This window comes from Ixodes scapularis, unplaced genomic scaffold, assembly GCF_016920785.2.
Source record: "Ixodes scapularis isolate PalLabHiFi unplaced genomic scaffold, ASM1692078v2 PGA_scaffold1__304_contigs__length_218370807, whole genome shotgun sequence".
NCBI lineage: Eukaryota > Metazoa > Arthropoda > Arachnida > Ixodida > Ixodidae > Ixodes > Ixodes scapularis.
In genome coordinates, this window is record NW_024609846.1 from 46,336,079 (window position 1) to 46,624,436 (window position 288,358).

The 288,358-nt window shown below is 46.2% G+C and overlaps 3 protein-coding genes and 2 pseudogenes across 3 annotated transcripts; 3 read left to right on the forward strand and 2 right to left on the reverse strand.

The window, feature by feature from the left end:
* Window positions 1-63,562: 63,562 nt before the first annotated feature.
* LOC115322700 (cyclin-dependent kinase 11B-like) lies at window positions 63,563-65,935 on the reverse strand. The gene has a single exon (XM_029983059.4). It carries the CDS (start codon window positions 65,861-65,863, stop codon window positions 63,563-63,565), a length of 2,301 nt encoding a protein of 766 aa, XP_029838919.2. The 5' UTR covers window positions 65,864-65,935.
* Window positions 65,936-81,681: 15,746 nt separating this feature from the next.
* On the reverse strand, window positions 81,682-84,327 carry LOC120838191 (annotated as a pseudogene).
* A 14,877-nt stretch (window positions 84,328-99,204) lies between these two features.
* On the forward strand, window positions 99,205-221,362 carry LOC8031173. The gene is made up of 3 exons (XM_029990507.3): window positions 99,205-99,224; window positions 217,352-217,679; window positions 220,234-221,362. The coding sequence occupies exons 2-3, from the start codon at window positions 217,410-217,412 to the stop codon at window positions 221,281-221,283; spliced, it is 1,320 nt and encodes a 439-aa protein (XP_029846367.2). The 5' UTR covers window positions 99,205-99,224; window positions 217,352-217,409; the 3' UTR covers window positions 221,284-221,362.
* On the forward strand, window positions 112,987-116,910 carry LOC120838188 (annotated as a pseudogene).
* A 54,649-nt stretch (window positions 221,363-276,011) lies between the features above and the next one.
* LOC120838190 lies at window positions 276,012-278,234 on the forward strand. The gene is made up of 2 exons (XM_040207994.1): window positions 276,012-276,190; window positions 276,725-278,234. Exons 1-2 carry the CDS (start codon window positions 276,012-276,014, stop codon window positions 278,232-278,234), a joined length of 1,689 nt encoding a protein of 562 aa, XP_040063928.1.
* The last annotated feature ends 10,124 nt before the right edge of the window (window positions 278,235-288,358 follow it).

Sequence of the window (288,358 nt, forward strand, 5' to 3'; positions counted from 1 at the left end):
CGTGCTGCATGCGTTTTGGACTGCATATTGATATTCGATATCTTTTGTTTACCCTAGGACATGAAGTAAAAGTTAACGCTGTTAAAGTAACGGATTACTTGTTGGGGTAACGGTCAGTTGCTTTTATAGAAGAGCAATTTCAACAGGAACTAGTTACATTTTGTCCTCGGGTAATTGTAAATGTAATTTCTTACTTTTTTTCGTAACGTATGTAACGTCGTGTTCTCAAACTTTCGCATCCTATCACCACGGCTGGCGTCAATTCTGAATGAGTTTCAACGTTCTGCGATGCGCAATTCATTTATGCCGGTCGAAAAACCGTGTTCTCGATTTCACTATCAAACCCGGCTCAACGCATGTCAAAAAAAAAAAAAGAAGAAAAATTTAATTTAGTAGCTTAAGTTTTGTGCCTAAGCGCCTTTTTTTTTTTAAATCAGTAGCTTTACGTTTTAGGGTCAAAAACAATTTTCAACGGTACTTCCATCACATATCAAATACGTGTTCTACGTAGAATACGTCTTTGGGTCAGTAAAGCTCAACGCAAACATTTAAACACTAATAGATTCAGGATGTCCCCGAAAAGAATTTTTCAAGATTTTGTTCACCGCAAAAGTAAACTACCCATCGCCGAACGCTTATTCTCCGCCCAAAGTTAGCTCTAAAGGTTCGAGCTAGATGCCAAAGTTTCAGAACGAACCGATATCTTATTCAAAAGTTATAAGTGATTTTTTGAAAATTTCATGGGGAAAATGGGGCCCATTTTGGCCCGCTTTGGGTTTCTGGCGCCATAGAGCTCCATGTATTCGGAGATGCTTCGGCCGCTAAGAAACTCACCCTATAACCTTCAATAATATATCAATTCGGGTTGAAACTTCGGCATCTAGTTCGTACCTCTATATAGCGCTACTTTTGCGGCAGAGAATGGGTGTTGGGCGATGCGCAGTTTGGTTTTGAGGGGAAAAAAGGCCCTGCAAATATTTTTCGGAAACATTCTGCAAATTACGACTTCCGACGAGAACGTGATTGGTTGTCATAACAACCACATGATTACTTAATCAAGGCAATGGGAGTGGGGTGCAACCCGCAAAGAAGCCTCGATGAAGCAGTGAAACTATACGAAATGTTTTATCAAAACTAAAATTAAATTCGAGAGAAGAAGGGGGGCCTAAAACAAAGAAGCATTTTTCCTGTATAATGTCATCAACCGCAGCAGACGTCGGGTCACGAGTGTGAAGCTATCAGTAGTATATTAAAATTAACTCCATTCTGAAGGACTTTTACAATATTTTCCTTGCGTTGACGCATTTAAATTTGAAGTTTTGCTTCCCGTCCCCAAAGTTTGCCTGTTGTTGGAGCACAGTCAATAAATTCTGTTCCCCGCTATTCTCTGTGAAATTTAGGTCGTGAGGAGACAGAGATAGCGAAACTAAAACGCAAAAGAACCCGGAAGCGACGTCATAGTTCCATCTTTCACCCGTACGTAAGGAAGGCGTGCGTACATGGATAAACCTTTCCGAAAAACAAGAGAAGTCCATTATAAGTTTATAATTCAACAGATAACGTCTTTTCAATTTCCCTTTTAGACACGTTTATACGACTACCGCGAACTTTCGCTTCATTGTGCCGGTGTCTTTCAATGCAAACCTGCGGACAGTTTGGCTAATATTTTGCTGCAGCTCTCCCTTCCATCCTGAATACCAGTTTGCTTTTATTCCACTCTTTCAACAGCGCAAATATCCGATATGCGTTTTCTTATGTTTTTTTTTTTTTTTTTTTTTTTTTGTGTGTGTAGCTACGATAGACGGCTCGGCCAATTCACAACCTCGAATAATCAAAGCGCGTGCCCTAGAATTGTGACGTCATCAGAGTGAGATCGAGCGAAGACGCCGATCGGATACGAGTGCTGCGTCAGTGCTCGGCTCGGCATCGTGTCCAATCAGCGCGCGAAGGACGCTCGGCATGGGGCTCGGGTCCAATTGCCGAGTTGGCGCCACCCGACTGCGTTGACGTTCCATGGATTGGGGCGCCCGGATGCCTTCGTTATTCTGGATGGTGTTGGCTTTGAAGTGAGTCCATTTGAAGCGCAACAAGCATTAAAAAAGAACGAAAAACAAGGAACCATTCGAAGAAAATCATAAACCAAAAATAAAAAAAAACGAAAAAAAAAAAAAAAAAACTGAAGGCCTAAGTCACATGACTTGTGACTTCTCGCTTTGCGCATGTCTGCACGCAATGCGAATCTGCGGCTTATAAATGTTTTCGTATGTTTGATTTTAAAATGAAAAATTGTACGGTAATTAAAATAAATAGCGCAAAACGTTTTTCGTGATTATTTTTTTTATGTCTAACGGAACGTTTCGAAGATTTTTATTTTTATTTTATTTTTATTTTAGGAGTTTGGACGAATGGTTGTAAAAATGTATATATCTAAAAGTGGTTGAATAAAATCGTCCATGCGTAATTTTGGTTTCTGCCGAGTCGGCCTTTTCGACGACCGACTAAAACTTTTCCACTGGGAAAACGTCGATAATTAAAACTGCCAGGCAAGCTCTCTCTCTCTTTCTTTTTCCTCCTCTTAGTCCAACCGAGCCGTTGGTGCCAGCTTCACTTTACTTACGAAGTGGAAAAATCGAAAGCGCGCGCTTCGACCCGGGAGGAGAGAGAAAGGAACCTAAAACAAATCATGCTGCCGTCTCCAGCTTCGGTGCTTCCCAAAACGACACTTTGGCGGCCAAGAGGATGGAAAAAAGCGAAAAGTCGAGCGTGAAATATTTTAATTTCGGAGTCGTCTAAGCGCAGCAACTCCCTCGGTACAACTTTCTGCAGAATTTCAGAAGTGAACAGTTTCGCGTGGAAGTAGAGCTTTGATCGGGGCTCGAAATGCACAAGTGCAAGAGTGCCCGCAGGTTTGACTTTGAGCCTCGTAGAGGTCACCTTCGGGTATTGTACCGTTCCGTCAGTGTGTAGGAGAAGAAAATAAAAGCCTCTTCAGAGATTAGTGATATTAGAGGCAATCACCAGGGTTTAGCGGTAGCTTCGTAGCGTGCCAAAAGCATTCGTAACAAAAAAAAAAACAAAAAAACAAAAAAACCTTGAGACGGGTTTCGCAAGGTCAGAAACACATGAAAATGTTTGGCTATTGCGAACATGGTGACTCACCCTAACGATAAATGCTTTCTAAGAAACTGCTATGTCAACACATTCAAACTCTAAAAACCAAAATGTAACTACAAAAACAAATTTAGCGCAATTCTGACAAACGCACACAAACACTACTTTTCAGTTCTAACAAGTTATTTGGCCGCGGCTGCTAGAGATCTCGAGAAAGTTCTTCACAATCATTTGAAAGGGAGAAAGAGAGAAGTATATTTATTAGGGGTGTGCGAATATTTGATTATCGATTTCGAATCCCATAATAACTCTCTGAACAATTCCATTTTACTTTAGGATTCATAGTATACGAATTTTTGAATAATATTATATATTGTCACGGGTGGTGACTAATAAACAAGAAATAAACAGGAATAAATAAACGTTTAATGTGGCGAACTTGTGCCAAAAATAAAAGGGTACAAAAGAAAGACAACAACAGAGCGTCGCGGGCGTCGAAGGCGGCGAAGCAGCACGATCAAACGCTGAGGCGAGACTGACTCGACAAGGTTGCGGGCGGCCTCTTATCTAGAGTGCGCCGCTATCTCGAAGATTCGGCGAAAGCGGTTCGAGCGTCGCGTGATCGGGCGAGAATGAACAAGCACTTTCTAGAAAACAAAAGCAGGGATAAATGATAGAAGTTACGTGCGGTACATGAATAAACGGGAACTTTCTGGAGGACCGTGACCGAGCGTTGCTTTCTCAGCCTTGCGCGCGGCATTACTCCCCCCTTTAAAAGTGCATCGCCCCGATGCAGTGTAAAACAAATCAAAATAAAAAAGAACGATAAACTAAAGAGTCTTTTGGAGCACAAAAGGTCCACAGTCCTATCGAGCGTAGTACGGCTTCAGGCGCACGACGTGGACGACCTCAGGTCGTGGTGGGCGGCGTGACGATGTTCGTGTTCCGTCGGGCATCACCTCGTAGTTCAGCTCGCCGAGGCGACGAAGTACCTTGTATGGTCCAAAGTACCGTTTCAGCAGTTTCTCACTGAGGCCGCGGCGACGGATGGGCGTCCAAACCCACACCCTGTCTCCGGGCTGGAAGTGAACGTCCCGGCGACGAAGGTTGTAGCGGCCCGCGTCGGCGCGTTGCTGGTCTTGAATCCTGAGTCGGGCGAGCTGGCGGACTTCTTCGGCCCGTTGAGCAACCACCTGGGCGTCGTCGCTCTCACTGTCAGCTGGCTCATGGGGCAGCATCGCGTCCAGCATGGTCGTTACTTTGCGCCCATGTACCAGTTGAAAGGGTGTCACTCCGGTGGTCTCTTGTACGGCCGTGTTGTAGGCAAATGTGACGTACGGCAACACCTCGTCCCATGTCCTGTGCTCCACGTCGACGTACATGGAGATCATGTCGGCGATGGTTTTGTTGAGTCTCTCCGTCAGCCCGTTGGTCTGCGGGCGGTACGCCGTGGTGCGACGATGGCTGGTGTGGCTGAGACGAAGGACTTCTTGCGTCAGCTGGGCCATGAATGATGATCCACGGTCTGAGATCAGAACTTCGGGAGCGCCGTGCCGGAGGACAATGGACTCGATGAAAAACTTGGCGACTTCAACAGCCGTTCCTGATGGAAGGGCTTTTGTCTCGGCGTACCGCGTGAGATAATCGGTTGCGACGATTATCCATCGGTTTCCTTGCGTCGACGGTGGGAAAGGTCCGTATTCCGGGTGTAGCCCTTGGGTTCGGCGACTTGATCGAGTCTCGATCTGGTCTTCGTTGGGTCCTCGGGAGCTTGGGTTCGGACTTGCAGTGCGGGAACTTGGGGGGCTGCGCTGCACGAACATGCGGTACCCCGCACCTCCACCAAAAATGTCACGGGTGGTGACTAATAAACAAGAAATAAACAGGAATAAATAAACGTTTAATGTGGCGAACTTGTGCCAAAAATAAAAGGGTACAAAAGAAAGATAACAACAGAGCGTCGCGGGCGTCGAAGGCGGCGAAGCAGCACGATCAAACGCTGAGGCGAGACTGACTCGACAAGGTTGCGGGCGGCCTCTTATCTAGAGTGCGCCGCTATCTCGAAGATTCGGCGAAAGCGGTTCGAGCGTCGCGTGATCGGGCGAGAATGAACACGCACTTTCTAGAAAACAAAAGCAGGGATAAATGATAGAAGTTACGTGCGGTACATGAATAAACGGGAACTTTCTGGAGGACCGTGACCGAGCGTTGCTTTCTCAGCCTTGCGCGCGGCAATATCAAATAATTAGTACTGCAAGCGAAGATCCGGATTTATTCAGGAATGCTATTTGTGCGGTGAAATATAGTATCTCGTAGACCTGCGTTGGATCGAAATCAAGCCTGCATGCAGGAGCCTTGACTAACGGATCATTTCAAGAGAAAGTAGTTTGTTTCTTGTATTCCTGGACCTTGCTCCCAGGAATACAAGTGGTCTTGCTCCCAGGCCTAGCTTGTTGGATGCGCTAAATCAAAACCCGTAAACCACCCGCTTCACCATTTTGAATTCAAGGATCTTGCATTACCTGCAGCGAGCTCTACGTACTAAAAGCCTATTCTCTCTTGTTACGTACATAATATGACACTTCAATGTTAAAATATAAATACCAGCTCTTATTCGACCGGCCTCTTCAGCCAATATGTCGCTCCCCACGGCGTCGAGCGAAGGGTTGAATCGATTGACGCAAATCGTCACTCGATTCAAAAGGTTTCAGTCATGTTCATTCATTCATCCTGTGCGCTGCGTTTCAACATCTGGGTGGATGGACACGTCTGTTAGCTGTGTCCTAAGTGTGTCGTTTATAAATAGTCATTACCACCGTTTCTATTAGTGATAGCCGTCCTTTGTTCCGCGTTCCCTGACGCACAATAAAGACGTATAGGGCTTTTTTTCTGGTCCGCTATTTTTAGAGCGCAGCTCTTAGGCGCCCATTTCCGGCTTGAGCGGCGTCGGCGTCGCCGTCGGCGTAACCGTGTGGTCACGTGATCCCCCCATTCCCCGAGGTCACGTGACCCCCCCCCCCCCCCGAGGTCCCGTAACCCTTGAGGAGGAGGGGGGGAGGGAGGAGGAGGAGGAGACGAGGGGAGGAGGTTGAAGGATGAGGAGAGGAGGAGGAGGAGGTGAAGGGGAAGGAAGGGAGGAGGAGTAGCAGACAGGATCACGAGGTGAAGAGGAGGGAGGAGGGGTATACCCTCTCCTCAGTACTCAAGAGCTGTGCTCAAATTCGGCAGCTTTCTGTCCTCTTGATCTCGTGACATCGCGGATGAAATGTTTGGTATTCGTATTTGACTCAACATTCGATTCTTTCGCCACTATTCGGCACTTTTACATTGAAATTTTATTTGAGTTAAACTTTCACCATTCGTCGACCTCTATTATATATAAAAAACAATAAAATAGGGATTAAGTTAGTGTGGCCGAATATCATTTGGGTCCATTGTCACAGCAAGCCTATTCCCAATGTCAAGAGATTAAGATGAAAAAATAGCGATCCAAACATTTACGTGCAGTCTTCGATACATTGAACACCGCTAGTGTATTATATCGTATAAACTTTTATGTACTAAAGCTTTATTTGAGTTTCCTAACGTGCAAGACTGCTCATTATAAAAAGAAAACTCAAAGTTTCGGTCGTCTCGAGATATTTCCATTTGGCGTCTACGGAACCAAACACACGGCGTGTAAACTAATGCTCTTAGGGCATTTAAGACGGCCCGCAAAAATCGGTTTCTCAATGTATCGCATTGCAATTTACTACAGAGGTGCAAGCAGGTGGTTGATGCTTACAGTGAGAAAGTTAAAGAATTTAAGGAATGAATTTACCTCGCTCAACAAAAAAGAACGAAACAAAAACCTGTTCTGGGCAACCTACGCCGCCACTTCGCAGACAAGCCACGCGTAGAGAGGAGTGCTGCCGGCAGAGGGCGTGCGCCGCGTCGAGGGAGCACCGGCCGAATCGGTATGATGATGATGATGACGACGACGACAAATATAACAGCAAAAAGTCGTATTATTATCATCATCATCATCGTCGTCGTTACCGTCATTATCATCATTATTATTATCATTGTTTTCACTATTAATATTATTATTACTGTTATTTGCACAAAAAGAATATTACCCTGGATGGCGTGCCAGGCTGGGCGATAAGGTTAAATCCCGTCCGCTAGTGCGCCTGCCAGCCCGCCACCCAAGGTAGCAGACGATATCGCAAAAGAACCCGAATCGGCGACGGACTACCTAAAGTGCCATAAATGAATTAGTTTACATGCTGCAGACTGCGTGGCGCAGTGCATCAAGCCTCCTTCCGCATAAAGACGGCAGCCAGAGGCTCAGATTAAAATGTTTTAAGGGCCTAGAGTTCCGTTTTCAGAAAATTGTACCACCTGTTAGAATAAAACTGTTCGGTTCGTGCAAGGTCATCATACCAGCGTACAACGTACCAACGGAAAAAACGACCTCTGTAGTAAACCGTACCATGGAGAAAGAAAACGAAAAAAAAAAAAAAAAACGCACAAGCAGAAACACTATTTAAAATTTAAGCATGGCTCGATCCTTCTCATAAACCTGGAGAATATATAGTGTATTGCGTGCATTACGCGTGCGTTATGGTTATTTACGTTTGGTTACCTGGAGCCTTTGAATTTTGGACGCGTCACACGCCCGACAAAGTCATGTGCCCACCGAATTTTTCAAGATTACAAAGACAAGTTTAAATTTATTCGGGAGTAGGGTGGCGATTGTGCTTTCATGAGAGGTTTAGACGGGTTCAGCAAATACTTTACCAGGGAAGTCGTCTTGCTCCGCGAAAATCCAATGGCCTTAGCACCGACCGCTTTTGCGTAGTTGGAACGGCTGGACGCGCGGAGCCTTTGAATTCTGAGCGGTGGCTGGCATCATCTATCGTCGTGTAAACCCGTCGAGACAGCAGAGACGACTGTCTCTGCCGTCTTGGCGAATCCGGTATCTCGGTGCGTCGGTGACGGCCCTCTCCCTTGGCGCAGCGCGAATGCGCGACATCATCGACAACACGTGCGCACGCGTTCCCTCGTAAGGATTTTTCAAACCACTCGGGAAGAATCTGGCGCTGAACGCGCGTTATCCAATGTAAACAAGCGAAGTAAAATTTATTCTCCTATACTTCGCTCCTTTTAAGACCATACGCAGTCGACACTACGAGTTGATGGGACCAATCAGAGAGCGTCAAAAACGCATCATCATGATGCACTTTGAAATGTCTGGTAGTAAAATAACTCTTAAAGGTACTTCGGCTTGTCCATATTTCGTATTTAAAGAAGTTATTTTAAGCACCCCCTAAGAGAGTTCTTCGTGAAAAACCTATAAGGGGTTCTTTTCAGCTTATTTCTGAAGCGAAAGGGTTCTTGATTGCTCGGTTGCCTTTCTAGTGCGCCAGAAGTCGAAAGTGCTTGAGGCGAAACCGTTCTGCACGAGATTAAAGAGTTCTTGGGGCGTCGAAGGCCTTGTCAAGAACTATTTTTTTTAAGAGTATTCGCTATGTTTTTGCATGTGTTTTATATATCATCACTCCAATGATACAGAGAGAAAGCCAAGTGGCTTACGCTTTTGACGCAGCTTGATTGCTCCCGTTAGCTCGCAGCTTCGGCTGCGTCTGACTGAAACAATGCATATTAAAGTACTTCAGTTCTGCTTCTTCTGAGTGTTCGTGTAGCGCCAGGAGTCCTTAGCGCACTTGAATTCCGAGGAACACTTTGCGGCAACTAAAGTAATCGGGAAGGGAGGAGGTTTATCGCGCCCGTTAGTCCATCTATAGGCTGCCGTGCTAAGTCGCGATGCCATAAGCCCGCTGCGCTATTTGTTGTTGCCTTATGATCCGCCCGGTGTCAACGTGGGTTCCCTTGGGGAGCTGCGCTTCGTCATTCGGGAGCCAGCTGCGCGTGAAGACGTTCGCCTGTTCACGCAGCAGGCTCCCCTGGGTCATGCGAGCTGTTTCCGCTTTTATTTGCCTTCATTCGTGGTGCCGAACAAAGGCTTCTGCTGCGGATCGGACATCCGTGGTTCAATTCCCACTGAGACGTTTGGTAAATCTCACTTTTACAATTAATTAGGTCTCATAAATAATGTAGTTTACTTGTATGCTCATGCATTGTTCATATGGGATGTGTATGCTTTTTGTCGTCTTGGCCTGTGTGTAGCGCTTTTTCGTCACACTCGATCGTAATGTTTTTTGTTTTTTTTTCATTAAATCCCGTTCACGAGCACAATCTGTGATAAAACAAAATTGCTAACCGGTTTAAGGTATATTGAGCACAATGCAATACCTATTCCTTCGAAATGTTTTAACACAGAATGTGTTTATGAGCTGGATTTCATGCGAAATGCGTTACGTATAGAATTTGACGGAAGAGCGTTACGCGCAAGCTAAAGCTACATTTATCATACACAGCTCATGGCAGGCAATGCATAGGCATAAAAAAAAGGGGGGGGGGGGAATTCTTAGTCAAAATTTACCATGCATAGTCAAAACTTGTCGCCGCTGATTGCAATAAGCGAGATTCACGAAGCAGCTCAGTGGGAATAGAACACTGGACCGTGCGATCCGGAGCACGTCCACTTTGTTTGGTGCCACGAGAACAATGTAAGAAGAGAGTTCAAGCAGCACGACCAGTCATAATAGACCACTTTGCAAAATCGTAGCGATTCTAGCGGCGTAGTGCCACGCAAAGTATCCTGGACACGTTTTGTAGACCGTCCCGCTTTAGATTGGCCCAACCTCAATTCACAACATCCCGTCACGACTAAATCAAGTGCAGCATTTTCGACTATGCTATTTTCCTCCAATGTATGCCGATGCCTACCAATACGTTAAAATACTAATGCACTTTTTTTTTTCTTTTTTGTGGGGGGGGGGGGGGGGGGGATTTTTGATGTATTAGAGATTGTGCGCAGATAAACAACGGAAGAAGTATACTCCGGCGATCATGCTGTTCCGTCGTCTCAATGCCGTATGCTTCTTTAACAATTCTAGACTCGGTAGGTTCATGCTGCACCCCGGAGGGGTAAATAGGCCGCCAGAAAGATATGGGACGCGGCAGGCCTTACTCCTACACCTAGCTAAGTCTTGGCAGGTCCTTACGGCCGCTGGAGGCCCGTGTTTCAACGGGGGCTCTCACGGAGATGCAAATGAGCGCTGACTTTATTTCCATAAAGCGCTGAGATGCACTACTTAGCAAACGGGGTATTCGAAATCGAAACCATGCCACTCCTCTCCATGTCCAAAGAGGTCCCATAATGCAACGCGTGCAGTGTTGCGAGCAGGGGATTTTTGGAAGCAGTCTATTCACGGGACTCTGCGGGCACAGGTGACTGTCGACGCGCGAAGCTGACTCCCGAACAACATGGTGCAGCTCCACGTGATCGCACGGCGTCACAGGGAAGATCATAACTCACCAAGAAATAGCGCAGCAGGATAGTTTAGCGGACGCGATACGCCTGCTTCCCTCGCCAATTAACTCAGTAAACGCAAAGAACTCCTCGAAATCCAAGGTTACTCAGAACTCGTGGCGGTACACGCTCCTTCGGAAAATGCAAAACCCACGAAAAAGTATAATTGAAACATACTTCTCACAGACTCGACTCGTATTGATATATAAAGATATCTTCATCATTCTGGTGAATACGGTGTTTACGTGGGTGTGTCGTGTGGGCAACTCACCCAGAACCACTAAAAAAAAACCCTAACCATGCATAACTAAGCATAACTAGAATTCCATGTTTCAGGAGTTTATTTATTGTGAAATCCCGAAAGTGTTTCTCGGTGTTTATTTTTCGCTAAATATTGGGGTTTATCAGTAGTGTATTTTACTAAAATTCCCAATTCTTTTAATTTTCGAGTTTATTCTACTCTGTTCTTATATTTTAGAAATTAAAAAAAAAATATAGGTACCATGACCATTGTCCTGAAGGAACCTCGATGTAATATAAGGCCAACCCCTTTTGTCAGTAGTTTTAAGCTTCAAAGGAAACTGAAGTGGCATCTTCTCAGGACCTTATTCTCTTATAAAAACTTATAAAAAAATTAAAAAAAGTTTTTTTTTGGGCGTGATTTTGAAATTCGAAGTTTTTGGCAAAAGTCCACATATAAAAAAATTATCGGGAGTTTTTTTTCGTTTACTTGTTTTTTATTCATCTAAAAAAACACGGAGCCCTAAACATAAAGCACTTATAATGCACACGCCGTCTGCAGCGTAGCAAGTTGCCGTTTTTATTTCTATCATTCCGAAAACCTAAGTGTTTTTCCTCCGGCTGTTATGATCGCATTTCAGAAACGCTGCTTTTTTTTTTTTTCTTTTTTTCTTTTTTTTTTAACAAAACGCTTTGAAAACGCAGTTTAAGCTAGCTGCGTAGCTGCTGTTCCTGCCTAGAATTATATTCGGCCGTCTTGTTTCGATCGAATCGTCTATCACTCTTCCCATCCTTCTCTCTCTCCCTCTCTCTTTCGGCGAGAACAACAAGCATATAGAGGAGCAAAGGCCCACCTTTTATTGGCACTTAATTGTGGCGGCTCGTGGAGCAGTAGAGAATTAATTACACCTCTCAGGGAACGCTCACGCCCGAACGAAAATTGAAAGCGTGAGAGAAGCCACGCGTGGACGGGCAGGCCGCTGGGCCGCCTAATGAAGCGCGCAGGAAAAAAACAAAATGACACAACGCGATCTACGTGAAAACAAAGGGAAACTGAAAATAAGTGAAGCGCAAATAAAAAGAAAATTATGAACGTTGTTTTTGAGATATTTATCAATGAATAAATGAGCAAAGTTCCTGACCAATGACTAAAGAAAAACCTTTTTCTACCATTTTGCGGTGAAAAAAAAATATATAGTTTTTGTTTTCTTTATAATGTTACACGGAGTGATGATTTTCGCCGGAACGTGGCATACGATAAATTTCGAATTTAATTGTCTGATTGCGCTCGTTGGAGAGTAGTTAAGCTTTGTTGGGAAATTTAATGGGTAAATAACGACCTGGTGACCACGTCATCGAAGCGCGCGGTATAAAGGGGACAATTTAGCGGACGGTGCTCGTGACAACCGCGTGACGTCAGGTGGCGCATTGGCGTAACACTCCACTGTGACGTCACGAGACACGAGACACCGTGACTCCACGGAATCGAACCACGGTGCCACTCGACGCTTTCCGGTTAAATTTATGGAAGAAATTGGCTCTCCGTTAAACTTATCGGGCAGTTTTTTTGTGTTTCAAACTCTACGTTAGGAGTCCTTACACGGTGAGAATGAGTTATGCGTCAGAAAGCACCACGGCTGCCACTGACGCTTCATTTGTGGATGCGGCAATGGGTCTATATATATATATATATATTGTTTTTTTTTGTAGAACAACCAATTAGTGCGTAACGAAGGCCTTTCTTATTATTACGAATTCATTTGTGTACGACGGGTACACTGCCGCTTTGCAGCGTGGAGAAACAGAAAAACACATGTCTAGGAAGTCCTCAGCTCTCCGCTGTATAAGCATGCATACGAGCAAACTTATCATCCACCCGAATCTCGTTGCTTAAATATAGGGCGAAAGTAATGACCAAAAATATTTCGAAGGAAAAAAAAAAACACAAAAACGACGAGTGTATGTAAATTACAATAAAGAAAAAAGCAAATCGCCGGTGGGCACAGCAGCTACTTCAGGTCACCTCTTAACGACGCTACGGGACACGAATATCCAAATCGACGTGCAGATATTTCACTCGTGTTTCTTGCCGTGCATAACAAGATGAAACGAGACTCTGTGCATACTCAGCTTTTATGGGTCCTTTCTTGGTCTTTATATTCTATTTCGTATGCTGGATGGCTCGGAAAGAATAGAAGGGAGTCGATTTTTCCGGGGCCGAGCTATTTCGGCGAAACCAAAAAAAATATACATATAATATTAATAATAATAAACGGGCGCTCCTTGGCACACGTGCAGACCCGGATAGATAGCGCGCTACAACTCCGCGAACCCCACGCCGACAGTGCGGCCGGAGCTACGACTTCGCCGGACCAATGAAACGCCTCCCCTTAATCATTTGACCATGCTCTCTGCATTGGGCGAGAGTCCGATCACGTGACAGAAGATCGACGTATGAGTGGTTTAACAACATACGTAGCTTTCACCGCGCTGTCAGCTTAAGGGAGAATAGGGAACATACCCGAAAGCGTTGAGTACCCCGGACACGCGCCCTGCCGTCCGAGGCGATAAATCTAATTCGTTATACCGCCGTCTGGCGCGACATCGCGTGAAATAGGAAACGCTCGCACAATGGACGCGAAATATTTTACTTTAAATCGATACTCGAGAGTTTGCTCGTCCTTCTTTCGTTTTCTTTCTTTCCCCTCGCCGCTAAGGATAAATTGCATTAGGCACACGCCCCACGACCTGGTCATTCTTTGCGAACCCCTTCAAAGACCCCAATTTCGCTCATATTTGTTTTTAATATAGGAAGAATTTTGAATCTGGACACGACAGCGTTAGGTATATAAGGGTAGCTGCGTTGACACCCACGATGGGTAGAGCGAAGTTTCGCACGAACTTCATTAACGACGTTCGTGCACTTCCTTCTTAATAAAAGTATTCAGATAAATTACCTGTATTTTTCTTAAGAAACGCACTCTTAATCTTTTTTTTTTTCGCATTTTACATTTATACTTAACATTCTGAAAAATTCAAAGAACTCGTTTCACAGGGAAATGCCGCAGAGACCGGCGAAAGCACAAGCCGCGATTACGCTGCTGTTACATCAACGGCAGTCTGCCTTGAATGATGGTCCTGTCACATCAGGCGTGTTCGACGAATAGACATGTACGAAGCAGACCTGCCTCCGACGTATTCGATGCAAGTCCGCCGATACCTCTGTCATCGTGTATGCAGCCAACAACCGGGTCGTTTGTATGACGTATACGAGCAGAGCGACAGCGGCTCTATGCGGAGCGTGAGTTCGTCTGCTTCTTTTGCAGGGGTTGTGGTTACATCAGAACTCCGAGCTCTGATTGGCTCTAATCTGAAGGATCGTCAAGGCAGCTAGCATTGAGGTCTACCCCCTATCCTTCAATCAGAGCCAATCAGCGCTGGGGATTCTGTCGTCACCACAACCCCTGGGAACGAAGCAGACGAACTGGCGCTCCGTATAGTTTCCGACAAGGTGAGAGAATGGCAGGGTGGAGTTCAGTTGTCCGGCCTCCAGCACAATCTTCCTGCCTTCGACAACGCATCGTCGTCTTGTGTACACTTTGAGGGTGCGCGCGCAGCGAAGGCATATGGCGGAAGACATAGAGAGGGAGTGGTTAAGGACAGGGGGTTTAAAAACACGCCTTGACGCTCTCACTATCTCTGAGTTATGATAAAATTGAGAACCTTTGAACAGCAGAATAAAAAGGAAGAATGAGAAACTCACTGCGAAGCAGAAACACCCCTACAGAGGCCCAAACTACAAAATATTTTTGTTTTTCAAGCAAAACGCTGGTTTGCAGACGGCACGTTTGCGTATACACAAAGATTGTCGGAAAGTGGTGTTCCTCGCACACCCTCACTCTAATCTACGTATTATCCAATTAGGTTTCACGCATATTGGTGTGTGTTCGGGGACATTATTAAAGAATACCAGGAAACTTCCGCGAGCACATCTTCGTAGGCTTTGTTTGGCCGTTCGGAAAACGAGTCACAAATTCGGACGGAAAGTTGGTGATTTTTTTGGTAAGATACATAGTCGGCCGTTTGCTTTTCGACTGTACCGACAGTCGCTTGTCAGTTTCACTATATACAACGCTTATCTCAATTTGTGTAGATTACAGAAGCATATATTTTATCGTATTATGCAGAGCACATTATTGCAACAGTGACAATGCACAAAATTAAAATAAGGCCAGGTACCCAAGCCGCGGTCCGCCCCCACGCGTAATTCCCGCACCTAGGCAAGCGTGAACTTGTTTGAAGACAGCGTGTTGCTACATTAAGCTGTGTGACTATAGTAACGGGATCAATTAGAGGGTACATTAAAGTTTCCCGGGATGACAATGAAAATAAAATGAATCTTATTAAATTTATATTTTATTTGTCACACACTGAGAAATTTCACGGCTTCCCCAATTTCACGCACTTTTATTTATCGTACAGTGTTTCTAACGCTCTAGATTGTAGAGTGTTGGTAAGCAGAGGTAAACTTTTAAAAAGTATTTTTTGTGTCCCATATTTAATGCGAAAGCATTTACTGTCCCGAAGGAAAAATCCATCAATGTAACCCTGTTTGGCAGTCAATGTTTTCTAGTGGACCGCTGACTGTGCCTGACTGTACGTCAAGCATGTCTGACTGTCCAACAAGTTACTCTGACCGACAGTCAAACTCCAGTCAGGCCCCGCTTGTCGGCTTTCTGATGGTTTCCTGGTGGCAGTCGGCCGCCGCGAAATGTCATCAGGATGTCTTGGTGGTGATTCTGACTGTACATCGATTGTCTCTGACTGTACGTCAGAAAGCTTTGACGTGCAGACAGACGTACGGTCAAAGGACGTAAAGTTCCTTCGTCAAATCTATGAATACGAAAAGTAATCTATGCACGAGAAAACGATTTTGGGACGTGAGCCCATAAAACCGCTGACGTTAGAGATATGACACGCAACCGACCGACAACCTTGATCAGAAGCCCGCCGAAGCGCCAAGCACGACACTTCGCACTTCGCTTCGCCCATAGAGGCTTCGCCGAGCTTTCATGAACGATCGCTCTCGACTCGTTTTGTTTGCCCGCTGGCTCCAACCTGTCGATCCTGCCCGGGCTCTACAATGTCTTATGTTTTAGTAGAATTACTACTCGACAAGACCCAGCCTGTTGTGAGTTCCGACGATGTAAGGGACTTTAGCGGTGTAGTTGAAGACGACAGGGTGTACCAGGTCTACTGGGCCGGTGATGCGCGAACAAAAGGATCGTTGTACGACGCGAAAGTACTCTACATGGCAGGTGAGTAGAACTGAAGTACGGCGAGTGATGTACGAGTGCTTTGCATAACATGCTGACGGCTTAACTGCATTTGCAGCCAAAGCATTTCGTATAAAACGAATAGTCAAATCGAGTTTCTCTAACGGTGGCGTAGCATAGCGGTTAAGGTGTCCGATTTGTACGCATGTGGTCGTGGGTTCGATGCGCGATGGTGCTGCTTTTTTTTTTTTCTTTTTTTTCTCGAACATTTTGTTTTATCGAGGCATTTGGCGATATTTATGAGTGCGTATAGCTTTACTCTTATATAAATGCTGCCCTTGTTGATGAAATTCCCTTGGCAGTGGCAGTCAGACGTCATCTGATGGACCATCAGATGACGTCTGATGGTCCATCACGTTCCACCAACGCTGCTGACTGGCAGTCAGTGTCCCAAATTACGTAGCTTGATGGAATTTTCAATAGGGGTACCATGGAGCGAAGCCGGCGTTGTCTGTAGCAGCGACACGAGCAATTAATTCCCATTGGCATCGACGCGTCATGTGCCACCCAAGGTCAAAGCGGACACGCCTCACAAATAGAACACAGAGAAAAGCAAAGCAACGAAGATGCTACGTCACGAACGCCGGCGGGGACGCCGATCCTGCGCAGTGGGGGTGCGTGATGTAACCGCCGGAGCGACGCGTGCAAAAGGAAGACGTGGCGCGCTGCTTCCGGTTTTGAAGGTAGCAATACAAAGCTGGAGGGCTATGCGTGTAGCGCTCTGCCGCATGTGTGAACAGACCTTTATGCTTTCGCATTCCTACACGTAAGCAAACTTAAGTGTCTTCGTCTATTTTTTTGTCTATTTAAGGGTTTCTTCTGTCCAATAAACTTCAGCTGTGTGTGAGAATTTCTTTTTTTGTGTGTGTGTGTGTGTGCGCGCGTCGTCTTTTAGTAAAATTTTAGTCTCGGGTAAAATCACGAGGTTTAAGCTTCACCAGATTATTTCCGCCCTCGTTTTTTTTTTTTGTTAATATTTGATTTTGTAAATGCCACGATTTTTCTGAACAATTTCCGGTGGGTTAGCCGTACTTTGGACGTCATCAAAGTGGTGCGTCACTCGCGCGCGCGCGGCCATGCTTGATTTTCGAAACTTAAAAGCTCACGGTAGAAACTGAACGTGATGACCTTTTGAAAACAACTTCAAAACTTTATATTTATTTTTGTGGCTTCTTTCCCTTCCTATACAAAACAAAAAAACAAAAAAAAAAAACTTTATGACCGTTCGGACTTTAATATTATTTAAAACTGGAAATACGCGAGGTTCTTTAACTCTTCATTTCGTTTAACGCCTAAATATGTGCTTGAAAAAAGGAACTAAAAAATCTTTTAGTCGAAGGAAAAGACACACAAAGGGAACGCCTGAACGTCACTTTAACTTGGATGCTCACCTAAAACCAGATTATTCATGATTGGTTACACACTTGCAGTCATTTCAGTTGAAACAGTTACCAACACCACAACATAAAAATATCTGCGAAAAAAAGAAAAAAAAAAAAACGCCCAACGGTGATTCTGGAACCGCTTCAGTCGGTAGTTCGTTTCACTCTAGGTACGACCACAGTCAACGCTAAGGTTCGAAAGATGCGCAATCAGGCAGCCCTGCATCATCACCGCGTGTGTGTGTCGTCTTCGTACGTTTACTATAGACGTTTCCGGCATGGGCGCCGCCATTTTGAATTGTCGTCACCTCCAGTATGTGCGAAAACATTGTTTTGGCGTCGCCACGCCAATAGAAGGCTTTTACGATATAAGGGAAACGCCACACATTCTCGTTATGCGTCCTTTCTATTTCTTTACTATTTACAGGTTGAAACGTTTTCTTATTTTTTTTTGTCGCCCATACCGGATACGCGTATTAGGTGGCTGGGGAGGAGAGCAAACGAAAAAAGGTCTATATAGCCGGCTATACCTATCACACGCAGCAAATACGCAGCAATCGCGCGCTTTCTTTTTTTCTTTTTTGTGCAGGAATGGTTTAGCCGGTGATATGAAGCGCACAAGGACAGCAAGCGCCATGACGATGCACTTTTGTCAATGCTCGATTGTACTTCGTTTCAGCTTCGGTCCGAGCGCGGCCGATGTTATGAGCCGAAGGGCCAATCAAACAGCGAAAGAGACAAAACGTCATGGCGTGCTCTCTGTAGTTGATAAAACCAACCGGTATTCGCCGTCTCTCTGTGCGTGCTCCTCCGCCGGCTAGTCAAGCGCAGAGAGCACACCATGACGTTGCGCTTTTTACGCTCTTTGATTGGCCCTTCGGCTCATAACATCGGCCGCGCTCATACCTAAGGTGAAACGAAGTATAGCTCTATCGGACCGCAGCAAAGGAGTATTGCTTCGTACAACAGAGCATGGCTAACTTTCATTTATTTTTATTTTTTTTAGAATGTATGGATGGATGTTGGATGAATGTTAATGGCTGTACTCTTTGTAGCGGAAGGTGGCTTGCGCCACCTAGCGGAAGTCTAAAAAGAAAGCGCGCACGCCAGTGTTGCCACTGCTGAGGACTCTCCACGGTGAGACCGCCTCGTGTAAACTATAGTCCACGCACGAATACAAAGGAAGCTAGCTTTAAGTCTACCCTCTAATTATTCCAATCAGAGCTCAGCGTTCTAACGTTCCCGCACGCTCTCTCCAAAACCATTGTGTTTTTTTTTTTTTTATTATTATTGTTAATAAAGTATACAATGCACATCCACGAATCGTCTCTGAGATAATTAGGATTTTCGATGTGTCAGAAGATAAAAAAAATATCTGATTTGGATGGAGCACGTGAAGCACTGGGGATTCAGTTTTTTTTTTTGTGTGTTTTTTTAATGCCAGTTACGTTTGAGGAATAGTGTTGGTATAAGCAATTTGTAGCCGTACCCTGCTGGGCCGTATGGTCTTGTCCGCACAAGCATACAAATCAAAAGACAAGTAAACTAATACAAAAATGTATTCGTAAAAGTACAATGTTGTCTAAAAGTCGCTTCACAAGGTGGGATCTGTTTGTTTGTTTGTTTTTTCTCCTAAAAGCCGTGGTAAAGGCATTTCCGTAACTGTAATTAGGAAAATGCGCAAGCTGTATACGACATGCGCCATTTCAATTAATCATAATTTGTAGGTCATGCCTAATTTACCCAGAAGAAAACGATACAAATAAAAAATGACAAGAGCAAAAAATAGAGTTCCTAGAATGTCCTAAAAAAAAAAAAAGCTTTTCTACCGAAGAAGAAAAAAAGTACCGTTCAAAGGGAAGGTCACCCTACCAAAGGTCGTTAGTCGCTGCAGCCCCTTCTAGTGTTAATGCTCGCACCTTTCGCGTGTTGCTATTCTCACTACCAGATTACCGTCCTAACGTTTCTCCTTCGCAAACAGAAATTGTGGATACAATTTAAAACGGCTTTAAAACAAAACGAATAAACGATTCGCTCGACTCCGGTATTGCACCTTGGAACTCACTTAATTTATAACCCGTTTAAAGAGCGTAATGCGCTCGGCTCACGCCCTCCATATTTTATCGATTGTTATTTCATTCTGATTTTTTGTCTGGTTTGAACCAAATGCCCGCTTGCGTGGTTAGCTCTCGCTTCTTCCGCCCCAGGTGTTCCCAGTCGAGGCTGCAAGAAATGGAGCGGATCGAATTTATGAGTTCAATAAGAAAGTCCAAAAGAATCCTTTTTTTTTATTTGCTTTCTGTTTATTTTTTACATTATTTTATATTTTATACTCCCCAGTGGTGAGCCCGACAAAAAGAGGGGCTACTTTAAATTGGGTCATTTTCGTTCACACGTGTGTTTATATAGCCTTTTTTTTTTTTAACGCCACACTATAAATAGTGTTTTGCATATCTGCGGATTACCCGCGGATTATCCCCAGATATCCGCAGTCAAATGGCGGATACAAATAAAAATTCTTCAGATTTCGCAGATCGCGGATCGAATGAGAATGCTAGGCAACAATACTACGAGCTTCGCATCAGTTGCGGAGCTCGCACCCTATACACGATTGCAAGCTGGGCGACTGGCCGCCGCCATGTCTCTGCTCGAGCAGGCACGCCCGTGCGACTACGAGCTTGCCAAAGCTACGTTCACCCGCGCGTTGCACGCGCTTGCACGCATCGGGCACCACTTGTGGCGCCCTGCTTGCAATTGTCTATATGGATGAGCCAAAAAGCTTCTGGGTCGAACTTTACAGTTGTTGCTAATGCTTCGAGTGGCTGGCTGAGTGTTTAGAGCGACGCTGGGCTACACTCGTCTTTGTAAGCTTCGCGTTCAACCCTTTGCATGTTTTGGTTCTGTACCTTGGTACTGACAGCGTCATGCAGAGGCGGCTGTGGCGGCTTGCGCGCGATATCTCGCATGTTCATCTTCGCATTGATCGAAAATGTACAGCTCGTGAAGTATGGTTTAGTGAAATACACTTCTTGAATTCGAAAAACAAAAACAAACACAAATTAATAAAACAAGTAGGAACAAATACAGAGAGTACAGTTATTTCATAGCAACCAGTATTTAATGATACCAGCCTCAAAGCTTCAAGCCTTCTTCTCCCTGACGACAAATTCCCTCAAAAAAAGAAGGAAAACAGGGAGAAAGAACGATTCATTAATGAAGACGATATAAACAAAGAACGTAAGAGAACTGTTCTTCATGAAGTTGGATAGATTCTTGATTATGCCGACGTGTTGTGTACCCGGGTGCACAAGCGGTTACAAGAGCAACAAAAAAAAATAACACCTTTTTAAGCCAACGGCAGGCGTCGACAAAGAACAAGCTTGGCTATTCCGCGCACAGGCAAACACCTCTCGGCAAGTTACCATGTTTGTGATCTCCACTTTATCAGCTAAGATGTTTTGACAGTTTACAAACTCAGAATAGGCAATGACATTGTGGAGTTACCGCGAGGAAGATGGGAGCTCGTTCCATAAGGGATGCGGAAATTGCAAAACTACGACTTTTCCTGTCCGCGCCGACGCGCGGGTCAAGGTCGCAACTGCTACACTCCTAGAACATGCATCAGTGCATAAAGATAAAACGCGGAGCTGACCAAACCAGAGGCGCCTGCGGTGCTCTAGTGCCCTATTAGCCACGCGTGGTGCTCGCGTTGCCTGCTAGACCGGCGCCAGAACTTTTTCGGCTCAGGCGCAAAGCGATGGCGAGATTAAAAGCTCCGCAACTGACACACAAAGTGCTTCTAGTAACGTTGGATGATAGAGGCTGCGGATACGAATCGGATGCGGATATTCGTTGGTACGTATGGAAATATGGGGGCAAAACAGCGCGACCAACTAGCGCAAGCAAACCTTTTAGCGAGCTGCATTTTTGCCGAGGCCGCCCACCAAGGTGTGCGACCGCAGGGTGTAGAGTGAATAGGTGAGTGTTACTATGAAGTGCATCTTTGAATGTTTTACGGGAGCAAATTAAGGCCCGTTCACACTCTTGCGACCGAGTAAGACCGAGAGAGACCAGGCCGGTTTTTAAGCCTCTTGCGATCTCTTAGGACCAGCTCCGCTGCAGCACATCCAGTCCTAAGAAGTCGCAAAAGGCTTAAAAGCCGGTCTGGTCTCTCTCGGTCTCTCTCGGTCCTACTCGGTCGCGAGAGTGTGAATGGCGCTTTACTCTCTTACGGCCCAACCAGATAGGGTGTTTTTCACGCGCTTCGATTGCGTCAGCGTCACCCCGTGTCGACGCGTGTCGCTTTGTGCCGATATCTATACCGGCGAGATGCAGGCTTCGGCCCGCGCGTCGCTTTGTTGGAGGTGACCTCGAGCGATGCGCGCCGACGCTGACGGGGGCGAAACGCGTAAAAAGAAAGCCCCCAGCAGTTGATCCTTTAGAGAAAAACATGCCACTGCAGTCGGGGAGACAATTCCTTGTGGAAGAAAATAAAGAGTTAATTTATTGATTGATTAAGCAAAAACAAAAAAGACCTGATTCTCACCAAAGATCGCTTTAAAGTGTTCTATCTCGCCAAAAATGTTGTCCCCCCCCAAAAAAAAAAAAAATAGAAAATGAAGGGGCATCAATCGTCCCAGAAAAGTCTGTTGCTGTTCGGCAGGGAAAGAGCGAAAAATGTTTTTCAGGCCAAGAAAACCAAAAACGTACAAGCCTTTGGGGCTTGATACTAAACATACAAATCCCAAAGTAAAAAAAAAAACAAATGTATTAACTTTATTTTTTTTTTATCCCGTCTTTTGGGTCCCAGGATACCCTCATAACTGCAATCATTTTTCCAGCGACGCAGTGTCTGTGGAAGGATGATCCCTAATAATATAAATACAATAAAACAAAATACAGTGAAATGACTCCCTTTATTCTGACTCTGACTCTAAGAGTTACTTGCACAAAGATAACCAAACAGCTTATAAAGTACTACCTAGATTATTGTTTTTCTTTTCTTTTTTTATTAACGTTTGACTTCCTGACATAAAATGAAGCATGTATTGCAGGCCAGATACGGTTGTGAATTTTGCGGATGCGAATCGAATGCGGATGATCAAATGTTATCCGTGCGGGGATCTATAAAATGCTTTCATTCGTCCAGAAAACCTGTCATAGGTAAAACAAAACTTAACAGCTATCGTTATCTCTAAATTTAAAGGACAGTTATGAAAAGCAGCATTTAATAAAGAATCGTTTAAATGTTTCCAGAAGGCCTCAAAGAGTCGTTTCGGGGGTGAAGAACGAAGTATTGTCTCGTCATTTCTCCCCTGGTGTTTTTCGAGAAATGTCACCTCTCTTGAATTGTGACAAGAACACTGTCCTGATGTGACGCGAGTTAACTTCACGGTGTCACGGGACATCACGTTACGCGACGTGATTACGAGACACTCGTCGCGCTGCAAAGTCGTCATGTCACGCGACACGTCGATTTCCGCGCTAAATTTAGTCGGTAAATGCAAGGACGGATGCACTGACGGCCAAATTTCTGGTGTAGAAATTTACGGACGAATGGACGGACGGTTGGACGGACGGATGAACTGATGGGCAATTTTCGATAAAAACGTATTTCATGTTTAACTAAAACAAATATTAAAGTCGGGGTCGCACTGCTTGTACTTCATACGAAAGACAGACTTCGTACAGACTTGAATGTGAGTCACCGCGAGATTCGTGCTTTGAATGCCGCATGGTAATGAGTTCAAGGAGCAATTGGCACGCGCACATTCGAACCACGGAAGTTGCGGCGACTCGTAGTTGCACACTGTCCTTTGTATTATATTGTATAAGCAGTGTGGCCCCGGCTCAACGTGAACTGTTTCCGTATAACTGGACAAACATAAAACCGCGGACCCCGTGAGCAAAATACAGCGTCAGAGAGGCTGGTGACCGCGCCCCACAAGCGCTGAATCCGGCAAACGCGTTGTCGAGTGCTTCGCTCTGGAAGTCTCCTTGGCTCACGGAGAGGGGCTCCTGACGTTCGTAGTTTGCCAAATCACGTTTAAACCGAGTGCAGCTATCTACGCCCAAACAAAACCATTCCGGAAAATTTGATCGGTATCCGTATGCCTTACACTGTGCTCTACAAAGCATAGGGAATTATTTTCTCCCTTGAAATATCCAACAGACCAAGGAACTACTTCGTTAGCACTCTCACTACTCTTTTGATATAATAAAACTTATAATAATTCAAAACCCTAATAATTTGATAGCCGTTTTATTTAGTTTCTTTTTCTCCCTTAGCGCTCGCACCTCACCTATGATGAGCTAATGATACTCAGCCTATGTTATATTAATCTGGTACTTTCTGGTAGCTTAGCTATTTCAACTACCAACACACGTTCTCAATTTTGCCTACTTCGGGAGAACTTGAAATGAACGCAAAACAAATTACAGCTACCATTTTTTTTTACTAATATTCAATTTGAACGAAGAAAGTTTATAGTTTACATCAGAAAAATATTTAATTTATTTAATGGCTTCATTTATTGTTTCCAATATCCAGGGGGCTCTGAACCTCCCAAAACGACTACTTCCAAAAATCCCTGCATGCAACACTGGGCGCGTTGCATTATGGGACCTTTCTGGCCATGGAGTGGTTTCGATTTCGAATGACGAGGTATCGTATCTCAGCACTGCATGAAAATAAAGTTAGCGCTCGCTCGCTGTGCATCCATTCACCTTCGTGAGAGGCCCCGTTGATACACGGACCTCCGCCGGCCGTAAGGCTTGCGATAGGCATAGTGAGGAGTAGGAGTACGGCCAGCCGCGTCGAATGCGCTTTTCGGGCGGCCTGCCTGCGACTCCAGACTGCAGCGCGACCCTCCCGGCTCACGTAAAATTTAAGAAGCCCATTGAGGAGAAGATGGCACAGAATAACCGACCGAGTATACTTCTTCCCTATGCCTTCGTAATCCTCTTTCCTGTTTACATGTCCACAAACTCTGGCACGTCGGGAGCCCCCCAGAAGAACGTACCCCAGCATTTTATCTGTATTGGTTGGTAAGACCTACAGTATTATAAATTTAGGAAACGTCACATATTCAAAAATGCAAGCACTGTATTTGGTTGTGACGAGAAATCATAAAGTGAAGCTAGCAATTTTTTTTCTTTATTTGTTTTGCGGATTTGTTTCCGCAGAGATAAACGCACAATGCCTAACATAACCTCTAAACCCCCCCCCCCGCCCCCCCCCCCCCCCTCCCCCCCCTCCTCCCACCACCCCCAATCGTACAATTCAACATAGGAGCAGCAAAAGTTACAATCATACAAAAAAAAAGAAGAAAACGTTGTAACGAAATCAAACACGTTATGAACAGAGAACATAAATGATGGTATCAGGAATAAACACGAAATGAAGCGTATACAAAAAAGGTCAAACAATTATTTGAAGATAAAAAAATCAGTTTGGAAAAACCAAATGGCTGATCAAAGTTTATGTTGATATCTGTTCTATTAAGCATTTTAGTGATCTGAAAGTGTAATGGCTTGTCGACCATAGTTTGTTCTTACGTATGGTGTTTTCGAATTGGGTTCCGTAATAAGTATGGATTAGAAATGGTAATGGGCGTCGAGTGGAGTCCATTTCTAAGTATCAGTTGCGAGAGTTTGAAATAATAAATTTGATTTCCCTTGAGAATAATATACTTGATAAGGAGTGGCTGCGTTCTTAAAATCCTTTTGTCGTTTCTGTAATTTTCACCTATCCGTAGTATTTTTTTTTTTTGTAAAATGATTAGTTTATTGTAGTTTGTAGCTGCTGTTGTACCCCACACCATGATGCCGTAACTGATCCTAGAATAAAATAGAGTGTAATATCACGTTAGTTTAGGCCAGGCACGAATTAGATTTTAAATTTTATAAATAATGCCAGTAACTCGGGACAAGTCGGCTTTTAGTTTGTTGACGTGCGTATTTCAAGAAAGGTCCTCAGTGACCCAAACACCTATAAATATTTGTTCAACCACCTCCTCAAGTATCGTGCCTTCAAATTTGATGTTTATGATGCTGTCATCTCGGTTCTCGTTGGCTTAAAAATGAAATACTTAGTCTTATTGGTATTGAGGCTTGAACTATTTATTCGTAACCATTCGGATAGTTTCGTAAGATATTCATTGGCTAATTTTTCTACACTCTTTTTCGTTAAACCAGGAAAAAGCACATTCGTGTCATCTGCATGCACTGTAATCTCGGGGCTACGCTGGATAGAATCGCTTTTACCCAACCGTTCCCAATTTGTGTATGTCAATGGTACTAATCCTTCACTTTCTCCCGTAGCATTTGGAGTTCTTTAGGCTTCTGTTTTAGGTCAGCTACTTATCCTCATCTATATGAATGATCTGTCTGAATGTATCTCTTATAATATTAGTTTATATGCTGATGATTGTGTACTACATAGAGAAATAACAAATAACTCTGACATCTCGTCTCCAATCTGATATTAGCCCTTATCTAACTGGTGCGAGAAGTGGTTGATGCAACTCAACTTTAATAAATGTAAATTCATGAGAGTATCCCGTCATACTAACATATGCTCGGATTACTACATTGACACTAATCCGCTGCAGCCTGTGTCCTCTTACAAATACTTAGGTGTTTACATAACTTCTGATCTTTCCTGGGAAACTCACACTAACTACGTAACTAACAACGCCAATCGCATGCTTGGATATCTCAAACGAAATTTTTCAGAGTCACCAGTGTCACTAAAACTCCTCTTATGTACTGCTTTAGTACGCACTAAGCTTGAATGTTCTATCTGGGACCCCGGTCATAACACTATCAATGCAACATTAGAATCAATTCAAAATCGCGCAGCACGTTTTATGCTCGGTAATTATTATCGTACATCCAGCGTTACTTTAAAGAAAAATAGCCTTGGTTTACCTACACTAATGAACCGTAGATGCATATTCCGCCTTACTTTATTTCATAAGATTTACCATAATAACCCTTTCATGCGCCGTGAACTTCTAACGCCACCTACTTATGTTTCATCCCGAGTAAATCACCAGTACAAAGTCGGTATCCCCAATTACAAAACTAGAACTTATTATAACTCCAGTGTTCCTCGCACTAGCTCTGATTGGAATCGCATTTCCGCTGACATAGCCTCCATAACCAGTATTATTGATTTTGAAAATGCCTTGTTTGTTAGTTCTTGATTCACCATTTTCTAATTGGTATTACTGTTATAACATTGTATAACATATTTAAATGTCAAAGAAAGGGTGCATTAATTATTGTATTACATTTCATTGTATTGTCACGGGTGGTGACCAAAAATAACAAATAAACAGGAAGAAATAAACGTTTAATGTGGCGAACTTGTGCCAAAAACAAAAGGGGTACAAAGAATAATAACAGAGCGTCGCGGGCGTCGAAGTCGGCGTGGTAGCAGAATCGAGCGCTGGGGCGAGACTGACTCGACAAGGTCGCGGGCGGCCTCTTATCTAGAGTGCGCCGCTATCTCGAAGATTCGGCGAAAGCGGTTCGAGCGTCGCGTGATCGGGGCGAGAATGAACACGCACTTTCTAGAAAACAAAAGCAGGGGTAAAAGTTACGTGCGGTACATGAATAAACGGGAACTTTCTGGAGGACCGTGACCGAGCGTTGTTTTCTCAGCCTTGCGCGCGGCATTACTCCCCCCTTTAAAAGTGCATCGCCCCGATGCAGTGTAAAACAAATCAAAATAAAAAAGAACGATAAACTAAAGAGTCTTTTGGAGCACAAAAGGTCCACAGTCCTATCGAGCGTAGTACGGCTTCAGGCGCACGACGTGGACGACCTCCGGTCGTGGTGGGCGGCGTGACGATGTTCGTGTTCCGTCGGGCATCACCTCGTAGTTCAGCTCGCCGAGGCGACGAAGTACCTTGTATGGTCCAAAGTACCGTTTCAGCAGTTTCTCACTGAGGCCGCGGCGACGGATGGGCGTCCATACCCACACCCTATCTCCGGGCTGGAAGTGGACGTCCCTGCGACGAAGGTTGTAGCGGCCGGCGTCGACGCGTTGCTGGTCTTGAATCAGGAGTCGGGCGAGCTGGCGAACTTCTTCTGCGCGTTGAGCAACCGCCTGGGCGTCGTCGCTTTCGTTGTCAGATGACTCATGGGGCAGCATGGCGTCCAGCATGGTCGTTACCTTCCGACCATGTACGAGCTGGAAAGGGGTGAATCCAGTGGTCTCTTGAACCGCCGTATTGTAGGCGAACGTGACATAGGGCAGCACCTCGTCCCACGTCTTGTGCTCTACGTCGACGTACATAGAGATCATATCGGCGATTGTCTTGTTGAGTCGCTCCGTCAGCCCGTTTGTCTGCGGGTGGTACGCAGTTGTACGACGATGGCTGGTGTGACTGAGTCGGAGGATTTCTTGGGTCAGTTGTGCCATGAAGGATGATCCGCGATCTGTAATCAGAACTTCTGGAGCGCCGTGCCGGAGGACGATGGACTCAATGAAAAACTTGGCGACTTCCACAGCAGTCCCCGAAGGAAGAGCTTTCGTTTCGGCGTACCGCGTGAGATAATCTGTGGCGACGATGATCCAGCGGTTCCCCGACGTCGAAGGCGGAAAAGGACCAAGTAGATCCATTCCGATCTGCTGGAAGGGTGCAGTTGGAGGAGAAATAGGCTGCAGGAGTCCGGCCGGCCTCGTCGGAGGTTTCTTGCGTCGCTGGCACTCGTGGCATGATCGTGTGTACAGGTGGACGGTCTTGGGGAGCTTGGGCCAGTAATACTTTTCACGAATACGGGCCAGTGTGCGGCTGTATCCAAGGTGTCCGGACGTCGGGTCGTCGTGACATGCTTGAAAAATCTCCCCTCGAAGGTCGGTCGGGATTACCAGCAGCCACGGCGAGTTGCTGTCCCCGAAGTTCTCTTTGTAGAGTACACCTTGTCGAATGGCGAAGGTCGGCACGGCTCGTGAGAAAACACGGGGTACGGTACCGCCGCGCCCTTCCAGGTGCTCGATTAAGGCTCGCAGCTCCGGATCGTCTCGTTGACGTCGTGCCATGTCATCGGTGTTCACTGCCCCTAGAAAGCACTGGTCATCATCCTCGTCGCTGCTGTCGGAAGGTGTTTCGACGGGAGCTCTGGACAGGCAGTCAGCGTCGCTGTGCTTGCGTCCTGACTTGTAAACCACAGTCATGTTGAACTCTTGTAGCCGGAGGCTCCATCGAGCGAGGCGTCCAGACGGGTCCTTCAGGTTCGCAAGCCAGCAGAGCGAGTGGTGGTCCGTGACTACACGGAACGGGCTACCGTACAAGTACGGACGAAACTTCGTGATTGCCCAGACGACCGCAAGGCATTCTTTCTCAGTCGTGGAGTAATTTCTCTCTGCCTTGGACAGTGTCCGACTTGCGTAGGCGATGACTCGTTCGGTGCCTTCTTGTACTTGAACTAGTACCGCGCCAAGTCCTGCGTTACTTGCGTCAGTGTGAATCTCGGTGTCCGCATCCTGATCGAAATGTCCAAGAACCGGAGGCGTCTGGAGTCGTCGCTTCAGCTCGTCGAATGCCTGCTGCTGTTCCTCGGCCCATTCGAACCTCTCGGCGTCCTTCGTGAGGCTTGTGAGTGGTGCGGAAATCCTTGCGAAATCCCGAACAAAGCGACGATAGTAGGCACAAAGTCCAAGGAATCTTCGCACGGCCTTCTTGTCTGTCGGCGCTGGAAATGACGCGACGGCGCGAGTCTTCTCTGGGTCGGGGCGAACGCCTTCGTTACTAACCACGTGACCTAGAAACTTCAGTTCGTCATAGGCGAACCGACACTTCGACGGCTTGAGGGTGAGTCCAGCGGTCCGTATGGCTTGAAGAACAGTTCGGAGTCGTCGCAAGTGCTCGTCGAAGTCGCTGGAAAACACCACGACGTCATCGAGGTAGACCAGACAGCTCTGCCACTTCAGTCCTGCCAGTACGGTGTCCATAACACGCTGGAAAGTTGCTGGCGCCGTACATAGTCCGAAGGGCATTACCTTAAACTCGTACAGCCCATCCGGCGTGACGAAAGCTGTCTTCTCTCGGTCCCGTTCGTCGACTTCGATCTGCCAGTAGCCGCTCTTCAGGTCCATCGATGAGAAGTATCGAGAGTGGCGCAGCCGGTCTAACGTGTCGTCGATTCGGGGGAGTGGGTAGACGTCTTTCTTTGTCACCGCGTTCAGCTGCCGGTAGTCCACGCAGAACCGAAGCGTTCCGTCCTTCTTCTTAACCAGTACGACTGGAGAGGCCCACGGACTGCTTGATGGCTGGATTATGTCATCGTTCAGCATCTCTTGAACTTGCTCCTGGATCACCTCCCTTTCTTTAACGGAGACTCTGTACGGTGATCGATGCACAGGGCGCGCGTCGTCCTCGGTAATAATGCGGTGCTTCGCAACGGCTGTTTGGCGTACCTTCGACGACGTCGCAAAGCAGTCACGGTATTCGGCGAGGAGGTTAATCAGCTGCCGTCGTTTCGGGTCCGGAAGCTGAGGGTCGATGTCGAGTTGCGCTGGCGACGTACCGTCTTGCTGAGGTGGCGAGGATTCATCAGTAATGGCGGCGATTTCGGCGGAGTTTCGGAGATACTCGACGTGGCCAACAGCTGCACCTTTTGTGAGGTGTTGCGTTTCATTCCGGAAGTTCGTCACGAGGACCACAGTGCGGCCATCCTGAAGTTCAGCTACTCCTCGTGCGACGCCTATTCCTCTTCCCAGGAGCAACTGGAGGTTTCCTTCCAGAAGAACTTCGCTACGGGTAGCTGCGTCGGTCACGACGGGTACGACAACACTTGATCGCGGCGGCAGATTCACGTGGTCGGCAGCGACTCGGACTGCGGCTGACGCAGTTTGGAGTTTCTCTGAAGGCGGAACAGGTGTCCGCAGCGTCAATCTGTTTTCTCCAAGGTCGATGACGGCGCCGTATTCACACAAAAAGTCCATGCCGAGAATGACGTCTCTGGAACAGTCTTGTAGAATGACGAATTTCACAGGACACGTCTCGCCGTGAATTTCGACGCGAGCGGTGCACCTTCCGACAGGCGTGATGAGGTGTCCTCCGGCGGTTCGTATCTGCGGTCCATCCCACGGCGTCGTGACTTTTCGAAGGTGGCGAGAGAGCCTCCCACTCAATACTGAGTAGTCTGCCCCGGTGTCAACGAGTGCCGATGCGTTTTGGCCATCGATAACAACGTTTAGGTTGTTGGACACCGTTGCAGGCGCGTCGGTGCAATGCGGGGCGTCGAGAGAGTGGGAGCGCTCCGGCGTTCTTGGAGGCTGTTTGCTTCCGTCGTTTTCGGCAACGTCACCTCCAGGCGTTGCCGCACTCAGTTTTCCCGACGACGCAGGGGAGACAGGCTCTCTCGGCGGGATCGTGACGCTGGGGAGGCTGAACGTCGTGGGGAAGGGGAGCGGGCTTCACGGCGGAGAGACGACACTGGGGAGGGCGAACGTCGGAGGTACTCCTCGATGTCGCGAGGGCGTTCGCCGTACCTCGGGCGTGGGTCGTTCGGGTGGAACCCACGCAGGCCCATTTGCCGGTAGGGACAACGACGGTAGATATGGTCGGCCTCCCCGCAGTGATAGCAGATGGGTCGTCGATCCGCTGTCCTCCACACGTCGGTTTTCCTTGGCGCCTGCTGTTCTCGGCGGTCGTACTGACGTACTTCGTCGTTGCGTCGGGGGTACGCCTGCGTTGATGGGTCTCGTCGTGGCGCCACCGGGTAGTGTTGAGCAGTTGGCGACGGTCCTCGGGCCACTGCGGCGTAGGTAAGCGTCGGCTCATCGGCTGCGGCCACGCTGGCAGGAGTCTCCGGTTGAATTGCGCGCTGAACTTCTTCGCGCACCACCTCGGCTATCGACAGCGAAGCCGGCTGGTTGGCAGCAGGCAGCAGCTTCCTGAGTTCCTCCCGGACGACGTCCCGGATGATGTCGCGGATGTCCGGGATGCTGCAGCTGGACGGCGAGAGGGCAGCGAAGCCGGGGAGTCTCTGGTAGTGTGAGGCCCGTGCGTGAAGGGCACGTTCGATGTTGGTGGCCTCAGTAATGAAACCCTGGACAGTCCTAGGCGGGCTCCGCACGAGGCCCCCGAAGATGTTTTCTTTGACGCCGCGCATTAGGACCCGCAACGTTTTCTCTTCGGGAGCGTTGGGGTCGGCGCGGTTCGTGAGGCGGAGAACGTCTTCGACGAAGCTTGTCACGCTCTCGTTTGGCCCTTGGTGTCTTGCTTGAAGGAGTTCTTCGGCACGCTGGCGTCGCTGCTGGTTGGCAAAGGTGCGTCGCAGCTCGGCCTGGAACTCTTCCCACGTCGAAATCGACGCTTCGTGGTTCTCGAACCAGGTGCGCGCCGTGCCTTCCAGAGCGAAGTAGACGTTCTGAAGGCACTGCTCTGGTGTCCACTGGTTATGGCGGGCCACTCGTTCGTAATGCTGTAGCCAATCTTCAACGTTCTCGTGGACCTCCCCGTGGAATGGCGTCGGAGTCCGGGGTGCGACGGGAAGGTATACGACGGCGGCGGCGGACGGGTTCTGCGACGACTGGTTGTCCATCGTCGGCCTCGTTGGCTGCCTGGTCCGGGGTGGCAGAAGTCCGTGTTCCGGGGGTAGACCTTGGTTGCGGCGACTGGATCGGGTCTCGATCTGGTCTTCGCTCGGTCCTCGGGAGGCTGGGTCCGGACTTGCACTGCGGGAACTCGGAGGGGAGCGCTGCACGGGCATGCGGGTACCCCGCACCTCCACCAAAATGTCACGGGTGGTGACCAAAAATAACAAATAAACAGGAAGAAATAAACGTTTAATGTGGCGAACTTGTGCCAAAAACAAAAGGGGTACAAAGAATAATAACAGAGCGTCGCGGGCGTCGAAGTCGGCGTGGTAGCAGAATCGAGCGCTGGGGCGAGACTGACTCGACAAGGTCGCGGGCGGCCTCTTATCTAGAGTGCGCCGCTATATTGAAGATTCGGCGAAAGCGGTTCGAGCGTCGCGTGATCGGGGCGAGAATGAACACGCACTTTCTAGAAAACAAAAGCAGGGGTAAAAGTTACGTGCGGTACATGAATAAACGGGAACTTTCTGGAGGACCGTGACCGAGCGTTGTTTTCTCAGCCTTGCGCGCGGCAGTATAAACAACTGTACTTTTGTCAGCTTTTCCCTACAACCCTGTGTAATGCCCTTCGGGGCCCTTGAGGGTAAATAAATAAATAAATAAATAAAAATAAAAAAAAATGAGTGACTCGGAAGGATATCATATGACAAAGTATGTTTAGGAAAATTCTAATCAAGATTAGAATTAAAAAAAAAAAAAGTGTCCCCCGCCGAAAAATTATGCATCTTGATACGGCGTTCGAGATAAAAGTTGAAAAAAAAAATATTAACTGAGTGAAGAGCACATATCATTTTTGTCTGCAAACTTCACGCTGTCGTCCCACCTAATCTAATCCGCTCTTTTTATTCAACATTGAATTAAGTGCCGTTCTTAAAGGCAAGCGCCATACGAACAATTTTGGCTAGGGCAAGAAAAATCACCGGTACATTGGTATCGTCGAATACAGTTAATAAAGTCCAAATAATTATTATATTATATCGCATTGAGCTGTACATCCGAGTCTAACAAGGTTAGCTCGTGAGTCTAATTTAATAACGAAGCTCGCGTTCCTGGTTACAGCTCATTCCTCGTGCGAGCCTGGCTGCGTATTGAAACCGATCTGCAGAATGCGGGTGCCTTCATGATATAATCTCCAATCTCTATTTCTTGCGTGTTATATTAATTAAGATTTTGCGACAGTGCGCTCATAACACAGTTGGAAAAAAAAACAAGTTTTAATAGTTTTGGGTGAGTTTATCAACTCCAGTCCAATTCAAGCCACCAATTTGAAGTTCTGAGTTCGGTGATTTCACCCCGGACATGCAGGCAATGATATTAGAACGAAGGATGGCTAAACGTGTACTAGACGTACGCTGTTTACGACGTACCGATTTTAATAAACCACTCTCACCAGGTTCCACAACATTACCATTACGGTTGCTGGAAGTTTGCAGACACCGCAGCTCAGATCGTGCGGAGCGAAAGGTCACGCTGCAGAACCCAGGGACCCTGGGTTTAAACCCCAACCCACCCCGTTTCGATCTAGATGAGTATCGTACCGGCGTGCGGTCGCGTATCACTACTGCGTGGTGCACGTTAACGACCCCAGACTAGCGGCTTTACTCTACTGGCTAAATGTCTTATCTACAGCGTAATCCAGTGTCGCCGCACCTCAAAGGCAGAACAATTCTACGCTGTAAAAACACAAATAGTTTTTAATTACTTTTTTTTACGTGTACTGAATTCGCGGGGCGCCATATTGTTGGAAGTTGTTCACAGCGCATGCTCAAAACCACCTCTCGACTTATCTTCTGAAAAGAACAAATGCATTGATTGGGATGAATGCGCAATTACGCATGCTCAACGTACGTCTCATAAAATCTAAAATTGTCGTTCTGGGCCGACGATAAATGGGAGCAAGTTCTAGGCACGCATAATGAAAATAATCCCTGGAGAAGGGGAACAAGAGGGACAAAGGACAAACACAAATCTCCAAACACAGCTAGGTGACTGGTGAGCGACCAGTCACGTAGCGACCGTCGGTCGCTCACCAGTCACCTAGCTTTGTTTGGAGATTTGTGTTTGTCCTTTGTCCCTCTTGTTCCCCTTCTCCAGGGATTATTTTCATCATTCTTGTCCGGCTCGCTTGCACCTTTGCATTTAATTGCATTCTAATAATAACCTTAAATTGCAAGTTTCACCCTTGTTGGTGTTAGACTGGTGGCGGCTGAAAAAACCCGTTTGCTCTACTGACGTCTAACCCCTGGTTAGCTCAGTTGGTAGAGCACTCCACCTGTAATGGAGAGGTCCCGGGTTCGATACCCGGACCAGGCGGATTTTTTCGGTCGCTCTCCAGTCACCTAGCTGTGTTTAGAGATTTGTGTTTGTCCTTTGTCCCTCTTGTTCCCCTTCTCCAGGGATTATTGTCATCATTCTTGTCCGGCTCGCTTGCACCTTTGCATTTAATTGCATTGTAATAAAATTCTAGGCACGCGCTTTTAACAGCGTCCAGGAATACATGACTTCTGCACAATATTCCCCCAAAAATAGTCGTTCCATGTCTTAGAGGATGCGTCCTTGTGGTGTCTCCTTAAGTTAGAACTTTCGTTCAAGGTTTCAAAGTAATTGAGAGTTTAAAACAAAAAATCCTCCTTTAATCCGCCATCCTATCTGCAGGGTGCACGGCGTTTATACGTCTGAACGTTGTGTCTTCAAAATTAGGTGAACAAAATTTTATCAAAACATAAAAAGTCACGCACTACTCTTCTTTAAGCTGAATGGGACTGTAGCGGTGACGTCTGAGCAATCAATTAATGATGAGAAAAGACGCCAATTCATTTTATGAAGTTGTTAGACTTTATTAGCAAATACTTGTTTAGATCAAGCAAACGTCAACCAATTCAGCATTAAAAAAATAACGAAGTAGAAAAAAAAAAGAGTTAATTGAAAGCGACATATATTTGGTGGGTTCGTGTGCAGGTGCTTAGAATAGCTTGTTACACATCGGTATGCGCTATTAATAAAGCCTCGAGCGCTTCGTGTACGCTTGAATGTCCTCGGAAAGCTATATGATTATGAAGAGTACACGTGCCGTTTACCAGTCTATTTTCTTCACGGACAAAGCAAAACTCTGAAAAGGAATTTAAAAAAGAAAAAAAAATGGTGTTTTTTGTCGTGGAAACATTACATCTCTGAAAATAAACGGAAATGGCTAAACGCTAGAGCTAGCTCGCACTCCTTGGTTTGAGACTGGCCTTTTGGTATGAGTACTCGTTTCCCGAAAGTACGTCTAAAAGCAGTGATTTGCGGCTGTAGTTTTAGCTGCTCAGACATTTCTGAATAATTCTTCATACTACAATATGTTACAATGCTCTCTAATCAAAACTTTCCGATCGAGATAAGGAAAATCATCAAAGACACTAGCATATTGCGTAAATAAAGAAGTATGGGTATGCTTAGAAGCTGTGATGGTTTCTTCACTCCTGATAGCATTTGATTTCCCATCAGGTTTGCAGTCGTGCTTGGAAATGACGTCTTCTCATTGTATGAATAATAAACAAAAGTTCCAGCAGCTCTCACGTTAATGCCTGAGTCCCACTAGAGCGAAAAACAGAAACAAACAACAGCGACAAGCCTCAAACCAGACCTCTTTGCATTTTGGCAGACTTTGTAGAATAAAGGAGGCTACGCTCAAGCACGAGCATCATGCACGCGAAGGTATCTTTGGCAGGCTTGCAATCACTCGTGCTTACTTCACGAGCACCGAACGGCAAAACGCCTGCCAAAATACCATCGCGAGCACGCTGCATGGGTTTGAGGCTCGTCGCTGTCGTTTGTTTCTGTTTGTCGCTCTAGTGGGACTCGGGCATATCAGATTTCACATCTCGTCTTTCCAGATGCAATAGATTTGTCGAACGAGAAACTTGAAACAACTAGGCCTTCAATCGCACAGATGCTAAATTGAGGACATGTATTGAAATATTCCAAAAGATAGCATTCACCCCGCGGATACCGATCAGGGTGAAATAAGGAATGTGCGAACTTTCGGAGTGTGACTACAAAAAATGATTAAGAAAAAGCATGCTCGCCTTGGTTTCCAATTTAATTACTCCAACTGCTCTTGGTCGCACCAAGAGAGTTTTGATATTTTATACACGAGGGAAGACCTTGGAATAAATCGTCTTGTACACGCTGCTCGAAAAAAGTAATACATTACAATTCTGTTTACTCTTGGTTTAAACGTACTCAATTAGATTACTTTATCACATGAAAGGAAAATTAATTAGCCATTACTCGAAAAAGTTACCGTTACTTTTCCGTCTACATCAGATTTTCAAAACGACCGATTTTTCTGCGGGTTTAAAAATGAGTCTTTTGTACTCTCCATTATGTGTACTAGAAGCACCGAAATATAAACTAGTCATTGCTTTGGTAAACTAGGTTCAAGAATTCTTTGGTAGGAAACATGCGCAAGCAAAGGGCCTGAGTAAAAAGGAGAGGGAAAAAACGTAACGATTACAAGTAATTTTAGAACTTCAAAAAATAATCAAATTACACTTTTGATTACTTACTAATGAATGCATCCAAATGATTACAAAATTACACCAAAAAGTAACCCCTTACAAGTAATTTGATTACTTGTCACGAGTACGAGACGGAAGGTAAGCCAAGGACGACACAGACATATACAAAATGTTACACACAGAACTTAAACATGTTTCACTTGAAACGTGCTTACATAGGACATGTCACAAAGAGACAAAAACAGCACAGATGAGCGATCGTTTTGAATTCTAAAATGCGAAAGTAACAGTTGGTGTTGTTGTCAAAACTGAGCATATTGAGCCGGTTGCACAACTTGTTTTACAGACGGGTAATTTCCGGGGAAGGGCAATTTGGCTGTGGTGTGTGTGCGTGTTTTCAAGAGAAGTAAATTGCCTAGTGAATTCGAGTGGGCTGTCTTGCAGGATGTTATGGTAAGCGGTGTCCCAAGGACTGTTTAAAGGTTTCGGTACCCCAAACCTGTATGAAACTAGGCGCTAATCTTACATCGTCGAGATGCGCGAAGAGAAATATGTACAATGAAACAAAGCCAGAAACGGCGCAATAACAACACCTACCGTTATTTGTCCGTTGGCGTCAAGTCTCCGACGATGTCTTCATTCCAAAAGAAAGAGAGCCCCTCCAAATATCGCCCAATCCCTTCCGCGGGCCGACACGAGCACCAGCACAACAACAATAACATCAACACGAGCAGCACCAAGCAGCGACGACGATGAAGATGAAGAGTGGCCCTATGTCGGACAGCAAAAACAGGTTCAAGTTGCACCGGTGACAACACTGCGGGAAGCACCGAAACGCGGAGCCATCGCGCACGCCGACCCGCTTCTCCACAAACACCGCGTTAACAAACTTCCGAGGAACCTTCCGTCCCGAGACCAGAACAACTCTGCGAGAGGTTCGGGTCCCCGTGTTTTGCGTGTTTCGGGAGCGAAAACCTCTCCTCCTCCTCTCCCCGTCCCTCTCTTTCCGTCCGTCCTCTCCCAACTCTTCCTTTTCTCGACGCGCTAAAAGTCCGAGCTTGTCGGGCACTCATCGATCCCGTAGCGGAATCACGTGCCTCCCCCGAAATTCCCGCATGGTGCGCCGCCTCGTGGACCTGCTGCGATCTAAAATCTTTGAGTCTGCACTGATACTCACCAGGTGGCATACCTAATAAAGTTACCAATTTACGACCCCTGGCGTAGGAGGACTGGGTTACCCTGGGTTACCCCAAGACAAGAGCTGCCATGAAGAAAGATCATGGACTCGCTCCTTGACTACGTCAGGTTAGTCAGGTCAGCGAGCCTGACCACAACACATCATCTCAACCCACCACCGCATCCAATTTCCCATCTCCCATCCCCACCAGATAAGATGACTGGTGAAACCATCTTGGTTTTTATTTTATTTTAAAAATGCACCTTACGGATACTATACTTCATTACACCTTACGTCGAGACGCAGCTGACGTTACAAGCCGAGAGGACCGTTCAGACAGCGTCAAAGGCGCGCCACTATGGTGTTCGACATGTTTCTGCGTGTTACATCATCGCAGAACAAATCCTAGACATGAAAAGCCTAGTGACGTGCACTTTTTACGCTGCTTGATTGGTCATATTAGCTCGTAGCGTCGCTGGGTCTGGACTCAAGCTGAAACAAAGTATAAGTCCGAAGATTTTGGAAGCAAGTTATCTCACGTGATAACAAAACAAAGTTTGAGCATTGAATCGTCGTCCATACCTCAAGGTAAGGACGACGATTCAAGTTGGAAAGAGATAAAATAATTGAAGATATGGAAACAGTGTGGTGAACAGAGGCATTTAAGGGGACAAAATATCTACCAGGAAATGTAGATCTTTTTGGTTATTATCGTCCAGGAGAAATATGTCGAATCACTGGGCAGGGGACGTGTGTGCGGCGCCTGAGAATCCACCGAAGGGAGCAGCAGTGCACGCTCACAAAATGTTTCATTGACCATGAGACAACAATGGCAGCACGCAGAAGGCTATTATTGGAACGGCGTAAAAGAAAGGCGGAGGATAGCAGTCCAGGATATCTGTTGGCAAGCAGAAACTGGGTACAACGTGGCATTCAGTTGGCCCAAATTGCCGCCAAGATTTCGGGCAACATAGGACCAACAAAGTACATCAGGTTATAGTTAGCATACTTTCAGGTAAAAAAAGCAGATTAAAAATCTGATATCAGGATTAAAAAAAAAACAGTTGGCATGGGGAAGACTGACTGCGCAGAAGAAATAACACAGATCGGTTCAGCCACTTCACTTTGGTGCAGGAGATGAATTGTGCGGAGGTGTCCTCGGTGCTCCTGGCTTTCGTCAGTGAGTTTGACAACCAGCAATAAACAAAAGCTTCAATAAATTTGCTGGTTAAACTAATATGCATTACCTTGGGCGTCGTTACGACGAGTGTTTTAATATTAAATTAGTGTTACGAACACTTGGATTGCATTAAAACTCGGCATCTCGAACACTTGGATTGCATTAAAATTAAGTTGTGTCCAAGGCACATCGCAGATATTTGAGCTATCCAAGGCATGAATAGTTAAGCATGAATTCCATGCACTCTATATTTTCTCTACATACGGCGTGCATGTTAATCTGTTCCATCTGTGCAGGTGCGCAGGTACGGTTTAGTTGGCCGAAACTTCAGTAGCACGGAAGCACTTTTGTGTGTTTATTGACTTCCTTCCAAAGTTTGGGATTTTCCCACTTTGACCTTTCCCGCTAGAGGGACACTCACGGGGTATTTATGCTCGCGGAGGTTTTCATTTGATCATGACCTATAAGAGCTCAACAACTCGGAACACAATTCGCGACTCAAAATTCGTTCTCCTTCTGCCTGAAAACAGCCGGTCGAGAATTAGCCGGTTTTAAATCGTAGGTTATCTAAGAAAAACATTCAATATTAATAACAAAAAAGAATATGAACCTTATTTTTTCTGGCCTTCAAGAAGTTGCAAATACGCTGATCGAAAAAAAAAATGTAATCACAGGAAGCACATACATGTACGCGTCACTTTCAATGTGCACTCCAAAAATGTCTGTGCGTCTACTTTCACGCACACCACTCGGAGAGCCATTCAGCGCAACTTACGGAGGCAGCTGAGCGAATGACGATACGGAAACATATGTTTAGACCAAAAAACGCAGTCTGAGTTGTGACATTAAGCAATGCAAAACGTCACTTTTGCATTGCTTAATGTCACAACTCAGACTGCGTTTTTCGGTCTAAACATATCTTTTGGCATCGTCATTCGCTGATCTGCCTCCGTAAGTTGCGCTGATTGGCTCTCCGAGTGTTGTGCGGGAAAGTAGACGCACGGGCTTTTTTTAGAGTGTACCACACTCGGCATCTCGAACATTAGACCTAGAATGTTCGTTAGAGAGCTAGGGCGAGACTGACTAAGCAAGGTCATTCTAGCCTTTTTTTTTATACTCAGGGTAAGAGTAAACTCGAATCTTCCAGAGGCTCAGTCATGCAGGCATGGGGTTTTACTTAAATCTGAAAAATTCGTAAGATTTTTCTTACTTTGATAGTTAGAAGGCAGGTACAAAACACCTACATTTCGAGCTTGAAAAACGAAGTTTGGGGTCTTGAATTGCTCAAGTTAGAGTCAAAGTAATTGCTTTTTCATTGCAATGCACGTCAACCGCAAAAATCGTAAGAGGGCTCGACACTGCTTTGATATCATGTCCTAAATAAATGCTTCTCTCTTTCTTTCAGAAGATTTTCATGCATCTGATGATGTTTGTCAGATAGGATCCCACATCGCACGCAAGCACTTTTTATTTTTTAAACGTGATTAGTTTTCTTGGCCCCGCCATGGTTCCAAATAAATACAAAATCAAAATCCTATATATATCAAAACGATTGACACTTTTGCAGTCGGCATACTTCGGTCACTCTGTGTGCGTTCGTCATGCGTTTGTCGTCTGCAACAGGCATCTCGAGACGTCTCGAGGATCGAAAGTTGCCGTTGCAAATAATTCAGAAACAGCAGATTCTCGGCAAACTTCTGTCCTGGTAGGTGTTCAATCCAGGCTTCCTTTATCTATTATTTTTAGACGTTTAAATTCCACGTTCGTCTTTCTTGACTGATCCTGCTTTCGGAGCGAAATCCAGTCCCATGCATTCCTCCATAACAATGCCCCTGCAACGGTTCGTTGGAAGCGGTGACGTCACACAAACGGGGTCGATTGGCATCTCAGAAGTACATCTCAAAGTCGATATGCGCGCCTCCTATCTTCGTCATGATATACCAGCGCGTTGCCATACAGTGTGCAAGCAACGCGATGCTGACACCTCCCCCTTCTAACCACCACAATATGGCGACGTACCGCGGACTGGACGACGCGATGGCGGCGCACGACGGACCAATGTTGCGACGGACGCAGGGCCGCTAATTTGGAACTGTCCTTCGTGGTACCTGCAAACCCATCTTCAAGCGGAGAACATCGAGCGGAAGGGATACAAGTGCGAAACAGTTGTACACTCTAAAAAAAAGGGGTGTAGTGGGTACACCCACAGGGGGTGTAAGTGCTGCCGCATATACCACACCCATAAAGGTGTACAAGTACACCTCAAAACGAGGTGCATATATACACCCTCCTTAGGGGTGCATATGTGCACCCTTTTATACACCTTCAGCATTCGGGGGTGCACAGATACACCCCATACTGGGGTGTTTCTCTACTCCTTTCTTACACCCTCACTGTCGTTTCGGTGTGCAGGTACACCCCAATTTAAGGTGTACAAGTATTCTCTTCTCTACACCCACCAACAGGGTTTGCTATTACACCGTTGTTTACACCCACGCCGCTCATAGGGAACAGAGATACACCCGCCAACAGGGTTTACTATTACACCGTTTTTTTACACTCACCCACTCATATGGAACATATATACACCTCATTCAATGATGTACCATTACACCTCTTTGTGACCCACCTCAAGGAAACCTGTAAAAAATGTACGCGCCCAGGTGGTTGCAAAAAGGCAGGTAAACAGACACAACGGATTGTTTTCAAATCTCCTATAAGTTTATTAGACAGTCTATTCCGTAAACAAGTACAAACGTGCCAGCAATCTGTGATATGTGAAGATGTGCAACGAAGCTGTTACACAACTCAGGACATTAATGAGCGAACAAGAACCGGGGTGACTCTTAGGTAGTGTCTATTCTCTCAGCAGCCGGCAGAATTATTTGCCCGAAATCGTGCCGGCAGTCGTCACTCATTGGCGATATAATCACTACATCGAACGACGATTCATCGACAGCTCAGGTTAGCTTTCCTCTATAAGCATCTCTTATCTTTTTTTTTTTTTTTTTTGTAATGAGCCGCCCCAGACTATATGCGCGAGGTGATATATACGGGTATCACAGGTAGGGTAAACATTTTTTAATGAGCCACCGCATACTGTCGCCACGAGGCGACGTGAACGGGTGGGCTGGGTCGGTGAGCACGCGCCTCAGAGACACACACACGACGAAATGTCCCTAGAGCGTGTATTTCGCGTAACGAGTCACGGTGAAACGTTAATGTCGACGAAACGTGTCTAGAAAACGTGTATCAACGAAAAGGTGTCCATGAAACGCGTGTTCACAAAACGCCGGGCGAATAAGAAAGTCACCTGCAGTTATTACATGATTGTAGACAGCTAATGGCAGGCGACTGCCGATAGAATTTTGGGGAAAATATTCTCCCGGCTGCTAGGAAATAGGCACTGTCTAAGTTTAGACGTAATCCGGAACGGAACGGTCAATTGCTGCAAAGGAGTAGGTTGCAGCGCACTTACGATGAAAATACCGGACATGAAATATGTAATCCGATATAGATGTTGACACGGGCACTGCAGAACTACACAAACACGGAAAGAAAGGGGTCTGTGAAGATTCAACACGATGTGGCAGAATAAGTAATTTGCCAAACCAAACTTTTTTGAAGAAATCGCTTGTTGCCGATGTACGTTGGACTTTTCAAACACTGGAAGCCTTGGTACACTCGAATACGTGTTCACGGACGAAATCTCTGGCAGCCCCGCTGGTCGCAGCACAGCACACAAGAAACTTGGCCGGGAATCAGACATTCCCGGATCGGAAAGAGCTACTACGCCACCCGTGAAACCTTTGCCATATGATCACACTCCTGCCATTACCCGCACCCAGACAGCGGACTCAAGGGATAAAAAAAGCCTCCGGTCCATTGGTCCGACGTCTGCGTAGCCTCTCCCACGCTTTCAGCTTAGGGAGAGAAAGAAAGGAGAGGAGTATACGAAAATAGCAGCTCCTTCAAGGCCAAAAGTGGCTGCCCTCGCCAAGGCTTATCTTCAGGGTTATCCCAACAATGAACGCAGCTAGAGGATTTGTCCCCTATATCCTCTTGAAAGTTCGACCCAAAGTTAATAGTGCAGTGGATGCTACCCGTGGCCTTGGCCTTCAGGCAGGTACCGTGCTCTGCCTTATCTCTAGCTTGGAGACTGTAGTCACGTGATCCTACCCGGAGCCCCGATTGACCTAAAACAAGCATAGCGTCTACTCTACTGTCAATACCAAGCGAACAAAACAGTTTCATACTTCCTAAGAAACTGCCCAACCCAGAAGTGACCCCCAAGAAGGCATCCAAGCACACGCTGGTCGGGGCGCGTGGCTAGCGTGGCGGTGCACTGATACACCTAGAGGTTTTTAAGGGAGAGGAGGATGCTCATTGTCGGTGCACAAATACACTGGCTGGGCAATGGAGGGTGCATCTTTCAGGAAAGGGGTGCATGTGTTGCTGATACACCCGACTACACCCGTTTTTTCTTAGAGTGTACAACAAACGTTGCGCGCAGCTTCGTCGTCTGCTTCATCACGCGCCGGAGAAGTGGAGGAAGAAAAAGAAAAAGGAAAAAAAAACGCGGTCGGGTGTACCCGCGTGACGTCCGGCCATGAGTTTCCGTGCTCGTTTTTCGGTTTCGGTTTCGAGCAGTTGAGTTGTTTGAGTTTATTAAAAATATACGTGACTTTGCAGCAAAATGTTGATTTGGGAGTCTCCTTACACCATATTAAATCGCCCGGCAAAAAATAAAAACAAAATTTAGGGAGATTGTCGGGTCTTTTTAAATAACCTTTACGCGGCACTTACACATGCACGGTTGGTGCATACCGGTTTTCTTTTTCCTGCGTCTTTTTTTGTTTGCAGCCAACAGGGAACATTTACATTGACTGTCCTGTTCCTGGTTTTTTTTAAGTATATTTTTGCCGACAAAGTGACCTACACGGCATCAACAGACCTCAGGGCACGAAGATAACGAGTTAAATAATGAACTAATAAACCATACCTACTTCGTGTATTTTAGGGTGTTAATTTTTCATTTCATCGTTCCACCTAACCTTACTAGCCCGTTGAGCAAATTAGTCATGTCAGTGAGATTTTAGAAATTTTAATATCTGCCTGCAGCTATTCATTTAAATATTTGACTACCACGGCGCGAGCGGAAAGAGCGGAAAATAAGTTTAGCATTATATATGGAAATCCGGAAAAAAAAATATACAGATTAACGTCGAGTTACCGGCGGTACACTGCGCAAAATATGAACCACCTTAACGTATTATGTCTTTTCAAAAAAATATTATTAGGACCTATTTCAATAGCAGTCGCAATCCGTAACCGACACAAAACTCAAAGCGACAGGTGAAATACCCGAAGTATAAGTCGTAGTCACATAAGTCTGAACTAAAACAAGCTAAATACTGAATATTAGTAATAATAATTTCGTTGTTATGGACCCCGTCATCCGGAAGAAAGATTGGGTGCGCCCAAATAGATGGCGGAAGCGCGCACCTGTCAGAAATTTAAGTCCTCGCAAAGCTAGAACCAGGACACTGCTTAAGGACGGAACAACGTATAATAAATAAATCAACAATGAATCTCACAAAAAATTCAAACATACATGAAAGCAAAACAAGAGACGTCGGTACAGTCCTAATATATTGCATGTTCTGTGAAATCCTATTTAAAATTCACCCCCCCCCCCCCCGCTTTTTGTTTCTATTCAGGTTATGTTGCGTACGAAGAAGAATGAAAACATTAACCGACGACAGAAAACCGTATAACTAAAACAAGTAATGGTACGATAAAAATAGGGGGAGTGTGATGGAATTATGTCTGCTTGCGTAAGCTGGAAAAACTACGGGACTGGAATTTGCAAATTCTGAAATCCCATTTCGGGGCATCGCATTTTGATCTTTGTTTTCTTTGTCTTGAAGTCCACATTAGGTTGCGAGGACATCCTCTAGAGTCTAGAGTGAGCCCCACAAAATCAAAACCACTTGAAAGAACTGACTTAACGAGAACTGCGCAAAACGATCCTTTAACAAACACCAGCAATGTTTATCTAGTTTTTCGCCCCTAGTGTGCGCAGAAACAAAAGCGATATTTGTAGCACGGTCGCGCAATGCAGTTAAAATGTCGCGAGGAACCTGAAGAAGAGTGACGTGGTTAATTTTCATAGCTGTCGTGGCTGGCGTCGTGGATGCCACCGACGGCCGCCATCGGTGCTTGATTATCCGTGAAAAAGTGTGAATAAGCGCGTTTGTCAAACCATCCAAGATTACGCGTAGCAAATGGATACTGCTAAAGTGAGACTTCGAATAACGCGAGGAATGTTTCAAAAAACAAGTTTTTCAAGCAGACGACTCGAAGAATCTCCTTTCGTCGCGTCGTTACTGGCGGCATGCCAGGGCTCCTCGCTCTTCTCTCTCCGCGCTGCGGGGCCGATGGGAAAACCCGACTTCCCTCGACATCAGAGGAGGTTGAAATCTCTGCAAAATGTCGCCCGTAAAGCTATCACCTTAAAAAGCTGACTCTGTCAGTTACAACGGGCAAGTTATGCCTGAATCTGAATTCTACTGAAAGTGCAAAGCAATCGGCAGAATCACTTATATTCAGGTAGATTCAGGGGGTTTGTACATTGTGTAAATCATTAGCACCGATCTTAATACTACAACTAAGTGGCCTAACAAAGATATTTAGCTGTACGCTCTGGGCAAAGTGGCGCGTTCAAAGCAGCCAAATACGAGGAGATGCCGATTCCTTCTTCTTCAAATGTTCTTCGCATTTTTGTCACTACTGTGTCCATTATTGTAGTTAGAGAAGCCGCAAACGTTGTTCGAACCTGAGGCTCGAAAATCAAACAAGGAAGTTTAAAAGGTTCGAAATAGGTTTCGAAATATAAAACTTACTACATAAAATAATTCGATAATTTTCAAACTTTCAAGTTTCTGGCGCAAAGAAAATTGTTTGTTTTCCTATCTGTGCTAAAAAATTCAACTAAAAATTCGTTCATTATCGAACTTTCGATTTTTGCTAAGCTGAAAAGTTCGACAAACTTCGAACATCTATACAAAAGTTGACGAGGTTCCAACCACGTTGATCGCTCAGGTTTCAGGCGATAAATATAAATCACACAATACAAACGACATTCCACTCAACAACGTGTAGAGTGGAGTGAAAATTGCGCAGACTTTTTGCTTAGCCGATCGTGCAACTGGCGCGCCAACGCGGACACGTGGTCTGCAGGTTTGAAATTCAACCCAGGCGTTTCGCTGGGGCGGCCCTCGTAGCCTTAGTTGTTTATAAGTCCCCTGATATCCTCGACTAAGCGACTGGGAGGGGAAAGGTGCACGCGGAGCGCAACGCCGACGAGCTACAGCGAACGCTGGACCGGCGCTTACTCCATTATCATTAGGAACCGGCTGCTCTTTACAGCGGCCGATATATTCATTCATGGAAGAAGAAATGCTCCATACATTGGCAGTATGGCGAGTCTGATGATGACAAGTCGTGACTTGAGCAGCTGCATTTTAGGGGGTCGGGGGGTGGGGGGGAGGCAAATTGCGTCTGGTTGCGTTCTCCCCCAGCTCGAGTTGTGTCAGGCGCTGTGCCTGTGTTGAGCGTTTTTCTCCATCCTAAAGGTCATCCCATGGCACCGAAAATAAACGGCTAGAGCAAATAAAATCTTTTGATAAACATGGAAGCCTTTACGTGCGCCATGTGCACGCCTTGTCTTGTGTATTTCGTTGTCTCATGCCAGTTTCGCACTTAGGCGATGTTTGATCGTATTGATACCAGTTTGCAGAGAGATGGGAAGTATGTTCACCGGAACGACCTCGTTAAGTCTCGATTAACCATTCAACAAGTTCAGCGGTTGTTTTATAAATTACGACAAATAACGAGTAGTCGAAGTAGTACCATCAGTACCACAGTACCAATAAGAAAGTGTTTACGGCATAAAAAATGTGCAACGTTTTCAGTGAATTTTGTAGCATTTGTTTAGGTTTTTTATAGATGATTTTGTCGAAATGCCTTTCGAAACTGCGGAATCTATCTCCGTCCGTGAAATTTGAAGATTTCGAACTTAAATTCGAGGACTTCGAAGTTTTCAAATTCGCATATCGAAGATACTTCAAATATTCGAATTTTTCTAAATTCAATACTAAACAAAAAATTCGAAATGTTCGAATTTTTCTAACTTTATTTTTTTTTTTTTTTCAGAAACTTCGAAATCATCAAGCAGGCTACTTCATTCACATACATTGCCCCGTGGCTGAATTCCCAAGACACCGTAAACGAAAAGTTACGCGCGCTGAATTTCAATACCTCCATAGAAGCTACGATGACTGAACAAAAAATTAACGCTCTGACGCCACCTAATTAAGCCGCCGTACAAATGAACCCAAAGTGTGGGAGATATTCGGCTATCTTCCCAATGTTTGTGTATTTGTATGTTATCATTGTGCCGCATTGTTTATGAGACTTGACTCGGACCCGCGTAGTCAAGAAAGGAACTGTGCTTCATTATACCGTAACTTAGACGACAGAGGAAATCCTGAAAGGCCTTCATACTCTGTCCTAGGTTTCGCAGCGGAAGCAGCGTCAAAATTCAGAAGATAGAGCTCGATGTCTGCCCGCTGTATCAGGTGCAAGAATCACTATGCACACTTTTTATGCGGTCTGACTTGATCTGTCTAGCTAAATTTGACCGCGTATTAACTTTCCCACGAAGCGTAGCGACGTGGCGCATTGGGCGCAGATTATCAGCTCCAGATTGGCGCACGTATCTAACGGAGCAGAATGGCGCGTGTTGTCACTGCGACCATATATAGTCCATATACAAGCTGCAAGAAAGTTCGCTAAAAACGATACTCGAGCCACGGCGGGGAATAAAAAAAAAGCGCTCGCTATCCAGATCTTTTTGGCACACGCGAGCACGTTTTTGTTGAGATTTGAAGACCGCACAACTCGGGCACAAATTAAAACACAAGTAGCAAGGCGACAGCTCCCGGGAGGCGTACTTTGGGAAGTGCACGAGTTGGCCTTGTTTTGAAGTGACTAAATGCATCTAGGGGGGGGGGGGGGGGGAGGGGGGGGGGGATGGTCGTTAACTAAGAAGACTCAAAGGACGCATGCGACTCAACAAGATTAAGAGTGGGCTGCGTGGTTTGTCAAGTCAAACTACATCCGCACTAGTGCTTGTTTCGGTTTATTGTTTTGATGTCAAAAAGAAATACTTCATTAAACAGACGGCAAACTATTCAATATCAGGAAACTTGCTAGAAAGCTTGAGTGAACACGGAAGTAAAATTACGGGGATCTGCGAAAGACCGAGGTTGGTGAGAGCGTGGAGGGAATTGAGGCAAGATACGGGGAGGAGAGGGGATAGAGCTTGGGGAGATATACAAATATAAAAAAGCAACACATAAAAATATATAAAAAAAAAAAACTTTTTTTTTTCGATACAGTTTATGGCCATTACCTTACGAGCTTGATGGCTTTTAAACCCCATCAAGAAGCAAAATGGGTGGTTTCAGCATTTGCGGACCATTTTTACCTCCTATCTCGTCCTTTATCCACGCCCATCCTTCCCTCCCTTTTTTTATATATCCAACTCGCTTTTCATGTATTGCCATGCGTGTACCGACGTGCATGTACGTACAAAATACGAGCTTACGCGCGCACATGCATACACATTCGCTCCGCTTGTTTTCATGTATGCACGATGGCGTGCTACGGTGGTATGGAAATAAATAAACATGCACTCTAAGAAGTCAATATAAGAGACATGTAGTTTCGGGAGGGCATAAGAAGGAACATGCGGCTCGGCAAGATAAGGTAATGCTAAGCATTAATAACGTCGAATAATAATATAAAAAAAGTATTATGGCCGGAAGAACGTCGATATAAGTTATATATTCATACGGGGACGGGTAAAAGGACGAGAGAAAAAAATGAATGAAAACAGAAAATAGTTCTAACAAAACTTTACGATGCGAGATGCTAGCTTTATTCGCTGCAGCCTTATCGGGCAATTTGTGCTCGTGCGTGTGAGAGTGCAGTGAGGGGTTCCACGTTGTGCGTGAACTTACTAGACGGTACTACTTGGTACAACTCGTTTGTAGATGTTTTCAAATAAATACTCTCAAATTTATATTAAAAAAACAACCTCGAAGCATCTACTCGACAAAATCATCGTTACTCAAACTTCCGATAGCTTCACTAGGTTTTGTAATGGCGCTCGCACAAAACACCGTTTGACTAACAAAAAGAACATGTCGCTGCAGGTAATAATAATAAGAGAAATAACAACTAAAACAACAACAACGATACAATGACAATATAATGATAATAACAATAATAATGATGGTAATATAAATAATAATAAGAAGAAAAAAAAAAGAAGGGGAAGAAGAAGAAGAAGAAGAATATTCAAGAATCAAGAATAATTTTTTATTATATGTCCAGGAACGACCATGCGGTCTTGGTACTGGCACACCGAAACTTACACACTAAAATGAAAGTGGAAAAAATTCAACATAAAAAATAAAAATAAATCCTATGGCATTGAGTAAAAGACATGATACATAAAACGTATGCTGACACAAAGATACGACTAACACAACATGCAAAGAACAGAAACCCAGGGTCCAAACGCAGGGTAGAAGACTGCCACATAAACCGAATATACCTTACTAAAGTAATAAGTCATAAAATCACAATCACCACTGGTTCAACGAGACTCATACAAGACTCAGAGATCTGACAAATTTAGTCACAAAATATATCCAGATGACTTGAAGTTATATTATATGTCCTACCGATGCGAAACATGTAATCCAGCATATTTAACGCCCGAGGAGAGTAAAAAAACGTTGTTAAACGGGTCGCTGTCCGAGCAACTCATAAAGATATTTGTGAGAGTAGTTCTGAACAGTCTGCCATGCCATGAAGGACTTTGAAAGGAAAACAAGATCTGCCTTTTTAGTCGGTGATATAAGCTTTTCATGTTTAGGACGTCCAATACAGTGTTACTTTTTGATAAAGATGGTTCCTCTCGCAAATAGTGATATCGATAAATAGATAAAATTTGTTTTGCACTCGCTCCAGCCTTAGGAGGGTAGTTTTACACCCACCATTCCATACGGGAAATGCCTGTTCGAGTTGGGACCTTGTCAAAGTGCGGTACAGGGTTACAGTCGTTGCGGGGTTTCCAAATACTCTAGTCGTTCGACAGACAACACCGAGCGCACGCAAAGAGCAGGTTATTATATGAGCCACGTGACTATCAAATCTCAAGGAGGAGTCAAAAAGCACTCGCAAGTCCCGCACTTCACTAGCACGGCACAACACGTCTGAGCGAACATTGTAGGGGAAACACGTTGTTTGCGTTTTGCGACTATAGGACATGACCTTGGTTTTCGAGCGGTTTAGTAGCAGACCGTTCTGTGAACACCATTTGCTAAATGAGTTTATGTCCTCTTGTAGAAACTTGCAATCTGAGATAGTTTTAATCTCCTTAATTATCTTAATATTATCAGCATCTTGCAAGCATCAAGACTTGCAAAGAAGAGTTTACAACGTGCTTAGAGACGTCGTTCACAGATATAAAAAAGAAGCGGGCCCTGAACTGACCCCTGAGGTACCCCAGACGTGGCACTTTACGTAAAGCAAAACGCGCCGTTCGCCGAGCAACAGATGTTCTACTATACAAATAATTATGAACACAGCCATGTAGCCATCCACAGACACGAATACTACAAAGTTTTGATAAAAGACTGCCATGGTGAACGACATCAAAGGCCTTACTCAGATCAAATTAAACTACGTCAAGCTAGCCTCTGTGGTACACGGCTTTGGACGCTATGGACATAAATGAAATCGAATTTGTTGTTGCCGAGCGTCCTGATACAAATCAGGACGCTCGGTTAGAACTTAATACATTCTTAGAGCGCCGCTCTTAAGGCCACGGTCCCACTGAATGTGGCAGTTTAGGTACTTTTCGGCAGGCCATTACTCATCTCCTTTTAATTACTGTTTTTCGGGATTGATGTCATTTGAAAGGTAATGCAATCCTCTTTCATTTGATATTATGTATGCGTTGGTTTTTACTGTTCATGCGCATTTGTAGCGTTGCGAATATGATGGCGCGGACCCTCACTTGCTCCGCTGGTTCATGTTTTATGAACGATCCATTAAAGATAGCACGGTTCCAATATAGCAGTTTTGTTAAGATAATGTCGGAGCAGAATCTAACGATCCACTTTTTTTATATTTGCACTACTTTGTTTTTTTCATCCCTCCAAATATTGCCCTAAAATTGACATTTTTCCGCACAAATATGTTTTTAATGACAAGAGCTAGGGCAATGAAGTTAGCTACAGATGTAGTGCTTATAATCGGTAATATGCAGAAAAAAATTTAATGTTGTGTAAATTTTTTTTGTTTAGATATTTTATATCAAACGTAGCACTTTTTTGTGCTTCGTGTCATGGTAGTTCAAATGCCGCTGAAGAAATAATTAAACTATGATAAAATATTTTATAACATTTAGAGCTACAATGGTTGCCCAAGAGGTGGACGATGGCTTTTTTTCATTTTCAAGGTCATAACGCTCCAGGAGCCCTTCAAACTTACCTGTTTTTGACGCATATCTGTTTTGGACATCAAACAGATTTATTGGCATTTAATAACATTTATAGTTTGGAATAAATATACATTGCGATGTATTAAATTTTCACAATGATATTGCTTTGGTTTCTTAATAGGTGTAGAGCTTAGCTAATTTTAAAAACAATTAAAAACTGTTTGGGTGTTTTGTTGCGCTACCTGGCGGATGGCAGACGAACTGCTGATTTCTAATGTTCAAAAAATTTCCGAGGGCGGCGTTGGCGTCTGTATCATCATCAATCTCCGTGTCTTTTTACCCTCACATTTAAAAAAATATATTGGAAGATTTACTATCGATAACTGAATGGTTTAAGTACTGGGTCAGGCTAATAAATCTAAGACCAATATTTACACAAGCGTAGCGTGATATAATGTGTTCATTATTCGATATGATTGAAATCAATAAACAATGAAGACGAAGAGGAAAAGAATACACCCGAGTTTACTTTATGCCTAGAGTCACTAAATGAGCTTTAAAGTATCGGCACTCCGTTCCCCAAAATTGTTTTGGGCGCCGCCATTTTGGGTCTTGCTCAGAGCAAACGCAACTGCCGATCATCGTGATCTAAAAGTACGACTTCCTCAGCATTAGATGCGGTGCTAGGAAGCTGATGCAATATTGCAATGCTCTGTCGCGGGTTGTCTAAACACTTGTGAGGGAGAGAAAAGTGTTTCCTGTGATTTTAGATAAAGCTTCATATAATTGGCAACCATGATTTTAAGCCACAATATGGCCAAGTGTCGTTACTCTGAACCGTAGCTAATTTACTGGCACAAGCGGGAACAATGAAGAAGAGGCAGGTGTCAAAAGGTAGTGGCTTGTGGAATCCACGGGGCTTACGATATGGCCCCTCCAGGTATTACTGGGTGGAGCACTTCATGTGCCCTTTGCTTAGGGCGGAGCTCGACATCTGGCCATTTTGTCCCCCTGTTTTATTTTTATTTTTTGTTCAGAAGCGCGTGAAAGAGCGTGTCCCTGCACGCGCTCGTGGCGCTGATTGTGCTATGGCGACATTTTGTTTTCGTTGATTTCTTGGTATTTTCCCCGTGAGCGCGTGCTGTCGGCATCGGGTACTACAGAGGGTGGCATCACCCTAAACAGAAGGACATTGAGGCACCCTAGGTATTACAAGCCTCTTGAACAAGAGCATGAATAGTGTTATTAAATAAGCTACGCTTCAGAGAAGCCACGCTTGGCCTTAGTATGGCTTAAAATTATGGTTTCCAGTTATTTGAAGCTTTATCTGAAATCACAAGAAACGCTTTTCCGTCCTCCACTTTAAACAGTTTTCGACAAAGCAAAGCAACATTACATGAACTTCCTAACACCGAATCTAATGCTGAGGATGTCGCACTTTTGAATCATGACGATCGGCAGTTGCGCCTGCTTTGCACAAGCAACAAAATGGCGGCGTTCACAACACTGTCGGGGAAGAGAGTGCCGATACTCTAAGCGCAGCTCATTTATTGGCTCTAGTTCCCGCGAAACTCCTTTTCCCTGACTGAAACTGAAAGTAAATATGAATAATACACCATTATTATAGCTTAATTAGTTATAACAAAATACACATAATGAGAGGAGGAAGCGGGCGGGTAGGAGAAACGCGGGTTTTGTGTGCGACCGTTCTAACCGTCTCAAAAGAAAGAACACACGAGCTTGAGCTGGTTAAAAAAAAAAAAAAAAAAGGCATCCAAAGAAAAGAGGCGGCACACTGTGTTCTTTGTTATTATGCGTCTAATTGCAAATTGTTGTGTGTATGTTTATTCAGCCGGAAGTTAGTCTGCCTTAGTGGGCGTCTGGTGTCTCAGCTGTAGATGAGCAATTTAGCCAGTGCGGTACAACCGAAAACCTGGGGTCTTCAACGTGCGCCACGCAGTAGTGATGCACGACCGCACGCCGGTACGATGCTCTTCCAGATCGAAACGGGCAGGGGCGGGGTGGGTTCTGCAGCGCGAGCTTTCGCTCCCAGTGCTCCGAGCTGGTGTGCGCTAGACCATGCACTCGGCAACCAACCCCCCCTTGTGCGTCTAATTTATATACAGGTATAAGTATTTGAAGATCGACAATGGACGTCGATCGTCTCGAGGTAATGTAACGTAATAACATTATATAAATTATAAACTGGTTGAAGGACTGAACGACTTAATTTTTCAATTCTTGGATTGTAATGTGGCGGTAGCCTATTGTACTTACTGTTGATGAAGAGCAATATGAGGTGATGAGGTAATGATTAAATGATGAGGCTCTATAAGGACGACGACATTAATGGGTGTTCAACCACAACGTACAGTGCCAGACTTGTTTCAAGTATCGTGTACCCAAAGACTTTCTTCACCCGCAACAGTATATGGTAGAATCAATGAGGATGTTGCTTTACAACTGTACGTGGAACAGGAAAACTGCACTGTGCAGAAGCGCGGCTTATTCGTTAATATGAGGGACGGATTTCTAGCAGCATTCCCTGATTGACTACTTGGAACAAATGGCCTCGTTGACGTAAAGTGTCCCCGTTCCAAAAGATTCTTGAAGCATACTTAAACCGCAAAGGAGTATGAGGCGAAAAATAAGAAAAAGGAGTCTGGTGTGAAAGGTCCAGATCACCACCGTAGCTTCTACTATCAAATACAAGGGCAGTTACACAATACACAAAGAAAGGTTTGTGATTTAGTTATATTTACACTTAAGGGCATTGATATCCAACCTATTCAGAGAGATGACACCTCCTGGTCAACCAACATAGAGCCTTTTCTACTCAAGTTTTACATGGAAGGCCAGAGTTCCGCTGAAATTCCTCACGTAGGCGAGTTGTCCGACCGAATAAACTGCCATTACTCCCGATATGGGTATCTCTCGATCTTTGTTCGTAAGCGATAGTATCATGAGATCGAGGGGTGTGGCTATTCTTCCGGCGAATATTGCTTCGGCGGGTTTTTTTCCGTGTAAGATGAGACCGACGCGTGCTGCCGGAACAAGAACCTGGCGATTCTTCACTGAACTGCTTCTTCCGTAAGCTTCAAAAGGAATTTTTTTTTTCGTTTCGCACACCATCTGTTTTGCTTGCCCGTTAGTTGCAGGATGGTATGGTGCACTAATGTGATGCCTGATGCCGTTTTTCTTTTTCTTCAAAAACTTGTTTATTTTATTTGAAGCAAGATTTGGCGCGTTATCAGAGAAAAGTATTTTCGGTAGGGCAAAAGTAGGTAAAAGAGACCGTAGAACGTCGATGACGTGTTTGGACGTCGTGGCAGACATCGTGTAAACTTCCAGCCACTTAGAGTACGCATCGTACATGACTCCGCAGATCTGGATACGTTTCGCCACCTACCGACTGAATAGTGGATCGTTTTCAGTTACTGTTCGAGTCTTTCCACAAAGTTAGCCCAGGTGCCAGGACTTTTGTCGAAAGCGGTAAGTGTTCGAAACGTCGACAACGTCGGTAGCCACGTGTTGTGCTTGAAACTGGACACTTACCAATCGCTGAGAAGAAACTTGCTTGTTCGTCTGCCATGAGTCGTCCGATATCCGGTCATCACCACAACACCATCTCCCGACAAAACTGGTCTTCATTGTCCGCATGTCTATGGTTAGCAATCACGTCAACTTATAAATTCCCGAACGCTCATAACTTGCCGTCGCTAAACGCCGTTCATTCATAGCGTCTTCATTGCAAATAAACGTCTTCCTATTTGTTCTGATGGTTTCCCTAAGCTGTACTTACAACATAATGTGTGTCGGTACTTCCGAAAATATTGCAACCGCGTCTGTTTTCCGGGAACTATAATGTAACAACCTTTACAACATCTTCCGGACCCCGTGAAACACAATATTTCGTGACGTTATTTTAGTCGTCATTAAAATGGTGAGGTAAGTACCGTAAATCGCGAAGCAGTTTACTCGACGTCCGCTTCCACTGGTTGAGTCTACTGAGCGTGCATTCCTGCAGAGGAAATTTTCATTGATAGAATATTGACACGTGAATCAACATTTGATTCCTTCTTGGTAAGATTTATTGCGAAAGCACGTTACAACCGCCGACCGCATCTCCCTATATCAGACAACAATTTATACCCAGCCTGACATTCTCGCATACATCCGTTTGCTGGGCCACGCTACTTGAGCTAGCTGAGCACAGCTGGCAGCGGCGCGAGCAAGGCCACGAGGGGAACGTGATGGTGCTCGAGCCATCCCACTGTGAACCAATGTTTCGGCCACCCCACGGATGCGTGTCGCCATCTATTGGTTGAACTAACGCCTTGTTCAAGATGGCTGCCGTGGGACCGCAGCCTTAAAGGTGTACTCCGCCGATTTCTTCATGGTCCCCGATTTGCTTTAAATTTTGCTAAACTCGCCAAACAACATCGCCAAAATAGTATCCCAAATATTAGGTCAAAATAATTTTTTTTTCACGAAGTTATTGAATTTACAATTTCGGTCCTCACCGTGTTTTTCAAACTGAAAGTCTCTACTGGCAACAATGAAAAAGTGACGTCATTGGAAGTGCAGGGGTTCACTCTTTGGACTGTAGAATTTGTTCCCAACTGATTTGAAGCAGTTTCATGGTGTCAAATGAATGCCTTGGAAGCTCGCTCCAGTCCCCGCGCTCCAGCACGGAACAAATAATTGGCATATTCTATTTTTTAGACTACTCGCCCGACTGGCAAGCTGAACTTCCACTGACGTCACGGCCCTGAAAAGGGCGGGTATATTTGAATGTCTGTTTTTGCATCATTTTCATTTGCCGATTTCGCAATAACTATTATGAATTTCACGATATTAAATAGCATTCCAGAAAGGGTAAAGGCCTGGGAGTCAGGAAATATAGTTAGTTGAGGTAGCTCAAAAATCGGCGGAGTACACCTTTAAGGACCCGTTTCCGGCTTGAGCGCCGTCGCCGTCGCCGTCGCCGTCGGCGTCACCGCGAGCTCACGTAACCCCCTCCCTTACCGAGGTCACGTGAGCCCCCCCCTTCCCCCCGAGGTTACGTGACCAACCCCCCCCCCCCCGAGCTCACGTGACCCCCTCCCCCCAAGGTCAGGTGACCCCCCCCCCCCCCCCCCCCCCCCGGAGGACATTGAAGAATTTATTTTATTTATTTATTCATAAATACTGTTAACCCTTGCCTGGGTCATTACAGAGAGGGAAAAACAACAAAACACATTACCTAACATCTTTCACAACAATAGTACACGTCAAGTAGGCTCTCAAATTCACGAACATTTTCCCTGTCAACAATATAACTAGGCAATGTATTCCAGGATTCAATCACACCAGGAAAAAATGAGTATCGAAAAACATCAACACGGGCATTGAACGGCTCAATGGCTAGGTTGTGATTTAATCGGTCACTTCGTTTACATGGTAGTTTTACATAGCTGTCCTTATTAATCTTAATTTGTCCATGGATGAGCTGAAAAAAACAATATCAGTCGATGTTTTTGTCTCCTTGTCTCCAGTAGCTCTAAGTCGCATGAGTCTAACATTGATGTAACCAAATCTGTCCATTTATATTTAGCACAAACAAAGCGGACAGCTAATCTTTGAATTCTTTCTAATTTGGACTTCAAGACTTTCTGATGTGGACTCCAGACAGCCGATGCATATTCTAGAACTGACCTCACGAATGTTTTGTAGGCAATTAACTTAACGTTCTTTGTTGCGTTGTGCAATTTTTTCCTTAAGAAGTACAATTTCTTTGAAGCCTTAGAGCACACGTTTTCCACATATTTTCGCCAGTTTAGATCATGGGTTATGGTCACTCCTAAATATTTAAAACTATTTACATTGTTCAAGAAGTTATTTCCAATGTTATACCTAAAACAAAGTGCACTCTTTTTTCTAGTTATATGAGTAAATGTGGATTTAGTATAGTTAATTTCCATGTCCCACTTTTCACACCACATGTTCAAAGCCTGAAGGCTACGATTGATTTTAATTTGCTCATTCACATTTGTGACTACCGAATAAAGTAAACAATCGTCGGCAAAAAGCTTAATTTCTACGCCTGGCTCTACAATGCTAGCAATATCGTTGATGTACAACAAAAATAATAAGGGTCCCAACACAGATCCTTGTGGGACACCAGAAAACACCTCCAACGAACAAGACATACAATCGTCAACACGCACCACCTGCCTGCGATTGATCAAATAAGCCTCAATCCATTCTAATATTGTAGAGCTAATACCGATTTGTCGAAGTTTGAAGAGTAGTTTATTATGAGAAACCTTATCAAAAGCTTTTGCGAAGTCTATACAAATAACATCTATCTGCCTCTGGTCGTTTATTGCTAACGAAAAATCGTGAATAGTTCCGATTAGCTGCGTAACAGAGGAAAGATTGCTTCAAAACCCGTGTTGATGCGGGTAAAGCAACTGGTTTTCATCAAGAAAAATAATAATATGTTTTGCTATATTGTGCTCCAGAAGCTTACATGACACAGAGGTAAGAGACACGGAGCGATAATTATTCACGATTGCTCGGACTCCGCCTTTAAAAATAGGTATTACGATTGCACTACGCCAATCTTGTGGTAGTGAGTGAGTTTGCAAAGATTTCTGAAAGATAGCTTCTAGATAAAATGACACCCACTCGGCATATCGTTGCAAAAATGCAGTCGGTATTTCATCAGGCCCACTAGCCTTCTTTACATCCAACTCTAGCAACTGCTGAAATACGCCCACCCGAGTTATTGAAAAATCTTCCATGCAGCACGGGAATGAATTAAATTGTTCACCGTCATAGCTATTACCATTGTCTTTCGAAAAAACAGACTGAAAAAATTCATTGAAGCAGTCTGCTATTTCCTTCCGTTCTGTAACCATCTTGGTAGCGGTTTGAACATGATCGATGCTTTCTTTCTTCTCACTGAAAAAACGCCAAAATTTTTCTGCCGATGTTTTCAGGAAGTTGCCAAGTCTCCAATTAAAGAACTGTTGCCTAGATTCATTTAATGCGGTTTTCAAATTACGACGGACCTGAGATATCTGGTCTTTACTATCTTTTCTTTTCCGTAATCTATTTATTTTACGCTTCATGTGAATAATCTTACGATTGATCCACGGGTTTTGTTATTTTGTTTTTTAAAGCGAGTCGGAATAAATCTGTTTACACAATGATTTATAACTCCTTTAAAACGCTGCCACAGTTCCTCCACGGACTCACAATCGCAGGCAAGCTGGAACTGGCTAAATGAACATTCCAAAAAATCGAATACAGAAGTGTCATCCGCTTGAACATAATCTTTGATTGGAATAGGAACAAAGGGTCGCTTACGATTTCCTATACTATGCGATATGTCCATAGCAATCATCTTGTGATCTGATATTCCTTCTTCAACGGAGATTGTGTAATCACCCACTCTCTGGGATATAAACAAGTCCAACAGTGACCGGGACTCAGGAGTTACTCTCGTTTCCTCGTTCACAATTTGCCTTAGATTGTGAGAAATCAATATTTCCAACAATATTTCAGCACTCGAAGTCTCCACGTGCCCAGGGGACAAAGCTTCCCAATCTATGTGAGGTAAATTAAAGTCACCGGTCAGTATTAATCTTGTAGTACTTTTCACATGAGCGCACAAGAACAAATTCAACTTATCCAAAAACTCTGGCTGAGTAACAGGTGGCCTGTACACTACACCAACAAGATACACATTGTTCGCAAAAGTAATTCTACACCACACTGTTTCGTTAAGATTGCAATGAACCAACACAGCCAAGACAGAGGTTTTAACTATAATAGCTACACCGCCACCACGAGAGTCTCTATCCCATCTGAACATTTGGTAACCAGGAGGAATAATGCAGTTATTAGGCACATCCTTGTTCAACCATGTCTCTGTTAACAACACAACGTGAGGACTTCGTGCTAATAAAAGATATTCTAAGTCTGAAGTTTTATTGGCGATACTGCGCGCGTTAAGTACTAGAAGGCGTAGCTATGCTCCTGTGGGAGTGCCAATTGGGAACCAAGACGACTATCTAAAGCTGGAGATGACCGTGTACCACCTGAGGCGTCATTTTGGCGATATTCGTGACATAGGCACCGCTCATTTTGGCCATGGTCCCGTACGTAAAACTGGTCGTTTACTTTCAGTTTGTCATGGACCAAGGTGACCCTTTTGCCATTGTTCCTGTCAACTGAAGCGCTTGCCCACAGCTTTTTACGCACTTCCACTATTTCTTTCGGATAATCGTTGCTGATCCTAATTTGGCTTCCTTTTAGCTTCCGGCAGTTCCTCAGCACCTGCTCTTTTTCCCTTGACTCATAAAATCCTAGAATTACAGGCCTAGGACTTCCTGGCTTCTTCTTGCCTAAGCGATGTATCCTTTCTACCGTCTGTACTTGAACTCCTAGCGTTTCCCGAAAGAGCGTGTCTACAACCGCCGCTTTCAAGGTCGATTCGGATTCCCCATTCTCTTCAAGAAGACTGTTGCGACCGAGGAGTTCCCCAGGCAGCCTCAGGCAGGGCCAGGCGAAAACAGGAACCGCAGGCCGACTCCAGGCAGGGACATCAGGAGACGGGAGGGTCTCTCGCGATAAACTCTGTTTTAATACATATGTACAGAAGTTTCTTGTTCGTCGGAGAGCACACTCGCGGCCTCTCGTTTGCTCTTTTTATACAGTCGCTGTTTATGTTCCAGCGGTTGGCAGCCAGACTTGGACGTAGTTCAACTACTCTACTCAAACTACTGTAGTTTAACTACTTTTTCGAGTAACTTGGTAACTTTCAATTACAACTTGATTTGGGTAATTAGTAGTTTAATTTAACTACTTTTTTCAGGTAACTTCTACTCAAATTACTAACTACTTTCAAAATTATATAGTGCTAATTTTGCCCATCACGAAAGTTTGAGCGCAGAAATGAATAAGACGCCGGCAGATGAAGTGGCATTCCCTAACAAGGGACCCCCTTGTTCGGGAAGGCGTCCTAGCTTGTGTCAAGGTGGCGACAAGCAGCCAAAACATAACACCGGCACGCAAGAACGCAGGAAGAAATGCTTAACAAGCCTTGGTCGGGTAATAGCGAGTTTTAGTGGACCGTGTTTCCCGCTCCGCTAAGCCCCTCCGCTACCCGGAACTCTACAGCCAAGGCCATCGGCGCGCAGGCGCAGTGGCGGTTTCTTCGTAGCGGAGGGCTAGCGGAGCGGGAAACACGGTCTACTAAAACTCCCTATTGACCTAATCCGGTAATGCACGTAGGCGCCGCGTTTCCAGCTGCAACCGTGAAAGACGGGGACACTCCGAGAGTTGTAGTCTGTCTTGAGAGAGTTCTGACTCAAGCGGTAGGTTCCACGGGAGGCGCCACTGGAATGACCTCGCAGCTGGGCGCCTGTTCCCATGGTCGCCTTGTCGTCAGCGAATACGCCTTTTCAAAGCCGGACTCCCCCGCGCACAAACCCTGGCACGGATAATCCGTTCATGGAAGCACGTTCCCGCTTCCAGCTGTTACTGTATACGAGCGACGATGCTTGCTCACGTAACCCTTCGTGTCCTTCCGACCATCCATGCCTGGGAGACCTCCTTTTTGTTAAAAACGATTTACTTGTCAGGCGTGTCAGGCGCGTCAGAATATTGTAGTCGCCGGCGAGGATTGCGAGTTACCCTTGGGAAATCCTTTTGTTGGACCCGGCCTCAGCGGCGAAGTATACTTCGGTTCATCTTCTGTTAAACCAAAAAACATTTCTTTTTTCAGTAGCGTAGCACTAGCACTACAACGGGACGCGCAGTCGTCCGGATGATCTCATCGTCGTGGCGCGAGACTTGAACCCTTGACGGTCTGGTGCACTCGCTCAGCGTACTCTCAGAACGACGTCGGAATAAAGAGGGGCCAGTCACAACAATCTCAACTTGACGATGAAAAAAGAAAAAAGGAGGAAAGTTTGTTATAAAAGACCCTCCCTACCCGAGGCAAACCTCACATATTTCGCCATGGACACCTAAGATGCCGACACTCGCTTACCCGACCCTGCATAGCCTGTTTCTCAAATTCAACGCTGACGTTCTATTCAGTGCCACGGTGGAACGTCTATTTACCTCGGCTGGGGACGTCTTTAAAATGAAAAGGGGAAAACTCTCCCATCAAGAACTTTGAAAGTCAATTGCTTCTGCGAGCGAATAAACTATTTTGGCGAAAACGCAAGCTATATATAGACTGCATTTATTTTAGGCTCGCAGGGTTTTTCATTGATCAAAACTGCTGTTCATTTTGCTACCACAAAAATATAAAAAAGTAACTTCTAAAGTAACTTAAAAGTAACTCGCTACTTTTTAGAGTAGTTAGTAGTTTACTCAATTACTATTACAAATGCGTAATTTCTACTCTACTCCAATTACTTTTGGCGTCGATACTCAGTAACTTAACTTAACTACCTTTTTTGAGTAATTTGTACATGTCTGTTGGCAGCCAATGGTGGCCGAACTGCCAACGGACGTCACGTTCAGGCCCCGCCCCCACTCCTCTCGAGCGCGCACACACATACACGCACACACTGCAGCGTCGGACGGGCTTCCCAATCCGGCGCCGGGGCATTCTTGACCTCGATAAGCCGCGCCAGGAGTCGGTGACGAAGGGTCCGCTGTCAGCTCGTGAGACGTTGACCGTGATGGAGATGATCCCCTCATTATGCAGCGTCCTGGCTCGGGAAAGGTTTAGCGGGATAATCCGCAAGTGGCGCCGGACGAAAACTTGAGCCGAACGTACTCGGCCGGAAGTCCCGTCGCCGGCGTCGTCCCCTGGAATCCTCTCTCGGCAGGGCAGCTGGTTCCTGGATGGACTCACCCCCGCAGCCAGAGAGGAGAGTCCGGCTCAGCTCCGCTCCCAGGTGTGGCGGCGTCCACGCGGCGCCGGGCGACGTGTTCTGTCAACAACGGCTCAGACGGCCGGTCGCCGATCCTAAATGCGAAGCCCAAACCCCGCCGGGTGGAAAAGAAGGGGAGGCGAAGGAAGGACGTGACCTTCGCCAAGGCCTATCGCAACAACACCTCCGCCGCCACTGAGCTCATCAGGAGGGCAGCAGTCCCACACTGCTGCGCTGACTCGATGAGTGCCTCGCTTTCTTGGGAGAGGGTCCGGTGATCATCTCCTGCCTTGAGACGTAGGCGAGGGTCGGGTCCAAATCTCTGGAGTGGGGGACCTCAACTCAGGTCACAAGAGGAAGGCGTGGGCGAGACAAACATAGCAAGTCACGATCCCAGTGGCGACAAGTGCTTCGCTTTCCTCCCCCGATCCGCCAGACCAAAAAAAAAAGACAACCCCCTCCACCTACTACCTAAAATTTCCCTCACTCGACACTCGAGCTCAGGCTGTCGATAAGCCCTTTAAAGTAAACCATACCCTAAACCAGGCAAACAGAAACAAAGGTTATGGTAGCGTGCTTTGACATAAAAACACAATAAAAAAATCAAGATGACCCTTTCCAAGGATTTGAAACAAACAAAAACACTTTACAAATTTGTACAATCCGATCATGGAGCTCGGTCACGTCTTAGAAACCCCGGCCTAGATAATCAGTGTTCCTCTTTTAGCTGTGCCCCTTTTTACCTCGCCTCGAAGGCTTACTACCGTGAAGCGAGATAAACTTTAGAGCTTGCTAACACATCGCACTGCGGCTCAACAAAACGCGAAAACGGACTCCCGTGAAAAGAACACATTACGTACCGTTACGTAACTTACATAGGACATATCCCTATTAAATTCAAGCGCCTCCTCCATAAGGCAAACTATACCGAGGATAAAACCGCTTTAAAAGAACTCTACCGCCGACACAACGAACTGAAGCCGAACAACACGCACAACTCAGACTCCCGAAAAAGGAAAAGCTATTCATACCACTTGCTAAGCCGACTTCAGGAAAAAAACATTCAAATTAAGCCTTCCCCTTTTCTGGCGGCCTCTGCCTCGTCCGCTTTCACTGGCGAGAACTTGCGCTCTAACCTACACCCAGTCTGTTCTCGGTGACACTCTCACAAGAAAAGCCCTGGTCCCCAGACTCGAAAGTTTCCTCAAAGCCACAGTCGGAAAGTTCTGACTTGATTTCCGCATCTGACTTGATCTCCCGCTGAAGAACAAGCTGCGAGGCGAGCACGCACTCATAGGACCCGAGGTACTTGGACGAGATTGAGGATTTGTCCAGCAAGGTTCCTGCATTCTGTCGATCATCTTCTCTTCTCGTCGTGGAAGCATGACACGAATGTGACGGCTTGACTCTCGGCTTCCTTACGCTGCGTGACTCCTCGCAGCCTTCGTTCTTCTCGTCCGAGCGGCTCTGTCTCGTCATTTCCGCATCTAGTGTAGATTTGCTGGTGTCGCCTCCAGGCCCGTTGCTCGCACTTCTGGTCTGGATCGATGGCTCCTTGGGATAGGTGTCCTGGCGTTTGCTTTCTCCCGGCCTCGAAGAGAACTTTCTGGAGTTGCGCGCACTGAGCCTCTTAAAGCGCCGCTGCTTCGAACCTTTTTGCTTTTTCAGCTTTGGCTTCCTAGCGTCACCGCTGTGCTCCTTGCTCCTCCAGCCGCTGTCGGTTGGTGCTTTCTTGGGGTGGATATCTTCACGATTTCTGTCTCCCAGCCCAGACGACGGCTTTCTCTTTCTGGAGTTGCTCCTCTTCAGCTTCTGGTGACGTTGTTGCTTTGATGGGGCCGGGCCGGATTGGAAGGCACCGACCCTGCGCAGCCTTCTCTTCTTGGGTCTCTTTTGAGTGAACGGCCCGCTCATGTCGGCGCCTGAGTTGTCGCCGTCAGACTTGCCGTGCCTTGATCGGGATGACCTCTCGGACCGCCTGCGCTTCGGATCCTCTCGCTTGCCCAGACTTAACTCTTCCTTGTCGCAGCCAAGCCCCTTGCTTTCGCAACCGCTGTCCGTAAATACTTCCTTGGGATGAATATCCGCGGGATTTCTGTGTCCCAGTCTCGACGACAGCTCCCTTCTGCGAGACTCGCCTTCGCCAGATTTCCAAAACTGCTTTTCATCAGAAATGTCCGCACCAGGACGGAGAACGCTGATCTCGGGCTGCCTCTTCCTCCTATGTCTTTTCCGTCTGGACGGACACCCGATGTCGTTCTGCGATGGAGACGAGGTTTTCGAGGGACCCTGCTCCGGATTTTCCTCATCCAGCCTGGTTCTCTCCGCGCTCCCCTTGGATCCCTTTCTCTTGCAGCCGCCGCCGGCTGATGGATCCTTGGGATGGGTGCCTCCGCGCTTCCCCCTTTCCGGCCTGGACGACTTCTGCTTCTGGCTCGACGCGTCGCGCCTCTGTTGACGTTGCTGATGAGAATCGTTCGGAGCAGGACGGAAAACACTGACCCTGCGCTGCTTCCTCTTCTGTTTCTTCTTTCCAGAAGGACGGCTCGAACAGGACGCTTTTTCTGAGCACCCCTGACTCTGGTCTCGCTCGTCCAGCCCCGGCTTGGTCTCGGAGTTCCACGGGGGACGGCCAGGACGACCCACTTCCTGCTCCGCCTCCCCATCCGCTGACTTCTCCACGTTGCTTTCCTCGAGTTGGATAGACTTCCGCGGCGGCATCACCATGCTGGCCTTGTCTTCGTCCCCCAGGAAGCAGACGTCAGATGCTTGAGAGGCCTCTTCTCTTCTTTTGGCGGGATCCCCTCCAACTTCCAGCGCTTCAGGTCTGGAGTCGGCGTTGTGCGGAACGGCGTCGGTAGTCCCGTCGGCACAAAGACCCTGGTCGTCGGTTAAATTGAACTCTTCCTCTTCAACCTTTTCTTTCTGACCCACCGTCTCTGCCGCTACCTGACGCGTTCTAGCTCCGCTCGGTGCAACCGCTCTTTCCCTCCTGGACACAAGGTCTTTTTCTCGTGGCTTCGGATCACCCTCGTACGTGAACCAGTGAGGAAATGTCGCTGCTAGGTACTTCGAGTCTGTGACCTCTACTACTACCGTTCTTCTTTGAGACCGAACTTCCTGCATCAACGTTTCAATCTCGAGCCTTTTCTCCGCCAATTCACGAACCCGCTTCTCGCGTTCACGTTCGCGCTTTTCGTCCCGCTCCTGCTTTTCAGCCTTCGCTCTTTCGTCCCGCTCCCGCTTTGCAGCCTTCGCTCTTTCGTCCCGCTCCCGAATCAGCTCCCAAGCCTCCTGAAGCTCTACGTCGGACACTTCCTTTTCGCGAAGTAGCTCCATGATCGGCTTCCTTCGCTTTGCCTGCCCCACGCTTATACCAAGCTCCTCGCATACCGCCACCAACTCAGGAATGCGTAGCTTACTGACTTCCATGATCCCGAGTGTCGCAATCTCCCTCCCCTATCTAACTCAGTCAGCTTGAACTTCGCGTTTTCTGAGCCGAAAGGGCAGCCTTCTACTCGCGTACCTAACACTGAGCAAAAGGTCTGGCAAATCAAGGGAAAATTGCAAAGCACTCACCCGTACCAGGAACCATGAGCAGGCACGTCATCCCGCCGCTGCCAACCAGATGTTGCGACCGAGGAGTTCCCCAGGCAGCCTCAGGCAGGGCCAGGCGAAAACAGGAACCGCAGGCCGACTCCAGGCAGGGACATCAGGAGACGGGAGGGTCTCTCGCGATAAACTCTGTTTTAATACATATGTACAGAAGTTTCTTGTTCGTCGGAGAGCACACTCGCGGCCTCTCGTTTGCTCTTTTTATACAGTCGCTGTTTATGTTCCAGCGGTTGGCAGCCAATGGTGGCCGAACTGCCAACGGACGTCACGTTCAGGCCCCGCCCCCACTCCTCTCGAGCGCGCACACACATACACGCACACACCGCAGCGTCGGACGGGCTTCCCAATCCGGCGCCGGGGCATTCTTGACCTCGATAAGCCGCGCCAGGAGTCGGTGACGAAGGGTCCGCTGTCAGCTCATGAGACGTTGACTGTGATGGAGATGATCCCCTCATTATGCGGCGTCCTGGCTCGGGAAAGGTTTAGCGGGATAATCCGCAAGTGGCGCCGGACGAAAACTTGAGCCGAACGTACTCGGCCGGAAGTCCCGCCGCCGGCGTCGTCCCCTGGAATCCTCTCTCGGCAGGGCAGCTGGTTCCTGGATGGACTCACCCCCGCAGCCAGAGAGGAGAGTCCGGCTCAGCTCCGCTCCCAGGTGTGGCGGCGTCCACGCGGCGCCGGGCGACGTGTTCTGTCAACAACGGCTCAGACGGCCGGTCGCCGATCCTAAATGCGAAGGCCAAACCCCGCCGGGTGGAAAAGAAGGGGAGGCGAAGGAAGGACGTGACCTTCGCCAAGGCCTATCGCAACAAGACCAAATACTAAAAGGTTGTTCCGTCGGCTTCGGGTTTCAAACTCAATCAGCTTTTCAGCTTGTTGCCGAACAAGGTTCCCTAGATTGTCTATTCTCCTGTTCAAGTCCTTAATTACTTCAACATAATCAGTCAATTTATCAGTCTTTGTGTGCAGTTTTGCAATTTCTTCATTTATAGCGCCCAATTTACAGTCAGACGTCGCCTGATTCTCTATAATCAACTCTAACAGTTCAGTCGTCTTAGGCCCTGGGTTCTGCTCAACGTCACCCGACATAACCAATAACAAAATCATCGACCAGCAATCATGCACTGTAGCACAACACCTGCGAGGGCACGGCAGGTCTAATAAAAATCTATTATCGCTTCGGTAAGAGGCCGTGCTATGCCAAGAACCAACCTGCAAAAGCAGCAGCAGCGGCTTAGCCATGTTGTCCGGTGGCCAGATGCCGTGCCCTCTGTAGCAGTCGACGTGCCGCTCTTCCTTTTGTAGCCTCGCCGCCGATGACGTAATGCTCGTTGACTTGAAGTTGACCAATGATGAGCCAGTGGTGACGTTGCAAAGATGATGGTGCAGAAAAGGCATCTCGTCGGCCCCGCGTGTTGCCGGCGTGAAAAACAGCATCCGCGGCAAAATCTGCAAAAGCAGCAGCAGCGGCTTAGCCATGTTGTCCGGTGGCCAGATGCCGTGCCCTCTGAGAATGAGGGGAGGAGGAGGAGAAGGGGTATACCCTCCCCTCAGTACCCTTCCCTCCTCCTCCTCAAGAGCTGCGCTCTAATTTGGCGTTACAGGAAGTTGTAAACGACTTTGACGTTTTTAAACGAACGACAATGTTTTGTAAACCACCATTCCGAAAGGGTGTATCTCGAAACAACCCATTCTTATTTGAACCCTTCTCATTTGAACCCATTCGCAAAGCGCCCTTCTCGTTTTAACCTTTCGCGTTTCGACCCTTTCTTATTTATACCCGTCTCATTTGAACCCATTCTCATTTGAACCCTTCTCGTCTTAACCCATTCGCAAAACGCCCTTCGCGTTTTAACCTTTCGCGTTTCGACCCTTTCTCATTTGAACCCGCTGTCATTTGAACACCGTAGTGAGGTATAGAGAAAGGGAAAAACAGTTAAGAATGAAGGTTGAAGATGAAGCGAAGCGGCACCATCTCTTGCATAGCACATGAAACAATTTTCCTTATGCCTGCGTGCCACCCCGAGTCTGTTGACGTAGCTACGTGGTCACATGGTGACGTGGTTTCAAAAGTGCTAGCTCAGATTCGGTACTTCATTTCTCTTCTGTCACTGTATGTCGTAAGATGTAGTCGTGTGGAGCGGATGGATCATTGTGCTAGTCGTGTGTTATTGCTTGTAAAGGCCAATTCGGATAGGCATTTTCACTGAAAAAAGTTTTCCCATATCTTCGGCAAGGGCGTTCGCGTGGCCAAAGGCTGGCGGGTGCAAGCTTTTCGGGTTGCGCATCTCAGGCGTGTACCGGCAATTTACCAGCAGAAGTTTTCCCGAGCTCCAAGAGGTCGGGCAGCTTGTCTGCCAGTCTGTATCCAGTATCGTCACATCCGAACCGGGATAGGGAACCAAACGAAACAATGCTCGCTGAGGCGGCAAATAGCGGGTTCGAGTGGCAAACGAAGCCATCAAGACAGGCACCCTTTTGTGCTCTGAGTCAATATAGCAAAAACAAGGAAGAGAAATATAATTTATGTTTCAAAGAAAGTCAACATTTTTTTAAGAATTTATCCAGCCTGAGCAAGGTATGTTTGCTCCGAGACACGGGCTGCATCATACATCACTTTATTTTACAACTCTGTAATAACAAGTTAATACACCGCTGAAAAAAAAAGTATGGATAGTGATGCAGTTTGAAACTTGAACACGCATTACAATTTCAAGGAGGGTGGGTGCAATGAGAAGACTGAGGATTCCAAAAAAAGTACTAGGGAGTTTTAGTAGATCGTTCCGATACCCCCGATAGCCCCGGCAACGATACTATGCATGCGCAAGGGAGGCGGTGGCGGAGTATCGGGTACCGTTATCGGAGTCATGGGAATGATCTACTAAAACTCTCTACTAAAAGTAAACAGAATACGGAAAGCGACGCTGGCAAGCCTCCGTGGCAACAGTTAATCGAAAATCCAAACGAAGTTTATTGAAATTTGACGCGCGTGCGGGCAGCACCACACTGATTTATGCATCTGCCCTTTCATTGATTTTATATTTTAATATTCTGTCAGCTGTACGGACTGTGGCAATGCCAATATCTTGAAAAGTTTTGTGTAGCCGCTTCTGTTTACACACATCTCAAAGAGTCGTAGTTTATGTTGTTGGCGTATGCAGCGTGCTCATGGTACCATAGAATCATCGAAGAAGAAGTTAACAGAGCTCACTCGCGACCCATTCAAATAAAAATGCCAGTTCATTGTGCTTTGCATTCGGGTGGAGAGGGTCACGTGATGCGCCGCTGGCGCGTTTTTGGTCGCCGGTGCCACAGGCAAGGGCTCGAAGGCAATTAATTACCCGAATTCGCCATAAATACCGCAGAACGTTTGCAAGATCATGATGTTGAATTAATTTGGGTTCGAAATCAGAGAGGTTAAAATGAGAAAAGTCTTTGTGACAATGGTCAAAACCAGAAAGTATGTTTTGAAAAAATTTGAAATGAGAAAGGTTAAAATGAGAAAAGTCGTTTTGAGAAGGGTCAAAACCCGAACGTTTGTTTTGAGAACGGTTTAAATGAGAAAGGGAGAAACGCGAAAGTTGTTTTGCGCTGGGTTGAAATGAGAAGGTAAAAACGAGAAGGAAGAAATGCGAACGGGTTCAAATGAGAACCGCCCTTCCGAAAAGCTTTGAAAATGAACGCAGCAGAGAAACTCGCCTGTAGTTTGACGCGGTGGTACGACTTCCAAACGTTTAGACTGGTACAACAACTGACTTCCTCCACATGTCAGGAAAACACTCCTGCTCTTAAGAAATTGTTGAAAATATCATAAACAATGGGTGTGAAAATTTCGTGAAATGCTTTTTTACAAGTTCTGCTGGAATACCATCATGACCTGATGACGTGGTAGGCTTCAATTTTCTTATGCATTCCAAAACCATTCCCTCGCCTACAGGCAGGGAAAAAATGGATCCGCACATATCAGCGGATGGCGGCTCTTGGTACCCACCCCCACTGTGTTTATATGCTGAACTGAAATGACGCGCGAATAAATCGTAAACACTGTATGTAGTCACAGTCTCCTCGTTCAACATAATATTATCAGGATGTATAAATTTTCCGCCTCGAGAACGAGCATATCGGTAGAGTTTTCTTAAATTTCTTCACAAGTCGGACTGCACTGACTCCACATATATCTTATGACCAATCTACTGATATTGCTTGCAGAGGCGTCCATAATAAATCAACTCAGCCTCCCACCTGAGACTGCAAGTATTTTTAAATTTGCGGTTAGAGAAGTTTTTTTCTTCAGCAAAAGTATTAAGTAGAAGGAAAACCAGTGGGAAAATTATTAATTGGCCTGCTTCTTTAGAGGAATATAAGGATCCATTCCCTCCTGCACCGCCTTGGAGAATAGAAGAACCTGATAATTGATGTCAAATGATTGCAGAACAGGCAGTCTTGTACACGTTACTAAAAAAATAATCGATTACAATTACTATTACTCTTGACTAAAAGGTATTCGATTCAATTACTTGATTACTCGACAGCAAAAGTAATTGGACATTATTTTAAGAAGTAACCGTTTATTTCCGATTACATTATTGTGTGAAGACTTACATCTTTAGCGCTCATAACAATGAACTACTTCCAACCTCGAAACCTTGCTTGTCACAAAGACCACGTAGGTGAAATACGGGATCTTTACGTGTATTTGAACTGGCTTTGTTATATTTTGCATCCGCTTTAGACATTCTTCGGTTCTGGTTCTCCTATGGGCTGCGAGTTGGTAGCGTAAGCAGGATTTATTTTTATTTCTGTGTGTGTGTGCGTGAGGGCACTAGTTTGAACGAACGAGTTACAAAGCTACATTCTGCTCCCTCAAACTTCGCCCTGAATGGCCTTTGTCACGCACTGGGGCTCCCCTGGGGCTTCCCAATCCCAGTCCTAGCTCGAAAAAAAAACGAAAACGGACATTCCACAGAAACTATACATACAAAGGGGTTGACCTTGTTTCCTACAGATCCGCAAAAATCTTTTTTCTTTTTTTGTTAAAAAAAAAAAGAAAATTTTATTTTTGTCATTTCAGAAAAAAAAAGTGTGTGCGCGGGGTGGGGGTGGGGGGCGTGGTTCCCGTAGAGAAATAGTAACGGTTAGAAGTAAATTTTATTACTTCAAAGAGTAATTAGATTACTCCTGTGATTACTGCCTAATAAAAGTAATCAACTGAATACAAAATTACTAAAGAAGTAGTTGATTACAAGTAATTTGATTACTTGTAATGCGTACGCTACAAGTCTGAGAATAGGTCACCAGTCGAAATTAGAAAAGTGGTTATATAATTCTACATAACAGCAGCGAAGTTATGCAGTTTGCCTAAGTAAGTGAAACAAGCAGCCGGTATGTGGCTGCCAGGTACATTCAAGGTTATAGCCAACTCAAGTGCAGGACGATATTTATCTGTCTGCACCAAAGGAAATCCACTCTCAGTAACAGAAACTTTATCAATGTATGAATAACAAAGGTCAACGATAGCCCCTTTACTAGTTTTACCTTGCTAAACTATTTCAGGTCCATGAAAGAGGTCAAGTCACCAAGATGATCGCCCTTCTTTGCACCATAATAATTACTTGTAACAACATTTTGTTTCGCAGCATACACCTGGTACATTATAATCGCCAATTACTAATAGTTGGCGTTCACCCAGTTTGCCTACAATATCCTCAATTCCAAGGAGACAATCATTAAACTCATCAGGTTCAATGTACGGAGGAAAATAATAAGCCCCTACTAGAACGCGTTCTCTATTATCACACTTCAGCTCTACCCACACAGATATCATTTCATTTCCTTTCATTTCATTTTATTACCTTAAAGACCCCCTTTTGGTGGTATTACATAAGGGGTGGGGTTACAAAAATAATCAAACATAGGTGTTAGTCTTCAGGATGAAAGATGATTGGTAACATTTTCGAAGAAGATTGATGGGCAGGTGATGGCAACAATGTGGTGGGGAAGGCCATTCCAGTCTGGAGCTGCTCGGGGAAGAATGACACGGAAAAAGTGACAGTGCGAGCGCGTGGACGAGCAACCTGGAGAGGATAACTGGTGCGGGGACATATGCGTGTGGGAGGTACGATGTAAGGTGATATAGAGAGGGGGCAATTAAATAACTAGTGAAACAAACAGGGGGTGGCGATGCGGCGACGACAAGCGAGACTAAGTAAACCTGATTCAGCTTTCAGGGGTGATACGCTGGTATTGTACGAGTATGAAGAACGAATGAATCTAGTAGCGCGATTTTGGACTGCTCCGAGTGCGTTGATGAGGTATACTTGGTGAGGGTCCCAGACAGCGGATGCATATTCAACCTTTGATCTTATTAGTGATTTGCAGGCGAGTAGTCTTACTTCCTGAGGGGCGTGGCGTAGTTGACGTTTCAGGAATCCCAGGGTTCTGTTAGCTGATGAGGTAATGTTAGTAATATGCGTACGCCAAGATAAATCGCAGCAAAGGGTGACACCAAGGTATTTATATGTTTGGGTTCATTCTACGGGGTGTGGTGGTGATGGTATAGGGAAAGAAAAGGGGATTGCGGCGGCGTTGAAAGGACATAACTTTACATTTACCAGAGTTAAGTGACATTAACCAACGGCCGCACCATTGCAGCACGTGGTTAAGGTCGTTTTAAAGGGCAGATTGATCAGATACGTTAGTGATGGAATGGTATATTACGCAGTCGTCTGGAAACATGCGAATATTACAGGATAAATGTTGCGGTAAATCATTAATATATATTAAAAATAAAAGCGGACCAAGAACAGACTCGTGGGGGACGCCCGATGGGACTGGGATGAGATTAGAAGACTGGTTATTAGCTAGGACAGATTGGGAGCGGTTGTTAAGAAATTCTTTAATCCATCGTAAGATATTACGGTCTAAGTTCAACTGAGGAAGTTTTAGTAGCAAGCGCCTATGACGTATTTTGTTAAATGCTTTTGAAAAATCTAAAAAAATGGCGTCAGTTTGTATGTTAGGGTCGAGGTTATTGTGCAGATCATGAACAAAGAGGGCTAACTGAGTTTCACAGGAGAACCCTTTACGAAAGCCGTGCTGCGAAGAATGGAAGAAGTTGATCGAGTCCAAAAAATTCATGACTTGAGAGAAAACGACGTGTTCCATGATTTTACAAGGCACGCTCGTTAGAGAGATAGGGCGGTAGTTTAATAGGGATTCTTTACTACCTGATTTGTAGACAGGAATGACCTTTCCCACCTTCCAGTCTTCCGGAATGTTACCTGTAGAAAGTGACTGAGAAAATAACAAGGACAAATATGCTGCAGAGATGTGTTTAGTATTTTCCAGAAATTTTGAATTAATTTCGTCTACGTCGGCTTATGATGACAGTTTCATGTTATCGATTACTGACGCAATACCATCAGCAAAAAAAGTGACTGGAGACATTGGACACTCGGTGTTTGCAAGGAGCATTGCAAATGACACATCAGATTCTGCAGTAAAAACCGATGAAAACGCGGTGTTGAAAACGTTTGCACATTCAGCATCATTCACAAGTTCGCCCAATGCACTGATGATGGCAACAGTGTTCTTTTGCTGAGGGTTTATCACTTGCCAGAATTTTCGGGCGTTTTTAATCAACAGTTTGGTAGGTCCACGTGGAAAAAAGAGTACTTGGCGTTTCGGATTGCGGTTAATTATGCATCCTCAGCCGCGCAGTATTTTTCCCATGCACTAGGGCTAGCCGACAGCTTGGCTGAGCGGAAAAGACGTTTTTTCCTATTTTTTTATCTTTTGGGGGTTTCAGTGAACCACGGTTTATGTTGATCTGCGTGGAAACTGAACAAGGGGATGAAATTATTTGCTAGTTCGTTTATCTTATTTTCAAAAATCAACCAATTTTCATGAATTGACTGGTTGTGAAATGTTGCTTCAAAAACTGAAAAAAAAAGCGTCAAGCTCGTTATTTATAGTTTCATAATTTCCTTTATCATACAGGCGATTTGATTTCTTTTCGATATGACGTTTTGCAGGGGTAAGCTCAAAGACAGCATGAATAACTTTGTGGTCACTAATATCTCGAAAGAAGTTTATGGATGATAGACTGTCAGGTTGATTGGTTAATATGAGGTCTAAAATATTTGCAGACTCGCGAGCGACGCGCGTTGGTTCTGTTACTAGCTGGGTGAGATTAAAATTGAGATAAATCTCAATGAATTTCTTTTCTTCCGAGTTGCTTACAGTTAAGGGCAATGGGTCAATCCAATTAATATTTGGGAAATTAAAGTCGCCAAAAAGAAGAATTCGTGCATTCGGGTATTCTGCAGAAAGTTGGCATAGTATTTCGTTTAGTTTACGGGAAAATTCGGTATTATAATTCGGTGGTCTGTAGCAGATGCCCAGTACAACTGTTTGTGGAGAAGCCAGACAGATGAGCCACAATGCTTCAATATCAGAGGGAATGGCAATGGGAGAACAGGACAACTGTTGGCTAACGGTGATGAGTACACCTCCACCTCGTGCGCCTTTCCGATCATTTCGAAAGATGTTAAAATTCGGCAAATCAGCAAGGACTTCAGCGTCAGTGACGTCGGCAGTTAACCATGTTTCAGTTAGTATTAATATATTGCTGCTAGATGACGACACGAGATTAAATACAAGATCCCGCTTTGAAAGGAAGCTCCGTATGTTGGTAAAAATAACAGATAAGGAAGTATTTACACGAGGGGTAGATTGAGGACGGTTTATTGGTCGTTGATAGATTGGTGATTGTTATGCAATTTCTTTACAGTTTGTGACAACTCGTCAAACATATAACGTTGCTTGCCATTGAATAGTGTTTTGTGGCGTAGCGAGAATGGGACTGCCTTACTTTTAGCAAATTTAACTAAGTGCTTCCGGGCGTTTTGGACGGGGCGCGAGAAATCTTCGCCAATGCTAAAGACGGTGCCCTTTAACTTACGGCCGTTCGAAAGAATGGCCTCCTTGGTTTTAAAAAAAGTTAGTTTTACGATTAATGGGCGACAGCGTCCGTTTGTGTGATGGCAGAGACGGTGAGCTCGCTCTATATCTGTAGGTTCAAGTGTCACGTGGAGGTTATCAGAGCATAACTTAATTATTCTTTCTTCGGACTGGACAGAAGTCTCATGTGGGACGGGATCAGGAACGCCGTAGAGTATTAAATTGTTTCTCCGTGAGCGGTTTTCAGCGTCGTCCATTCGGGCGTTCATCTCTAAAATCAGATAGGATGTTTGAGCAGTCTCAGCGCGTGCCGTCTTGAGGTCAGATTGCAAGGTGTCAATTTTTTTTGTAATGAACCTCTAATTCGGCCATTCGCTCATTCAGGTTGGCTATATTTCTGTCCGTAGTTTGTACTTGGGCTTTAAGGTCTTGTACCTGGGAAATTATCTGAGCCTGCCCGACAGACAGTTTTATTTTTTTAATTCAGCAAGTATATTTTCCGCAGGTCGCGGGTTGGTCTCTACGTCGCCGGACAACATCCCACTAACAAGGAATGCATGACTTCAACACACTCAATGGCAAGGGACACACAACACTGCGGGCTCAGCAGCTGTACGAGAAAGTAATTACTTGATTTTTTAGAATACATAACATACGGTTTACTAACCTGCATAGCGAAAGCAAGTGGATTAGTTGACTGTGTCGCAGCACAGCCACCGAGCCCACAGAGCCGCACGGGAAGCTGTCGTAGCTTTATAGTTGACATGTCTAGGTCCGTCGATGATGGTGATGGTGTTCTTTGTGCTGGGTCTAGGGTGTAGTTTCCGATCGAAGGCGTTGACACACGTGCCGTCACGCAGTGGGAGGACAGATGGCAATCACCGGTATCGCGTCCACAGTACGTAGGCACACATTCCGAGGTGACGCTGGGGAAGGCAATCAGTAGAGCAGGAAGCAGCACACGGCTGATGACGGAGGAAAACATCTGCATAGCGAAAGCGAGTGGATTAGTTGTCTGTGTCGCAGCACAGCCACCGACCCCACTCAAGATCGGCGCGCCTACTACACTTTAAATACCTCTTGAATGCAATAGAGACACCGCCTTCCGTTTTTCTGCGAGATAAATTACGATCACTGTGATGCACAAGAAATCCGACAAAAATACTCCCCAAACAGTATTTCCGGGTATAATCAGGTTTCCGTAATAAGAAATACAAAAAAGTCTGTACATTTAATATTACAAAAAAAAAAGTCACTGGCCTAAGTACGGAGGCCGCGAACATTTTGATAGTAAATGTGCGTGCTTGTCATTTGCAAGTGATTTTACTAACTCACATTCGTGAAGCAATTCGTCCCGAAGACTACCCCGGAACGGCTTGAACAGACAGGAGTTGGGCAGGAGACTTGGGTCGGAGTGTCTGCCAAAGTCCTTTGAGTGCACATAGACATCAAAAGATGAGTAGGTATCATAGTGGGTCTTCAGTCGTCGGCATTCGAGGTTCTCGACCCCGGCGGAGGACAGGCGAGAAGAGATGCCTTCACATGTCGTTTCCGGTGCCAGCTTGCTTACCAATTGTACTCTTCGGCATGTTCTCGGAAGTGCAGCGCTCAACTTGCATGTTTCAGATTCCCCGGTCAACGCAGTGGTTCGAGCCTTTGAGCGTGCAAACATCGGTCTCGAACGTCCAACTCGGCTGACATACGTACCATCCTAGTGGGCTGGTAGATCGCTGAGTGAATGGCGTGTTTATGCCTGCCCATCAGACTCGCAGTGATTTGTGCGCCGATTGAGGAGAAGCCGAAAACTCACCCCGTGGCACAGTCATTTGTTTTATTAATAAAGGCTTTTTTTTTCTTTTTTTTTTTTTTTAGGGGCAATTCCTGGCGATTGACTGCCAGGCGGGGTGAGTGGGGGAAGAACTCGTAGAGGCGGGTTAGTGGCAGGTTGCGCAGCTTGTTTCGAGGCAGCGCTGCCGCTGGCTCTCTTTCAGCCCGCGATTTCGGCGAGGCACGCCCTGACGTGATCGCGCACCGAGAAGACAAGCGTCGCCTATTGTTCTGAGGTTCTCGTCATCTCAACCCTAAGGTGCTTAGTTTTGCCATTGAAAGAGGTCACCTGGTCAGTGAGACACAAAATGTTTCCAAAATGTAATGCGCAAAAAAAAAAAAAAAAAAAAAAACACGGTCGAAAACGAAGGAAGAACTGGAACGACGCGCCGTAACTTTTAACTGAATGGTTTATTTGAGTAAAATACTTTTAAAAATATAAAAACCGGCACACTCCACAGAACACAGAGATCTGGTTTAAAAACATGCTCCCCTCATATACCAGCATCAGTGGTTCTTCAGATAGTGGAACTGTTTATCAGACAAGGACAAAAAGGGTGCGATTATACTAGAGTTGTCGTTGCGGGACTTAATCGGGAAGGCTTGGTGAATTTCTCTGGCAGTTTTTGATTCGTAATGGCCGTCCAATAATAAAGAAAAGAAAAAAAACACAAAAGTATTACTTAGTAACTTGTAAATTTAACCCGAAAATACCCGAATTTCGAAATGTTTCCACAAAAAACCCGATTTCTCAATGATTTTCAGCTAGAAAAATAGCACCCGATTTTTACCCCCCGAATTTAAAAAAAAAAAAAAAAAAATGATAAAACCCGAAAACGAACAACCCTACATATATGTGAGCGGCGCTTGAGGCAAACCCAACTAGGCCAACAAGCCATCCTTATCCCCTCCAAGGCGTCGAGGAGAAGATTCCGAAATAGCCCCCCCCAACGGGCTCAAGGTCACCTTCTCGGGAAGGCGCGCTCGCGCGACGAACGAAAGAAATGCCGAACCGGTCCGCCCTTATCTTGGCCCCCCGACCGCTCGTCGCCGCCGTCCTGCTCAACGCTGGTGTCGTACTCCACGCAAGACCTAGCAAACGCCGTCACCATCAGGGATAGCAGCCTGAAAGGCGTTCAAGTGGTTGCGGACGAAGGCGCTACCACCATTGTTCAAAAGTCCTTAATTTTTCCGCTGGAAGCATTAAGCACCGCTGATGAACACGATGCCCGCACATTGTGCACCGAAATCTGGGCTGTCTGCCGAAGAAAACTCGGCAGCAAATACAGCATGCATCCTCACTCGGCGCCAGCGTAATAATAATAATAATAATAATAGTAATAACAATATTAATCAATCAATCATTCAGTCAGTGCTTATTATAGTGTCCAGGAAAAACCCATCGGTCTTAGTGCTGGCACACTTAAAGAAACAAACAAGCGAAAACACACACACACGAGTGCAGAAGAGGAACATAGTGCACCAGTGTGCCGAGAAAGTGAAGGAGAAGAGTAGACGAGAGGCCGCGGAGGCGTCAGTGCGCCGAGCTCTGGTTGGAACGACTAGTGGGTACACCTAACGCTAACAACCTTTGTCTCCACTACACTCGTCGGACGCCTTAGAATGCGGAAGGCCAGTGTCCGGCGTTTGACTCTCGCCTATGGGAACGCGTTTAACGAGTACAGTGCTACGCTGGGCACTCATGAGAATGGAATGGAGTATAAAAAGTCATGAGCCATTCCGCTCTGTGAAGGTATATGACTAGAGAAGCACACGACACAGACCCACCCCGAGGAGCAGGAGGAAACTAGACACCCGCGACGGTACCGCCGCCTGGCGGAAAGCAGACACGCGGGACAGGACCGCCACCCCGGGAGAGCGGAAGGAAAGGAAACTAGGCAAGCAAGCGCTTGGAACGACGACAAAGACTGGGCGGTGTGAGCGTAGACATGGGCGACGCGGGTCGTACAGCAGCAAAACTTTGAGAAACCATTATTCTCTACCTGGGAGTCCACTGATCTTGAAAATGTTGTTCATTGATAACTAATCTACTGAAGAGACCTATCGCTAAATTACCCAAGCATCCAGGAGAATGCAGGGCATGGCCTTCCACGCGCCGCACGTGCCGGCGTCTGCAGCAGTAACTGTTCTTAAGCAAAAGCCTAAAACAAATGGCATCTTGCACGCGCGTTCGTCAACGCTTTATTTTGGCTATTTACTTCGAATTTTTTATACGGGGAAGGATTGCGTCTGCGACGCCGACGTCTGCACCAGTAAAGGGCTGTTTATACTCCAACGTAACGTCGACGGGCGCGCGCGCCCAACCGCGTTGCCTGACGTTGCTACGAAAGGACAGTTTATACCCTGACGACAGGTGGAACGCTTCGCAACGTAACGCGCCCCGGCGCGCGCCAGCGAAGCTCACGTCGAGGCGGGCTGTTTATACTCCAACGTAACGTCGACGGGCGCGCGCTCCCGAGCGCGCTGCGTGACGTAGCTGCGAAAGGAGAGTTTATACTCCGAACACAAGTGGACCGCCTCGCAACGTAACGCGCCTCGGCGCGCGCCGGCGAAGCTCACGTCGAGGTAGGCGCTGCTCGAATCTCGGCGTCGGCCGACGACGGTCGTCACCCAGAATTCCTCGCGCGACCGTCAGTTGGAAAAAAAAAATGGCGAACGGAGGTGCCGCGGAGTGCGAACCGAGCGATCTGACGACGGACGAGGTTGAGCGGCTCATTGAAGCGGTGAGAAAGCACGAGTGTCTTTATGACGTCGGTTCTCTAGAGTACAGGGATTCCAAGCGAAAAAAGAATGCCTGGGAGTCCGTGCGCATTGCCTGCGGCATGAAATCCGGTAAGTTGACTAGGGTGATTTCATGTCCGCTTTGCTTGGCGTGACGACATCTGGCCATTTTGTTTCGAACGGTTTTTTTTTTTGTGTGTGTGTGTTTGTGTTGAAGCGCGTGAAAGAGCGTGTCCCTGCACGCGCGCGTGGCGCTGACTGTGCTACGGCCACGGTGTAGGTACGGCGACATTTTGCTTCCTGCGATTTCTTTGTATTTTCCCTGTGAGCGCGTGCTGTCGCCATCGGGTACTACAAACGATGGCATCATCCAAACAGAAAGACATTGAGGCGCTCTAGTTATTTAGGACTTCAAACAGAAAAGCAGTGCAAGCGGCTTACCTGACATGGCAACTTGTTCAGCATTTTATTTTTGTATCACGTCTGCATTTGGCAGAACTGAATTCGACATATTTATTTTAGGTGAGGACGCACAAAAAGTGTGGAAGCGTGTACGCGACAGGTATGTTCGGGAGGTCCGCGCCATTGAAGCTGCCACAAGGAGTGGCAGTGGCTTCGTCCGGAAAAAAACAATGGGCCTTCCTGGAAATGATGTCGTTTTACGATAAACATATCCGACCCAGGAAGTATGTAAACAAAGCATGAGTCCTTATTTGCTGTCTAACTAAATTTCTCTCCCATATGTTAATCCCACTTGCAGGGCAACCACCAACGTAAAGGCACCACCTGTGGGCGACACAGCACAGTGTCTATTAATGGAAATGGTGGAATCTTCTCCTGACGACTCGACCATTCTTACTGACTTCGAGCCTGCCCAAGAAGAGCTGCAGTGCAGCCCCGAGGCTCCTGTCCCAGCCACGCCGTCCACCTCGGTTGTATCAACATCAAGCACCTCGAGGAGGTCATCAGGCCAGTCACAAAGGTGCCCAGGACCCCCCCCCCCCCCCCCCCCCCCCCCCCCCCCCCCATTCTGCACGTAGAAGGGAGGTTGACACAATGGAGAGAGAACTTCTAAATCATTTAAGGACTAAAATGACACAGAACGAGGCGTTTGCCTACTCTGTAGCACAATCTCTAGATCGTTGAGACGAGGTCACCAGTGCCCAATTCAGGGCTTGTGTTATGCAGATTGTGTATGAGTATGAATGTAAATTTCAGCAGAAATAAAACGCCCCCGACCTTTGTGCATCTGAAGGCACACGTGTCCACTCATGTTTTGATAATATACACATTCTGTTAATATGAACTATATTTTCGAAGAGCAGTCTCTGCTTATGAAATTCTACTACATCGTTAGAAAAAAAAAACATAATCTGTGAAGCAGTCTATGTTAATCTGAATATTATTAACTCTCTAGTTCAATACTTCAGAATTTGTTCTTGGAGGCAAGCTGCAGGGATGCCTATGACATAAAATAGCTTGAAAGAACACCTACAGACATTTTTCAAATTTACCCCAAGCGTCGAGGAAATGGCTTGGAATGTAGGTACACACGAGTGTGGACGATACCTTGCGCAGCGAGTGTACCTGCAAACCCGGCATGATCTTTGGTGCTTGTGTAAATTAGCAAAATGTCTAGTGCACATAATAGCATCATCTGCTACTCAGACACACAGCCTGCGCTAATACCGTTAATAAAACATGCTTTCTACCCATTACATTCGCTTCGTGGGTGGCACGCATTGCTCGAAACCTGTTTATATTTCCGAGAAAAATGCAAGTAGAAAAGCAGGCTTATCGAAAGTACATCTAGAATGTTATTTTACTCCTTTGTGGTGTAAATGAAAAGATTAAACCCGACTTTTGTAATTAATACGCAAGCTGTCCTATTTTCCAAGTGAGCCACTACTACATTCCTGCGGGTTCACTTAATAAGAAGCCACTCATTTGGTATGCGTGCCTGTATCTCAGTGGCAAGCGAAAAACATGGATGGCCAATATTCCTCGCTTGTGCCAATTACCTCGCTCTCCCCTGCACAACGAAATTTACCAAGGTAGGCAGGTAAGCTCTTTGAAGGTGAAAACAACGAGGGATTGCGAAATATATTTTGCCGGTCAACCCTGTTAAGCAAGCAGAGCAGAGAAAATATATACAATTTATTTGCAAGGAAAGAAAAAAATTGAACAGCATTGATAACAACCTTGTGTCGTCGTCTACTCCCTCGTCACTATGTCGTGTTGCCACGGGATGGCTCCCCTAGGGGAGATGAAGTGGTCTGCCAGCTGGTCCCTGATGCTGATTGCTGCTGGGCTGCTGTTGCCACCTAGGCTCCTGTTTACACCAACATTCAAAATGTCAGCTCGCCACTGACCATCCACACGGGCACCCCTCCTTTCACTGTCAGCATATCCAGGAGGGCGGTAGGCTTCATCCCTTGTTAGGAAGTTGTGGAGGCACACTCCCGCTTTTATCATATTTTCACAGTGCTCAACAGTGCCATGCATGGGAGCCAGAAACGACCCGCCAGCGAGACACAAGTATTCCGAAGGCGTTTTCTACTGTACGCCTGCCCCGGGAGAGCCTGTAGTTAAAGACCTTTTTTCGGTAGTCCAAGCCTCTTCCGGGGAAAGGGCGCATGAGGTACGTTTTCAAAGGGAAGGCTTCATCCCCCAGGAGGCACAGAGGTGGTGCAGGCTCTGCGATTACAGGGATCTGGAGGGTGTTGGCAGCTAACGCCTTTCCGAGGTTAGACTCTCTCAACACACCGCCATTGGACTGGTGTCCGGCAGCCCCAATGTCCACCAGTCGAAACCTGTAGTGGGCATCAACAACAGCGAGCAGCACCATCGAGTAGAATTTCTTGTAGTTGTGAAATATTGAGCCAGAGTTTGGTGGGCACCTGATCGCAAAGTGCTTGCCATCTATTGATCCAATGGCGTTAGGAAAGTTCCACTTGACGCAGAACTCCCTCCGGATCTCTTCCCACTGTTGTGATGTGGGTGGCTGCAGCACTAACGGGGAGAGGCAGTCCCAGATGGCTAGCAGCGTTTCCTGGAGGATCCCCGATAATGTTGCTTTATGCATACGGTAACTTATGGCCACATGGCCCAGGGATCCTGGTGATGCAAGGAACCTAGAAATGTGAAAAACAAAATTGTGAGACTTAGTACCTAACTCAGAGCAACTGTTTAGTCAGTTATTTGCACTGTTTAAGAACTAAGAACCACCTACGAGAGTGCTCCGTCAGACTTATATTGCTATACACGCAATATGTAAATATGTACTAAATGTGTTTGACTGACGCTCTACGGTGTTTTGAAATAGTTTCTACTGTAAAACCGCCCGCAAAAATCAAGGGATTGGCGCATGAAGTGGAAATTGATCTCGAATATGAGTTTTACTGTGCTGATTTGATCATTAAAAATTTCAGTCTCAATTTAAAGTGCAAAAAAAAAAATGAATGACGATGTTGTCAAGGGGGTCAGCCTTTCTATTTAGTAAAATATGTGTTTGATGTAGTAAGTGTTACAATGATACGTTGATCCGCTTATTTATGTGTGTCTCAAAATAAAGTTACAAGGTAGTACTAATGGCCCATCGAACATCAGCAACTGAACCTATCAAGTTGAAACTTACCTCGAATACATACCTCACTAGTCCCCTTTACATATTACAAATTCAAGTCTCTATTTAAAGTACAAAAACTTAAAAAGAAAACTTTCCCATTTTAGGCTTTTTTTTTCGTTCTAGGAGTTCAGACTTAAAATATGAATGCGTGCTGTACATCCAGCCAGTAAAGGAAGCATTTGAGGTAAGTTTCTACTTGAAACGTCGCGTCCCTGATTTTTGTTGGCGATTTAAAAGCCCAAACTTTATTTTGAAACGCACTGTCAAGATTGGGCCTCTCAATTAAAATATCGGAGTAGATGAGAGCGCATAAGTTCCGGATTTGAGGTATTTTAATACGAGTTGGGCGTGTGTACGGCGGTAGTACACCGCCTAGAAGCATAACCTAATCAGTCAAGCATCCGCGAAAATGAAGTGTATATCAAATATGTAGTACATAGAGTGCCTCAATGTACTTCTGTTTTGGGGGATGCCACCGTTTGTAGTGCCCGATGCCGACAGCACGCGCTCACAGGGAAAATACAAAGAAATCGCAAGAAACAAAATGTTGCCTTAGCATAGTCACGCCAGCAGCGCGTGCAGGGACACGCTCTTTCACGCTTTCAGAACAAAGAAAAAAAAAAATAAGCGTTCGAAACAAAATGGTAAAATGTCATCACCCCAAGCAAAGTGCACATGAAGGCACCCTAGTAGTACATACCTCAGTGTGATGGCCAGCCGCTCAGCGGGCGAGATGGGAGAGCGATGTGTGGGCGAGTGTACAAGACGGTCGTGGACGAGTCCGAGCAGCTCGTCGAATGAAGCCTTCGTCATCCTGCAGAAAAGGAAACGACAGAATTGATTCACTATGATAAGCGACATGACTATCGACCGTCGCCTTACCTGAAATATTGGAAGTGGTATTCTGGGTCGGACTCGCGCAGCTCCTGTACTAGATGGTAAAATTCTCCGAACACTGTGCGCTTATCAAATATGTCTCGTACGTACATCGTGCGTGTTCTCTGGCGCCGTATTCGGCGCCATAAAAGCACCGCTGCAATTTTTTTCTTTTTTTGCTGATCTAAATACATCGCGAATCGGCTCTCCATGGTTCCTCCCGTCTGAACAAGTCAGGACAGAATGCAAACGGAAACGGAAATAAACCATCAGCTTATGTCGCGGTTGTCATGGCGACGCGCAGGCGCAACGCCAAGTGCGCGTCGGAGCGCGCTGGACCGCGATGGAGTATAAATGCCGTTGACCGCAACCCTTTCAGCGCAGCGCGTCGTGTCGTTGTTGACGACGAACGCCGGCGCACGTCACGTTCGTCGACGTCGGAGTATAAACAGCCCTTAACTCTTCTAAAGCTAAAACCTAAAACCCTAGCCTCATCTCATAAGGCTTGGCAGTTCGACGACGGTGCCCGGTCGCAGATTAGGAGCGCGAGGATCTGGTAGCACAGAGCATGAAAGAGTCATTTCTCGGGGAATCTAAACGTCAGCGCACAGCTTTAAAAGCGGCGAGAGCCCTAAACACACTTGTTCGCTTGGGAGAAGTGTATTTCGGCGTCTCGCCGCAGCGGGGCTGCAGTCATAGGGTTTCCTCTCATCCGTTGTCTGCCGCTGCACCTTTTCCATTTTGGCGGCCGCTTCTCGTGACAAAGCTTGGCGATCTGCCAGGCTTTGTCTGTATATAAGAGGCTATGCTAAAACCAACGTTACTAAACCACTCAGTTGGGAAACTGCTATACAGACTGCTCTGAAGAAGTGGCCCCGATCTGTCCTCGACAACCGAGCTAATGGGGAACACAACGCCGCCATTTATCCCGCAGTGGCCACTCGAGGAACTGCACGTTACTCCTATTTTGGCTTTAATCGGCCATTTTGGCGCCGAGAGAGATACGGCGGAAAAGGTTACAGGGGTGCCACCCCCGTCTCCCCAGCGGACGCGCCGCGACTTACTAGCAAAGTTAAAATGCACCTATAGGTTGGGACGCGCTACCTGAAAGCACCGCTAAGGCATGGTTGTATAAAAACAATATTAATTGTGCCGCAAACCCTGCAAACTAAAGATTTTAAAAAACATCACGCGCCCATTATTTTGTACTAAACTCCAATAAATTTAATACAAAAAGAGTCTTTTCCGTTTGTTTTTACGCAAAAACATGCTTTGTAAAAGCTCAAGGTGACCACAGTACAAAGAAATGATAAAGAGTGGCGCTGTTGTCGTATTTAGCTCCGTCTCGGTGGATGCCAGCGGTCCAAGTTTCGACGGCGAGTTTCCCAACTGAGGATTCTAGTAACGTTGGCCAAAAACAAATGGCATCTTGAACATGTTTTGGTCAACGCTTTATTTTGTTATTTACTGCGAAGCTTTTATACGAGGGAGGAGTACGCGTGAGGTGCGTGTGGCGGTGCGAGCGTAGCGTTTTTGGTCACGCACACGAAAAATTCACGGAACCCTAGCCATAAACCTCTTCCCTGTAAAAAAATCTCTAGTCGGGAAACGTAATGACGCAGGTTCGAAACACGAGCCACAAATAATCTATTTTTCTCGCCTGGAGCGCTGCTCAGCCGGCATGGAATGTGCACGTGCCACGCGCGTTCGATTTTGTGCCTGCCGGTGCGAGGACGACGTGACTGAAGAAACGGCGTTCGAAAGACTCGGAACGAGGGAACGAGGAATTACGCCGGAGTACGGCCGTAGGTAGCATGGCGCCGAAGTGAAGGGCTGTCGGGCTAAGGGCCCGAGCTTTTCAGGACACCTCTCTGGACAGACCTCCGACTCCAGCCAAGCCGCCGACTCCGCAAGACCACGGCGGCACAGTCCCCCGGACACGCCGCCCAGAACACCGACGACGCTCTACCACATGGCACCACCGGCCTCAACCTCACCCCTGGCTCGTCACCTCTTCAGCACCCAGACACCCTATGTCTCATCAATTCAACGGACTGTTAAGGTTCCACGTGAACTATGAAGTTCCGTTCTATGATCCTTTTCATAGTGCTGTGCCGCTTTTGAGAGATTCTCATTATAAGATGCGTACACGTGCTCTATTTTTCCATGTGCATGGCGTATGTAGTTTGCTTGTGCAAAAGTGTGTTTTTTTATTTCAATTGGCCTCGTCTAACCTCATTACAAACAAATCAAGCTGCGTTAAAGAGAACCTGATCATTACAGTCGTGTTTGTTCTCCCGGCAGTCCCCTTGCATTGGCGACTTGGAACTGGCGGACATCAGTTCGTTGAACGACGTTTCATCTTGAGATCGTTTTATAGACGATAAAACGTTTTGTCGACAGTCGCATCGGCCGCCGGCGACCTAGCTTGGTGAACTCTTGGCGGTTCTGATGGGGCTTGCCGAAAGCTCGAGCCAAAGGTCACAGACAGTAGTCAGTGTTCTAGATGTAGGAAAGCAGCACTGCAAACTGTACGCCGCTGCGAAGGAGAACTCTAGGACAATTCAGAAAGCAAAAAGTATATGGGATAATTGCGTAAACTTGTGACGTGAATGCAATACTGCGAATTCCATGGTGATACCGTGTTTCTTAGCAGAGTAGTACAACAGTAAACGCGATTGTCTTGAGTGCCTTTGCAGAGGTGTGTATCGTATTAGGGTTGGTGCTTACCTATGTCAACGCTTATTTTCAGTGACATTTGTTTGCAGTCATATCAGCGTCACTGACAGAATAACTGTAGCAATATCTATGAAGGACGGGACGAGGCCATGTTCCGCTGGGCTCTAGACACTACGCGCATGTCGCTTACTTCGTTCTCCTTTATTATATGGCTCCTGCCACATCTCCCCTTTTGTGATGGACTGCAGAATAGAAAACGAAATGACGGCTGTAAACATATGGCAAACACAAGGACACAAAATTTGTTCACACATCACAACACATATTTACGTACACACCGTTTTTTTTTTCTTTCCAAGGTTTTTGGCGAAAGGCAATCACGACTTATACTATCAGCAGAGATATTTACGTTCCCGTTTTTCCCATATCTGGTTGTCGCCTTCCAAGGCAAAGCCTGCCTTTGTCTAGGTGTCGGCCTACTTGCATGACTATCACTTTCAAAGCCGACGCCCACCTCTGCACGAGTATAGGCCTATCCCACGGACACGTCGCTCCTGCTCGAACTCGAGACCTACAGGACTATTACTGGACCTTCCGCCATGCCAGCTGAGGTTTCTCTTGTCTGTGGCGTAAGGTGAGCTCTGCACTGACGCGCCGTCCGAGCCGGCCACATTACCAGCCTTGAGTCCCTTTTTAGCAACGGCTATGTGACACTCGACGGTCTCGCCCTCACTGACGCTGGGCATGATCCTCTGTGGGTCGTGCTGCGTGAAGGAGGTCCGGTAATTAAATGTGCCTTCCCACGTGTTGTTGCAATTGACGAAGCAATATCCTTTCTTGACGTTGAACCACTTGACAGTGCCTGACATCCGGTTGGTGAGCGCGGGCTCCTTCATGGGATTTTCTGGGGCAATTTCGTATGTGAAAAACTGCAGAAACGCGAAAAGTCTAAGCTTTGTACTGGCCTCATTTTCAAAATTAGCTACTCAAGGTTGCTTACAACATAGACATCATCGTGTACTGACTGTCGACCATGTTGAATTGTCGACTAGAATTTGCTGATCACCAGCAACATCTGTTTCCCAGGTCCTAAAATTGTGGCCGCAGTAGGCTGGTGGTTTTCGAAGCTTGAAGCCATGTCACCTTGTGAAATGCCGTTGACGTCGGCACCCATATCAATCATACACTTGACGACGTTTTTATTAACTTTGAGCGGCACTCACCAAGCAAGCCAGCGAAGATTCAACACTTAAAGCATCCATTCTTCTTGGCTTGTCTCCAGGTTCATTGCCTGCATGAACTTTCCCCTGCATACCTTGGCCCAGTGTCCTTTTCTTCCACAGTTTAGGCACTTGGAACTAATTGAAGGACATTCGAATTTTGTGTGGGTAAACTTGCCACATCTTCCGCAGGTGAAAGTTTGCGCGTCACTTCTCGACTCTGACTTGCGCGGAACCTTCCGTTTTTCTTGTCTTTTACCAAGGACGTGGACGATCATCTCCTATTTTTCTGATTGCGTCTGCCCTCGGATTACCGCTTGTTGATTGTGCACAGCGTCTTTCAGTCAAGTCCATGTGAACGCAGCGCCCAGCGTGAGGCTGGGGCCTCTCTGCAAGCATTCAGAAAGGCAGCAATCTGACAGTAGGAACACGAAACGATCTCGAACCAGGTCGTCCTTGAGAACGCCGTATTCATAATGTTCCACCAGCTGATGTAGGCTGGCTACAAATAAATCCGCCGACTCTCCGGTATCTTGTTTTTTTTGGCGAAATTTAGCTCGATCGTAGATAATGTTTTGCTTTCCAATAAAGTGACTGTGAAACAAGTCCGACACCTTTCCGAAGTCTTGTTTTTCGACGTCCAATAGAGATGAAGCGTCAACGACATTTTCGCTTTCATCTGCGAGGAAATATACAAGAGCATCTACCGGTTCGCCTTCATCGACGTTGACCAGCTTGGAGACCTTTCGATATAGGATGAATCTGTTGTACCACCTTTGCCAGTCACCTGGATTGTGAAAATTGAACGGTGACGGAAGGGACATGGACTGAGCGTACATCGTTGTCCGAGATGCCGCTGCCGCTTTTCTTCCTGGCTTGTCCCAGCGGAAGACTCTCGTGAACTGTGTGGCATGTCTATGGTGAAACTCAGTTCAATCGAGCCACTTCTGACATCATGTAGCGATATATATGAAGGAAGAAACGAGGCCATGTTCCACTCGGCCCTAGACTCCAAGCGCGTGTGGCTAGTTTTAGAGCGCAGCTCTTAGGGGCCCGTTTCCGGCTTGAGCGGCGTCGGCGTCGCCGTTGGCGTCGGCGTAACCGCGAGGTCACGTGACCCCCCCGAGGTCACGTGACCCACCCAGGTCACGTGACACCCCTAGGTCACGTGACCCCCAGAAGTCACGTGACCCCCTTGAGGTCACGTGACCCCCTTAGGTCACCTGACCCCTTGAGGTCACGTGACCCCCAGAAGTCACGTGACTGCCTTGAGGTCACGTGACCCCCTAAGGTCATGTGACCCTTCAGGTCACGTCACCCCCGAGGTCACGTGACCCCCAAAGGTCACGTGAGCCCCTGAGGTCACGTGACCTCATGGGGTCACGTCACGTGACCCCCGGAGGTCACGTGACCCCCTGAAGTCACGTGACCCCCTTGAGGTCACGTGACCTCAAGGAGTCACCTAGCCCTCAGTACGCTTCCATCTTCCTCCTCAAGAGCTGCGCTCTAACCGGCGTTACAGGGAATTGTAAACGGCTTTCATTTTTTCCTCTTTTATTCTATGGCTACTGCCACAATAGAAAACCGTATCTTACATTTTCCCGACATTTCGAATATGTATCCATGTAGCCAATAACAAGCGCGACTGTTGGGAGATCTTCTGAGGAGCCATTCTAACGGTTGTTTTTATAATTGACGCTGCCTGAAATACTGACATTTTATAGTTCTGTTTAAAGTTCATAGATTAATTTTACATGTATACCGGTGTATTGAAAAGGTTTTTCATATAAGGACCATAGAAATCTTTTCAGGAATTTTTAAAGCGATTTATGTATTATCATGCAAAGTGATGTCCAAACTAACTTGTGCTCTTTTAATATTATTTTGCACCACAACTGCTGTTTGATTGTATATTTTATGAACTGTTACGCCCATTGACAGAGTCATGCTGAATATTATGATTTTACGTTTAACCAGTTGAGTTTGAAAGAAATCAGTATTTCTTTGCTTCAAATATATGGCATATTTTGCATTAACATTATTCTGACCCATAACCTGTCTTCACTAAAAAAAAAAAGAAGCGTGAGTTTGAGTGATTTGTGACAATAAGCAACGCAGGTGTGACATTTTGCATTGCTTAATGTTACAACTCAGACTACGTTTTTTTTGGTTTAAACATATGTTTTGGCATCGTCTTTCGCTGAGCTGCCCCCGTAAGTTGCGGTGATGGGCTGTCCGAGTATTGTGCGGTAAAGTACACGTACGGGTTTTTTTTTTTTTTTAGAGTGTAGAATGTTTATAAAATGAATCCATGTAAGATCGCCTCTTTTGGCACTGTAATTTGAATGGATAATGGAGGAAGTAATGTCAATTTTGATGACTAGCATGCCGGGGTCGGAATGACTGATAATCCAGATGACGTTTCTTCAGTGGGAGACTCTGGAGATCATGCCAAGTTATGATAACTTGATAAATGCTTAAATCTGCGCAGTGATTGCCTGGAGAGTTAGGTAATATAAGTATCTTAAGTGTGTGTATATTAAACCATTTTTGTTTTATTATTTGCGCTCTTTTATCGTGTTCATCAGATTGGAAAAAAATTACTCTCGAACTATTGAGAATTTTTGCATACTTAACCTGGTGTATCGGGCGTCTGTGAAAAACCCGGACCCTGTTGTTCGCACCGCAAAAAAAATAAAGTAGACATCGCGGAAAGCTCAATCTCCGTCAGGACGTTGCCCGCAGCAGTTCAAACAAAATGCCAAATTTTTAGTAGCAAACGATATCTTATTCAAAAGTAGTAATTTTCAAAAGGAAAGTGGTGCCCATTTTTGCCCGTTTTCGTTTTCCGGCGCCCATAACGCTCCATGTAATCAATAACTCCGTTGGCCGCCATTTGTCCATTAAAATGTTCAGAGAAAATTTCTTAACTTTTGAAAAAGATAACGGCTGGTGCTAAAAATTTGGCAACCTGCTAATACGGCTGGGGCTACGTTCTGACAGAGTTCGAGCTCTCCGCATTGTCTAATATTATTTTGCAATGCAAAAAAAAAAAAAACACGTAACATTTTGGTTTCTTTGCGGACACCCTGTAGTTATGCATCGTTAATAAGGACCCCTTTATCCACCTTCGATACTGTCCATAATGCAAGAATTTTTTAAAAGAAAAGAAAAAAATACATGTACTCACCCATTTTGTTCTGGAAACTTCCATTTATATACCGGGGTATCCATAGTAACGAGAGATAACTGTATTTGCTTTAAAAAGAAACGTGAACATTTTTCGTCAGTGTGCTTTGTCCTTTTTAGCGTTTAGTGCTATTAACACTTAATGTGGCAACTTTAGTTTAGAGCACAGTTATGTTGACAGCTAGAAAAATGTTACATCTGGGCAGAACTGCTAAGATATCTAATACGGGAAGCGGCGCGAATGCATTTTGCATTGACCTAAATATATTAATTTAATGATCTAATTCAAAACAACGAAATTCTTTTTGACTAACGTGTTTTCGTTTTTTTTTTTTGTCTTTCGTTACGTCTGCTGTTTCATCTCGTCTTTTAAAAACTATTAAACCCACAACCAGAGCCTTCTTTAAAAAAATAGTTTTTTTATTTAATCACCTAAGCTTTGTCGCTTGAACAACTTACTATTTTTTGAGACATATTGGTTTATTTGCTGTTGACATCTTCATTCCGGCATCTGGCATATTATGAATGCGTGTTCTTTGTGATAACTAGTGTAATATACATAACTTTGCGTAAATATTTTCGCATGTGATAAGTTCAATACATTTATGTTCCAGAAAGGATTAATTGTAACTTCAGGTGATCGTGTGACAAAAATAATTATTAAGATATTGATCCACAGCTTTTCTAACTGCTTACAGATGTCTTCAGTTTGCTTACAACATGGTATACATTTTGAAGTGTTTGAAAGGCTAACTGAAGATATTTGTGCACACCAAAATTATGCCAGTGCACCGGTCCTACTTTCCCACCAAGCCATCGGAGAGGCAATCAGGTCTACGAAAAGAGTATGTCTCATGATGAGGCCGAAAATATATCTGCTTTCAGAGTGGAGTCCGGCACATGACTGTGGGCATCACGTTTCGCACGCTAACGCCACACACATCGCCCCATCGCTGGCTTTATATTTCCATCGAAACATTTTCGGCATTTTCAATAGCCGAATCCTTCTTTGTAGCTAGCAGTGATTGGGTCATCGAGCGCTTTCCGGAAAAGCAGGCACACGGGGATCTTTAGTCAACTCGAAAGAGGCCGTTCAAAAAAGGTCCCTAGGTAGCCGTGACAAGTTGGATCGAGAGGGCCGCATACGGCGGTCCGTATAATAACGGGCTGCCTAGAGCGGGCTGGATACAGGAGGTCGGACACACCGGGCGGGATATAACGGTCCAGGTGTAACGGGCGGGATAAAATGGCCCGTTAGACCTGGTTATACCCGTGACAAGTTGAATCTCATTTGTCACGGTTATAACAGGCCTCATATCCGGTTCCAGATTAAGAGGGAAATCGATAGCCGACTATGGTAAAACTATCGATAGTAGTGTCGATAGATCGATAGTCAACAATTGTAGAACTATTGATAGTATACTATCGAATTTGGCTATCGGGGAACTATCGATAGCCGACTATTTTAAAGCGATCAAGAGTATTTTATTAGGCGACAAAAAACCTCAAAAGTCCATCTAAAAATGGTAAATCTTGGAGAAAATCTCTAACTGCAATTAGGGATTTTCGAACGATGATTAGAAACACTCTAATACCTATTAAAAACTATAAACACCAGCGTAAATTCTTTCCAGAAACTATTGACAGTAAACAATAAAGAAACTACCGATAGTATAATATCGAAAAAATATAAATAAAAGATGTCAATAGCGCAATATTGATTAGTTTCTTGAAAGGTTCTCGTAGTTTTTCTCCTGTTTTACAGAGAAGCTGTGTATGATTCGTTGGTCTTGTTTCTTCGTGCCGGCGTCCTCACAAAAAACAAAAAGACACCTTGAGCGATTGAAGCGAAAAGTGCATATCACGCATACAACAAACAGCGCAGCATTCGTTTCGATAAAGAACAAGCACTAAACAAGCATCATAACCACATAATGAATAATAAGGCGCTCCTGAAAACAATGCGAAGCACGTAGTGCTCATCGCATACATTCCCGGTGAAGATTACTGTTGCCCTAGCTGCCGCGGCGACGGCAGCTTGCGACGTGGGGAGTGACGTCACTAGCCTTTCATATATAAAACGTTTTTGTACAGTGCGTGTACTTTTTTTTTTGTCAATCATTTGGTATAGTGCAGAGGGCAATCGTTGCAGGTGATACTACAGCTTCGCTGGCCAGCAACCTTTACGGCGTGGATTGAAGCCCCGAGTTTCGGGAGTTTCCCCTCTGTATTTTATAGACAGAACTCAACCGAAAAAATTCAAATACATTTGTCTTGCTCGATAAGTAAACAAAACACCGCATCATGGGGTCATGAGTCATGACTTTACTAATGTGAAAATATAAGTCTGGCGCTTTTTCTCGACCAAACAGGTTGCGAACAAGAAACGAAACAATATTGTCTTTAAACATCACAAGTTTTTTTTTTTTTTTGCAACTGAAATTGCGCTTAATATCTAACATTATCGTTAGTTGCATCATGGGAAACTTTCGTTTTTATATTTAATTTTTGGTCCAGTTTTGATGTAGTTCCCAAACTTATTTTATTTTGAAGAAGGGGAAAAAACAAACAAAAAAAAAACGTCGGTAGCTAATCATGTTGACTTGGTATACGGTGTTTTCTTACTAATGTTTTATTTGAAGTATCCACAATAAAATTTTTGCTACATTTATTGACTAAAAGTTATTTTTCTACATTGCGCAACAAATCCTATATTTCGAAGTTCTATTTTATACGAACCGTCAAAATCATTTATCAGCCACCGTTACCAAAATTTGCCAAAATTGAACCGAACAAAAATTGGCAGCATATCAGGGCGAATGAGCCTAACCGTCTTTTTTTAAACGGCTAGTTCCCAATTTTCGGAAATTAACTTTGAATTTTGATCAGCAAAACAAAAAAAGTAATACCCAGCAGAGTGCCAATCTCCACCAGACGGTGGTCAAGACTATGGATTGTAATATATGACCAATTGAATAATAATAATAAAAAAAGCGTGAAACAAGCTCAACTCCCTCTAATCCTACGATAGACTAAAGCCCAATGTTACAGGCCACCGGGTCTAATCACAATCCTGTTAGAAACCACGTGGTATATTTGCTCCGTCGTACGTATCAGCCCGCCAAGACGCGTCATGCCGTTATGCGGAGGCGAGCTTTTCGTCTGCTCATCGAGCCCTCCTCGTCTGCTTGCTAGGTTTTTGCTTTACTTACACCTGCGTTCCCAGTTCTTTGTCGCAGCAAGAATGGTAACGACACTCGAGGAATTTCGACCACTCACCCGTCTGCGTGTGCTTGGTCCATACCGCCAACAGCCTCGTACGCACCTTGGTGGCCACTAGGATTGAATTGTTATGGCTAAGGCGAAACGACTATATGGCAGTGTTGCCTGCGCGCCCTCCAACTTATCCAAACATTTGACATGTTTATGGAATGTGGCAGGTATATTTATCAAACTAAATAAAAAAGAGTCTTTTCCGGTAGTTTTACGCAACAACTTGCTTTCTAAAAGCTCAAGGTGACCACAGTACAGACAAATGATAAAGAGTGGCGCCGTTGTCGTATTTAGCTCGGTCTCAGTGGACGCCTGTGGCCCAGGTTTCGACGGCGAGTTTCCCAACTGAGTGTTTTAGTAACGTTAGGTGAGACGGAGTATAAGGAAAAACTTTGATGCCAAATATCTCCAGCGAGTGTTTTTCTGCCACGAATGCTGCGTCAACGTTAGGCCGGGACTCGTGTTTAATCAGTGAGAGCGGGACTCCCAGCAAAACACTGACGTGGCGGTCGCGCGTAATTTGTGCTCCGCAAGAGACTACCGTAGGTGATATAGGAAATTAATGCGGAGCGCAAGTTCGTCCGCTTCTTGCACAAGGGTTGCGATGATGTCACACCGCCAAGCTCTTATTGGCTGATCGAAACAAAATAGGTAGACCTTGAGGCATCTACACTCTAAAAAAAGCCCGTGCGTCTACTTTCCCGCACAACACTCGGAGAGCCAATCAGCGCAACCTACGGAGGCAGCTCAGCGAATGACGATGCCGAAACATATGTTTAGACGAAAAAACGCTGTCTGAGTTGTGACATTAAGCAATGCAAGCGTGAAGTTTTGCATTGCTTAATGTCACAACTCAGACTGCGTTTTTTGGTCTAAACATATGTTTCCGCATTGCCATTCGCTGAGCTGCCTCCGTAAGTTGCGCTAGTTGGCTCTCCGAATATTTTGCGTGAAAGTAGACGCACAGACATTTTTTAGAGTGTAGCATTGACGTCTACCCACTCTCCTTCCAATCAAAGCCAATCAAAGCTCGACGTCGTTCTGACGACACCGCAACCCCTGTGCAACAAGCAGACGACTTGCTCTTCGCATTGATAGCGCCTTTGTCTGCATGATGCTGCGCCGAATGATTTGTTGGCCTAGTTGGTTAAACATTACAAAAATTAAAAAAAAAAAACGCAAAATACAAGAACAAGAGGGAGACAACACAGGACAAGCGCTTACTCGCAACTGACGTTTTTAATTGGGAAGGTGAGGAAGATGAAGAACCCTAACGTTAAATGTTAGAAATATTTATGAGAAAAGAGTGGAAGGATTTAAAAAGACTGGGAATATAAAAAAAAGAAATCCAGCCACAGGCTGGATTTAAACCAACTACGAAAACAAATCATCGCATCCAAAAGCAACCAATTGGAAGTTTTTTTTTACGGCCATGACCCACGAGGAAGAATGTCCTTTTCGCGTAATTGTAACCGAGAAGGGATCTTGGCAGGGTGAAATGTCGCGGTACCTTCTGCGTCATTTGTCTGTCCTCCAACTTGATGACCCATTCTTGATTTTCAACCCAGAAGTAATGATTCAATACTAGTCTTGTGCGAATAGTAGATTTTGAGTCCGAAGTGAATTCGAAGCTAATAGTAGTTTAGGCCGAATATTTTCGATTCGAATATCGAATAGTTTTTCCACGCCTTTCACTACCATTGCATAATGCTTAGGCGAAAACCCAGCTAAACCTGTAAAGGTTAATGAAAGACTTGAGCGTGTTGGTGATCTACATTGACTTAAAACAAAAGAAACACACGAAAGGACGAAACAGACGACACAGCTTTCGTGTCGTCTGTGTCGTCTGTTTCGTCATCTTGTGTGTTTCTTTCGTTTTAAGTCACTGTAAAGGTTATTCCACTTTTCATTCATAAGCTAATCTTAATCTATTTATATTTATGAACTGCATCTCAGAAGGTCTGGTGTCTTGGGATGGCAAGTAAACGACGGATTTGACATAAAATGAATCCTATATAGATGGCCAACTATACCAACTGAGGGAATTTACAAATCTTGATATATAAAATATTCTTTCTTTAATCTCAAGTTAAAAAAGAGTGAGTCGCATATGATGAACACAGGTTGTAAAAATCTCTGCCTAACATAGTATACTCTTCCATAAAAGTTTAATTTTGAAACTTTTACTACAATGTAAATATACACATTCACAAAGTTTCCATTTATTTTCATATACAGTCGGCACGGGTACACCATCCCGCTTTGGATGTATGCTTTTCTTGAGCACGCAATTACAATATTGTTTATCGCGGCGGGTTACCCCGTTAAGGGCGCTTCTTAGCGAGCACCAATGTAATGCGGAGAAGCAACACCCACGTAGCTCACTTTTGCGGGTTTTGCTTCTCCGCAGCGCACCAGTGCTTGGTAAGAAGCGCACTCAACGGGGCTAACCCGCCGTAATTTACACTTCGAAAAACGCGAATAGTGCAGTTCTTTTCGAAGCGAATATTGAATAGTGTATTATTCGGAAGTACTATTCGAAATTTCAAATATTCGCACAACCCTATGCAATACCTGAAAGACGGCTAAACCCAACCACGATATCGGTTCTCCCTAGATGTTGAAGACTTATTTTATTCAATACCACACAGAGAATTGTTTGACACCGTCAGCGAATGCATCGACTCCAATGGAGCCCTAGGTTTTCAAAACACCTGTGGCATACCAGATGCGTCTTTCCTAGAGCTTTTGAAGTTTTATTTGTGCTCGACGTCTGTCACTTTTTCAGGAGAAACTTACATACAGAAAAAAGGTATATGCATCGGGTCATGCGGAGCTCCCATTTTGTGTGACATTTTTCTTTCAAAGTGTGACTGGGGCATATTCCAGGGTTCGACGTCCTATCCAGTCGCACGCATATTCATATACGTTGACGACTATCTTGTGCTCATCACAAAAATACCTGACGCAAACGACATCACCATCATCAAGAACATATTTCTATGTCAGGCCCAAGGATTGAACTTCACCCACGAGACTCCGACTAACAACAACCTCCAGTTTCTGGATACGCGACTCACCTTTCAAAATGACCACGTCTGTTGGATGTATTCACCTAGATGCAAGAAACGAATACTCCAATATGAATCTGAACACTCAAAACTAGTCAAAAGGAGCATTGTGTCTAGTTGTTTGAGCGCTGCCCTGAAAAGGTCTTGCATTCATTCAGCGAGGAAAAGCTTTGACGCGCAAGTATCAAGGCTCAAGGCGTCAGGCTACCCCACTTCCATCCTGTCTGACGTTGTTGAATGCATGATGAAACCAAACAGAACAAGCGATAGAAGTAGAGAAAGAAGTCGACCGGCGGTCGTCCCTTATATATACCGCATCTATCATAACTTCAAGAGAATTGCCTCTAAATACAAAGTGCTGGTTGCGTGTTTAGCCTCCGACAAGCTTAAAAAGCTCTGCCCCAAAGTCAACACCCCTCGCATAAAGCCTGACCAATGCAGTGTTAGGCACGGCAACAAATACGTCAACTGTTGCAGCGGGGTAGTGTATTTGATCCCGTTCACCTGTGGGAAGGTATATGTGGGACAGTCGGGAAGATGCATCAACGTAAGGCTCAGAGAACATGCGCTATCTTTAAAATCCTCTCCGTCGGGGCATCTCGCTCTACATGTGAGCGACTGTAGATGCGCCCCGCTACTGTCCAGCACAAGGATCCTGAAGAGGTGTCCAGATAAGCGAACTCGAGAAATCCTTGAGGCTGAAGTGATTGCGACCAGAGGAGACGCCTGCATCAGTGCTCCTTCGGTGACTTTGTCATCAAAATACATGAAATATTTTCCTTAGACATTCTTAATTTGCTTTACCTTCTTCTTTCTTTTTCTTAATATATTCACTGTCATCACATGTTACCTTTTAATCATGCCCACCATTTCCTATCGTTTTTACTAATTTCTTTTTTCTTTTTTTTCTTTTTCAATTCTCAGTCTTTTCAGATCCTTTCACTCCTTTCTCATAATCTATCATTTAACGTTAGGGTTCTTCATCTCCTCATCTTCCCAATTAAAAACGTCAGTTGCGAGTAAGCGCTTGTCCCGTGTTGTCTCCCACTTGTCCTTGTCTTTTGCGCTTTTTAATTTTCGTAGTGATGCTGCGCAATCGGGAGGATGAAGGACGGTTCGCATTTGACTCTTTTTCAAAAGTCCGCACCATCGTCTACCCACCATGGCTTGATCAAGTTCTTTGAGCATGTATTGGACAGGAGGGCAGCGTCAGCGTTCGGTGAAGATTCGGATCCAATCAGGTGCTTTGTGCCCAAGAAATGGCGACTATCGATGTTGCTCGATAGTCGTTTGAAGAGAAAAGCTTTTTAAAAATTACAGAAAAGTTTGCAAACGACCACTCAAAATGTGCAGCGATTGACAGCAGGAGCTGTCGCGTTGGCGTTTAGTCAACGTGCTTTGAGATATTTACCTTTGTTGCTTTTTCTTTTAGTATAACAGTACAATAGTCCTCGGAGATGTGTTTAGAAGATATGTGAAAGAACCCTATGCAAACAAAGATAAATGCAGCGGCATAAAAACGGACATAGACTAAAGAACAAGTAGGTGATAAATGAGACGTATGGGCCGCATCACGCGACTTTCCACTTTTCTGATATCGCCGCTCACAAAAATAACTGCGGGAACGCAGCCAGTGCATGAGATAAAGGTGAGCTGCAGTGGGTGTCAGTTCTATCTCAACGTCCTGGCTTTGCGGATCCAAAAGGTCGCAGGTATGTACCCCACGTCCGTAGAGTCGTACGTAGTTCGAAGTATTTTATGTCTTCTAAAAAACGATTTGCCTGAAACTACAGTATTCTTCGGCCTATCAGTTGGAGCAACTGATAGGTTTCTAAGCCGCACCTCCCTATAAAGGGCTGTTTGAAAAAAGAATTGATATCTATTTGTAAATGTCGCCCCTCTTTGTACGGTCGGCAGAGTCGCAGCAGCCTACACCACCACGCTTCAGGCCGCCTTCGAACAGCCAAAAGAGAAGAACAGGGCGGCGGCGGGAGCTTTACTATACCTATTTTGTTGTAACTGTTGATGCAGCCTAAATTAACAAAAATACGGTTCACACTTCAAAACCAAAAATGGACATAAGTGGACGCAGTCGTATGCGACGCACCGACAGAGAAAGGTACATCAAAAACAGGAGAATGAAGTTAAGGTCTACTTACGCGGGCAATGCAAATAAAGGGTAGTTTCCGATCACTATATCCGTTATGTCCGAAGGAACGACGCGAGACAAGATTTTAGTAATTTTTTTTTGTTACATTTTTTTAACTTGTTACATTGCGGGAAATATACAAATTCGCTACAGGTTGAGAGCCGCTACTGACAGTGACTGAATGAATAGACCCTATTCAAAAGTACATCGAGCAACATTGGAGGTCGACATTCCTTAGACACAAAGCGCGTGGATGGATCCTACTCCTCGCCCAATGTGGACGCAGTCCTCGTGTCAAGTGCAAGCTGGGAGCATCTAATCAAGCAATGGCGGAGAGGCGTTGTCGAGGACTTCTGAAAAGGGTCCTTGCCCCAAGAATTGTTTTACACTTAATATTTTATCAGACTGCTCTTCGCTCGTTGACAGACGGGGTATACCCGTAACAACAAAAGATTAGCCCACTGCTGTTTATAACTTCCACGGGCCATTGGTGTTCTTGTGTTTAATTTTTCATATTCAGTGTAGAACAGGATACTATTGATTGTACAGGGTGTTCCCAAAAAATATTACCGGGTATTTTTTTTTCTTCTGCGTTAAAATAAACTATGTATCGCAGAACGCTCATTTTTCCAACCAAAAATAGTAAGTAGTACTACATGTCCGAACCAGATGCCAAAGTTTCAGCCCGATCCGATATCGTATTCAAGGTTATAAGTGATTTTATGAAAATTTCAATGGGAAAATGGGGCCCATCTTCTGCCGTTTTCAGTTTCTGGCGCCATAGAGCTCCATGTATTCGGGAGCTCCGTCGGCTGCCATTTTTCCATTGAAGTTTTCAGAAAATCACATATAACCTGTGGGATTTCCCTTGGTGCTACCCGTCTCGGAGAATGACACAGCATACCGGTTCAACAACACGTAAACATTTACTGAACGCTATCGCCTGCGCCGCGATCCCAACAGCCCCCGCGCATCCTCTGCGACGGCCTTTTATCAGCGACGGAGCGCCGCTCGCGTGGCCACTTGCCCTTGGCCCCCTCGTGGTGAAGATGACCATTTATTATTGTCGAAGGGGCAGCCTGGGCCAACCGCTTGGAATCGCCAGGTTGCCCACACATCTCCCCATTTCCAAAAACGAAAACAGAGGACGTCTTAGATGGTCTTGGGGGGGCCTTCTTCCTGGGTCAGCGAGGGTCTTCTCAGATGGGCGAGCACGGGTCCGACGTCAGTACTTCTGGACAGTACCGATGCAGCTGTGGGGGGGTCTGATGATGGGAGCTGCGTTGCCGCTGTCTGGCACGAGGAACTATAAATTAAAAACAAGATGAGCCTATGGCGCGGTAGGAATAAGTGGCCGCGCACACGAAAGATGCCTGCCCTACTGTGCATGCAGGAGCGCGGCCACTTTCTCTTCTCCCACCCAAAACACCGAAGAGGGCATGAACATAATGCACTTAGAGCTCCTGCTACTCCCGGTCATCTTCACCGCCGTCTCAAATTGCACCGCGGTAGAGACGGTGTGGAATCTTCCCAGAGGTGGTCCGGATAGTCGCCATCTGGAACCTGTGACACATCTACCTCCTCGGGTTCATAGAAAGCTTTTAGGTCGGCGACATAAATAGACCCGCACACTTCACCAGATTCGCAATGCACCAGCTCATAAGACAGGTTGGAAAGCTACCTACTAACACGGTAGGGGCCATTCCACCTCTTTGCTAAAGAGGCCGTGAAGCCTCTAGCAGCGTCACTCAGCGGATTAGTTCGCTTCAGTACCAGATCTCCTACCTTGAACTGCAGATTTCACCTCCCCTTGTTGTACTTGTTGCCTGCTGCAGTCTCGAGACATCGAGGCTCTCTCGAGCTTCACGCAGGTTCACTGTGAAACGCTTCCGGAGATCTTCTGCGAACTGCGTGGTAGTGCGCCGCATGCTTGCAGGATCTGTGTAAAGGAGGCCGTTTCCCAGGGGAAACACGAGCTCTTTCCCAAAGTTAAGTTGGGCCGGAGTGAAACGCGTGGACCGGTTGATGTTGTGCGGGTTGCTAATGCCATTTCTGTCAATTTCGCGTCCCAGTCTTTGTGTCGCTCTGTATGCGATACAAGCATCTGCTTCAGGTTACGATTCACTCTTTCCGTGATATTCGCCTGTGGATGGTATGGCGAAGTCCGTTTCTGCCGTATGCCTAGCGCCTTACACGCATCCACGAACACCTTGCTAACAAAATAAGAAGCGTTGTCTGTAATAAGCGTTGCGGCAAAACCAAAGCGCGCGAACGTCTCGAGAAGACAGTCCCAGATTTTCCAAGAGTCTAGTTTGCGCAAAGAAAACATTTCGACCCACTTTGTGAAATGGTCGGTCACTGCTAGCAAATACTGATTGCCGCGTTGACTATGGGGGATGGGACCGACAACGTCGCAGGCAACACGCTCTCAGGGGTACTTGCTTTCGACCGACTGCATTAAACCTGGTGGTTGGCCACCTTGGGGTTTCGCCTTCTGACAAACCGGGCAGCTACGTGCGTACCTCATCACATCCTGCCTCATACCTGGCCACGTTGCAATTTGGGACAACGTTTCGTGAGTTTTGCTCCCACTGCTCTGGCCTGCCAAGGCGGGATCATGCATATATCTTATAAATGACTTACGCAGTTTACGTGGTATTACAGTCCGGAATGGCCGGCCGCTGGACCCATCATCCGCCTGGGGGATGTATCGCAGCACGATGCCGTTGCTGCTGAGCAGGTATGAGTCCAAGTCTCTGGGATTCCCAGCGTCGGCCGAGTTTTCTTCTGCCAGCTGGTGCATCACCTTCTGACAAAGTCCATCGGACGGCTGGGCCGCTCGGAGTTCCTCTCTGCTCACCAGGGTTCCCCACCGCGAATGTGGTGTGATGGGCGCCGTATTGGCCAGTGCCACCAAGTCGGGATCCACCTGCATTTCCTGCCCGAAAAGTAGAGCATGGGACAACACATCTGCAACGTGGTTAGCCACTCCACGCTTGTACTCGATTGTGTATTTGTAACGCTGGAAGGAAAGGGCCCATCGAGCGAGTCGTCCTGCAGGGTTTTGATGCCCTTTGAGCCACGAGAGAGCCATGTGGTCAGTTTGAATGCTAAACGAAGCGCCGTCAAGGTACATGTCAAACTTCTTAAGCGCAAAAATAATTGCCAGGCACTCTTTTTCGGTTGTTGAGTAGTTTCGCTACGCTCCGGTTAACGTATGACTGGCGAAAGCTAAGGGACGAGGAACGCTGTCATGTTCCTGCAGAAGGACTGCTCCTAATCCGTAATCGCTTGTGTCGGTCTGCAAGATGAACGGACAATTCAAGTGGGGCACGTTTAAACACGCGTTTTCACTCACAGCCCTTGAAATACACGCGAATGCGGTTTGCTGCTCTTGCCCCTAGCACCATTTCGTTTTTAGAGCGCAGCTCTTAGGGGCCCGTTTCCGGCTTGAGCGGCGTCGGCGTCGCCGTCGGCGTAACCGCGAGGTCACGTGATCCCCCCGAGGTCACGTGACCCACCCAGGTCACGTGACCCCCTGAGGTCACGTCACCCCCTGAGGTCACGTGACCCCCTGAAGTCATGTAACCCCCTTGAGGTCACGTGACCTCAAGGAGTCACCTACCCCTCAGTACGCTTCCATCTTCCTCCTCAAGAGCTGCGCTCTAACCGGCGTTACAGGGAATTGTAAACGGCTTTCATTTTTTTGAGGAACAGTCGGTTCAGAGGTTCAATTATCTCAGCGCTTTGCGGAATAAAATCTCTATAAAACGCAATCATCCCGAGATATCTCTGTAGGCTTTTGACGTCATAAGGAGGTGGGTACTTCGTTATTGCGCGCTGCTTATCTTCATTCGGCCGCAGCATTTTGTTATCTACAACAAATCCGAGAAGGTTGATTACAGGCCAGGCCAACTGGACTTTATCTGGATGAATCGTAAGGCCGGCTTGACGCATTCGTTTGAGTATGATGTGCAGGTGCACGAGAAGCTCCTCGAATGTTCGTGAAAACACCACTGCGTCATCCATGTACGCCACCGTAAACTCGTACTTTGCGTCACCGAGGACAACGTCCATTAGGCGTTGAAAGCTGGCGGGAGAGTTGGACAAACCATAGGGAAGGCCAGTGAATTCGAACAACCTCCTGTGGCAAATGAATGCGGTCTTCTTTACATCAGCCAGATGAACTTCGATTTGAAGAAATCCGCGGATGCAATCAAGGGTTGTGAAAACAGTCGCGTTTCCAGGGTCATACATTACTGAGGAACCACTAGGAAACGGGTAACTGTCTCTGACTGACGCTTCCTATAGGCGCCTGTAATCAACACAAAGCCTTGCTGTGCCGTCCTTCTTTGGAGCAAGGACCACCGGGGAAGCCCCAGGGCTTTTTGACTGACGTACTGCGCCTGTGTCGATCATTTTTAATAGCGCCGCATCAAGAAGTTCGCGCTTGTGAGCACTTATGGGTCTCGGATTGCACCTCCGCGGTGGTGCATCCTTGGTTTCGATGCGGTGCTATAGGAGATCGGTTTTCCCAGGTCTTTCCGTGAACATCGGCGAGAAGGGTTCCAGCAGTTGCTGGAGCTGCTTCTGGTTGTCTTCACCGGTACACTTTTACACGGCTTTGAGCACGCCCGGGTGTCACTGCAACAGCAGGCACGCCGGGAGTCTGAAGACCGCGAACGGTGTGAGCTGGGCGCCCGGGTGTCGGTGTGAAAGCTGACACGCCGGGAGTCTCACGAGGAAGAGTGAAAGTGTTATGAGCTGGCCGCCCGGTTGTCGATGTGGGAGCAGACACACCGGGAGTCTCAAGACCGCGAGCGGTGTGAGCTGGGCGCCCGGGTGTCGACGCGGACGCCGACACGCCGGGAGTCTCATGACGAAAAGTGTTGTGAGCTGGCCGCCCGGTTGTCGATGCGAGAGCAGACACACCGGGAGTCTCAAGACCGCGAACGGTGTGAGCTGGGCGCGCGGGTGTCCATGCAAAATCGGACACGCCGGGAGTCTCACAATGAAGAGTGAAAGTGTCATGAGCTGGCCGCCCAGTTGTCAATGCGAGAGCAGACACACCGGGAGTCTCAAGACCGCGAACGGTGTCAGCTGGGCGCCCGGGTGTCAACGCGAACGCCGACACATCGGGAGTCTCATGACGGAAAATGTTGTGAGCTGGCCGCCCGGTTGTCGATGCGAGAGCAGACACGCCGGGAGTCTCAACACCGCGAACGGTGTGAGCTGGGCGCCCGGGTGTCCATGCAAAATCGGACACGCCGGGAGTCTCACAACGGAGAGTGTACTATCAGGAAGAAAAAGTGATGGAGGGCCACCGAGGGGTCGATAGAAAAGTGCCAGTCCCCGAAGCCCGTGCGAGCCTCCGGGAGGCCCGGAGGCGGCTGCGGCGACTCGATCTCATGGATTGTGTTTTCGGCGCGGCCGGCGGAGAGTAGAAATTTCTTATCACCGCCGGCAGTAGCCGTTTCCCTGTGTCTGAGGCGGCCGCTGGCGTTCGCTGCAGTCCCTATATGTGTGTCCTGGCTGGTCGCGTCGAAAACAACGGGGCGTGGCCCGCCCGTCGGCTTCGTGCGGTGTCCCGTTCTTTCTTGCCTCTCCCAAGCTCCGCGTTACCGGTCCAGAGGACGAGAACTCATCTTGACCAATGGAGGGGCTGTAGCGTTGTGAATGCGTGCCTTCATAACCTCTGCACGTCCGTGATTCGTATGCACGAGGATCTAGGGCTCGCGATTCGTATGCACGAGGATCTGGGGTTCGGGGGACGGACGCCTGATTGCAATCGTCTTGTTCTCTCTCGACTGTATGTACACGTGCGTCTGCAGACCACGCAAATGATGGTTCTAGAGTCATGTTCTGCGGTGGAGGGGGAGGGGGCGGTATCTTAGTTCCGCGAGGATGTCGGCCTGGATGGTGATCGCCTCCAGTGCCATCTCGTCTAAATTCGTAAAGGTAAGTCCCCTGAGATGAGGATGGAAGCGCGGGTGGCTTTGGCGGATGGCGCGTTATACTTTCTCCGCGTCTGGTGCCACGGCGTCAGCGATATCGTACAGGCCCTAGAGAGACCTTGCAAACTCAATAAGTGACTCTTCCGGGTGCTGTGTGCGCGCGCGCAGCTCGTCCCTAATCCGCATGCTGTAATCCGGAAGCAGAAACTCCGTCCTAAATCGTGCCTCAAAATCTGACATACTTGTGAATTTAGTTTGTCACTGCCTCCACAGTGCTGTACTGTCTGTCAGTGCAACCGGCAGAAGGTGGGTGAGGATGGTTTCGTCATTAATTCCCGACGCAGCTTGGTAGTCCCGCAGTTTCGAGACGAACATCGCAACCGACTTTATATCTGCTCACCCCAAAAAAAACCGGAACGCTAAGCGAGAGCCTTAGGTAGCCCCTGGGGGGCGTGCTTTCAGCAGGAGTGGGGCTTGAGCACATCATCTGCTCTCGTTGTATGTTAAGAAGCATGGTCATGACCACTCTTAGTTCTGCTAGACCATCCTCTGATGATGCGCCTGCCGGGACTGAGACTGCAGGCTTAGCGTCTGGTTTTATGTCGCTGGCGGCGTTATCCGCGAGTGCACCGAGCGTCAATAGGTCGTCCTCACTCACGTTTTTGTCGGTGTCCTCTGTAGACGTGTTGCGTTGTAGTGGAGGCTTCCGCAGGTCAATGAACTTAGGCTTGCGAAGAAACGCCCTCTCAACTGTGGCCAAACTCAGGAACGCAAAATTGACTGTGTAAAACGTAAGAACGAACCCAGTTTGCTGCCATCCTCCCAGACGAGCAGCATATCACGTCTGGGCGCCAGTTTGGGATTTCCCTTGCCGCTACCCGTCTTGGAGAATGACACAGCACAGCGGTTCAACAACAGGTAAACATTTAATGACCGCTATTGCCTGCGCTCCGATCCCAACAGCCCCCGCGCATCCGCTGCTACGGCCTTTTATCAGCGACGGAGCGCCGCTCGCGTGGCCAGTTGCCCTTGGCCCCCATGTGGTCAAGATTGCCATTTATGATTGTCGGAGGGGCAGCCTGGGCCAACCCGGGAATCGCCAGGTTTCCCACAAAACTTTGAATAAGATATCGGTTCGTGCTGAAACTTTGGCATCTGGTTCGGACCTCTAGAACTACTTACTATCTTTGGTTGGAGAATGAGCGTTCGGCGATGCGTAGATTATTTTTGCTAGAAAAAAAAAAAAAACAGACGGAATTTTTTTTTTGGACACGCTGTACTACCGACAGACTTCACCGTACAGTGGTGATCAGCTGTGTTAAGAGTATACTATTTCGATGTTGCAACCTTGTCGGCTGGACATATGCGGTTTTATGTCTTGAAAGAACTTTAGATGCCTGAAGACGTGTGTATGCTTCAACTATTAAAACTAACTCTGTATTCTCCTTTTCTAAGGCATGAAGACTACTACTTTTCATAAATTAACAAGTGTGGCATGTGCATTTCATTAAAAAAAAGGCTTGAGGTATTTTAAGCACTTCCTATGAGTTGTAAATGCGAAAGCACACACGCCGATCTTCGCTCTATTTTTTAATCTGCGACGTACAACACGCTGACCTTGGACGTAGAACGGTGGAACCGCTGCCTCGCGGACACGCAGCGCCATCGGGTGAGCGATCGTTCAAACTGTCGTGTGCCTTGCGGGGTGAGGAAGAAACAGACAGCAACGTAGTTCCCAGCAGAACCAACCCCTTGGTTTAATCCAGCGGTTCTCAACCATCTATGTTTCGCGGACCCGTTGTGGATCGGCGATGATGGAGGACCCCGTTCGTGGTCAGAAGAGAGGAAAGGTATAGGCTAAATATAATAATGATTTAATAAATTTATATAACTAAGGGATAGTGTGAAGTAGGCCTCTTTTATTGACATACACACACACACACAAAAAAAAAGAAAAACTCGCCCGAAAACTGAAAGATTTCTTCTGGACCTGAAAAAAGACAACTTTTATTGCTGGGCTTGACTGATGAAGTAGGGCCTCGCGGATCCCTAGAATGTCTTCGCGAACCCTAAAGGGTCCACAGACCCCTATTTGAGAACCACTGGTTTAATCCATGCGCCGTATATATTGCCACGCGCCGTACAATAGATAAGAGGCGAACGAACCCGGTGATCACTGATAACACAAGAGCGCCACAACACAGTCAGAATGACATCACAAACTAACGCGCAGCGGCCAATGGGAGCCTTGTCGACGCGAGCCAGCCAATGGGACCCAAGTGTAAAAGGTGCCGTTGCTTAGGCTTGCGCGTGGTTTAATTAAGGTGCCATTTTTCATGGTTTCGAAGCTGAAGACGTCGGCTCGCTCCATGAGACAATTAATGCTTTCACATTAAAAGAGAATAATAGAGGGGCATCGCAACCAGCAAATCTTTATTCAAGGACACTGTGGCCACTCCATCCCATATTATGTTAAACTTGTAGGTCACTTTGATGCAACTTTCCTACATCATTGCCCACTAATTAGGGTTGGCTTGCTCAAAGCGAAATCATTCGGCATTGTCTATGAATCTCAAGAAAACAGATTTCTAAGATTGCGGCGAGCGAGAGTCCAAACCTATCTTCCGTTCACCCTCAAGTAGAGACTAGAAGCTCCGCCTTCAGCGCGAGCTTCCAGCCCTTGCTAACACACGTGTGAACGCGCAACTCCCGCAACCAAAGCACTGCGGAAGCCAGCGAGCTCACACTGAAGGCGAAGCTTCAAGTCTCAGCCCAACGGTAAATGGAGAATCGTTTCGACAATAGGTCTGTTCGATTCGCCTGAACTGGCTGAACTAGTTCAGCATTGCAGGAACTGGTGCATTTGATTCAACCGGAAGTTGTACGGCCGCTGCACTGGCGCGTTCTTTTCATCTCAGTTCTGAATGAGTTCAGACCCAGCTCCTCAATATCTTGCATCGGCTCCGGAGTCAGCTCAGCGTCGGTGCAGAACAACGTTACTAAAACACTCAGTTGGGAAACTCGCCGTCGAAACCTGGGCCGCTGGCGTCCACCGAGACCGAGCTAAATGCGACAACAGCGCCACTCTTTATCATTTGTCTGTACTGTGGTCACCTCGAGCTTTTTGAAAGCCCGTTTTGCGTAAAAACAAACGGAAAAGACTCTTTTTGTATGAAATTTATTGGAGTTTAGTACCAAATGATGGGCGCGTGATGTTTTTATCATCTTTAGTTCGCAAGGTTTTGCGGAACAATTAATATTGTTTTTATAAAACCATGCCTCAGCGGGCCTTTCAGGTAGCACGTCCCGCCCTAGGTGCATTTTAACTTCAGTAGCTCACCGCGGCGCGTCCGCCGGGGAGACGGGGGTGGCACCCCTGTAACCTCTACCGCTGTATCTGTTCTGAAAGCCAAAATAGAAGTCACGTGCAGTTCGTCGAGTGGCCGCTGGGGGATAAATGGTCGCGTTGTGTTCGTCATTAGCTCGGTGCGCGGAGACAGTTTGGGGCCACTTTTTCAAAGCTGTCTCTATGGGAGTTTCCCGACTGAGTGTTTTAGTAACGATGGTGCAGGAGCAGACGACAAGAGCACACGGCAATAGCAGACGACACTCCTCGTCCGTCTCTGCTCATGGTGCAATTCTTCGCAGCTCTTGCTAAAATGTCTCCGATGTGTAACAATAACGCCGATACGGAGGTTGCGTTTCCACTCATTTATGATAATAACGTACCCGCGGTGGACGCGGAATTTAGATTATAACCGAGGGTAGGAATATGATTGATTATGATTATCTGAAAGCGTTTTAGGCACCTGCTAGTGTAGGTTTGGCTCCTTGCAGTAGGTGTTGAAATATTGGCCCCCGTAAATTGTTTCTTTTTGATGCTATGTGGGGATCCAAAGCGTTTATATTCTTCGTTAGAGACACGGGAAAGGTATTGCACTCTTGATAGTCCCCGCCTTCAGTTGCTCTTGGACGCGCACTGACGACTCCGATACATTGTAGAGGTCTTGAATTTAGTACATTGGCCCTCTCATGCCCCGTAGATGAGCATAATACTGCATGCTTTGTCCGCTGGTATCTGTGGACGCCCACTAACGGGCCTGAAAAAAACGCCGAGAATCGGCATTGGCTTGGTAGTTCCACGCTGGTCTTTCTTGAAAATCAAAATAAACGCTTCAGCTTAACGCCAAAGTTACGGTCGATAACTGTTTTCACCAAAACGCTATTGTCAGGCCTTCGTCTTCGAGGTGATTGCTACCGACCGCGCGCTGCCGCCAGTGACTCCCGACGCAGAATCATCCTGATGCCGCGAGCCTATCGTCAAAATCCGAAATTGGAGAGACTTGGAGTACACATACTATTGCTAAATGAATGTGAAGGACACGAACGCTTACGAAAACTACCGGAACGGAACGTCCGTTAAAAATGCTGACAGAAATATTTCGTGCAGAAAACGTTTTTAGTACACTCGAAAAAAAAAAATGCTCACACAAAAGACTCGGTTATTATAATATAAAAATAAGGAAACACGAATGGTCTCATCAAACCGCGACTAATTAAATGTAGCATACAACGTGGCGTGGAGAAACAAGAGCCAACAGATGCAGACGACACCCTGCGCTTTCGCTCGGAAAGCCGATCACAGCGCCAGTCCTAGCGCGGCGGCTGCACTGGTTCTAAGCCGCCGCTGCACGACTCCTGCTCTTTTTTGAACTCGGACAGAACTAAATAAGAACTTTCTGGCCGATTCGAACAGACCTAATGTTTTATTATGATATAACTAACCGACTTCCCTTGGATCCAGTCAACCTAGGTATTCATTACACAGACAGCCGCAAGGTTTTCTAGAATTTAGTGCCTTAAAACATTTTGATCTACCAGATATCAGTCAGTTTCAGAAATAAAAAGAAGGTAAGAAAAACGCAAACGACTTACCTTTAGGTTTCAAATAGCATCGGTAACAGTTTTCTCTTTTGCCTAACAATGTGAGGCTAAAAACAAACACATAACGATCTCCTCGCACGAGAAAGGATAACCTATTGAAGGGGGATAGCATCTGGGTGATATAGTAGCTTTTAGTCGGACACGGTAGAGACGAAAAAAAGACGTACTAAAAAGTGATCGGAAGTAAAAACAGGAACAATAATTATCATCATGATAGTAAACCCTGAAACTGGGGTAGAACAAAGTCACAACACTAAGAAATACAGAAACCAAGTGACAAAGATTGCGTAAATACCTCTGCTCAAAAATAGGCGAAAAATAATTTTCAGGCAGAAAACACATTTGTGAGAACCCCCAAAAACAATTATGGGGGAAAACAAAAAATTCGGCTTTTGTATAAATCAGTGTCCACTCCATGACCTATTCAAATCATTACTCATGGAAGATATGATAATGAGTGACCTAAATATTATGAGGCACGAGACTAAAAATGGGGATGATAACTGTTGTTTTCATGGTTCTAGTTTCGTGTGTTTCACCACTAAGAACTGGTTCCAATTGTTAGAAAAGGCGAAGCCATTTTTTTCACAACGAACAACGCACTATAATGAAATTAAAAAAATGAAAGGATGCGATGAAGGCACACGATAGATACGCTGTAGAAGTTCCTAAAGAGTGTTCACCGGGGAGTGGTTGCTGGAGATGAGGTTCCGCGCTGATCAGTCCTTGTGAGGTGAAGGCGCCTTCTGATGAGGGAGCTTGATGCTGACGTGCGGGAACGAACGCCGTCCTGGGGTGCTATGTTGCGCTTTTTGGACTCCCAGGAGACTAGGAAGAGGGAAGTGACGTCAACGACACAGCAAACGCAGATTGGGTGTTGATTTCGTTTTCTTCTGACAACATCCAATCTGCGTATGCTGTGTCGTTGACGTCACTTCCCTCTTCCTAGTCTCCTGGGAGTCCAAAAAGCGCAACATAGCACCCCTGGACTGGACGCCAGCGATGCCTTGGTGCGTTCTCCTTCCGTATCGGTATAGGGGCAGGCTAGTGGGATGGCGCAGGGGGGTTTGCAGGAAACCTGGAACTCCCGGTCTGGGCGCCCGACGAATTTTGTTTCAAGCCCGGGAACCACGGCCGTCAACCTCGCACACCGCCACCGCCTTTTTTTCCGAGCTCCGTCGTAACACACCTCACTTCGTCTTCTTCTTCTTCTCCTTGTCTTTTCAAAAGCTCCAGGCCACACCGCTGTCGTCGCCGCCACTCTCTTCACTTTCTTTTTGCTGGCCCGGCAGCACTCCATCCGTCACGCGATCACCAGCATCATCCATCCCCGCGCGTTCGCAGTCAGGTCGCCCACACTACACTCACTCGCGCACAACACAATGACCATTATGTTTGTTTGTACTTTGCAGTGTCTGTTGGATGCTTCGCTGAACTGCAAAAGCTATGTGTATAAGGAGTATTCACTGGGCGCCATATTTTTGGGTGGTGTCTAGAGCGCATGCTCAGAACGAGCCCCCATTAATACGCTGCTAAGACCGGCCATTTTGACGGTGTGGAATGCACGTTGCAAAAGAACCCTGGAAGCTATAGCCATCAGCACGCGCTCAGCAGTCGCGCACACAACTATGGCCGCCCGTGAATTCTTATACTGTCATGAAAGGGCAGTGAAGCCCTTTTTATCAAACAGCAGGTTACCTGTCGTGCCTCTCAATACAGTGTGCGATATTCTTTGGGAGCTGCATGCGTCGTTATGGGAGCAAGAAGAAATTACAACGATAGGCCGGCCTGAGATTTAAAATATAATTTTGCAACCGATTGTTTTCGACCATATATCATGTTCAAACCTTAGCTTCCTTACACTATGCCAATATATATTTTGTACCAAATACCTATAATATAGTCGACAATAAAGTTGTGCTGTGTGCGGTTCCGGTAATTACAACATATTGTATTACACCATTTTCACTCTCTCAGAATATTATCAAGTAGTAGTACTAAAAACGTTTTTTCTTAGGGGGATGGAGGTAGGGGAAGGAGTTCATAGCAGCCCTAGTTTCCCGATATGGGGGTGCGGGGATGGATGTGTGCATTTCTAAGCGAGATTCGAGAATAAAATACACAACCGTGCGTACAGTGTTGCCTTGTTTATCAGGAAGGTGGAGTAAAGACCCATTCCACCATGGAGGTCACCCGTTCATCATGCACTTCTTCCGTGTTGTCTCAAGGCCCTTGGAGCCCCATTAAGGTTATCTATACTGACCCCATGTTGGGGGTCAATGCACGAGCTGCATGTCGGGGGCGTCCCCACCATTTCCCCGCGCTGTAGGCGCTATTGGTTCTAAGGTTAAGGTCCCTTCATTTTCCAGGTTACTTCCAGTCGTCGGGCAAAAAACAACTGTGACTGGATATCTTGCCCTTTTGAAGATGAGGCCCATCTTCATATCCGGATTCTCGGACACTCTGGATTGGAGGCCCCTGTACTTCGAAGAGTCCTCCGCTGCACAGAATGCATGCTCCCTGTGTGGCCTGGTGTCGAGAAATGTTCTCAGATTGCCCTGTGAGCACACGCTCTGCTTGGAATGTCACGAGGAGTCCAAGAGGCGAGGGAGTACTTGTCCACTGGATGAAGAACCCTTTGACGACGATAACATTGTTCACCTTGATATCTCAGGAGGTTATATGCTGAAGCGTACAGTAAGTAAACCTAAAATAAAAGTTGCAGCAATTATAGATATAGTATTGAAACTTTACAAGGTCCTTCAATCTTGAATATTTTTGTCTTTTTTTATGGCTAGGATTGCGTGTTTTCGGAGTTTATTTCTCGCGAAATTCTGGGGGTGTTTTTTGGAATTTATTTAGTGCCCAATAATTGGACTTTAACGGAGTTTATTTTTGCTAGATTCCGAATTCTCCGAAATAGGGAGTTAATTTTTCCTATATTTTCTAATGTTCAAAATTGAAAATAAAAATATATCTTCTCCCTAGACTTATAAGGAAAAACGTGTACCACGTGACATTGACACCCTTGCCATTAGTAGTACTACCGTAAACTCTTGGGGGATAGCCCACCTAAAACCAAGAAAAAATTGGGTGAAAATAATTACTGGGCAAACTTTCGGTGTGTGTTTAAGAAAAGTTTAAAAATTGCTTTTTTTTACATCATGTGTTTTTGTCACTTGTTATGCCGGCAAGGGGCAATGAAGCAAATATGAGTGTACTGCCCAGTCAGCACTATTCGCTTAAATCCCGCTATAGCTAACTAGACGCATTTCCAACAAGGTCATCATTGATCCGAACACAGCGATTTCTAGGAGTGGGCTATCTTTCGGTGTTTAAAAGAAAATAGCGAATGAAGCCAAAAATAGGGGTGGGTTACCTGTCGTAAGTAGGGCAACTCTCGGGATATTAGGGTAACTGTCTCATGACAAACCTGAAAGTAAAAGTATATCGAAGTCTATTTTTGTTTGATTCTCAATTCTCCGAAGTAAGGAGTATAGTATTGCTATGTGTCCAAACTTTCGAAATTAAAAAATAAAGATATATATTAATCGCGGGTACAACTCAGCCCTAGATTTATAAGTAACCAAGTGCACCATGTAGAATTGGTGCTTTTGCCATTAGTAGTACTAGTAACTGTCCCACGACAAAACTTGAAAAAGGCACATTAAAATCAATGAGCTCCTTCACATGGCCGGTAGAGGGCTATTTTTCTTTTCATAAATTCTACCTCTTCTCCCTGGAGTTGCGCGGAGCGGAGTGGTGAGATAGAAGCCTCAACTGTCCCTCTTATGACATGTAAAGTCTCGTTCACACAGTTGCGTCGACTGCGTTGCACTGCTTCGCGTCGTGCGGCCCAGCGCCTCTCCAATGGCTCGTCGCAAGGGTCGCTATAGGAACAGCTCGACGCGAACAGTCTTAACAAGACGTAAGTGGATGCAGTCGCACTCCAACGCAACTGTGGGAACGAGCCTTAATAGTCGATAGCATTCACAGTTATCAAATGACAACCCGTCCTTCCTCCAAGTTCGATATGTAAAACAAAACAGTGGTTTGTTTTGTGACAAAGAATTACAACGCCCTTTTGTCCTGACGGAACCCTCACGGGATAGGCGACGAACGTTCTTTTGTCGACACTACAAGATTTTGAAGGAATCTGAGAAGGCCTCTCGTGATGACCGCTGAACCTCTGCTTTGACCAAACTTACTCTTAAAAAACTGAACTTTTGTTTTTTGGCTTCCGTGACCTTCAACTTTGGAATTTTTCGGATATATTCGAATTAAAAAAACTTTTACCGTGGAGTGTTTTGTTTTGTTTTTGTTTCAGGACTTTATCGGATTTGTCCAAAAACACGCAACACTTTTATAGCCCACTTTTATTCAATAAAAAAAACATTGCATGCCAAGTATTTACCATATTTTTTTTACAACACATAAAATATATATATTTTTTGTCCTATTTTCCTCATTGTTTTCAGCAATCAAAGTGAACAACTCCCCAATCTTTATCAGCATCCCTCCCGTCTCCAACTTGGATATTAGCTACTTGTTCCATCCTTTCTTTTTTTCAAGTTATAATTACATATGTCTTCAACTCTCTTTTTTTCATAGGTAGCCTGTGGCAATGCACCCAATGGTTGCGACTTCATCGGTCAAGCTTCCAGACTCGTGGATCACTACAAGCAGTGCTCGTTTCACGTCGTGCCTTGCCCCAGGTGCCAATCATCAGTGCTAAGGACTGAGCTCGTGGGTCACTGTAAAGGCGGCTGCAGTTCTGCGTCCACTACACCCGTGCCCATTCCGTATTATATAAACGTGAATTATGATCATTTAGAAATTACAAGCAGTGAACTGAAAAGAGAGATGTTCAAGATATCCGAAAATCTCTCTTGTCTTCAAACCGGCCTCAACCAGTGGTTTGAGGAAGTCCGTACATTGGAGAAAAACACAAACAAGGAACTGAATGACGCAACGCTCAAGATCTCTGACCATCTCTTCGGTCTGAACAGCTCTCTGGAACAGTCCCGGGAAGATGGGAGGGAAGCAGCCAGAAACACCAAAGAGCAGTTGGAATCTCAATCGTCGAGACTTTCCGAGCAGTTGGACCGAATCGAAACTAAATGTTTTGCTGCAGCATACAAAGAACTAAAAGTTGACATTGAAGACGCAATGAAGACACGCATGGCTCAGGAATTACGTGCACAAAGCGAAGAACCTATTGAATGGTGTATCCGAGTACGTACTTAGATATAGCGGACAAATGAAATTTCACTGGTACTTTCAAGGCTGGGAAGACTTAAAAAAGAGTGCATTAGACGCACCGTATAACGCTTACAGCCCCTTACAGTATGTATTTGGCTATAATGTGCGCTTCAACATAATGCTGAAAGAAAAGGAGGGGCAGATGATTTTTGGGGTGTTTATGTGTATTCATCCAGGCGTCAACGATTCAAAGCTGGAATGGCCCTTCAGCAAGACTTACACGCTCGGTGTCATTCATCCCAAAGACAAAGCGAAAAGAAAGATTGATGTAACCGATGCAAGTAAATATTCGGACAAGACGAGCTTCCAGATGCCAAAACAAGGCGGTAATTTTGGTTTTGGACCATTGAGTTTGAGTACCGCTAACGTGCTCGAAGGGGAAGGGTTTGTTAATAACGATGCACTTCACTGTTTTCTCCAAGTTGAGCCGTAGTGTTTTTTTTTTTCGATAGATTAATAATTTAATATCGAGAGGAGCAGAAAATGTTCTACTGCCTTGAACAAACCACTTACCTGATCCCATTAAATATAAAACGGATGCAACAACTCTTTCTACTCATTCTCAAAAAAAAAAATAATAATAATAATTGCGTCCCGAGTACGCGACACACCCCTTTCGGTGTATTTACCTGCAGGAAACCTAAAGTTCATCTGTACGCACTGTAACTAACACTGATCGTCTCACTGCAGCTACGACTGTAATATAAAAGATGGAACTTCTCTTTACGACAAGCCGCCACAGTAAGCCCGCATCCAAACGCAGGCGCAGCGTCTCTCTTAATGTATATTGTATATAAGCATAAAACTCCGCTCTATTTTAGATTTTTTTAACTCTGCACTTTCCTTAGTGAGGGCGAGGGATGCCGCAACTGCCTAATTACGATGTAAATATTTAAATCTATATTAAACTGGTAAAAAATCTACGGCATGCACCACTTCAACGGACTGCTACTTTTGCGGGCAACAAGTCTCGCATCGAACATTGCGCTGCCTACGTCATATATATTATGAGATTCGTGTTTTTTTGTTTTATACTGAGCTCGGTACTTCATTAAATGACACTTTTGCGAGTGCGTTGGGTGGCGAATATCCCCCTCTAGCCGTCTGCTACGTAGATTCCGATGGAGGGAGTGTATCTCCTCTCTCTCTAGATAACATTTTATAAGGCAGGTGTTGCCAAACGTTTGCAGTGGCGGGCCGAGTCGTCACGAAACCGAAAAGGAGTGAGCCGGACAGAAAGTCGCAACAGGGAAAGGGGAAGGGGAGGGAAACGACACAAAAATACACTAGCCCGAATTCTCATTAAGGACTGTCCCAATAATTCCGATTAGCTTGCAGAGCTCAACCCCTTAAACGCTGCCTTTCTGATTGAGCAGTGACCCCTTGGGTAGCTCTATAAACGCGAATAGCATACTCGAAACTTCTCAGAGCGCGCACATGCGGTCTGGTGACACGCGCCTCTGTCGCGGCGCTCTAGTGTCTCGAGCCCTCCCGTCGGCGCTCTCGTGTTGCGCTCTCTTGAGCTATACACCAATATGATGATGATGATTAACTTTATTTTCAAAAGGGTGGTGCAATGGCCTCATTGGGGTAGGGGAACATACGTAGGAAAAGTTTAAAACATGTGGCAAAAGGTTAGCATGTATCTGCCAAATAGAATATTGTAAGCACGGCGCCCGACTGGTGTCCATGCGTGCGAGCACCTGCAGAGTGCGCCTTAAAGGGACAATGAAGACAATTTTATTTTATTTTTTCAAATAGTGTTTTTATGCTTCCTGGGAACATAGCATGCTGCCCAATTTTTGTAGACATTTGTGACGCGTATTTCTGTGCCTAAAAAAGAAGTAAAGAAACCGAAGGTGAACAATCCCCATTCTCGTTTCTGGGCCTCCGAAAACGGAGGTGACGTAGGGAGTGACGTCAAGTGTGAAGAGTCAGTATCGGTAGTATTTAAGAGATCAAGACTCGGGTTATCGCGGTGGGTTCTAGCAGCGCGGTGGCGCGGTCGTTTTGTGGAATCTGTCTACATGGACGGCAATGCCGCTCTCGCGAGCGAGTTCGAGCTTCCGTTCAGTGACCCAACAAAAACGGAACGGGAGTACGTGTGTGGCGGCCTCCGCCATCACCCAACGGAGACCGCCCAGCTGGCAACGAGCGGCCCGCAGGCTCCGAGCAGGGACGCGGGGGAGATGCCGGGGGGAAAGCGGCAGCTATCCGGCCGTTCCGGGAACCGGTTCCTCCGCGGGGGACGCTCCACAAGAAGGAGAAAATAAACAGCGCCATTTTTGGTTTTCACCAAAGTCGGACGTCCTCTTTTCGTCGTCAAAGAACACGAACAGCAACACACACGGGAAAACTAGCGTCGCCCGTACGAATGCTGGTCTTCAGTCGGCCGTTAGAACAGCCATCTACAGCGCACAAATCTGGCATGATAACAATTTTTCAGAATCCTTCAAATACCGTGATCTTTTCTTTTCTTTTTTTTATTAAGTTTGCTTATAGTTGCTCGTTGCCCGTTTCGCGTGCAGCATAGCAAAGAAAAAAACAATTATGCTGCTTTATTTAGGTTTAGTAATCATTTCCGGTCCCATTTATACTTTTCGTGGTTATTCAGTATTTCTAAAAATCACCAACCAAAACGTGACCGAGGGCGCGTCTCTGGTTTCGACCAATCGCTGACGCGTCTCTTGTGACGTCGCGCATCTTGGCCCCGCATCGGTCACGTGAGCTCCGCTTCTCCTGGCTTCTCCCGCAACTCTCGGCACGTCGCCCCAGTCGACCCCGGTGCGATTATTACCGCGTCTGTTTAATTGATTTGCGCGGCACAGAAGCGCGGGTTTCGGCTGGAGTTTGAGCAACGTGGCCTGAGACGTGCCTGGAACACAGTTCGATTGCCCAAAAGATGTCGGAAATTGCCTTCATCGTCCCTTTAACAAAGCTTTGGCAAGGTTGCAATTGCACGGACTTGCCCGCACGAGCAGAGGCATGGGGACGCTCTGCTTTCTTCTGTTCTTTGTTTTCTTTCTGGGCACAAGTTCGCCCCATTAAACGTTTAGTTCAGTTATTATCGTCTCATCACCTGTCCTTCGTGACAATATGTCCAAATCAGAAAAATGTCGATAAAACTCTTATCCACAATGGGGCGGGGAGACAATGGGGCACGTGTCAATAAACTCTGACTCGAGGTTGCCCATAATTTACGATGCTGCTTGCTGGGAGCTTCGGATGGTCTTCTAGCGGACGAGCAAACTGTGGAGGTAGAAAAAGAAGAAGCGACACGCGGGCAAGGCGGCTCGAGACAGAACACACCGACGGGACAGGTCTGCGATGTATATTGGTTGTAGATATTTCCTATTGTAAATAGTCTCCGCTGTAAATAAATTGAAGAGACCTTTGGTTACTTCAAGTGGTGACCCGGATCACGCCCGACTGACCAGCTTATGGCAACCTCTGAAGACCATCCACCGTCTGACCTTGCTGCCCTTCATCAACTACGCCTTCCGAAATTCTGGTCCTCTGATCCTCAAGTATGGTTCGCGCAAGTAGAGAGCCAGTTTATCACCAGCAAGGTTATTTCTCAAGCGCAAAAGTTCCATCACGTCGTGGCCGCATTACCGCCCGAAACCGCCATGGAAATACGAGACATCATCCTCGACCCGCCTACTGTCTCTCCCTACGACGTTCTGAAAGCAGAACTTGTGAAAAGGACTTCAGAGTCAGAACAACGTCGACTCCAGCAACTTATATCGTCGGAAGAGTTGGGAGACAGAAAACCTTCCCAACTACTTAGGCGCCTTCAACAACTTCTGGGCGCGAAGGCGCCAACCTTCGACACAGCTGTCTTGCGAGAGTTGTTTCTTCAACGGCTACCCGTCAATGTACGGATGATCCTCGCTTCTGCATCTGGGCTGGTTTTACCTGAACTTGCCCAACTGGCAGATGCTGTCATGGACGTCTCGACTCCAACGTCCACACAGGTCGCCGTTCTTCAAGATCAGCGGCCACACCTCTCGGAAGCGGCGCCTTGCGATACACCCTGCACGCTCGAAGACATACGAGCGGAGTTCCATCGGGAGATGCAAAACCTCTCAGTGCGGATATCAGCCATCGCAACCCGCTCTACTTCACCACACAGGCGGCGCCTTTCAACTCGTCCTCGCCACGGGTCACCGGCCGCAACCCGGGCGAAACCACCGGAGACTAGGCTTTGCTGGTACCACCGAACCTTCGGAGAAGACGCCCGCAACTGCGTCTTCCCCTGCTCAGCCTCGGGAAATGCGTCAACCCACCACTAGAGGCGGCGAGTGGTGCCGGTAACCACCCTAGCCGCTTGTTCTTTATAACTGATCGTGACTCTGGTTTCCGTTTCCTTGTCGACACCGGTGCAGAGGTAAGCGTCTTACCCAGCTCTGGTGTCGCAAAAAGATCCAAGCAAACGCCTTCCATACTACAAGCCGCAAATAAGACGCCCATCGCCACTTACGGCGAACAGACCATGACTCTTAACATCGGGCTACGAAGAGTTCTCCGATGGATCTTTTTAGTTGCGGACGTCTCGTATCCAATTCTCGGCGCCGATTTTCTTCGCCATTACAACCTGATGGTTGATATGCAGCGCAAACGACTAATAGATGCTACAACAAATCTGGTAGTGCAGGGAATCGCGTGCACCGCTCCCATCATTGAATGTGTGGGATGCTTGACCCCTCAGTCTCCCTACCAAAAGCTACTTCAAGAATTTCCAAGCTTAACCCGCCCAAGCAATTTCCAACGTCCTGTTAAACACGATATCACCCACCACATTGTGACGACTGGACCACCCACCCATGCACGTGCACGACGACTGGCACCAGATCGTCTGAAAGTAGCCCGCCAGGAGTTCGAGCACATGCTCGAGATGGGAATCATTCGCCCGTCCTCAAGTCCCTGGGCGTCACCACTCCATATGGTGCCGAAAAAAGAGCCTGGAGACTGGAGACCCTGCGGCGACTACCGGGCACTCAACAACGCTACAGTCCCCGACCGTTACCCGTTACCGTACATAGCGGACTTTACAAGCTCCCTGCATGGCGCAACAATATTCTCAAAGATAGACTTGGTGAAAGCCTATCACCAAATACCTGTCGAACCGTCCGACATCCCAAAGACTGCAATTATTACGCCGTTTGGTCTGTATGAATATCTGCGCATGCCGTTCGGCCTCCGGAACGCAGCGCAGACATTCCAACGATTTGTCAACCATGTCACCCAAGGACTTGCTTTCTGTTACGCCTACGTTGACGACCTGCTCGTTTCTAGCTCCAGTGAAGAGCAACACCTCGAACATCTTAGGCTTCTCTTTGAACGCCTAGAGGAATACGGCTTGATCGTCAACAACGCTAAATGCGAGTTTGGCGTAACGGAATTAACTTTCCTCGGTCACAAAGTGGATCAACGCGGAGTTCGTCCGCTCCCTGAAAAAGTAGAAGTTGTTCGAAACTTTCCACGCCCCTCAACAGTTCGGCAACTTCGGGAGTTCTTGGGATTGATTAACTTCTATCGCCGCTTCATTCCGAATTGCGCCTCAACCTTGCTGCCTCTTACGGACTTTCTGAAAGGTGCCAAGCGTGACTCCACACCACTTACGTGGTCCGAAACAGCCTTCCATGCATTTTCTTGCATTAAACATCATCTGGCCAACGCGGCTCTTCTCACCCATCCACAGAACAATGCACCCATCAACATCATGGTAGACGCATCAAGCGCCGCGATAGGCGCAGTTCTGCAACAAAATTTTCATAATGCATGGAAACCAATCTCTTTCTTTTCAAGGAAACTCACGCCAACAGAGTGTCGGTGTAGCACGTTTGGCCGCGAGCTTCTCGCAATCCACCAAGCTATCAAACACTTCCGGCATTTCTTGGACGGTCGAGATTTCTACGTGCTTACCGACCACAAGCCACTCACCTTTGCGCTCAAGTCTGCCAGTGACAAATTCACTCCCCGCGAGATACGCCAGATGGCGTATATCTCCGAGTTCACGACGGACATTCGCCATGTAAAAGGTACCCACAATGCTCCTGCTGACGCGCTGTCACGCATCACGACATCTTCTTGCTCCTCGATCATACCAACAGCTATCGATTTTCAAGCTATGGCGATCGCTCAGATAGACGACAGGGAACTTCGAGAGCTCCAAGCCTCACATCCACGCCTAGAATTTAAATCTATTTCCCTTCCACTGTGTGACACGCCTATTATTTGCGACTGCTCAACACCTGTACCGCGGCCCTTCGTACCCAAGGCGTTTCGACGTCAAGCTTTCGAGTCCCTCCATTCACTGGCACACCCGGGAATTCGAGCGACACAACGCCTCCTAACGCAGCGGTTTGTGTGGCCAGGGATCAATAAGGACGTCCGAAACTGGGCACGAACTTGCCTTAGCTGTCAAAGGGCCAAAATCCATCGGCACACATCGGCGCCCGCCGTGACCTTTCCATTGCCGACTGCTCGTTTCGATTTCGTTCATTTGGACATCGTAGGCCCACTTCCACCATCTGACGGTCACAAATACATATTAACATGTATTGACAGATTTACCCGCTGGCCGGAAGCGATACCCATGCCAGACATCACTGCTCGAACGATAGCGAAGACTTTTGTGGCTGATTGGATCGCCCGCTTTGGGGTACCGTCATCGGTGACTACCGATAGAGGCAGACAGTTTGAATCCGCATTGTTTCGTGAACTTTCGCAACTTCTCGGAACCACACGAATTCGAACGACTGCATACCACCCCATCAGCAACGGCATCGTCGAACGCTTTCACCGAACCCTTAAAACTTCACTGAAAGCTCAGGAGGATCGCGTCCACTGGAGCACACTACTCCCCATGGTACTTCTCGGGCTCCGTGCGACACATAAAACGGACATCAACTGCACCCCGGCTGAACTTGTCTATGGAGGACAGCTTCGCCTTCCAGGAGAATTTTTCAACTGCACCCACAAATATCCGGAAGGTGATCCTACCGACTATGTGACCAAACTTCGAGCCGCCATGCGTGCTCTTTAACCGGTAGCCCCGCGGGTGCAACGACCTAAACAATCGTACGTTCCTGACGACCTCACCACGTCCACCCACGTATTTGTTCGTCACGACGCAGTTCGAAAGCAATTAGAGTCTCCGTATGATGGTCCTTTCCGCGTCATTGACCGTCACGACAAGTATTTCCACCTCGACATCAATGGACGCAACGAAACTGTGTCAGTAGATAGGCTGAAACCTGCATTCATAGACACAAGCCAGTGTATGCACCTGACTACACCGAACTGTTCTCCACAGTCAAACAAACGACGCTACTACCCTCATGGGAACACTGGCCGCCCCGCACATTACATTCCATGCGAACACTCTAAGTTACCAAGTCCTCTGCACCCGGCATACCATGAAACCCCTCGAAGACGGCGGCCGTCTGTTACATGGCACCCGACACTACTCGCAAGCAGGTCCTAATCTGCACCTTCTTGCTAGGGGGGGAGCTTCTCTAGCGGACGAGCAAACTGTGGAGGTAGAAAAAGAAGAAGCGACACGCGGGCAAGGCGGCTCGAGACAGAACACACCGACGGGACAGGTCTGCGATGTATATTGGTTGTAGATATTTCCTATTGTAAATAGTCTCCGCTGTAAATAAATTGAAGAGACCTTTGGTTACTTCAGTCTCAAATGCGCTGTAAACACGACCCACGCTTGAGTTTTTCGGGTTCACCAGAATGATCGAGACAAGTTCGAATTTATCCAGGAGTCGAGTGTATCACGAGCATGCTTTAATCGGAAGTTTTTTTATGGGTTCCACTTTTTCGTGAGTGCGTGTAGGGGTTTGAATTCTGAAAGCTCTTAAATTGCAAGGAACCCCCTATAGTAATTGCAGTAATCGCCGAGTGAGGAAGTTTAGCGCGCCTTTTTCACTCTACATTGACTGCTGTCATAAATTGTGATGTCATACGTCAGCTACGCTCTCCCTTCGCATGTTATGAGTGGCATTCCGGGTTTTCAGGTGTTTATTTCTGGTTGAATTCGTAGGGTATTTTTCGGAGTTTATTTTTAGCTCAAAATTGAGGGTTTATCGGATTTTATTTTCGTTAGATTCCAAAGTCTTGGCAATTCGGACCACAATTTTACTTTGTTCGAATTATTTTTTAGTCGAAATTTAGTAGTTTTGTTATAAAAAAAAATACAACTAAAGTGGCCTCTCCTTAGAACCGCTTACTCTATGCTGTCGTAAAATTTGTATATAAAACACCGTATTTTTTCTTCCGTCGTGATCTGGAAATGTTTCGCATAAATCAGAATTCAAGGAAATTTTACCGGTGAGTGTTTTTTCGGAATTTTTGTTTTCGGATTTATTCGTAAACACGGAACTCAAGCTCTGAGCCACCCCGTGCTGTCGTGAGTCCACGTGGGCAGCTACGCTTCAGAATTCGGGAGCCAGCTGCGCGTGCCGGTGGACTCCTGCGGGCTCTGAGTATGATTATATAAGGAGGACTCACCGCCGCCTGTGGCCTATGTTCTAAATATACTGGACTAAGTGTGACGGTGCCGGCGTTCGCCTGTGCACAAAATGATGATCGAAGCATTACTCGCTTCCGCCGGTGGCTTGTGAATTAAGTATTCACCACCGTCGATTGCCCGCGGACTATCATGCCGGACTATACTTAGTCTCACCCTACGATGGACTAAAGGCAGAAGCTACGAACCGCCAGATCCAATCACGAGCCACTTAGACATTGTGTTGTATTTCGCTTCGAAGCACGTATCGGTGCCCGCGTCTCGGATGACTGGTGGGAATGGGCCGACAGTGGATCGGATCGAGCAATGAGTGGCTCAGCAATTTTACATTGCAAAAAAAGCCACGGCTTACTGGCTCATTGCACTGTCGAAGCTATAAATATGACGCAGCGTTTTTGGATTCAGAGAATTATTCGTCCAAACCTAACCAATGCTAAGCGTGTCATAGTTTAGCATGGAACGTGATTGGACCAGGCGGCCCGTGGCTTTGGCCTTTAGTCCATCGTAGGATGAGACGAAGTATAGGTATGACTCGCCTACAAGGATCGCCTGCTGACTAGGCATGCTGGGCTGCTTGACTCGCCGCCGGTGGTCGTCTGCTGACAAAGTATGCTAGACTAACATTCCCGTGAGACGGACTAATTTAGTGTCACCTCAAGCGATTGCGCTTCAGCGGATCAAATGTCACAGTGTTTTTCGAGGTTCACTCGGAAATGATGTTATCGAGGATGGGTAAGCTAAAAAGCACTCGAATTACTCAAATAAACGCGAAAAATTCTTAATAATCTTTTTTGTATCTTTTTAAAACCGTGTTACCAGACATTGATGCGTTAATAGACTACTTCCATAAACCCCTGCTTGCATCACTGCGCGCGTTGCACTCTGGGAACTAGTTGGCAATGGCCAGGGAGGAGAGTGGTATGATTTCGGTTTCGATCGACACGTTGACAAGAGATTAAACACAGAGCGTATCTCATGTTTTCTGGTCCCGAGAGCGTCAATTTTGGTCGCTGAACTAACCTAAATGGCCAGGCCTCGAAGCTTTAGCACAAGCCCGAGACGTATGGCTCATCTTAACATATGCGTGTTGTATTTTTGTACTCGAGGTTTTCTGTTACTTTTCGAGGTATGCGAACGAGGCAGTGCTGGGAATCTCTATGCTGCGAAACTCGGGTATTTTGCTTGTGTACGAGTCAACAAGCTGGAACAACCAATAAGTATGCATACATCGAGCTCGCACCTTTACACTAGCGCTGGTCCGGAGGTTTGTTTGTTTTGTGCGTCCATAGACGAAATATATAACTTTTTGCAATTAACGTTTTTCTTAATACGCCCGAGTATGCGAGGTAAAACTCGGAGGCGCCTTTGAAAAGCTCAAGTCGAACACACTTCTTATCTCTTATCTGTACTAACCCGGAGCACTGCATGAAGCGAAGTCCCCACCCGCTCGCAGTCTACTAATATTCAACATCGCGTATGCGCATAAAGTTATTTTGCAATCATATAGGCACATTTGCACATACAAACCGTTTTAAGAAAGCAAAAGTCGAGCACTTGTGTGAAGAATGTCGCACCATTCGCCGGAAATGCGCCGGTAGGGCGTGAACCTCTATGCGGTGCACCAAACGAACGAAATTATTCAATGCGCATTTGACGGTTGCTAATGGCCATGATATTTTTTATGTGTATGTTTTCTTCCTGGCCGAGTATGCCGAGATAATTTTAGACATACCGTTCAGACACAGATCTTGGGCGTCAGAAAAGCTCGTCCAAAAACGCTTATAGCGAGGTGTTGGGGACGCTTGTTAGGGCCTCCGTCGTAACGATCTCAGCGTTTGAAAAAACGTAACCTCCTATCAGCATAAACCTTGAGTGGGATATATATGATGGCACGAGGAAGACATCATAGTGAATTTCGTGCAGTAGTGAGGTCGAATTCATTGCGTTTCCTTAAAAGTCCATGCGTCAACGCTGGCCTCAACTTCGATACTCCTGAGAGGATACGGCTTGCTTTTGGCCCAATGAAGTAACAAGAAGCGGACATTTGGTAAACAAAATACGTCTAAAGCTCAAGGTGACCAAATTTCAGTTGTAGTTTACTGGCATCTGGCGGGATTATTGAAAATGAGCTCAAAGACACATTCCTGGGGTGAGGTGACTAAGCCACGTCTTACTACGTTTGCATACGCACGCACAATATCCGGTGTTTCGGGAACCAAAGAAAGTGCCCCGGCCTTCGTTTTGTATCACTCGAGAATTAGTGTATTGTACATTTGTGAAAAGTCAGATAATCGAAAACGCAAGCAGCGCATTCGGTCACGGCATGATGGCATGAAATGAAGCAGTTCGAACGAAACCGAAACAGGTGGCCAACGATTTCCCAGAGTGCTCTGTGTGGTCTTTCGCCGTGATGGGGCGCTTCGATTTTGGAAGAAGTCCATTAGAAAGCCTTACACCAATTCGATGAATATATTAAGCCGTTAGGAGCCTAAACCAGTACGAAGCCGACATCATACCCATACCAGGACACGTTTTTTACACGTCGACAGGGCGTGGTCATGTGACAACAGGGATCACATGATCACCAAAGTTCCGCTTCCCCTCCCGTCTCCCATCTTCCTGTTTTTAGTTGCACCGCGTTTCACTCCGTGGCATTTCTCTTTGCGTTTTGTTTGTTTTGTTTATTTAGTTCGTTCTCGCTGCAAGCTGGAATTTGGACAGCGTGCTGAAATGAGTGTGGAACGGACGCGCTAACTTCTAGTTGCCGGCGAATCAGTTAAAGTGATCGAAAGCGGCGGTCAAACAAATATACTGACGGCGTCGCTGTTATTATTACTTTCCAAAAACAGAAGTGCCGTCGAATGCAGTTATTATGACCTTTTATGTGGTGTGGAATGCAAAACAACTTCTCAAAGTACGACATCAGCATAATACGAGGGCACGTAAACTTTCCTTGGTTGTGTCCAACATTACACATTTTCATTATTTATTTTATGTGTTTTATATAAACAGAGAAGCTGAATGTCGTGTCATACAATTTGCAGTTGATGAGAAAATGCATGTCCTTTGTTGGTTCGCACCGGTCAAGAAACATCGAGGAGGCAATTTTTGCATTCACAACCTCTTATTTAACATCCAGATCGTTTCGTAATTAACCCCCTCGTTATACACCAACCAAAAAGAACATTTATACTAAACAAGGAACTCACTAAATCCGGTTAGAAACAGGGTGGGAGCCTAATGCGATGTGAGGCTTCTCAACGATACGAAGACGCGCTCGCACCACAAAACACGTTCCAACCTCTCAGTGTTACGTAGTGCACGCACTTGCATTTGCATGCAGGCCAGACGGTTGTATCCAGCTCCCCTTTGTTGTATAGATTCAAAAGTTTAAGTAAGATAAGTGCCGAACTGACGTGCGAGCTCAAAACATCGTCGCCGGGTATGTCACGTTCAAAAGGACCAACTGTCGAGCCAGTCCTACACACACGCATTGAATAAAGGCCCGTTCACACATTTGCAACCGGGTACGACCGACAGAGGTAAGACCGGTTTTTAGCCTTCTTGCGACGGCGTAAGACCAGATGCGCTGCTGTGGAACCGGTCCTACGCCGTCGTAAGAAGCTTAAAAACCGGTCTTGTCTCTCTCGGTCGTACTCGGTAGCACATGTGGGCACGATCAATAATAATAATAATAACAATAATAATAATAATAATAATAATCAATAAACCAATCAATCAATCTTTATTATACAGTGCCCAGGAACAACCCTGAGGTCTTGGTGCTGGTACACTGGTGGATAAAAAAAAACAAAAAAAAACACACTATACACATCTCCGCAAAAAATAAGATACATTTTTAGCATAATACTAGGCAGTGCACGAGTAATTAGTGCAATGAAATAAAAACGAGGCAGTAACAGTAGAGACGGAACACAAGACCGAAGGACAACAAGTGCACCACCAGAAAACACGACATGGAGATGACGACATTCAGACATAACAAAGCAATTCAGCAATGCTCATCCTGCACGGGCAAGTTTTTAATAGAAATGACAAACGTCCTCTAGCAAGGGTTGAAAATATCAAGTTTTTCAGAGTAATGATTCAAACGCTGAGCCATTCTCACAATTGGGTTTACCGGACTAAGCGTTCTAGAAACATAAAAAGATGACAGAAGACGAGTAGGCACACCTGGGACCCTAAGGCAAAGTTCAGATAACAGGCTCGGAGAATTGATGAGTCCATGCAGTGTTTTAAACAAAAATAGTAAGTCCGCGTTCTCCCGACGCCGGCGCAAGCTAAGCAAACCAGCACGCTCTAACGCAGACTCATATGTTAAACAGTGAACATCCTTCTTTATGTAGCGATGTTTAAAGATAGAAACAAACTTTTTTTGCACACGCTCGATCTCCAAGGAGTGACTTTTAGAAATTCCATTCCAAACAACTGAGGCATATTTTAACTGTGACCTGGATAGCGAGCAGTATAACGTGATAAAAGCCGTCGGGCTTTTGAATTCCCTGGTTAAGCGAGAGGCAACACCCAACATTCGCAAAGACGAGTTAACCAGCCTACCAACGTGATCAGAGAAACGCAACCCAGAATCAACAATGACTCCGAGATCTTTCATTACACTTACTCGAGACAAAGTCTCTCCTTGAATATTATATGCAAAAGAGTTATTGTGAGTTTTCCGAGAGAGCGTCATGACCTTGGTTTTGGACGGGTTCAAGAAAAGGTCATTTTCAGAGCACCATTGGTAGAAAGAACATGCATCTTCCTGGAGCTTAGCACAATCACGTTCAGTAACTATTTCTCGATAAATTTTTATATCGTCAGCATATTGCAGGAATGAAGAATTTAAAACAGCAAAAGAGACGTCATTTACGAAAATTGTGAACAGAAGGGGTCCTAAAACAGATCCCTGAGGAACGCCAGAGCGAGTCCTGTACAACGAAGAGTTCATGTTGTTAACCCGGACATATGCCTCTCTCTCTGACAATCCAGTATTCTTGCCTGGAAAGCCCCATGGACAGAGGAGCCTGGTGGGCTACAGTCCATGGGGTCGCACAGAGTCAGGCATGACTGAGCACACAGCACATCTTTAGTTCACTATAATCTTGGGGTCAGTGGATTGGTTTTAGTAGCTTTTTAACCAGTCATGTACTGAGCCACATACTCCATAGGAGGAAAGTTTGGATAAAAGAATAATGTGATTGACTACGTCAAAAGCCTTACTTAATTCAAAGTAGACAACGTCTATCTGACCTCTGTTACATATTACACGAGATGCAGCAGACATAAAGCTAACAAGATTGGTAGTTGTTGATCTGCCGCTCATAAAACCATGCTGATTGGGAATTGCTAAGTTTCGAAATTTGAAAGACAGGAATTGATGAACTACCATTTCAAAGAGCTTAGAAAATGGAGAGAGAAGAGAAATAGGTCTGTAGTTACAAATATCACATTTTTTTCCCGACTTTAAGACTGGAACAACAGCAGCGACTTTCCACGTTTCAGGAAAGGTTCCCAACCTTAACGAGTTGTTAAATATAGAGCACAGTACCGGCGTGAATATGTCGTGATACGTTTTGAGAATCGCAGAGGGAATGCCGTCGGGCCCTACTGATAATGTTGCTCTCACTTTCTTAATACAGGATCGTACGGACTCTTCATCAACATTAATGCAACTTAACAAGTCACCAAACCCATCTAAGTGAGGCAGCACAGGTGCAGAACGCTGCGTACTATCTCTGTAGACGGACCTAATGCTCAGCAAATAACTCAGGCATGGACTTCAAATCGCTCTCGTGATTATCCAGGACAATCTTCGACTCGATATGCCTCCCAGAACGTGAATTAATGTACCTCCAGAATTTCTTCGGATTATTGACAAGATCTGATTCCACTGAGCAACGATGAGCCTGGCGGTCGCGATCCAGGACCGTCTTACACTGCTTTCTGCAGTTCTTGAATTCTACCTCCCACTTTAAAAGGCCACTTTTCTTAAACTTCCTGTGAAAGAAGTCCTTTCTTTTCAGTAGTGTCTTTAGCTCACTGGAAAACCAGTTAGGAAAGCGAGATTTAGTAACTCTCCTTAACGGAATAAAAGTATCCATGGCCTTCCGAACAGTTTGCGTGAAGAGCATGACCTGGTCATTCACATCAGGCGACTCCAAGATCAATGCCCAATCAAAACTCGTGAGGTAATGATGCATCCCGACATAGTCCCCTGCCGACAGATTATATGAGGTGTGCGGCGGGGAATCACCAGAATGAGCACGAACAGAAGAATTCTCGAAAGAAAGTACTATATCAAGTGCAGGATGATATGTATCCTGAGGAACTAATGGCAGTTCACCCCGTGCTACACGCACACTGTCCATATTTGAGAAGCATAAATCTAGAGCATTAAATTGGTGATTCAGAACATTATTGTGTTGTTTGAGATTTAAGAAAGAAGAAAAGTTTAAGAGCTGGGTGCCTTTCTGCCTGCAGTAAAAGTTGTCCGTAAAAACATCAAGCTGCGGCCAGTTGACTCCAGGTGCATTAAAATCCCCCAAGATTAAGACTTCGCATCCCTGTAAGTCATTCACTGTATTCTCTATGCCAACGAGAGAACTATGAAATTCATCTGGCGGTGTCTGGGGAGGGAGGTAAAATAAACCGATTAAAACGCGTACTCCCTTTGCAGCCTCAATCTCGACCCATACGCTCTCGGGAAATTTCTCTAAGTCTTCGCGTCTCCTAGAGCGGTAGCGCCTGTCGACTGCGACCAACAGTCCAGCTCCCGTTTTGCTCCGCGGGGTAAAATCACGATCGCGACGGTGCACATCAAAACAAGGAGGGAAGTAATCGGAGGAGCCGATGCTAGAACACAACCATGTTTCAGTTAAACAGAATATAGAGCAATTGGATAAGGTAACATTAGAGAAAAAGCAATCGGCTTTTGTACGCAGGCCGCGAACGTTTCGGTAAAATAAATCAATGTGACTCATCCTTGGTCTATCCAACGTTCAAAGGGGAGGCGGCTGCTTCGGATGCATGGAGCAGGTCTTCGCGAAGGGCGCCTCGAAAAGCCTTAAAGAGGCATGATTTGGGCCACATGGTAGGATCAGAAAGCTTTTCGAAGTCTTTTGCAGCCACAGACACATGGAAGGAGGCGTAGGAGTCGTAGCGCGTCTTCAGTTTCCGGCACTCCACTTCCTCAACTCCGACGGAAGAGAGGTGAGATCTGATGTCTACGCAGCTGGTGTCCGGGTTCAGCTTGGTGACGAACAGGGCTCTTCGTCGAGTTGATGGAGGGGCAACGATCAACTTGCAGGTTTCCGACGCCCCGATAAGCGCCGGGGTCCTAGCTTTTGGTCGTGCAGAGTTGGTGCCACTGGAAGGGATGTCGTCTTTCGGGGGAGCATTATTCTGGCCATCCGAAGGGAGGGCTGCCGCCACAATTTTCGTAGGAGAAGCTTGGGGGAGAGAGCTGTGTAGAGCGGCAGCATAAGAGTCTTTTCCCAAAGACCCCCCCGCAGCCCCATCCACGGGCTGCCGCCGGCGATCGGGCGCGTCCGGCTTTCGTCGCTGGCCGAGTGCGTCACGCAGACCCCGGACCTCAGTCCGTAGTAAGGCCATGGCACCCGCCTGTAGCTCGGCGTCGCGCTTTTGCTCGTGCCGGAGGCGTGCGTTTTCGTCCCTGAGGGCGGCGACCTCGTCAGTCAGGAACGAAATTCCCTCCATAGCATCGAGGAGCAGGCTCCGCAGGGACTCGACGCCGGCTCCAAGGTCAACAGGAGGAGAGGAGGCGGGTGGCCCCGCGGGAAGTTGTCGAGCCGGAGAGAGCCCAGGCAGCACAAAATTTTGGCCCGACACTGGCCAATGCCTGATTTTTGCTCGGCACCTGCCTGGCCAGCCCGGCCACTGGAAAGCAGCTGGCCAAAGGTCCCCAAAAGATCACTATTAAGTCCCCGGCCACATAGTCTTAGTTTTTCCATTGGCAACCAATCACCAAATTATGTTCGGGAAGGGCTTGGCCACCAAGTCTTTGTTTCCTCCCTGGTCACCCGCCTCAAAAAGGTGACCAGCACCCATCCGGCCAATGTTCACCGGCATGAACTTGGTCAATGAAGACAAAAAAGTGCCCGGTAGAAGCCAGAGTACTGATCACTCTTTTCATCCCCGGCCACCAGTCCTAAAAATATCCTCAGCACCTGTCCGGTCAATGTTGACTGGCAGCAACCTGGTCAACGAAGACAAAAAAGTGTCCGGTAGAAGCCTGGGACTCACTACTCTTTTCATCCCCGGCCACCAGTCCTAAAAACATCCTCAGCACCTGTCTGGTCAATGTTGACTGGCAGCAACCTGGTCAACGAAGACAAAAAAGTGTCCGGTAAAAGCCTGGGACTCACTACTCTTTTCATCCCCGGCCACCGGTCCTAAAAACATCCTCAGCATCTGTCTGGTCAATGTTGACTGGCAGCAACCTGGTCATCGAAGACAAAAAAGTGTCCGGTAGAGGCCTGGGACTCACTACTTTTTTCATCCCCGGCCACCAGTCCTAAAAATGTCCTCAGCACCTTTCCGGCCAATGTTGACCGGCAGCAACTTGGTCAGCGTCGACAAAAAAGTGTTCAGTAGAAGCCTGGCTACTGACCACACTTTTTATCCCCGGCCACCAGTCCTAAAAACATCCTCAGCACATGTCCGACCAGTGTTGACTGGCAGTAACTTATTCAATGATGAAAAAAAACTGTCTGGTAGAAGACTGGGTACTGACCGCTCCTTTTATCCCAGCCCACCAATCCGAAAGATGGTCACCCTATTTGGCTTGTTTCAAATTTGTCAACAAAAAAAAAAAAGTGTCCCATAGAACACGGGTATGCGGAGTGCTGCTTTTATTCAGGACCACCAATCCTCTCTGGCATTACATTGCCCAGCAGAGACAAAAGTATACAAGCCACAGGCTTGGTAAGCAATGACTTCCGCTTGTTCTGCAAATATTAAGTCTGGTCACATGTAGGTGGCTACATGTTTGCCCAGGCCAGGTAAGACTGGGAGAAGGGATTAACACTTGAGGAATCCAGGCCGTGGCGCATTCCATACCATAAAATTGGCTCAGAAAACTTCATTTGGATAAAAAATTATATTTTATTATTTGAACACAAATTATATGTACAAAATGCGAAAACATTAAAAAATGACTGTGCCTTTAACAGAGCAATGAATTCTGGACTTGTTGTACACAACAAAAATGAACCAGAATATGAAAAAAAGCTTTCTCTGGTATTCTTTTGCCAATTACAAAATTCTTCATAACAACAACTTTTCTTTAGTCACAGATTTCTGGCCAAGATAAAACCAGAAAACCTGAAAACAAACACACAATAAGCACATGTATTTCATAACCAAAACCTGGCTGGCAGTATTGCTATATCAAATATAACAAAAAAGTTCTATCACTTAAAAACCAAATTATATAAGCTACAGTCACAAAATATTGGGTGAAATCACGGTCAGAAGTCGGGTCTCTTTTTACCTGAGGAAACCTCAAGGTGACTGGTAGCAGTAAGGACGTCGTCAAATGGCTACAAAAGAAGCACATTGGGCTAATGGCAGCGCGTGCAGAGCAAAAAACAAACAAACAAAAAAAAAAGCTCTCCTAACTAAGCCATGGTTAAAAATATTAGGTGAAAAAATGGAGGAAAACACATATCCGACTCTTCGAGACAACGAAAGAACTTTATCGAACGAATCACACTTCCCGCCGTGGTAGGCCGACGTTGTCACAATCACGAGACCTCCACTGGTCGTCGAAAACACGCCGCTAGCTTTTTGAGGGGAACGAACGGCACAACCGTACTATACACAGTGCGACGGCTTTGTCCCAATCACGATATCTCTACACGTCGTCGAAAACGCACCGCTTGCTTCTTCCACGGCACGATCGAGCACCAGTTGCACAATCCTGCGCTCCTTCCTTCAACTACGTCCGACAGGCGTAGCGTAGTCTCGCTTTGCCCAGCTCGAACACTCACCGCGACGCCGCGCAGCTGACGATGCGATGCAGTTCTCACACACGCTCTCCCGTGCACGAAAAACACAAAACTATCCCATGCCGATGCCTCGGTAGATTTGTGGGCGTCTAACTTCGTTGAATGTCTCACGTGTACACAGATTTCCACTGACCCGTCACATAGGGTTACGTAACTTTGGCTACGGAGGCCAAATAAAACGAGATGCGGTGCTTCTTCTTGGCTCCGTAAGGTCCAGAAACATACACCGATCTATCTTAGGTCCGGTCCAAGGTCAATTGTCCGGTCTTCGACATACCTTTTCCAATTTTCCAACGAGAAAAACTAAAAAAAAAAAAGAAAAAAAAGGCGCGCTGCTCATCCCTGCTCACCGAGCAAACATACAGATGAAGCAGGTGAACCGGAAGTGATCTCGTCCCAGCAAGTTCCGCCAGTTCCGCCATTACTTGTTTATGCATACCTTCCTTGGAATACCCTGTACACCGACTGCGTAGGGTGAACACGAAAACTGGCGACTCTCTTGCATAAAAGAGGAGTGACGGGTGCTTTAATTAAAATATATTAATGTTCGTCCTGATCCCCGAAAATCTGACTAGATTCCCTGCGCGGTGATAGTTGTCCGCCAGGTGGCGCGAACTACCTCTCATTGCAAAAAGTGAACTTATAATTTTATTATTCACCCATCCACTCGATCGTGTCGCGCTGATGCCGGTGCAATGGCCGGTGCAGCTGGCTGATGGTGGACTCATCAGGCCTAGTTCAACTTCAAGCGGTTCAAGGCGTTCAAGGTTCGACGATTTGAGAAGCTTTGTTATCGGTTTGTGCACATTTCAAGCCACCCAAGATAGCACGCGGCGGCGTCCAGAGACAAGAGGCCATGAATACGCTGATCAAGGAGTAAGTCCATTTTCTACTCGGTGTTTTGTTTTGCAAAGTGATTGGAACACAATGGGCATAGGGTTAGTAGTAACGGCTCAGTTGACAAGCTCTGCATTAGCGGTGCTTCGGAAAGGCGGCCCCGTCCGTTCGTGCGAGCGTGATGACGCTGTCGTCGCAGCCCGCTCGGTTCGCAAGGTCGGGGAAGCTCGGGCCACTGGCTTGTCATTGCAAAATCAGGCGGTCGGCGGCATGTCAGCGGCATGTCAGCGGCTCTTGTGCACTTTTTAGATTCTGCTGCAGCCACATGATTGTATGATTGTTAATAGGAAGTGGAGATTTTGCCGGCAACCGTCATGACAAATCTACGAAGAAAAACTGTCGCGAACGCCGAACTGGCATATTGTTTCTTGTATAACACGAACTGTAAGAGTTGAAATCTTCGAGCCGGCAGTAGCTCGGAGGAAGAAGAAGCGACCGTGAGTGGAAGCCATTAATTTACCTTCCTGCAATTTAATTCAACAACGGGGGCCCGGGGCTTCCCCGGGTGACCCTGTTTGCCTAATCTTTGCCTCGAGAGGATGGCGCACGCCACGAGTGGGGAGATGAGCTCCGGAGGGAGCGGTTCGACGGCATCTGATGGCCGGGTTTCCAAGAAGACTTTCGAATCTTCAGACTACAGAGTTATTTTACCAAGGCTACCACAAGGCATTCTCGTCCTGAACTCAATATTTATTCACGCTGACATCACCGGAAGGCCATACAAGGCCAGCGATTTCAAGGAAGCCCTATTTTCTATCGTCGACCGGAAGGACGTCGTCGGCTTAGGGCAGTATCAAATGAGCCACGTCTGGATGATCACCTTCGGAAACGCTGCTGCAAAGAACAAGCTGAAGGCACAGGAGGAGCTCGTAATCAAAGGGAAGAAATGCATCATCATTGACCCATGCAAAGAGGAAATCAAGCTGAAGCTTCTATGGCTGCCTATCCCCATGCCGGACTCGGAGGTGAGAAAGGTCCTAGAACCCTTTGGAAAAGTCAAGGAAATGACGAGAGAAAAGTGGAGATTTTCAGGTCTCGAGGACTTAGAATCAACGACGTTAGATGTAACCCTTACTCTGAGACAGGATCTCACAGTAGACAAGATCCCACACATCTTAAACATATACGGGTCGAATGTGCTCGTTGTAATACCAGGAAGGCCACCACTCTGCCTGAGATGCAAAGCGATTGGACACATCCGCCGGCAGTGCCGCACTCCTCTGTGCCATGAGTGCTGGCGGTATGGACATACAACTGAAGAGTGCGTCGTGACGTATGCCTCCAAGCTCCAAGGAAATGCATCACCGGAGACTGACCACAGCGAGCATCTAACGGATGTGGAGGAAATGTGCAACGAGGAGCTAACACCTTCGCAAGTGACGGACGACCACGCTATCACAGAAGACAACTCTAACAGCGTTACCAAAGACGTGCTAGCGGAGCAAAAGAACAGTGTAGAACAAGACTTGGGACATGAGGCACCACTAGCCGAACCAGAGATTTCTACAAACATAGAAAAGGACCCGCGAAAGCAGCTGACTCAAGCCAAACAGCTGGCGGATGATGACAGAACAGATAGGCGACACAGCAAGAAACCCAAGGTTGACGTCACCGAGTCTGCGAAGGAGGAATCTCAGGTCGCAACATTTCCAACAACCTCCAACGACCCACAGAAGCAGCTGGTTCCAAAAGAGCAATGGCTAAAGCCAAAATTCAAAGACCGGAAACCATCTTTCCCGGCTGCCCTAAAACCCGACCCACAAAATGAATAGGAACCGCGTCACCCCCGCCCAGATAAGTCCCTTCACTATTTCCACCTTAAATGTGCGAGGGATAAATTCGAGAAAAAAACAGTACCAACTGTTTCGGTTTCTAGAGAAACATGACAGCGACATTGTAGCCCTGCAGGAAACGAAAGTGTCAGAACAGAATACCTTATTTTCGGGATGTAACCTGTGGATGAACACCTATGACGTGGTCCACTGTCCCGCAATCGACTACTCAGCAGGGTGCGCAATTCTGTTCAAGAAGCATATGAATTACAAATTGTGTAGCGTTCTCGAAGGGACTGACAGCGGGCACCTAATGGTAGCAAACGTCCTCCTACAAAACCAGCCTTGGCGAATAATTATTGTGTACGCGTACAACGACGTTGCGCAAAGGGAAAGCCTCTTCTGTCAGGCTAGAATTTACGCCGACACTAGGTTTAACGTCATCCTATTAGGAGACTTCAACTGCGTTTTAAACAAAAAGGATAGACTTCCACGAACAAACATTGTAGATCCAAGCGCAGAAGTTTTAAAATCACTGGTACGAGACTGCGACTTGTTAGACTCATCAGCAACATCAAACCAAGCGATCTGCTTTACTCACTTCCAAGGGTCGTCTCATGCACGATTGGATAGAATCTACATCTCCGGAGCAGTCTCCGGTGCAATGAGCAGCTACAACGTGATTCCTGCCTTCTTTTCTGATCATTGTATGGTTCAGGTGACAATAGGCACGAGAACATCTCAGAGAACAAGGAACTCACAGGCCTGGTCCCTTTGGAAAATGAATGAGAGCCTACTTGAAAACGAGGAATTCAAGAAGGGAGTAGAATCAGCTCTTAAAAATATTGAGTGTACCAAACATGGGTGGGGACAGAAATGGGAAATGTTTAAACAAGAAATAAGGAAGACGAGCATCGAACTGTCATCAATTGTGGCATACCGACAAAAAATGGAAGAAAGGCGACTTAATGAAGACATTCTCTACCTGTATCGCCTTGAATGCCAGGAACCAGGGAAATACAAAGATGACATAAAGAACCTTAGAAAACAAATTGAAGAACATGATAAACTGCACTACGGAGGAGCCGCAGTAAGAACACATACCTTGCAAGTCATAGAGGGAGAGCAACCAACGAAGAGGTACCTTAATGCAGAGAGAGAATATGTGAAAAAGAAGCGAATTGACACACTACAAGGAGTTGGTCAAATTTCGACTGATGAAAAGGAAATTCGCGAAACATTTGAAGCCTATTACGAAAACATATTTACTTCCAAGCCACTTACCACAACCATGCAAATGCAAGAATCCTTATTATCTGGGCTACCAACACTACCAAAAGAGACGACCGAAAACCTGAACACCCCCATCGATGTAAGCGAAGTTGAATTAAATATAAAAGAGATGAAAAACGGGAAGGCCCCAGGCCCAGATGGTTTACCAGCCAGTTTTTACAAGAAATGGAGCAAGAGACTTGCACCTGTGCTCTTAAATGTTTTCAAGGAATCGTACTGCAACGAATGTCTACCTCCATCATTTCGGAAGGCACACACAGTGTTAATACCTAAATCCAAGGACTTAGACAAGCTTCAGAGGGTAGAAGGTTATCGACCTATAAGTTTAGTCAATAACGACTACAAAATTTTTGCACGCGTGCTAGCAGGTCGATTGCAAAGCGTAATATCTTTGATTGTTGGTGACCACCAGACTTGCTCCATCAAGGGAAGGAATATACAAACCAACCTTCACATAGTTCGATCTATAATAGAAATTTGCCAACAAACACACGAAGCCGCGGCAATTTTACAACTCGATCTTGCAAAGGCCTTTGATAAAGTCCAACACTCCTTTCTGTTCTCTCTTCTGAGGCACATACAAGTAGGAGAAAATGTCGAACGTGGGATAAAACTTTGTTATACTGACATATCAACCAAATTAATAGTCAACGGAACTCTTACACGATCAATAGAAGTTCAGCGTTCGGTCAGACAAGGATGCCCCTTGTCACCCCTTCTTTTTGATCTCTACCTTGAACCACTCTGCAGAAGCATCCTGAACGACAACAAAGTTCAAGGCTTTCGTCTCCACAGCTGCGAAGTCAAGCTTCTGGCCTACGCCGACGACGTTGTGCTTGTGTGCTCCAACAAGCCAAGCATAGAAAATGCAATGTCGCGCGTTTCGCATTTGTGTGCCGTGTCTGGTGCGGCAGTAAACAACGACAAAAGTTGCGGCTCGTGGTGTGGGGAGTGGGGGACGACTCCACCCCTATTTGTGAACATAAAATGGTCCACCGAGAAACCACAACTGTTGGGAGTACCGCTGAAGGCAGTGGACAATCCAAAGGCAATGTGGGACAACGTTGGAAAAAATGTCAAATCAGCTGCACGCATGTGGAACCTCAGATATCTGTCAACCTTTGGTAGAGTTGCCATTTGCAATATTTTCTTTTTGTCAAAACTAACATACCTTCTGCAGGTTATGCATTGTTCCAGAATAACAGTTAACGGGTTCAACAGGATATTTGCGACATTCATCTGGAGGTCACCGTATGAGCCAATGAGAAGAACAAACTTATTTCGAAAAATTCAAGACGGGGGGCTTGGTCTGGGTCACATCTTTGTGAGGCAACTAATTGCCAGATGGAATTTTTTTAGACACGAACAGCATCCTTTCTTGGAGATGTGCAAAAAGTTCTTTTTGGCAAAATACTTAGTACCACCAGCTGATGATTCACTGACCACAAGTAAAATATCGTTACGAGGATATTATAAAGAAGTAGCAGACACGTTGGAGTTCCTGAGAGCGAGGTTTGACCTAAGCTTTTTAACATCGTGCTCAAAAAGATTACTGGTAAGGAAACTTCTGCTTTCGTTGTTTCCGGACCCAGTGTTTCGCCTGCACCCTTATGACCCTCCAAAAAATTGCACAACGGATGTTCTAAAAAGAGTCATGAAAATGCAAATTCCTCCCAAGTGCAAGACTTTCTTTTACAGATTTCATTCACGTACCATACCAGTAAAAGAGTGGCTCGACTCCCGCGGCATTGGAGTATATGGAACCACCAACTGTCGTCTTTGCCAAACAACTGAAACGTTCACGCACGCTTTCGTTTTATGTGTAGACGCTGTCTTTTTTTGGGACGTTTTCAAAAGGACACTGAAAAAGGACTTTGAAGTAGTTGAAAAAAATGTTCGGTACTTACATTTTGCCGAAAGCCTGGATACAATCCAAGATGTTTTAGTTGTACTAGGCCTTTATAGGTTATGGAAGACGCGAAAAGTAGATACCGAAGCGGGAGCTGCAAAGCCCTCCTGGGTAAATTTTAAACACATAGCAATTCAAGTTGGCCACAGCATACTCGCATGCCAAGAGAACGATGAATGGAAAGAAATAGTTAAAAACCTCAGTCAGTCGCCAGATATTATATAACAGGCAACTACTCGTGGAGAACATATTACCGTAGCAAGATGTCACCCTTGCAAAGGTCACGCAGGTGCCCTACCACCTTAGTCAATTTACCTATCGCTTGCTTAAAAGTTTTTGCGTCATTGACAAAAATCGTCACCTGTATATATTGTACATAATTTGTACAAAATTGAACACTGTTGATATTGTGTAAATAAATGTAAATAAATGTTTCAAAAAAAAAAAAAAAAGCCGGCAGTAGCTCAGTGGTAGGGTGTCCGCTTCTCACGCAGAAGTTCAGGGTTCGATCCCCAGTGGGTATACTTTTTTTTTTTTTTTTGTCAAGTTTTTTTGCGATATTTGCACATTTTCTTTTAGACAATTATCGCTGAAAATGAATATATATTTTATTATTTGTTTCCACCGATAATTGATTTTTTTATACTTAATGTTTTAGTGATAGTGCTCTTTTTATAATTGATTTTTTAGTGGTAATTGATAGCTTTTTGCGATATTTACACATTTTCTTTTTGACAATTATCGCTGAAAATATATTTTATTTTTTTATTTAAACCGATAATTGATTTTTTTTTATAATTAATATTTTACTGATAATGTTTTTTTTATAATTGATTTTTTACTGGTAATTGATAATATCATATGCGTGAATGACGTTTTAGCGAACAACGCCATTTGAGTGAATAACGGAGGCGTGTCTTAACCCACTCCCCAGCACTGCACTCGCGCCGCTTTTCGGCGGCAGTCTGCAGCTGCTCGTTACAAAAATGTTAGCTTTCGATTGTTTCGATCTCGCCCAGAAGTTCGTTCATTTCTAACTTTCAATGAAAAAACGGTTAAAGTGCGGGCGAGCTGGTGTAAGTTATACATGACGATTGAAAACCTGAGTCTGTGGTTGGAAAACGGAAAAACGTGATGTAGAAAGTATGGTGCCTGGATCGCGTCTACGACTGGTGTGTTTAGCGTCCTATCCCGCCCATACATCAAAAGTGGTTCCGAAGTGGCAACAGATGACGTCACAGAAGCCGGAGTGTCATGCTGTTGACTGTCGCGATCCTGGCGGTTGGCCATAGAAATATTGGCGAAAAGCACAAGCGAACGCGAGTGTTGCTGTCGTCACGGCGTCCCAACTTGCAGCTGCTGTAGCTTCCGTGGACTGTCACAGTGGAGAGCGACCTGCAGCAGAACAGGCGTCGCCACATACACCACAACTATTGGGACGCCACCAGGTTCGCGACCAGCGACAGCATGACACTTTTATGACGTCATCAGGCGGAAATCGAGGGACCACTTTTTTGGACACGGTAAACACACCAGTCGGAGCGCGTTCCAGGCACCATAGTAGAAAGACAAAGTGACAGAGAGCATCTCTTCCATTTTTTAACCACAGTCTCAGGTTTTCAATCATCATGTCTAACTTTCGATTGGTGTTTCTCGTGCAGAAGTTCATTTGCGTTACAACAAAGCAGCTGAGTAGTTGGGCAGTGAAGTTTCGACAGGGGCCTTTGCTGGGCACGTAGCCAGGATTTTTTTTTTTTGGGGGGGGGGGGGAGGGGAGGGGAAAGGGAGGAGGAGGAGCAGGAGAGGAGGAGCGCGCCCGCCCATGACAAAATGCTGTATGAGGGGGGGGGAGGAGGTCCCAGGAAAAATGGAAGATTGCGGGGGGGCCCCATGGTCCCCCCCCCCCCCCCTGGCTAGGTGCCTGGTCTTTTCGCCCCAGCCTTGCTGTGTCAACATTAACAGGGGCTGACAGTGAAGTGGCTAAAGACTTCTTATTTTGGCTTGAAATAGATAGCAGAAGCATCACGACATCAATTGAACAACATCATCATGAGCCTATGCCCTAAACAGACCTTTTGCTTCGCTCCTAAGTGTAGCGTATTCACTGTTCAGTCTGTGGTCGCGTCTCGTGAGTGACAGTGAGCTCCTTTTTCAAATCGTGCGGCGAAAAGATGTCACGCGCTGCGGGTCAAGTGCAGACGTTTTGCGCCTCGCTGAAAGTTAGACGTGCCTGTTTTGCTAGATGTATTTATTATTTAGGATCTCTGCTACAGTTTTTTGTGAGTTTAGTGCATTATGCTTGTATCAGAAACCTGCATTTGTAAGTACCTTTTTTAAAAATTTGTTTAGCGGATTTCTCCATCCAAAAATAAACAAATCTGGCAGTGGTTTGTTAGTGGTTGCTGGCGGGCCCCCCAACATTGCCCAAGCTGTCTAAAATAGGTTCTAATATTCTGGTAGAATGCATATTCCACACTTTTTCTCTATAGCTACCACGTCATGCACTTTAGATGAAGGGAGCGCATACGTCGTCTCGGAGGGTTGGCTGGTGAGGAAGCTAGAGCAAGTCGTCTCCTACTGGCCACCTTACAAGCAAAAGCAGCAGGTCCTCAATGCAATTTTAGAGAAAGAACAGATTACACTGACTTGGTCGAATCGCCCAGTGAAGATTCTTCACTCCTACATTAGGTTGGGGATTTTTTTTTTTTAATTGAGCGTATAATTGAGATGATCGTTTCTCATGCAGCCACACTGCAGCACGCTTCAGACCATCTGGTCGCAGCTGCCTGAGCACCCAATTTGGACTGACGGACCGGATGTAGCCCCAAGACAGGAAAGGGCGAGGAGGCCTGCTGGCCATATGGACAGCGACTCTTCGGACGATGCCTCAAGAGAAAGAGTGTGTCCCGGTATAAGGCTGTTCATTATAAATTATTATTCAATGTGAATCAAAACTTGCATGAATAACTTTAGCTCCTTATGCAATTGTAAAATTGCTAAATAGTTATAGTCAGTAACAGGTCAGTAACAAAGGGCAAGGGAAACGAAGGCTGGATAGGAGAAAGCAGACTGAAGGTAGAAGAGGTTTTTGTCCTCTCACCTTCAACACCCCATCTGTTTTCTCCTTTCCCACCTTCGTTTTCCTCGCTCTTTGATCTTGATTTATCACTGAGTGTAGGTCAGTCTGGTTAGTGCACGCACATTGTAAAATTCAGTTGTTAAAATTGAAAGAATGAAAGCACGAAAGATGTATACAGACAGCTGAGAGCTGTCAGTTAGCAACATTTAATTCTGGATGGAAAATTTTGTGCAGTGCCCGAAACAACCAACAGTGGTTCAGCCTTGAGCGAGCCTCCCCTCTGAGCAACATGGAACTGTCCGAATCATGTACTGCGCCCTTTCGGCCACCGCCTCGGCCATGCGCTCTGAGTGGGTATTTCATATTGCTGCGGACTGTACCACATCAGTTAGAATTGCTTGTCTTTGAAACCTTGCAAGCCAGTCCCCTAGTTACCCTAGTTATACGTACACTTTCAACTATCGTTGAGTCTACGACATTTATCAGCCTCAACTTTGACTGAACTCAACTCTCTAGAACCCAGTTAAAGCTAGCACGAAACTGGTTCTTGTGCCGTGTGATCAGTCTAATTTTTATAGTTATTTGCTCGGAGACACACGTTTTATTTATTTTAAGTAGATCATACTATATGTTTGATACCTTGTTGCTTTTTAGCGGCATTTACACGGGTACCAAAGCAGATTCAGGGCTAGGTTGCACATACTTTAGGCTAGGTGGTGCAAGCTACTGCCCGCTATGATGGGTGCCCCACTACTATTTGTCTATTTATGCAGCAGGTTCCTCCGCCATTTTTGCTCGTTTGGAATCTTGCCGGCTAGCCGGGATGCTATTATTGGCAGCTTGGACGCCTAAATTTATTCCTTCCCGAGAATTTTGCTGCTACGATTCTTTCTAGACGCCTCCCCCTGCATTTCGAAACAGTAAGTGCCTCACAAACAATGGTTGCTGGCAGTGGTCCCGCGAACAGGTGCCAATTTACCTCCGTTGGGGAAGTCCGTTCGGTTGAACTGAGGTGGGGGAGCTCAGTCGAACTCAACTGTCATTAGCGGCTCAATGACGGTTGGCGCTGCCGTGTAACTTTGGCTTATCGCGATGGACTCGACTGTCGTTGGACTCAATGGCAGCTGAGAGCGCCCGTGTAACTGGGTACTAGTGCACTAGCTGTCCAACGAAGCTTCCAGACAAAAATGTCCCCAGCCTGCGCCCAGGGTAGTTCTCTCAGCCATGAAGTGAACAGGTGTTGACCATGGGGTCCCCAAGAAATGTCAGTAGTCTATAATGCCTTGTTGATGGTCTTTGATTTCTGACTTTGTTGGGCTCAATCTTTCATACTTTCAAATATTATATACATAATCTATTTTCACTTACGTGGTACAATCGACACGGCGAGGACTCGAATCCAATCACGAAGCCTGTGATTGGATCCGAGTCCTCGACGAACTCTGACAGAGCGCTCATTTGCAATATGACCTAAGTTCACGCCGAACGCTGACGCAACTGCCGTGTCCATTACATGCTCAGAGTATGTGAGCAAGCAATGGTGGCCGGGTGTTGGTACAAACTTTTGAAAAGGCTCTAAAAACAAATTTATGAAAGCTTTTATTTCAGACGACCATGCGATTGAGCTTTTTGTTCGCTGTTCTAGATAGCTCAGAAAATGGCACTCTGAAATAAGAAATAAAAAAAGTGCCTTAGTTGTTCACCATACCTCTAACACAAGAACATTTGGGAACATGGTGCTTAGATATGCTGTAGCTTTGGGTTAAGCAATATGGCCTATTCTAGGCTCTAGGCCTGAGGCCACAGATGTGGCCTCAATCCAAACATTTTTGTCATCAGAGTTGTGCATTCTTGCGGTAGGATATTACAAAAGCAGTCTGCATGAATTGAGCGTCAGTCCTGCATTCCTTTTAATGGATTGCCAGAGAAGTGTCAGAAATGTGGGTAAGAGTTCATAAGTCCTACCTTTGTTTCAGGGAGCCATTGCAAAGGCTACACTGTAAAAAACACTGCTTACATACCTATAGTTTTTGTAGCATTGTTTTCTGTATCTACAAAACAGTTTCACTCTTTCTGATTTGGTCGAAGCATCTCTCTTTTTTCGTGTTTGAATGTCTTCTACTTCAGCTTCAGTCCTGCCAGCTTATCATGTATCAGGTTAGTTCGGGCTCATTATGAACTATCTCAAGCTAATAAAGCTGGTCCCACTTTCAGAACACATTCAATTTTGCTCTTGGTTTTATCTCTTGTGCACTCCTGCTTACTTGAGGCCGTCTTTGTTTTCTGCTCCCTACAGGGCTGAAGAGAGCTGCGTCTACCACAACCTGGATGCAGGGAACTTCTCCGAAGGGGTGAGAACATTTATGACATTTTGGCTTGTTAAAGAGCACGTAAACAGAGGATCGGGATTGGCTGAAGTGTGATGTCGTTGCCTGCTTTTTAATAATTTCTGCAACTCTGCACGCACCACCAAAGATAGATAATTTTGTAATTTCACGGCATCCAGTCCACAGATAGCAGTCGATGCGGAATGCTTGCCGCGGCTAGCTACTAGTTCAAACTTTTCTTGGAGGAAGCAACATTAGTAACCTCATATTAATGCCTTGCAATTTCGGCAGGATGACCATGGTGCTATCGTTTTATCTATGCATGTTTGATAAACAACTTTTTCATCAGTGCACATTTTATCAACACTCATTACGCAACCTTAACTGTTGCGATGTTTGATTGGCACCGTGATAGCAAGCTACAATTCCAAACATGCCACGCTTTGTGCAGTCACCCCTTGCTTTGCAAGGGGAAAATAAATCTATTCTTGGGCTTGAACTTGCAGTGAGCCTTTTTAGAAAGCTATGCTAGCAATCAAAAGGGCGGATATGGGGCGCTGTTGGCCGAGCTTCGATCCTAAAGAGGTCTGGCGATATTCATGTTAACAAAAATCAATTTCAAGGCTGTCATGAAAAGGAAGCTATCTATGAAATGTGGCAAGATGTGTTGCTGAAACAGACAGTCTTCATCGACAAAGCAATTTGTCGGTGAGACATTCTTTGATGAACTGATTGCCACCAGGGGGTCTAGACAACATCTGAAATCTCAAGGCCTGCATGCTTCAAATTTGACAGTGCATAGGTAGGCCACTGCAGTGCACAAATTGAACACGAGTGCCGCATCTGCATTCGGCAGGGTCCTTTGTAGAGTTAGAAAGGGTTGCAAAGTGAACAACTTTCGAACATTGCCATGGTTTGAATTTACAAAGTTGCTTTCGATGTTGATGAAAGTAGAGTTCAACAGTTTCCTCTTTCTTTTTTGCAATTTTGATTCTAAAAATATTTGAAGATTTGAAATTTTTTGGTTTAAGTTAGAATTATTCGAAGATTAAGAGTTTTGTTCCAAGTATAAGTTTGTAAAGTTAGAAGTCTTCAAATCGCACGAGGGTCCCAGTTTCAGTTTCGAGTGATTTCTTAATTTTCTGATGTGTGAGCTCTGTTTAACTGAGTTTAAACAAAGCTTGCGGAAAACAGAGATGGGTACAGCTGTTGCTACCACCAGATAGCTTGCTGCATTTGCTGGGCAGGTCGGCACTCGGCCACTTAGCTTGCCTCTTTGAGCTGTGAGTCAGTCTCCTGCGACAGCAATTGTTATCTGCACAGTTCAAGCGTGGTTCAAGCGTTGAAGCTGTTGCTATGTGTTCTGAACATGTAGGTACCGATTGAATCCTGTTTTGTTAGAAGTTCCTCAGATCAAAAGTTTAAGCTTCGTCAAACTTTTGGACTTCACGGGTTCGAAGTTCGACAAATCTGTAGAGAAATAATGACTAAAATAGCCGAATTTTTTGACATGATAGGTTCAGTGTTATATTTGTTAGTGCCAAAGTTAGAAAGGTTTAACATCTTTGAATTCTTCAGACCTCAGGTTTGGAAAATGTTTGCTTCATGGTCTGATCAGTGAAAACACGAGCCCCAGCCGAATGCTGATGCAGCACTCGTGGTCTGTCTGCTTTGTGCTGGCCTATGTGTCAGCATATTTGAAGCAGGTCAAAATGCTTTAGGGGGGGGGGGGGAAGAAGAGAGGAGGTGCCTGCAAAACTAGAATTTTTGAGTGAGTAATGACCTGGCAACTACTTAGTAACCAATTTTCTGCATCTTATTCCCACAAGTGAGAAGCTAAGACTAATTGGTGTGTGGTAGAGTAGAACCGGATTTGGGAGGCACAAAGGGGGCCCTGATAAGAGGCGAGCTTCTTCTTGCCCTCCTCCCTGGTGGTCATCGTAGCGCTTTTTGAATGAGGTCGCGTGCTACCCATGTGTAGATTGAACTACCAAGAGCGCCGTTTTGCTCTGCAAGCTGGCTTTCACTCAATGCAGAAAATCCTTGAGGGAAAGCCAGCTTGCAGAGCTGGCTTTCCCCCAGTGCGCCTGCTGGCAATGAGGCCGCTTGAAATAAAAAAGCCAGCTTGTAGAGCAAGCTGGCTTTTCTCTTTCAAGAGGCCGTGTTGACCACCCGGAAGAGAAGAAAAAATTCTCTTCTGTAAAGGGTGTGGGGAGAGGGTGAGAGGGTGAGACCTTAAAAAATGAAGAAACGACCACTGACTATCCGCGTGACGCGTCCCTCATAACACACAGACGCTCCTTTGAGAGCAAACAACTTTCCTAAATGTGGCGTTCTTGTTTGTTGTCAAAATCATTAGAACTTTTATAGACACACACGCCTCCCTGACGTCACGCAGCTGCGGTGGTGCTGTCGACGGCACTGCGCATGCGCAGAAGCCTCAGTTCACTCGAATTCGGTTGCTGCGCGTGCGCAGTGCCCACACCTGGTGTGGGCAAACGCGGGCTTGTTAGTAAACATTGTGTCGGTCTATATCGAATTACTGAGTATGTCAGACTGGTAGAGAGTTTTTGCGAGTTCAATAAACGTTGTTGACTGTAATTTTATGTCTAAACTCAATGCTTTTTATTTTCTCAGCTGCCAGCAAGGCGAAGTATACGGACTTGAGCGAGGCGACGGTTCAAGATATCGCAAAGAGATGGCTGTGGTCATTTGTCGACCGTGATGGTGGGCGAAGCAAGAAGCAGGATGAAGAAATGGAAAAGGTTAAATAAAAATAGTCCCAGAAAATCCTCAGCCTTTTTTGTTTTAACAATACAAACCAGTTCTCAGTGAGTTTGTGCATCCCGACATTTGATCTCAAGTGGTTGATCTTAACTGATACAGCATCCACAGCTACTGCAAAGTGTGCAGGCAAAATGTCAGGCACAGGCTCTTGTTCTGCAGTGCGTCCATGAGTTAATTGCAAGGCTAACACCTAACTGCAAGTCGCTCACTAATGTGCGACCTCACCTGTAGGGCCAGCACCCAATCGCAAAGGTACGGCCTATGATTAGTTGCGAGGGATCGGCCTGTGTCCAGCTGCATGTCATCGGCCTGTGCCCGGTCAAACTTCTTCGCCTAGCACCTGACATCTAATGTACGGCTAATGCCCAGTTGCTTAACTCCGGCCTGCCTCTGATCACAGGACACCGGCCGATGCCCTGTTGCTAAACTTCGGCTTGCTTTCGGCCACACGGCATTGGCCAGTGCCCAGATGCTAACCTTCAGCCTGTGTCCTGACACAAGTCTTCGGCCGGCCTCCATTTGCTAAACTCCGGCCAGCTTTCAATCGCAGGTGATTGGCCAATGTCCTGTTGCGCAACTTCGGCTTGCTTTCGGCTACATGGCATTGGCCAGTGCACGGATGCTAACCTTTGGCCTCTGTCCATACCAAAGTCTTTGGCCGGTCTTTATTTGCTAGCCTTCGGCTTGTGTCCTGCTACAGGTCATCGGCCAGCCTCCAACAGCCAGTCCCCTCAAGTCTTTGGCCAAGGCCCACAGCCATGTTCGGGCATAGTAGTTTGACCAGCCTTAGGCCGGAGGAAATGTGACTGGCCAAAATGCTTCAGCCATTGCCCGGCCGTTCATTTTGTGCTGCCTGGGAGGGCCGCAGGGGTACGGGAAAAATCCGCAGCGCTGCTGTCGTGATTGCCGACGACGCCATCGCTGTTAGGCCTCGCAGAACCGCCGACAATTGCACAGCTCTCACAGAGAAAGGAGCTTACCCCAGACTGAAGGAATGTCTCCACGTTGTCCGGCCAGCACACACACTTTGTGTGCGCACGAAGATTGCATTCAGAATATCGGAGACACTTCTGTCTTCCGTAGAAGACACGGGAGCAGATAGTGCATGCGTCCGTACTAGGCGGCATCTCCGCAGCGATAATAATAATAATAATAATAATAATAATAATAATAATAATAATAATAATAATAATAATAATCAATCAATCAATGTTTTTATTGAAGTGCCCAGGAACAACCTTGCGGTCTTAGTACAGGTGCACTCAGGAAACATGAAAAACAACACTACACACAACAAAGAAACAGTAAGCAATAAAACACTTAAAAAAGATCACATATGTCACATAAACTCGCTAGGCTATACCACCACGATAGCGAAAGGAAAGGAAAGCGAGAGTATAAAAATTGGTTCTGAGCAACTTAATCAGGTGCAAAAAATGGGAAGCCAAATTTAGGTGAGGAACTTTAGCGCTCTGATGAACTCCGGTGTGTTATTGTTAAATATATCAATAGAGTCTGTAAAAGAGGAATTGTAGGTGTGCCCAATTCTCGACACGGGGTCGTGAAGATTAGTTACGGGAGCATTGTAGAAGGATGCATTTTGCCTTGTAGTTTTTACGGGAATTTTCAAACGCACATTTGATATCAATGATGTGCAGTCAGCGATGCCATGAATAAGTTTGTACAGAAATAGGATGTCGGCATGTTCTCTCCTACGCCGCAGGGTGGGCAATGCCAAGCTATGTTGGACTGGAACTGGTGGATCATCGTTTGAGGTTGACGCATTGCGCGACGAGAAACGATGTCTGTAGATACATAAGAACTTATTCTGAAAACGTTCGATTCTAGCTGAGGTTGTCGCGCAGATTCCATTCCATACAACAGAGGCATACTCGACGTGTGGTCGACATAAAGCACTGTACAGTGTGACAAAAGTACTAGGGTTATTAAACTCTTTAGTAATGCGGCACGTGATACCAAACGTTCGTAAAGCTGAGCTCACAATATGGTCAACATGACTCGAAAAGCGTAATGTACTATCAAATACAACTCCAAGGCCTTTGATTTCATTCACACGTGTCAAAAAAACTGACTGAATGTCATAAGAGAATATAATATTATGTGTCTTTCGAGTGTAGGACATGACTTTAGTTTTCGAACTATTTAGTTTTAGGGCATTCTGATTGCACCAGTCTTCGAATGCATATACATCCTTTTGTAGCAGAACACAGTCGCGTTCGTCTCGTACCTCTATAAACATCTTAATGTCATCTGCATATTGTAGAAAGGAAGAGTGACGGATCACAGCCGAAACATCATTCACAAAAACTGAAAACAGAAGGGGGCCAAGAACGGAACCTTGAGGTACACCCGTCGTAGCCTGATAAGCAGCAGACGAATTACCATTCGAGCTGACAAAACACAGTCTATCACGCAAGTAACTTTTGAGCAATAAAAGTAACGACCTGTCGACATCAAGCCTTGACAGCTTTGCCAGCAACATGTCGTGATTTACAAGATCAAACGCTTTGCTTAGATCAAAGTAGATTACATCAAGTTGGCCTCTATTAGAGACGACCTGAGCAGCAGTTGACATGAAACAAGTGAGGTTAGTCGTGGTTGAGCGACCCGCCATAAAACCATGTTGGCTAGGGATGAGAGAATGTTTGAGCTTAAACGACAATATATTGTGTAAAGCTGTTTCGAAGAGTTTTGAAAATGTACAAAGAAGAGATATAGGCCTGTAATTTGAGACGCTTGTTCTTGAACCGGACTTATGTACGGGTACAACAAGTGCTGTTTTCCACAAGACGGGAAACACTTCGGTTTTTACGCAGTTGTTAAAGATGTGTACCAAAATAGAGATAAATATTGCACTATAGGCCTTCAATAGAACCGACGGAATGCCGTCATGGCCAGAAGACAAAGACGGCTTCATCTTCTTTACACACTCATGTAATAGCTCCTGATCAAAAAACGCAATACAGGTCGAATTACTGGAGGCAGCTGGCGCGGCGTTAATGGGAGAGTTCGGTTCATGCCTAAATACGGACTGGAAGTGGTGGGCAAAAATTTCGCAAACATCTGTGGTCGAGTTTCCCTGTGAGTTCAGCAATGTCATCTCCCTCCCACATTTTGTCTTTGATCGAGACCAAACGTATTTCCAAAATTCCATGGGATTCTGAGTTAAATGCAGCTCAACAGAATTAACGTACCTCTGACGATCACGCCTCATAACTTCCCTGCATGAAGGCCTTAGACGCCTAAATTCTGATTTCCATCCAGGGAGACCGTTCTTTTTAAATTTTCTGTGAGCGTGCAACTTCTTATTCATTAATCTGCGTAATTCACGTGAGAACCAAAAGGGAAACCTAGAACCTGCGGTTCTCCGTAACGGGATAAACTGGTGCATCCCTTCTCGAACGATGCGTGTGAACTCACGAACCTGTTCATCGACGTCAGTGCATCGAATTGTCGATGACCAATCGTATTCGGCAAAATGGTTGTATAAACCAACGTAGTCTCCAGCGGAAAAATTGTGACTAGTCACATTAGAATGATTCTGCAAACAACGCCTCATGCCCTCTCGAAGAGCTACCACGATCTCCAGAGGGGGGTGATATCTGTCAGGTGGAACTAAACTTGAGGCACACTCAGTTATACGTATATCATCCAAATCTGAGAAACACAAATCAAGCATGTTTCCCTGGCAATTGGGAATACAATTGTGTTGCTTTAGATTCGTAAATGATGCAAAGTTAAGTAAGAACGTAGATTTATGAGCAAGGCAGTAATTATTAGAAGGCGCTGTAGCTGTTTCCCAGCTTATACTGGGGACATTGAAATCACCAAAAACAATAAATTTGAAATTATCTAGAGCACTAGTTGTACTCTCAATAGCAAGAAGACATCGGTTAAATTCATCAGGAGAGGTGTCGGGCGGCAAGTAGTATGCGCCAAGCAGAATGCGGTCACCATTGACACTTTGCAGTTCTACCCACACTGACTCAAGCGATGTCTCCAGGTCAGGACGTCTTATGCACGGTAATGACGGATCAACTGCTATCAAAACACCTCCCCCCGTCTTTTTCTTATTAAACAATTCGCGATCATGCCGAAATACCGTAAAATTTGGTGGGAAAAAGTCAGAAGAAGAAATATCTGGACAAAGCCAAGTTTCAGTAAGAACAATAATAGAATCAGCAGTAAAAGCGATGTTAGAAAAAAATTCGTTAGTCTTTGTGCGAAGACCACGGACGTTCTGGTAATAGATATCTAGGTTAGGTATTTTCGTCGGCATTTCCGGAGGAGGGCAGCGATTGGCTGGCGGCTTCATAGATGCGGCTCTCTGTAAGCTGGCCAGTGAATTCTTTAAAAAGGCTTCCTTCTGGCCAGAGAAGGGGGTCAAACAGTTTCTCGATATCCTGCTCAGCAGCCGTCACGTGGAACGAGGAGTAACCATCGTGACGCGACTTAAGTCGCGTGCACACAAGCCCACTCAGGGTGCCACCCTGCTCGATGTGAGCCTGGAGGCTTGGAGCGTCGCAGTTGGGGTCCAGTCGTGTCACAAACACAGCAGGTTGTCGCCATGGTTGAGAGGGAGGTGGTGCCACGGGAATACCGCTGGCTGAAGCACTTCCCTTGAGCAAAGGACGCCCCGTCCTGGGGAGCTTTGGCCTTGTCTCGCGGAAGCCTCCTCCGTCCTGGTTCAACTTGTCTTGATGGCGGGGGTGCGTCCTCGAATCCAGAATAGAGCCCACGGAGCGTTCGCCTCCAATGGCAGCAGGTGCAGCGTCGCCTGACGCACACGTAGCCTTCGTTATAGGGCGAGTGTTGCCTCTTTGATCTCGCATCAAACCAACCGGGTCCTGGAGGCTGGCCGCCGCAGCGTAGGACGATGGGGGCTGTTTTCCGCCCTGCTTGGGCTCATGGCGGAAGCTCCTCAACTCCGCCTGTATGTTGTGCAGCGTGGCTGCCTGCACTGGGCGTCGTGCTTGTGCTCCCGATGGAGCTGCGCGTTCTCATCCCTGAGCGCGGCAACTTGATCCGTGAGGAACGAGATTCCCTGAAGCGCATCGAGCAGAAGGGCCCGCAGAGAATCGGCGCCCGTGTTGCCGATGTAGGGAGAGGAGGGAAGTGACCTTTCACCCTTTTCGGGACGAGCGGCGTCGGTGGGTGAGGGCGACACGGAGAGGTGGGAGAGGGCGGCCACGTTGCGGTGGTCGTTGGAGGCCATGGCGACGTGGTTAGGGCTAGCACCACCGCTGATCTTTTCACAGCTCGCACAGGTGAAAGAGGGCACGCCGGATTGCAGAAACTCGCGTACGTCGACAGGCCAACATACGCACTTGGTATGCGCACGCAGTCTGCATCCGGAACACTGCAGATATTGTTGTCGTCCGTAGAAGCAGCGGGAACAGATCAGGCAGGCGTCATACTCGGCGCCATCAATAATAATAATAATAATAATTTTATTGCAAAGACTTCAATACAATACAGAAAAAGCGGGCCCGTCGAAAGCCAATAGCGGCTTGTGGGACTGGACCCAGCAGCGGCGTAAAGGAAAAGACAAATTATAGTGCACAAAACAAATATCAGCAATCACAAAACATTTGCGAAGTAGCTAAACACAGAGATATCAAATACAACCTATAAACAATCGAAGTTGAAGTAAGCTAAACAACAAAACAAAAGCACCAAAGAAAGTGCATGACACTATACAAGTCCAAACTCAACCGAAAAATAGCGGCGAAAACCAAGAAACCAATAATAAAAATAATAATAATAATAATAATAATCTTTTTATTCACACAACGCTTTCGGTATGTCAAATGACGGGTCCGTCTAAGCCGACAATGGCTTGTAGGACTGGACCCAGCAAATTCGCATAGGCGAAAAAAGAACACATGAATAAACAAACACGTACACAAGGCTTCGGCTAACCAGCTTCCCAAGTCAAATCCAAAAAAAAAAAAAACACAAAACAAATATACATAAGCGAGAAAATAATGAAGAACGCACATAGAAGCAAACACACGATCATGAGCTTCAACTAACCAGCATCCCAATTCAACTCAAAACGACAACAGCACAATAATTAGCTTTCACAAGCATAATGACGAAGCCACTTCTTCAACTCTCCTTTGCCAGTAACACTGAAAATATCTTCAGGAAGGGTATTAAAAATGTCTGACACGTAAAACGACCGCATTCGTTTTCCATATCTGGTGACACATCTTTGCACTTCATACCGAGGAGACGTTCTGAGGAGGCGCGATGGTGTATGAACTGTTTTAAAACTTTCACTCCAAAAATGGCGTAGCACAACAGTTTCAGTATACAAACTACGTAATCTTGGCATCTGCAAATCTCTAAAAAAATCCTCACTGGATGAAAAACATTAGTTATACGCTACACTTCGCAAAATTCCTTTCAAAATGCTGTCAATTTTAGAGTGCCAAGATGTTGTGCAATAGGCATGTAGCGTCACCCCATATCGCAGTACACTGTACGCAAGCGCATGGACAATCGTTTTCCTAACCTTAAAAGGAACAAACAATCTCATATTATACGACATACATGCAACTCTCCTTAGCACACAACACAGATGTGCCATTTGTTTGTTCCACGACATATCATATTCAAAAATCAGACCCATATATCTTGTATAGTCCACCCAGAGAACAGGCTTACAACAACAAAGTTTGCAACCAGAACTGTGTAGAAGAAAAGGGGCATTGGAGAATCCGGGTTTCAGGGGATTACGGAAACAGACGAGTTTAGTTTTTAATGGGTTAACTCTTATACGGTTGGCCGCATACCAGTCCATAACTTTAAGCACATTTAACTGCAGAGCGTGAACCGCCTTTTCGAAATTGATGTGTCGTGAAACAAGCAAGGTGTCGTCGGCATACTGAAAAATATCACATCCAGAAATAACAGTTTCTAGGTCATTTACATAAACATTAAAAAGTAATGGGGATAGCACCGAACCCTGAGGGACGCCGGTTTCGAGCAACTGGGTTTTTATCCTTTTATCCGAACTTTATCTATAGAAACCACCTGGGCCCTACCTTCTAACAGATTTTTCAAGAGCGAGTGAAAAGGTCCACGGAAACCGAACCTCCAAAGCTTCTCTAATAATATCTCATGATTTACCGTGTCGAAGGCCTTGCTGACGTCTAGAAAAACGGCACATGAAAACATGTTGCCCTCAAAACCAGAGTAAATTTTGTCAGCTACATCCTCTAAAAGTAACTGCGTACCACTCCCAGAAATAAACCCATATTGCCTAGAAGAAAACAGCGAACACTGATCAATAAAACTGGTCATTATATGGAAAATGTGTTTCTCAAACACATGTTCTAGCACGGGCAAAATTGAAATCGGGCGGTAGTTTTCTACCTTTTTAGGATCCCCGCCTTTGAAAATCGGTCGCACTATAGCAGTCTTAAGCTCATTAGGGATCACGCCCAGTTCGATAAATCCGTTTAACATGAAAAGAAGTGTATCCTGCAGATATCTGAAGTTTCTTTGAAGACAACCAAGAGTTATACCATCCACGCCTGGAGACCTAGTGGGCTTAATGCTGAAGAGAATCGAACGTAAATCGTCCAAGCTCATGGGATAAAGAAAAGCGGAGGTTGCGTTCATCTCTATTACTGCTTCCGAAATACCAACTCTTTCTGGAGCAGAAGTGGATCTAACAAAGTAGGAATTGAATCGTTCAACAATATCTCTCAATTTGTTACCGAAATGTTTTTTTACAACGTCATCCACGGATGGCTTTCGCTGATGACCACGAACAGTATTAACAAGTGACCATGTCTCTGAAGAGCTAAAGCGCGCCTTTTCAAACTTGTTCTTGAAGTGCTTTCTTTTCGCCAGTCGAAGCATAGCATTAGCTCTGTTCCTCGCGATCCTAAATTCAGAACGAAGTTTATTATTCTCTGGTGCCCGCCGACACCGTGCCCAAGCGAGTTCTTTTGCTTTTATGGCGGTAAGTACCTCCGTGTTCAACCATGCGTGATCCGGTCTTCGTTTTTTTATTCTAACTGTTCGTTTACATTTCTCTGTGAAAGAATTAATGATCTGTGTGAACTTTGTGTACAGGTCGGATTGGGATGTGGACTTACGAAATGAGATCCAATCAAATGTCGAAATGAGGCGATCTAGTTTTACATTATCGATAATTTCTATTTGCTTTGTTTCGGCTTCAGGCTTTGTCTCCCCAGAGTTTACAAACTGACATCCTACAAAATAATGACCGGACATTTTTTTCCGTGATAACCGATGACATCGTAACGGTATTCTCAGCTCGAACGCAGATATGATCGATGCAGGACGTGACTAGTTTACCTGATATTATCTCTTCTCTTGTAGGAGCTTTAATAGTGCTTTCAATGCCCTCGTTTGCAAGAATGTTTAAATAATCACACACATCAGATCGTTCCTGTTTCGCTACATCGATGTTAATATCGCCAACCAAGCAGAATAAACCCCTGTTATGCATTTCATTGAGTGTTTTTTTCAATTCTTCTAGAAAACTTCTAACGCTTTGTGAAGGAGGCCTATAACATGCTAAAATAAAAATAATAAAATTGGAATTCTCAATTTTAAGCGCAATCGTTTCTGCATGAGAAAAAGAGATGTCGAGTTTAGAAACCAGCCATTTGTTCTTAATGAAAACCGCGATCCCCCCACCCCCCACATTTGACCGCGAAAACCAGAAGGAATTATAGCCAGCTAATTTAAACAGATCCCACCAATCCTCAGACACATTAGTCTCGGTAAGTACAAAAATGTCCGTGTTTGCTGTCACGTCCTTAACAAGAAGGTTGAAGAGGCTCCAATATTTCCTTATGCTTCTAATGTTCACGTGCAATACCAAGAAAAGTTGGCTCTTTATATTGAGCCCGTTTGAAAACCTTGAAATCTCCACATTCTTGAAAATTTGTCGACATTACTTTAGCTTATATTCTCAAGGTCGTTGATTGTGTTTACCCTGACTAGCGCTGAGCCTTGTTCTTTTTTCGCAAAAATTTTCCCTCCCTTTACCCAGACATATTTAAATAGCACCTCCTTGGCTTTTGACCTGGCCATCCAGAATAATTCTCTGTTTGCTCGAGTCAGGTTTTCGTTAAAGTAAACCTTCGGCAGTTTACCTGAATTATAAAGTGAGCTCAATCGTACGCGACGGCTCATCCATTCATCGTACACCTTCACGGACGCAAACCTTATCAAAACTGGGGGCGCAGGGCCGGGCTTCGTTGCAAGACGGTGGATGGCAAGGACGTCTCCTGCTTGGAGTGGAGGCAAATCTAATTTGTCTCCAAGATCGGCGATGATTCGTTCCAAGTTTTCATCCTTGTGGCATGGCAGTCCGTGGATTTCCAGGTTTGTCGACCGACTCCGCTGCTCCAAGTGGTTCAAGTCTCCCTGCAGTCGCTGGATAGTACGCGATTGTTCGTCCACAACACTGCACACCTCAGCCAACCGGACCTGGAGTGCTTCGGTGTTCTTTTCGTTTTCGGTTGCCTTAGCAAGCACCGAGTCATACTTCAATGAAAGGTCGTCAATAGATTGTTGAAGTGTCTTGACTGTTTCTTGCAGGCATTGAACTGCCGGCTTCAAAGTTAGCAGCTCATCGACCGTGGAAGGAAGTGTGAGGAGAGTGTCGACGTTCGCCTTGAGAGAGACCAATAAGTCCAACTTGGTATTGACCGCGCTGAGAAGTTCCTCGGATGCACAGATGCCTTGAGGTTCCTCAGACACACTTCCCTGCGTCGAACTGGAGTCGGCAGAACGGCAAGACCGACAGCGCCATTTCTCTCTTCTTTCTTGGCCCATCGCGCCGAAGGTTGATTCTTTTATTCCGGCACAAGACCCCAAGTGGTAAAGACTCTTGCAGGCACCGCACGTCATGAATTTACCATCAGATGGGACAGGTTTCAAGCACACCGAACAGTCACCGAGAGAATTCATTGCGGGTAGTAGGCTTACCGATGGAGCCGGCGCCCGATCAAGGTGTAGTGAACGAAGTTCGAGCAAGGCTTCTGCTTTTGATGAAGTCGGCGTTTCACTTGAGTCCGTGAATGATCACTGGGTTCATATGTCTCGAGATGTAGTGATTGCCAGTTGAAATTTGCAGAGCAGTTAAGATGCAACGGCCGCTTTTGGGAACTTCTTCTTCTTCTATATAATATAATAATAATATAATAATATAATATACATATAATAATAATAATAATAATAATAATAATGATTTCATTTGCCCATCAGAAATGAAATGTTAGATGCATGGGCACATCAAAGCCAGCTAAACGCTTGTGTGATGACGCCCTAAAAGAATAAAAAAGAACAATAGGATCGGCAAAAATGCAAAAGTAGGAAAAAAAAAAAAAAAAAACACGACGAAGCAAAGGAAAACATTGTCAGGAGAGAAAACTATACATGCATGTCATCAGAACTATTAGACCAATGGAAATGAAAGTATCATCAGCGGCAAGCAAAATGCCGCTAATCTTAGCAAAAAAAAAGTAAGTAAAAACTAAACATTTTCAGCAGAACTATACTGAATGGAAACACGACGTTGGGAAAACATATCAAGGAAAAGAAAAGTAGAAGGAAAAGTCGTAACTGTCATCAGACAGTGACAAAAGAAAAAAAAATCAGTGAGTGAATAAGCAAATTAATACACATATAAAAAAACAAGGAAAAAAAAACAGAAATCAAAATGAAACACAGTTACAAAATGACACTACATGGCACGAGAAAAGCAAATAAATGTAAAAAAATTCCAGAAGACATAGAAATGTCATCAGAGTCATTGGCGAAGAAGGGGCCAAAGAAAAAAAATAATTGCCCTGCAAATTCACTATGCACACACTGGTACTAGGCTTGCACTAAGTAATATCCAAGTCAACACATTTCAGTTCCTTCTTCAATGCCTTCAGTGAGCTGATGTCCAGGATTGAGTCCGGCAGAGCGTTGAATAAACTCGAAACATAATAATCGCGCGTGCATTTACCATAAATGCACGCGGAACATAATAATTATAATAATAATAATAATAATAATAATAATAATAATAATAATAATAATAATAATGACATTATTTCCATCAAACGTTGATGGTGGCGATCAAGGAAAAAAGCTGTATGGCACAGCTTGACAAGTCCTTGACCGCCTACAAAGCACAGTAGCAGCAACGCAAAAAAAAAAAAAAAAATTCACAAATTTTGATTACCACAACTCAACAAAGCGTGTTTCAGGCTATATACTTTATCATCGGCTATAACAGAAAAGTGGTCTATTTGCAGACAGAAGTTATAAGACCCCAAAAGTTTGGTTCATACTCAGATTCATTTGTGGAGAATATTAGTCTAATTTCTCTAAGGGACAATGTACTGAATTCAAATCCTTCATCTTCCAGTAAGTTAAGTATTTTTGGGATAGCATGTTTGAGCATTTGTGTGCCATAGTTCGTTCTTGCAGTGACCACCTCCCAATATTCTGCACGACGGGTAGAATACGTGTGAATATTTGCAGAGAGCTGTCCAAGGTTTATCAAAAAGTTTGTACCCCTAATTTGTTCTAGTCTTAGACTAGTGACAATTCTGTAGCTAAAGAGAGCGTGTATATTGATAACGCGAAACTTCTTAAATAAACTAGCTGTGTGGAAGTCAAATGAACATCTTCTATAGCCCTTAACTCTTTTTTTTTTGCAACAAGTGTATTTTTTCTAGATTTTTCGACGTTGTTGTACCCCAGACTAAATTACAATAATTTAGGTGGGAGTAAAATAACGAATTATATATTAATAATTTTACCCTTACTTGTAACATGTACCGGTGGCGGTTTATCACACCTATTACTTGTGACAGCTTAGAAATAAGGTAGTTAACATGACTATCCCGTGACATAGTTTCAGTAAAAATGACACCTAAGAGCTTGAAAGATTTCACAACCTCTATTTTGGATGAGTTCAAAACGATATCTTTTGTAATTTTAACTAGCTTATGTTTTGGGCGAAAAATCACTGCTTTTGATTTGTCGACGTTGATTTGTAGGGAATTAATACGACTCCAAATTGCTAATGCAGATAACGCTCGATTTGTCATGTCAAATAACACATCGACATTTTCAGCTGAAAAAAGCGAACTAGTGTCGTCGGCATAGTTGATAAATTTTGCATCAGAGTTAATATTCACAATATCATTAACGTAAATATTGAAAAGAAAAGGACCTAATATACTTCCTTGGGGAACACCAGTAAGAGTACGCTTCGAACTTGACGAATATCCATCAATATAAAGTAGTTGCATTCAATGCTCTAGATACGACTTCACTAACTGCAAAGCATGCCCTCGAATCCCATATGTATCCAATTTTGCTAGTAAAATTTCATGATTTAGACAATCAAAAGCCTTTGTGAAATCTATGAATATACCAAGAACAAGTTTTTTTTTCTGCCAGATTTTGCAAGATGAATTCTTTCTGGACGAGGAGGGCAGCCTCGGTAGATTTATGCTTTATAAAACCACACTGCAAAGCAGTTATCAAATTACGCTTAGTTGAAAAATTAGTTACCCGTGTATGAAGTACATTTTCAAAGGCTTTAGAAAAAACTGGCAATATAGAAATCGGTCTGTAATTACCCATATCATTTACACTCCCCTTTTTTTTGTAATACTGACACTTTGGCTATTTGCATTCGTTTAGGAAAAACACCAGTAACCAAAGAAAGATTGAATATATGCGTTAGGAGTGCGGCTAATAAATTAACAACATACTTAACAGGCCTTATTTGTAAACCATCCACGTCACAAGCTCCGCTATTTTTAAGTTGTAAGATCACATTAATGACCTCAGGGTCTACAACCGGTTCTAAAAAAATCGAGCTGCTGTTTCTATCATCATCAAAAACAAAAGACTTTACAGTATCAACCCCGCTTCCAATATTCACAAAATGCTCGTTAAAAGCGTTCGCCAAAGAACATCCGGTTAGCTCTACACCGTTACGCACAATTTTATTAATTGAAATAGATGAACGGTTTCGATTTAAAAGAGAGTTGAACTCCTTCCATGTGACGTCCGTACGTCCCTCTGCTGCCTTGAACACCACGCAATGGTAGCGTTCTTTAGCACGCTTTAATTCTTTTGTTAAGACGTTGCGGTACATTTTGAATATTTTGAGGTCTTTCTCGTGTCTCGATTTAGCAAATCGGCTGCACAGAGTATTTTTGGTGTGAATCTTAGATAATAAATCTGGCGTTCTCCAAGGTTTTCTTTCGCGTTTGGTTGTTTTAATTGATTTGAATGGGAAGTATATTTTGTATAGATCCACAAATAAATCTATGAAAGCGTTGTAAGCCCCATCGGCTGTATCCTCATTTAATACATTGGTGCAGTTTGTATTTGCAACAGAAATTTTAAAACTGTCAAGTTTATCTATAGTTATTTTCTGAAGTAGTGTTTGTTGTTTTTTGTTAACCTTGTTTTGAATACTCTTAACCGAAATAAATGTTGGAAGGTGGTCGCTCAGATCAGAACCGATGACACCAGCCTTTAAGCAATCGTTAGAAAAGTTTGTGATAAACAGGTCTATTAATGTTTCAGTGCGGCAAGTAATCCTTGTGGGTCTAGTGATAACATTTTTGCAGCTATTTGTGCGAATTATCAAGTCTAATGTTCTTGTAATAGTTGTATCCGTACACATATAAATATTAAAGTCACCACCGCAAACAACATTATACTTTTGCTGGTTAACAAATACCAAAAAAGATTCGAAAATTAAAAAAAAGGCTTCAATGTTACCATTTGGGGGTCGATATACAACATCAAAAAAATTATGTTTGCTACGCAAACACAATATTTCGTAATCCTGTGTAATACAACTGAAATGGCTCACCAACTCACAAAGAGAATCTTTCGTTAAAATTGCTATACCACCACCTCGTTTCACAGTACGATTCATATAGAATGATCGGTACATTGGCAATCTTAATACATCACTGTCATTCGTATACCATGTTTCTGTAAGCATTATTGTTTCAAAAGAAAAACCAAATAGATCGAACAGCAACTCAAGATCGACAGCTTTTTTTTTTGCGCTGACTGAACATTTAAATGAAAACATGTCATGCATGAAATATAATCTTCACCAAGATAACGTTTCAGATTTTGCGGGAGTACAACGTCTTCACTGGCCATAAAAAATGAATTGACAAAGAACAAATCACAACGATGAGCGTGATCATTCTAAGAAAGACCACGCAAGTCATTCTCAGTAGAGATAGGAATAGCGCTCGTTCTCTCCTCTTTCTGAACAAACGTTTTTCCATTCCTGTGCCAGGCAAACTTGAATCCGTTATTTTTGGCCCATTGATTCGTGGCCCAGAGCAAGTTCTTGTCGTGCTTCGTCAAGTTTTCCGTGAGATACGTGTTTCCATCCTTGCCCTTTAGTTTTAGCCGATTCTTCAGCCACAAATCACGAGTGCTCCGACTCACAAATCGTGCGATAATTCCTGGTACTTTGTCCGCTCTAGATGGGAGCCTGTGTAGCGAAACCAATTCGTTCGCACTCAGTTGCGGCACATCGAGCATTTGTGCAACTTCGCTCAGCTTAGTCATAAGGTCCTCGTTTGTGGTTTTGGGAACACCGTGAATTTCAAGGTTTTGGCTTCTGCAACGCCACTCAAGTTCATTTAAGTCATGTTTTAGTTTGTCGATTTCCATTTCGTTTTCTTTCTTTTCTAGCACTTGCACCCGCTGTTTCAGCGCTTCAATATCATTCCCTTGTTTGCTGATTTGTTTGAGCACTTCATCGTACTTATCGGAAAGCTTCTGCACTGATAGCTCAATGCTACCGACGGATTCCTTGAGCGTCAAATGGATCTCAAGTTTTTCTCGTCAAAAGGATCTCAAAGGAGACTGCAATCATATTTAGGCGTCTACCGTTTTTGCAGTTTCCACATCTCTTGGGGATCAGGTAAGCCAGCGGCCACCGAGAAAGTCACTAAATATCAGTGCGTCATATTTTAACAGGACGACGCGGAATCCTCCTCCAGCTACGGGGCGACCCGTGGTGCCTAAAGCGCACGATATGTGACGACATCGTGACGTTTTTGGTCCTGGCCTTACTACTGGTCAGAGCCGCTGAAAGCTTTTTAGAGCGCAGCTCTTAGGGGCCCGTTCCCGGCTTGAGCGGCGTCGGCGTCGCCGTCGGCGTCGCCGTCGCCGTCGCCGTCGGCGTCGCCGTCGCCGTCGCCGTCGGCGTCGGCGTTGGCGTCGGCGTAACCAAGGTCATCCCAAGGTCACGTGGCCCCCAAGGTCATCCCAAGGTCACGTGACCCCCAAGGTCACCCCAAGGTCACGTGACCCCCTGAAGTCACGTGACCCCCAGAGGTCACGTAACCCCCCCCCCCCGAGGTCACGTCATCAGTGACGTCACTGATGACGTCATCAGTGACGTCACTGATGACGTCATCAGTGATGATGACGATGACGATGCGGATGCCGGTGACGTCACTGATGACGTCATCAGTGATGACGATGACGATGCGGATGCCGGTGACGTCATCAGTGACGTCACTGATGACGTCATCAGTGATGATGACGATGACGATGCGGATGCCGGTGAGGTCATCAGTGACGTCACTGATGACGTCATCAGTGATGATGACGATGCCGGTGACGTCATCAGTGACGATGACGTCATCGGGGAGGTCACGTGACCTGGGGGTGTTACGTGACTTCGGGGGTGCATCCGCATCGTCATCGTCATCATCACAGATGACGTCACCGGCATCCGCATCGTCATCGTCATCATCGCTGATGACGTCATCGGAGTCCGCATCGTCATCGTCACTGATGACGTCTGCAGTGACGTCACTGATGACATCATCGGCATGGTCACGTGACTCCCCAAGGTCACGTGACCCCCCAGGTCACTTCACCCCCCAGTACCCTTCCCTCCTCCTCCTCAAGAGCTGCGCTCTAATTCGGTGTTACAGGGAGTTGTAAACGGCTTTCACTTTTTTTAGTCGAAATACAAAATATAAGTGTTGCGAACCGCTTGAAATATTTATGAAAGTGGTCTTTGTTCAGTATTTTAGATCAGAAAAGAAACAAATGCAGTTTAGAAAGCACGGAAACAAAAAATGACCCGTTGACATACCCGCCACCAAGCGGCAGAAAAGGCGGCAAATGCTAGAAAGGGGTAGTGAGATCAGGCGCCGACGAGCGGCGAGCGTAGAAAGGTCCCGGATGTACGCGGCGGCGCTGCGGTCGTATGAGCTCGAGGATCAGACCGGTTCCGAGCGTTCCAAAGGCTTTCGGCGACCAGGTTTTGCTTGCTGTTTGGCCGTTTGGCGGATTGGCAGCGCGAAGTGGCTCCCGTTCTGAACTGATCTTTACCCCGTGTTTGCTGTCGTTCGTGGCCAATGAAGTGTCATGCCAAATTAGAGTTTAATCGCACAACAAAAACTATGCGAGCCGCCCTGGCTGCCCGCTTCATCCAGCCTATCCGGCACATGCTTTAGTGACGCCTTCTCGAGCCGGTGCAAATTGAAAACCAGCCAAAAAGGTCCTTTCAGGGCCCCTTTGAAAAGAGAACGAGAAACCTATTTGTGTCACTTTTGATGAAGGAACACGTAGCAGTATTTAGTTACTTCTTGCGGGAAAATGTACAAAACAAGTTCCCAAACTAGTGCTCCCCCCCCTCCCCCCCTCCCGGGCTCGTGACTGTAATTTGCACGACGAGAAAATGCTTTATAGGCCATAAAAACATGCGCGCAAGGTATTTCAGCATGGCCAGAGTTATGCTTGAATAAACGCGTTAAAAAAGACAGTAATTATTAAAGACTACGAAAATTGGAAGTGGCTACAGCTTTATAAGGACGACACTATCAAAGTAGCCACCAAAAGAACGCTGATGTAACGCGTTTCTTTGGATTCTCGGTAACGAGTCGCATTTACTTAGCTAATTCTTGAGCAAGTCACGAGTAAAGGCTGGTTTAGACATCTGCAACGAGCGCGCTAGCTACGACTCAGTCCGTTGTGACCGGAACGACAGCTCTGCGTCGGACGTACACACTCCTACCACAACTGCTACAAGTGCAGCAGGTCTTCAGCACGGCAGCCGCTTTACCACCGCCGTCAGCTGTTTCCACTGTGCCTCTTAAGGGGTGTCCAAGCAGGACACTACAAAACGCACGACTCCGACAAATAGTGAAAATCGAAGCGGGCGCTTCTATTTTTACGATTTGTCTAAGTCGTGAAAATTTTTGCAGGAGTCGTGAAAATGTTCACGATCACGACCGCTCTCCTTGCCTCCTCCACTTTTCTCCGACGTCACACGCCACCTGCGTCTGGCTCACCTCGCCAACGCCCTCGCGTACCGCCGCCGCCTCGGCTTCGGGTGGATTTGGGACATTTCCTGCGTCGAAGGGTGCGTTTCGCCCGCCTTGGATCTGCTTTCTTTGTCGAGATACACTTTCGTCGTGGTGGCGTTCGACGCGGTTCCGTATTGTGAGCGGAGGCCTTGAGCGATTGACCGACAGCCAACAGAGCGTGTGAGTGGCTCTCCGGACCCACGTGATGAGCAGAGCAAGGCCGCCGTGGAGGAAGCGAGGGGGAGATTTGACGGGGGTAAGTTTTCCCCCGGGAGCTTTGACGGAGGAAAATTTCCCTCCGACGGCCGGAAGCGGAGCGCGGCACGATTTGCCGGAGTCGTGAGTTTTGTATTATCCTGTTTGGACAGGCCTTTAAAGGAAGGGAACCCGCGGCCACTCACTGGTTTAACAGAAAAGCGACAGAGAGTTTTTTTTTTTATACCCGCAAGCTTTATTAATTTTAATGTTTCCAGGGTAGGCGCACGCAGGAGAGAATGAATCGAAATAAAAGAAAAGAAAAAGATCGAGTACGCTGTCTTGGTCTATAGAGACTTTAACACACGACTTTGCCAAGAGTACAAATCTCGCCACACGCCCTTTCTACGATTAATAAAGACGATGTAATTTTTGCAGCAATATAGCAACGTCGAAATGCGATTTCTTGATCACGAGCACATAGGCGTGGCACTTAGTAGTAGAGTTCCTGTATAGCTACCTACGGTAGCAGAGTTGCGCATTCAGCCTCGGCGTGTGGCCGTAGCGCCGGCTTTCCCGCACAAGCTGGATGCTTTGCTCCTCACGTGACTAAATTTGGCGAATAGCGGCGCCGCGCGCGCCGCCGCGCATGGAAAACAGGAGAGGAGGAAAAGGAAGCGGAAAGCAGGGAAACATACGCCGGGGCAAGAGAAACGTCGGCGGAGCGACCGTAAAGGTGGCTTTCTTGCACGCCAACGGATGCTTTGCTCCTCAGGTGATGGATCTTGGCGAATAGCGGCGTGGCGGCACGGGGAAAACAAATGCGCAACTCTGGCTCCCGTAGGGAGCCTATTCGCGACTCCAGCGACCTATACACCAACTCATGTTTACAAACAAACCGGAGCGCCCCTAGCGGACGCCACCGGCGCCGCGCATGCGCGATGGATGGTGGGCAAGAAGCTCGCCGTCGCCCATAAACAAACCATTGAATTGCGTTGTTGTCGGCGTCGGTGGGAGTCCCCGTTATCTTTTTCGCGTTGGAATTGTTGATTCTACGTCCTCCTAACGATGTCTGACTACTTGAGCGGCTTCAGCAAAACTATCGAGGCAACACTTTGCGTGAATAATGTGACGTGCGGCGATTGATTTCACGTGGACGCCGCAGAATGGGCGCTAAAGCCTGACTCCCACGATGAGATTCTGCTCGCTATTTTCAGTCGCGACATCGCTCGGACTGCAAAAGCGTGGACCGTAGCTGAGATGGTGGACATCGATACTGAAACCCGCAAGTAGAATCGGGCATTACAAGTCGGTGATGGCCACTGGTAACAATGATCAACAACTTCTTGTATCTGTTTACACTTAGCCGACTTACCCCAACCAACCTTCAAATGTGTTTTGAGGCCTGCACTTAGTTCTTATCGCAATTACCGGGTCAACGTTTGGTTTACGGGCCGCTGTCGTTTGAACGAGCTGACGACACAAAGCAGCCAAGTTTGAAAGAGCAGACGACAGTTCGAACGCGCGCGCAATGGAGTACGGGCAAGAAGCACCGCGTTCCGCGTCAACAAACCATTCGAATGTCACGTTGTAGGCGTCTGTGTGAGTCTGCATACTCTTTTTCGCGTTGGAGTTGTCGATTCTACGTCCTCATCGCAATGTCTTACCACTTGAATCGCCAGAGCGAAATCATCAAGGCTCGTTACGCCGCTAAACTTTCCGTAAATAATTTGACGTGCGGCGATTCATTCGCATGAACGCTGTAGAAATGGACGCCAAAACCATGAAGAGATTCTTGTAGCTATCTTCGGTCGCGACGTCGATCGTGCTGCAAAAGTGTAAAAGGTAGCGGCGATGATCGACGTCGATACTGAAAATCGGAAGCGGGAACAGACCAAGCGTAACAAGTAGGTGATGGCCACCGGTACCAATAATTAACATCTTGTATCTACTGTTTACACCGAGCCTACTTAAGCCTTTTGAGGCCTGCAATTACTTCTTATGGCAATCACCGGGTCAAAGTTTGGTCTACGGGCCGCTTTTGTTTGAACGAGCAGACGACAAAAAGCAGACAACTTTGAAAGAGCAGACGAAAGTTCGAACCATCAGGCGGCCGTGTGAATTTGAAGACGCACTGAACCCGTGGGTGGTCCGGACAACTTGGGGGTTTTCTCTCGTTCATGTTAGAACAAAGCAAATACATCTGGCGACCACAAATTGTGGCCCGCACACGCAATCGTAGTTCGACAGCGTCTGGTTTGCCCTTTTCACGGCTACTATACACGTTCTCGGACGAACGGAGGGTGCAAAAACACATGAAAACTGATCTTCAAACCTTTCCAGACTGTCTTGGTAAAGCCCCCATCGCAGCATTTTGACGAAAAGGCAGGTTTTTTGTCTCGTTTATTCCAAAGGAACACAGAAATGCATGTCTGGCACGGCGACTTCTGCCCACCGCCCTAGACCGGAAGTGCGTCCGGCGCGCCACCACCGCGGCGTGACGTAGGAGAGTTGAGTTGGTGTATAGGGGGCGCCACCACCAAACAAACATGGCGGCTGAGTCCAGGTCGCGGCGGCTCGGCCGGGCCGCCTGAACAGGTGGCGCGTTCAATTTAACAGATTTTCTTTTGTTTAATGCCCAATCTTATAGGTATTTGAACTGAGACGGTTAAGTGTAGCCGGTGCAGATAAACTTGCAACTGTTTCTTGCGGTGTACCACAGGGGAGTATTCTGGGTCCTTTTCTTTTTAATATGTATGTAAATGACATCGTCTCTGTTGGATCAGATGTTAATATGATTATTTACGCTGATGATACCAGCATATTTATAACCGGAAATGTATATAATGAGATAGTCGATAAAGCGAATTCGACGTTACAAAAACTAGACGAATGGACGTGCCAAAATAGCTTAAAGATAAATATAAACAAAACTAAAGCCGTATTATTTCGTAGTAAAAATAAAAGTGTCATGTTAAATCGACCAATAATGCTAAATTCGACACCCATTGCAGTTGTTTCTAGTTTTAAAGCACTAGGGGTTGTTTTTCAAGAAACTTTGTCGTGGGATACACATATTGATTCCGTAGTTGCTAAGCTGTCCCAAATAGTCGGACTTGTTTATCGTAATCGGCACATTCTGCCACGAAATATTATGATTTTAATTTATAATAGTTTGTTTTCATCTAGGCTTAACTACTGCCACTTAGTCTGGGCATCCACAACTCAAGCAAATCTACATAAAATACATGTCTTACAAAAACGGTTCCTAAGAGTTGTTGAAAATATTCCGTCTTACTTTCACACGCATGAGTTGTTCGTAAAATATAATGTATTGCCGATTCATAAAATGTACGATTATCGGCTCTCTAAAACTTTTAAACAAGAGGTAAAAACTAAAACATCGTTTTTAAAAGGACTAGCTAACTTACAAAGCAATACTACCGCCTATACAACGCGCCATGGTGAGCCTTGGAATGTTAGCACTTACAGAACAATCTACGGGCAAGATACGTTGAAAAACAAACTGCCTAGGTTACTAAATAGATTAGCTGCCGAAAATGTCGAGCTTTTAGATATTACGTTTAAAGCATTGCGTCGTTATTTCAGCCCTGAGTCGACTTTCCTTATGTAAAAAATGCTGTGTAATATTATAAAACGTGAAACTAGTTGTGCATGTAAATAATATATTTTTTTTCTCTTGATAATGCTTTTCAAGATATCCTAAAATTGTGTGGTTGTTGCGTAATTTGAGTGTGAACATTGTTGCTTCTCTTTATTCTGTTTATCTCGCTTTTTCTGTTAATGCTGTAGTCTGTATGGTATGTTGATAATTTTCTTTTTAGTGCTGCAAATGCCAATGTGGGGGCCTGTGGCTTTGTCAAGCTGGTCTTGTGACCGCTTTTTCCACAAGCCTCCAGTATCATGTACTCTGTATTTGATGCAAATAAAAACCAACAACAACAACAACAACAATAGTTTTGTTTTGCCGGTGTTTTTTTGTTCTTTTCGTGTCAAAGTTTCGTTTCGGAGATTTCGTTCAAAACCGAAACTATGGGCTCCGGAGAGACGGTAATATACTAATCAGTTTTGATCATCTAAGGAAAGCGGCGATGACTATAGAATTGTTCCACAGAGAGTAACTTTTCAGCTGACTCGCATGCCTCGACCATGCGACATATCTGTCCGCGAAATCGAGCTTTTGTGCGTATCCGCGTTTACGAAACAGCTCCAGTCGTCTGCTCGGCCAACAACACAGGCTGCAGGAAAATTACGAAAATTAAGCAACCGCTTCTTGAGTCAAGGACCATGTTAACCCGCCGGCGCCCCACTAAGCAGCTGATACTCGTATTTCAATTCAGGTTTTAGTAGCAATCGAGAAGTCATTTTGACGAGCGTGTTATGTATTATATTACGTACTATGGGGGGGGGGGGGTCCCAATAAAGCGATATTAGTATATCCTTCGGGTTGAAATACGAGCTTAGTTGACTAGCTATTAGGTGAGCTGCTGAATAAAATTATATTTGACAGACGGAGACATACTACTTAAACTTAGCCAAATGGTTCTATAGCCGGCAGCACGGAGACAAACTGAAGAGAGTCTTCATTGCAGATCCACGCAGAACCTCTCTGCATTGAATTTGGCCTCGAATCCTGAACGGAAAAAAATTAGTCTTTTTTTGTGGCCGGTCAACCTGACCAATGTAGACGTATATTGCTGCTGGCTTCGACGTCCTCGTAATGTAAATATTGGAGGCGCGATAGGTCAAAATGCCGTGACAGCATCTAACGTTGCGAAACTTGTCTCCCACCCTTTGAAAACAGATAATTTCCCTCATTCATCATTTGCAGCGAGCAAGTTTTCCTGAATCAAGTAACTGCGAAATCAGCCCAACTCCTTCAGTGTGGTCCAGAGGCTTTTTCGGCGAAAAGCAGCCAAGATGAATAGCCAACGCACCGACCGGCGTGGGTGGCTCAAACTTGAAGCTAACCGAACACAACCAAACTCAAGAAAAGGAGCTGTCGAACCTTCCCATTCACTTGACTGCAACATTGATGTTCCCTCCAGTATCAGTTACCAAGCAGTCGTCACTTTGAATGTGATTCGAGACAGACAAGAAATCAAAAAGGTTTTTCCGTGATTACTCCCCATCCAAGAAATCGAAAGCACGCGACCGTGTGCTGTGGAATAAACGGGCTTTCAAAAACGTAATAGAAGAAAACAATCTACTGAGGCTTCACCACACTAATGATCCCTCAGGCAAACTTAAGAAATATTCGAACCTTCGTCAAATTACACTGTTCGCCACCGCGCCGACAACACGTCTCCGCGAAAGCTACCAGAGACGCGGAGGAGCACAGAGCGACCTGGACCGGCTGGTTCCCGGTTTTCCCGCTTGGCGGCGTCCGTTTTGCTGGAGTCGCGAATACAGGAACTCTACTTAGTCGAACCGGCGTTTTACCGAACGCTGATTTTTCATCGAAAGACACTTTAGCGAATAGTCGGCCGGCCAGAAGTGGCGTTTACGGCTTAACATTTTCGTAGTTCACATATTCATAATGAGCCGCCACAGACTGCCGCCGCGAAGCGGTGTGAACGCGGCGCGGAAGGGGGGGAAGGGGAGGGGGTTATTTTGGTACTTTGCTAAAGCGCTTTGGTAGATTGCTAAAACGTCGATTCGCTCAAATGACTTCTCTTCTCTCGAACGTCACTCGCTCATTTATATCGACCTATAATCACATAACGTTGCGAGCGTTCAGGCATGCTACCACTGCTCACTTCCTTAGGGTGTTGAAAACGCGTGGAAATTATTATCCTTCATAGGCGCCTTCAAATACGGTACGCGCCCGCAACACCTTGAACTTGGATGCACGCATGGAGTGCGCACAATAAAATAAAAAATTGGGCAATGTTTGAGGACACCATTCTAAGAAAGTATCACTATAACCGAGGTGAACAAGCACAACGGCACGAGCGTTTCTTCTGTCTTGAGGCTGCCACCACGACATCGCCATACGAGTAGATGGATCTTCTCTTCAAGGACGTGCAGGCTTGTCATCTCAACACACGACTAAAATTCACAATCAAGGATAGCGCTCTGCGCGAAGCGACGAGATTCCACCACGTCGACCACGTCGACGATCACCAGCGACGCCATGTTCGTCAGCAGATAGAAGAAACGGCGACCGGCATGCAACGCGCGCGGCCGAGCTTTTCACGACCGGTGATTGGTCTGTCGGTGCGTCCGGTCCGTTCGGTACCAGACGTGCCATGACATTTAGCCGGCTCAACTCCTTGAGTAGCGAACGAACACTAACGAAACGACCGTTTGTAGCTTCGTTGACATGGCAACTCGACGATCCAACCGGTTGCATACGTCCGTAAGCATATTTGGAGCTCTGAACAGAAATGTGTGAACGGGCGTTAACGGTATTTAGTTTAATTCAGTAACGTGTCCATCGCTGCATCGAAGCGTTCCTGTATCAAAATGCCTTTTTGACTAAAATGCGCGAAGAAGTTAAAGGGACAACTGTAGCACGTTAGCGAACCTCTGGATCTTCGCGTCGTCGTGTAAGCGCCTCTGCTTCGCACTGTCATTTCTCTGGATCTTTCGCGACATCTGTGTCTGCGCGTGGCACGGGTGGCCTTTCGTTGGTGGTCAGTGTGGGTGCGACGCCGGCCGCGAACCGCAGAAACCAGTCCTGCCCTCGGCGGTCGCTCCAGGGACGAAGTACGGCAGGGGACACATGAGAGATGAAAACCGGCGCCGCGCGGCAGTACACACCTTACCAAAAAACGCTCCTAGGCCGCCGCCATGTTGCTGATGCTGATGCGGCTGGTGCGACTTGCGCGCCCTCTATCAGCTAGAAATTTTCTGCCACTCACTTGGACTGTGAAATCCCGCTCAGCGCGATTCTCTACCTATGTTTTGGCGGCTTTGCATTCTACGTGTTCTGGCTCCTCTTGAAACTTTCCACTTAATTTTTCTGTTGCATGCTGCGTACCCTTTCTGTGTTATCTTGCACTTTGAGAAATAGGGCTGGTAAGTGCCTGCCATTCAAGCGTTTCTGCTCGATGTTCACGGGAAACAAACGGCCTTTGACGTCATCTTCCGAAGAATGACAACAGTTGTCCCCGGGTGTAGGTAAAAATGCCAAAGTCAAAACAGTCAAATTGGACGTTTTAGTGATTTATACAGCGTAAGGTTGGTCTGCCAGTAGGGGCGACACTGGTTTACACTGTAGATGAGCAACTTTGCCAGTGCAGTACAACTGCTTACCTGGGGTCTTTGACGTGCTCACGCAGTAGTGGTACACGACCGCACGCCGGTACGATGCTCATCCAGATCGAAACGGGCAGGGGTGGGGCTCGAACCCAGGATCCCTGGGTTCTGCAGCGCGAGCTTTCGCTCCACGCGCGTCGAGCTGGGTGTGCGCTTCAGCCCACTCGGCCACCTATCCCCCAGGTAAAAATGTCCCCGGAAGAAATGTTCCTGAAAAAAAGTCCCCGAACAAAATGTCCCCGGGACAAAAAAAAAAAAACCCAGGTGGGAAGTAGAAAAAAATGTCCCCAAAGAATTTTCTATCTCTGGGTTTCCCTGATCCTCATGGCCTTCGGACGGTCCGGTCATATGTCCTTGGGAAAAATGGCACCGTGTGGCAAGTAGAAAAAAACGGCTCCAACAAGTAAGCAATAATACAATTCCGCGAGGTACACATCGCGACACTGTTAGCGCGAACACGACATCGGCGTATTTTCAACCGAAATATTATCGTTTGCATTCTATCCCCAAATAAGCACTCTCAGTACCTGTAATAACTTTGATGATAATTAACCTTTCCTTTCTATAAAAAAAAAACTTAAAAAAACAACTAGCAATCGCTTGTTCGTGCTAACAGTGTCGCGCTTCTTACCTATCTGGAAATGGTACACAAGTACCTCTCAAATATCCCCAAACACAATATCTTGGTTTCGGCTAAAAGTGTTATAAATGTTTATTTCACAATAAAAAAACAAACAAAAACAGTTGAGATACAATGTTACAATATCAGAAATGAAATGACACACACTATATTCATACACAAAAGTCAAAAGCGGATCGTACAGCAGTGGAAACAAAATGTTCCTTTGGGAACTTTTTTTTCTTCTTCAAAGGATACTACAGCGAAATTTCGGTGCTTATTTTTTGGTCTATATGAGTGCAAACGAGCAGTATCACACCGAACACTTCAATATCTTGTTAAAAAAGTCTCGAAAAGGAATTTTAAAACGAATTAAACGATTAGCAAAGAGCACCTGGTGGATGTCGCTAACGCCTCGCTTGTAATGCCCGTCTAGGAACCTTCACAGCTAATGACTGTGAGTGTCTTGCCTCCGGCCACGACGAGAGAAGAGGGGAACGAGGAACTCTCCTCTTCCCAAGAATCCCTTTTGTGTGTCCCAGAAGTCGCTATTGTCCCCCTACAAGATTATAGAAGATTAACCCGTCACTCAAAATTCGTACAAAAACAGCCGCTTCGGTGGCTGGAACGACGAGGCCATCTTCTCGACGTCAGCCTCGCCGTAGCTTTGCTCGTCCTGAGACGACCTACGTCACGGATGCGTTAGATGTCACGTGGTCTCCGCTGGGCCTTCTCCGAGCGCTTGCCAGAGTGGGCCGTTTATAACGAAAAATGCAGCCACAAGGCTCAAAATACAAACGTGCGATTGTCATTTACAGATATTGTGGATCATATTCAACCTATTTTTGGATACGACGGGAATATTTCAAATTTCGTTGAAGTATCCCTTTAAACTTCGGGCCTTTTTTTCCGAGAACATATTATCCCGATTCTTTTTTTCCCGGGGACATTTTTTCCGGGGACGTTTTTTCCGGGGACATTTTTCCGGAACCCGTTCTCCCCTCTTTCAGAGATAACCCGCGTAGAGTCCTTCTCAGTCATAGCCAGAAATAGTTGTTCCGGTTGGAATCAGTCGCGCCCGTTCTTTTGCTTCGGTGCTGCTGCTCTCCCCAAAGGGTGCCGCAAAACGAAGTGATCTTGGTTCCGTCCGATCATCAAGATGTGGCTGTCGTCCAGTGTTACTGTGTTATTTGAGATCTTTCTGAAATCACTTCTTTTTAGATAACGCTGGATCGTGTGGTACGTACAATATGTTGTTGGAATGTTAACACTTGCTAAATTTTATATCCGCGTCCTGTCCATCGGTAAACACGCTATATGTGAGCGTGAAAAATGCATGCCTTTCGGCTATCTTCTGTTTTAAGTTTCGACATTTAAGCGCTTTGTCGTTCGACACGCGGTTAATCGGGTGCTGCCGTCAAAACTTATCGTAAAAAAGAAAAGCAACTAACATTTCAGTCGCATTCGTTGTTTCGCGCAACAACCCAACAAAAATAGTTTAGATATTTGTGTTTATTTTTTTTTATTTTTTTGTTTTTTTGTTTTAATGGGGTACAATGCTTTCTCAATGTCCTCGGGAAAATGCATACACCATGAAACACACAATATAGCGGGAAAAGACGAAAATTTTGCCGCCGGCAGTGTTTGAGACTGCGCCTACGCAGGCTGCGCCTATCGGTATCGCAGTTTACTCAGTTAGGGTTAGCAGAAACGCCGGTGAGAGCCTAGCCTCAAACCCAGTGATTGGGCTTGAAAAGAGTTTGTTGCCCCTGGGGTCGAGTGTTTCTTTTAAAGGTGTATATATCTTAGCGACCGCGATGTCGGCGTCCCTACGTCACTTCCGCTCGGCGCGGCGTCGCTCGGATCTGGTCGATACTGAAAAAGCCGCGCGGTGCGCCTGTGTCGAGCCTAGCGGCGAGCGGCGAGTGCAGCGCGGCCCCCACTTTCACCGCTAGTGTGTTCCATGCTTGAGACCTCGGTGCGGCGGCGCCATCAGGGAGTTTTAGAATAACGTAACGCAATTTTAGCGCACACTAGCGCTAAATTTAGCGATTGCGTTGGTGCACGCTACGCAAACGAGTTTTAGAATAGCGTGTCTCCGCCGTGACGCAAAAGCCCAAGCATCTCGCGCTTGCAAAGCACCAAGATACCGTCACAGTATTTATTTCACGCGCGAAATGCTTTAACTTGAGAAAAAACAAGATTTTGGTTTAGAGTAAAGGGCCGTTCACACTCTTGCAACCGAGTACGACCGAGAGAGACCAGACCGGTTTTTAAGCCTCTTGCGACTTCTTAGGACCAGCTCCGCTGCATTGGATCCTGTCCTAAGAAGTCGCAAAAGGCTTAAAAACCGGTCTGGTCTCTCTCGGTCGAAGTCGGTCGCAAGAGTGTGAACGGGCCTTTACATTTAGGTTTGTTTAAACATGAAAATACGACGCAAGCGGTTGACCAGTCGTGTCCGCTTGCGTCGCCTCATCAAGAGAGGTGCCTTCGCCGTATACCTTCGCCGAGAGAGAGAGAGAAAAAACTTTTATTGTCGGAATATATGAATTCCTTAGGGGGTGCGGTCCTTGTTGTGGCGTGGTGGCGGCGACCTCCTTAGCCCTTTTTACCAAGGCGCTTTGCAGTTCAAGGTCGGAGCTTCGGAGCGAGGTTTCCCACCCATCATGGGAGGGGATTGAGGGAAAGGGTCCTGTGGGCAAGCCCATATTATGTTGGGCAAAGTGGCTTTGTCTCCACAAAGGAAGGGTACCTTAAGGTGAAGATGTGGGTGAGGGTAGCAAGGAAGGGTACATTAAGGTGAAGATATGGGTGAGGGTAGCCGGGTTAGGAAAAGTGCCCGTCTGTAGTTAACGCCAACTATGGGCCTGCTCCAGGGTAAGGGACTTGTCGGCTGGCGAATAGACCTGACGGGGGAGGGGGTAGTGTGTGGTGATTTTATGGAAGCCGGGTGAACTGTCCCTGGCGGCTCTGGTCCCGTGGTAGGGTTGGAGTCTAGGCACTCCCGGATGGTGTGTCCTCGGGCTTGTTCATGGGCCGCCTCGTTTCCCTCGAGACGAGCGTGCGCGGGTGTCCAGACCAGTCTGAGGGGGGTCTAAGGCGGGTTTCTGTCAAGAAGTTTCAGCACTGGCTGGGAAATGCGGCCAGCTACGAAATTTCGATGGGCGGTTTTAGAATCTGTGACGATCACTGAGCGGTGATCACGGTTTAAAATCAAAAAGGGTTGTCAACAGTATGTTCATCTGGCTCCGACTTTTCTGTGCTCTCTTAGAATCTGGAGACCTAAGTGACTTCCATTGCTTGAGTAAGCTTTTGTTTAGGGTCACAGTTCTTAACACATCACTGATCTCAAGTTATAACTAGGGCTAGGCAATTAATTGATTAACCTACCAATGAATCGATTAATCTTTGATCCCGATTAATTTTTCAACCGGTTAATCCGCAGCAATAATGCGCTGGCCGCTGAGTCCCGCGTGCGGCCAGCGCACGCGGGACTCTGCGGAAACGAGTTGGCCCATTCCACAGCCCGAGGATACACCGGCCCTGGCGGGAGGGACCCAGTCTCGAGAGCGCGGTGCTCGTTCAGCGCGCGAACGTCTTGTCGCCTTCTATGACATTACCTCACATTACCGTCTCTCCCGCCGCCTTTACCCTACTGTGACCAAAGCCCTATCCCGGGAAGAAAGTTTTATGTGGCGCCAGCTGCAGACACACTCCTTCCCCAGCCCTCCCCTGCTCTCCCACATCCAGAGGTCGGCATTTCAGGTCGCCCTCACTCACCCTCACACTCACAGCCACACTCACCTAAGCCCCTCACTCACCCTCACCCTCACAGCTACACTCACCTTCAGCCCCTCACTCACCCTCACCCTCACAGTCACACTCACCTTCAGCCCTTCACTGACCCTCACTGAACCTCACGGCCCTCACGGCCCTCACGGCCCTCACGGCCCTCACGGCCCTCACGGCCCTCACCGCCCTCACGGCCCTCACCGCCCTCATGGCCCTCACGCCCCTCACTCACTCATGGCCCTCACGCCACTCACCGCCCTCACGCCACTCACCGCCCTCACGGCCCTCACCGCCCTCACGGCCCTCACGCACTCATAGCCCTCACCGCCCTCACGGCCCTCACCGCCCTCACGCCCTCACGCCACTCACCGCCTTCACGCCACTCACCGCCTTCACGCCACTCACAGCCCTCACGCCACTCACCGCCCTCACGCGCCGCCCTCACACCCCTCACGCCCCTCACGCACTGGTGGCCCTCACGCCACTCAGGCCAGCTTCAGATGAGGCAATTTCGCCCAGAAACTTTACGTCGCAACACCAGCAACACGGGCCGCCCGCGATCACACGCAGCAACCAATTGCTGCAGTTTGCCATCGTCATCATAAAATTTTATTTTTCTTGCACTATTTAGACACAATTACCCGTTATAAACGTGTTTTTATGCAATTAAATCTCGTTAAGAATACTAATGCACCTTTCTGAAACAGTTTATTTAAAAAAAAAAACGATCGATTTCAAACCAGAACCAAGTCTTTCGGTGTCATCATCGCCGGCACGAGGTATCACGTGAAAATTTTGCGTCCCTGATTAGGCGCAGCCGCTTCAAACGCATTCGAATTGCTCCGAGTTGCTTGCTTATTTCAAGCCGGACCCGATTTCAGCAATTCGTGTCGATCTAGGGAAAGCTAGAACAACCCGCCATTATTACCAAAATTGCTGAGAAAGATGCTCGATCTGAAGGGGGCCTCACGCACTCACCGCCTTCACGCACTCATGGCCCTCACACCACCTCATGTACTCACCACCCTCACGGACCTCAAAGCCTCTCATGCCACTCACTGCCCTCACGCACTCATGGCCCTCACACCCCTCACGCACTCACCGCCCTCACACCACTCACGCGCTCATGGCCCTCACGCCACTCACCGCCCTCACGCCCCTCACGCACTCATACCCCTCACCGCCCTCACCGCCCTCACGGCCCTCACGGCCCTCACCACCCTCACGGCCCTCACGTCCCTCACCGCCCTCACAGCCCTCACAGCCCTCACGGCCATCACCGCCCTCACAGCCCTCACGGCCCTCACTCACCCTCACTTACCCTCACACTCATGAATTTTCCTGGTTCAGAAACTCACTCACCCTCACCTCACCCGTGAAGATAAGGGTGAGTGAGGGTGAGTGAGGGCCCTCATGAGTGAGGTTTGCCGAGGTATGCCCACATCTACCCATCCCTCTACAATCCCACCTGTATTCTTTGCAGCGCCAGAGCTACTCTCTCCCATATATCATGGAAGTGTCCTTCTCTCCATCCCTCTCCCTTCCCCTCGGAGGAGCGGTAGGACGCTGCGCTACGCAGATCAGACCCGACCACCCAATTACAGGTGGTCCGTCGGGCTGCCGAGGTGGCCGAGGCCCATGGGCTCCCGGCCACCAGGTGTGGCTGACTCTCGAAGGGGCGCGGGCATAAGCGCCTCGACCTCTATAAATAAATAAATTTATTTCCATCCATTCAACCGGTTAATCAATAAAATTTTGACGAATCAAAACAAAGTAAAACTTAAATGCTTTCACCACGCAGCGGTGGATGAGTAAACCTGTATGAAGGGCAAACTTTAGGGAAAAGTTTAACCCCATGTAAACTGTAGAGGTGATATTTTCAACTCAAGACAAATGCAGAAAGTTTCAAGCGTCCCGGCCACTTCAATGCAGTGTGAGTATCCGTTTAGTGCGCCATAGACTATTGTGAATAATCAAAGGAAATCGCTGTATTACCAGAGAGTATAAACGAACCTCTTGGCCTCGTCTGGGAGTGTGAGTGTCCTTCAACTGTTCTCAACTACACACCGAGGTTGATTCAGAATCGAATTCTATATTGCATCGTTTATCACAAATTCAGCAGCATAAAAAAATTGGCATTTTAGAACATTGTGCAGGAAAATGAACGAGACCGATTAATCAATTAAAAGGCGGCGAATGATCGGGTTAAAATTTTTAATCGATGCCCAGCCCTAGTTATAACTTTCTTTGGAAACTGGGTTGTTGTTGGTTTAAATCAAGTACTGTGCCACTTTAGCACAAAAATCATTCTGCTCTTGTGAAATAAATCGGGATGAGGAAGAAACATCTCTATAAGATAACATGCCTCTATAGGTACATCCTGGCATATTTTAAAATAAAAGAATAGGGTGGCAATCCACCGATCCTCTCACAAAAACCGCACAATTAATTTTTTTCATCACACGTTTTAAGCTTAAATCCTCCGTCATAACTTCTGAAAGTTGTCTGTGTAAGTGCCAGGTCTCCTAATTCCCTCACTGTCATTCTGTAGTTATGGTTGATAGCAGCTCACATGCACTTTAGGTTGCCAGGTATTCTGGCTATGAAGGGCCTTCCGGAGCATGCATCGCTCTCAATGGCATGCCGACCATCTTCGGAGTGCTCAACGAATTGTACCTGAAAGTGTCCCGTGATGAATATTGCCCTTGCGCAGCGGGCGAAGTAGGCAGCGCGGCCGTGGTCTGATTCCACTTCCGGCTGCCGAGCGCGACGGACGTGTTATCATGTGCTCCGTCGGAGCGGCAAAAACGGCCATGTCAGGCCGTGGTACATCTGCTGTTTCTGGAAACTCTGAAGAATACAAGATCATCGTGCCAACTCTGCCTACTGGATACGTTGCCACCAGTTCTGTTATTCTGCACTGCGATGTGAAGGGCCGGCCATACAGGACCCAAGGCTTTCGCGATGAACTTCGGCGGCTGGAAGTGCTGAATGACCTGGCGTCGGCGGGGCCGCACCAAATAAATCACGTGTGGATGCTCCGACTGCACACGCTTCAAGCGAAGCGAAGGTTAGTGGATGCAAAAGAACTGACCGTGAAAGGGGACTGGACCCCGCCAACGTGGCGGTCAAACTAAAGCTGCATTGGGTGCCTTACGACGTACCGAACCGCCAAGTTAAGAAATAGATGAAGCGGTATGGCAAGATATCTGACGTAACCAGACTTCTTCCGGGAGAAGGGTTTCGAGGCTGTCGTGTCGAACACCCGGTATATACGCCTGACCCTCAAAGAAGGCTACACCGTCGATAGCCTCCCCCCACCAAATCCGTCTGGAAGGATGCAAGGTCCTTGTCGTCATACCAGGACGGGCCCCGCTGTGCCTTAGATGTAGGCGGAAGGGGCACATCCGACGAGACTGCCGCGTCCTGCGCTCTATACGGACTGTCCCTGGTACGGCCAGGAGACTGACGACTGTGTGAAGACGTACGCTTCAATCGCCCGTGACCGCAAGTCGGGGGACAATTCCGACTACGTCATGGACGAGTCTGAAGCCGAGGAAGCCGTATAAGGGTCACACCGCCCGCCGCCCTGACACGGACGGAACCAAGCGGAGCGTCGAAACCCGATGACGACGTTGACCCTGACGCAGCGACACCATCACAGGATCCTGAGGCGACGGTGCAAGTGCAAGTCATGGCGGTGAGGGAACGAAGGAGCAGCTCGACGATCGGCAAGCATATCGTGAACTTGGAGCAGAGGCAACGACGGAGGGTCATCCTGGCCATGAAAATAACAACGGAGGAGCGGACGACAGCAAAGACGTCGACATGGACTCAAGTCTGACCGGGGAAGCGACCGGCTGTTGCACCAGATCCAGCCGGCGGGACTGCTACTCACGTGGCTACACACAAAAAGAGTCGTGTTTTTCGACGGAAGACATTCGCAGAGAAGACTCGCTGTGAGTTTCCACGATCACATGGGTGGTTTAAGTGTCCTGATACAGCATGAGACTCGGTTGGGTAGCGTCTCCTTCTAATAGTTTTAATTTTAATGCTCAACGACTCGAGCATTTTTTTTAGCGAGTCCGTACGATTCGCGACTTTAGATGTACGTGACTTTAACGTAGGGAAGAAACAATACCAGCTGCAGCGACTACTGACTGAAGAAAAAAATTATTTCCTGGCGCTCCAGAAGACAAAAATGGCCTCCGACGACGAAATAGAACAAGCGCTGCAGCCTTTATTCAGCCGCTACGAGGTGTGGGTCAGTCACGCAAATGGGATGCCTGCAGGCTGTTTTCTTTTTTTTTTTTTGTGTGTGTGTTTTGTTTGTCAACGTCAGTGCCGCTGCGAGACTTGAATGTCATCGTTGATGAGAAGGGGCGTTTTCATTTGTGTGACTACACTTTATTTAACCGCGACTGGCGAGTCATGTGCATCTATACGTCACTCCAAGAAAGGAGGGGAGTTCGAGGGAGTTAGACGGCGTGACAACACCCACAGCGTGCGCTAGCACCCCTTCGGAAGGAATATCCTCTCTCAAATAGAAGGAGCGAGCAAAAGGAGAGAGAATGGGGTGCTACAAGAGTCCCCTGGGGATTCGAAAGGATTATGGGAAGGGAAGCCTGCCCTCGGGCCAGGCTTCCTTTGCGGAGGGGAAACTTTTACAGCCTTGTGAAAGTTAAATCCGACCCTGGAGTTTATGCTTTTACTTTACTTCTTTTTTTTCTTCTTTGCTTCATAGATTCTTTGAAATTGTTGACGTCCCCTTTTTCTTCGCTTTGTTTTTTTACGTTTTCCTATTTACTTCCAAGTTCAAAAAGTTACCTGATTATTTCATAGAGGGCGCTGGCGGGCAGGTCAACGTAGAGTTCCTGTATAGGGTCCCTACGGGAGCCAGAGTTCCGCGTTCATGCATGGCATGTGGATACAGCTCCTGACGTGACTGAATTCGGCGAATAGCAGCGCCGCGCGTTCGTGGCGCGCTCAAAAGCCAGGGAACGTACGCCGGGGCGCGTGCAACGTCTACTTTGCTGCACGACACTTGATACGGCTCCTCACGTGATCGGATCTCGGCGAATAGCGGCGAGGGCGGCACGCGGCACGTGGAATCAAACGCGCAACTCTGGCTCCTGTAGGGAGCCTATACAGGAACTCTAGATCGACAGACCGACACACCATGCCGTGGCTTACATTTTGCGAGATCGAGTTTTTACAAGCTTACGGTTGAGCATGTAACCTTCAAAGGAGGTTTAGATCGGTCTTGTTTACGCTTCTGATACGAATGTCTTTGTCGCTGGTCTCATCCGGTAAGATAGAGGACACAAACCAATGTGAGACAATCTGGGTAGCTAAAACGAAAATAAAAATATCTCGCCATTAATTTGTTTAGCGGTGGGAGACACTGAAAGTTGCATTCCGGTGACAACCAATTTAGTCAGCTGCACGCGCTGGCGACCGAAAAACTTTTAACTTAGGAAATATATAGCAAAAAGATCAAATCGTGGAGAAAGCGTGAAGACAGCATTTATTCTAGATTTGAAGTTCCGCGGGCACGACGTTTTTGCAAACTCTCGAAGCTTTCCCGATATTAATTTATGCCGCGTTTTATATATCGTACAAATAAATTGTGAAATAAAAATCCCGCGACCAAACTCATTCAGAGCACAACTTTTCACAAAGTTTTTGTTACACAGCGCCCTACCTCGCCCAACCGAAGTTATTAGTGCTGAGGAGTCAGGACATCGTCGGAATTTTTCACTTGGTATGATGACCCTCTCTGTTCGCGTTAGGATATTTTAGGGTAAAAACTTCTGGGAGCCATCCTTTTTTTATTTTGTCAGTTTGAGAAGTTTCTTGACTGCTTCATGTACGGCGCTGGCGCACTGCCTGGTGGGGCGAGACGCCATCCCGTAAATTACATCTTGTGTGTTCCAGTTTCGACAAGCTTACGGCCCTGGCGTAAACTGCGAGCGGATTTTAGGTCGTTTTCGTTTATAATGTCCCTGTTATACGAGGGTTCCGACCGAATAGAGGTAACATTACAACGTGAAACGGGCTGGGCGGTGGATCGAAAACAAGAATATTTAAAGGGGCGATGGAATGGTTTTAATGCTGAAGGAATTCGCAGCTTGTAATTTTTGTATCGTTTATCTTAAAAAAAAAAAAAAGATGGAAATCACGTCTATTTTAAAATAAATATCGCGATTCCGTTTTGTAAAGTGCAAAGCAAAAAACGGTAATATCTCGGGTCTTTAAACCACGCGCGGCGGCTGGAGTGACGGATATTTGGGTACATCTGGGTGAGTTTTCGCGACGCCATCTGCTTGAGGCGCACAAAACCATTCTCTATGATGCTGTGGTGAAAGAATGCGAACACACAGACGTTCAGACACAAAAGGGACGATGAAAGGGGGCTCGACCTTAAAAAGACTATTTACAGAACCCAGACACACAGGTTAAACCTGTGCTCCTGCTTTTATGCGAATGACCTTGGTGTAGATAGGTGTGTCTATTTCCGCTTTCAAGTCCAACAGGCTGGCGCCATTCCACGCGGGTACGAAGGAGTGCAAAAGGGTCATCTTGAAAAATCAGTTTGTTGGAACAGTGTCGTGTATGAAATACGGGTCTACGCATGTAGGTCAAACATAAAGACGCATTAACGACAGATTAAATGAGCATAAAAGGAATGCCAAGACCTATACAACGACCTCTGAAATAGCTAAACGTGTTCGTGAGCAACTCTGAAGTTGTGGTTAGGGCCCTTTTTAGGGAATAAAATGTACAAAATGGGAAACATGACTTTTTTTTTTTTTTTGCAGGGTTGTTTTTATGTTTTGCTTTACGATTCCGGGGTCTGTAAGGGATTGTCTCTCTAAGTTTTCGATGTGTCACGGTTAGATAATTGGCTTACAACGTGTCGTATTGGGTTTAGGGTTTCATGATGCAAGTTATCGGGAAGGGGCGCGGCATGGGCAGCACAGGGAGGGCGCTCCTGAACGATAGAAGGTGGCCTGCAGGCGGACATTCCCCAAGAGAAACAAAGCTCCCGAGCCCCGCAAGTTCACTTTTCCCCTCTTCTCTGGCGTTCATGTCCGCCCATCGTCTTTTCTGCGTCCCTATCAATATTATAACGTTAACAGAACGCCCTTCCACGTTTCGCGTTAGTGCGATGACCGGCTATTCACATGCCTGTTTTACAGCAATCTAGGAATCCCACGCATTCATCGAAAGTTCGAAACACATGCTCCAAAAACAAAACAAAAACAGCACCGTGATTAAGTTTAACAAATTCAGTTTATGTTTTCGAGTGTTTGCTGCAATGCACTCTATTTGACATGTCACAAACTCAAAGGTATGTACATATCTTTTGTGAGGAGGTCTAGGCAATCAAAAGTTGTTCTGGATTGAAACTGTTCCTACTGTAGACGGATAGTTTCGCCACCGCAGTGCGGAAGCTAACGTGGGATCTTAACGTCCATCATGCAATAATAATAAATTTTGCCATGAAACGATACTGAATTTAAAGATTAAGCACTTCAAAAAAGAATGCTGACAGAAGTATGTGAACTTCATGCTCTCATGCAATGCCTCTGAACTGTGCGTTTTTTTTTTTGTTTAGTTTTAAAAGCACAAGCGAACTCCTCTTGCAGTCGCTCCTACGCAAAGCTTGCTGACGCAGTTTCGGGAAACCACGACGTTGATATACCACGGGTATACCTTCTGAACTATCTTGACTGATATTTGAATGGGGTTCATGTGTTGGACTCGAGCACTGCGTTGGCACTGCACTTAGGCTTAGCCGCAATCGATGCCTTGCGGGACATTCAAATTTTGGCTCGAGCTCAATCACTGCAGTGACGGCCGGAACAGCCAAATGTACGAAGTGGGGAGTGCGTACGGAGTGCGGAGTGCGGCGCGTGCACCGTTCATTGACAACCGCTGCGCATTGCTGTAATGATCATTCGCGGCACATCATCTGCAAGAAATACATAGGGCAGGCGAGCTGGTTGGAAAAGGACATGCTGTATTTGTAAACCCTGGGACGGAGAGTAGTGAAAAAAAAAATAGACAACACAGCTCATTGCCTTAAACTTGTGGCCGTTTTTTCTGTTCAAAGTGCAAGAGCAAGTTGTTTTTATGAAATATTTTCTGCGACTACTCGTGCGCGGCCAGAAGTGCTAATAAGTGTTTGATAGGTTATAAACTGGAGGTATCTGACGATAGTGGAGAACAGTTTTATTGTCCCTTTATCGCACTCCTGTACGATGATAATCCGAATCCAATGGGGCAGTGGCCGGGATCTAAATCAGTAATTCTACAAAAATTCACAACCTTTTTTCCCATTATATAAGCAATATTACGACTTAAAGTGAGAAGCTAAAAATAATTTTAAAAACTTCCATAAATATTCGTTTCTCGAAGCGAGAGTTTTTTTGTTTTTTTTTTTATACACAAGACGTGGATACAGGACGTCAGAACAAGTCTGGTCAATGTTTTATTAATTGCTCTGCTCTCCCATAAAATCACGATGGAGAATACAGAGCGCGGCCTAAAGAAGACGAAGTAATTACGAAAACTAACGTCAAGGTGATCGCTCCCGAGGCTCTGAAATGTTTTCGCTGAAGCTTTCCCAGCGTACGCTCACATTGTGAGCGTACGCTGGGAAAGCTTCAGCACCCGGCCGCTCCTTATAATCCCTTACGTCCTCCAACCCGATTTCGCTAAGCTAGGGGAAGGACGGACTCGACAAATTTGTTGTTCCCTTCCGCCCTTGGATGAGCATTGACTTTCCTCTAAACTCCGGTTCACAGCCGTGTCATCCCGTACCCTTATGGCGTCACCGGCGACGTGGTACGGCTACGGGTGTTGTAAAAAAAAAAAAAAAAGTTATAAAAAATAAAAAAAAGCAACAACTAGAGGTTTAGGGCGAGGGAAAAGTACGCTGGGGAGGGGGAAGCAGGCGGAATGGTGGATAGAAGGGATGTTCCTTCCTCTCCGCTCCAGCAATCCGTCTGCTTCCTCCTCCCGTCCTACCTTCAACGGCGCGCACCAGTGTCACTTGTTCGTGACTTCCAAGACATCTACGAAAATTATCGTTGTTGGTGGCAGTCGAACAGAGAAAGGAGTGCGCCAAGCGTTTTTAGAATCGGCCCTCAAGGTGTTCGTCAACGAGACTGATGATTCAGGTAGGATGTGGTGCTTCATATTTCTCTTAGTACAAATTGCTTAGAGCGCACTGGTTCCGTCAAATTATATTTAAGGCCATCGGAATAGTCTGCTGTCGACTGGTGTTATAGTCGAATAATTCGTGCTAGAAAACAAAAGTCGCATAGTCAATGGCTTGCCGAAATTGGCGAGCTCATGTTGTAAGTAGAAATATTCTCGGAATATTTATTTAAGGTCCAAAATGTTAAATACCGAAATATTGACATAGATATTGGCTTGTCTAGAAAATTCTTGCCTAAATAAAAATACTACAAAATGAAAGAGCTCTCAGGGGAAATTCAATAAAACATTCATGTATTAGTCTTTCAAAGCATCTCAATGGCTTGGTTACTAGTAGGGCTAAACGTCGGTAAAAAAGCATGTTAGCACGATTAAATATTTTCTCTTATTCACTTAACTAATTGATTAATCGGTTTCGTTTATTACCATGAATAATAGACTAAAAAAGTCAAAATGGGATATTTTGCTTTCGCTGAATATTGCTATAAACGGCGCAATATACAATTCAGGACTTTAAATCAACCTTGATGTGTAGTTGAAATCAGCCAAAAGGCATTCAGACTCCCAATTTATTACTCCAGCCGCGGAGGCAAAGAGGTTCCTTCATATTCTCCGGCAATAGCGAACTGCTTTGATTATGTGCTAAACGGACTCTCGCCAGGCGCTGAACGTTACTGGGACACGTATAACTTCCACTTGCATTACGGCGAAGACGTGTTTATCGTTGGTGATCTGTTCAGGACTTTGAGGGAATGCGAAGAGATTGTTATTTTATTCACTAGGTAGTAGGGTCCTTTTTTTATCTATGCTTAACATCTACTATATTCAACCTTTTACGCTTCTTCACATTTATACTAATTATTTCCAAGAACAATATTAATTTCAGACAATCATTTTTGTTTCCACAGATTCTCAACAAATTTGAGCAGCGCAGTGATAAGATGCCTTATGAAAGCCTCACTGTATTTTTCGAGCCAAAGTCCTAGCAGATCCTTGAACGGACGTGGAGAAGGTAGGCTCACGAAGGACGCCTCGCTATTCCTCAGACATGCGCAGCTGGAGCAGAATATAGCTAAAGCAACCGGTCAAGAAAACCTACCCATCACAAAAATGCAGCGAAACTCGTGTCGATGTCCTCACAGAATACGCGGTGGGTTAATCACTTTGATCTACAGAGCTCTTCAAGCGAATGACGCAGCTCATAACACTGTTTAAATCGAAAACGCGATCTGCGCAGGACAATATTTTCCTTTTCCTGTGCGTGCCTGGCGGGGTTCCTTACGAGTCCTGACAAATTACGAAGTTAAACTGGCCCAGTTTTCTAGCTTAGTACATGACCAAGTCGTGTGCGACGTTTCGAGTATTGGCGTTGCACTAATTGGGTCCAAATTGAGCTAAATTCATATTCGAATTATATGCATCCCCTAAACATGTGCCCGCTTCGTACTAGGCACATGAAGGTCATATGTATGTTAAAATAATTTAAACACTACCTGTTCACTTTATCTTGTGATTTGTGAGCATTTGGTGAAAGGCCTCAACAGTCTATGCAAAGTTAATGGCTGCGAACATCGAAATCATCACGGGACATTCAAAGAAAAATTATGCACTCACACAGCATACGGAAGCAGGCAATCTCTGATTATTATATCTAAATATGAAAAATAATAGAACGTATAATCATGACCCATGTTTGCATACTTTTTTTAAGTGCGGTACTTTATTATATTGCAGGCCAGGAGAAAGATAAACTCATCTGACGGTCCTATTCTCTACATATGACGCCTTCTATCCTGCAGCTGTCCAAGTCCAGGTGGAGGACCTGTCGGTGGATGTTGGCGACGTCCTCCATGGCTTCAGCCTCATAATCTATTGAACTTTGGATATTCAATATGCAACGGGGATCAAGTCCGCCTTGGCTGTTTTTGAACGTACGATCGGGCTGAAAGAAACACCACTGGAAAAGGTCCCTGAAGCTTCTTGGCAGGCTACAAGCTTTTAGTAATTATTTTTTAAGCTTTTGACCTGTATCAAGTTTTTGATTTTACAATAGAAACGTGGTTGACAATATTGTTGGCTGACATGACTGGCAGGACTTTTTTTCAAATGTCTGGATTGTGTGTTTCTAGAAGTTTTCAGTTAAATTTTGATGCCGGCACGTTGCCCGTGGGTATTATTCTCTTATCCCTGAAACCTCCTCGAAGTGCCTCCTTAAGGAACTTGACACGCAAAGAATTCAGAACTCTCTCGTATGACAGCTGGCCTTAGGAATCATCTCCCCTCCAGCACACTTGAACAAGCCAGTTAGCTGAGTTTCGGGGTCTGAAAAAGTGCCTTCACTATTTGGAGCTCCGCGAGACCCATGGTGTACAAAAGCGACCCCAAAAGTGGGGAGTCGCGGAAAACCTCGAAGGTTGTGTATAGTGTCTGACAACACTCGCAATTAGGGGGATCACACGAGTCTCTAGGTATAAAAACGGGCACCACAAAGCACCCAATTTAGGGGCGATCAAGTGATTCCCTGAGAGTTGTAAGCGGTACTAAATAATGCCTGGATTTACGGGTGTCACATGAGTACCTGGGTGTCACAAAAGGCGCCAAAAAGCACCCTATTTAGAAGGGATCCGTTGACTCCCTGAGAGTTGAAAATGGTTTCATATAATTCCTCTAATTAGCAGTGTAATATTAGTACCCGAATGTAACAGAGGGCGCCTAACAGCACCCGAAGTAAGGGGTGTCTGTTGAGGCCCGTGGACATTGAGGGGGGTGCTAAGTGATCCCGTATATCTGGGGAGTACTTGAATTCCCCAACTTAAGAGGATACCACAAACACCCCAGGGGAGTCACATATGGGACACGGTCTAACTCCCCTGAGGGGAGTACCCGTATACACCCTTTTTTCTTAGAGTGAGCGAACGAGAGAGTACTTTTCTTCCAGTTTCTACTTGCAGTGCGACACAATAGTGGTTCTTTTGGGAGACTTTAATTGCGTATACAGCCGGGCTGATTGAAGTTCAGGCGTGTCGTACGGAGATAGCAGCGTAAAATTACTAACCGAAATGTTGCAAGAATACGATCTGGAAGACGTAGCGCACTCGAGGGCCAATCGCGACATTCTTCGTTTTACTCATTTTCAAAGGTCATCTAACGCGCGTCTAGGCCGAATCTACATGTTGTCCGAAGTAATCACCAATGTATCAGGCTACGTCGTGAAGCCTCTTTTTTTTACAGATCATTATTTAGCCACTGTGATGCTGAAAAATAACAAGCAGCCTAAAAACAAATTTAGTTGGCACTTGTGGAAAATGAATAACCGGTTGCTAGACGGCGCTGTTTTTTGAAGAATGGGAATATTTTAAAGAAGACGTCAAACAAATGGCAATTGAAAGGTCTTCCTACTTAAAGTACGTGTCGAGAAAGAAGGAGAAAGAATTGCAAAAGTATTGGCATGAACTTTTTAAAAACGAAAATAAAAGCCCGTGCACGGACATGGCAGAAATAAAAAAAAGTAAGAAGCCAGTTAGATAACTTACTCCAAGAGCGTTATCGCGGAGCGATCGTGCGAGCTAGAGCAGAAAAGTTTCTGTTGGGCGAGCAGCCCACTCGGCGTGCCCTGACCGAAGAAAGGAAGTACGCGCAAGATAAGAAAATAACGATGATTAGTCACAATGATACTATAAGGGGTGACAAAAAAGTTTATAGGAAATGCCTTTCTTGGATATTATATAAACAGTTGTTTGGAGGCTGCAAACAGCAGATTAACACGAATGAGATTGACAGCTTACTCTAAGGAACACCACAGCTTACAGATGATGAAGAAAAGTGGTTGGAGGAACCAATTACGCTCGGAGAAATAGAACGGGCAATGGATGGTTTGCCGGCTCATAAAACGCCCGGACCCGACGGGATAAGTGCAGAATTTTATCAAAAGTTCAAAGATTTAGTAGCCCCTTTTTTCCTGGAAGTCATTCGCGAGGCGTACGAATTCAAAGCATTACCACCCTCCTCTCTGAAAACATGTACTGTGCTTATACCGAAAGGCACTGATGCGAATGCGGCAATGCGTGTAAGCGAATTCCGACCGATCACTTTTTGTAACATCGATTATAAAATTTTTGCACGGGTTTTAACTAAGAGACTTCAGCAAGTCATATGTAATTTAGAAGGTGAACACCAAACATGTTTCATACGGGGAAGGTGTATCCAAACAAACATGCATGTCGCACGAACAATTTTAGATACTGTTAGCAACGAAGGAGGCCAAGTGGCGATGCTGCAGATAGACTTACAGAAGGCCTTCGATCGTGTCCGACACGAGGTGCTTTGGAAAGTGCTAGAAAGCGCTAATGTAGGGGGAGTTCTTTCGGAGGGAACACGGATGTCGTACACTGGGTGTGTTACACAATTAGTTATCAATAATCCTGTGACCTCTAAAATTCCTGCATCGTCCTCCGTTAGACAGGGGTGTCCCAATATTGACAATTTTGATCACTGGCATGCCAGCTTTGTCGGAATGACTGATAATCCAGATGGCAACGTTCTTTCACTTAAGGACTCAGAAGAATATGCCACGTTATAATAACTTGATAAGTGCTTAAATTTGTGCAGTGATTGCTTGGAGATTCAGTAACAGTATGTATCTAAATTGTGTGTATATTAAAACGTTTTTGTGTTATTAGTTACGCATTTTTATATTTCTCATCGGAGTGTGAAAAGCTTACCCTCGAACTATTGAGTATGTTTGCATACTTAACCTGGTGTATCGGTCGTTGGTGAGAAACCGAAACCCTGTTTTTCGCACAAAAAAAAAAAAAAAAAAATCTTGATATTGCGGAAAACGGGCGAAAATGGTGCCCATTTTTGCCCGTTTTCGGTTTCTGGCGCGATAGAGCTCCATGTATTCAAGACCTCCGTTGGCCGCCATTTGTCCATTGAAATTTTCAGAAAATATCTTATAATTTTTGAATAAGATAATGGTTGGTGCTGAAACTTTGGCAACTTGCTCGTACGTTGTTCGTACGTACGAACGTACGAATGTGCGTTCGTACGTTCTGACAGAGTTCGAGCTCTCCGCGATGTCTACTTTATTTTTGTGATGCAAAAAAAATCGTTCGGTTTCTCGTGTACGGTTAGCAGTTATGCATCGTTATTAAGGACGTCATTATTGATCCCAAACATTGTCCATATTGCGAGTATTTTATAAAACAAAAGATAAAAATGCATCTACTCACTTACCCATTTTGTTCCCGACACCTTCATTTATGTACTTGGTATTCATATTAACAAATAATAACTGTATTTGCTTTAAAAAAAACGTGAACATTTTTCTTCAGTGCGCTTTGTCCTTATTAGAGTTTAGTGCTATTAACACTTGATGTGGCACCGTTAGTTTCGAGCACGGTTATGTTGACAGCTAGAAAAATGTTAAATCTGGGCAGAACTGCTGAAAATATTTAATTCGGGACACGGCGCGTATGCATTTTGCATTGACATAAATATATTAATTTAATGAACTAATTAAAAAAAAACGAGATTCTCTTTGACTAACGTGTTTTCGTGTTTTGTTCTACCTTGCGTTACGTCTGCTGTTTTATTTCGTATTTTCAAAACTATTAAAATCATGATAATAGCCTCTTTAAAAAAATAGTTTTATATTTAATCAGCTAAGCTATTGTCACTTAAACAACTTACTATTATTTGAGATATATTGGCTTATTTCCTGTTGACATCTTCATTCCAGCATCTGGCATATTATGAATGTGTGTTCTTTGTGATAACTAGTTGAATGTACATAACTTTGCATAAAGATTTTTTGCGTGTGAATGGTTAAATAAATTAATGTTAACAAAAAGATTAATTTAACTCCAAGTGATCGTGTGATTAAAAAATAATTAATATATTGATCCACAGATTTTCTAACTGCTTACACATGTCTTCCCTTTGATTACAACTTGATTACATATTGAAGTGTTTGAAAGGCCAACTGAAAAAAATTGTGACCACTAAACTTATGCCAGTGCACCTACTTTCCACCCAAGTCATCGGAGCGTCAATCAGGTCTACGAAAAGAGTATGTCTCATGATAAGGCCGAAAATATATCTGCTTTCAAAATGGAGTCCGGCACATGACTGTGGGCATGACGTTTTACACGCTAACGCCACACACATTGCCCCATCACAGGTTTGATATTCCCATCGAAACATTTTTGGCCTTTTCAATAGCCGAACCCTTCTTTGTAGATAGCAGTGATTGGCTCATCGAGCGCTTTCCGGAAAAGCAGGCACACGGGGATCTTTAGTCAACTCGAAGGGCCGTTCAAAGAAAAGTCCGGAGGTAGCCGCGACAAGTTCCATCAAGAAGGCCGTATACAGCGGTCCGTATAATAACGGGTCGCATAGACCGGGCCGGATACAGCAGGCCGGATACACCGGGCCAGATATAACGGTCCAGCTATAACGGGCCGGATATGACGGCCCGTTATACCTGTGACAAGTTGAATCTCATTTGTCACGGTTACAACAGGCCTAATATCCGGCTCCAGATTAAGAGTGAAATCGATAGTCGGCTATGGTAAAACTATCGATAGTACTATTGATAGATCGATAGTCAACTATCGTAATACTATTGATACTACACAATTGAGTTCGACTATCGTCAAACTATCGGTTGCCGACTATTGTAAAGCTATCAATAGTAATTTATTAGGCGACGAAAAACCTCAGAAGTCCATCTACGAAATGTAAAGCTCGGAGAAAAACGCCAACGGCAATTAGGAACTTCCCAATAATGATTAAGGAACACTCTAATGCATATTAAAAATATATATAACAGCGTAAAATTTTTCTTGAAACTATTGACACTAAACAATAAACTACCGATCATAGACTATCGAAAAACATTAAAAAGTTGCCGATAGCGCAATATTAATTAGCTTCTTGAAAGGTTCTCGCAGTTTTTCTGCTGTTTTACACAGAAGCTGAATGTGTCTCGTTGGTCGAATATCTTCGTTCCGGCGTCCTCACGAAAAAACACCTTCAGCGATTGAGGTGAAAACTGCATATCATGCATACAACATACAGCAAAACATTCGTTTCAACAAAGAACATGACACAAAAGAAGCATCCGTACAAAATAATTGATAATAAGGCGCTCCTGTTAACAATGCGAAGCACGTAGCGTTCACCGCATGCGTTTCACGGTAAAGATTACTGCCGCATAAACTGCCGCGGCGACGGCAGCTTGCGACATGGAGAGTGATGTCACTACCCTTTCATATATAAAACGTTTTTGTACAGTACGTGTACTTTTTTCCGTCAATCATTTGGTATAGTGCAGTGGGCAATCGTTGCAGGTGATACTACAGCTTCGCTGGCCAACCATCTTTACGGCGTGGGTTGGAGCCCCGAGTTTCGGGAGTTTCCCCTTTGTATTTTATAGACAACATTCAACCGAAAAAAATTCAAGTACATTTGTCTCGCTTGATAAGTAAACTAAACATCGCATCATGGGGTCATGAGTCATGACTTTACTAACGTGAAAATATAAGTATGGCGCTTTTTTTCGACCAAACAGGTTGCGAACAAGAAACGAAACAATATTTTCGTTCGAAATCACAATTTTTTTTTTTTTTTTTTGTCACTGAAATAATGCTTGATTGCCAACAATATCGTTACTTGGATCACGGGAAACTTGTTTCTATATTGCAATTTTGGTCTAGTTTTGATCTATAGTTCCTAAACTTATTTTATTTCAAGAGTGGAAACATGAAAACATCGGAGACTAAGCATGTTGGCTTGGAATATGCTTTTCCTCTACTAATGTTTTATTTGAAGTATCCGCAATACAATTCCTTCTACATTTATTGACCAAACCTTTTTTTACATTACGTGACGAATCCTATGTTTTGAAGTTCTACTTTATACCAACAGGCAAATCATTTACCAGCCACCGTTACCAAAATCTTCCAAACTCGAACCGAACGAGAAGTGACAACATTTCAGGGTGAGTAAGTCTTACCGCCTCTTTTAAACAGCTGGTTCTCAATTTTCGTAAATTAACTTTGAATTGTCATCAGCGAAACAAAAAAATTAGTACCCAGCAGAGTGCCCACCTCCACCTGTCATTGGTCAAGACAATTAAATGTAATATGTGACAATTTAATAATAAACTAAACAAAAGCGTGAAACAGGCTAAACTCCCTCTCATCATACGATGGACTGAAGCCCAACGCTACAGGCCACCGGGTTCAATCACGAGCCTGTTAGAATCCACGTGGTATATTTGCTCCGTCGTAAGTATCAGTGCGCCAAGACGCGTCAGGCGGAGGCGAGCTTTTCGTCTGCTTACCGAGCCCTACCAGTGGCTCCGTCTGCTTGCTGGCTTTTTGCTCTACTTACACCTGCGTTCCCAGTTCTTCGTCGCTGGATGAATAGTAACGACACTCAAGGAATTTCGAGGGCTGACCCGTCTGCGTGTGCGTGTTCCATACCGTCAAAAGCCTCGTACGTGCCTCGGTGGCCGCTAGAATTCTATTGTTATGGCTAAGGCGAAATGGCTTTATGTTAGTGTTGCCGGCCCACCCTCCAACTTCTCCAAACAGTTGATATGTTTACGAAATGTGGTAGGTATATTTATGCAACGAAATGACATGTAGCTTTAATAAACCAATATAAAATGGCGTGCTATCACGAAAGAAAACCATATACGTAAGATTAGTGCTCTTCGTACTCTGAAGATAAGATAAGTTTATTTGATTACAGAAAACAAACTCTCCTACAATCCTGCCCACTTAAGCGTAGGCACGATTGTATGCGGGACATGGCAGTACACACATTTTCATCGTGTAGACAGAAATGATGGTTAAATGTAGGTAAAACATGAAAAAAACATTAGAAATAACACAGCAAACAATAAAATTTACGCCCAAGTAGAAAATTGGCTTGTGAAGTAACACTCAATTCGACAATAACAATCATTCAATAATTACAAAAGAAACATTGCGAATTTAAACATATAATGGCAAGACTCCACACGTATATAACGAGAGACAATTTTTTCTTCTCTGGCCTTCGGCTTTGTTCGGGAGCGGGAACCGGAAGTTCAAGCCTTGATGCAAGTTCCTGAACAATCTTCATTACATCTTCCTGTCGTTGCTGCTTTACGCCATGAATCTCAATATTTTTTTCGCCGAGAGTACATTTCCGCCTCGCTCAGTGCACTTCTAAGCTCGATCATCTGATGGGTATTTCGCTCTGGCCGCGTTTCCAGGTCTTCTGATTTCTCCCTCAACTCCCTCACTGTCTTTTCGTGCGTTTTTAGCGTCGAGAGAACCTCATTATATTTGGTGCTAAGCTCATTCAAGCTCTTTTCCATTCCTTCCACTGTCTTAGTTTGGTTCTGGATGTTCTCCATAATGGCATCGCCTTTGCTCGAATGTGCACTGGGCGATTTTTCCACCCTTTCAATCTTTCCCAACTCGTGAGTCAATTTTCTATCTCTGACATCCTAGTCATATGATAGATGCCAAGTTACAATCTTGGGAATCCTGAGTCAGCGGGTACCCCTCAATAGCTTTGACCGAATCCAGTGTTGAGAGACTGTTTGATCGCCTAGTGCGTATGTTGCCTGTGGCACAGCGCCCGGATTTTAGAACTTTACTAGTTATGTTTTAAACAATGTGTTGGTCGTACCGGAACATTTCCCTACGTGGTAGCTATTCCTGCATTCGACGCACTCAATACACAGGGTATCTTTTGCCAAAGTTTTAAGTCATGCCAAACATTCAGTAGACCGAGACATTATGCAAATGACAAGAAACACACAGTAAACAGGCAAACTGGCAGTCCGGCAGAATACAACGTCCGATATCTTTACATAGATAACTCTGTCTTACCTACAAGATGAAAAGCAGGTGATTATATTCTGCGCCGGCACAACGCCGGGCTGCCATCAGGTGACTTGGGACGGTTGCTTCTGTAGGCAGCAGCGCTGTCGTCGGATGACGTCACACTTCCAAGCACGCCTCCCAGTCGTCACCGTCAGCTAATTACAGGTTGACGGAGCGCCGTCTCTCGCCGATGACAGTGTAGGTGTGAGACGAGTGGCGATTCTTGCGTCGGCTGTCTCAGAAATCCTACTTCCTGAAGTGGTATCGAAATTATTTCGTTTTATAACAGCAAACCAAGCACTCATCTGCTTCCCAGTAGCGATCTAGACTGACGGGAAGCGGAGAATCTTTCTACTTCTACTTCCCGAAGGCTTCATCACCCGATGGCGCAACAAACAGGGATGTAGGGGCTTCAAAACACGAAACGTTAGGACGCGATTCCCTAAAAATACGTGCGTCACGGCTGAGAAGCAACAAGGAGTGCTGTATTAGAATTTCTATTGCGACCTTTTTTGCAGTGCGGATGCACGCTTTTCCCAGGTAGTGCTTCGCCCGCCAGCCTTGGGTCCTAGTTCATCGTAGGATGAGACGGAGTATAGTGGAAAACCTTGATGCTAAATATATCCAGCGAGTGTTTTTCTTAGCTCCAAGACAAACAAAAAAACTGAGTATACTTCTTATTTTACAAATGCGGGCATACCAAAGTGCGAAGCCTGATATCTAAGCCTGAGGGATATACAAAATATCTGCAGATAAAAAGTCTAAAAACGCCATTTCTTTTTTATATGTAAATTTATTCTATGAGATTGAAATTTATGTTATAGTTTCCTTTCTATAACAAATTTAGCGCAGATTCCTACGTTGTCAGTCAGTACATTTCCGTCGCCATCTCCTTTTTGGGATGAGCTTTTACTTTCGTAACGCTCGATAGTTTTTCAAAAGTTGATTTTTCATAGTATCGGTAGTGAGTCGAGAGCCACATATCGATAGTGGGCTATCAATATTGCTATTGGTTGTTGATTATCGATTGTTTATGGATAGTACTATTGATAATCAACTACTGATAGTACAGTCGATAGTACTATCGATGGTCCACTATCGATCGTTTTCGAGACTATCGATAGGTTCGGAAGAACTATCAATACAATTGATAGCATCTATCTATCGACGCGACTGGCGAGCACTACGGGTCTCGACAATAGGCACCGCCCCGCAAGGCAGCGCGGTGACGCAGCTCGGCCACGGCTCGAGTGGTCCGTAAACTTTTGTGGCCGACTGTACGTGGCAACGGTCGGGTTATCACTTTCTTTTGTCCAATGGAATTCGCACGAACGACGTTCTGCGGATGATGGTTGTCGGTATTTATGGTAGTTGAAAACATTCCAGGACGAGCACTTCCATGACCAGACATCCCGCCAGAAGCAGCTTGCAGGCCAATTGCCGATGGACACATCAGTGACCAAGCGGCATTCACGGACCTCTCACGTTGGGGCGCAGAACTGGACGGCCATAGAGCAAACTGTTTTCAAAGCGAACATAGTTCAGAGCGCTGACTGTTGTTATCGACCCCAAGGCACTTCAACTCGGGTGTTAGCACGTTCACTGTGACTACAACCTTGACAACAACCCTTGCCAGTTCGGGCGGGACGACTGTGGTTTTTCCAACGTTGGCGTTTAAGTAAGATGAGTGAGCGCAGACGACTTGCTCTTCCCATTCATTGGGTCTTTTGTCTACGTGATGCTGCACGATGTGGAGGATGAAGGACGGTTCGCATTAGACTCTTTTTCAAAAGTCCGCACCAACGTCGTCCCGCCACTGCTTGATCAAGTTCTTTGAGCATGTATAGGACAGGAGGGCAGCGTCAGCGTTCGGTGAGTATCCGGATCCAATCACGCGCTTTGTGCCCAAGAAATGGCGACCATTGATGTATGTTGCTCGATAGACGTTTGAAACGAAAAGCTTTTTAAAAATTCAACAAAAGATTGTAAAGGACCACACAAAATGTGCAGCGATTCACAACGGGAGCTGTAGCGTTGGTGTTTAGTCAACGTGCTTTAAGAAATTTACTTTTGGGGCTTTTCCTTTTAGTATAATAAAACAATCATTCTCGGAGATGTTTTTAAAAGATATGTGAAAGGACCTTACGCAAAAAAAGAAGATAAATGAAGCGGCATAAAAACGGATAAAGATTACTAAAGAACAAGTAGGTGATAAATCAGACGTATGGGCCGCATCACGCGGCTTCCCACTCTTCTGATATCCCTGCTTACAAAAATAACTGCGGGAACGCAGCCAGTGCATGAGATAAAGGTGAGCTGCAGTGGGCGTCAGTCCTATCTCAGCGTCCTGGCCTTGAGGATCCCATGGTCGCAGGTATGTACTCCACGTCCGTAGAGTCGTATACGTAGTTCGAAGTATTTTATGTCTTCTAAAAAACGATTTGCCTGAAACTACGGTATTCTTCGACCTATCAGTTGGAGCAACTGATAGGTTTATAAGCCGCACCTCCCTATAAAGGGCTGTTTGAAAAAAGAATTGATATATATATTTGTAAATGTCGCCCCTCTTTGTACGGTCGGCAGAGTCGCAAAAGCCTACGACACCACGCTTCAGGCCGCCTTCGGACAGCCAAAAGAAAAGACCAGGGCGGCGGCGGGAGCTTTACCGTTCCTATTGTGTTGTAACTGTTGATGCAGCCTAAATTTAACAAAAATACGGTTCACACTTAAAAAAACAAAAATGGGCATAAGTCGCACCGTCGTATGCGACGCACCGACAAAGATAGGTACATCAAAAACGCGACAGTGAAGTTAGGGTCTACTTACGCGGACAAGGCAAATAAGGCGTAGATTCCGATCACTATATCGGTTATGTCCTAAGGAACGACGCGAGACACGATTTTAGTAAATTTTGTTTTTAACCAAAAAAGGGGGGAGAGGGGAGGGTAAACTTTTTTTTAACTTGCCACATTGGGGGAAATATACAAATCCGCTACCGGTTGAGAGCCGCTAGTGACAGTGACTGAATGAATAGACCCTATTCAAAAGTACGTCGAGCAACATTGGAGATCGACATTCCTTAGACACACAGCGCGTGAATGGATCCGACTCCTCGCTGAATGTGGACGCAGTCCTCGTGTCTAGTGCATGCTGGGAGCATGTGATCAAGCAATGACGGACAGGCGTTGGCGAGGACTTCTGAAAACGGGTCCTTGCCCCAAGAGTTGTTTTCCACTTAATATTTTATCAGACTGCTCTTCGCTCGTTGACAGACGAGCGAAGAGCAGTCTGTCAGCACCCTGAACAACAAAAGATTAGCCCACTGCCGTTTATGGCTTCTGCGCGGCATTGGTGTTCTTGTGTTTAATTTTTCACATTTAGTGTAAAACAGGATAGTACTGATTATACAGGGTCTTCAAAAAAGATTTTACAGGTGTTTTTTTTTTTTTTTTCAGCGTAAAAATAAACTATGCATCGCAGAACGCTCATTCTCCGCACAAACCAGCTGGTAGGAGGGCTCGCGAACCAGATGCCAAAGTTTCAGCCCGATCCGATATCTTATTCAAGGTTATAAGGGATTTTATGAAAATTTCAAAGGGAAAATGGGGCCCATCTTCTGCCGTTTTCAGTTTCTGGCGCTATAGAGCTCCATGTATTCGGGAGCTCCGTCGGCTGCCATTTTTCCATTGAAGTTTTCAGAAAATCACGTATAACATTAGAATAAAATATCGGTTCGTGCTGAAACTTTGGCATCTGGTTCGGACCTCTAGTACTACTTACTGTCTTTGGGCGGGGAATGAGCGTTCGGCGATGCCTAGATTATTTTTGCTAGGAAAAATAAAAGACGGAATTTTTTTCGGACACCCTGTACGACCGACAGCTGGGCATACGCGGTTTTATGTCATGAAAGAGCTTTAGATGCCTGAAGTCGTGTGTATGTTTCAAGTATTAAAACTAACCTTGTATTCCCCTTTTCTAAGGCATGACTACTGCTACTTTTCAGAAATTAACAAGCGTGACATGTGCATTTCATTAAAAAAAAAAGGCTTGAGGTGTTCTGAGCACTTCTTATGAGTTGTAAATGCGAAAGCACACACGCCGCTCTTCGCTCCCTTCTCTAATCTGCGACGTACAACACGCTGACCTTGGGCGTAGAACGCTGGAACCGCTGCCTCGCGGACACGCAGCGCCATCGGGTGAGCGATCGTTCAAACTGCTGTGTGCCTTGCGGAACGAGGAAGAGACAGACAGCAACGTAGTTCCCAGCAGAACAAACCCCTTGGTTTAATCCAGTGGTTCTCAACCATCTATGTTTCGCGGACCCCTTGTGGATTGGTGGAGATGATGGAGGGCCCCGTTCGTGGTCAGGGGAGAGGAAAGGTATAGGCTAAATATAATAATGATTTAATAAATGGATATGACTAAGGGCTAGTGCGAAACAGGCTTCTCTTATTGACATACACACAAGAGAACTAGCCCGAAAACTGAAAGGTTTCTTCTGGACCTGAAAAAAGACAACTTTTATTGCTGGGCTTGACTGATGAAGCAAGGCTTTGCGGATCCCTAGAATGCCTTCGCGGTCCCTAAAAGGTCCACAGACCCCTATTTGAGAACCACTGGTTTAATCCATGTGGCGTATATATTGCCACGCGCCGTACAATAGATAAGAGGCGAGCGAACCCGGTGATCACTGATAACGCAACAGTGCCATAACACAGTCAGAATTACATCACAGAAACCAACGCGCAGCGGCCGATGGGAGCCTCGTCGACGCGCGCCAGCGAATGGGACTGAAGTGTAAGAGGTGCCGTTGGTTAGGCTTGCGCGTGGTTTAATTAAGGTGCCATTTTACAGGGTTTCAAAGCTGATGACGCCGGCTCCCACCATGAGACCAGTTAATGGTTTCACATTAAAAGAGAATAATAGAGGGGCATCGCAATCAGCAAAACTCATTTCAAGGACACTGTGGCCACTCCATTCCATATTATGTTAAACTTGTAGGTAATTTTGATGCAACATTCCTACATCATTGCCCACTAACTAGGGTTGGCTTGCTCGAAGCGAAATCAATCGGCACTGTCTATGAATCTCAAGAAAACAAATTTCTAAAGTTGCGGTGAGCGACAGTCCAAACCTATCTTCCGTTCACCCTCAACTTGAGACTAGAAGCTCCGCCTTTAGCGCGAGCTTCCAGCCCTTGCTAACACACGTGTGAACGCGCAGGCACGCGCAACCAAAGCACTGCGGAAGCCAGCGAGCTGGCGCTGAAGGCGAAGCTTCAAGTCTCAGCCTAACGGTGAATGGAGTATTGTCTTGACAATAGGTCTGTTCGATCCGCCCGAACTGGTTGAACTAGTTCAGCAGTGCAGGAACTGGTGCATTCGATTCAACCGGAAGTTGTACGGCCGCTGCACTGGCAAGTTCGATTCATCTCAGTTCTGAATGAGTTCAGACCCAGCTCCTCAATATCTTGCATCGGCTCCGGAGTCAGTTCAGCGTCGGTGCAGAAGCAGACGACAAGAGCAGGTGGCGATAGCAGACGACACTCCACGTGCGTCTCTGCTCATGGTGCCATTTTTCGCAGCTCTTGCTCATATGTCTGCGATGTGTAACAATAACGCCGATACGGAGGTTGCGTTTCCTCTTATTTATGATAATATCGTACCCGCGGTGGACGCGGAATTTAGGTTATAACCGTGGGTATTAATTTAATTGATTATAATATTTCGAAAGCGTTTGAGGCACCTGCTCGTGTAGGTTAGGCTCCCTGCGGTAAGTGTTGAAATATTGGCTCACGTAAATTGTTTCTTTTTGATGCTATGTGGGGATCCAAAGTGTTGATATTCTTCTTTACAGACACGGGAAAGGTATTGCACTCTTGATAGTCCCCGCCCTCAGTTGCTCTTGGATGAATACTGACGACTCCGATACATTGTAGAGGTCTGGGATTTATTACCTTGGCCCTCTCCTGCCCCGTAGCTGAGCATGATGCTGCATGCTTTGTCCGCTGGTATCTGTGAACGCCCACCGACCGGCCTGAGGAAAACGCCGAGAATCGGCATTGGCTTGGTAGTTCCACGCTGATATTTCTTGAAAATCAGAATAAATGCTTCAGCTTGACGCCAAAGTTACGGTCGATAACTGTCTTGACCAAAACGCTATCGTCAGGCCTTCGTCTTCGATGGTGATCGCTACCGACCGCGCGCTGCCGCCAGTGACTCCCGACACAAAATCATCCTGATGCCGCGAACCTTTCGTCAAAATGCGAAACTCGAGAGACTTGGAGTGAACATACTATTGCTAAATGAATGGGAAGGACACGAACGCTTACGGAAACTACCGGAACCGAACAGTCGTTACAAATGCAGACAGAAACATTTCGTGCAGAAAACGTTTTTAGTACACTCGAAAATAAATATTCACAGAAAAGATTCGCTTATTATACTTTTAAAATAAGAAAACACGAATAGTCTCATCAAACCGCGACTAATTAAATGTAGCATAAAACGTCGTGGCGAGGAGAAACAAGAGCCAAGAGATGCAGACGACATCCTGCGCTTCCGCTCGGAAAGCCGATCACAGCGCCAGTCCTAGCGCGGCGGTTGCACTGGTTCTGCGCCCCCGCTGCACGACTCCTGCACTCCTTTGAACTCGGACAGAACTAGTTCAGATCTTTCTGGCCGAATCGAACAGACCTAATGTTTTATCTTGAAATTATTTTAGTTATAACTAACCGACTTCCCTTGGATCAAGTCAACCTAGGTATTACACAGACAGCTGTCAAGGTTTTCTGGAATTTAGTGTCTTAAAACATTTTGATCCACCATATATCAGTCAGTTTCCGAAAGAAAAAGAAGGTAAGAAATACGCAAACGACCTACCTTTAGTTCTCATATAGCATCGGTAACAGTTTTTTCTTTTGCCTAACAATGTGAGGCTAAAGATGAACACATAACGATCTCCTCGCACGAAAAAGGATAACCTATTGAAGGGGTATAGCATCTGGGGGACATAGTAGCTTTTAGTCGGACACGCCAGAGACGAACAAAAGACGTACTAAAAAGTGATCGGAAGTAAAAACAGGAACAATAATTACGAACATGATAGTAAACCCTGAAACTGGGGTAGAACAAAGTCACAACACTAAGAAATACAGAAACCAAGTGAGATAGACTGCGTAAATAACGCGGCTCAAAAATAGGCTAAAAAATAATTTTCAGGCAGAAAACACATTTGTGAGACCCCGCAAGGAAAAAAAAGAATATATATGGAAAAGAAAAACTTCGTCTTTTCTCTAATTCAGTGTCAATTTATGATCCGTTTAAACAATTACTGAAGGAAGATTTGAAAATTAGAGACCTAAATATTCTGAGACACCAGACTAAAGATGGTAATTATAACTGTTATGTTTTCATGGCTCTAGTCTTCGTGTGTTTGACCATTAAGAACTGGTCCCAGTGGTTAGAAAAGGCGAAGTCATTTTTTCCACAACGAACAACACACTATAACTAAATAAATAAAAAATGAAAGGATGCGATGAAGGCACACCATAAATGCACTGCACAAGTTCCCAAAGAGTGTTCACCGGGGAGTGGTTGCTGGAGATGAGGTTCCTCGCTGAATAGTAGTTGTGAGGTGAAGGCGCCTTCTGATGAGGGAGGTCGATGCTGGCGTTCGGGAACGAACGCCGTCCTGCTGGATCGCTAGGTTGGAAATTTGAGAAAAGGTACATGGAAGTGACGTAATGCAAAGGAGGAGCGTATCCTAGCAACACTCACGTGGCGGCTCTGCCCACTTTGACGCCGCTACGTCATAGCAAACTTGACACCCGTCACCCGTTTCAGCGACGTCCGGAGCCAACCACCGACGAGCGGAAGTAGCTACGCATTCCCTGAGCCGTCCCTACGCGCGGGATACGGGGTAGGATTTAATACGACGCGGGGAGCAGTTCCTGCGTTTAGCGAAGGAACGGCAACCAATCCTGTGCGTCGCTGGCCGTCGCATCTGTTCTAGTACAGGTAAAAGTATTGAAAAACAATCAAAACCTTTTGGGCGTTGTTAAAACAAACCGCTTTTTTGTACCCTTTTGCAATACATTTAAGAATTAATTGGAGAGAAAGTTGTTCCAATATTATGCGGGATGTGCGCTACGCGCCTTCTTCAAACCAAAATGTCGAACCACGAGGATCCGGGTGTGCCGGGGGCAGCGGAGGGGTCGGCGGAACCAACGGGGAGCGCGCGAGTGACGGCTGCTTTAGTCAGAAACAATTTTTTTATCTTTCGAGAACTTGCTATTGCTGTGCTCAAATAAGAATGATTGGCGCAACATCTGTGATAATTCTTTCAAAGTGGTCCAGTGTTTATATGGTGGTATGCTAGTCAGAGAATATATATATTTTTTTTTCCTTTCGAAATTTAACTATTCTGCTCAAATAAGACCAGAGTGTTCAACAATATATCTGTGATATATACTTAAGATTGCCCAATTGCTTACATGGTTCCAGTCGATGCTCAGTTTTACTTCCAAGAATGAAATATTACATTTCATGTTATCACACTTTTATTCATGAAGTCACAGGTTTTTCTTTAAGAAATAAAGCAGTTTTCAAAACAAACTACATGTGCACTGTCTTGAGATAACACAATCACCTAACTTTGATGAAGTACCATAAAAGAGATAATAAAATGGAGCAGAAGGCAAGACGCTTTGAAGCATTTGTAAAATGAAACAATGTCCATGACAACAATATCCCTGGTTCAATCAGCAACTTAGAAAGCAATCTCTGCAAAAGCAAGCATTTCTTTCTAGAGGTAGTCTAAATTACTTCTGAGTTCTTCGCAGGGGCAATCCAGATGACCTGTTGGTCTGGCAACTAAACCTCCGAACCTTTTCTGTCACTGTCGACTGCGTCTCGTGCCTTCTGCTCATAAAAATAAAAAAAGGCTGTATCGATTTCACCGCGATGCACTCGACACGTATCCGGAGGCAGCACGCTGGCTGTGCGACGAACTTCACAAGGTGTAGGAGCTGAAGAGAGTATGAAGCTTGTGGACGGCCATGACTGTGGAGCAGGAAGCGAAGTGTGCACTTTACGGCTTCCACGGGGAGGGCTTCACTGAGGGCAAGGATGTGACGGGGTCCTTGGTGGTCAGGACATCAGTCGTGGTGGCGAGAGGTTCCCTGTCGCTGGCGGCGTCCGTGCTGGGCACCACCGCAGCGAGGGCGCTGAGGGGCTTCCCGACGGTGTCCCTGGGGGTCGGGACTACCGTCGTGGCGGCGGACCCCTTGCGTGTGGCGCTCCGCACGGGCACGTCTGCGGCGGGTTCCGAACCGGGCGACAAGGCGCTGCCTCAGAGCCTTCCCCCTGTCCGAGAGGCCGACCGGAAGGCCGACCGGAGGGCCGGCAGGAGCCAGCCTCTCGGGAGCCGACGCTGACCTCTCCGAGCTCGGCTCAGAACCGTCCGAGCTCGGCTCAGACTCCAACTCTGACTCTTCAGGGTCGGAGTCTGACTCCGGTTCTGGCTCGCTCGATGCAAGGCAGATGTTGTGGAGCACTGCACATGCCGAAATAATGGCGGTGGCTGTTGAAGGGTGGTAATAAAGAGCCCGGTGCCTTTGCAGACATTGGAATCTGTTTTTCAACAGCCCGATGCAGCGCTCCACAACAGACCTGATCGAGAAATGCGCCTTATTAAACCGGCCGCAAGCGGTGGAGGTCGCGTGGTTCCCGGGGACAGGGGTGATGAGCCAAGGCTCCAAGGGGTAGCCGCTGTTACCTGCACATGTAGAGGATGGAACATATTACATTCTTTCTTTTTAAAATGAAAGGCAAAAAAACAGCAAAAACAGCTGTGTGCTACTATGTCAATTATAATGTAACTTAAGTGTGACTTAAAAGTTTGTTAATATTTCTGCACTACAGTATCAGTTTACATTTTGATTAATTAGCACCAGCTTGCCTGCAAACTCCCTGTTATTTCATGTAACTATGTGTTTTCCTGGTGGGTTGTATGGGATGTGTGCACGATTCCTTAGGGGTGCTGTGTTGTATGCAAGTGCATTATTAGGCCCTTGCATCCGACAGATAAAAGCTCTGTTGCTTTTGGGAGTGTGGCCGTGACCTTAGGCACGGGCAGAGCAGAACACGCTGGCCTTGTCTTTGGCAAGCAAGGGGATAAGGCGCCAGTTCGACGAACCTCTTTCCTAATCCTCGGTGGAGTTGGAGATGGGGAAAAGAGAGGGGGTGGTTAGATTGGAAATTAGTCAGGTCCTGTTGGGACACGGAGGGTCTAATAGGAGGAGCTATATAGGCAGACCGAAGATGAAGGGTCAGGGAAAAGAATCCAGTGTGTGGGACAGAGACGACCCGAGGACAGATTTGGCGAGCCCCAAGTGGCCAAGGAGGAATTGATCCCATTCCGTACAAACTGATGACCGTCAAAGCGACCAGGCGAGCCCCCAGGTATCAGTGAAAGAGCTCCAACTTCATGCAAAAACCAACCAGCAAGAGGGTACAGGCAGACAGTAACAGTGAGTGGGCCGAACCGGACAGCGACTCGCACTGCGGTCGCATGCCTTGCATAGTCTATCACTGTCGTGAGATTGGTGTAGTGTGGCTTTCGTAGCCTGCAGAGTGTGGGAGTTATGTGGACATAAACAGAGATTAATGGCCAAACTTTGGGTGTTGTCTCACTTCAAGGAGTTCCAGCAACTGTGTCTGTGTGCCTCACAACAAGCACAGTACGTGTGGTACTGTGGCTTTCAAGCAGTGGGAGCCACTGTGTGCGTAAGGAATGAATTTAGTATGCTCACCAAGCAGGAACCGGCCGTCGCGTGGCACCTGCCCTTGCTCGAGTTGGCTTCGGAGCCAGGAAAATTGCCACACGAAGGAGTCGTGCACCGACCCGGGATACCGTGGGTCGATGCACATTATCAGGCAGTCGGCGTCACACACCTGAAAGTGAGAGACATATTGACATGTAATTACCTGAATCCACAAGTAGTAGATTGTACTTATGGTTCACAAAGCAGTCGCAATTTCAGAACCTTTTAAGTTATTTTGTCTGACACATGCATGTCAACACACCTTCCTGGATGCAAGGTACAACTAACTACCTTGAAACAAAAATAATGTTTTTTGTTTTTTTTTACGGAAGCTTGCACGTTTTAACAGACAAGTATTATTTTTGGGAGAAGCGTCTCACGGCTCACATGCTACGTAGAGCACACGCTCGCGCAGTCGTGAGACCCCACAGCCCGCAGTCATAAAACGGCATACTTAAACCGTATCGGTAATACGTTGTTTTTTTTTTTCTACAGATTTGGGGCGCGTTTTGACAACGTAACATGAGTGTACTTACCACCATCACGTTGAGGGCGTAGAAGTACTTGCGGCACCAGTACGCCGCCTTCGTGACGGTGGGGTCGTTCTTGGACGGGCCGATGATGGAGACCATGGTCCCGTCCACGCAACCGATGACGCCGGGTATCCTGCCGAGCAGCCTGAAGCCCTTCTCCGCGTCGAACCTCTCGCTCGGTGTCTCGGGGAAGTGGATCCAGCCACGCTGGACCCCGAGACGACGCACGATAGCGACGGACACGGCGCGGACCGCAACGCTGACTGTCTTTTGGTCCCGCGCCACGTGTTCGTCGCTCGCCACCATGCCTTGGAAGCTCCCCGTGCCGTAGAAGCGCAGTGCACACAACACTTGAAGCTCCACAGTCATGACCGTCCTCGAGGTACGCACTCTCCTCACCTCCGGTTCCTCGCGAAGTTCGTCGCACAACCACCGCACCACGATCTTGGGCAAGCGGTATTGCTTCCGAAAGATCTCCTCCGGGAGCTCGAATGCATCGCGGTGTTCCCGACACAGCCTTTCGGGCGAAAAAGAAAGCTCTATTAAAGAAAAAGTCGAATTGACGAGACGGCGACGCCTCGCCGCCGAAAACATGCTGCCAATGACACCTAGTTCCGAGCAAGTACCTTTTGAAACGTACTCGGTACAAAACGAAACGTCATTTTGTTGTCACGTCCGGTAGCCGACTCCGCCCAGTTTTGCCGACTCCGCCCACTATTTTCTAGGGAAATTACGTCACTTTTGTTTCCAACCAATCAGACGTGATGACGTCACTTCCGTGTACTAAAAAAAGGTACATGTGCAATGCCGAACCTAGCTATCCTGGACTCGACGTCAGCGATCCCTTGGTGCGTTTTCCATCCGTCTCGGTATAGGGGCAGGCTAGTGGGTTGGCGCTGGAGGGTTTGGAGGAACCCTGGTAACTCCCGGTCTGGGAGCCCGACGAATTTTTTTTCAAGCCCGGGAACCACGGCCGTCAACCTCGCACACTGCCACCGCCTTTTTTTTTGAGCACCGTCGTCACACACCGCGCTTCGTCTTCTTCTTCTCCTTCTCCTTCTCAGGTCACACCGCTGTCGTCGCCGTAACTCTCTTCGCTTTCTCTTTGCTGGCCCGGCAGCAGTCCATGCGTCAAGCGATTGCCAGCATCATCCATCCCCGCGCGTTCGCAGTCAGGCCGCCCACACAACACTCGGCTCGCGCACAACACAATGACCATTATGTTTATTTGTACCTTCGCAGTGTCTGTTGGATGCTTCGCTGAACTGCAAAAGCTATGAGTATAAGGAGTATTCACTGGGCACCAAAGTTTTGGGTGCTGTCTAGAGCGCATGCTCAGAACAAGCCCCCATTAATACGCTGCTAAGACCGGCCATTTTGACGGTGTGGAATGCGCGTTGCAAAAGAACTCTGGAAGCTAGCCATCAGCACGCGCTCAGCAGTCGCGCACACAGCTATGGCCGCCAGTGAATGCACGCGGAGCGACTCTGTTTAACCAGAGCCGCATATTGGGAGAGTTTGGCCAGTGGGTGTGGCGACGAAGGCGCCGAAGAGGAGAAAAGTGAAGGAAAGGGAGGAGAGCGCCGAAGGAGCGAGAGAGAAAGAAGGGGGGAGATTGAAGAGGAGACGACCGCCATATTTCAGCAACGCTGTCGGAGACAGGTCGGAGAAGAGCACTGCTGAGGCTACGCGTCGTCTGCTACAGGCCGACTTCTTTTTCGCCTGGATAAAAGTTTTTGACCATACGCCGAAAAATCTTCATTTATTAGCTTTTTAACCCACCAAGGAATAACAGAATGTCATTTTCTTGCCAGAGCGAGCGATATAAAAGGCAATAATCGAGATTTAGATGCCGATCCCACGCATTCCGCCTTGAGAATCATCGAAGATGGCGGCCCTCCCCACTCAGGTGGGAGCAGCCGGGAGTTCACGCGCATGCGCTCATGCCTCTCGCTCTACGCCGCGTGCTGATTGGCTCACTTGGGAGGAGAGCGTTACGGCGGCGAGATCATAGAAAAAAAATTGGTTTGCTTTTTATGTTTATACAGCCTTGATGGAGATGCGCCTCAACGGGTAATCGGTCTCTTAGCTGTAGAAGACAAATTTAGCCAGTGCAGTACAACCGCTAAGCTGGAGTTTTTAACGTGCATCACGCTGTAGCAGCCATGTACAAATTACTCAAAAAAGGTAGTTAAGTTAAGTTACTGAGTATCGACGGCAAAGGTAGTTGGAGTAGAGTAGAAATTACGCATTTGTAATAGTAATTGAGTAAACTACTAACTACTGTAAAAAAAATAGCGAGTTACTCTCAAGTTACTTTCAAAGTTACTTATAATATTTTTGTGGCAGCAAAATGAACAGCAGTTTTGATCAGTGAAAAACCCTGCGAGCCTGAAATAAATGCAGTCATTTTATGGCTTCCAAAATAGTTTATTCGCTCGCAGAAGCAATTGCCTTTCAAATTTGTTTATCGGAGAGTTTCCCCCTCCCATTCTAATGGCGTCCTCAGTCAAGCTGAAAAGACGTTCCACCGTGGTGCTGGATGCAAAGGCAGCGTTCAATTTCAGAAGCTGGCTGTGCAGGGTCGGGTATGCGAGTGTCGGCATATTTGGTGCCCATGAAGAAACATATGAGGCTTGCCTCGGCTAGAGGGTCTTTTATAACAAACTCTTCTTTTTTTCTTTTTTCTTCGGCAAGTTGAGATTGTTATGACTGTCCCCTCTTTATTCTCACGACGTTCGGAGATTTCGCCCAGCGAGTGCACCTGACCGTCAAGGGATCAAGTCTCGCGCCACAACGATGAGATCATCCGGACGACTGCGCGTTTCGTTGCAGTGTTATAGCAACAGCACTGGAAAAAAAAAAGAAATTGCTTTTCGCCGTTGACGTTCGGTCCAACAAAAGGATCTCCCAAGGGTGACTCGAAATCCTCGCCGGCGACTACGGTATCCTGACGCGCCTGACACGCCTGACAAGTAAAACGTTTTCAACATAGAGGAGGTCTCCCTGGCGTGGAAGGTCGGAAGGACGCGAAGGATTACGTGAACAAGCATCGTCGCTCGTACAGTTGCAGCTAAAAGTGGGAACGTGCTCCCATGAACAGATTATCCGTGTCTGCGTTTGTGCGCGGGGAGCCCGGCTTTGCAAGGGAGTATGCGCTGACGACGAGGCGACCATGGGAACAGGCGCCCAGCTGCGAGGTCGTTCCAGTGGCGCCTACCGTGGAACCTACCACTTGAGTCAGAAGTCACTAAAGGCACACAACATGAAAACAACAGCAACTCTTGTAGTGTCCCCGTCTTTACGGTTGCAGCTGGAGGAGCGGCACCTGCGTGCATTACCGGATTAGGTCATTACCCGACCAAGGCTTGTGAAGCATCTCTGCCTTCGTTCGTGCGCGCCGGTGTTATGTTTTGGCTGCTCGTCGCCACCTTGGCCCCAGGACGCCTGTGATAGTTTCTAGGGCTGCCGAGTGCGTGGGAACGGAATGTAAAAGGGCCCCTTGTTCGTTAATCTGGCAGCGTCTTATTTATTTCAGCGCCCAAACTTCTGGGATGAAAAAAAAAAAAAAAATTAGGGTATGATTTCGAAAGTAGTTAGTAATTTGAGTAGGAGTTACCTGAAAAATGTAGTTAAATTAAACTACTAATTACCCATATAAAGTTGAAATTGAAAGTTACCAAGTTACTCGGAAAAGTAGTTAAACTATAGTAGTTTGAGTAGAGTGGTTGAACTACGTCCAAGTCTGCGCAGTAGTGATCACACGAACGCGTGTCGGTAAGAAACTCATCCAGATCGAAACGGGCAGGCGGCGGGGATCGAACACAGGAGGTTCCCAACGCAAGCTTTCGCTCCACGCCCCGAGCTGAGACGCGTTAGCCCAGTCGGCCACTTCTTCCCCTGCAAGATCATAGACTGACCCAACTCTCCCTGTATACGGCTCTGTGTTTACCAACACGGCCGGAAGGCCGCACATGCGCGGTAGCTATGTGGGCAAAAGCGCCCCGGCTCTCTTTTTTCGCCATTGGGTTGTGTGGCGTGCGCTCGTTGTTGACGTTGTAGGGACGCTTCTAGCTTTATTTGTGAGTCGTATTTCCTGACAACGCATGTCGTATGCTATGCCCGACTATTTCAGCTCGCTACCCGAGCCTGAACGGCAGCGGTATCGAAACAAACTGTGCGTGGACGGCGTTGACGACGAGGATCATTATGCCGTAAACAAGGCCTGCTGGAATTCCAACGTGAAGTTGCTGCCACCGAAGTCGACGGCTCACGTCGTCGTTTATTTATTTATTTTTTTTTTTGCACAGCCAGTTTACGGTTGACACGGTGCAGGCGTGCAAATCTCTGGAGGCCTACGATTACTTCGAGTCGGTTTCCGCACTGCCGGCGGGATCGGCAGACAGTGGGTCTGCGGAAGTGCTTTATTAAGTAAATAAATACACACAGCGTCTTGAAGTCAAGGTATGATATTTTCCTACCCTCATGAGCACAAGGAATGACAAGCAGTAATGCTTTGTCCGTTCTGCAGTTTTGGTGGTAACACGCGTTACAAGTAACGGCGTTACCAGGAATGCGTTACTTTTTTCCAGTAACGTTGTAACCTACACTCTTAGAAAAAAGGGCATAGATAGTCCTCCCTTAGGGGAGGAACGGTCTTGTAACCTATGTTTCTTTAGAAAAAGAGAAACTTTCGTCCCCGAAGCAGGGGAGCAAAGTTCCTCCGTCGCTTGCATCTCAATATGGCGGCCCCGAATCGAGCAAATCGAGCCCAATAAGGCCTGACGAGGACGCTAAGTCTCTTGTACGGGACGAGAGCAGCAGCAAATAAAAGCGTAACACGAGCTTTCCTCATGTTTATTTCCGAAGCCAGATCCCCCCCACAGGTACAGAAACTTGCGTTTCGAAAGCAGTTACTCAGTCTTCTCGTCGACAGCACAGCGATGTTAAACGGAGACAACCGATACCCAGTTACTTCGTGCACTTTGCGGCTTACCTTTGGTGTTCCTCGAGTCATAATTCCTTCGTCGACCGCACATCACGGAGAAAGGCAAACTCAATCCGCGAAACCAAAAGCCGCTCGTGAAAGAACAAACTCGAAGCCGCTGTTTATCGCGTAGCGTGAAAGAAGGTTGAATCTCTAGCCACCAGATGGCGAGGTCAAGCAGAGTAATTGTAGGTAGCTAAGCTAGATAGCGCTAGGTACCGTGCAATTCATGTTCTACAAAAAATAATTTGCTTTTCTCAGGCCACTACTACTCTTGGGGATCCTCTACTATACACACATTTCGCTTACTACAAGCATCAGGTGAACATACATAGAGCACATACAAGGCACACAGAAATATCAATACAACGAAACACCACACTAACCCGAACACTACACCGCGCTCTGCGTCTCCGTCTTTTATACTGGTCGTTTTGAACGTACGGAACTTTTCGGTGACTCCCTAAGCAATAAAAAATATTTCCAGCATGTTGATTTTTTCCCAGCAATGTCATACCTCTGAGATTATTTTGAATGGCTCAGGGGATGAATCTCTTATTAAAAAGTAAACGCTCGATCATGCCGTAATTATGTGAAAGCCAATAAATCAAGCCGCTCCAATGCGGTTCGAAGCCATGAGTTTGTTTCCCCACACGGCACGTCGTAGCCTGTATTTCTATTGGTTTTTCTATTTGTGCTGTTCGCGCAAACCTGCAATTGCCGTCTTGAATTAATCTCTGTAGAGTGGATATTCACTCAGCTGCAGGAAGTGATGCTTCACGGGCTGAGAAATCGCTTTTCGATCAACTTGAATGCAGTGAAAGCCGCGATTTGCGGCAGGTGTTAAGTGTACGGAGCTACGCCGTGGCGAGCCCGAAAACTTCTAGCGCTCATCCCAGCGCGCCACTTGGAGGGCAGTTTCTCCAGGGACCGTAGTATATTTAAAGAGCAAAATAAAGGGTAGCTTTTTTTTTTTCGATTTTACCTACTATTTTTTTTTATGCCGAAATTTCATACTGTAAATATACGTACTTTCCGTCACGATTTCGTACTGTTCAATCCTTGCCCCAGAGCGCAATCACTCTCGGGGACGAGACAATTCCGACAGTCACATTGGCCACTGTACGATAGTGATAGGAGCTTCTACTGTTCAGGTCAGCGTTCCAACATGACTATCCGCACGTGGATCGATTGCACGTAATCCCTTAAGTGGTATTAAACTTTTTAATGTAAAGCGGAATGTCAACCTGCGACACCCCGTCCCCTCCGATCACGGCCCGACCAGTGGCATCAATGCCCAACAGTTTACGATCTCATCTTGTTGTTACACCACTGATACGCGAACACACGGTCACATCGGCGATAATGCCAGTCTTCTGTTTACAACCCACAACACTGCCATCACGATGTTGCAGCTATGTTGCTGACACGCACAAATACAGAACCACGTTGAACGCCGGTTGCACTCGGCATCGGAAAACAGAACCGAACTCAGCACGGATGGCACCCGGGCAGCCGGCAGCAAAACCTGCCTGTCTTGGACGCAGTTCCTGCGGTTTCCACAACGTCGAAAACGTCGACACAATTCCGCGTGGTTTCGCTACCGTAGTGACTGTAGTGACTGTAGCGACTGTAGCAGACTGTAGTTTCGTGCCCCGCGAGTCCCACAATCCCAAGGAGGTTAGAAGTACTAGGAGGGGGCACGTTGCAATATTGGTGAAGCCTAGTCATAAAAAGTTTAAACGATTTTGTGCCCAGCGTGACCGCAGATCTCTCTGGCGATTGGTGCGCGTGACATGTCACGTGTGAGATGGATGGTTGATTGTAGAAGGGCTCCTTGCAGGCTTGCGCGCGCTCCGTCCGGTAGGTTTTATCAGATCAAAGGCTAGACTGTGGTGTATTCTAGTAGCATATAGCAAGACGAAGGCTAGCCACGGTCACGTGATGTGGTCACGTTGGCATGGCAAGTGAGGTGGGTAAGGAGGAAATTGAGAAAGAGGCGAGGCGTCAAGGGAGCATGGCTTGTGGAGACTACGCGGCCGACGTCATGCCCTCTCCTACCCTTCTATTCTCCATGCACAATCCGGAGACGGCCATACCCCAGTGTGGCGCAGCTGGCACTGCTCCAAAACTTCGCTGTTTCTAGCGGCTAATTCGTTAGCTCGTTTGATAAAATTAGTGAAAAAAACGTCAATTCAACCGAAATGTTCTGCACGTTTAGACTAGAAGACGGAATTACAGGCGGCCTTCGCTGCCGCTGAAGCTCAATCAACTCAACAGCTATTTATTAGACAACGTGCGCGACCTGCTCGAAAAACGAAACCGAAAGAAGATGAGTCGGGAGGGCGAAAGCTTTCTCCCGTCTGCCTGGAGAAGGAGAAAAACGTTTCGTTCCCCCCTTTTCTCGTGTCCGCTTGGGGGCGAGTCAGTAGAAGGGAGGAAGACGCGCCGTTGCTACTTTTTTCCTCCATTTTTTCTTAGAGTGTACTCGTTACTTTTTCGACACAGTAATGGGTAACATAGTTACGTTACTATTTCAAGTAACGTAGTAACGTTACTCGTTACTACTTCCCAAGTCTTAAAGAAATTACACTTCAATTTTTTCTGTGTTTTTACGCGTCAAGCCATGTTTTTCTTAGCGTTTTTTCTCGTGGGTATTTAGGCGAAACCGTAAATAGAGATAAAGTAATTATGTTGAGTTTCTGCATGAACATAAAGTTTCTTGATATATGAGCTTATACATACCTGTATCGTCCAAACCGTAAAACGTGTTAAATCATAATTTAAAAAGTTACGCAGAAATAACGTGCGTTACGTTTTATCGGTAGCGGTAACGCGTTCCTTTTATTTTTAGATAACGTAGCACAGTAATGCGTACCTTTTATTTGCAAGTGACGAGTAACGTATTTCGTTACTTTTTTCGGTAACGCTTACAACACTGCCGTTCTGTCGCCGATCCCCTTCTGCTGGGTAGCACGGGCGTAGCGAGCCTCCGACGAGCGCTTGGCCGGTGCTCTGTTCGCGAACACCATGGGAACCAAATCCGCGTGGTCTCGATCAGACAACGGCCTCGGGAAGAAGATTGAAATGCAAGTCGCACTTGCCTTCAAGAAAGTGCTTGCTGCCCAAACAGTCGTTCGCACGAGGCGACCATTCTTTTCGATCCACAGATATAATCCACCTTCTACCTTTCAGCGTCTGCCGGGAACTTGTGGAAACTCACTCCGCTACTTTTCTTGTACATTTCGGTGCAATTAACGGCAACACAGCTTCGCGGCATGCTGCAACGCTATGACGCCCATGCGAAACGTGTGCGCTTTTGCCCACACCCCTCGGCTCCGGCGCGATCACAGCGCCGCCGCAGCTCCGTGACGTCAAGCCCGCGTGTCGGTCTATAGCCATCAAATATACAGTCCTGATAGGGCAGTAAAGCCCTCTTTACGAAGTAGCAGGTTACCTGGCGTGCCTCTCAATACAGTGTGCGATATTCTTTGGGAGCTGTATGCGTCGGTGTGGGAAGAAGACGAGATTACAACGATAGGCCGGCCTGAGATTTAAAATATAATTTTGCAACCAATTGTTTTCGACCATATATCATGTTCAAAGCTTAGTTTCCTTACATTATACCAAAATAATTTTGCATCAAATACACATAAAATAGACAATAATAAAGTTGTGCTGTGTGCGCTTCCAGTAATTACATCATAAGGGGTTACGCTATTTTCACAACCTCAGAATACTATCAAGTAGTAATACTAACCCGTTTATTCCTCGGGCGATGGAGGTAGGGGAAGGAGTTCATGGCAGCCCTAGTTTCCCGATATGGGGGTGCGGGGATGGATATGTGCATTCCTAAGCCAGATTCGAGAATAAAATACACAACCGTGCGTACAGTGTTGACTTATTTATCAGGAAGGTTGGGTAAAGACCCATTTCGCCGTGGAAGTCCCCCGTTCATCATGCACTTCTCCCGTGTTGTCTCAAGGCCCTTGGAGCCCCATTAAGGTTATCTATACTGACCCCATGTTGGGAATCCATGCACGAGCTGCATGTCGGGGGCGTCCCTACCATTTCCCCGCGCTGTAGGCGCGATTGGTTCTGAGGTCAAGGTCCCTTCATTTTCCAGGTTACTTCCAGTCGTCGGGCAAAAAACAACTGTGACCGGATATCTTGACCTTTTAAAGATGAGGCCCATCTTCATATCCGGATTCTCGGACACTCTGGATTGGAGGCCCCTGTACTTCGAAGAGTCATCCGCTGCACACAATGCATGCTCCCTGTGTGGCCTGGTGTCGAGAACTGTTCTCAGATTGCCCTGTGAGCACACGCTCTGCTTGGAATGTCACGAGGAGTCCCAGAGGCGAGGTAGTACTTGTCCACTGGATGAAGAACCCTTCGCCGACGATAACATTGTTCACCTTGATATCTCGGGAGGTTATATGCTGAAGCATACGGTAAGTAAACCTAAACCAAAAGTTGCAGCAATTATAGATATAGTATTGAAACTTTACAAGTCCTTCAATCTTGAATATTTTTTTCTTTTTTATGGCTAGGACTGCGTGTTTTCGGAGTTTATTTCTCGCAAAATTCTGAGGGTGTTTTTTGGAATTTATTTAGTGCCCAATAATTGGACTTTAACGGAGTTTATTTTTGCTAGATTCCCAATTCTTTGAAATAGGGAGTTTATTTTTGCTATGTTTTTTAATGTTCAAAATTGAAAATAAAGTTATATCTTAACTGGCGGGTATAACTCTGACCCTAGACTTATAAGAAAAAACATGTGCCACGTGACATTGGCACCCTTGCCATTAGTAGTACTACCGTAAACTCTTGGGGGAAGCCCAAATCAAGAAAAAATTGGGTGAAAATAAGTAGTGGGAAAACATTTGGTGTGTGTTTAAAGGGGCGATGCAAGGATTTTTGCATTTTGCGCAAACACCGCTTAGAATGGATCCCTGACGTTAATGACCTGTGAAATACCCGTTCGTTTTTCACCACACGCAATCGAAGTCCCAGAAGAAAATTAAGAAAAACGAGCAGCGTTCACCCCCTCAACTCGCAGCCAGAACAAGCGGCCATATGATCTGGAGCCGAGTATATGACGCCAATGTTGATCGCAGCCATGCGCTGGGGTTGGCAAGGCACAGGATACGCGCTGAGTTCCAGACATTGTTATGGTTCGGCTGTTGTTGTCATTGCAGCGATTGGGCACAGGACACTACCTGTATGCTTCTCGAGCTATCGATTATCACGAGCCCAAATCGAGTGTCCACGCTATGCTCGGGTCCAATCTATGAGCCGCATTCACATATCGTCACTGGGCGGTACTGCTACCGCCCAGTTACGTCATCAGGTGTTGCGAAGGAGAGATTGAATGAAAACTCTCGGTTTTGTTCTCGAAATTACAGCGCAACAAAGGAGTTTCTTGGTCAGTGGCGTTGCGTGCGAGTATCCTTGAGTCCTACTAGTGGCAGTAAGCTCGTGTAAAGTTAAAAACATTCCAATTGAATATCGTTGCACCGCCCCTTTAAGGAAAGTTTAAAAATTGCTTTTTTTACATCATGTGTTTTTGTCACTTGTTATGCCGGCAAGGGGCAATGAAGCAAAGATGACTGTAGTTCCCAGTCAGCACTATTCGCTTAAATCCCGCCATAGCTAACTAGACGCATTTACAACAAGGCCATCATTGATCCGAAGACTGCGATTTCTAGGAGTGGGCTATCTTTCGGTGTTTGAAAGAAAATAGCAAATGAAGCCAAAAATAGGGGTGGGTTACCTATCGTAAGTAGGGCAACTCTCGGGATATTAGGGTAACTGTCTCATGATAAACCTGTAAGTAAAAGTATATCGAAGTCTATTTTTGTTTCATTCCCAATTCTCCGAAGTAGGGAGTATAGTATTGCTACGTGTCCAAACTTTCGAAATTAAAAATAAAGATATATATTAACCGCGGGTACAACTCAGCCCTAGGTTTATAAGTAACCAAGTGTACAATGTGAAATTGGCGCTTTTGCCATTAGTAGCACTAGTAACTGTCCCACGACAAAACTTGAAAAAGACATATTAAAATCAATGAACTCCTTCACATGGCCGGTACAGGGCTTTTTTTCTTTTCATTCAATTCTACCTCTTCTCTCTGGACTTGCGCGGAGTGGAGTTGTGAGATAGAAGCCTCAACTGTCCCTCCTATGACATGTAAAGTCTCGTTCACACAGGTGCGTAGACTGCGTGGCGCTGCATTGCGTCGTGCCGCACAGCGCCTCTCTATTGGCTCGAGGCAAGGGTTGCCGTAGCAACAGCTCGAAGTAAACAGTCTTAACGAGACGCAAGTGGATACAGTCGCACTCCAACGCAACTGTGGGAACGAGCCTTAATAGTCGATAGCATTCACTGGTATCAAATCACAACCCGTCCTTCCTCGAAGAAGTTCAATATGTAAAACAAAACAGTGGTTCGTTTTGTGACCCACAATTACAATGCCCCTTTGTCCTGACGGAACCCTCACGGGATAGGCGACGAACGTTCTTTTGTCGACACTACAAGATTCTGAAGGAATCTGAGAAGGCCTCTCCTGATGACCGCTGAACCTGTGCTCTGACTGAACTTACTCGTAGAAAACTGAACTTTTGTTTTTTGGCCGACGTGACCTTTAACTTTGGAATTTTTCGGATAAATCCGAATTCAAGAAACTTTTACCGGGGAGTGTTTTTTTGCTTGTTTCTGGACTTTATCGGATTTGTCCAAAAACACGCAACACTTTTATAGCCCACTTTTATTAAAAACAATTTGCACGTCAAGTATTTACCATATTCTTACAACACATAAATGATATATAATTTTTGTTATATTTTCCTCATTGTTTTCAGCAATCAATGTGAACAACTCCCCAAACTTTATCAGCATCCCTCCGGTCTCCAACTTGGATATTAGCTTCTTGTTCCATCCTTTCTTTTTTTCAGATTATAATTACATGTCTTCAACTCTTTTTTTTTTTTGGTTTTTTGATAGGTAGCCTGCGGCAATGCACCCAATGGTTGCGACTTCATAGGTCAAGCTTCCAGACTCGTGGATCACTACAAGCAGTGCTCGTTTCACGTCGTGCCTTGCCTCCGGTGCCAATCATCAGTGCTAAGGACTGAGCTCGTGGGTCACTGTAAAGCCGGCTGCAGTTCTGCATTCACTACACCCGTGCCCATTCCGTATTATATAAACGTGAATTATGATAATTTAGAAATTACAAGCAGTGAACTGAAAAGAGAGATGTTCAAGATATCCGAAAACCTCTATTGTCTTCAAACCAGCCTCAACCAGTGGCATGAGGATGTCCGAACGTTAGAGAGAAAAACAGACAAGAAACTGGAGAACGCAACGCTCAAGATCTCTGACCATCTCTCCGGTCTGAACCTCTGTCTGGAAGAGTCCCGGGAAGATTCGAGGGAAGCAGCCAGAAACACCAAAGAGCAGTTGGTCAGAATCGAAACTCAAGGGTTTGCTGCGGCAAACAAAGAACTAAAAGTTACCATTGAAGACACAATGAAGACGTACATGGCTCAGGAGTTACGAGCACAAAGCGAAGAACTTATGAATGGTGTATTCAATTACGTACTTCGATATTGCGGACCCAAAAAACTTCACTGGTACTTTAAAGGCTGGGAAGACTTAAAACAGAAGACATTAGAGACAAGTTTGCTAACTGACAGCCCCTTCCAGTATGTATGTGGATATAACGTGTGCCTTTGTATCCAGTTCAAACAAAAAGAGGGGCAGACGTTTTTGGGGTTGTATATGCGTATCCATCCAGGTGTCAACGATTCAAAGCTGGAATGGCCCTTCAACAAGATTTACACGCTCGGTGTCATTCATCCCAAAGACAAAGCGAAAAGAAAGATTGATGTAACCGATGCAATTAAATGTTCGGACAACCCGACTTTCCAGGTGCCAAAACAAGGCGGTAATGTTGGCTGTGGAACAGGGACGTTCAGTACCGTTAACGAGCTCGAATGCAAAGGGTTTGTTAATGAGGATTCACTTCACTTTTTTCTACACGTGGAGCCGTAGTACTTTTTTTCGATAGATTAATAATTTAATATCGAGAGGAGCAAAACATGTTCTACTGCCTGGATAAAAAACGCGTACCTGAAAAAAAAAAAAAAACGCGTACCGATTAAATATATAACGGATGAAACGACTCTTACTCCTCACGAAAAAAAAAATACACATATGACAAAAGGACAATGGCACTTGGGTAAACCTTCTCTTATCTCCCCTGACCTGTGTGTGAGTGTGTATTTCTTTTTTTTTTGTGTGGAGACGGCGTGGGAGATGGGGTATATAAAGCGTGTTCGAAATAAACTTTGCAGCTGAGTTTGAGATGTTGCCTCCTCTTTTACTACATTCTGTTGTGTTCTCTTTTCTGCCCCAGTCTCAGGTTTACAATCATGTTCTTTCTCCTCGTTCTACAAAAACAAAACAAATCCGCGTCCCGAGTACGCGACACACTCCTTTTGGTTTATTTACCTGCGGGAAACCGGAATTTCGTCTGTGCGCACTGTAACTAACATTGATAATTTCATTGCAGCTACGAGTATAACACAAAAGATACAACTTCTCTTTATGACAGGCTGCCTCAGTTAGCCGGCATCCAAACGAAGCCGCAGCGTCTCTATTACTGTATATTGTATATTAGCATAAAACTCCCCTCTATTCGAGATTTTTTTAACTCTGCACTTTCCTTAGTGAGGGCGAGGAATGCTGCAACTGCCATACTAGGATGTAACTCTCTAAATCTATATTAAACTGTTCAAAAATCTACGGCATGCACCAATTCAACGGACTCCGCTACTTTGGCGGGCAACAAGTCTTCATTTCATTTATTTCTTCTTAAGGGCCCTGTGGGGCATTACATAAGGGGGGGAAGCTTGTGGGGTAATACAAAACATATAAACACAAAAATAGAACAAACAAAAATTGATGTAAAATCAATAGTCACGGTAATACAGGTTAAATGGTTAAAATTTATTGGATATGTGGAGTCACTGATTGGCGAAAAGCGGATTGGTCAGTAATAAGGATGATTTTTTCAGGAAGAGAGTTCCAGATAGTTATGGCATGAGGAAAGAATGACGTATTAAATGCTAACGTTTTGCCTGTTATGCGTTTGATGCAACGGCTGTGATTGAGGCGTGACGAAATTCTGTCAGGAGGTGATATCAGGGAGTTAGGTAAGTTGGTGCTATTGTGGTAAAATTTATGTAAGAGACATAATCGCGAGATTATTCTGCGGTCAGAGAGCAGTGGAAGCTCGAGAGTAAGTTTAAGCTGTGTCACGCTGGTGTCGCGGGAGTATGCTGATATTTGTAGTTATTTCAGCTTGAACTTTAGAAATATCTAGAACACAAAGACAGAAAGGACAGGATATGACACACAGCTGTTAGAAATATCTAGAACACAAAGACAGAAAGGACAGGATATGACACACAGCTGTCCTTTCTGTCTTTGTGTTCTAGATATTTCTAAAGTTCAAGCTGAAATAACTACAAGTATGTACCAACAAGCTCAACTCTTAACCGTTACTCAGTATGCTGATGAAATGAATCGGGCTGCACGATTTTGAATTCCTTCCAGACTGTCGCTGAGGTAAGCTTGTGATGGATGCCAGATGGACGAGGCGTACTCGAGTTTGGGGCGGACGAATGTAGTGTACGCTAGTTGCTTTAGGTGAGAAGGTGCTGATTTTAGATTCCGCTTTAAGTAGCCGAGAGTCCGCGAAGCATCAGCAGTGATGACGTCGATATGATGAATCCAAGAAAGTGTGGAAGACAGATGGATACCGAGGTACTTGTATGAGGGAGTAGAGCCAATTGAAACGCCATCAAGTGAGTATGAGTAAGAAAGAGTAGATTTTTTCCGCGTGAATGATACAAGTTTGCACTTCTCGTAGTTAAGAGGCATAAGCCAACGATCGCACCAAGTGTTAATTCTTGTTAGATCCCTCTGCAGGGTGATATGATCAGAGCAGTTTGCGACTGGTCGGTAAACAACGCAATCGTCTGCGAACAGCCTAATTTTTGAGTCGATGTTATGCGGAAGATCATTTATATATATGAGAAATAGGAGTGGGGAGAGCCCTGCTCCCTGGGGAACGCCTGATGTTACGTTAGCAAGGGGTGATTGATGATTGTTAGCAATGGTAAACTGAACTCGCGACGTAAGAAAATCCCGAATCCAAGAAATTATAGTTTTGTCAATACCGAGCATTGAAAGTTTAGAGAAGAGGCGATTATGCGGAACTCGGTCGAAAGCCTTGGAGAAGTCTAGGAATATGGCGTCTGTTTGATAATTGTTATTCATATTAATGTGTAGGTCGTGAGTGAATTCGGCAAGCTGGGTTTCGCAAGAGCGATTTTTTAGGAAACCGTGTTGGTGAGAATAAAAAAAGTTGATCGAGTGCAAGTGGTTGATTATGTTGGTGCTGAGTATATGCTCCAAAAGTTTTGATGGGACGCTCGTTAAGGATATAGGACGATAATTGGATGCAAGTGATCGGTTACCATGTTTATGGACTGGTACTATTTTCCCAAGTTTCCAATCTTTTGGAGAGCGGCCACAAGACAAGGATTGCGAGAAGATTAATGAAAGATATGAGCTGGCGATTACATCGATGTTCTTAAGTATTTTGGGGTTGATATTATCCGACCCGGCTGACGATGAAAGCTTCAGTTTGTTAATTAGCGTAGTTATTCCAAGAGGTGATATCGTTACAGGTGGCATGATATGGCTCGATACCGGAAGAGGTGTAGGTAGATTGTCAAGGTCTTCAGTCGTGAATACAGATACAAAGAAGTCGTTTAGGGCCGTTGCACATTCACTGTCGATGATTGGGTCGTTATTGCTGTCGGTTAGTTCCAGTGATCGCGATTGATATTTTGGTGATAAAAGTTGCCAAAATCGAGTCGGATTAGATCGAAGGATAGAGGGCATGTCATCAGATAGGAATTTTGTCTTGGCACGCTTGATATTTGCGGTATATTCTCTTGAAATGATTCCATGGGCATCCCAATGTTGGGTAAGCCCGCTTTGTTTAGCTTTTCGATAGAGGCGTTTCTTTTTGTTATTTAGTGACTTGAGAGATTTATTAAACCAGGGGTGGTTTCTGTCCGATTTAACACAGACAGTCGGGATAAATATGTTGATGAGGTCGTTGAGTTTGGTTCGGAATATATTCCAGTTATCTTCAATATTTCTAGAGCTAAATGTTCTACTAAAGTCATTGTAATAGGCCTGCAGTGCATGATTAATGGATGTGAAGTCTCCTCTCTTATAGTCTTTAATAAACTTTTGTGTAGGCGCTTTTCTGTTAATGGGAAGCGACAATGTTATGTACAGCATTTGATGATCGCTTAACCCTGGCGAATGAGTGATGTTCTGAATATGTTCGGGGGTGGTAGAAAATAAAAGATCAAGTGTGTTGTCGAGTCTTGTTGGTTGCATGATGACTTGAGTGAACGTAAAATCAAGAGTTAGGTCGAGAAATTTTCTCGATTCATTTTCTGCAGATTTGTTTGCGACTGTTAGATCTGTCCAGTTGATATTTGGGAAGTTAAAATCGCCGAAAAGGAAGAATGATGCTTTACGGCGAGTATTTCTAAGCTCGTAGAGCGCGTTGCGCAGCTTATCAGTGAAGTCATTGTTGCTGTCGGGTGCTCTGTAGCAGATTCCGATTATTATTTCGGAAATAGGTGATGTGACGCATACCCACATTAGCTCAAGATTAGTATCGCGGTTGATGCAGAAGGAGGATATGTTATCTTTTATGGCAACTAGGACGCCACCGCCCCTTCTCAAGCGCCGGTCATGACGATAGATATTGTAGTTCATGTGGGGTGGAAATATTTCAGTGTCATGTATGTGTTCAGTTAACCAGGTTTCTGTGAGGACGATAATGTCGGCTGCGCTATCGTCAATGAGGCCGTGTAAGTCATCCCGCATGGGCATGACGCTACGTATATTAGTGAAGAGGACAGAGAACTGCAATCGCTTTTCAGGTTTATGTTTTATTGCGGAGGCGGTGCAGTTTTTCCGGGTATTGCATAGTTAGCTCCGCGATTCGATCACTAAATCCGAGTTGGCATCGTATATATAGCATACGTTGCCTACATAGAGCCTATCGAGCCGTAGTTTGAAGGGACATTTCTTTAGCTTGGCGAACTGAAGAAGTTTGCTGCGTGCTACTCTCGTTGCCGCCGAGAAGTCTTCACGAATTGCGAAGTTGGTTCCCTTAGTTTCGGCCCGCATGCCAGGATCGATTCCTTGTCCTTGAATCGACTCAGCTGAACAATTATTGGACGGTTTTTGTTCGTTGCGAACTTGCCCAAGCGGTGTGCCCGTTCAATGTTATTTGCATCAAGGCTGAAACCTAGCTGCCTTGTGCAAAATGCTATCAACCTTGTTTCGGATTGTTTCCAAGTTTCTTCTGGTGAATCATCAATCCCCATGAAGAGCAAGTTGTTTCTGCGCAGTCGGTTGCTGGCATCTTCGCTAGAGGCCTGAAGGGCTGCGATTTCGGTTGTAAGTGCTTTTGGGACTAGGGCCGGTTCAACACTGACTGGGTCCGCCTTGTTATTTTCTAATGCAGCAAGTCTAGCCTGGAGCTCTTCTATGGCCTTATCTGCTGCTGACCCCCTCCGTGTCTTGCATTGAATACTGCGCTGCCTACGTAATATATATTATGAGATTTGTTGTTTTCTTGTTTTATGCTGAGCTTGGTATTTCAATAAATGGCGCCTTTGCGAGTGCGTCGGGTTGCGGATATGCCCCTCTAGCCGTCTGCTACGTAGATCACGATGTAGCGCGCGTATCTCTCCTCTTTCTATACAACATCTTATAAGGGGGGGGGGGGGGGGGGGGGGTCGGCAAACGTTTGCAGTGGCGGGCCGAGTCGTCACGAAACCGACACGGAGGGGGCCGAACGGCAAGTCGGAAGAGTGCGAGGGGAAAGGGGAGGAAAACAAGTTAATAAAAGACAAAAAAGAAAGTGGCCCGAATAGACATTAAGGACTGTCCCAAGAATTCCGATGAACTTGCAGAGCTCAACCCCTTGAAAGCTGCCTTCTTGATTGAGCAGTGACTTCTTGGGTAGCTATTAGCCCCATGCGCGACCGAAAGCGTCGCTCTGGTCAACCTTCGACGATTGGCCGAACGCTGACTATGACGTCAGAAAAGGATTTATCTTTGACGGAAATAAGAGGAATGAAAGAACTTTAATTTTGACGGTGTTGGCAGTGTTGGTTTCCGAGCGCAATGATTTCAAGCTTCCACCATGCTAATAACAAACACCATCGAACTTGTTGTTTGCAATGTAATGACGTCACAAGGGGGAACCATAGGATGGCGCCACCAAAACATCTCGCCGCTAATATAAACGCGACTAGCATACTCGAAACTTTCCAGAGCGCGCACATGCGGTCTGGTGACACGGGCTTCTGTCCCGGCGCTCTAGTGTCTCCAGCGCTCCCGTCGGCGCTCTCGTGTTGTGCGCTCCTGAGCTATACATCAATATGATGATGAGGATTAACGTTATCTTCAAAAGGGTGGCGCCATGGCCTCATTGGGGGAAGGGGAACATAGGTAGGAAAATTTTAAAACATGTGGCAAAAGGTTAGCATATATGGCTCCAATAGACAATTCCAAGCACGGCGTCCTACTGGTCTCCATGCCTGCGTGCACCTGCAGAGTGCGCGTGAACAAAGCTTTGGCCAGGTTGCAATTGCACGCACTTGCCCGCACGAGCAGAGGCATGGCGGCCTCCAGATGCCCTGTTCAAGAAGCTGTGCGTGGGCACAGCCATAACCGACCTTCAGTTTGTTTCCTCTCATTTTGCTTACTTAACTTCATCGTTACCACAACAGGATAGGTTATTTCCATTTTATATTCCATTGTGTCCTACTGCCGAGCATTGGCCTCTCTGGAGGCTTGCCTAAGTCCTTTTTACTGGCTGGGTATAGACAAGCGAAGATAAGCCATGGCGGCTGTAATCTTGCGCGTGTTTAAAGCCTCAATACATAAACAATTCTTTCTGACAGAGCAGGCGCATGTCGGCGCTGAATGGTGATTAGTCGATTATACTCGTACTTCGTTTCAGCTTAAGTTCAGACGCGACCGACGCGACGTGCTAACGGCCCCAATGAATCAACCTCAAAAGCACAAGTCACCATAAACTGTCTGTTTATCATTGGTTCAGCAATGGTAGAACACGTTCAGAAATAAGGCGTAGTGCTCTTTTGGCGCTCTTTGATTGGTCCCATCAGCTCGTAGCGTCGGCTGCGGCTGGAATTAAGGTTGAACGAAGTATAGTCCGCAGCGAACCGTCGGCGCACGCAGCCGATTCCCGACGAGGCGTAGCTTTCCCAGTGAAATCTCGACATCATGGGAGTGAATCATGACGCAGTAAGGGGTAGCGGAGCGGGCGTATGGCGTCAGTGCTACAGAAAAAGTAAATTCATAGAGCAAAGAGCGCGATAAACATCCCCCCTTTCCGATTACTTTAGTTTTCATATAAGCGGCTACTAAGAATCCAAGAAGGCTGAGAATTCAGGACCTTACACGCGCACACAAAAGAAGCAGAACTCACGAAAAACTTCCTATTAAAACATTTTCGTGACACACCCTGCCCCAAGAAATGTAAACTTGTCTCGATAATTCCGATAAACCGGAAGAGCACAAAAGTGTGTGGTCTATGCAGCGCATTCGATACCACCCAAAGCTCTCCACAATCAAGCATGGCAAATCGCAACGCGCGCAGAATACACGCATGACAAATTTTTTATTCCCCTGGTTTATAAGAACGATCAAGGCAAGTTTGATTTTTTTAGTTTGCAAAACAAAATCTTGTAGCGGCAAAAAAAGAAAAGAAAAAATGAACAGGCGCAAGCAACGAGGCGGAGATATCTCAGAAGTATCAATCGAATCATCCGAATTTTTTGTTGTTGTCATATCGCCGGTCTCAAACAAAACTACAGGAACGGTGCCAGGGCAACATCACCCAAAAGATAGCGACCGCCTTGGGTGTTTTTCACTTAGCTGTAAGGCGCGGTACGCGTCTGTCTTATCTCAACTCCTGGTTTTGCAGGTCCCCAGATCGCACGTATATAGTATGTCTGTAGATGCATCCGGCATTCCAAGCATTTTATGTCTTTAACAAAGTGTTCGCGCGAAAGTATCGCAATCTGCGGTTTATAAGTCGCACCGTTGCAAAAGCGGCTCCTCTTTGTACGGTTCGCAGAGTCGCTTCAGCCGCGGACTTATGCTGCAACGCTTCGGAGCGCCTTCGGACCGCCAAAAGTGCAGGCCCTTGGTGGCGGCTCTGCCGTTCCTATTTTGTTGTTAACGTTGACAAAGCCTACACCTTGCACAGATAAATGCCGTACTTACAACCCCAAAAGAAACGCGTATGGTTCGTACGGTTGTATACAACGCAGTGACCAAATTCTGACAAAAAAAAAAAAAACGAAGTTTTATACCATTCTGATGTTAGCCTGAGACTGAGGCAGGAAAAGAGGAAGTTTCAAAGTAGAAGAAAAAGGAACAGTCGAGGATACGTCTCTAACACAGCTAAAGACAAGTTTATTCGGTCACCCTCTTATATACACTCCACAATCTTCACCACAGAACCTTCGCGACCTCCAAAGCCAAAAGATAACAAAGAACTCATCTCTTTCCACCACAATAATCAAACGACCTTGACAATCCTACAAAGCCCCCTCACCAACACAACCTATCTCCTCTCTCCCGGAAGACGATCGACCTTCGCGTACATAGCACACCCTCCTCCTCTCCTCCCCGGCCCACATTCCCGAAACAACCCGGCAACAAAAGATACCAATCCACCTGATCCAAACCAAAGACACAAGGAGGAAACCACTTACACCCTTTCACAATCAACAACCACTTAACAAAACTCTCAAATCCGCAAGAAGGTTTTTGCACTGCTGCTAAGCTGTAACGACACTTGACTAATGCAGTTGCCCATTGATTTCATTCTTATTGTTTCCTTTACAACCCTTTTGATGTCGTTTACTTCCCTGTGTATTATTTCTGTTTCGGACCAGCGTGGTATACAATTATTACATTCTTGAACATGTTTCGCTACTTCCGAATCTGTCGCGTTGTTTTTTACATTTCTTTTGTGTTCAGTCAATCTATCATTTATACACCTCGACGTTTGACCCACATACTTAAAACCACATTCTAGGGGAATTTCGTATACCACTCCATTATCACACGGAATATACTTTTCTCGATGCATTTTTGTGCATTCCCTTACACTCTTGTGGAAGGGCGTGAGCTTACTCAATTTATAGTCGGAACTAAAAACCAGATCAACATCGAACTTTTTTGCACAAGCCTTCAAGTTGTGAGAAATTTTGTGATAGTACGGAATTACAGTAGTTCTATGTTTTGGCCTTTGCTTTGGTTCTGCTCTACATTTGTCTGCGAATTTTACGGATAACTGTTTCCCTACGAATTCATCCTGATAACCAGCACTGTTTAGCCTTCTCCACTGCCTTTTCACTGATTCAGCCAAGAAATGAGTACATGATCTGTCCATTGCATTTGTGATTAAAGACCTGACAATACCTGCTTTGACTGTTTTTGAATGGCAACTGTTTTTTGATAGCAGCGGTTTTGCGTTTTCTTTTCCATATTCCCAACATAGCCCTTTTTCATTGTGAATCATAAGCTCTAAAAACTGCAGTTTACCATTCATGGGTCGTTCGACTGTAAACCTCAGTTCCGGGGCAGCCGATCTGATCAATGCTTCCAGAGTGTCAGACAATCCCTCCCGAAAAGAACAGATCAAAATGTCATCGACATATCTTTTCACAAAACAGGATTCGGACGTCAGTTCTTGCAACTTATCAGATACAATGCAATCCAAACAATTTAGGTAAATTTCCGCTAACGCCGGTGCTACACTCGACCCAATGCATACTCCCTCTTTCTGTAAATACTTTTTTCCTTGATACTCTACTATTGTTGACTGCAAGTAATAATCAAGAACGGCAAGAAAACTGTCCACCGATATGCCTGTTGATCTGTTCTTTTCGGGAGGGATTGTCTGACACTCTGGAAGCATTGATCAGATCGGCTGCCCCGGAACTGAGGTTTACAGTCGAACGACCCATGAATGGTAAACTGCAGTTTTTAGAGCTTATGATTCACAATGAAAAAGGGCTATGTTGGGAATATGGAAAAGAAAACGCAAAACCGCTGCTATCAAAAAACAGTTGCCATTCAAAAACAGTCAAAGCAGGTATTGTCAGGTCTTTAATCACAAATGCAATGGACAGATCATGTACTCATTTCTTGGCTGAATCAGTGAAAAGGCAGTGGAGAAGGCTAAACAGTGCTGGTTATCAGGATGAATTCGTAGGGAAACAGTTATCCGTAAAATTCGCAGACAAATGTAGAGCAGAACCAAAGCAAAGGCCAAAACATAGAACTACTGTAATTCCGTACTATCACAAAATTTCTCACAACTTGAAGGCTTGTGCAAAAAAGTTCGATGTTGATCTGGTTTTTAGTTCCGACTATAAATTGAGTAAGCTCACGCCCTTCCACAAGAGTGTAAGGGAATGCACAAAAATGCATCGAGAAAAGTCTATTCCGTGTGATAATGGAGTGGTATACGAAATTCCCCTAGAATGTGGTTTTAAGTATGTGGGTCAAACGTCGAGGTGTATAAATGATAGATTGACTGAACACAAAAGAAATGTAAAAAACAACGCGACAGATTCGGAAATAGCGAAACATGTTCAAGAATGTAATAATTGTATACCACGCTGGTCCGAAACAGAAATAATACACAGGGAAGTAAACGACATCAAAAGGGTTGTAAAGGAAACAATAAGAATGAAATCAATGGGCAACTGCATTAGTCAAGTGTCGTTACAGCTTAGCAGCAGTGCAAAAACCTTCTTGCGGATTTGAGAGTTTTGTTAAGTGGTTGTTGATTGTGAAAGGGTGTAAGTGGTTTCCTCCTTGTGTCTTTGGTTTGGATCAGGTGGATTGGTATCTTTTGTTGCCGGGTTGTTTCGGGAATGTGGGCCGGGGAGGAGAGGAGGAGGGTGTGCTATGTACGCGAAGGTCGATCGTCTTCCGGGAGAGAGGAGATAGGTTGTGTTGGTGAGGGGGCTTTGTAGGATTGTCAAGGTCGTTTGATTATTGTGGTGGAAAGAGATGAGTTCTTTGTTATCTTTTGGCTTTGGAGGTCGCGAAGGTTCTGTGGTGAAGATTGTGGAGTGTATATAAGAGGGTGACCGAATAAACTTGTCTTTAGCTGTGTTAGAGACGTATCCTCGACTGTTCCTTTTTCTTCTACTTTGAAACTTCCTCTTTTCCTGCCTCAGTCTCAGGCTAACATCAGAATGGTTAATTTCCACCAGCTCGCCTGCGCACTCACTACAATATCAATGAAGTTTTATACATGATGTAGAAAACCCGAGACTGTGGTAAAAGCACAAGAAGGGATATTGTAGGAAGCAATACGCATCAGCCAGCATGGAGATTCGAGCGAATGATATTTTATGTCGCGCGCTCTGCGCTCGTGCTCGAACCAATGTACAAATACCTTGCTCGAACCGCGGAACCGCTGAGAGAGACGTGGCGCCATCTATCGCTGGTTACTACATCTCTTTTCTCTAAAAAAGTCAGCGTAGAGCGTCACCATCAACATGGTTGGGGTATCACTGCGGTGGCCTTCTTTCTCTTGTTCCTCTTCGCGGCTGCGGTCCCGGGTGAGGCTGACTCTGGTTAAAGTCACTGGGACTCTGTTCCTTGCCGGCTGCCTCTTTCCCCGTGGAGGTCAGCTCTCGTCGAGAATCCGTCGCCATTCGTAAGTGTTCACGGGTTCTTCGGCGGACTTGACCCTCTGGGGTTAGAATGTGGTAGGACCTCGGCAATGGATGTCCTACGACTATGGCAGGTGACCATGTGCGCCGCAGGGTGTTGTAGATGGTGACTGTAGAACCCGTGTCAATGTCTGGCCCACAACAATGTCGGGGAACGGAGTGTCGACACTCTGAGCGCAGCTCATTGAGTGGCTCGAGGTATATGCGTATCGTTTCGGAAGACCCAATCAGCGTCGGCCCGTGCGCCGCCAGGCAAGACACTTTGCTCGCCTCCACCGCACATATACAAAGAAAAAAAAGAAAAGAGATGCACAGAACACCATGTGGTCTTACGCGGTTCTTCCAGCGACACAGAATCAAGTCCAACAATTATTCTAGATCCAAGTTTCAACTAATCGTATAGCCAGCCGGCGACAGCCAGGCGGCGCAAGCAGGGTGAGAGCCCTCGGTTATACCCTGTCTCGCTGTAACTTGGACAGGCCCCACATTGCCCCACATTTCGTGCCGACGGCTTCGATGTGCGCTACGTAGACGAGCAAAACGCACGCATATTGGAGCATGACGCAGCGAAAAGCCTGATGCCTCTTTCGCAGTCTTTTCGCACTCCGGTCGTACTCATGAGTACGACCGGAGTGCGCATATACTGCGTTCCGATTGGCGAACCAAGGCCGTAGCTTCCGCCGTACTGGCATGCTATGCGATCGCGGCTTCCTAGTCTACCCAGTATTTGTTGCTCTAGACACTAGGCTAAGCGGCACCACCAGTGTAATAGCTCACGTTTGAACCATGCAGCCGCCAGCCCGAAGGAAACCCAATGTTTCTTGCTATAGTCGCCAGACAGCGCCAAACCAAACAGCATTGCAGGTTGCCTATAGGGAGTATTCACTAGCAGCGATAGATGTGTGCGCCAATGCTGAGCGCGTGTTGATGGCGAGCCTCCAGAGTTATTTTGCTACGCGCATTCCGTAACATCAAGATTGGCGGGTTTAGCAGCCTATATTTGTGAGCTCGTTCTGAGCATACGCTGTGAACAGCGCCCTCAAATATGGCGTCCAAGAATACCCCCATACATCTGGTGTGGTGTGTAATACCAGAAAGGCGATGGCAAGCGAATTACGCGTTTTGTTAAGATCTTGATTTATATATTAAATACAATTTGGTTTCTTTAGCAGTGCAAAAGTTCCAATTAAAGTCATTCCGCCAGAACTGCCCGGCGACAGTTTTATTTTTCTCTGGCCTCTCACTGCGCGACGACGACGGTGCTGTATTGTCATGACCCCGTCGCCTTTACGTTGGGTAGTACCTTTAAAGTGGCTGCTTTTATTGTAAGTGCGCCTCTAGCTGCCTTTTTGTGACAGGAGAATTTTGTGGGGTGCTCCATCTCCTGTTTCGTAAGGACCCGCTGCTCTCGGGCAGGGGTCGCGAGCGCGTCCACAAGAAGCGACTGTGCTATGCTCACTGCGCCACCCACGCGCTACGACCATAAAAGCGGCGCGTCCGATTAAGCACGTGCTACGTTCTAATACTAGCATTTGTCAGCATCTGTAGATGCGCGATAACAAAACTTCTAAAATAAAAATTAAAATAAAAGCGAAGTATACAGCTCGCAGCCTCAGCGTCCCATGAAACATTATTTTCCGCTTTATGATTTGTATGCGCCGAGTAAGCGAGAGGAATAGACGAGAGTGCGACGGGACGTCACTGCGCCGAGCTTTGGTTGGAACGATTAGTGGGTACACCTAAAGCTACCAGCCTTTGTCTCAACTACACTCGTCGGACGCCTTAGAACGCGGAACGCCAGCGTCCGCCGTTTGACTCTCGCAATGAAACGCGTTTTACGAGTGCAGTGAAGACAAAAGCAGCTTTAGGTCTACTCACTAATCATTCGAATCAGAGCTCGGCGTTCCGACGGCCCCACGCACCCTCGTCTCCGCCTCTCTCTATCTTCCTCAGCGCATTGCTTTCTTTCATAGCCTCCTTGAGCATGTATGCTTCACTTTACGTGATAGTGAAACCGAAGCTACTTGCCAAATCCTGTCCTCCTGAACAATACTCGCATTTCACAAGCCCGCGTGCTTGGCAGGGACATTGAATGCTCGGAGTTCGCCCTCGCAACCTCTGCCATGCTGGCACTTAGGATGGAACGGAGTATAAAAATCTGTACTCGGGGAGCTTAATGACGCATGTTCGAAACGCGAACCACAAATATTCTATTTTGCTCGCCTGGAGCCCTGCTCAGACGGCATCGAATGTGCACGTGCCACGCGCGTTCGATTTTACGCGTGCCGGTGCCAAGTCGACGCGAGTGAAGAAACGGCGTTCGAATCGTTCGGAAAGAGGGAGTACTCCGGCGCATGGTCGGAGGCAGTATGGCGCCAAAGTGAAGGGGGGTTGAACTAAGGACCCGATCTTTTCAGGACACCCACCTAGTCTGACATCCGGCTCCTGCCAAGCCGCGGCAACCCAACAAGACCACGGCGGCACCGTCCCCCAAGACGCGCCACGCAGAACGCCGACGCCGCTCTACCACAAGTCACCACCGACCTCATCCTCGCCTTTGGCTCGTCACCTTTTCGGCACCCAGGCATCCAACGTCTCATCAAATCAGCGGACTGATACGCTTCCCCGTTAACTCTCAAGTTCTATTTTAGATCCTTTTCATAGCTGTGTGCCGCTTCTGAGAGCATCTTATTATAAGACGCGTACATGTGCTCGATTTCTCCGTGTGCATGGCGTTTGTAGCTTGCGTGCATAAACAAAAGTGCGTTTGTTTAATTCAAACGGCTTCCTCTAACTTCATTAGGAAAAATCAAGCTCCGCTAAAGAGAACCTAATCATTACAGTTGTGTTTGTTCTCCCGGCAATCACCTTGCTTTGGCGACTCGGAACTGGTGGCAATCAGTTCGTTGAACGACGTTCTATCGAGAGATCGTTTTATCGACAGTACGACGTTTTGTCGGCAGTCGCCTCGGCCGCCGGCAACCTAGCTTGGTGAACCCTTGGCGGTTCTGATCAGACTTGCCGAAAGCCCGAGCCGCAGGTCCAAAACAGTGATCAAAGTTCTAGATGCAGTATAGAAGCACTGCAAACTGTATTCCGCTGCGAAGGGGAACTCCAGGACGTTTCAGAAACCAAAATGTATGTGAGGTAACTGCGTGAATTTGCGACGCGCAAACAATACTGCGACTTCCATGGTGAGACCGTGTTTCTTAGCAGCGTAGTACAACCGTGAACGCGATTGTCTTGAGTGCCTTTGCAGAGGTGTGTATCGCATTAGGGTTGGTGCTTACCTATGTCAACACTTATTTCCTGTGACATTTATTTGCAGTCATATCAGTGTCACTGAGAGGCTAACTATAGCAATGTCGATGAAGGACATGACGAGGCTATGTTCCGCTGGGCTCTAGACACCAAGCACGTGTCGCGCACTCCGTCTTCTTTCATTATCTGGCTACTGCCATATCTCCCCTTCTGTGATGGACGACAGGATAGATGAGACAGTTGTAAACATATGGCACACACGAGGACACACAAAATTTGCTCACACACAACAAAGGTACTTACACACCGGTTTCTTTTTTTTTTGTTTCTTCTTTCCATGGTTTTTGGCGAAGAGCAATCCCGGCTTATACCATCGGCCCAGATAGTTACATTTCCGTTTTCCTTATATGGGTCATTCCACGTGAAACGTCCCAGACGTTTCACAGTAACACTAAGATATATCTGAGTGTCACCTTCCAATGGAAAGCCAATTTTCGTTTAGGTGTAGACCTACTTGTGTGACTGTCACTTTCAAATCCGACGCCCACCTCTTCACGGGCACCATATTTTCTCGAGTGATAGCCGCACTATTTATGAACAAGGCCCTTGCCATCCACTTTCCCACAGAACACATATACAGCGAATCATTGTGTGGCGCATAAATAACATAGCGAATAACGAGATCAAGAACTTGATTCTTGATACAAATGCAATCTTCACAGATGGCATCTTCGCAAGAAGACGTTATATTTTTCCTGTAAATAGATTAAATCATGCTGTCAATCGCGGTGATTGGCAAACTGCGTGCTCCGCAGAAAAGCGATTGACGAAGCAATATCCTTTGTTGACGTTGAACATCTTGACAGTGCCTGACATCCGGTTGGTGAGCGCGGACTCTTTTATGTGGTTCTGTGCAGCAATTTCGTCTGTGAAAGACTGCGGAAACGCGACAAGTCTAAACTTTGTACTGGCCTCACGTCCGAAAAACCGCTCATCAAGGTTGCTCACAACATAGCCGTCATCGTGTACTGACTGTCGCCCGTGTTGAATTGTTGACTGGAATTTGCTGATCACCCGCAACATCTGTTTCCCGGGTGCGAAGATTGTGGCCGCAGTAGGCTGGTGGTTTTCGAAGCTTGAAGCCATGTCATCTTGTGATATTGCATTGACATCGGCACCCATGTCAATCATAAACTTCACGACGTTTTCATTAACTTTGAGCGGCACTCGCCAAGCAAGCCAGCAGAACATTCAAGACTTCCAAGCATCCAATCTTCCCAGCTTGTCCACAGGTTCATTTCCTGCATGAACATCCCCCTGCATACCTTTTCCCATTGTCCTTTTCTTCCACAGTTTAGGCACATGGAACTAATTGGCGACTCTGGTCAGAGCTATGACTAATTGCGGTGTTCCCAGCACTTCCGTTGGCGTTGAGCCTGATCCGTCCCGAAAAGGGCCGAGAAAGGCAACCGTCCGGCCAGAAATCAGGACACATTAGCTTATCAAAGTCTTCCTCGTTTACCGAGACAGGGAAAGAAGCGTAGGTGTTAAACCTAGAAGACAGCTTCGTGCAAGTAAAGCGCTGACTGCCTACTGCACAGGACACAGTTTCCGAAAGTTCGTCGCATGTTGTCTCAGAATGTAATCGTGAAAGGAAGAGAGCCTTCTCTCTTGGATGCTTCGCCACGGCACGCAACTTACTGGTTTTGTCGGAGCCCACGGAGATCTTCACACGTCGACGTGGTGGGACCTCCTGGAAGCCGTCCTCATCGACGACTGCACTGGCCGTCCTCGTGGAGCACTCTACGCCAGCTGCCTCTCGATGATACAAGTTTCCTGTCAGGAGTCCGGATGCGTCGGCACCAGCCGACCCACGCCGCACACTAGGCAGGCATTGACGCAGGTCACCGTTTTGGAGTGGCCCTGCTACTCGGGTGTGTGGTAGACCCTGGCGATAGCCTCTTTTCGGGGGGTGCTCAGAAGCTTCGGAAACAGTTGGGAAACTTGTTGCCGCATTTAGGACAGTCGGAGCGGGCTGAAGCATCTGGAAGCAGGTAGGTGCTGAAGCAACCTGATGTGCAGAACCCTGGACGTCGGCGTTCAGACATTTGCGGAAAAGGTCGCTGTTCCTCGCGAGGTGCACTCGCAAAGGTTCGTTGTCATTTCGTAGCGCGCGCACTTCTTCGGACAAACCGTCGATTTTGTTGCAGAGCTCCTGGACCAACTTGTGAAGACTGGAGACCTCCGTCGTTGCATGTTCCGACTGCTCGTCACTAACCTGGACCGAAGTTGACATTTCCGCACTGTCCAGCAGTGCCTCGGCTCTTCGTTCACGCATCGCACTTAAAACACGCTAACACCCTTTTTCACGAGAAGGTCGTAATCAGCTTCACGAACATTGACGCACTCGCAGTGAAAGCTGCGATTACACGCACCCGAGCACACAATGAATCGTTGCCGAGATATCGGAGCGGAACAACTGCCGCACAGGTCCTTCATTCTTGAGCGTCAGCCAAGAAAATGAAACAAGTCCGACACTTTTTCAAAGTCTTGTTTGTCGACATCCCATAGAGATGAGGCCTCTATGACATCTCCGCATTCATCTCCGAGGAAATATACAAAATCATCTACCTGTTCGACTTGATCGGCGTTGAGGAGCTTGGAGATCTTTCTTTCGATATCGGATGAATCTCTTGTACCACCTTTTCCACTCGCCTGGATTGTGAAAATTGAACGGTGACGGAAGGGAAATGATCTGAGCGTACATCATTGTCCGAGATGCCACTGCCCCTCTTCTTCCTGGCTTGTCCCAGCGGAACACTTTCGTGAGCTGTGTAGCGCGTTCGTGGTGAAACTCTGTTCTACCGAGCCACTTCTGATATCATGTAGCAATATATATGAAGGACGAGACGAGGCCATGTTCTCCTGGGCTCTAGAGTCCAAGCCCGTGTCGCGATTTCGGCCTCCTCTATTATATGGCTACTGCCACAATCCCAAAACCGTATTTTACATTTTTCTGACATTTGGAATATGTTTTCATGTAGTTATTGACAGGCGCGACTGTTGGGAGATCTTCTGAGGAGCTATTCTAACGGTTGTTGGTATGATTGACGCTGCCTGAAATACTGACATTTTATAGTTCTTGTTACGTGGCAAGTAATCAGGAGTCGCTTACGGAAACACAACGAGTAGCTTTACTCTGCCGATCGTGATGGCGGCGTGACCGAATGTCCCTGCATGCGCATGCACGTACACTGTCTGATTGTCGCAGAAGAAGACGAGGCGCGTCTTCTTCTTTTTCCATATTATGCCGGACATAACACCTCCCCCCGCTAGACGTCATGTCCATATCTTTGAGGTGGTCGCCGGTCTCGGGAATTTCTTCGAGTGACTGAAGTGCCAGGCTCTGCCGGCGGCACAACAGGAAGCGATTCCTCGGGAATAGCAGTTGTGCTGTTGTCCCTGATTGTCGTCGCGGGTTGCGGAGCCAGGTCATCACGGCTGTTAATGTCCCATGCGGGTGCCACAGCTGTCTGTGGAGGTTGATGATGCGATGCCACTCTTCGCGGTCGTATGTGGTTGGTGTGCCGGCGAATTGAACCTTGCTCTACCCGAATCATCCAAGAGCGATGTCCCAGCTGACGTTCGATCACTCCCGGTATCCACTTTTTACCGTCTGGAAATGTTTTAACCCACACTGCTTGGCCTACATTCAGCTTGCGTGGGTTTGTAAAGGTGGCGGTGCTTTCAGGTGTCTCGGGGCTGAACGTCTCTAGTCGCTCGAGAGCAGACTGAAGTTCTCTTCCAAAAAGCATCCAAGCAGGTGTCTCTCCTGTTGCCACATGGATTGTTGTATGTTATTTGAATAAAAATCTGGGTACCACACAATTCAAATCTTCTCTTCCTCTTTTAGCTAGTGAAATTTTCAGCTCTTGAACCATGCGTTTAGCCTGGCCGTTAGTTGCTGGATGGTATGGCGCGCTTGTGATGGATATTACACCGTTATTCCGGTAGAAAGTCTTGATGTCGTCGAACACAAACGCTGTGCCGTTGTCCGAAACCACCTTCCGGGGAACGCCGAAAGTTGCGAAGATAGCCCTCAATTCTCTAATGACGGCAGCCGACGTCATGTTTCGCATCACTCGGACTTCCACCCATTTAGTGTATGCGTCCACGACCACCAGAAAAACTTGGCCTTCAACAGGACCCGCAAAGTCCACGTGAATAGTATCCCAAGGGTGGGAGGGTCTGTGCCAGACTGGCATGGGCTCCTTCGGTGGTGTCTTGCGGTGGGTCTGGCAGGCAGTGCATTCTGCGACGAATGACTCTATGTCTGCGTCGATACCGGGCCACCAGAGGTAGCTCCGTGCGCATGTCTTCATTGCGATAATTCCACGGTGCCCCGCGTGAATCAACGTCAACACGTCCGTCCTCAGCCGCGTGAAGATCACAATGCGTGCCCCCCAGGTCACACAATTTCGGTGTGTCGACAGTCCTGCCGCCTTTTTTGTGTAAGGTGAGAACTCTGGTGATTTGAGCCGATGAAGAGTGCCCTTCTGAATTGCTTCTAACACTTCAACCAGCACAGTGTCCTTTGCTGTCGCTTCTGCTACCTGTTGCGCTGACAGATGAGGCCGTGACAATCCTTCAAACATCAAGATGTCGCCAGGTGGATTCAGTTCGTCTTCTGTGTGGGGTAACGGAAGCCGACTGAAAGCGTCTGCGTTCTGGTGACGATTTCCTGGCCTGTATTTCAGGTCGTAGTGGTAGGCTGCCAGTTTCACGCACCATCTAGTTATCCTTGGTGATAATACTTGTGGAACAGGCTTGTTGGAGCCGATGATACCTAGCAGAGGCTGATGGTTTGTGAATATGGTCACGGACCTCCCAGCTATGTATTGATGGAAGTGGTGAACTCCGTACACGATAGCGAGGCCTTCACGATTCAGTTGCGAATAGTTCCGCTCGGCACTGCCTAGCGTTCTGGATGCAAAAGCGATCGGAGCCTCCCGCCCATCAGCATCTTGCTGTGCAAGTACGGCTCCCACTCCATATGGTGAGGCGTCGCAAGACAACACTAGAGGTCGTTTTCCATCATAGTGTGCGAGCACAGTGTAGTTCGCCACTAGATCTTTCAGCTTTTTGAAAGCCCTTCGGTGCGTTTCTTCCCACCTCCACTCTTTGTTCTGTTCAAGTAGTTCGTACAGTTCCTTCGCGATTGTCGCGTGATCCTTTAAGAACCTGTCGTAAAACGCCAGGAGGCCTAAAAAGGACTGTAACTGCGTCTTGTTCTCTGGTTCTGGGGCTTTGACTACTGCTTGGATCTTGTCCTGGGTTGGATGAATTCCCTCGGCGTTTATGCGGTGACCTAAGAATTTGACCTCCTTCGCGCCGAAGAAGCACTTGCTTTGCTTGAGCTTCAGCCCTGCCTTTTCCAGTCGTGAGAGTACCTCATCCAGCCGACGCGCGTGCTCACTTGGAGTTGTTCCGCTGATGATTATATCGTCAAGGTAAACGCTAACTCCCGGATGGCCGCGAGTGTGGTTTCCATGACTCGTTGAAATATCGCCGGGGCGGCCGCGATTCCGAAAGGTAGTCGCTTCACTCTGTAGAGCCCCTTGATCGTGTTGATCGTCAGTATTTCGGCGGTCGTATCCGTTACTCGCAGCTGCTGATACGCTTGCGCGAGATCAAGCGTCGCAAAGACAGTTCCTCCTTGAAGGTTTGATAGAGCCTCCGTCGGTGTCGGGAGCGGGTAGGATGCCGGCTTTGCTGCGTCGTTCACGGTACTGCGGTAATCCCCGCAGAGTCTCACGGATCCATCTTTCTTCCTGACAACCACGACAGGCGTTGCCCACGCGGAGTGTTGAACCGGCTCTATAATGCCTTGCTTCTGCAATGCTAGCAATTCGCATTCAACTACTGGCCGTAGTGCAAATGGTACGTGTCGGGCTTTAAGAAACTTGGGTGTTGCTGTTTCTTTCGTCTCCAAGTGTACCGTTGGTCCGATGTACCCTGTGATCTCAGACTTGAAGACCTCACTGTGCGCGCTGAGCACCGTTGTGATAGTACGATCTTGCTCAATGTGGTGAATACCACTGAGTCGAATCTGCAGTGCTGAGAACCAGTTTCGTCCCATCAGGTTGCATCCTGTTCCGGTTGTGACTAGGAGTGGCAGGATATAGTCCTTAGACTTATGCTTTACGTGTACCTGCGCTGAACCGAGAACTCGGAGTCCTTCACCGGTCCACGTCTGCAGCGTCATATCCTCTTTCTGTAGCGGAGGTGGCTTGTTTGGCCATGTTCGCCTGTAGGTCTCTTGACTGATGACCGTGACTGCTGGACCAGAGTCAACTTCAAATTCTAGTGCTCTTCCTTCTACTTTAAGCGTTATGAGGTACTTGGGAACCACGACGCTGGCACGAACAGCATTAAGTTCCTGCATGTCAAAATCACTTACTGACTGATCAGTCTCGTTTTGGTCATCGCTCACCAGGTTGGTCGAGCGTTGTGCAGCTCCAGATCGAGCCTTCATTCGGCAAGCCTTCTCAATGTGACCCGTCTTTCTGCAAAATCGGCACGATGTTTTGCGAAATCGACAAGTTTCTGCGCTGTGTTGCACATTGCAGCGGTAACACGGCGTCTCCGGCTGACCACTGGAAGTGGTGGCTGCCCGGTTCGTAGTTCTACACATTTTGTTGAGGTCTGGTTTGGGGAGTTTCAGCTCCTGTTGTTGTTGCACGGCACTCTCAAGTCTGATGGCAATATCGTAAGCTTGCTTGAATGTGAGTTTTTGTTCTGCAAAAAGACGTGGTTGAATACGCTCATCTTGAACTCCTCAGACGAAGCGGTCACGAAGCATCACGTCCAGCGGCAGCATCGTTGTATTGGAAGCCAATATGCCTCCGGAGCTCGACGACCCCGCTGACACTGTGCCGCCGGCACTCGACGAACCCGCTGTCGTCGTTGGCGATGTAGCTGTCGTCAACACGCCAAAGTTACAGTCAATTGCCAATTTCTTAAGTGCTGCCACGTAGCAAGCAATTGACTCCCCTGGATGTTGATCACGCCTCTGAAATTTGCTTCGACAGAAGAGTTCGGATGGTCTTGGATCGTAATGGTCCCCTAGCAAGGACATAATTTCGTTGAAAGAAACTTCTCCTGGCTTGTGGGGTGCAACTAGCGCTCGAACTGTGTTGTAGGTCTCTGCGCCGCATAAAGTCAGCAGTAGCGCCCTCTTCTTTCCGGCGTCCTGCACATCGTTCGCCTGGAAGTAGAAGTCCAAGCGCTCCGCCCAGGCCGACCACGCAGTACCGTCGAACTCTTCGACCTTGCCTTGCAGCGCTGACATCGTTCAAATGATGCAAGTCTTCCCTTGTGCGGTTCTGGTCCGCCTTCGTCGCCAATGTTACGTGGCAAGTAATCAGGAGTCGCTTACGGAAAGCACAACGAGTAGCTTTACTCTGCCGATCGTGATGGCGGCGTAACCGAATGTCCCTGCATGCGCATGCACGTACACTATCTGATTGTCGCAGAAGAAGACGAGGCGCGTCTTCTTCTTTTTTCATATTATGCCGGACATAAGAGTTCTGTTCACAGTTCATAGATTAAGGTGCAACCCCACCCTTGGTTAGTGTGATTCTGAACCAACAGATGGCGGTGGGATCGTCTTCCAAGCCTGTTCATCAGTCCGAGAAATCGTGTGGGGTGGCGCTTCGATACAGTGGGGTATAGGGTGCCTGCATGTCTGTCTGTCTCAGGGTGAAGACATCCATTGTTGCACTGAATGTGCCAGCGCGTGACGCTCGCGCGCACTCGGTGCATGACTTGGGCGGTAAAATGGCGTCAATGCATTAGCCAAAGCTACGCGCTCGAGCTGAGTGACACCGGATTGCGCGCACTTCAAAAGGCATGAAAAACAATTGAGCGGAAAAATGGCTGAGATGTCACCACTCAAGCAAAAGCGCGTGTGTATGAAGGCACTCTAGTGGGGTATTTTTCTATATCCTGAATTTGACATCCCTGGTCCCTTGCTTGTTTTTCTCTGCACGAGCTTTCTTTGGAACGCGCACAGCTGCGCCATTTCTCGTGCAAGGGGGCCAGTTGCCTACGCTCCGAGCTCACGTCTCTGGCAAATGTGGACAGAACAAAACGCGAAAATCGTCCAGAGCCAAATGGCGAGACACATGCACAACCAAACCACCGACGCGTTAAGATATATAAAATTGCCTGAGCGCCGTTACCGGAGATTTCAGAGGCCAATTACACATATTTCAATATGATCAGATTTATGTTGACACGAATGAAGGTGACAAGAGGACGAATAGTGAAATGAAAAATAAAGGCTTAATCAACAAACTTGTGCCAAAAAAAAAAAAAAAAAAAAGTAATGAAAGAGCGTCGAGGTAGCAGAAAAGCAGGCGGCGATTCGGCAGCGTGGCAGAGAGCTAGAGTGACTCGACGAGGTCGCCGGCAGCTGCTTATCTACAGTGCGTCACCATCTCGAAAGTTCGGCAAAGAAGGTTCGAGCGTCGCGCGCTCGGGGCGTGGATGAACTGGCACTTTTGAGAACAAGGAAACAGGGCGAAAGTTACGCCTGGTGAAAGAATGAACGCAAATCTACAAGAAGTCCGTGACTGAGCGTTGCTTTCTCGGCTCGGCGGGCGGCAATATGACAGGCCGGCGCTTTTGTCGTGAATGTGTTTGGCTCTTTGTGAATTTCCAGGAAAACGAGCTGACGGAGTAGACCTGGGTGTCCAAAATTCTAGCCTAAGAAATTAACCATCTAAAAAATAAAAAAATAAACTATTTTTGGGTGGTTAGGTGCCTCACTTAGGTAGCTGGGTGTTCATTTTGACCAAAACCAGGATACTGGAAAACAAAAAAATGACACTTAGGTTTAGATGTTGAGTTTGGTAAACCCGAAGTAGGGCTGGTGCGGGAGTCATAATAAAAAAAAAAAAATGCCGAAGTTAAAAATTAACTCACAGCAATAAATGATAATAATTAATTATCATTAATTCGTTATTATAATATCAACGAATTCAGTGATAAATACAATGACTGGCCAGGCAAAGATTCTTGGTCTGTGGATAGCCTTTCCACAGTTTAAGCATAGTACAGGATGTTACAAAAAAAAAAAATACAGGGCCTGTTTTTTTATTGCAAGAATAAACTAGGCATCGCCGAACGCTTGTTTTCCGCCCGAAGGCAGCGCTAGAGGTCACAACCAGATGTCAAAGTTCAGCCCGATCCGATACTTTATTCAAAATTTAAGTGATTTTCTGAAACGCTCATTGGGAAAATGGCGGCCGACGGAGCTTTCGAATACATGCGGCTCTATGACATTAGAAACCGAAAACGGGCAAAAATGGGCTTCATTTTCCCATTGAAACTTTCAGAAAATCACTTATAACTTTTGAATAAGGTGTCCGTTCGGGATGAAACTTTGGCATCTGGTTGTAACCTAGCGCTACCTTTTGGCGGAAAATGAGCGTTAAACGACGCGTAGTTTATTTTTAAAGGTAAAAAAAAAAAACTTTTTTTTTTGTGGCATTTTGTACCAGTCTTAATGTGGTGATTTGGTGATTTATGCGCGCAAGTAGTGGTGTGCAAAAATGAAAAAATATGCAAAGGGGTACAGTTTGACAATGTATAAAATATAGTGTAAGCACTCACATGGTACTTAAGAGTGAAACAGTCCTACACTTTGCACTAGCGTTGAGTGTATCGAAAGTTAAGAGTGCACCAAAGGCTAAAGCTTGTACACATATACTGCTCAGGCCATTATGTTTGAAAGCTCATAGTACTTTATTACCATAAGATTTGGTGTAAGTCCTCTCCTCATTGCTTACAAGAAAAAGAAGGAAACATTCTAAGCTTGGGTTGATAGAAAAACTCCACCTGCTTACAGCTACCAATCATCTCGGCGCCGATTATGGGTATTCACTGCATGCCGATGGTCGCGTGCTTAGAGAGAACGACGACGACACTGCTGCTGCTGACACTCAGCATCGCATTCTAAAGAGAAGACCAACCTACAAGTCGGATTCACAGTACTGCACATGCCAACTGACACCAGCAAGGTTGCATCGCTCAGCAAATTTAAACTGACTGACTACCTGAACAACGTCGCACCAGACACGGTTAGTGTAGTTCGTATCAACAAAGCTCGTAATATCGTTGCGGTTGACGTTAAAAGGCCTGCACTCAAAGCCGAACTCCTGAAGCTAACCAAGCTATGCGCACTGCCGGTGCGTGCTTTTCTACCTAGCGACCGCACAAATTGCTATGGCGTCCTTCGAGACATCGACAATGACTGCACAGAGACCGACATAAAAGCGCGACTACAGTCAACCGCCTCCATAACGGAAGTGAAACGCCTTGGCAAGACATCACCCGTTGTGCGAGTGTCGTTCGCAACAAAAGTAGCTCCTCAACATGTCAATGTCGGTCTTGTAAGAACGGAAGTAATTCCCTACCGAGCACGCCCCTTGCAGTGCTACAGGTGTCACAAATTCGGCCACATCGCAGCTGCCTGCGCAGAAGAAACCCACACTGTTAGCAAGTCCCGTGTATTTGGTGAATATTTGGGGTGAAAAACACGCTATTTACACAAATTACCATAAATTTACACGTTGAGTAACGGATAATTCGTTCAAAAATCATGCGAGGTTGTAAAAAACGTGTTTTCGTTCGGTCATACACGCATAACCGTGTAGCCGACCTCGAAAACACGCACCACCGCCGGCGACGACCGCAGCATTGCCGGCTACCGAAGCACCGGAACGCTTGGTGACACACCTAGAAAGGACCATGGAGTCAAATTCCGCGGAAAGGAACATGTCTCGGAGACAGATAAGCACCAAAAGCAATTACGCCATGTCGCGAGACGGGGCGAACCCCGCGCTTACCGTGCGTGCTGGCTGCCATTGTTTGTGGTCGACAATGGCAATGCGGCTTCCCTTATGTCGCCCTTGTTTGTATTTATATTAGGGGTCTTGATAATTGTTTCTCACACACCAAAAATAAAGTTAGGCGTATAATTACTCGTTCTAAACAGTTACAATGGCTATAAAAAGCGTGCCCTTGATCTGAACACGCGACATTGCAGTTGGTTTCGTTTTGGCTTCAACCCTTCCAACTGCAAGCGAAGGTGCCGCCGCTTCCCATGCATCCTCCTCAGAATTTACGGCGCTCCGTGGTGTTCAGTGTTGCTGCATCTGTAGGTCATCTTTAAGTTAGAGCTGACAGAGAAAATTTGGCCACGGCGTAACGCCGATGTAAGCTGAAAGCTAGAACCGGTTTGCTTTCGTTGTTTTTTATTTGGTCGGAGAAAATCTGGCAACAACGCACGTTTAACATGGCGCCGGTATTCTTTTGGTTGGGCAAGAAGGTTGGAAGGTGCTCGGTTTGTGAGCACATGTAGCGAAGACGTGACCGGAGACGTGCCCCTGTGATGTTCCCGGACGACGGAAAGCATCATTCGCAATCGTCGTGTGTGCTTGGAAAGCGAAGGGTGTCACCGGGTCCACGAGTGCGCAACCACAAGCCAAGGGTCACGACAGCGCTGCATTTACTTCGGCGATCTCGTTCTGTTTGGTGCAACGCGGCGATGCGACAAAGAGCTGAAGTGTCCGTGGTGTGTGGTGCGGTGCTTGGAGGTAGAAAGCCACACTAACACGGTGCGCGAATTGGTTGCTGTGGGTTTAGTCCGTCGTAATCAGCTGATCCGGTCCAGCTGGTCCGGGAGGACGCAGCGAGCGTTTTTAAAAGTAAATCTTCCCTCGTTCTGTTTCAAAATGTGGAAGTATACCGACGCATACCGTGAGTAAAAAGCTGTGGGCGTTTTCAACAAAATTACGTCGTTTAAATTGAACAATGGACTCCGGATTGTTGTCCTAGATCTGCCGTTTTTATGCTTCGTGTTGGACTGCGTTTGCACAGCGACGCACACAGCTCGAGTAGATGACTCGGTCCTGCAAACGACCGGTAACAGAATTTCATGGAAACTTAAGTCACCACTGATATTTTCCTTTAAATCTCGTGCGAGTTTGTTGCGCTCATCATGCGGTGTGAATAAATTGGGGCAAGATTTCCTACCTGCCCACAGATGCATGAACTGAGACCATTTTTTGCGTCGTGAACATAGTGCTTTTTCTTTGTTTTGGAAAGGCGCTGGTGCATTTACTATGGTACAATCACTTGAGAGTTGAGAAATTGGAGAGAGCGAGCAAGCTTTCCCAACTTTGTCTGTTTTCTATGGCACTGCCCTGTTTCAGTTTCAGTAGGCATATCTAAAAGCGGGTACAAACTGCTCTAAAGCAGGTAAAAAACAGAAGAAGCTTAGGACGGTGCGGACTCCGTGTTTCGCGCTTTTCGTAAGGTGACTGGGTAAATGCTTTTGCGAGGTATGCGGAGTATGCAAGCGATTTTGTTATGCCTGTCGTTTGCGTCTCTCCAGTAAAACGAATAAGATGATCTACAAAGGCGCAATCACAAGCCAAGATTTACAATAGCAGTGCGTTTGCTTCGGTGATCCGTGTAGTTGTATTTTACTCTGCTCTCTGCAACACCGTGCCATGACGAAGAGCTGGAACGGTCACGGTTTGTGCTGGCCTCCCCGTTGACAGAAACCCGCATCGCCCGCGTCGGCACCGAGTGCGCTTGGGCTGTTGATGCTCACAAGCCACGAATGCTTTCATCCGTGGCTTGTCGCCAGCTGATCCTGCTGCTAAACGGTGAGGAAGCGGCGAGAGTGACCTCTGAAGTGAATGTAGATCCTCGTTCATTCAGTTATCCGGTGTCAAAGTGTGGAAGATGTCCAACGTGTACTAAGGGCGGGAACTACGAGCGTTTTGCCTTGCTTTTGTAACCGGAACCAGAGCAACGAGATAACTGCCTTGCGTACTTAAAAATGACGGAAGCAAAACGTTTCAACAGGTCGAATACGTCACCGGGGATGTAGGCGAGACGGTGTACAGTGTTTAAACGCTTGCAGTATCCACGAGTGGTACCAGGAAAGCGACGTCAGCAGAGAATTAGCTCGCCATTCAGCATAATGCAGAGCTACGGGCCCGTGTATATTCAAAGTTCGGAATGGTAACAGCGTGGCAGTGTAAAAAAAAAAAAAGACGCATTAGCGCTCTACATTAGTGATCACGAATAACACCGGCCACGAACTCCCGAGCCCCACCGCTCCACTCAACACCGACACGACAGACGACAACAAACTGCATCAACACGACCCAAAAGTGAAGGCGTCTGCTCCTGTACTGCAACTAGCGGAAGTGAAGTGTTGAGCACATGTCCTTCACAAGAATATATAAAAAAATGCTTTGCGCAAGCATCATTTCCGTTTATTATTAATTATATAATAATAAAATCTTAATAATTAAAAAAAAATCTGATTCAAGCTAGTCGGACTGCTCATAACACTGGTCTAGCATAAAAATAACAAAAATTTTAATTTCTTCATGACCGGTTTAGGATTTATTGTCAATACATCGTTATCTTTCGCAACGGACTAACATTATAGATTTTGCCTCCATACTTTTTAAATGCAAAGAGTTCTTACATACGGCTGTCCATTGCACCGTGTTTTGTGTCTTCTTCTATAAATCTGTAACGGTCAGCGACTAGATAGCTCACCCGCACATGCCAAGCTTATATACGCCGCAGAGAGAAAAGCATGTTAAGTAGGAAGTGTCGGGCGCAGTGTCGGGTGTTGTGTTTGTGTATATGTCGGTGATGTGTAATGCGTGGTATTGGTGTTGTGCGTGATGTATGTAGAGGTTGTGTCTACTTGTGATCGGTCGTAGGCTCGTAGCATATTAACAAAACTTTTTTTTATAGACTGCTAGAAATCCCGCTAGGTGGCGGAAGTTACCGCCCGATTTCAAATAGTTTGCTCGAGTTATTTGTCCATTTAAGTTCGCTTTTCTGTCTAGCGGCTCGATCGTAGCTACCGTAGCTACCGACGCCGCCGACGACGCACGTACGTATTTTTGCGCGTAGCTACGTCCGCCGCTTGGAGACTGTTTAGTGTGTATAAAAGACATCGAAGGAGAACAAACGCCGTCCTGTGTGCTTTCAATTCAGCCGAAAGGCGCGCGGCTTGCTGGGCTCGTCCCTCGCCTGTTCTCGGCTGCTGGCCGCCATGTTTTATGAGCACGCTCAGCCAACACGCTGAACCGTGCTTAGCGGAAGAAAAACACGGTGTATCGTGTTAAGTTTACACAGCACCTCATGTGTAGACGAAAAACACAGATGGCTGCGTGTAAAACGAACACGTTTCGACGTGTCCGCTATGGGACAACGGTTTACACGTCTGGGCGTGTTATTTTTGCTAACAGTGCAGTTATGTTCTCGGTGTGGACAATGCCACAAAAACAAGTGCGAAGCCAACCCCTGCTGCGTCAACTGTCATGGAAATCACGCCTCCAACGCACCTGAGTGCCCAGTGAGGGCAAGGGAGGCAGAAGTAGCGAGGTACAAGTTAGAGCATAACACCACATTTCGTGAAGCCAAAAGTGCTGTGCATGCAAAAAGACAGGCAAACAAAACAACGGATTCAAACAACATACAAGAATCTAGCGCCTCCGCCAACAATACTCTGCCTCTAACTGCTCAAGACTTTCCCCCTCTCGAAGACGTAGAGAGCACGCCTGCAAATCTGGTCACCGATAAATGTACCGCAACAACTACAGTACCAGTCAGGGTGTCGAACCGGAACCGAACCGAACCGAAAAACGGAACATAACCGTTATTTTTAGCCGAACCGGAACTGAACCGAACCGAAATCATCGCCACCATCTTGGAACTGAACCGGAACCGAACCGAAAACAAATATAACGGTAACCGGTTCAAAACGGTTCAAGGTAATTTCTTTTTTGTTAGTATCACACAATGAACATATGGGAATAAAAAATTGGCGGCTGTATTTCAATGTATTAATCAAATCGTCATATACAGGATTGCAATGTATGGTAAATTGTGGGTTTTCGTAGCGTTTTTGTATTGGCACAATGACTAACCATGTGTCACGTTGTCATGTGACGTCATGGTGTCAATACATGTTGTCAAGTACTGTCACGTGACCCCGTGACGTCACGTGACTCACTGCGTCAACTCGGTTTTAAGGAAGTTACTAAATTTATTAACCTTGTTGACAGCGTGACGTAACATGACATCACGATTTTGCACCGAGAGTCACGTGACTCCGTGACGTAAGTGATTTTCATAGCCCCGAGTCGAGTGCTCGGGTTCATGACAATCACATCGCCAAATATTCGGATAACGGCTCATGTCAATTAGATATGATAATATCCCACCTCTAACAATATCTGAAGCTCAGCCCACGCTTTTGCTTTCCAAACCCTAGCGCAGTGGTTCTCAAATGGGGGTCCGCGGACCCTTTGGGGTCGGCGAAGTCATTCTGGGGGTCCGTGAAGTCCTGCCTCATCAGTCAAGCCTGCAATAAAAGCTTTACTTTTTTTTCAAGTTGAGAAAAAAAGCTCCAATTTTCGGTTGAGTTTTCTCGTGTGTACGTCAATGAGAGAGGTGTACTTCACACAGCCCCTAGCTATATTCATTTATTAAATCATTATTACATTTAACCTATACCTTTACCTTCCCCTGACCACGAACAAGGTCCTCCATCATCTCCGCCGACCTACAAGGGGGCCCCCAAACATCAACGGTTGAAAACCACTGCCCTAAGGCATGACTATGATGAACACTGACGGTATATAATTAGCGTCAGATCATGTGGCTGCTTGTTCAAATTGCGAGTTGAGGAGGGGATCCACAGCTGTCTCCTTTTTTATTTTTTCTGCATCTGCTATTGGGCGGAGGGGAAAACTAATGGATGTTTTCGCAAGCTATCAACGTCAGGGGTTACTTCTGAACAGTATTTACTGAAAATACAAAACAAATGTTGCACGACCAATTTTACATAATTGAGGTACCCAAACATTTTTTCGTTGTTGCTGATACTGCATCCGAAAGATGTCCCCGCGAACAGAAGTATTGAAATGACTAAATGCGACTTATTAATATGACGTTACATAGAACTACATGTGTGTATGGAAGGAATACCTAAAGGAAAGATTTTAGTGACCTCTGAGGGACAGCCGAACGTAGGCAGTCGCTGAAAGTCTCACATGAGTAAGGCCAGGATTGGGAGACATTTGCTTTAGTTCCCCCAGGAACTCCCAGATGGCGCGATGAGCGGACTACAAGCGAAGAAGCGGGAAGCGGGGTCGGACGCGCTGAGCCGATGATCGCCGCTAGGCACCCTTCGTCTTCCCCTTCCTTCTCCCCTCAAAGTGAGAGAGAAGTTTGCGGGTGGGGTGGGCGGTGGTCAACTGGGTCGGCTGGTCGTGCGGTCGAGCCGTCGGGCACAGGAGCACATCGCTTCAAAAAGGAGGTGTTCTAAGCAACCAGTCGCTTACTGTTTCTGGCAGGGATTTTTTTTTTTTTGCTGATGTTGAAAAAGAATATTACTTTTATTTGATATAGGTCCGTCAGCTCTGACAAACTTATATTTTCCTAATTTAAAGGCAAATAATACGTGCCTAACAACACAAAACTTCAAAAACATCATAACAACATTGACTTTCGAGTGTATCGGTCTGAAGATCAAGATGCAGTATGGTTGTTTCCGAATATATGCGTATATGCTTACGCATCTAACCTGGGTTTGCAACTAAAACGCAAGACCTTCTTACTCAGATTTTCAGGGGCCGCACTTGAAATATCCGACTCCGAAAGCTTTGCAAACTAAGCATGTGTTTTGTATAGAGAACACTAGTAACGTCGCTGCTATTATACTGCATAAAGAGGCCAATGAATAACGTTCGTGTTAGAGGGTACTGAAGATTCTACTGAACGTGGATTCATCGGATAACTTAGTAATCGCTTAACGCTGTTTTGTTCATGTTCAGGTTAGGAAATTTATAAACGTTACAATTTCAAAGCGGATTTCTAGGCCTTCGCTGTGAATATTATATGAGCTTATCAGATTCACGTCTCAACATTAAAAGAACTAGCTTTGCCCCCTTTATCACGCGCTACAAATTGTGATGTCCTGATGACCACTACGTAGTTTCCATGAGCACAAAATTTTAGTATTTATTCTAATCACATTTCATTCTTCTGGATGAAAGTAAACAATCAAAACTCGTAATTAGCTTCTAAGGGGGCAAAAAAAAAAAAAAAAAAAAAAACATTCGCACATAAAAAGAAAGTTTTACATCTGAATTTTACAGTTGCGACCGCTGAAGTTGAAGAAATCTTTCTGATACGCGGTCAGTTATCCAAAACTAAGACGCGAGTTTGCCTAATTGTTTTTCTTCCAGGGTGAAAAGCAGTTTGCTGTAAAGAAAAGAAAGAAAAACAAGACACAACGCTTTTTTGCGACTTTTAGGGTTACATTGTCCTCAACCTACTTTCCTACGGGACAGAAACAAAGCAAACCCCTTCCTTATGCTTGCAAACAGCTAACAGCTAATATGCCTAGTGAAGCCTATAAAAGGGTAACGGTCAGTCCGACTAAAGAGCTAACAACAATCCTGTATTGTGACGACTGAACGTAACATATGAATATGACATTGAAAAAAAAAAAAAAAAAGAAAAACGTTATGTACCTTGGGGTGGCGTTGGAACAGAGGGAGAGGGGACGGGTTCGATAGCCCGCCCCTCTCCTCCTATAAAAATTGCAAAAATTCGAAGTAAACAATGCGATGAGGGGCCAGAAAAACGCTCTCGACTCGCCTAACACGTACACACACATTATCACCACCGTCAATGGCCGTTGCCACTGTCACCCCTGATATGGAAGCCGGGTAATTCAGACTTGGTAGGGCGCCTCCCCCCTTCCCCCTCCCCACACACACACATAGATACACCCCTCTTCCTCCCTCCCCTTTAAATAATATCGAGACAACTATGTGAATATGTAGGCCAAGGAAGTTTTTACATGTTCGACATCAAATGGAGTGCTACCAAGTGTCTAACCACGCCTTGTGTCAACGACACAAGCGAGTTTAGAAACTTGCCGGTGTCGTTCGACGTTTTCGGTCTACGATCTATGTCGACGTGTTTGATCTACGACATGTACTTCGAAAATAACACCCCCAATGTTTTAAAGGAACTTACTAGTTCGACAGGAGAGGAGTTTGAAATAATATCGCATGGAAGGTCACAATACTTAGTTTTGGGGCGAAAGAAGAGAGCTTTCGGTTTATTGTCACTTATTTTTAGATTATTTGAACTAGCCCAAGTTTCTAAGTTTTTTATGGTGTCATTAGCTATGCCCACGACTTCCCTGCCGAGACTTCATACTTTAGGAGCTTCTGGACGCGGATGGCCCTTCGACGCAAATAATCATGTACTCAGAGTAGCAGAGAGCGAAACGAAGGAGGGGGCTTAAACCACCAAGGATATTGCAACAGAGCCATCCCACGCCAAATTTTTGTTCACAAGGACATCGGGCTTACAGGATGGCGACCCCGCCTCGACACTTGAGAAGCGGTCCCGTCGCCCGAAGAGGGACACTTTTGTAACAATTTAAAGGGAAGCTACGGAGCTTCTTGGAAAAAATGAGTTAGAAGTGAATTCTAGTGTATTTTTACCCCGTGAACCCGAATACCCAAACCATTTGCCGCGTAAGTATTGTTAAACGCGAGAAAAACGCGAAAGACAGTCGCTGTCCATGACGTCATCGACGGCTCTTTGGCTGCCCAAGGCTAGGGAGGCGGGGCTTCAGCCCTATTTTGAAATTGGTTTTGTGGCTCTCCGGCGCGTCGCATTGAAATATAATTTTGATATCTGTTATTCTAAAGGCCAAATGAACGCAATTCAAGCGTTTTTCTCAAATGTAGAAGTGCCCCATCTTCCCTTGACCGACCAACGAAACCATTTTCCGCAAGGTAGGAAAATGCCCTTCGCGCCCTCCTCTTTTCACCCTCTCCCAAAAGTCACGTGACGGCAGGGGCGTCTTTTGTGTCGGCTTTTTCTGTAGGGATAATCCTCAAAAAGCGCGAAATGAGCAGCTAGCTGCGAGCGCCACAACGACCTTGAGACGTCCAGGTGTCTTCCCTCGTTGACGAGGGCACGCTCAATCCGCGAGATTGAGGAAGCCAGCGCGACCGAACGCTTTTTCCCATGAGCTGCAGGTCCCAGGCCGCTCGGTCGGTGGAGATCGAGGGGTCTTGGTATGCTGGGTTCGTTCCAGCAGCCGCTCTTTGGCATCGCGCGGCTGCTGCAGCCATTCCCGTGTCTGCACAAGGATTGGCTTGCGCAATAAAGGGTTCAGGTCGTCGATAATACATTTATTTCCGAAACTTATAAATCAAGTGGCTTTCACTAATCTCTTCATTACTGTTTGAAACACATCTCCTCTCATGGGTTGTTCATCCCATTTTGGACTCTTTTGCGTATTTATTCGTCCTTACCTCTGCTTTATGACAGTTTGATAACTTCATAAAGACCTTTAAATATTGGCGCGGGCTTGCGCGACCAACGCTGTCCCGGATTTATTCAAAATTAGAGAGATTGGCGTCAGGAGGGGTTGAAGAAGCAAACCGAAATTCTTGCTTCTAATGAAGACGGCACAATCGTGAGATAGGTCTTTGCTTCACTTGCTTCCACAACGCCCCATCGTTTGCACTATCACAACTTCTCAGTGACATAGACATTTTACTCATGCCATTACTATAGATGTGGCCCCACAGGCTTTCCCGTTATGAGCGAGTCGACTTTTTAACGACTGGCGACTCTCCTGAGTGAGAATAAATATTATCACCTCCCCACAACATCCACCCCTTTCTCTCTCTCTCTCCCCCGCCCCCTCCCTTTCCCGAGTTGGGGAGATATCAGGCAACTCCAGGAAGCAGCCTGCAGACTGCGCCTTTCGGCTACTCATTCTCAACACATTCGAACATGGAAGTAAACACATCGCATGAACGACGCCCTGTTTATTTGGAACCTAAATAATGTGGCTCTGCTGTTTGGGCCCAATCAATTTCATCATCAATCATTATTTGTTACGACTTCATGGTGAAAGTGTGTTCGTCGTGATGCCACAAAAGTGGTCGATTCAAAGGGAGAAATGGGTCTTCGTATTTATTTTGCGGAAATACTCGCTCCTGTGACGGTCTAGTGCGTAAGGTCAACGCACCCGAGGCAGTGCGTCATACTTTAAAACTCTCGTTGACGGTGAAATGTTTGTGGGAAGTGCGTAAATTTGTTTACACCACAAAAGCATACCTAAAAACAACAAAATATAGCAATGGCAAAAAAAAAAAAAAAAATAAGCTTGCGGAAACCGTTGCTTCCCCCCCCCCCCTCCCCCCCCCTCTCTCTTTTTTTTTTTCGCGCCACTACAAAAAGTAGCGGCCGAGCAATGAAATTCTATCAAAACCTCGCTTCTTGGAGAACGGACACCTGGCTATAGGGTAGTGAATCTGCCAGGGAGTTTGTAGAAATATGAGGCGACCATTGAATCTTGCCTTCTGCACGAATCATGCCCGGGATATTTCCATTTTCCTTCCACGCGATTAGAAGGCAAGACGCTGGGGGAATTTATGTGCACTAACATGCTGCTTTTAAAAGAGAATACCTGATTTCCAGTGCATGTCAATCTACATGTAAATAGTTTAATCAGTGTGCACAAACATTCGCGGCCTGGAGGATGACATGGAAGCACGGCGGAAAGCAGCTTGCTGGAAATAGAAGTCTCTATTCCATTGCACTGGTGTGAAAAATTATTACGTATTTTTGTTTTAGTTCTGTGCAAAAATAAAAACAGCGTTCAGAAACCGAACACTGTGTGTTTTGACGTGCGCCAAAGGACATAAAAAACCGGGAGAACCTCAACAATACGAGGAGCCTTGCGTCACTCAGCTTTTCCTGGTTTCTTGTTTTTCCGGAGCCTTTCAAAAGGGGATGAAAAATTATGAACCCATTGACCCGACTTGCCACATTAGAGCAGTTCATTTTCATTACGACAGGCTCTCTTAGAGCGTCTTGCATAGTTCAGCTTGTACTGGTCCGTTTTTATTTTCGGGTCCTTTCAAAAAGTGAGCTCTAAGCCGCTGGACCAACCTACAACATTTAAAATTTACGGAAGCGGAGAAGTGGTAGGGAAGGCCAAATGTGCAAGGGTTGCACGCCTCTCGAACCACCGTCCGTTACCTTTGCTTAGTGGCTGGGCTTTGCGAGCAGAATGCGAGCTTGTTCGAGTAACTTGGATCCGTTCAGAAGATAATCCCCCCTAAACGACAATCTCCGCCGCCTGGGAAGAACGTAAGTGGGCCAACGAGACGCCTCTGGGTTTTGCGTCACGCCTGCATTTCAAGGGTCAGACTTACTGGTTCCTGACACCAGCACGATTGACGGCTCCGCCCGCGTCTTTGATTGTATATTGATACGGAGACGAAGAAGAAGAGCGCGACGGCCCGCGGCCGTAGTGCGTTCTGGCTCGCGCTCTGGTGGGCAATCAGATTAAAAACCTACCGCTGAAAATAGACCGATCTCACTAAGCGTTCGGCGCATGCGTGACGCCGCCATAACTTTCGTTCACATGAGGCAAACGGCAGTGCACGAAAGGGCTCGTGCTGTCTCGTGCTCCACTCGCGCAGAGCTCCAGCGAGGTTGTTGCTCGTGCAGAAAGACTAAAGTTCCCTCCGTGCATTGCGGCAGCGGTGGCGTACTCGAACCATAGAGTTATTATAATGTACGCTAGAGGTTCAACTGGCGCTAGTGTCTATGCGACTTCCGGGAGGCAAATTGAAGCAGACAGCAACCAGTCAACTTTTGCAGTGCTCCTGTGCATTCCTATGGGAGAATGCGCGTGACTTATGTCTCTTCGCCGGAAAATAACATAAATAACTTTTATTATTTCGATTGTACCGGGTAGTATGAACCTTTATTAATATTGTAAAAGTGTAATTGCTTTAATTGCAGCATTTTTTCTTTACCATTGACGATGTTATGCTTCGCTATATTTCAGGCCCAAACCTCTGTTCCATGGCAGGTATGTAAAAACGAGCGACGATTCTGAGCTAACTAACGATCGAAAGGAATGTAGAGTGTGTTCAAGGTTCGCTAGCATTCCGGTGCCGGTTATATATTGCTAATATGCCCGTCCTGTCACTCTACGAATATGACTCCGTTGTGCATCTTTACGATCGGTTAAAGAACATTCGAATGTAAAAAAATAAAGCACGTGGGCTACGAAAGGTGGGTCTTTTTATTATTTCCTATGTCAGGCAGTTTTTATCGGGCACCTGTTCTCTGACTTTTCCCTATTTGTAAAGATTTGGAGCGTGTTGTTGATGATTTGAACCCAGAACATGCATCTTGGCACATATTCACGGGCAGAAAAAATAAAGGAGTACTTATTTATTGCAAACCGGACTATATTACGTGGCTTTCAATTTATTTTGATCGCCTGCATGCGCAAGGAGTTGCTTATCCAGTGTTACTGCGTAGTTTTTGCCGTCTCTCTTGGTTTTCCACGTGTCCTTCGTTCGTTTGACACGTATATCCCCCTTGGCGGAAAGCGCCGACGCCGTGTTCGCGCTAACAGTGTCCGGCAGTGCACACAAATACATGTACGAAACGGTTTTAGCACCGTTTTTCATGCCACGAATTTCAAATAAATACGCCGTAACTGACCAATTATTTCGTCTGCGTGACTGATAAATGTTACAATGTGCCTAGTACGTACGAAATATTTGTGATATTTGCTCTTGTAATCGAGCGCAGCGAGAAAATGCACTCGTTTTTTCCCATAGAAAAGCATTACCGGAAGTCAATTTCAGACTGCTTGCTGTCTGCTTCAATTTGCAGCACCACACTAGCGCCAGTTGAACCTCTAGCGTACATTATAATAACTCTATGACTCGAACGGGCTGGTGAGATCGGTCTATTACCCCGTGTACATAGTCGAAAACATAATAAGCATCGAAAGGAAGTGAACGCAGACGTATAATGATCCGATACAAAGTTTCGCTTGATTCCTAAACGAATAATGCCGTAGCCAAGTACACCTTTACATCAAATATACAAGAAATATCGCACGCAGAAGAGAATAGAAACACTTAGAAGCTATAAAAAATACACTGGGATAGATAAAAATAGGTAATGGAATCGAAAAACAGAGGATTAACCGCTCATTCACACTGGAAGCGGATCCGCGTTCGCAAAGCGGTGGCGAACGCGGTTGTATAAAGATTCAGTACAATTGCACGCGCACTTGATGTCATCGAGTGCGCGTGCAATTGCACTGGATCTTTATACAACCGCGTTCGCCACCGCTTTGCGAACGCGGATCCGCTTCCAGTGTGAATGAGCGGTTAGAGAAGGCAAGCGACAATGCAATGCGATCTCAAGGCAGAGCGGCCAGGCGAGCGACAATCTCTTCCACAATTCCTCGCGCGCGGGCCGGGGCGCTTGGGAAATTGCAAATCATCTGTTTCTCCCTTTGAATCGATCACTTTTGTGGCATCATGACGAACACATTCACCATGAAATCGTAAGAAATAATGATTGATGATGAAATTTATTAAGTCCCAACAGTAGAGCCACATTATTTAGGTTGCAAATAAACTGGGCGACGTTCATGCGATGTGTTTACTTCCATGCTCGAATGTGCTGAGAATAAGTAGCCGAAAGGCGCAGTCTGCAGGCTGCTTCCTGGAGTTGCCTGATATCTCCTCAACTCGGGAAAGGGAGGGGGGGGGGGGGGCGGGGAGAAAGGGGTGGGGGGGAAAAAGGGGTGGATGTTGTGGGAAGGTGATAATATTTATTCTCACTCAGGAGAGTCGCCGGTCGTTAAAAGTCGACTCGCTCATAACGGGAAAGCCCGTGGGGCCACATCTATAGTAACCATGAGTAAAAAGTGGTATACAGCCATGTTACTGAAAAGTTGCGATAGTGCAAACGATGGGGCGTTGTGGAGGCAAGTGAAGCAAAGACCTATCTTACGATTGTGCCGTCTTCATTATAAGCAAGAATTTCGGTTTGCTTCTACAACTCCTCCTGAAGCCAATCTTTCCAATTTCGGATAAATCCGGGACAGCGTTGATCGCGCAAGCCCGCGCCAATGTTTAAAAGCCTTTATCAAGTTATCACATAGTCATCAAGCAGAGGTAAGGACGAATAAACACGCAAAAGAGTCTAAAATGGGATGAACAACCTATGAGACAGGCACCTGGCCAGGATTTTGTTTGGGGGGGGGGGGGGGGGGAAGGGGGAGAGGAGGTCCCAGCAAAATGGAAGATTTCGGGGTGGGTGGGGGGGCCGGGCATCATGGGCCACCCCCCTGGCTACGAGCCTGCTATGAGATGAGATGTGTTTCAAACACTAATGAAGAGATTAGGGAAAGCCACTTGATTTGTAAGTTTCGGAAATAAATGGATTATCAACGACCTGAACCCTTTATTGCGCAAGCCAATCCTTGTGCAGACACGGGAATGGTTCCAGCAGCCGCGCGATGCCAGAAAGCGGCTGCTGGAGCAAACCCAGCATATACCACGACCCCTCGATCTCCACCATAGCCTCCTCTATACGGAGAAAGCCTGGCGCGTCGCGTGAAAAGACGGCCGCCGTAAATGGGAAAGGAGGGGCGGAGAAACGGGAGCGGAGAGAACCTTATCCGCTAGCGCCACAAAAGAGCGAGCGGCCAAACGCAGAAACAATTTTTTTTCTCTCTCTCTTTTCTTGTCGCTATCGTGGAGAGGAGAAACTCAACGTCCACCCTTTCCCGTTTCTCCCTGCGCCCTTTCGAATCGCCGCGCCCGTTTCTCCCGGAGTACGAAAACGACGGTGACGAAAACACAAAAACAAGCGTGGTTCGGGGAGCGGCCGCTCATGACCCAAGCGCTCGCTGTCTAGGTCTGCCCTTTCTGCTCTGCGCTACCATATTGGTCACCGTTCGGCGCGCTCCTCCTCTCCTTTTTCCTGCGGCCGCGCGCTCTATGGCTCCGTCGTCGATGTGCCAGGCTTTCTCCGTATAGAGGAGGCTATGTCTCCACCGACCGAGCGGCCTCGGTCTTGCAGCTCAGGGGAAAAAGCGTTCGGTCGCGATGGTTTCCTGAATCTCGCGGATTGAGCGTGCCCGCGTCAACGAGGGAAGACACCTGGAAGTCTCAAGGTCGTTGTGAGGCTCGCAGCTAGCTGCTGATTTCGCGCTTTTTGAGGATTATCCCTACAGAAAAAGCCGACACAAAAGACGCCCCTGCCGTCACGTGACTTTTGGGAGGGGGTGAAAAGAGGAGGGCGCGAGGGGCATTTTCCTACCTTGGGGAAAATGGTTACGTTGGTCGGTCTTTAAGCCGTGCGCAGCCTCTCCTCCTCTGTTCGGAAATACCACTGGGAGTGAAATTCGCTTCGTCGGTTCTCTTCGCAGCCTTGGCCCGACGGACGGTGTACGCTAAGCGGATTGTTTTCCCGATACCCTATTCACGCCGTAGGCTGAAAATGGGGTGGAAGATACGCGCTTGTTAAACCACTCATAGCGTCATCTCTTTGCCACGTGATCACGTTCTCGTCTATACTCACGCATAGAGAGGGGAGTCAGGTGAGGAAAGAAAGGCGGGTGATTGATTCTACAAGCCCGTCGCTTCTACCGTACTGTCAGCTTAAGGGTCAACAGAGTAGAACCCAGGTAGTACGCGGATTTTTAAGCTTTAGAGCTTACGTTGACATAACCTTCTGCTTTATTGTGCTTACTCCCTATTGTGAATTATCTAGTATTGACTGTACAATACGCGTGTCCACAATCGGGGGAAGTTGACTATAACCGAAGGGAGAAAAGGTAACAAAAAAAAAAATAACTAACGAAACAGCCAGTCTGCTTTCTGCTCTTACAAGCAGTTTGGAGCGGATGCACATTTTTTTCTGCACCCTTCCCGGATGCTCTGAACTGCTGTAGTAAAAACGAGAACACTATGGATTGGTAGCTGTTCTGAGACTCTTTCGCCGTAGGACGTGTATTTAGTCATTTCAATGCATATAGATTTGATTTGAACTTCTTGGAGCGGTGTTTAGGCGCACAAACTATTAATTTCACAATGAGTGCGCCAGGTACATTTTATTTTTATTCATTGTTTTTCTTCCTACCACCGATTTTGTCACGATGTAACAATATTACGTTGTTTTATTCAGAGTTTTCAAAATAAACGCCCGGAAATACATATTTATTAAAAAAAATAAAGAAATAACAACAACAAAAAAGACAAGATATGAGGACCTTATAAGTTGCAAGGATACCGAGGCTGTGAGCGACGCTCACAAAACTGCTTGGCAAAGTGTCGCCCGCGGTTCGAACCCTCCATGTTGAGTTCAGGAGAACGACACTGAGCATGAACGTCACTGAGCCGATCGGAACAAAAAGAAACTCAAGATAAACACAAGACGTGCCATGGATGATGGCACACTAAATATTATATCAGTAGGCATTTACTTTAGGTAACAAAATGACGAGAAAAACAAATAATATGCGCATTTTTCACCGCTTATATTGAAGGCACATTTCCTGTACGATTTACAAGTTCATACGCAGAGTAAATCAACTCTTCCACGTGGTATCATTAAGGCCTTCGCGTGAAAATATTTGTCACGACTTGTGAGGGCTAATGACGGGCTGAACGGCCATTTTGCTTCGGCGGCGGTGATCCGAGCACATCATGTATACGACATTAGAACTAGAGATTCCGTGAACTTTTTGCGAAGCTTCGAAAGGATTGCAAAGGCTTTTTTGCGCTGAGGTTTCCGATTGTTTTCAACCTTCAAATTTTTCGCGCTATGAAATTTCACATTTTCGAATTTACTACGCTCAGAAATTCGACGATTTCCGAACTTTCGACCCTGCTAAATTCAAAAGTTCAACGAACTTCGAACTTTTAAACAAAAGTTCGAGAAAGTTCCAACCCAGTTCACCCCTATATATAGGGGTGAACTGTTGCCTCGAACGTATATGTTCGAGGCAACAAATATCAATAATGCGAGATGTCAATGTATGAAGTGAAGTTGAAATTGCACTCAGATTCTTACCGTTAACTGATCGCGCCACTAACGAATTGCTTGTAAAGCGCCGATTCATCGCTTTAGGGTGGCCTCGTACCCCGCACCTTCTTCTTTTGACTTCCGCGCAGAGCCTGTCGCGCGCACAACTCCGTAGGTTGCCCCGAGGTAACCTGTAGGCCAACAGATCATTTATCTGCATGCTCAAAATTCAACCGGGGCGCTTAGCTGGGAGCGTCCTTCGTAGCATTAGTTGTTTTTGAAAGCGAGTCCCTCGATTCCCTCGCGTCAAGGGAAGACGCGCGCGGAGAGTGACACCGATGCGCTGCAGTGAACGCTGAACCGACGCTTACTTCATTGTCATTAGTGACCGGCTACATTTTAGGGTGTCCAATATTTCCATTCGTCGAATAAGAAAAGTTTCAGGGAGCGGCATTATGGTTTGGTCGAAAACAACCGATCGTGACCTGATCGGTTGTATTGGTCCTGGGGATCCCTAATTGAGCCTGGTTGCCTCCTATACCCTGACTAGTGTCGGGTGCTATGCCTGTGTTCAGTGTTTTCTCCATCCCACGGGTCATCCTGCCGAAAATAAACGCCCAGTGCAACTGAAAATATTTGAGAAGCCTGGATGCCTTTATGTGACTGCGTTGTACCGCATATTTAGTTGTCTTATGCCAGCGTTGCATTTAGGCGACGTTTCAACAGATTGCTATTAGTTCGCAAGTAGGAAGTACGTTCACCCGACCGCGTCGGGTTTTTTCGATGAACCGCTCAACCAGTTCAACGCTTGTTTCATAAGTTTCGACAAATAACGAGCAATACAGATAATACCGTCAGTACCACAGCACTAAGAAGGAATGAGTATTTTATAACACAACGTGGAGGGCGCGAGTGAGCTGATGTAAGCTTATAATAATCTGGGCAACGTTTTTAGTAAAATTTGGAACACATTTCGCTAACTTTCTAGATGAATTCATGAAAACTTAGTTCGTGCAGAATTCGATTTTCATCCGTGAAATTCAGACTTGGAACTTGAAATCAAACCTTTTAAAATTTTCGACTTTGCAGTTAAAAAAAAATTCGAAATATTAAATTTTTTTTTCGAACTTCAATATCAAATAAATTGAAATTTGTATGTGTAAACGAATTTCTCACGGCTAGGCATTTACGTAAACCTGACAAAATTGGTGTCGAAGATGACTACGTCATAATTGCGCGATGCACACGCCTTTGAAATTAAAGCACCCTTCGGAGCCTGGTGGGAAATTCCGAGGTTAAATATCTGTTTTCATGCTCTAAGCTACCTTTTACTACGGCAGATACCCAGATTGAAATGCTACGACCGGCTATATGAAAACAATATATTGGGGCCCATGGTAGTCGCGTAAACATATTCGAGATTTGCCTTTCGTTTTTTTTTTTTTTTTTTTTTTTTTTATGTTATCACACGGGAACACTACCGGTCGCTGCTTAGGACTAGCATATAATCGAACTTGTCTCATGCAAAATGAAATAATTAATTTCGAGTTAGTCTTCATTTGATACGTCATGGAGCTGAGAGCTCAGTTTTTCCGGTAATTCGTGCAAGCGCGTCAGGCCTTCACGATAGGAAGTTTCTCCTGCAGGTTCGCGTCGTCGTAGAGCCGTCCAGGCGCCTATTTGCTCAATCAAGCGCATGAACGTAATCAATGAAAGCTGTGCGTCGGAGGTCATAGCTAGTTATCGTTATCGTTAGTTAACGTTATTCAAATAACGTTGATTCCGACCCGCCGCGTGCGGCAAACACGCTTGACGAGAGCGACCGCAAAGCGGCACACGCGTCCGTCTTGGCGTCACTGCGTGATAGCGTCGCGCTCCTTGGAAACGCTGCAAGACGCGCTAACGACCATTCTGACGCAAGGAGATGGGGCTGCCTGGATCCATCACCAATGACCCATGAGACGGGGGCGTAAGCCTTGTCTTCTAGGTGGTGCACACGTTTTTCTCAATTCCCCAGGAATCAGGGAGCATGCTGCGAAAGTATACTCTCTCAGGAGTTGTGTGCAGCAAAGGCAAAGTCATTGGCGCGGGCACGTGGCTTTCAGATCTGCTTTCTCTTCGCGAGTGCTCGTGAAAGGAAAGCAAATATGAAAGCCAGGCCCTCGCGTCTGTGCTTTTGCCTCTGCTGCACGTAACTCATGAGATGGAGTATGGTTACACGCACTGCACGTGCTGGCCTCCTCAACGGTAGCTTGTTCTTGCGTTTACTCATCACAGAGCATGGCCCGTGTCTCATTGTGCTTCGGCAATTCTTTTCAACCATGATTTAGTGAAGATTGACCCTGAGTCTGTGGCCATGTGGCTATGCACAACCACGAACGCAGCACTGCATTGAAGATGTAGCGAGTTTTTTTGTAAAAATTTGAATAAAAGCGCATGATCGAACGCCAGATATTGACGGTTCATAAACCAGAGAGTGGCGAAATAAAGCGTCTAGTACAACGTAAAATTACAGTGGTGGTTGCCAGCGTAATCTACGTAAAGCAATATCAATTTTAATGCGTATTAATTTATGAAACCGGACTGAGGCGGTCCCGAACTCGTTCGAACAACCACGCGATGTGGCTTTCTGGATCTCGACAATCTAAAAAGAGTGCAAAGGGCACTGCCACGGCGCATCTTCGAATTTCACTCTGAAAGGGTATTGTGTGGGGCGTCACACTGTATCCCTTACCGCTCATTCCCACTGGAAGCGGATCCGCGTTCGCAAAGCGGTTGCAAACGCGGTCGTATAAAGATCCAGTACAATTGCACGCTCACTTGATGTCATCGAGTGCGCGTGCAATTGTACTGGATCTTTATACAACCGCGTTCGCAACTGCTTTGCGAACGCGGATCCGCTTCCAGGGTGAATAAGCGGTTAGTGTAGTGCCCAGATGCGCACAGCTACATATACGGCTCTGCAGGTGCGCACTAACATATTTGATGACATTTTTCGAGCTCGGAGAGAAAAAATAAAACGGCAATGTTTATTTGCCTTGAGAGCCTCGCGCATAGCACACTTCGGCTTCTGTGTTGGTGTATATCCAGCATGGGCGAAAATGATTGAACTCACTTTAAACTGACCGCATAAATAGGTTTCTTAACCTATCGCGCTGGGATTTACTAAAGAGATGCCTTAAGTTGGTTGAGCTTTCGGTAAAATCGTGAAAAGATTGTATCACCCGAGTAAGTAAAAAAATTTAAAAAACTATGTTTTCATTATACTTTGCAGGTGCACCAAAAGTAAGTTTTATTGTGGCGCTTGTTTCAGCAAAACGAAGTGAAGAATAGGTAAGTCAATAATATTTTCTTTCCACTTGACAAATTTTTCAATCGTAGTAAACGCCAGAATAGCCCACAACGATGGTCTTATGATTTTGAGATAAAAGGCTTCGCGATAAATTGTTCATAGACAAACCCAGTTTCTATTTTCTTTCTTTTGACTCCGGAGATTTCATGCATCCATACTCTCAATTATTGAATACACCAGCTTCGAGCACGTCTCTAGTAAATCCCAACGCGACAAGTTAACCAATTTATGCAGTCAGTCTGAAGTGCTTTCAATCCATTTCGCCCAGGCTGTATATGTCTGAGATTTGCTTTTTTCATTATTTTACGTGATGACGGGTTAACGAAATACGCGGCTTGGGATGAGTCCAACGTGCATTATTCGAGTACACGCCCTGCTGCCTAACAATACGTTTTTTTCTCCTTGTGCCCTTGTGTTTAGGATTAGTTTCGTTTGAGACCAGGTGGCTCAGCTCAAAAAAGCTCAAGCCTGACCTTGGCGAGGCCGGCGGTGAACATGACCGCTTCGAGGTCGCAGAGCGACTGATGTAGTCTCTGCGACCTCGTAACCCCCCCCCCCCCCCCCCCCCCCCATACACACACACCCCTTACATTCTTTCTTGAACGGACCTGCGCCCGGCGTCCGGCATCCGCGTGCGTGCGTTTGTGCGTCTGCGTTTGTGAGTATGTACGCGTGTTCCCAGCGCCTGCTTCAGAGCATACATCGAAGTGGCAGCGCGAGCTCTCGCTACAAATCGTGTGGCCTGAAAACGCGATCTACTAATGGGTTTGACCGCATTTACGACATTAAAAGTGTAGAGATATAGTCTGTCAGTACACCTTTATTGGTAGAGATATAGCAAAAAAAAAAAAGAAAACTAAAAGGGAGAGTAGTAACCAAGAAATGTATTGGGTTGAATCCCTGCCATCCTGCATTGACGAGGTCACGTTTATGAGAGGGTGCAAAACTATTGCACTGAGAGGGGGGGTGGGGGCGGATTTAACGGATGTTGTAGTTTATGGTGAAAAGATTAATTTTGTTTTGTTTTGGTTATTTGTCTTTCCGTGATTCCACTCAGATATCTACGTGTGTGTATGTCCATCAACAATCCCGTCTTTGAATATGCATGTGAGTGTGTGTGTGTGTGCCTGCGTGTGTATGCACGTGTGCGTTTCTGTGTGTGCGTATATTTGTCTGCGAGGATATAAGCGATAATAAAGCCATTCGTGATTTCGCATCGCCGACCTTGAGCAAGCTGAACGTGTGCTAACTTTAGCGAACTCCCGCGCCTCCCACGCGTCCTCAAATTTCCTGACCTAGGGATTTTCGATGACTCTCACAAAGTCTCTAATAGAAAACAAACGTTCAAAGTGTCGGTGCAACAATTTTTGTACTTTCCGTGAATACCACATAGAACGAATCCCTAACGTTTATGATCGATGAAACATGCACTCGTTTTTCTCCGCACGTAATAAACGTCGCAGAAAAAATAAAGAAGAACAAGCAGCGTTGACCCCCTCAACTGCCAGCTAGAACAAGCGGCCACGTGATCTGGAGCCGATTATATGCCGCCAATGTTGATCATAGCCACGCGCTAGAGTCGGCAAAGCAGGAGACAAGTGTTGAGTTCCAGACATTGCTATGGTTCGCCTATTGTCGCCTTTGCAGCGATTGGACATGGACCATAACCCGAATGCTTGTCGAGCTATCGACTATAGAGCCCAAATCAAGTGCTGACGCAGTGATCGGGTCCCATCTATGAGCCGCATTCAACTACCGTCTCTGGGGGATACTGCGATCCCCCAGCTACGTCGTCAAGTTTTGCGAAGGAGAGATTGAAAGAATACGCTCGCTTTTACCCTTGAAGTTACACCATAACAAGGAAGTTTCTTAGACAATGGCGTTGAGTGCGAGTATTACTGACTCCCCCTAGTGCCAGTAAGCTAATCTAAAGTGAAAAATATTTCAAATGAATACCGCTGCACCACCCCTTTAATCTCACTTATTAGATAGCCAATCGGGAAAAAAATTAGTTTGCTAATTAGCATGTTTTTTGTATGCAATTTTTAATGTCCGCTGTGGCTTCAGTTAGTTCCCCCCGAAAGGAGTTTATTATCTTCCTAACTACACAAGATTTCAGGCTTTCTAAATTATTTGCAGAAACATTCGATATAAGAGGCTATGATTTAAGTTAAATAGTGAGTAGAGCCGGAGTATGAATTTTTTCTGATTTGTTTTTATCGTGATAAGGAATATGCAGATCTTAGCAGAGCGTTACTGCGGGCTACAGTGGCCACTGGCCTCGGTACGGCTTCTGGCGCGTGCAGGAGGGCCCGCTTCAAAGTCACAGTGCGTGCTAACGGCAGCAATACCTCGAGGGAGGCAATGCTATTCTAAATCCCCCTTTTATCACAATAAAATTACTAGCAAACTAACCCGTTCATCGAGATCTTCTTTTTTTTTTTTAAATAATCTTCTGCATTTACTTGGGATCCAGTTCAATATTGGTTCTAGAGCCTTCAGGACTTTGGGCCCCAGTTCAATATTGGTTCTAGAGCGCGGCCCCTCTGACAAAAGTTTTGGGCGCCAGGTTTGCTATCATATTTGAGAGGTTACAGTACGCTGAGGTTTGAACCCTAGGTGCCTCAGCGCGGCGCCTTTGCCCATATTTTCGGACCACGCCCCCTTTTTGGCCGTTTTTGATGGGAGAGAGTATGTTCTAATTAAAATAACTCGCGAAATAATCCGATTCCCGAAATGCTCCCTTGGATTCTAAAACTAGACCATGTCTGCTCTCATATGTGTGGGGCTAGAGTACTCTGAGGGTTGAACCCTAGGTGCCTGAGCGCGGCGCCTTTGCCCAAATTTTCGGACCACGCCCCCTTTTTGGCCGTTTTTGAAGGGAGAGAGTATGTTCAAATTAAAATAACTCGCGAAGTAATCCGATTCCCGAAATGCTCCCTTGGATTCTAAAACTAGACCATGTCTGCTCTCATATGTGTGGGGCTAGAGTACTCTGAGGGTTGAACCCTAGGTGCCTAAGCGCGGCGCCTTTGCCCAAATTTTCGGACCACGCCCCCTTTTTGGCCGTTTTTGAAGCGAGAGAGTATGTTCTAATTAAAATAACTCGCGAAGTAATCCGATTCCCGAAATGCTCCCTTGGATTCTAAAACTAGACCATGTCTGCTCTCATATGTGTGGGGCTAGAGTACTCTGAGGGTTGAACCCTAGGTGCCTAAGCGCGGCGCCTTTGCCCAAATTTTCGGACCACGCCCCCTTTTTGGCCGTTTTTGAGGGGAGAGAGTATGTTCTAATTAAAATAACTCGCGAAGTAATCCGATTCCCGAAATGCTCCCTTGGATTCTAAAACTAGACCATGTCTGCTCTCATATGTGTGGGGCTAGAGTACTCTGAGGGTTGAACCCTAGGTGCCTAAGCGCGGCGCCTTTGCCCAAATTTTCGGACCACGCCCCCTTTTTGGCCGTTTTTGAGGGGAGAGAGTATGTTCTAATTAAAATAACTCGCGAAGTAATCCGATTCCCGAAATGCTCCCTTGGATTCTAAAACTAGACCATGTCTGCTCTCATATGTGTGGGGCTAGAGTACTCTGAGGGTTGAACCCTAGGTGCCTGAGCGCGGCGCCTTTGCCCAAATTTTCGGACCACGCCCCCTTTTTGGCCGTTTTTGAAGGGAGAGAGTATGTTCTAATTAAAATAACTCGCGAAATAATCCGATTCCCGAAATGCTCCCTTGGATTCTAAAACTAGACCATGTCTGCTCTCATATGTGTGGGGCTAGAGTACTCTGAGGGTTGAACCCTAGGTGCCTGAGCGCGGCGCCTTTGCCCAAATTTTCGGACCACGCCCCCTTTTTGGCCGTTTTTGAAGGGAGAGAGTATGTTCTAATTAAAATAACTCGCGAAGTAATCCGATTCCCGAAATGCTCCCTTGGATTCTAAAACTAGACCACGTCTGCTCTCATATGTGTGGGGCTAGAGTACTCTGAGGGTTGATCCCTAGGTGCCTGAGCGCGGCGCCTTTGCCCAAATTTTCGGACCACGCCCCCTTTTTGGCCGTTTTTGAAGGGAGAGAGTATGTTCTAATTAAAATAACTCGCGAAGTAATCCGATTCCCGAAATGCTCCCTTGGATTCTAAAACTAGACCATGTCTGCTCTCATATGTGTGGGGCTAGAGTACTCTGAGGGTTGAACCCTAGGTGCCTGAGCGCGGCGCCTTTGCCCAAATTTTCGGACCACGCCCCCTTTTTGGCCGTTTTTGAAGGGAGAAAGTATGTTCTAATTAAAATAACTCGCGAAATAATCCGATTCCCGAAATGCTCCCTTGGATTCTAAAACTAGACCATGTCTGCTCTCATATGTGTGGGGCTAGAGTACTCTGAGTGTTGAACCCTAGGTGCCTGTAAGCGGCGCCTTTGCCCATATTTTTGAACTACGCCCTTTTTTGACCGCTTCTGATGTGAGAGACCATGTTCCGATTAAAGTAACTCGAGAAATAAAGCGATTGTGAAAATGCTCTCCGGGATTCTAAAATTTGACGAAGCCTGCTATCATATGTGGGGAGTTAGAGTGCACTCAGGGTAGGACCCTAGGTTCCTGAAAGCAGTACCTTTTCCCAATATTTGCAGACCACGCCCCCTTTTCGACCGTTATTTACTGCTGGGGTCGAGTGGCACCACCGTCACCTATTGCTTCACACAAGGGAATGCATGAAACTTTACGGGAAAAACGGGGAAAACTGCTACTTCTTACCTTAGTAAGCTGTTCTCGACGATGAGACTTTTATGTTATGTGGGAATGAAAGTTAATATTCTCGTCGCAATTATCAAAAGCGATACAATACTAATATATTTTAATAACTGATTTGTGGTTTAGAGTCGAGGGTTGCGGCTTTGTTGGGTGTAAACTGTGATGCGGTTCAATAAGACAAGAGTTGCCGACAGACAATGTGGAGCCGTTCATGATCTGGACGTCATCAGAGGCTAGCAAGCGGTAAGTTGGCCTTGGCTGAGGACATTTGCATCGTTTCGGGAGCTTGCACAGACTATTGCTGGGGCGAGCCTTTGCTTTAAACTTCAGTGAGGGCTTCTTTGACGATTTAAAGCTTGGAGCGTGCCGTTCAATTGCTGAACGTGTCATTTATTTAGCAACTGAAGCAAGCGACGCCGGCACAATCGGTGGTGCTCTGGCGCTTTTTTTTTTAAATCTGCGTTCGAATACTTGAATTCTGCCGATTCGATCTCCAAACACCTGATATAATGATCGCAGCACATCATAAAATACTTGCCTTCGAGCACCGCGTGCAAGCTTCAATATTCCTCTTCTTTGTGTTTCTCCCTTAGACTTCTGTGTATCACCTGGGGTCAATCAATGTCCACCTGTGGCGCCACCGACGTTCCCCTGATCCGCATTCCAGCCTACTATACGCCGTTTAAGCTGAGACTAGAAGCTCCACCTTCCGCGCGAGCTTACTGCCCTTGCTAACACAAGTGTGAACGCGCAACGCGCAACTAAAGCTCTGTGGAAGGGAGCGAGCTCGTGCTGAAGGCGGAGATTCTAGGGTATCCACACGAAGGAGAACTCCGCGGACGGATGTCATGACGTCAACCACCCGGGAAACTCCGTCCCCGGCTCTGCCGCGTGCACATGTGGAATAATAATTGGGTTGTGTGTGTGTTTATACAGCCTAGAACTTGGTCTGCCTCACGGGGGCGACGAGTCTCCCAGCTGTAGATGAGAAATTTAGCCAGTGCGGTACAGCCGCTAGCCTGGGGTCTTTAACGTGCATCACGCAGTAGTGATACACGACCGCACGCCGGTAGCTTTCCTGCTGACAGCACGAAGCCTACGCGCCTCCGCCACGGTGGAAAACGGGAGAACGGCGACGCGAGGCGTCAAAAAGGGATGACGTATGTCTCGCGTGATGCGCGATCCTCGGAGGAAAGTGGGGTATTTCTCTTCGTGTGGATACCCCAGGGGTGAACGGAGTACACAATAGAGATCTGTATTGCCAATACTGCCAAGAAGCTGACATGCAAAGCGACCATCTTGCGCGTGTCACGAGCGCGGAGCGTTTTCGCCGAGAACATATTAAAAGGCAACACCTCCCGCGGCTCGCGCGATTTCGCGTTAGGCGGTCAATTTCATACGTGTAATCCCGCTGTGCTCAGAAAGCGTGACAAGTTGTCACGAGAACGGCCTCTAAAAACCGTCAAACGCCCACAAAATATAGCTAATTAGGTCCCGCTACGTAAAAGTTACAGAATGCATTGCAGAAATGCTAAATCACCCGCCAAATTTGGCGCACGATCGTCACGTGACATTATAAGCGAGGTGTGACCCCGTTACTTCATCAGCATAACGTCGTCCCGTGATACTAACCATGTGACAACGTCACGCAATACTACACAATGCACGTGACACCAAGGCGTGACACTAAAAATCACGATGTCAAGATGTCAAGATACTATGACATAACTCTACATTGTGTCACGTGACGTGACGTTATGACGCGACACTGTGACATCACGTGCCCCAACCACGTGATCATCGGACATATTGTACCTACGAAAGGGTTTAAAAAATCTCAAACAAATACCCAGCGCAGCTCATAACACGCTGCTCATTTTCTGTCTTGAGTATGCCCAAAGGATTAAGATGAATTTTAATTAATTATATTAAGATCATATTTAAATAACTCGTTCAAGAACGGCAAGTCAAAAATGTATCCTCAAGTGCACTTAAAATCGCATCATTATTATAACTGCGTGGTTGAAGTCCGCGTAATAATTTTTCTATTCGTGTGCGTGGCGTTAGTGCTGCTTGATAAATATATATTTTTTACCTTGATTTGAGAAATTAGATGTAATATCGTATCTTCCTTACAGAGAAATGCTTTTACCTTCCGGAGAAACGTTCTTGCCCCACCGTAAAACTAATTCAAATTTCATTTATATTTTTTTTTATTCAGGAACTCCAGGTTCAAACCCCGGGGTTTGGTAAATATGTGCTTGGAATGAATGATGCACATTTATCATGTAGTATACATGGTAAGATTAATTTATTTAATTTGTCATTATGCGCGAGAAACAGCTTTTTACTGCTCTAATCGGCCCTGAATCCATTTGGAGAGCCCTGCCTTTTGTTCTTTTAATGACGAGGGCACTTCGTAGAATTATCGGATCGCAAAGAAAATAGTACCATGATGTAGCTGGGGAACTGGAGCTTATATAACCGTAGAGAGCAACTCGCGATACGGAGTGGTTAGTTTGTAAACCAAGTCTGAACTCAAATATTTCTCTGTAAATCACAGTACCCCCATAAGGATAATGCATTTTTTCCCGATTGCCAGTTGGCTCTATTTATAATAGACATACAGTCCTTAAATTTAGCACAATGAACAAAAAGGGTATCTACTAAAAAAGGTCGCTGAGAGCAAAATAATGCGTCGCTTAGAATTTCGTGAAATAAAAAATATATAGTTCGTCCCATTGAGTTACGGGCCGTCCCGCCACCGCTGCCGATAGATGGCGCAAGTAGTGTCGGCGCGCTCGTGTCCTCCAATCCTGGGTATAAGTTATTACTTAAGTTTCGACCCCTTCTGTATTTTGCTTAAAGGAGCTATTAAACGATTTATATGCATCACTAAATACCACTCAGGATCAGTCCTTAACGTTAATAACTGATTGAACTTGGCTTTTCTTTTTTTTTTTTTTTTTGATTTGCATTTTCATTTGCCACTCTGTGTTTCTATAAAAATAGGCTAAAAAAAAACTATCTGAAAACTTCCGTGACGTTTTGCAAATTTCCTTGCTTTTAGCTCAGTTGTGTCGTCATCATATACATATATATTGTGAAGCCTATTTCGTAAACCATATTTCATGATATATATGGCCACGAGGTGTTCATTTCATAACTTTATGTGATGCAATTAATTCCTTAGTTCAAGCAGACAATCACGATTTCACTTTTAATACTGCGACACAAAGTTGTGCCAATCAAGGGTATTTTAGGCGACCTACCACACTTCGCGATAACATTTTATACCGTGCAACTAGATCAGCCTGAACTTTAGAACTTTACTTTAACATAAAAAAAGGACAGGAAAGTACAGTATAATCCTAAATTTCAAGCTGATCTATTTACAGGTATGTACCCACAAGCTCAACTCTTTACTGTTGTACTTTAACATTCGGATTCAGTTAAAATATATGTGACATGTAAAAAAAGGGATGTTGAGGCGTATAAACACGACGTTATGTAGGTTAATGTAGATTTTCTTCTGCTCTTGCGTCGAAATTAAATAACTGAATTTCATATTTTTGGTACCTAAGAACACAAATAAATTGCACGGACGATCGAAGAAACTATATAGTTTATCGTCTTATGGCGTAAATAGTCTACATTGCAAGAACAACGCGGAAAATATATTCTTAATTTAGCGGTTCAAACCGGTTCGAACCGGTTCGAACCGGTTTGAACCGTTATGTTTTGCTCCCCGGAACTGAACCGGAACCGAACCGAAAGCCGTGAACCCGAACCGGAACCGAACCGGAACCGAACCGGTAAAAATTTCGGTTCGACACTCTGGTACCAGTTTCTAGGAAACCTTTATTTTGGGACAAACCACACATCAAAAACATCACTCCACATAAAACCTCCAACGTGCACATGACGGGACCCAACCAAGAAAGTGGAACAAAGACTGACTCTGTGTTTAAAGCCATAATCCCACTTATGTTCACTGCTCTTCGCAAGATACTGGCCACAACGTCACAGACATCAACACTTCATCAAGTGATCAAAGCCGTCCTCACATTAGAACCCATTATTGCAATGCTATGCTAGAGCGTTTCCAAGAAAGCCTCACTTGTCAGTACAGATATTTTCTTCACTGTAACTCAAAAGCTAAATGGCATCGAACAGATGAGTCAGATCATATTGAAACTGAGTCTGTTGCAATGGAGTGGAAGGAACCCTGTTCATCACAAGCCCTCTACAAATTTATATGGTATACGCTTCGTAAAACGCTCTCATCAGATAATTTAAGGCACAAACACCTCATACACCAGTATGAATCACAGATCTCAATGCTGCAGGACAGCAATTTTCCACCATTCGCCTGCCCACACCAACTCATCCACGATGGGAGACATTAATAAGAGGACCACCAAGCATCTTCAACCCCTCTCGTGCTCAGTTTTTCAATGGAACTGTAACGGATTGAGAACGCGACTCCCTGAGCTCCGCAAACACCTATTGGACAACGCCTACAATGCAGTAGCTCTCCAAGAACCAAGAATATCAGCCGGCGACATGCGCATTGCGGATCATGTAGTGTACGCCAGCAAACCACATGTGGCAAGAGGGTTTCCGCGGGCAGCACTACTAGTGCGTCGAGAGTTGCCACAAAGTGAGGTGTACTTCAATGATTTATGCACTGAGAGTGCGGAGTTCGTGGCGGTGACGGTGGAATGGAGAAAACGTCCACTCACCATCGTCTCGGTATACGTGGCCCCTAACGCACCCTGGGACACCCATGTACTTGCGGACATTCGAGTCCGAGCCAAGGGAGACCTTATAGTAGCCGGAGACTTCAATGCGCACTCGCAGTCTTGGGGAGACAAGCAAGACTCCCCACGGGGACGGGAGCTACAGGCAACGGTCGAAGCACTTGACCTGAGGAACATCACAAGTGGGAGCCAGACGTTTATCCGCCCTGGAGTGACGGGAAGCGTGATTGATCTCACCTTCACAACTTGGTCCCTGAGGCTCAGTGCGACCCCTCAGGCGGACAGCTGGGGGAGTGATCACCTTCCAATTGTCATTGGAAGACCGCCGAAAGTCCCCCTTAGGACTTGCCAGATAGTCGACTGGGACCACTACAGGACACTGCTTGGAGAAGCACTAGAGGGGGGATTTCCCTTCAATTCAGAAACACTGTCGCGCGTCCTCAAAGAAGCCACCCGTGAAGTCAGCGTGCCATTAACACGTCCTAACCCTGAAATCGAATGGCTTAAACTCCAAGCGAGAAGACGGCGAGCCCAGCGATAGTCATGGGTCACCGGAAAACCGGAGGATACCCTGGCCTATAGGCGACTGGATGCCAGATTCAGAAAACACGGAAAGAAACTGGCGCTCCGACAATGGCGTCTCAAGTGTAGTACTCTAGACAGGCCATCCGGAGGAAGCCGGGCTTGGAGGATGTCGAGAACACTGGCGGGCCGCCCGGTTCCCCGAAACCCTGTCCTAGGAATGGCCGTGGCCATGAACCTCCGACCAACGGACATGGTAGAACTCCTCGCGGATACTTTCACTAAAGTTCCGCTGGTACCGACAGTGGGACCACCCCCCGAGAATTGGGACAAGTTCCGTCATCTCACGGCACCTCTGATGCATCAACCGGAGACCGACTTTACTCTGCACGAGCTGCAGTACGTCCTTGATTCCTTTCCCAGACACCGCGCGTCACCAGGACCAGATGGAGTCACCAACCAGGCCCTGAGTAACGTCAACGAGTCGGCACTCCCAGCGATGCTAGCTCTCATCAACAAAGTCTGGAGGACAGCTGAGCTGCCAGACGCTTGGAGGGTAGCAACAACGATACCACTGCTGAAGCCCGGCAAGCCCCAAGACCAGCTAAGCTCATACAGGCCTATCTCCTTGACATCATGCCTCGGGAATGTGATGGAGCGTATGGTGCTACGCCGTCTTGTTTACCACCTAGAAGGGGCAAGGGCTTTACCGGACTGTTTTTCGGGATTCCGGCACCATCGAAGCACAGTAGATGCAATGGGAGATATCGTCAGCTCACTGGAAGAGGCAAAAGCGCAGGGTTGGTCTGCGGTGGCCGTCTTTCTGGACGTCCGCAAAGCCTTTGATGCCCTCCCCCACAAGGCCGTCATATCAGCTCCACGCCGTTTCGGGGTGAACGGACGTCCACTGAAATACATTTGTGCGTTTCTTAGTGAACGCACCATGTGTGTAAAGGCAGGCAACGCGGTGAGCAACCCCCAGAAAATCATCCGAGGAGTTCCCCAAGGGAGCGTTGTTAGCCCGCTACTTTTTGCTCTGGCCATCGCGTCACTCCCAGCGGCAGCAAGGGTTGGAGAAGAGACGGCGTACCCTATCAGCATGGCCGTCTATGCAGACGACGTGGCACTCTGGTCCACTGCCCCCAGCTACAGAAGGCAACGTATGGTATGCGCTCTCCAGCGAGCCCTGACAAATGCAGTGTATCGTCTCCACCAACTGGGCTTGGCAATATCAGCCGAAAAAACGATTGCGCTGTGCTACGCTCCAAAGAGGCCAAGCAAGTTCATGCCCGCACTATGCATTGGGGACACTCCAGCGAAACTGGCGAAAACGGCCACATATCTTGGCGTCACGTTGGACTCAAGGCTATCCTGGGGCCCAGCAATGAGGGAAGTTCTTCAAAAGATGCGAACCCATACAAACATCCTCCGGATACTCGGCGAAACTACTTGGGGAACCTCATCTCACATGATGCTGCAACTGTATAGGGGGCTCATCCTGGCCCGCCCATTGTACGCCCTACCTTTCGCCACACTGAGTGCCAACCAGCTCAAAAACCTTGAACAAGCGCGACGCGTGGCACTCAGGATTTGCCTCGGAGTTCCCCGCACAGCCTTGTCTCGACATACGCTCACAGAATCCAGGATTAACTCTGTAGAGAACATCATGCAAGAACGGGCGCTGGGTCATCTGACTCGAATGAGCAACTGCGACTCGACCATCACGCTCCTAATGAGGATCGCCGAGCGCGCTGAATCAAGACTAGGAGCGCATCTCTGCACTCTTGGTGACATAGCTGGCACACCAGGACCACTCGCTCCACTCCCAGAGCTGCACAAAGATCCCCACCCCCTGCGGATCAGCCTACATATCCCTGGACTGCGGTCCAAGGAGAACGTAGCAGTGGTCGTAGCAAGGCAGCTCACGGAAGACCACTTAGTTACCCAGTACGATGGGTGGACCCGAGTGTACACCGACGGATCGGTGGACCCCTCCGGAGGCACAGCAACAGCAGCGGCTTTCTTCGAGGCAGCAGCTGTGGGTACCAGTGAGCGCCTGGATCACCAGGCATCCTCCACCACGGCAGAGCTAGCAGCCATACGGCTCGCCCTCTGGGGTATTCGGACAGGCTGCACACAGGCTTTACGCTGGGTCATCCTGAGCGACTCAAGATCAGCCCTCGAGCTGCTATCTAGGCTCGAACGGGCAACGCCCCTGGCCCGTTCAATCGCACAGGATGCGGTCGAGCTTCAGCAAGAAGGCAACAACATTGCCTTCCAATGGCTCCCGAGCCACTGTGGCATTAGAGGCAATGAGGTCGTTGATTTTCTAGCGGTGCGGGCTCACAAGGACCCCGAGTGCCCGCTTTCAACCGCTCCCCGCTTCTCAGACGCAAAACTCCTTGTGAGAAGAGCCATCGCCCTACAGCACCCGGACCCGTAGTGGTGGCGGGTGCCTTCCCAGCTCGGGTACCGCGCCGCTTCGACCGCCAAACTGCCGCAGTAATGCACAGATTACGGACCGGAAGCGCCTTCACCCCGGCGTGGATAAGTCGTTTCAGACTCAGTGTTGACCCCATATGCCAGACCTGCGAGGAAACGGCTGACGCCGAACATCTCCTCCTGCACTGCAGTGATCACGAAGAGGAGCGCACCAACCTCCGTGATGCTTTTTCCTGCCTAGGGCTACCTAGTACCAACTTGGAAGAACTCCTGCGTCCAAGAGCCTCACGAGCTACTACGGACAGGGCACTCAAGAGTGTAGTCAGCTTCCTGAGGAGCGCGGAACTCCTCGAGATCCTCTAGAACTTCCAAGAGATCTGGGTTGCCTGCGGCTCCTGGGGCTCTTGGAGATCTTACATCCAGAGGTTTTTGGGAGTTCCAGGAGTCGCGAGTCAACACACTAAAGAAATCCTCTTCCCCCTTCCCCCTCTCTCCTCCTCTATCTCTTTTTTCCCTTAATTCCCTTTCCCATCGACAGTGACATGTGCGCCCAGAGCGTAACTAACAACAACGTCGATTTCCAAATAAACATCGCTTCAACAACAGCGTGCTTAGAGCAAGTTCTTTCCCACGTGATTTCATATAGTCACAATTGTTCTTGACAGACAACAATGTTTACTCAGGCAAGCGGGCATATGTGAAGCTTATAATATTTTGTATTGATTGTGGCAAACGTGGCAAGTTGCATAGGCTTTTTTACAACCCGCGAAATAGAATGCTCCTGGGTCACCTTAATTGGTCTCTAATGCATGTAGCGCACAAAAGAACACGAACTGAATTGCAGTGGGAAACGAAAATAAATGATGATAAACAAGCGTGTAGTCACGCGAAAACTGAGGGCATTGCACATATACAGAAGATAAGCTCTGTTTCACTAAATACATCACCAGTAAAGTATTTGGTTTTACCCTGCGAGCGAAGCGGAACATACAAGTGCGAGCATACTGCCCTGAACTATACTTCCAGTGAACAAACGCACCATCCAAAGCATTGAGTTCGCGGTTATAGCTCTTGGTACGCTCAAACCTTTAAAAACACAATTATAATCAATTCTATTATTTTAATTATTTTTATTATGTGCGCTTATGTGTTTTTGTTTTTTTTTTGTTTTTTTTTGTCTGTTGCGTTCACGTGCCATTTTCTTAGATATATAATACTTTTCCAGAAGTCAGACACCTGTAGTCTGGTTCATCATAAGTAAGGGCCGAATAATCAAAGATGTAGACAAAAAAAAAAAACAAAAAAAAAACAAAGAACGCGAACAAGCGAACACACATTAAAAATGCGATGTAACGGCACATCCAAAACTAGTCGTTAGTTTTTTCGAGAGCAGCAGTTTCGTAGGGCGACATTGTTACCCGTTGAAGGTTATAAAACGCGCAATACAACTGTTAGCTCGGGGTCTTTAACGTGCATTACGCAGTATATGTGGTACACGGTCGCACGACGGTAGGATGCAGATGGGCGACTGAACCCAGGGTCCCTGCAAAAGCCCCTTGATAAAGGCGTTTTTTACAAGTACCGCCAACCATTGTTGGGGAAACGCGCAAGACACGTGCCACGAGCGGGTGCTCCAGTCATTTTAGTGCTGCGCCGCCATTTGCCTCCCAGGGCCACTTGAGACACGGGCCTCGTGCACAGGCACCTTTGAGGCTATTTGAAAGACCAACGCAAACACATCGAGGGGATTTAGTCCCTACACGTTCCGCCAACGTTGGGTTCCGAAGCGTGAGCTCCGTGCTTTGAACGGAGCTCGCGCTCGAGCATTTCTCTACGTGCTCTGATCTGCGGTGCCACACCACACTCGGCCAACGGTTCCCCACCGGACTTGGTTTAGCCTGTGAGCTAAACCAAATGAGCTATGCTTAGAGTATCGGCACTTTTTCCCCCAAAATTATTGTGGGTGCCGCCATCTTGGTGGTTAGTAACCAATCAAACGCAACTGCCGATCGTCATGATTCAAAAGTTTCGGTGTCAGGCAGCTCGCGCAATATTGCTTTGCTTTGTCACGAACTGTTTAAACATTTGTGGAGGACGGAAAGGCATTTCCTGTGATTTCAAAAACTTCAGATAACTGACAATCATTATTTTAAGCACCAAGATGTCTATGAAGCGTAACTTTCTTAGTTGTTCTAGTTTAGCCCGACCGCATAGGCATAGAAAGAGAAAAAACAGCTTGACCTTGTGCGCTTGGCGCTGCTTCAGTGGCTTTATCAGCCCGTAGCGTTGGCTGCGTTCCGAACTAAGGTACAGCAAAGCAAATATTCAGATCTTATTGTTTCACAAGACAAACCAACAACAATCACTTAACACACCCCAATAAAAAAAAATTGCGGGTTTATTTTGACTAATTGGAGATCTTTTGACGTGCAACCGAAATCTCAGATTGGCCTCCGTCGGATTGCGGGCACCTCGGCCGATATTTAAACCCAACAAATATAGATTTCTGGGCCAGTGCGTTGGCTCAGAGACACTGAGACGATTGAATGTTTTGTGTTTTGTTTTAATATCATTGCCACTTAAGAGCCACCAAGGTGGTTTTTGAAACAAAATATAGTCAAACCACTCCGACAAGCATAGTTTGATTGCGAAAGTGGTGTTTCCATGTGATAAAAACTTTAAAATATTTTTGCATACGTGGCGGAATCTGAAATGGCAGAATGCATTTCACGGCGCCCATTTCATTTGGATCGCGTCGGGAATGCGTACCGACGCACAGTAGAACGCGCGCCAAAGTAGCTGCGGTGCACCTGCAGCCTCGCGCTTGTGTTTCTGACATCTCTGGCTCGCTCACTGCGGGCATCCAGGCATCTGACACCGTGACATCTGGCGATTTTTCTGTCTTTCACGTGGCGGTCCAAGCGGCACACTACGGAAGATGCACATCAAGCTGTTCTTGAACACGTGTCGCCATCTGTATTTTATATTAAGAAACTATAATTTTCCGTAAGTGAATGGGAAAAGTTTGAGGCCTTATAACATTTTAACGTGTAATATATCAATATGGAAGTTCTGGAACATGTAATATTGAAGGATGCTTCATAATTTAATGTCTCGTTATTTTTGATTAGTTAACGTGATTCCGTTTTTATAGCGCCTTAAAATGATGTCATTTTAAACTTTATTTTTTATTTTAAAATACACACTATCTGTACATCTCGTTGCTTACGTTTTTAATTTCTTACATGCAACCAAACTCTCACGTAGTTTATCGTGGACAATGGGACGTTATAACTCGAGAAATAATTTTTTCAACATTAGGAACTGCGCTCTATTAAGAAATAAATTATTAAATAACAACTAAAAGTAATCGTAATTTTGAGACATTAAAGGATTGTCGAAAAGCAGCTCTTTAATTTGACATTAACTTTATAATTTTAAGTTACATAAAACGAAAGTTATAAGCCGTCAAAAAAGCACCAAAACGTCCTGCACGGTGGGGTTGCGCCTCAACTTTAAGTGCATAGCTTATCATATAAGGTACAGCATACAATTTTTTTTCAGAACTTTCTTTTTAAGCCATTAAGGTATTATCATGCAAAGTGATGTCCATATTAACTTACGGTTTTTTTAATTTTAATTTGCACCACGACCGCTGTCTGATTGTATGTTTTATAAACTTTTATACCGATTGACGGAGTCGTGCTGAACATTATGTTTTTATGTTTGACCAGTTGATTTCGAATGAAATCGGTAGTTATTTCTTCAAGTATATGGCATATTTTGCATTAACATTATTTCTAACCCATGGCCTGTTTACTCTCTAAAAAAAAGCCCGTGCGTCTGAGTGAATTGTGTCAATAAGCAAGGCAAGCGTGACATTTTGCATTGCTTAAAGGGGTAGTGAAACGAAATTTTAGCGCCGATCTTGTTGCATAAATATGGGCTAGGGACAGGCACCACCTCGGAAATATAAATATTGCGCTGTAAAACACAGGAGAACTAATTTTAAACATAATTAAACGATTTCAAATTCTCATCTGGTGGATGGGGGGAAGTTCTCGTGACATCACTTGTGCCAAAATAGCAGCGCCGTTCTGCGGCAATACGGCGTGCCGGCAGAATTCGCCTAGGCCTGAACGCGTTTGCAAAGCCTTGGCGGAGAAAGCCAAAGCGTAGTTGGCCACAGTGAGCTCGTTCTCGTTGCGGCTCTTTGCACGACACGGCCCGAGCATGCTTCTGGCACGGCCGGTATTAGCTGCTACGAGTCGCGAGCTGCAAGCCGACGTTAAAAAGGATATGTTTGAACTACGAGGGTGTCAGCAAGAGCCACGCAAATGCCAAATACCTGTTCACACTCGGAGCGGACACGCGCGTTTGATCGAAGCGCTGGATTCGCTCTGTTAGACCGCGTTTCGGTAAGCGCTTCTGGACCGATCTTTTACGATTGCAACTCGATACTGACATGACACTCGGCAAAGAAAGGTTAGACCGACATCGCGTAGCTCCCACGAACTGCTATAGCTCGACACTGACGTAGCGTCGAGTCAGAATAAAAATGGCATACTAATAACAGAGTGTACATACCGAGTTGCCAAGGTAATCCGTATGGCGTTTATTTGAGTTCTATATCACACAAAACAAGGAGATAGAATCAATGAGAGTCCCTTTTCGACGACAGCGTTCGTCACCGCTGTCTCGGAAAACAAGGAGATCGAGATGACAAGGGGAAAATATTGACCTCTGAAATTTAGTTCAGGGATCAAACTACTCATCCGGTAAGGGTCCACAAGGGTCGCGCGGGCATATTCCATTCAGCAAGCCAGCCGGTCATGGACAGACGGTCTTGGCCAAGGACCGCCGGAGCAACGGTGCGCCGAGTCGATGTTGCTGCTAGGCCTACTATATTCTGCCGTGCTCGCTCGGTCGGCAGAATCGTGGCTGTTGTAGCTCTTCTCGTGTGTTTGTGGATCCTGCGTTCTTGATCGTCGTGGTCTGTTTTAAGTACTCCTTCCTTTTTTCTTGCTGGTTGAAGTCGGGACGCACGAGAAGAGCACGAAGAAAAATAAATGTCCGTTGGTGGCCGATACCAAGTAACTGAGCGACGCTGTCGGCCTTGTTGATTTGATCGTAAAAAGTGCGTAAGACAGCTTCGGAGCTGTCGTAGGATTCTGTCGTAACCTGCGCAAAGGTTACGACAATTTCGTTTCGAGGGCACGGGTTTTCTCTGAAATTTGTCGTACGCACTTTTTTCGTCGTGAATTCGCTTTGAGAATCCGGCCTCAGAGCTGGTTTTGTCAGTGCTGCCGTGGTTGCCGACTTGCCGTGGTTTCGTGGTGCAGCGTGCGTGCAGCCCTTGCAGATCTCAAACGGCCACGTTGTCACAGGTCGTAGATCGTCGACGCGCCACCAAGTGGCAACGCTCGTAACCACAACATTCACGCCGTAGCCTTTCCCGACCGGCACAAGTGACGTCACGAATGCGCCCAATATCCCAATACGCATCGCGCTCTCCGATGGCCGATTTTTGAGCGCGCGCCCAATCGGGCCCATCAGGGTGAAAAATATAGCCATCCGTTCAAAATACAAACGCGCGATTATGATTTATGAATATCATTGATCATATTGAACCTATTTCTGACCATAATAGGTGTATTTCAAGTTTCGCTTCAGTATCCCTTTAAGGCTGCGGTCCCACGGCAGCCATCTTGAACAAGGCGTTAGTTCAACCAATAGATGGCGACACGCACCCGTGGGGTGGCCGAAACATTGGTTCACAGTGGGATGGCTCGAGCACCATAACGTTCTCCTCGTGGCCTTGTTCGCGCCGCTGCCAGCTGTGCTCAGCTAGCTCAAGTAGCGTGGCCCAGCAAACGGATGTATGCGAGAATTTCAGGCTGGGTATAAATTGTTCTCTGATATTGGGAGATGCGGTTCGGCGGTTGTAACGGGCTTTCGCAATAAATCCTACCAAGAAGGAATCAAATGTTGATTGACGTGTCAATATTCTATCAATGAAAATTTCTTCTGCAGGAATGCACGCTCAGTAGACTCAATCTTCCAAGACACCATTTGGAGCGGACATCAAGTAAACTGCTTCGCGATTTACGGTACTTACCTGACCATTTTAATGACGACTAAAATAAGGTCACGAAATATTCTGTTTCACGAGGTCCGGAAGATGTTGTTAAGGTTGTTACATTATAGTTTTCAGAAACTTACTGGAAAGACTCGAAGTCTTCCTTCAGTCCAACGCCATTATGAGCTGTAACTGAAAAAGATCCACTATTCAGTCGGTGGGTGGCGAAACGTATCCGCATCTGCGGAGTCATGGTCGATGCGTTCTCTAAGTGGCTGGAAGTTTACACGATGCCTGCCACGACGTGCAAACACGTCATTGACGTTCTACGGTCTCTTTTACCTACTTTTGCCCTACAAAAAATACTTTTCTCGGATAACGCGCCAAATCTTGCTTCGAATAAAATTAACAAGTTTTTGAAAGAAAAAACAAGAAAAAAAACCGGCATCAGGCATCACATTAGTGCACCATACATCCTGAAACTAACGGGCAAGCAGAACAGACCTTATTGGAAAAACCAGCATGAAAATCAAACTGGCCAAGCTGGTAACTAAGCTGGTCAATCTGGTCAATGTGGTAATCAAACTGGTTTAACTGGAAATCAAGCTGGTTTAAGCTGGGCAAGGTAGAATTTAAGCTGGTCAGTCTGGTTTAAGTAAAAACCAGCATGGACTAACTAGAATCTGGTTTTAGATTCAATCTGGTGTAGATGGGAGCCAGTCTGGTCCTAACTGGTCAAACTGGTTTTCCATGGAGCCAATGTGGTCAAGCTGGGAGACAAGGTGGTCATGCTGGGAGACAAGCTGGTGAATCTGGTCGAACTAATAATCGTCGTGGTCAAGCTGGTCATGCTGGGAGCGCGGACGCCAAGGTCGGCTAGAGATAGCCGAACTGGCATTGCTGGGAGCGCGGGAGCCAAGGTCGGCTTAGGATAGAGCGAGGCCACGTCCTGTTCTTTGTCCTCTCGTTTTTGGTAGACGACAGGGCGCGTCAGGCGCACTGCAAGCTACCTTTGTGTGTGAGAAAAGAGAGAGAGAGAGTGGTAGGAACGGAGAATTTCAGGCCGCGTTTGGCTATCTGAGGCAGACTTTCGAAGGGACGACTGTGTGCGCGTTGTTTGGAGACTAGTTGAACGACGATGCAAACGAAGTGGGTTTTGAGGAGACAGCGAGCAGCACTCCGTTTGGTGCGGGAAGATGTCGGACGCCCCGACTGAGGCGTCACTTCGTGTCTTCGAACGTGCTTGTGCTCGTGAATGACGGTGGTGCTGAGGAGTATCGCCAATGCCATCCAAGCCACACGGATTTCCTCGCCTCTGTCGACCACGTAAGTTGCCGCTTCGCCCCCATCACTGGCGGTACCCAGGTTCGCTTCTCTCATCCGGGTAGTTTTTTCTTTAGCTAGCTATTGCCTGTTTTTGGCGTGTGTCTAGTATTTTTCGTGTTGAAAGATAAACAATATGGTTTCATTAACATTGTTGGCTTTGCACCGAGAACCACTGTCTGTGCGCCGGTTAGTACTGTGTCAGCGCCGAGGATATGTAGCATCTGAGTTCATGTGAGGCGGCCGCAAGTACGAAAATAATAAATTGGATGCCGAGTTGGCTTTTCTGAAGAGCTTGGCTTGTTTATCCTGTGTATTAATTTAAACAGGTTAAACTGGTTGGGAAGTCCACCAGCATGACCAGTATAACTAGCATTACCAGCATGCCAAACTGGGCATGCTGGAGCAATAACCCAGCTTGAAGCTGGGACCAGATCAACCACTATGACCAGCATGCCAAACTGGGCATGCTGGAGCAATAACCCAGCTTGAAGCTGGGACCAGATCAACCAGCATGACCAGCATGCCAAGCTGGGCATGCTGGGGCAATAACCGAGCTTGAAGCTGGGACCAGATCAACCAGCATGACCAGCATGCCAAGCTGGGCATGCTGGGGCAATAACCCAGCTTGAAACTGGGACCAGCTTCAGCTGTTTTTTTCAGTAGGGGATGGTTTGCGAAACAAAAAAAAGCCCTTTTGATGCTTACGGAAGAAACAGTTCAGTGAAAAATCGCCAGGTTCTTGTTCCAGGAGTACGCGACGGTCTCATATTACACGGCAGAAACACCCGCCGAAGAAATATTCGCCGGACGAAGAGCCACACCCCTCGATCTCATGATACTATGACCTACGAACGAAGATTGAGAGATTCCCAGATTGGGAGTAATGGCAGTTAATTCGGTCGGACAACTCGTCTACGTGAGGAATTTCAGCGGAAGTCGGGCCTTCCATGTAAAACATGAGTAGAAAAGGCTCTTTGTGGGTTGACCAGAAGGTGCCATCCCTCTGAATACGTTGGATATCAATGCCCTTGAGTGTAAATATAACTAAATAAAAAAACCTCTCTTTGTGTATTGTGTAACTGCCCTTGTATTTGATAGTAGAAGCTATGGTGGTGATTTGGACCTTTCACACCAGGCTCCTTTTTCTTAATTTTCGCCTCATACTCCTTTGCGGTTTAAGTATACTTCAAGAATCTTTTGGAACGGTGACACCTTGCGTCAACGAGGCCATTTAGTCAATCAGAGAATGCTGCTAGAAATCCGTCCCTCATATTAACGAATAAGCCGCCCTTCTGCACGGTGCAGTTTTCCTGTTCCACGTACAGTTGTAAAGCAGCATCCTGATTGATTCTACCATATTCTGTTGCGGGTGAAGAAAGTCTTTGAGTACACGATACTTGAAACAAGTCTGGCACTGTACGTTGTGGTTCGACACCCACTAATGTCGTCGTCCTTATAGAGCCTCGTCATTTGATCATTACCTCCTCACCTCAAATTGCTCTTCATCAACAGTAAGTACAATAGGCTACCGCCATATTACAATCCAAGAATTGAAAAATTGAGTCGTTCAGTCCTTCAACAAATTTATTATTTTTATAATGTTATTACGTTACATTATCTCGAGACGATCGACGTCCATCGTCGATCTTCAAATTATTATACCTGTATATAAATTAGACGCACAAGGGCGGGGGGTTAGACCATGCACTCGGTGGCCGAGTGCATGGTCTAGCGCACACCAGCTCGGAGCACTTGGAGCGAAAGCTCGCGCTGCAGAACTCACCCGGCCCTGCCCGTTTCGATCTGGAAGAGCATCGTACCGGCGTGCGGTCGTGTATCCGTACAGCGTGGTGCACGTTAAAAACCCCAGGTTTGCGGTTGTACCGCACTGGCTAAATTGCTCCTCTACAGCTGAGACACCAGACGCCCACTAAGGCAGACTAACTTCCGGCTGTATAAACATGCACACAACAATTTGCAATTAGACGCATAATGACTAAGAACACAGCGTGCCGCCTCTTTTCTTTGGATGCCCTTTTTAAACCAGCGAAAGCTCGCGCGTTCTCTCTTTTGAGACGGTTAGAACGGTCGCACATAAAACCCGCGTTTCTCCTACCCGGCCGCTTCCTCCTCTCATTATGTGTAGTTGGTTATAACTAAATAAGCTATAAAAATGGTGTATTATTCATATTTACTTTCAGTTTCAGTCAGGGAAAAGGAGTTTCGCGGGAACTAGAGCCAATAAATGAACTGCGCTTAGAGTATCGGCACTCTCTTCCCCGACAGTGCTGTGAACGCCGCCATTTTTGTGCTTGTGCAAAGCAGGCGCAACTGCCGATTGTCATGATTCAAAAGTGCGACATCCTCAGTATTAGATTTGGTGTTAGGCAGCTCATGTAATGTTGCTTCGCTTTGTCGCACACTGTTTAAAGTGGAGGACGGAAAAGCGTTTCTTGTGATTTCAGATAAAGATTCAAATAACTGGCAACCATGATTTTAAGCCACAATATGGCCAAGTGTCGCTACTCTGACGCGTAGCTTATTTAATGGCACTATTCATGCTCTTGGTCAAGAGGCTTCTAATACCTGGAGGGGCCAAGACGTAAGCCCCGTGGATTCCACAAGCCACTACCTTTTGACACCTGCCTCTTCTTCATTGTTCCCGCTTGTGCCAGTAAATTAGCTACGGTTCAGAGTAACGACACTTGGACATATTGTGG

Coding starts and splice junctions, on each gene's coding strand:
- LOC120838190 (XM_040207994.1), top strand. CDS start 276,012: ATGGCCGTGGCCATGAACCTCCGACCAACGGACATGGTAGAACTCCTC. Junction 276,191..276,724: donor TTTACTCTGCACGAGCTGCA/GTACGTCCTTGA, acceptor TGCGTTTCTTAG/TGAACGCACCATGTGTGTAA.
- LOC115322700 (XM_029983059.4), bottom strand. CDS start 65,863: ATGGAAGTCAGTAAGCTACGCATTCCTGAGTTGGTGGCGGTATGCGAG.
- LOC8031173 (XM_029990507.3), top strand. CDS start 217,410: ATGAGGCCCATCTTCATATCCGGATTCTCGGACACTCTGGATTGGAGG. Junction 217,680..220,233: donor GTTATATGCTGAAGCATACG/GTAAGTAAACCT, acceptor GTTTTTTGATAG/GTAGCCTGCGGCAATGCACC.